Raw genomic sequence first — 288,358 nt, 5'->3', positions numbered from 1 at the left:
ATAAAAATCCAGCTATGAAAGTGCGTATCTATACAACAAATGTTATTTCTTGTGCCATTTATAAGCCAAAAATAGTTTTTGCGTGCTTATGATACGCACTTTTTAATGCATACCAGGGTTATCCTTATTATGATACAGCGAAGACACAGTGTCACAACGCTGATGTTTTTTTTTTCCTTCCTGGAGGTGAAACACATGTAACCACACTAACCTCATCTCTCTGTCTGTCAGACATACACACATGCACATACAGTGGAAGGGGGTGTTCACAGGATGCGATGGGTGATAAACTGGGGGATTTAGGCTCATTCCAGCATTCCCTTCATTCTCATTATGATCCCTGTGAGAATTCCTCTCACGCAGCGTGAAGCACAAGTGCGCAGGGAATATCTGCGCTGCCATGAGTGTGTGTGTGCGGCAGCTCGATGACTTGTACCCTACTGTGGTTAAACATATAATCATCCATAACCTTCTAAAATTGCCCATATCTTCTTGTCTAGCACGCACACACGAAGGCTGTTTACTCACAGCATGTGAATTATCAGACTGAGAATGTTCCCAGCATGGCATTGTGGGTAATGTGACTTTTCAGCATGGGTCCACTGCAATCATACACTTAGAGAAAGAAAGAACAGGAACGAGAGAGAAAAAAGAGGTAAAGACACAAAGAGTGAAAAAAGACTGATGATCGCCAGGGAGAAGAATGCAAGGGAAGAAAAGAGAGAATGTGAGATGTTTTTTACATTAAATTACTTAGGGTCTCTGCGGCGTCATTTGTGGAAAAAATTCTCTTTACTTCCAAGACTATGGAGCTTTTTTAGAGCCTAACTGTGTATGTGTGAACAGTAAATATTTTAAATGTTTTTAGTGTCGTACCATTTTAAATGTAGATGCTTATTACATCAAAATGGGAGTTTTGTGTCTTTTAGTCTGTATATATTATCTGCTAGTAGTGTATTCCTAAAAGTTGTCAAAATTTACTTACAGGAAACAGCATTTCTCTTCCAGCAAAGTCGTGATATGCAATAAAATGCGAGAATGATCACATATACCTGCCATTGATTAGCAACAGCAAGTAGATAATCATGTTCTTCAGTTGCGCTATACTTCATATTGCCATACTTCACAAACAATTGATGTTTGGGAAAGAAAATGAAGTACTTGACTAGAAATGCATTCAAACGAATTTGAAAGTGACTTCCGTACCTGGTGCAAGCTCTCAAGTGTTCTGGGATTTGATGGGTTTTGTTCAGTCCTTCAATATGTCTCGTCCAAGCATCTTGTTTTGTACATACGCCAACACAGAGAAAAAAAATTCATGTCTATTAATAGCAATTTTTGCTAAATAGGCATTTTTAACGTTTTTAAATGAAAGTGCCCCTATGCTATTTAAAAGGTTTGGTGAGATTGTTGGATGGAGGTAGGTCAGTGACCAAGTCTATGGATAGGTGGGACCATGGACGTTGTGGAATGGGTAGTGGTTGTAGAAGACCGGAGGGTAATTCCTTAGGGGTTTTAGATAGGGCACAGACTTGACAAGACTTTACAAAAGCAGTGACATCTCTGGTCATTGTAGGCCACCAAAACAAATTTTGTAGCAGATGAATAGTGCGAGAAATCCCGGGGTGACCTGCACTAAGGGAAGTGTGGACCCATTGCAGGATACGTTGATGTAGACATAGAGGTACGTACTGCTTGTCCGGAGGGCAGTGAGCAGGTGGGGGTTCACGTTGTTGTCCCTATTGTAATTCTTCCATGATATCCTAGGAAACTGGAACGAGGATAACAGAGTGAGGAAGGATGGGCTCTGGGGTGAGATGTTTAGTGGGAAGATCGTATCGTCTGGAGAGGGCACCTGCTTTACCGTTCTGACTGCCGGGTCGATAGGCTACCGTAAGTTGGAAGCGTGTGAAGAATAGTGCCCACCCAGCTTGACGTGAATTTAGACGTTTCTCACCTTTGATTTACTCCAAATATTTGTGATCCGTGATGATTTGAAATGGGTGAATCGCCCCCTCTAACCAATGTCTCCACTCCTCGATGCCCGCCTTCATGGATAGCAGTTCCTTGTTCCCCACATCATAATTTCGTTCTGTGGTGGTTAGTTTCATTGACAAGAACGCACATGGATGAAGTTTACCTGGTTGATCATGTCTCTGTGAGAGTGCAGCTCCAAATCCACAGTCGGAGGCATCCACTTCGATGATGAAGGGTAAACTGGGGTCTGGGTGTTTCAAAATGGGGGCAGACGTGAATTTTTCTTTAAGGGTGATAAATGCATGGATTGCTTCTTGATTCCATTTCAGTTTTGTGGGTTTACCTTTGAGAAGTGATGTTAAGGGTGATGCTATTGTGCTGTAGTGGCGGATGAAACGTCTGTAGAAATTTGCGAAGCCTAAGAATCTTTGTAATTCCTTGATCTTCGTGGGTTGGGGCCATTCAGTGTATGCTAGAACCTTTAATTCATCCATCTTCACACCATGATGACTTATTTGATATCCTAGGAATGAGGTTTGTTTGACATGGAATTCACATTTTTCTGCCTTGACGTAGACTGGATTCTAGAGTAGTCGAGCGAGAACTACCTTAACATGGTTTATATGTTCAGCTTCTGACTTGGAGTAGATGAGAATGTCATCAATATAGGCTACTACAAACCGGTTAAGGAGGTCCTTGAAGATTTCATTGATAAATGATTGGAAGATGGCGGGTGAGTTAGAAAGTCCATATGGCATGACCTGGTATCCATAGTGCCCCCTAGTGGTGTAGAAGGCAGTCTTCCACTCGTCACCCTCCTTTATCCGGATTAAGTTGTAGGCACTTTCATAAGTCTAGTTTAGTGAAAATGGTGGCTTCTCGTAGTTGTTACAGGCCCGAGGGTACTAGAGGCAGGGGATAACGAAATTTAACAGTTACATTATTTAGTCCCCGGCAATCGAAGCAGGGCCTTAATCCTCCATCCTTCTTATCAACAAAGAAGAATCCTGCAGTGGCTGAAGATGTTGAGGGGCGAATAAAACCTGAGTTCAGAGCCTCTGCAATATACTCTTCCATTGATTCACTTTCGGTTCGAAAGAGAGGATAAACTTTGCTTGTGGGGGGCATGGCATTGGGACACAAATCGAAAGCACAGTCCCAAGGTCGGTGCGGTGGTAGCTGTGTAGCCTTGGTTCTGCTAAAGACATCAGAAAGGTGGTGGTAAGACATGGTTGGGGCTTAGTGGGAAAACAGTGATTCAAACAAAATGAGGACCAATGAGTCAACTCACCATGGTACAAGGAAATGTCAGGGTCGTGAATGGATAGCCAGGGATGTCCCAGAATGACCTCGAGTTTGGGAGAGTCAACGATGTATAATGTAATAGATTCCTGATGTAGCAAACCGACATTGAGTGTTAGAGTTTTTGTTTGGTGAGTGATCCCCTCTCCGATGAGTGTATCATCTATGGCCTTGATTTTGATGGGTGGGTTGCATGTGTTGCAACTGAGACCAATCAGACACAATTATTTGTTATGGTTAACAAATAATCTTTAAAGCTCAAGCTGGGACCTGTGGCCCCATCCCCCTAGCGGGTGCAAGGGGTGCTTTTGGGCTACCATGGATACGATCAGATAAGTTGCTTTTATTGCTGTCAAAGGAATGTGGCCAGATGTGCAAGAGAGAGACAATGGGAAGTCAGAAACAATGTTTAATACAGACTTTGCTGCATTTATCATAGACTAACTGATCTATAAATGAACCTGCATTCCAGAAACTGTGTGAATGATTTTTAATGATTTAGTCTTGTGTACTATTATGTATATACTATGGTATGTATTTTATTATACATCCAACCAACTGTCAATGTAACCTCACCTGTATCATGTCTCCTACCTAATTAATCTTCATTTAATGACTCACACTTTGGCAGTGGTCTAAGCACACTTAGGACAATGACTCATAAATCTTGCCCACAGAGGAAACTCCCTCCAGAAAGTCCACCCTTCTCATTGGTAAAGCAAACTTGGAGGTGGGACTTTTTCCTCAGGCTTTAATAGAGACAGTCCACAGTGACCTCGCCCTGTTAGTTTTTCTCATCCGGCCGCAACACTGCTTCTGCTGATACTTGGGAACCCCAATTCAATTTAAGAAGGTGCTTTGAAAATTATAATATTGATGGTTCTTTTCATAGTTCCCTTTCCGGTTTCCAGTTCCATGCTATCACTCACCCTTTTATCTATATATGTATATATGTATGTATGTTTGTTTAGTTTAGTTATGTTAGTGATTTAGTTAATAAAACTTGTGCACAATATGAATTTGGTTATGATTCACTGCTTGCAGACAACGTCTCTTTACGATTTTGATCTTGTTACATGCTCAAAGCGCTGTACATGCGAAGAAATAATTATTTTCCATAGCCATGGAAGATACCCCTTTTCTTAGAATAAATTAATAATCAAAAGAGTTCGTTGGACGAACTGATTAATTTATTGTAATATTAAGTTAGCTACATCAAGTTAATACCATTAACTGACCCAAATATTCATAATTAATCATAACCAGTTATTTGATTATTAATATTTCCCCTCTGAGCTGACTCGTTACACATGGTTGAATGGGGATGTTATACTTTGTGACAATGTTCTTATTAATCAGATTCAGAGCGGCTCCGGAGTCAATCATCGCTGTCAATTCAAGGAACAATGTATCAGTCTTGAGAGTGATAGGCAAGGTAAATGATTTGTTACTGAGAAGGGAGAAATGTTCAATCTTTACCCTGGGAGCAGCTGAAACTTTGTGTGGATATCCTAGACTGCGATGGCCTGTTTCACCGCAGTAAAAGCATAATTGATTTTGCCGACGCCTCTCTCTTTCTCCTTCAGAAAGTCGGGAGACGTTAAGTTGCATGGGCTCTGTAGCAATGTTCAGGGAAGAAGGAGGCGGGAACCGGCGAACATTTAAGTACTTTATTCAAAATAAAATAAAAAACAAACAAAAGACAGGCCTGTTCCTCTCTCGATCATCCACGTCGTCGCTCCTCCTTTATGCTTCCGCTCCTCCGTGAGAGATGTGAGACTGGTGTGCTCACAGGTGTCGCTCTTTAACACTCGCACCACCGGCCTCGCTCCGTTCTCTCACGTCCCTCGGCCTCGTCCGGTTCGCCACAGACCCGTAGCGATAGCAAGTCTCAACTGTGACAGGGATTTGAGAGTGGTGGGGATTTCCCTTGCTTCCCTGGCGTTCAGCGGCTTGTCTCATGAGCTTATCAATTCTGATGGCAAGAATAACAAAATCAGAAAAGGAGGTCTTCTCTCCAGTTTACAGACTAGTTCAGTTTGTAATTCAGGATTGAGACTATGTTGAAACATGGCTTTTAAAGCGACATCATTCCAACCACTCTGTGCAGCTAGTGTTCTGAATTCAATAGTGTATTCAGCAGTGGTGCGGTTACCTTGTGAGATGTGAATGATTCGTGTTGATACATCTTTGCCTCCGGCAGGGTATTCAAACACTTCATGTAGTTGTTGGATGAAATAATCCACCGAATATCTGAATCGTGAATCAAAGTCCCAAACTGCTGCAGCCCAGTCGATAGTTCTACCCATTAACAGCATCATTAAAAATGCACATTTCTTTTCCTCAGATTCGAATTGATCTCCTTGGTGATCAAAGTATAGTTTGATTTGACAAACGAAGCCGTTACATTGTTCGCCAGAACCATCAAACTTCTCAGCAAGGGCTAAATTTCCCATCTTTGGTGTGGTAGTGGAAGTGATTGGATATAGTGAGTCAGATGTTCGTTGATCGACTGGAGTTTGGTTAGTTGTTCCTGGTAACCTTTTAATACCTTTCTCTGATGAACAAATGCTGCTTGCATGTTCGAAACTTCCGCTAGACTCAAGGGAGGCAAAGTATTCTGTAATGAGGATGCAGAGGCAGAGTGAGAATCCATGTGCGGAAGTTTATTAAAGATAGTCACCACAAACAAATACGAGAAGGCAGGCAGCGGGTCAAAACCAAGGTAGCAGTCAGATCGGTCAACATCCAGTGGGGAATTCCAAAAGGCATAAGTGAGTAGGCAGGCAAGGGGTCCAAACAGAGACATCAGTCTCGAACAGGCAACCAAAACAGAGGGATAATCCAAGGATCGACAAACAGAGAATCAGGCAAGTAAGTAAGTAAAATTTATTTTTATAGCACATTTAAACACAGCTTGCACTGACCCAAGTGCTGTACATAGCGCAATAGCCACAAAATAATAAAATAAATACAATACAATTACAGACATAGCACAGTAAGACAGTTAAAACACAGGGAAGGCCAATGTAAATAAGTGAGTTTTGAGCCTGGTTTTGAAAATTGTGATAGATGAAGCATTTCTGATGTCAGGTGGCAGTTGGTTCCACAGCTGAGGGCCAGCGATTGAAAAGGCTCTATCACCTTTTTTGTTTGAGCCGGGACCGCGGGACATGGAGGAGACCTTGGCTGGAAGATCTAAGGGACCTGGGGGCTACATGCGGATGATTAATACCAGCAATGTAGCTGGGGGCCAGGGCGTGAAGAGCTTAAAAACCATCAACAGCATTTTAAATTGTATCCTAGACTGGACTGGAAGCCAGTGCAAGGAGGCTAGAACCGGTGTAATGTGTTCACGCTTTTTTGTATTCATGAGCAGCCTAGCCGCTGCATTTTGGATCATCTGAAGCCGTGCAACCAGTGTCAGAGGAAGACCAAAGTAGAGAGAGTTACAATAGTCTAGCCGAGAGGTTATGAAGGCATGGTTAACTTTTTTTAGATCATTGTATGACAAAACAGACTTGAGTTGAGAAATTATTCTTAATTGATAAAAACTAGTCTTTACAACAGATGATATTTGTTTGTGCAGGTTAAGATGGGAGTCTAAAATAACACCCAGATTACGTGCATGGGCTTTAACATATGGAGCAATGGGGCCTAGGTTGGCAGGAATGGAATTCTTTGATTTTGAAGGGCCAAAGACAATAACTTCAGTTTTGTTATCATTTAACTGAAGGAAATTGTTTGCCAACCAGATTTTAATTTCTGCATGGAGTTGCCAGATTTAAGTGGGATGTACAGTTGGGATTCATCTGCCTAAAAATGGAATGAAATATTGAATTTTCTGATTATGTTACCTAAGGGGAGAATGTGAAGACAGAAAAGTATTGGACCCAAAATGGATCCTTGGGGGACACCATAAGACAGGGGCAGAGGATGAAGAATACTGGCCTATGGATACAGAAAAAGATCTTTGGTGGAGGTATGAGTGAAATAATTGAAGAGCTATACCCTTAATACCCCCTATTGGTCGAGACGCTCTAGTAATAAACTATGGTCTACAGTGTCAAATGCAGCACTAAGATCCAACAGGATCAGGATGGCATTATCACCTGAGTCAAGAGTGAGCAACAGGTCATTTGTCACCTTTAACAGGGCTGTCTCAGTGCTGTGACAGGCTTTGAACCCAGATTGAAATGGCTCTAGGATCTCTGTTGAGTTGAGGTATGGAAGCAGCTGTGTTAAAACCACCTTCTCCAAAATTTAAGAGATAAATGGCAGTTTGGAAATATGCCGGAAATTGTTATGACATTTTTGCATTCAAATTATGTTTCTTTAGCATAGGCTGGACAACCGCATGCTTGAAACATGTAGGAACAGTGCCGGTTAAGAATAAATTGAATGGTGGGACCAATAGCATCAAACGCATCTTTGATAATCTGTGCTGGGATAGGATCATGTGGAGCTGTTGATGGCAAGGCAAGGCAAGGCACTTTTATTTAGAAGGCACGTTTAAAACAGCCACTGCTGACCAAAGTGCTGTACAGTCAGTTCAAACAATATAAAATACATAAATAGACCAACCAACACAAACACAACATAAGCCCATAATAAAGCACATCATAAAATTACATTTGACCAAATGCCAAAGAGAAGAAATAAGTCTTTAGTAAAGATTTAAAACTATCAGCAGTGGGAGATAGCCTTAGATGATCCGGCAAATCATTACACAGACGTGGAGCAGCGACAAAAAAAGGCACGATCCCCTTTTAATTTCAGTCTAGATCGTGGCATAGTAAGCATCAACTTGTTCGAGGACCTTAAAGGTCTAGAACATTTCCTGTGGAGAAGATCCGTAATGTATTGAGGCGCCTGATCATTTAACCCCTTAAACACGTATAATGATACCTTGAACTTGGCACGGTATCCGACCGGCAACCAGTGAAGCGAAACAAGAACAGGCCAAATATGTTCCATCTTTCGAGTACCAGTAAGAAGCCTGGCAGCAGCGTTTTGTACCATTTGTAGGCGGGATAAGGAAGACTTAGCCACCCCAAGGTACAGCGAGTTACAATAATCCAGCCTAGATGAAATAAAGGCATGGATCACTATCTCCAAATCATTTACTGTTAAAAATGCTTTTAATTTTGCAATAGATCTCAAATGATAAAAGCTACTCTTCACCACTGAGTTAATTTGTTTGTCAAATTTAAGGTCGCTATGAAAAATCACCCCAAAATTTTTAGTATGAGAACGATAGTTCCCTGTTAAAGGACCCAGTTGTTTTTCAATCTGTATATTAGAAGCTGGTGAAGCAAAAACTACAATTTCAGTTTTAGAATCATTCAGTGTTAAAAAAAAATTAGCTGCCAGCCAGCCTCTTACCTCCTCAAGACAGTTCAACAAAGACTTTATGTCGTAATTGTTCTTATTTTTCAAAGCGAGATACACCTGTGTATCATCTTCATAAAAGTGATATGGAATGTTGTGCTTTCGAAAAATCGAGCCTAAAGGGAGCAAATACAACGAAAACAACAGCAGGCCCAAAATAGACCCCTGAGGTACACCACAAGTTAATGGTACAGAGGAGGAAGAAAAATTCCCAACCTCCACAGAAAATGTTCCATCAGAAAGATACGATTTAAATCAATTCAATGCGGTACCTTGAATTCTTACACAGTTATTCAACCGTTCCAGCAAGATAGCAAGGTCAATGGTATCAAATGCAGCACTGAGGTCCAAAAGGAACAAAATTGCGCAGCTACCTGAATCCACGGCAAGCAATAGATCATTCAACACCCTCAGCAAGGCTGACTCTGTACTCTGATATTGTCTAAAACCAGACTGAAATTTGTCTAATAAGTTATTCTCACTTAAAAATACCGTCAATTGAATGAAAACAGCCTTTTCCATTACTTTTGAAAAAAACTGGTAATTTTGAAATTGGACGATAGTTATCCAAAATATAAGGATCTGAACTGGCTCTTTTGCGAAGAGGATTCACTACTGCATGTTTCATGATTGCTGGGACAGTACCTTGAGAAAGGCTGCTGTTTATAATAGTTAAAACAAAAGGTTCAACTACACATAGCACTTCCCTAAAAAGACGAGGAGGCATCACATCCAAGGAACTAGAGGAAAGCTTAAATTTAATGATAAGCTCAACCAGAAAAGTAGAAGAAATAGGCTCAAACTCAGTTAAACAGGCCGAACATGGGTCATTAACAGGTGTATTCAAATCAAATTTGGGGATGCAAGAGCGAATAGTACTAATTTTATCCACAAAAAAATTCAAAAACGCATCACAGATTGCAGGTGTAGCATCATGATATGAAAGTGAATTTGGGTTTAGTACATTATGTATTGTATTAAACAGAATCTTTGGACTATGAGCATGCTCTGCTATCAGTTTGGAAAAATATTTTTTCCTAGCAGCCTTAACAGAGTGCTGGTAGCTCACCATGCGATGTTTCATAATTTCATAAGATACTTGGAGCTTATCTTTCTTCCACTTTCTTTCAGCTTTCCTCCATTCCTGTCTAGAGGCACGAGTATCCTTGTTAAGCCAAGGTTGCGACTTCAACTTCAGTTTCTTGATTTTAAATGGAGCAACCACGTCCAAAACATTACCACACAGAGTATTAAAATAATTAAGTTGGTCATCAATAGACATCTCTGAAAATGAGGACACAGTAAGGCAAGCATCCCTAAAAAATGCATCTTCAAAAGTGTTTAGATGTAGCAGAATTAACAGACCGGATCAGAAGATCACAGGACTTGACATTAAGCTTCGGAGTATTGAGTACATTGTTAAACAATACTGGCTTATGATCTGATACATATATTTCATCAATCTCTATATTACTGACAAAAGGACCTTTTGAAATCACCAAAACCAGAGTATGGCCTTGTTTATGACAAGGTTTCATATGCATATGATGGTTTCATATGCTTTACAATTTCCACAGTTTCAAGAATAGCTGAACAAGATGTGTTGAAGGAGGATATCAGCTCATCAGGGCTCAAGGAGTGATCATAGGCAGTGATAGAGGCAGTGACATCATTAGGCAGTGACATCATTTCCCAAGTAGCAGTCAGAAAACTTATTTGCAGTAAAAGGGTGTATATGGCGAGAGTAATGGCCAGAAGTTCTGGCTGTACACAGTGAGTTAAATAGTTTAACATTGAACACAATAGGCACATGGTCAGAGAGAAATGCCTCTTCAATGCTTACATTATCAATGGATACCCCATGGGATAAAATCAAATCAAGGGTGTGCCCATGCAGATGGGTCGCCGGATTTATGTGCTGAAGGAGGCCAAATGACTCCATTACATGGCAAAACTCACCAACCAAGGGTTTATCTGGGCAACATACACAGTGGAGGAAAGAGTACTGAAAAAACATACACAAGTAAAAGTAGCATTACATTCCAAAAAATGTAGTGTGAGTAGAGTAAAAAGTACTTGTCCAAAAAACTACTTGAGTAAGAGTAAAAAAGTAGCTTATTTAAAAGTACTTATGAGTAGTGAGTAGTGAGTACTGAGCTGCGGATTCTACCCCTTACAATAAACACTGTGCACTACAATTTATAAATTTAAAAAAATTGTACATACTGTAATTCACATTATATTTTGTTCTTTGTTAGAAAGATTGAAGAATGTCTATCATCCATCTTTTTAAAATGCATCAAATAGAGAGATTAAAAAATACCCAATTTCTCTCCAAAACGGTATCAATGTTAGTGTTTTGATAAATGAGATTCACTAATATTATCAGATTACCTCACATAATGCACTGAAAAAGGCTAAGATAGTGAGCTAACACTAATTACACACTTTAATTCCATGATATCATATATTTTACAATTTAAATGTAAATGCACATTGTTCTAGAAGGGTGGCATCATCCCTTACATTTTGCACGGCTACATTTACTCACATTGTAATGCTGATAATATAATTTGTAAGGAAAATTGTGCATTAAATAGGGAAGTTATATCCACGAAACTTTTACAAAAGAAACAAACACACACACACAAATGCATGTCTCTTTGTAGTCTGGGTGAAGCTGTTTTATCAGCAGCATCCACACACACACAAAAAAAAAAAGTTCAACATGAAAAATGTTTTTGCGCAAGTGCACTTGCCAAATGAAGACGGATTGTAATGGATCAATCAAAAAACGTTGTTTATTAACGAGCTGTAGTCACGCACTGACAGAAATGCAGTTCAAGTTAACGCCATGGTTCATAGAGTACACTGATTCTGAATCTGGCGGCATGGCGAGCGCGAGACGCGGCAGTGCACAGATCGTGACGCGCGTCTCTCTATAATGTGATTTTGAAGTAAATGAGAGCGGGAATTCACCGCATTATGAACTCGTCACGCAATACCCCCAGCCTCAGACCAAATGTTAGGCCCTGCAGACAGGCCAGCCTATATAAATATCATATTAAGCAGAAATGTGAACTGTACCTTATTTGAGGATTGATATCTGGATTGATGCGTGAAGAATGCACTTCCACAGCAGTCACGAGTAACAGCAGGAATAGGCGGTTAAAGTTGTCTATGCTTAATTTGATTTGATGACAGTCACGAGACCGCTTACTCAATCCAATCACGTTGATGGATAAAAAAAAAATACATTTAAAACAAGCATGTAATGAGTAACGACCACAAACAGAAGGAAAATAGCGGAGAAAAAGTACCGATACATCACTTAAAATGTACTCAAGTAAAAGTAAAATTACAAAAAATTTAAAAAACTACTCAAAAAAGTACAATTTCTGAAAAAAACTACTTAATTACAGTAACGTGAGTATTTGTAATTCGTAACTTCACACCCCTGAACATACATGAATATTAAAATCACCCAAAATCAACAAACAGTCATAGGATGTTGCATAATGAGACAGATAATTCTGAGAATTCTTTTATGAAGTGTTTATTTGGTTTGGGAGGCCTGTAAACAGGTGCGCATATCAATGGTGTATCAATGGTATCAATGGTAGCAGATTCTACTTTTACGCATTGTACTTCAAAGGAAGAAAAGCTCCCAGCTGAGAGTGTTTGTACCTTAAGCCGATTTTTAAAGATCAAAGCCACTCCGCCTCCTCTTCCCAAACTCCTCGGAGTGCCAATGAATGAACAGTTTGTGGGGCAAAGTTCGCCAAAAACAGATGACTCACCAGCACCGGAACCAATCCATGTCTACGTTAAAAATAACATGTTCAGATCTCATTGGATAAAAAAGTCGTTTAAAATGAAGGTCTTGTTTGACACAGACCTGCAGTTCAGTAGCGCCACTTTAGCCGCAAGGCAATCCCAAGGCTGTGGAAGTTGAGAGCTTTGCAATGGGCGAATGTTCCAGGAGTTCACCCCGCCACTTCGGACACGCAGTCTTGGTGGAGCTGCAGAGCAATCAGGTGTCGTTGACCGAACTGGAAGAATGGAGCGATGACAGGAATATCTCAGATCCCATGATCGACAAGCCAGGTAGAGGCCTCTACTACCTGCAAAGTCAATAGAGGGCCGGCGAGGTGATGGTTGCGTACGGTAGACATTCACAAGTCCCCTGGTCCGCACTCGAACCCCGCAGCGATTTCCTCGCTTCCTGCACCACTTCTTGCGGTGGAAAATGCAGCAGGAAAGCTGGCGAACGCAGTCCGCGGGAGAGTTGATGAATGTTGGATGGCATCTGTAGTGAGGGCCAAGACGCCCAGTGGATTGTAGCTCTAAAGAGTTTTGGATATTCAGCAGTATAGAGCGATCATAAGTCCTTAGGGCATCGGTGTAGTGCCAAAACGATAACAGGAGGAACACAAAAAGACACAACAGCACGCGGACAGGTAGGAGCTGACGGCAAGCCGACCAAAACAATGGTGCCATCTTTCTCCTTTCAAAGGCAAGATCATACACAGGTAGACAGGCAATGGAGAATAATCAAGACTCTTGGTAAGGTAGGTAAACTAGAAATACTTTGCAAGGTGTGCAAGCATGGTCTCTAGTTATAAAGTATGCAAACAGGAAATGAGTGTAGAGGAAGCAGAGGGCATGGATCACAGTCAGTACTCTGGTGAGAGCTCCTTCTGCTGGTTAAGCATTACAAATTCACATAAAAACTCAATTTAGGTGGATAATTTCTTTATCTGATAAGGAGACATGCACATACACTACAATGGAGACACATTTACTGAATAAATCCCTCAATGCACAACAAAAAAGTATTTTGCTTCAACAGAGGATGTGTTTGGATAACTGGACTAACCAGTGGACGGATTACATTGCACAGCATCTCAAATGTTGCAAAACCATTTCAATTGTATTCTCAAACACCAGGCATCTGAATGCAAGATAACATGACAGTGTTTATTGTGTTTAGTCTGCGCACACTGAGATGCAAATCATTTATGATGGAGGGAAAAAAGACCCACAGTTTCTGCCCCAATTGCAGCAACTTTCATTATTACAGATATTTTGTACAGATTTCCCAGGAAGTAAAAATTTTGTTCTCTTAAACACACGGGATGTAAACGGTGCCTTATTCGCAAATGTTTTATGTGATATTCCAATTTTGCGCATAAATTAAATTCGCAACTTTGGATTGAAACATGGCTACTGACACTTGAGCAGAATTACGCAAAACTTAGTCTTTGCTTATCAATATCTGTAACTTGGCAGGTTGGAACACAGAAGGAAGCAGGATCCAAATGCCGCAGCAGTAGTACTTTTATTAAATAAACTAAAGACTAGACAGACTCAAAAACTCAGACATAGCAAACGACACAACCAACCTCCAACAACATCATGAACCCACAAACACTGTAACAAGACACAGGGTTTAAATACAGAGACTAACAAGCTAAACAAGATAACAAGAGGGCGTGGTTAATCAGAAACACCTGGGGATACTAATAAACTAGAAAAACTACAAGGACTACAAAACATGACACAGAACAGGAAGTAACTAAAGTTCACACAAGACAATGGAAACACAGACAGGAATCATTACAATATCACTGTAGAAATGCACTATATGCAGGTGTATTTTTCACCCCTGATTTATTTCACAACTAAACGTGTCTGAATGTAGAATAAAACAGTTTTTCTAGGCCACTATGCCAAGAGACTTATACAGCATTTTATTCTAATATTTATTTCTTTAGGTGTAAAATGTCTTGAAATACACAGCAGTAAATAATAGTAAACCTGCATCAAAGGTCAGTTAATTTACAGTAAAACCACTGTGAAACAATACACAGTATATTAAAGTATATTTCCGCTCTTAGCTGGTTGTGTTTCGGTGATGCGATACGTAGAGATTTTCGGCTTCTGGAGAGTTATCGAACACTTCCACCATCAGAAAAGCCATTCACTTAAGAGCCTGCTATCATCTTCCCTGGGGACCTCTCAGCGCGCGCGCGCGCGCACACACACACACACACACACACACACACACACACACACACACACACACACACACACACACACACACACACACACACACACACACACACACAGCCAGCCAAGTACAGCCATCTCCTGAAGAGCCTGTCTGATAGTGTTGCCCTGAGCTTGTGTGAGGAGCGGTTAACTGGCCATTAGAACAGGAAAGTGCAGGAGAGAAAAGCGAGGCTTCAAACTTTTCAAATCACAATTTCACATACTTATGCTACACACTAAGAGTATGTACATCACTGGTGATGCAAAATTGGATCCTCTAGAGTATGACAAGTTGCGAGCACTGGATCTGCTAAAGTCAAGAGTGAACCATAATATTTTCTTCTGTTGTTCAATGGGTTAAGGGTAAAATTAGACCACAATGCACTATTTAGGGAAAATGTGCAAATTCCCAGTGCATTTTATGTTTGCTCATCTTTCCTCCATTCTTTTGCTTTAAACTGTGACACTTTACAGAAATTAATGTGATTTCTGTTTTATTTCATTGACTATTGAAAAGAGCACAATTAATAAATTCTTACAAATTTGTATGAAATCTCATTTATATGAAAAGATTGATCACATTTGCAAAACTCTAACTGCAGCAACACATCTGCCAGGTAGCTCTGTGCTATGTTTTCAACAAAGGTCCTTCTAAGAATATTTACAGACTATAGATCTATAAAACAAAACGTACTCGGTTACTAACGTAACCTCGGTTCTCTCTAGAGAGGGAACGAGTACTGCGTAATATCTTACGCTATGGGGAAAACCTCTTTTCCACGAGATATTGAAGCCAAAAATTATCCTTCATTTTGAATTAATGTAAAACGCTGTGCGGCAGCATGCAGACATAGGCAAGACGGCTCGTGCGCCTATTGGCTGCCCTAAGGCAAAAGCAGCAGCCTATCGAGAGAGGTCCTGCGTGACGTGATACCCAATGGGGGCGCTTCGCCCCATTTCGTCACGTCCCGCCAGAATAGACGTTGCCTTGGCCTATAAATACGCTCGACAGGCTGATACAAACTGGTTTTCATCACTGAAGCGAACCAGCGCTGTTGTATGCACGGCAAGATACGCAGTACTCGTTCCCCCTCTTGAGAGAACCGAAGTTACGTTAGTAACCGAGTACGTTCTCTTACGAGAGTATCTCTCGTACTGCGTAATATCTTACGCTATGGGGAACACAATGCAACACGCCGTGCGTACTGGGATCCGACACCAAAGTCCCAAGGGCAGTAGCCCGTGGCTCATATAGTGCATAATCACCATAGACTCACAGAGAGTCGGAGAAGAGAGGCTACAAGCATCATTCCCCATGAAATAGCATCCCACGGGAGCTAGTTATGTTAACAGTGTTTCACGCAGACAGGGTGAACGTATTCAGCCTGAACTGGGTATAAGTACGGGTTATTCAACATCCATGGAGCTCTTCTATCGATCAGTGAGCGATGCACAAGCAAAACTCAGCATTCTGCGCCGGCGCAGCGGGGCAGATAGTACTGAATTCTAGACAGACAGCAGCTTGGCCTGTAAGGCGGGAACCTCTAGGTTATAAAACCTTATAAATGTAGACGGCGAGGCCCAGCCTGCCGCCATACAGATATCTTGCAAGGAAATCCCGCTAGACCACGCCCATGATGAGGTCACGCCCCTTGTGGTGTGCACTCTGACACCCAAAGGACACTGCAGGCCCTTAGAAGTGTAAGCCAGCGCTATGGCATCGACTATCCCTCTGGATAGGCTCTGTTTTGATGCGGCCAGTCCCTTGGAGCGTCCGCCAAACAAAACGAAGAGCTGCTCAGTCTGCCTGAAGACAGACGAGCGGGACACATAAGCTCTCAGTGCCCTGACAGGGCAGAGGAGACTCGCATCCTCCTCCTCATCATGAACCGGGAGGGCCAACAGGGAAATAACCTGGGCCCTGAACAGTGTGTTGAGGGATTTGGGCACGTACCCATGCCTTGGTTTGAGTATGACTTTAGAGTCATTAGGCACAAACTCCATGCATGACGCGTTTACTGAAAACGCTTGCAACCTCTGGGAGGTTAGCGGGTACCCGTTGATGGCCCATGCATGTAGGGATCATAAATCCGTGCAAGGATGCCAAATCGAGCCCTTTGCCTGAGAGAGGAGGTCTCTCCTCACCTGTATCGGCCACGGGGCAGTGCTGGTCAGCCGCATCAGGACTGGGAACCAATTCTGGTTCGTCCAGAGCGGAGCCACGAGCAGCACTGGGCAATCCGTTTTCCCTGATTCGTTCCAACACTTGAGGCAGGAGCGAGACGGGGGGGGGGGGAAGCATAGAGGGGGCAGCGGGGCCATACGTGGGCCAGCGCATCCCTGCTCTTGGAGAAAAAGTTCGGACAGTGAGCGTTTTCTTGGGACGCAAACAATTCCACCTGCGCTCTGCCGAATGTCTCCCACAGCAGTTGGATCGTCTGGGGGTGCAGCGACCATTCCCCTGCTGGGACATTGTTTCTGGACAGACAGTCTGGTCCCAGATTCAGGCGACCAGGCACATGCGCTGCTTTCAGTGAAAGCAGGTTGTGCTGAGCCCAGATCAGGAGGCGTTCCATCAGCCTGTAAAGGTTTCGGGACCTGACGCCACCCTGGCGATTTATGTATGCCACCACTGACATGTTGTCCGACCGACTAAGATGTGGCGGCCTTTTATCTGGGGACAAATGCGCCGTAGCGCGTTGTCGACTGCCAGCATTTCCAGACGGTTTATGTGTAGGAGCTTTTCCCGTTTTGACCACTGGCCAAAGAACGTTCTGCCCTCGGGGAGCGCTCCCCATCCCGATGTGGAAGCATCCGTGGACACCACCGTCACACCCGAGGGAGTCCCCAGACTCACGCCTGACTGACTCCAGTCGGCTATTTTCCAAGGTCGCAGAGCCGAAACGCATTTCATGTCGACCCTGAGGCGAAACAGACCAGAGGTCCATGCCCGGGGTAGAACTCGCGCTTTCAGCCATAACTGCAGTGGGCGTATGCGAAGCAGGCCCAGCTGAAGTACCGAAGATGCCGAGGCCATGAGGCCCAGCATTTTCCGAAACCTTTTGAGCGGGACTATAGAGCCGCGGCGAAAGGATTTCGCGGCGTGCTGAATGTCCAGTTCGCGCTCCGTCGACAGACGTGCTGTCATAGACAGGGAGTCCAGCACTGTTCCCAGACAAGAGATTTTTTGGCTGGGAAACAGCGAACCCTCACCCAATTGACTGTGAGACCCAGATTCTTGAGATGCTCGAGTAATGTGGTTCTGTGTTCTATGAGCTCTGAATGTGATCGAGCTAGAATCAGCCAATCGTCCAAGTAGTTCAAAACGTGCATGCCCTGAAGTCTCAGGGGTGCGGGGGCCGCGTCCATGCACTTCGTAAATGTATGGGGTGCTAGGGATAGGCCGAATGGTAGGACTGTGTATTGATATGCCTGGCCCTTGAAGGCGAATTTCAAGAATCGCCTGTGACATGACGCTATTTGATTTTGGAAAAAGGCGTCTTTCAGATCTATTGACATAAACCAGTCTCCCTGGCGCACTTGCGCGAGGATCTTACTGGTTGTCAGCATTCTGAACTGGCGCTTCATAAGCACTCTGTTCAGCTGTCGCAGATCTAGAATGGGTCTGAGACCCCCGTCTTTTTTAGGAACCAGAAAATATCTGCTGTATAGCCCCCCTTCGCTCTAAGCCTGAAATAAAGGTTCTATGGCCCCTTTGCTCAGCAGTTTCGCTATTTCGGCTTGAAGTAGATGAGATACTTCATTGTTTACCGTGGTTTCGACTCGCGCCATGTAACGGCGGGGATGTCGAGCGAACTGTAGCGAATAGCATCTTTTTATAGTAGTCAACACCCATTCTGATACCCCGAGAAGCTTTGCCCACGCCTCTGCGTGAATAGCTAGAGGTAGAATGAAATCCGGGCTCTGACCGCGGCATAGCGGCGGCCGCAGAGCTTCGGTGTGCTGAGACATAAACACTGTATTTACGGTGTGCGAGGCGGGAGGCACTCACTGCACTGAAAACGCCGTCGGCTTGTGCTGACTGAATGTGTGTTTTACAGAAACCGAGGGACACGTATCGTGTAGTGTTTGTGGGCACTGTGTCTTGGGCACATTCACTACATTTTGATTTTTTTTTTTTCACAATCGACATGAGTCGATTTTATTTGTGCTAGCCCTGAACTGTGGCGGGCTGTGTCTGTGTGTGGGAATGGGCACTGAGACGTGGGCATTCTTACAACACTCATAACACCATCAGCCATGGCCGGAATACCAGAAAATACACTCTTTTTTGGGGATTTATCTGGGTCGCTGTAAAAATGGCATTTGTGTGCAGGCAAGCGGGCTGTGGTGCCGGCTTGTTTACTGCGAAATACACTGGAACAGTCACATTGTTTGAGACTGAATGAGCGAGAAGTTTCGGTGGAGTCTGGCCGCGGCGAGACTTAAACACCGTGGGTCTTAGCTGACTGTATGTGTGTTGGTTTCGTTTTGCAGAAATCGTGGTACATGCAGTGTGTAGTGTTTGTGGGCACTGGGTTGTGGGCACATTCACTACATTTAATGCACAATTGACATGAGTCGACCTCATTTGTGCGAGCCCTGCACTGTGGCGGGCTGTGTTTGTGTGTAGAAATGAACACTGGGCTGTGGGCATTTTTATTACACTCATAACACCATCGGCTGTGGCCGGAATACCAGAAAATACACTGCTTATACGATTTTTCTGGGTCGCCGTGGAAACGGCATTTGTGTGCAGGCAAGCGGGCCATGGTACCGGCTTGTTTACTGCAAAATTCACTGGAACAGTCGCATTTTATGGAACTGAACGAGCGAAAGTTCGGTGGAAGTCTGGTCGCGGTGAGACTTTTTATTTTATTTTTTTTATCTGCTGCGAGAGCTGGGATCGAACACGGGTCTCTCGTGCAGATAAGAGAGCGTCATCACAGTTTTGTGTGTGTGTCGGCGTTTGTTTGCAGGCATGCGTGTTATACAACATGCTCATTACTGCAATATTGACATTTTCAGCCGCTCAGACTACAAAGAAGTGAGAAATGTTTGAGAAATGGAGATTGGTCCGGCCTTGGCGGGACAAAAAAACACCTCTTTCCTCATTTCGCCGGTGACGCGTGCCCACGGGTTGAGAGCGTCATAACAGTTTTGTGTGTTTCGGCGTTTGTTTGCTGGCGTGCGTGTTATACAACAAGCTCATTGCCGCAATATTGACATTTCCAGCCGTTCAGACTACGAGGAGCTGAGAAATGTTTGAGAAATGGAGATTGGTCCGGCTTCGGCGGGACTAAAACACACTCTTTCCTCATTTCGCCGGTGACGCATGTCCACGGGGGGCGGGGTAGCTTTCTTGTAACGTAAAGAAAGCTACCCGCTGCGGTTTTGATGCTGGCCCGTTTCCCTGACGACTCACGGGCAGAGGGGGGGAGGTCCACAGAGCTCGCCCAGTCCTCACTGTCCGACGCCATGATAGAGCAGCTGGCCTTCTCTACAGATGCAGCTATCTCGTCTTCATTAACGGCGGAAGCGGCAGCGTGCGGTGGCCATTGTCCATCAGCGAGCGACTTCTAGTGAAGCTGGTGAAGCTGGTGGGCGAACCGGCGAGCTTTCACGGGCTGGAGAAGGCTAGGGGACCCGCTGAGTACGGCGCTTTTACGGCGCGGCACTACAGCGGGCGGAAGAGCAGGCTCTGAGAAGGATGCCAGGCGAGTCCTCAGAGTCACCATGGGCATCAGCTAGTAATGAGGGCATTCGCCGTCAGCGAGCGCGAGAGCCGAGTTATCCTCACCCAGGCAGGAAGCGCAGATGACGGTCCCTGTCGCTGAGTGTGGCTCGGCACGAGCCGCAGGATCTTTGCTTCATTAAAAAGACGCAGCTCTTTTAGGAGAAAGAGAGAGATATACAGTGAGAGTGTGAGTCGCAGCAGCGAAAACACACTCTTAGCATTGAAAGGTTATAGAGGCTGGAAAGCGTAGCAGGTACGGCGGCTGAAGGCGGCGAGGTGAAGGCCAGCGGCTTCAGGTTCGAAGGCTCGTCCCGCAGAAGGCTTTCTGTCAACGGCGCAGCTTCTCACTACGGATCCAGCGATGCAGTAGTGCTTCGCTGAAGAGATGAAAACCAGTTTGTATCAGCCTGTCGAGCGTATTTATAGGCCAAGGCCACGCCTATTCTGGCGGGACGTGACGAATTGGCCCCCATTGGGTATCACGTCACGCAGGGCCTCTCTCGATAGGCTGCTGCTGTTGCCGCAGGGCAGCCAATAGGCGCGCAAGCTGTCTTGCCTATGTCTGCATGTTGCCGCACAGCGTTTTACATTAATTCAAAATTAAGGATAATTTTTGGCTTCAATATCTCGTGGAAAAGAGGTTTTCCCCACAGCGTAAGATATTACGCAGAACGAGAGATACTCTCGTAAGAGAACTAATTTTCATGACATTTTTATCTAATGATCTAAAGAAGAAATCTTATTGACCTCATACTTTTAAACAGAAGTTTAATATAGGCCTGAAATAAATATGTGCATGGCCTAAAACAGGCACAGAGATGCTTGTATAGACACAATAAATGCATGACCACACTCAGAGAGAGAGCGAGAGAGAGAGAGAGAGAGAGATTATTGGTGGTGAAATATGAAATGTAATATGGTGTGGAAAAGGAGTGTACGGATTCCATTACCCATAATGCTGAGAATAAATGAGAGGAAGACATTTTGCTTCCAGAAAGCTTCACGTGCGAGAATTGTCAGATCTCAAGGGTGAAAGAGAGAGAGAGAGAGAGAGAGAGAGAGAGAGAGAGAGAGAGAGAGAGAGAGAGAGAGAGAGAGAGAGAGAGAGAGAGAGAGAGAGAACAAGACAGGGGGAGAAAGAGGGTGTTGAGGATAAGAGGGGTCAGACTCATATTGAAATGGATAGAGGAAGAAATGGGGAGGAGTGTGGAGGAGTGTGAAGGAGAAAGGGTAAGAGGAAGGAGACTTTTGATTGTGGCACAAAGGCTACAGTTGAAAATTAGCAGAGTATGTAAGAGTACAAAGTGGAAGCCGAGCGAGGAGTTGAGTAATTTTGCCTAGAGTGAGTAGCGGGGTTTTTGAAAGTCAGAGCATCTCACTGCTAGATCCCTCCGTTAGCACTTTAACATATAAATTATGCAGCTTTTTTGTCCTTAAAACATTATTTGAAATGTAGGCTACGGTGTGACCCAGGCGCAAAGGTAAACTGAAGGCATCCACTTTTGTTTTGTTTTGTTCTGATGCAAAATAACTCCTGTAGCTCAACCGCTAGAGCATTGCATTAGCAATGTCAAGGTCATGGGTTCAATTCAGGAACATACAAACTGATAAAATCTATATTATGCCTTAGATTAAGTGCTTTTGATGGTAACACTTTATTTTACAGTGTCCTTGTTACATATGTTACATGTACGTACCATAGTAATAACAGTAAACTATGCCTAATTACATGCAACTAAACCCTCAACCAAACCCTAATCCTACCCTAACTCTATAGTAATTACATGTAGTTAATTAATATTACTTAGTACTTAAATGTATAATTACACTGTAACAATTACACCTTACAATAAAGTGTAACCCTTTCAGCTATATAATGCCAGACTGTAACAAGTTGCAGTTCGACAAAAAAGCCCCGCTCTCTCATTAGACAAGAAGAGCACATAATGATTTGTTATAGTTCTTGCGACAGAGTCAATAACAATAAAACTAAGTTAATGGCAAAAAAGAAGAGTTGTTTTTCTAGCCAGTTATGCAATTAAACAGAGATGAGAGTACACTCATAGTAGTAGCTGGAAGCATCATCAAGTTAGCCAAATATTTAATAAGCAAACATTCAAGTGAGGGTGAGGATGTGCAAAACAACAGCCGTTCAAATTCTCTGGAAGATTCTACAAAGAATAACTCTGCAGATTCAGTGGGGGTCTGTGACAGTGAATGAGCCGGAAGCGGAGTGGAAAACCCGGAGTGGAGCAATTACAGGCTATTTTTGTTGGTTCATTTTGACATTAGGGGATATGAAGAAAGGGAGGGAACATTGAGAGAGAGAGAGAGAGAGAGAGAGAAAGAGAGAGAGAGAGAGAGAGGGAGAGAGGGAGAGAGGGAGAGAGACTTTTAGTTTTTTTTTTTAGTTTTTTTTACAATTATTACTTGCAACTTAATCCAAATATCTTAACATACACAATATATAAATATACACAATAAAAAAAACATTAAAAATACATTACCTCAACTCTTCACCCTTGCCTCATTTAGTATATGCAGTTCTATGAATATTTAAATTAGCCCCGCCTCCACTGACTCACACCAGCTCAGAGATCCACTCGTTGACGATCCCTCGTTGACCTAATTGGTTAAAAGGTAGTTTTACCTTTAAAAGGTAGTAAAATCACACCAGCGATTTTCAACTTCATCTTTGAGACTGTCTTTGGTTCACTGCATTTCAAAGGAGAAAATACTCAGCAATGGTGTTGACTTATGATTTTGCACATGGTTTGTATTACAACATATTAAAAAAAACACAACATATACATATAAACAACATTAAAAGCTTGATTTTCACCAGAGGGGACTTTAAAGTCATATTAACATCAAACACCCCCATTTACCTTTGCTTTCCTTGTTAGCCACACAGCTAACTTTGCTTGATCATATTAAAAAAAATGAATTAACACACCTATTTTTCTATTTTCATACTTATATTTCGGATATAAATAAAACATTTTAATATAAATTCAAAATTCAAATTGTTACTGCATTCTTCCAATAATAGAAACACTGGCTTCAATTCTTTACACTGCAAGAATAAGTTAAACACATCTTCAGACTCAAAAAATGGACATTCATCCATTACTGTTGGATCAATATGTGCCCTATGTCTATTAGTAGTTATTGCTCCATGTATTATCCGCCATTGGAGGTCACCAGTTCTCTTTTCAATGGGACGTTTAAGTCCTCCAATACATTGTTCTCAAATTCTAAAAACATTCCATGATTTTAAAAGTTTTCAACTACATTTTAACCAATGACAAAAGTCACTGGGCAGCTTGTAGAAGCAGCAATGCTACATCCTATATCAATTAGACCTTGACCCCCCCCCCCCCCCCCCCCCCCCCCCCCCCCCTCATTAAACAAAGTCTCACCTTTCAAATTTGGTCATTTTTAAAAAGAAATTTAAACAATAAATACCGTTTAGTGGCTCTTTAATGTGTCGTGACGGATCGCTGTAGAGCCTCAGTTAAAGCTGCTCGTGAACAGATCATCTCTTCCTTCTAGTTCATTTATAGCATCAAATAAACATGAATGAACACAAGAAGGAATGTTGTTTTAGCCGCGGAAAGGCGTCAGTATATTCAGTTTTTCAAGTTCAAATCATCCCATGTTAATCTACTAACTCTCCTGACTGCTTTGTCGGACAAAATGGCGGATGGCGAAGTATGATTGGTCAGATCACCTGTCAATCAAGCTCCCTGCGAAGGGTCAATTCAGTCATTGTATGCCACAGAGTTGAAGCAACAAGATTATTGACTATTAAGACCATTCGCCTATAGGACAGCAGAGGAATTAGCCATTTCCATTTAGTTAACCGGAGACACTTTTTCCAATGTTAGCCACACAGCTAACTTCTCCGGTAAGAATCTCCAGTTCTTTTTCTTGTATGTCTAAAAACACACCTAAAAACTTAAAACCATCTTTTTTGCATATAACATTATAAGGCAGCTGTGGGACATTCGACCTCTCTGAACCACACCACAAAGCCTAGCTTTTTGTCCAATCTATTTTCGCTGATGACGCTCTTTCATAACAGTTTCAAAACTTTGACATCATTACTGTTCCTAATTATTACAGTTACATCATCAGCATAGGCAGATAATTTCATATCATTTGAAATATTTGACCCCTTTTGTAATTTGTAAACCAGTCAACGGCTCTCTTAATTTGCACAGTATGGGTTCAAGTCTATAAAGTTGCCCTGAAAGAGGACATCCTTGTCTTATTTCCCTCTGTACTTTAATAGGAACACTTAAACCTCCAGCTACTTTGACCACATTCAGCTTCATTGTATAATATATCAACCCATGAGAGAAAAACATCTCCAAAACCAAAAGCCTTTTGTAAATCAATTGTAAATCAAACAATTAAGCATGGTTAACTTTGTCAAATGATTTTTGTTGATCAAGAGATCAAAACATTTTCATTAAACATTGCATAATCTATTATATCTCTCATTAAAAATAAATTACCCCTAATACAACACCCCTGTACACAATATGAATGTTCTTTCATGATTAATACACTCATATAATTATTTAGTCTACTGGCAATACATTTTGATAAAAATATATAATCTATACACATTAATGCAACAGGTCGCCAGTTCTTCAAGCAATACAAATCCCTGTTCTTCGGTAACAAAAACAACACTGCTCTATTACAACTATAAGTAAAGACCCAGTTTTTAAAAGCATTTCAAAACAGTCCTTTCCATTCACATGCCAGAAATGTTTATAAAATTCAGATGGAAAACCATCTAGACCAGGAGCCTTCTCTGATGAAAGATCTTTTACAGTTGTGTCACTTCTTGAAAAGTATTTGGTGATCAATAACCTCCTGTTGCTCAGTCGTCAACTTCTTCAGACATAATAATTCATCTTTACATTTAGGATCTGTGACATTGGCTGTGTCTAAGTCAGAATAAAAGTCAACAGCAATTCTTCTAATTTAAAGTCGAGATCTAGAGTTATAGATAACAACACCTTCCTCATTTTTAATAATTTTACATCTTCAACTGTAGCACTCGCATCTGGCACACACCTGAAACCATGGCGGAGAGATAATGGCATCCTTCCATACCTGACGCCATATCTAAGGCCAGGTGAACGTTACTTGCTAGAACTTTTTATTAATCTTTACAAGCAATACACTTTTATGGACAAGAATAGAGAAAAACACACACACAAAAGAAAATATAAAGAATAGCACACTACAGAAGACTCTCACACGCACCCTTCTAACGAGAGAGAGAGAGAGAGAGATAGAGATAGAGATAGAGATGAGAGAGAGAGAGAGAGAGAGAGAGAGAGAGAGAGAGAGAGAGAGAGAGAGAGAGAGAGAGAGAGAGAGAGAAATTCCCTGCAGATGCCTCATGTACAGATTGAAACCACAGCGAGCCTGAAGAGAGGTGTGTATTTATCTGTTTATTTAACCATACTCTAGGCACAAATCTGTTCCCAGAAAAAAGCTGAATTTGACAAAACCTCCCTTTGGGAATGTCCTCCATTGGAAAATCAACTGATAAAATAATAAATAATTTATTTGTTTAAACTTATTCAATTTATTTAGAATTACCTTTATATTTGAAGTGTTTCTGTTTATAAATGTCCGTGTGTGTGTGCGTGTGTGTCTGTGTGTGTGTCTGTGTCTGTGTGTGTGTCTGTGTGTGTGTCTGTGTGTGTGTCTGTGTGTGCGCGTGTGTTTACTTATCTACTTTACACACACTTCTAATATAAAAATAATTTAAGCTAATTCTAAGCCTTTTTTACTGTGGAATCTATACTAAACTTCCTATAACAATATCATATTTATATCCATCATGAACTGACAGTCCCCACAGTAAATCTAGAAATCACCTACATTGTGGGGCAGCTAGTATCTCCACTTAGAGAAACTTATTAAATAATGTTTAAATCGATATATGAAAGTATCATTAGCTCAGTTTAATCAATGCAAAGTCCCACTGCAATAGAAAAGCAAACATGTATGTGTGTGTGTTCCAGCTACCAGCTGAATGAGTTGGCGTTTGAGCACCTTGTGTCTGTCTGTGAGCACAAAGCTCTGACCTCATTAGTTAGCGCGTCGCTCCCGTGCCGTTGTGTGTGTGAGAGGTGGCATGTCTGATGTTGGCATAGAAAACGGACAGCAGAAGGGTAGACTGCATCTCTTTCACCCCTTCAGACTGGAACACACACACACACACACACACACACACACACACACACACACACACGCTGCTGTCGGGACAAAGGGACTTTCCCTGAGACCTGTAGAGAGATTAGACAGCTATTTAAGACAGTACATTTGCACATTTGGCAGACACTTTTATCCAAAACGACCTACATTGAATTCAAGATACACAGTTTCTCAGTTTATGCGTTTCCTGAATTGAACCCAGGACCTTGACCTAGAGCCATGCTGTACTATCTTGCATCAGATAAGCGTGCATATGACAATAACTTATGCCTGGTACACATTGTACGATGTAAAGTGAGAAAAGTCGGCCGTTCTCACAGTCTTGTGACCAAAGATAGCCTGCAATCATTTTCTGACAGTGTCAGAAATTCAGCATGATCATCTCACAGTGTGTTTGCGTCTACTGAGTAACGAATAAAAATGTGACATGAAATAGCGCATTGATCAAAGTGACAGTGCTGAAACTTTGCAAAATTGGCATGCCAAGTTGGCCTCATTTCCCTAGCAATGACCGTGTCCATATTGTCCTTTTTCGCTTCCTTTTTTTTTCTCGGTGCATATAAAAACCACAACTGCCAAAGTGTGATTCATCTTGCTCTATTTGTTTACCACTTGCACATTAGTTGATGACTTTTCCTTTTTTTAAACCAACTTACGTCATAGCCTACAATTCAATTGGTGTCATCATCGTACAGTCTACATTCATTTTGTACCCAATTATATTAGATCCATGTCATGCAGTGTTATTTGTAATGATCTTATACGCTTGCCGTAGCAGGCATTAAAGGGACCGTCTACCATATAATTAGAAATGTGTCACTCTCCTGTCATTCAAACCTGTGTGACTTTCTTGTATTTCAAACAAATGTTTTACAATGAAAGTCAATGGGGTCCAAAACCACATTAGACCCCTTTGACCTTTAAAATGTGTACTGTCCACTTCATCACATCACTAGTATAGCTTCTCAAGTTCATGGAGAAATGCCCAAACTAAAATCCATTCTCAACTTTGAAGTGAGGTGTTTGTTTTGTTATACATAATTTTTTATTTGCTGTTGTCCATGTATGCATGTACAATGTGCTTTCAAAGTGCCAAGATTTCACATTTGTGTTTGCGTACTTGCGTAGAGTATGTTTCTGGCCTCAGAACAAACAAAACTTTGAACACTGCAAGTGTTTGAGGGAATGCATATGGTCTTATTTTTAGATATACAGTGTGCGTTAATGGGTTTCGCATAGGCGGCATTATTATGTGTGCTGCGGCAGGTGTTGGTGATCACTGTAAGGGGAAGAAAGGGAAAGTCAAAGCTAAAGAAAGTAAATAAAATCTAATTAGTGGCAAAAACTCCTTTAGCAGTGGAATGAGCTGAGGGATCATGGGAAAAGCACCGAGAGAGAAAGGAAGAAGCTGCACAAATTATCAAAAGAGAGAAAGAGATTCCTGTAATAAAGAGAGCCGACGCAGCGCCTCGTCTAAATATTAAAGGAAAACGTAACCCTTTCCCCCAAACTACCGTCACCTTCCCTGTCTCCGCTCCCCAAGAGCATTTCTGACTTCGAGCTGATAATCATAATGACGGAAGGGTCAACGTCTGTGTCACCATGAGGAGGAGGAGGAATCTCTCATTAGATTGCTCTGCAAGACGGGCACTTCACATGATCCTCTCCTGAGAATCCTGCCGTTTAGACACTGAATAAAATATGTGGAATTAAATCAGATATTGGTGGGAGAGATTGGTGCCTCTCTAAAGCACTTTAAACTGGCAGGAGGTGCGCAGTTTTGATATATCATCTGTGGGAGTGCGGACGTCATTGTTCTGGCAGGGATTTCAAAGAGGCGCTGTCAGCGAAAATGTCTACTTGTTTTTGTTCGTCAAAATTTCTCGTCAGATTGCACTGATTTTCACTGAAGTCTTAGAATTTATGAGGCTGAAAACTGTAAATGTCTCTGCACTTCAATGAGTTGACAGATAAACGCTGCAGGGAGACTTGACATCAAGGTATTACAATGGACTGACTGGAATGGCAGCCAATGAAAACGCAGCCTGACAGATTCAGTCGACGAAAGGGTATCAGACAGTTGGTCTGGTTGGCTGAGAATTTGACTAAGCCGCTTTTTCACCGTCAGGCTGAACAATTCTATGTTAAGGAGCGGATACAGTTATATTTCCACTTGAGCCTGGTTCGCCACGGCATGACGGATACAAACATGTAGTGATGTCTCAACTAAGGATTGGTCACTTATCTGATGCCTGGCTACCAGTTTCTCTGTAGCTGGCTAAGCGCACTATTTCCATGATTTAAACAAATGAATAATAAGATTAAAAGAAATATCTTATCATTCTTCATAATGTGGTCTCTATTTACATATCATACTATCTGTAAACTCTTGTGTTACGAGGTAATGACCAACTCGATCTCACGGCAATTCGTACGTATTTGACGATGTGACTATTTCGTACCAATTTGTATTACCTCACTCTTACAAATTCGTACGTTTTTGCTCAATCGTACGTATTTTACACGTTGCCCAATTTGTATGAATTCATATGAATGACCTACCCCTGACCCCACCCCTAAACCTACCCGTCACTGGGGTTTAGACAAATCGTACGAATTCGCATGAATTGGCCACCTCGTAATATACGTACGAATTGGTTGTGAGACAGCGTTGTAATGACTGACGGTTTGGCCTGACAGTGGAAAAGCGGCTTAAATGTCTGTTTAAGCCTGTTGCTAATGCAATACAGCTCTGGACTAGGGATTGACTAGTTAATTATTTCTGCTTCTAGCTGATTGTAACGCAGTATGTTGAAATGGGAAGAAGGAGGGGGAACCAGCAAACATTTAACAACTTTAATAAATAAACAAATACAAAACGAAAGTAAAGACAGCAGCCCCTCACGGACGACTGCCGCCACACAGAATAAAACAAAACATCAAATAAAATAGCCTTCACAGTCGTCGCTCCTTTTAGGCTTCCACTCCTCCGTGAGCGATACGAGACCGGTGTGTTGCGCAGGTGTCGCTCATCAGCAATCACGCCACCGGCCTCACACCGTTCTCCCACGGCCCTCGTCCTGCTCGCCACACTGATGCATTTAGTATGCAAGAATTGTGTGACAATAGTTTCACATACACTAACGTTCAAAACTTTGGTTAGATGTTTTTGAAATAAGTCTCTTATCTACACCAGTCATTTATTTGATTGCAAAAAAATGTAATGTATAACTCCAATCTTCAGTCACATAATCCTTGAAAAATCATACTTAAGTTTTTCCTCAATCGATTTGACATTTCTTTAAACTCAGATCACTGCTCTCAACACTTTGTAATTGTTCTAAAAAGAGTGTAAGTTGTTTACTGCAGTTTTAAGGAGAAAATACTCAGCAATGGCATTGACATGAATTTGCTGTCATGGGGTTGGAAGAACGAACCCAAGCGCAGACAGCAAATAACTCAAAACGGGGTTTATTGATGACAAAACAGAAAACAAAACCCACGATGGGGCAAAATAAGACAGATTGAATTAATAAAACACTTATACAAAACAAGACGATCAACAGGTACTCACAGCTTGATACGATAGACAAGATTCACAGAAAGTTTGACACGGAGCTTGACACAGTTTTGACAATGAACCGACAAAGGATAGTGAACACAGGGGGATAATATAGGGAGACACTAATGACACGAACAGGTGAAACTGACTAGACAATAATGACAAGACGGGGATAACAAGGGGGCGGGGTTACGTAATGAGACAACACAAGCACATGGCCCAAACAAAAGGCCATGTGCTTGCACACAAAACATGGGTCTGTCATGATCCTGCCTCAAGAATAAAAGAACGACAAGGACTAGATGGCAGAATCATGACGTTTGAACATGGTTTGTCTTAAAGAATATTAAAAACAACACATTGACATATAAACAACATTAAAAGCTTGATTTTCACCACAGGAGGACTTTGAACAATACCACCAACCACAATGGACGAGACCTGTGGAGATTTTGAGGCTAAAGAACCATGGATCCAACATTCATAATTTACCCATAATGCATGATAAGAATATTCTGTGATGTAAATTTTGGGGTAGGGGGAAAAACTCCTCATTGAAGAACTTTACGATAAACATGCATTTTCAACAGTGTATTTGTGCATCTATAGATGAATAGCCTATGTTATAAAGTCAATAGAGAATACACCTGCAGTTTTGATTAAAGCATTTACTTTTAATACATGCATTACCAGAAAAAGATAGAGTGCTTCATTATACAGTAAAGGTGAACTGTTTGGCTAAGTGAGTGAGTGTGTTTAGTGTTAATTGTTTTGAGAGAGCTTTGGAGAAATGTGTCAAATCAGATGAGAAAAACTGTAATATACTGATCTAACATTTCTTATTATATTGGGATTCTTTGATGAAAGTTTAAAAGAACATTTATTTCAAATAAAATCTAAATGTAACTATATAATTTAAATTAATAAATACATTATATTAATAAATAAAATAATATACTCAAAATAATATACAAAATAATATACTCAAAGTAAAAATAAAGTGAAGACAGTGATCTGATATAAGCTCACATATAAGCTACATTTCTTGCCAAAACTACCTTGCAACAAATCAAATATCACCCAAATGCTGACAGAAAATGTAAGCGGAAGCAAGTTGGCATTTTTGCACTGTTGATGACAATGCAAGCCGCATGAATCTGGCAAGTGAGATATGCATGCTTTCCTTCTCACCAACATCAACGCAGCTTTGGATTGAAATAGCGAAGAAGGCTGACGTTGCATGGTGTTTTTGAGTCATTTTTTTAAATGTAAACACTGACCCACTGCCTAGTCAAGACTAGTAAAAATGTGCAGTCGTGCAAGGCCTATTCTAGTCGTATTTCTACATGTACGCGCCTAAACGCACAGCAGATTGTAGCAATAAAATAAATAGATGCAGATTAAATTATGTAATGCACAGATTCACATGTGAAATGTGATTACGTTATTCTGCTAATTTAGAGCACCTGCATAAGCGGTTCGCTTGGCGTCTGGGGGAATCGCTCAAAGTCATCTGCATAATTCGTTTGTAAGGCAGCTTAAAGCAGCAAGCCATTTGATAATGAGTTGACAAGCTAGTTTTAAACTTGTCAACAAAATTTAGAGTGATTTAAAAAAATTTGTGGGAAGTTGTTTACTCAGCTGGATGAAGGCCATGTTTAGCCAGTCTAGCTGGCTGATATAGCTAGAAACAAAGATCTGTCTTCGTGAAGGTGCGCAATGTCCAAAGCAAATTAGAGAAATTTGCTTTCTGAAATAAACTGCCATGTTCATATATTGCCATGTTCATATATAGGAAACTTTGCAAAAAATGTCAAATTACTACTCTGACATAATTTCTTGACATATTTTCCAGCATAATTGTGCCACAAACGAGGTATTTACAGATTGAGACTAACAAAGCAGATCCTCGTCTTCACATTACAAGAGTAAAATTACAAATCTTCATTAATTTATCATTGTTAAACTACTATAATTATCCCTGTATTTTCGTTGTCACATCTAGGGTACTATCACATTTTAGGTCATCTTAATAGAGCATGATAAGCTTCAAGTAAAGCTGTCACAGAAAGTGCAGAGTCCATCACTGCTCTAAAAACCAAATTTATCAAGTCAATGAAATAACTAAAAGGAACTAAAAAGGCCTTTGAAAAAAGCAATATTTGTGTTTCTTTGGGAATTGGTTCGAAATAGGAGTGACAGCAATTCATCTTTCCTCTACCTGTCACGTTTACTACAGTATAATGCATTTCTCAGGACTGAATGTCCTTTGCATATTGCCTTGGAGGTGCAGTAGAAACAAAACAGTCCATTGAATTCTAAAACAGAGAGGTTAAAAATTACCATGTAAAACTACATTCTGACTTTTTAGTGCAAGAAACCTTAAATAACATTAGAAATGGATTTTCAGTGGGGGTGCTACAGAAGTTATATAGGGCCCTTTTAACATCACTCTCAGGCTAAACTCTTGTAATATTTAACACTAAAGTGCTCCATCATTTCATTTGGTGCTTTTTATGCATAACAAGGCGTCTGTGTCGCATGACGGCTCATTCTGTCTCGCTGTATCTCACATGTGGTCTGTGTCAGTCTATTTTTGACTTTCATCTTCCTTCTATAGGCTGTGATTGAAGATTTGATTGTTGGAGACATCGAGATATGCATTTCTGCTCATTTATCTCCTGAAATGTGCTTATTTGCATTAATATATGTCAGTGATAAAATGATCACTTGAATCACTACTACATTTCTCGCTCTCACTCTGCCTCTAATGTTGTCTGTCTATTTATCTGTCTTATCTTCTTACCAAAGGCTCTGCTTAGTGGCTATATTAAAAGACACACACACACACACACACACACACACACACACACACACACACACACACACACACACACACACACACACACACACACACACACACACACTATTATGACTCTTTGAAGGACATACACATCTTTGCCTTTCACATGTGAACCAAAATACCAATACGCCCACTAGTATATAAATAGCAATGCTAAAAATCGAAGCTGGAATTCCCATTAACACCACATTTTATTCTACAAACTCTATTCATGACTCCCCTGAGCTCAGAGATGGGTTTATTTGTGTGTTTTAATTAGAAAAATTCCCTCTTAATGGGCTTTTCAAAATTAGACTCTAAAAATGTTAGAAGAATGATTTAATTAGAGGGAAACATCAGCCAGTCCCTGCCAGAGAACCTGCCAATGTTTCAACCATCTTGATTGTATTAGATTGTGTGTGTTGATCCGTGTGTGGTCTAGTCATGCAAGCACGTGTGCATGTATGTGGTCAAAAAAACATGGAAAATTGAGCTTGTACATGTAATTAAGACTTTCTATCTCACAATTCTAACTTTTTTTTCTTACAATATAGTTTATATCTTGCAAATGACCTTCTTTTTCTTGGGAATTTATAACTCACAGTTCTGACTTTTTAGGAATAAACTCACAATTGCAATAAAAAAAAATCAGATATCCAACTTTTATCTCACAATTCTGGCATTTTTCTCACAATTGCGAGTTTATATCTCGCAATTTGGACTTTATAACTCGCAATTGTGAGTTTCTAAGAACATTTTTTCAAAATTGTGAGTTTATAACTCGCAGTTCTGACTTTTTAGGTATAAACTCACAATTGAAAAAAAAAGTCAGAACTGCGAGTTATAAACTCACAGTTGCAAGAACAAAAGTTTACATCTCGCAATTTTGAACTTTTTTTCTTAGAAATGTGAGATCTAAACTCACAATTGCGAGATATAAACTCGCAATTGTGAGAAAAATGTCAGAATTATGAGATAAAAGTTGGCTTTACCTTTTTAATTTTTTTACACAAGTTTTCACAATAAAGTCTGAGACCACTAGTGAAAATGCTTCTGTTTTACATTTATTTATAATTGAATACAAACCTTCAGTGTCACAAAAATCGTACATATTTCTTCTTCATTTTACATCATTACATCAAGATTTTAAAACCTTCTTGTTTATTTACAGGTTTAAGTGAGAGAAAGCCTAGTTTTTTATGTGGTCTCAGACTTTATGCATGTGTGCGTCATCTAAAAGACTGTGTGCGTTTGATTTATTGATTATAATGACTCGAGCTGCATGCAAATGGTGTCTTTGTACTGTAAATATGCATGAATTGTAATTGCATATGAGCATGTGGATATACCTCCATTGTGTGTGTGATCTTGTGTGTTTTCCTTTTGGAAGTTAAACACTCCACCGCATTTTCTCATTTATCTCACTTGTGTCAAACTGTGTTTGTGGTCTTTGGACGTGTTTTAAAAGAACCAAGACCCAAAACAAACCTAAAATCAAAATATGTTGTGCATATGTGTGAGTTTGTGTAGATGTGTTTATTTTAAAGCTCCATGAAATGGTTTGATGAATGATTTCAGTTTTCTCACAGGCATCAACAAATATTGTAGATTGTTATTCATATACTTCTTAAATAAAACATTGATTACCCAGTCAGGCCATTAAAATATAATACAGTAATTGAGACCAAGTCGGAAACTATCTTTATCCATGCTCTGAGTATCAGAAGCCGGAAAGAGACAGGAATAATGGCCTGATATCCGACTTCACCAATCGGATAGGAGACACCAATGCAGCTCAGTCCAATAGACTCCCCTTCCTGAGATATAATCCAATCTCAAAGATCAAATGTCTTCTTCAAAACAGAAGGATCCACACCACTAGACCACCTAAAAGACTGAAGGTTTATCCTTGGTTATTAAGGCCAGACATTTTCAGGAGTCTCAACCTAGCAATTGAAGGGGGGAAAAAATCATTATTTTAAACTTTATAGACTGTTCCTTTGAGTTTTTATTCTATATAAAAAAAGTACTATCTGCCAGAAATCTCCACTTAAGAGACGTAAGTGAAAAGTTAAGAGTGAAGTTTCTTAATCTTTGATATGAGATAGGACGCCACTTTGTAAAAGATTGCACGAAACAGACAACCTCTAATTGAATTCTCTTTTAGTCAGTGTGGAGAAAACATCTCAAAAATACACCGGGAAGCTGTGAGGAAGTTATAGCTTCAAGAATAGTTCACCCAAAATGAAAAATCTGTCATTATTTACTTACCCTCATGTTGTTCCAAACTCGTGCTGTTGTTATTTTCAGTTAAAGTCAAGCATTCATACAGTGACTTCAGCTCTTTCTGATCCGTCAAGCTCCCTTAAAAATACATTAAAAGTAGTCCATGCCACCAATACAATTTTTATTAACAAGTTTGTAAGCATGTATTTCTGTATGTTTCTATATATTTCTATATATTTAAATATATATATATATATATATATATATATATATATATATATATATATAGAGAGAGAGAGAGAGAGAGAGAGAGAGAGAGAGAGAGAGAGAGAATTTAATAAAAGACTGCATTTTATAGACTTCAATGTCTTATAGATTTATAAATGAACCGCTCGTTTTAAAACCTTCCCGGTCTACTGGTATTTTTTATGATATCTGCATATACGATGCCACATACTCCAGTTTTCTACGGGCCCGAGTGCCCCTGGAACGAGCTTCCCGGCATGTTGTTGTCTCAACAGATGCCTCCACGGGCTGGGGCGCCATGCGCAATGGACATGCTGTCACACTCTCATGTTGAGCAGAAATGCTCCTGAAAAATTCTGTGAGATTTATCACACCCAGGTGTTGAGCAAGGTTGCTCCTGAAGCTCAGTGATTCTCGCATGTAGTGTTGAGCAGTATGGCATGTCTATTGCCTCGAGTTGCTGGCAGTACGCCTTGCCCTGCACCGCTTCCGGGCGTTGCTCTGGGGTCAACACGTACTAGTCCGATCAGACAATACCGCCATAGTAGCGTACATCTACCATCAAGGTGGTCTACGCTCGCGCTGTATGTCGCAACTCGCCCGCCACCTCCTCTTATGGAGTCAGAAGCATCTGAGGTCGCTTCGAGCCATTTTCATTCCGGAGTCCTGAACTGTGCAGCCGACGAGCTCTCACGGCTTCGGCCACTCCCTGGAGAATGGTGACTCCATCCCCAGTCGGTTCAGCTGATTTGGGACCAGTTCGGGGACGCGCAGATAGATCTGTTTGCCTCTCACGACTCGACCCATTGCGCCCAGTTTTATTCCCTGACCGAGGGCACGCTCGGCACAGATGCTCTGGTGCACAGCTGGCCGCAGGGCCGCAAGTATGCGTTTCCCCCAGTGAGCCTTCTTGCGCACACCTTGCGCAAGGTTGGGGAGGACGAGGAGCGGGTCATTCTGGTTGCCCCTTACTGGCCCAACCGGACCTGGTTCCCCGAACTAGTACTCCTCGCGACAGCACCTCCCTGGCCGATCCCTCTGAGGAAGAACCTTCTTTCTCAGGGACGGGGCACCCTATGGCACCCTCGTCCCGATCTTTGGAGCCTCCACGTGTGGCTCCTGGAGGGGACGAGGCAGGTTTGAGTACCCTACCACCAGCGGTGGTGGCTACCATCACTTCCGCTAGAGCGTCGTCCACGAGACACGTCTATGCGTTGAAATGGAACCTCTTCGTCAACTGGTGCTCTTCTCACCGAGAAGACCCCCGGAGATGCTCGATCAGTGTTGTGCTTTCCTTCCTTCAACAGGGGTTGGAGCGAAGGCTGTCTCCCTCCACCCTGAAGGTCTATGTTGCCGCCATTGCCGCACATCATGACCTCATGAGGTAAGTCGGTGGGGAAGCACGACCTGGTCATCAGGTTCCTGAGAGGACCGAGGAGACTAAATCCTCCTCGTCCTCCTCTCGTTCCCTCTTGGGACCTCTCAGTGGTTCTAACTGCCCTGAAGAGTGCTCCCTTTGAGCCCCTGCAATCAGTCGAGCTTAAGTTCCTGTCTATGAAGACAGCGCTCCTGGTTGCACTGGCCTCCATCAAGAGGGTTGGGGACCTGCACGCATTCTCCGTTGACGAAGCGTGCCTGGAATTTGGGCCGGCTTCCTCTCACGTGATCCTGAGACCCCGGCCTGGATACGTGCCCAAGGTTCCTACCACTCCCTTTCGGGACCAGGTGGTGAACCTGCAAGCGCTGCCCTCGGAGGAGGCAGACCCAGCCTTGGCACTGCTCTGTCTAGTACGCGCTCTCCGCGCCTATGTAGACAGAGCGCAGTGTTTCAGGACCTCAGACCAGCTCTTTGTCTGTTATGGTGGGAAGCTGAAGGGAAAGGCTCTCTCCAAGCAAAGGTTGTCTCACTGGATAGTGGACACCATTGCTTTGGCTTACCAGCAGCAAAGTCGACCGTGCCCCCTTGGTGTGACTGCCCACTCCACCTGGAGTGTGGCGTCCTCTTGGGCTCTAGCGCATGGCGCCTCGCTAACTGACATCTGCAGAGCTGCAGGCTGGGCGACACCTAACACTTTCGCCAGATTCTATAATCTCCGAGTGGAGCCTGTGTCCTCTCGTGTACTCGCTTCAACCAGCTAGTACCGGACCCGCTCAGGTGTCTTCGCTTGCTCGCCATTCCACTCCACGGACTGGATACGTGCGATATTTTCCTCAGGTGAGCTTTTCCGAAAGCCCTGAGCTCCTCCAGCACTCCTGACGTCGGCGCCAGTGTCTATTGCCTGCGCGTCGGCTAGGTGCCTCCCGTGTGCATGGTCCCTCCTCTGAGCGACCCCCACATGTGTATTTCCACTGTAAGCCTCTCTGAGCGTGTGTCTTTCCCTTGGCAAGCCACCTTGCCACCCCTGGGGCTGAAATATTCCACCTGCGGCTGGACACCCCAGTGTTTTCCATATGCTTCCTTCGGGTCATATGTGTATTCTCTAAGTCCCCCCCCCTCCGGGCTGGCATTAATTGCATACTTCCCCTAAGCTTGGGATATGCTTCCCAGTGTACCTTGGTATTCCTGTGATAAATGGAGTCCTTTGTCCAGGCTGACAGGGATCTCGATTTACGCAGGGCACTGGAAGACAGCTGAGAAGGTGGCGTGATTAGACTGGTAACCCCATTCGTCGTCATCCGACGTAACTCGGAGTGACAACGAAAGGGAACGTCTACGGTTACGTATGTAACCCTCGTTCCCTGAGTAGGGAACGGAGACGTTACGTCTGCCTGCCACTTTCCGCTGTACCGCGGGGATCGCCTGAGCTCAGTCTTGGCTCCTCAGTGAAGAAACATATCTGCATGTTGCTGGCGTCCTCCTTTTATACCCACGAGGTAAGGCGGAGATACGCTATCCAAATTCCGCAGACCCATGGCATTTCTTTGCCATTGGCTCGTTTTGTAATACTCGAAGTCGATAGGTGTTCTAAGCGAAACCCCATTCGTCGTCATCCGACGTAACGTCTCCGTTCCCTACTCAGGGAACGAGGGTTACATACGTAACCGTAGACGTTTCTCTGACACATAAGATCTATATAGTTATCTTAATATGGAATTTACGAATATATCTCTGTACATTTGGTCTTTAAATTAAATTTTGTAGAATATGATTTTTGGCATAATGTCCTTTGATTTACAAAGCTTAACCACTAGATCTCCTCTGCATATGGAGTTTGGTAGATATATCAATATAGATTCCTCATTATTGGCTGTTTCTGTGGGCTGCTATACCTAAGCCGTCATTGACCATTTTGGAAGAGTCAAAGCCGGTCTGTGAACATTCGAGAGTAAGTTGTCTGAAACCGTAATTAGATGCATGTATGAATATCTACATCTGCAATAGTAATATTGAGTTCATTCATATAGAAACACAAACCAGCACCTGTGAATGGTTATTCCATTTGTCCACAGACGTCCACACACCCACAAGTACAACAGCATGTGTGTGAATGGCTTGAGCACTTGAAAACAAAATCAACCAGATAGTGCGCATGTGCCGAATGTATCTTTCTAACGCATTCTCATCCTTTGGCGTCATATGTGACGCCATATGACAAAACGGCGAAATACTACGCACATGGCACCCTTTATCGTCAATATAACACGCACTGTGATGGGTAGGTTTAGGTGTGGGGTAGGGTCTGCGTCTCATATTCACGCTAAAGGATGCCAGTCAACTTTATGACGCCTTGGGTTCGCGTGTTATATTCACGCTAAAGGGTGCCATGTGCGTAGTATTTCGCCGTTTTGTCATATGGCGTCACATATGCCGCCAAAGGATGAGAACGGGCTCATCTTTCCGCGTTCACAGCCAAAGTATACTTTGAAAGGCTTGCGCGCTCAACTATGCGTGAAATGGAGTGTAACGTGGAAAATGAAGTATACCGGGGCCTACTGTGAGTGATGACACACTGACGGTTTCAAGATAGTCGAATGTGGCATCTACGTATACATACCTATGGTTTCGAATTCATTCTAAAGATTCAAAGTTTCGAAAGCTTCTACCTTGGCTTGGGCTGATTCACAAACAAAATTACTTATGTGAATTGTTCAAAAGTCTTACGAACTCAGAGCTTTAATTCAGTCTTATTAATCATTTCTCTGAATGAACTCACCAAATCTGCCAAGGCTGCATATCAACATATGACTCATACATAATGACTCATAAGCTCAATATACTCATTAGAATGCGCATGCCTGCTGTGTCTCCAAATGAGCAAAAGCTTTTGTCTTTGTTCATGATAGGCTAATCTCTTAAGTCTCATATGAGCCGGTTCTTTTTAGTGAATAAAAAACATGTAGTGTGTTCGATTGCGGAGCGAATAGCTCAAAAACATATAGCGCAATCAGTATAGTCTGACTACTGAACGAACGACTTTTTGATTTCTGATCTGATTTCAATCAGTATATATAAAGTCCCCCTGTGGTGAAAATCAAGCTTTTAATGTTGTTTATATGTCTATGTGTTGTTTTTTATATGCTTTTAGACAAACCATGTGCAAACTCATAAGTCAACACCATTGCTCAGTATTTTCTCCTTAAAACTGCAGCAAACAAAAGACCGTCTCAAAACGGGTTTCTAGATTTCAAACACGGTTTGAAATTGCTGGCGTTTCTGACGTCACAAACTACCTTGTAACCAATCAGCTCAATGTGTGATCTTCAACGAGTGGATCTCTGAGCTGGTGTGTGAGTGAGTGGAGGCGGGGTTAATTTGCATATTCATAGAACCGCTATACTAAATGAAGCAAGGGTGTAGAGTTACATTCAAGCAATTTTAAGGCATGGAGATTTTTTTTTCAAGGAAAAAACGTTTAAATATGTCATGTTGGTGATCAAAGAAGAGTTTTAAGGGATACATTTATCAACTACAGGGGGACTTTAAAGACTGGTTGTTCATATGACATCTTGTAGTTAAAGATATTAATATTTTATTTTGTTTAGCATTGTATTTAGTAATAAACAACAACTGAATATGTGTAAACTGAATTATAACAGTTCAGTTATAAATTATATAGCACATTATTTGATTCCATTTGTGCCACCTCTAAAAAGATTGTTAAATAATCCTTAAAAAGACTGTGTACACACATTTAGCAAGAATTGTTTTAAATGTATTTATTATTGAACTTAATAAATTAACTTATCAGGGTTGCGCACCAGTTCTTCTGCATATAACACTCATTAAAAACATTGGACTTTCTAAAAAATATATTGTTGAAGCTGCACGGTGCAGTGTGAGTAATTTACATAAGCCAAACATTTACCCTCCGAATACTCAACTACTTTTCTGGATGACTAGTCAACTAGTAAAAATGAGCAGTCCATTTCCAAGTCCTTCATCTACATGTCTTATTCATTTTTAGCAAACTTCCATCTTGCACTTTTCGGTCTCTTCAATCAAGACTTCTAGCTAATGAAGGTCCCAAAGCTCCAAACACAAGCAATCACCATAATACACACAGAGCCACGTGTGTTAAATTACATACATGCTCAAGCATGCACACAGAATAAATGTAAAATAGGCTGTTTAAAGAGCTGTCTAGGGTTCTCTAGATCTCTGTTTAACTGCTGTCTAGGGGGTCATTGACGGTTCTGCATGAGTAACTGAAAATAACAATCATTCTCCACAAAAGCAATTATGTCCTCTAGCACCAGGGCTTGGTTTGACTCGGCTCGTCTTATTGGACCATTAGTGTAACAGTCTGTTACGGTAAGCTGTGATTGGTCAGTGGTCGGTTTGAGTTTCATAGCTTAGATGAGTAAATATCACAAACTTTTTCACTCCGTCATGCTTAAACTCCCAATATGTGTATTTTTCAAAATAGTCAAGCTTTACCACTACAAGCCATTTTTTAGTAGCAGTACAAAACACCACACAATATGACCAACTGAGATAAGACAGTATTTTATATTTGTGCATTTGGCAGACACTTATCCAAGGTGACCTGCCCTGCTTGCAGGCTGATTCATTTGGTTCAAATGGTTGGTTTTTGTGAATCAGTTCATTTGACAAAAGTGAAATATTTATTTAATTATTGCTGATTATCACTATTATTAGCTGTGGGGATGATTAGTGTCCATGGAAACTGATGAGTGGCTGGAAATTCAAACAAAGGAACACGTGATAAATGAAAACAACCTAAAAGGTCCATGAAAATGAAACTAAGAACCACCAACTAAATAAGCATGACATTGCGCCCCCTCCTGGAAGGTGCAACCTCACGGCATGGAATAGGTGGTTTAGGAGGAGGCGAAGGGATGGTGACAGGAGGATGACAACGAGCTCCCGGCGGCAATGTACGTCCTATGGCACAGACCGAGAGCCCAGAGAGCCCACTACAGCCCACAGTGGAGTCGAGGGAGGGAGGAGCCAAGGTGGAGTAGTGGCTGACATCAACTGGGGGGCGACCATCGAAGGCGGAGCCAGTGGATCTCAGGGCACAGACGGAGAGCCGATAGAGCAGAGCGACAGTGCTGGCACAGAAGCCCTAGGCGATGCTGCGGCGACGAGCATCTAAGATGAAGCCAGAGTGCCCGAGGACTGAGGTGAGATGGAGGACCTAGGCATACCCGAAGGAAAAGAGGAGCCCGCTGCAGCCGTAGGGCTGGAAGAACGGTGCGTAGCAGAAGATCCTCAAGTCCGTGGCGGAGGTGGAGTGATGACTGCCTAAGGGGGAGCCGGTGGGACGAGGGAACCCGGTGGAGTCGAAAGGCCGAGGGTGTCTGGTGGAGCCGAAGGTGGGATAGATGCTCAACGTCACAGCTGGAGGACTGGGTGAGCAGGGATGTGACAGAGGTAGATAAGAAAGTCCATTGTGCGGTGTAAAAACAGCACCCAAAAAACAGGGTGGGGGACGATACCTCTGTGCTGAAGTCAATCAGCCAGTCCTCAGTCTCTATTCCCACCAGTATACCCTATGTCGTGGGCTCACACCCCTGGTCAGACTCACTGGGGGGCTCCTTTTCCAGGGCAAAGGTCAGCACTGGTAGCTCGCTGTCTGCAGGAGGGGGCTCACACAATTCCTCCGTGTTTGCAGATGGTGAAACAGGCTCTGGGACCAGCTGTGTTCTGGACCAGGGGTAGACACTCCATAGGTCTATGGGATGGAGGTAGTTTGCCCAGATCCAGAACAAAGACTTCAGGGTCTCATCGTCAAAGGGGCTGGTGATGGCAAGAGGACAGAACAGCAAACAAAAAAACAGCGCCCTCCTGGGCAATCACAGAAAACTTAATGCAGAAAGCTGCATAATCCATCTTTTGGGTCGGTTGTTCTGTCACAAGATGTCCAAAAAGGGTTCAATAAACAAAAAGGGTCCTTTGATGTCAACAACCTCAGGTAATCCACAAAGATTAAGGCAAAGTCTACTCACAAACATGAACATCGACCAACAAAAAAAGAGTGAAGGTGAGGAACTTAAATACTCATGGTGATGAACTTAATAGCGAACAGCTGTGAAGATTAGTGTCCATGGAAACTGATGAGTGGTGGGTTTCGAGGGAAGGTCCATAAAAACGAATCTAAGAACTAACACAACTGAATAAGTGTGAGATTTTCTACATTGATAATAATAAATGTTTCTTGAGCAGCAAATCATCATATTAGAAGGATTTCTGAAGGATCATGTGACACTGAAGTCTGGAGTAATGATGCTGAAAATTCAGCTTTGATCACTGGAATAAAATTAAATTTTTTAATATATTAACATAGAAACCAGTTATTTTAAATTGCAATAATTACTGTTTTTACTGTGTTTTTGATCAAATAAATGCCACGTTGGTGAGCAATATATATACAACCCTGCACCCATAACCCAAACATCAACCCTAACATCCTCTATACGGACCATAAACTAAACCAAAGGAAACAAGGTTCTTTCAACAGATTGAAACAGTCCACCTTTCACCAGCATGTCTTTGTGATCCCCGTCCTTACCACTAATGTAATTGTGGTATGAAACCCAGAGTCACCAGCTGAACTTCAGTAGTTGTGTGTTTCTCTGAGGCCTGTATGTACACTATATAGATTGGCAGTCAGTCAAATCCAAAACGGCTGAACCGAAGCTCCAGAACAGTGTTAACATCAGGACTCCATCAGTGCTTCAGACGGGCTGCTCGGTGTGTGCCTTGTGCCTGCTGCACGAGACTGATGTCTTAATAATAATAACAGCAGCCTTCATAAATGGAAGAGAAAAAAAATCGATATTAAACATAAAATAGCCTGGAAAACAATACGCCTGGTTGCCATCAGAAAAAAGTGCACTTCACTAAAATGATTGTTATTTCTTTTGTTCCGGCAACGCCTACGCTTCTGAACTTTCTGTGTGTGTGTGTGTGTGTGTGTGTGTGTGTGTGTGTGTGTGTGTGTGTGTGTGTGTGTGTGTGTGTGTGTGTGTGTGTGTGTGTGTGTGTGTGTGTGTGTTTGCATGTAATCGATGCCCCGCGTCCCTTAAATAGATGTTTGTCTGCCTGTCGGTGGGGAATTGTAGATCATGTGGTAATAAACATCACATAGGCCGCTCGCCCTGACCTCTACACACACCGTATCACGCCCTCTGTCCTTCAGACATGAGCAAACACACACACAAACACACACACTAATCCGAAGGTGTCCGACGTGCAAAAAGCCAAGCTTTCTCTTTTCATCTACGCCACTTTACACTTTAACCGCAAATGAGCTCCTCATTTCTCGAACGCACGCACACTATGCATTATGACGACTTCATTGGCTTGTATTGTTTTTAAATTAGGCTCATTATAATTAGTACATCCTAACTTCACACACACACTCCTCAAAGAAACCTTTTGGCATTGTTAGATTGTAATTAAGATATTATTTAATCCCTTTATGGAGCTGTGAGAGCCTCTAAGAGGTGCCAACAATGGAGGCTATTTCAGCGTCTTTCATGTGGTCTCAAAAAAAAATAGCAAACCTGACCCTCACCCACCCACCTCATATGTTTGATGTCAGCTGTGCATGATAAGTGGATATTCTCCTAACAGCTCACCAATGGGACAGAAAAAAGCACCCCCTCCTGTCCTGATGCAGTCAGGGGTGCACAATGGAAATCGATTTGTGCATCATATCATGGCAACATTAATTACATGGCAGTGCATTTCTACAAGACCCCGTAGCCGCCCATGATCATCACTTTGACACTCGGCCGGACGCGCTCGTGATGATGTGGGGCGGCGGTTAAAGCACTAGTGCAGTGCTGACCCATATATCCAGCTGTTCTGAAATAGTGTATTACAATACACTTCAATTATATAACTTTATATATAATGTTTACAAAAGATTTTTGTAAGAACGGATTTTTTTTTTAAACTTTCTATTCATCAGAGAATCCAAAAACATCATGTTTTATAATAGGCAGCAAAAACTATTTTCAACATTGATAATAATAAGAACTATTATTAATAATTGAGCGACATACTGTAATAATAATAATTGATAATAACTGAACACCAAATCAGCATATCAGCATATACATGACAATGTAAATTGTGTATTAGAAATACAATTAGATATAAAATTAATTAATATAAATCAATAAAATTATACATTTCAAAAGAATTAACACAAATAATACAATATATATATATATATATATATATATATATATATATATATATATATACATTATAATATATATACTTTAACTTAAAAACATAATATAATTATAGTATTAACACTAAATAAAATATTCATAAAAATGACTGACAAATTGCATGCACTATGTAAATATGCCTGCCCACTAAAATAAAAAATAAAAATTTAAACAAAAAACTGTGGGAAAAGACATTTATAATGTTACAAAAATATGTTTGTAAGAAGAGATGTTCTTAAAATTTTCTATTCATCAGATAATTCAAAAACATCACGTTTCCCACAAACATATTAAGCAGCAATAATAAGGACCATTATTAATTATTGAGCAACATAATAATAATAATTGATAATAACTGAACACCAAAACAGCATATGACAATGTAAACAGTGTGTATTAATTAGTAATACTTAATTTAGTATAATTATATATAAATCAAACCAATTATACATTTCAAAAGAATTTACAGAAAGAATAAAAACTAATAATGTATAACAGTATAAAGTATATATGTATGTATGTATGTATGTATGTAGCCTATATTTGATCACTTAAAAACATAATATAATTGTATAATCTAACATCTAAATAAAATATACATAAAACTGACATGCACAATGCAAATGTGCCTGCCCACTATAATTTCCCTTGCGAAATAAAAACAAAACGAAAAAACAAAACCGTGTGTGTGTGTGTGTGTTCGCGAGCGCGCGCCCTCGTCCGGTAGGCTGCGCTATGCTCGCACCCGCAGGAGTCGCTCTTCCCCCCTTCCGTGCGCGCGCTTCCCCAGTCCCACGCCGAGAGAGAGTGTATGTGTGTAAGAACGCGTGTGTGTGAACGCTGGTGCACATTGCTGTTGCAGGAGCTTCGGCGAGACGGTCGTACTACCGATGCGCGGTCGGATACGGAACTTCTCATGGATACGCCAAAGTAGCGCGCGGACGGACGCTGTCACTCACCGAACGGATTTATTACTCACGAGGATAGGTATGCAAAAATTAAGTCATATGCAATTTGATCATTTATGAACTAACTGCTTTTGGGAGTGAAAGTTGGATGGGGGGCAGCTTTTATGAAGGGGGGCAAGTATTGAATTAGGTTTATTCCGCAGTAAAGGCATGCTTTGCATTGGCTGTTACGCGTTTGGGGTTTGAGAGCTCTTTGTAATGCATCTTAGGGCTAAAATGTGGCTGTGTATTGATCTTATGATTAGATATGCATTGCATTCAGAAGAAGGTGGGATGTCGTAGCCTGATTTAAGTTATCATATAGGTGGGACAGACAAGAGACTGGGGAAATATCCGCAGATTGGAGACTTGTGGACATGCAGAGGGCAGAGAAAGTTGTTGGAGGTGTGGTAGATGTTAATGCATGCATGGTGCAGTGACAAGGTGGGAAGCTCACAAGGTCCCGAGCATCCATGGAAGGGGTGAAAATTTAAAGGCGGCCCCCCTGTGCATGTGTGTGTATATTCTCAAGGGACCCAGTGCATCTTTTAATTAAAACCCACGGAGCACAGACTGCACTCCACAGATACTGCACAAGTGTGTGTGTGTGCTACACGTATTAATGTGCTGAATTCACTTTTTCCTCGCCATCATCATAAGATTGGCTTCACACCGCTCTGCGCTCGGATGATGTTGGCGTGCTCCGCACATCAATGGGACACACACACTCTCTGAAATGCGACACTGCTCTGCGTTAGGAGAATACAGAGAGATATATGGTCACATAAACATATGAATCCATGCATCTAAACAAAACTGTATAAAGTGCATGCGTTGAGCTGTTCATAAGCATTAAATCCAATGTGTTGTTGCTGAAATGAAACACAAGCCGCCTAATTTCTAATATGATTAGAAATATTAAGGAGAATTGGAACTTATTCTGTTTTGTTTCTACCACTAACTATCAATTTTGTAGATTAATTACTCATTGCCAGCATTAGATCAGTTTCCCGGGCTGAGTTTTGAATGTGAATGAGATTGAGGCATTTCTATAGCGCTTCCATAAAGCGCTTTAAAATCATATCAGGGGACTTTCCTCAACCACCACCCGTTTTGGGACAAATCCAGTTTGGGACAGGCAGTGGGGTTATTTATGAGAAACTCTTTGATTGGTAATTTTGTTTGTGAGGATATTTTGAAATCCACTTTTGAAATGAAAGCTCTACTCCACCCAAAAAATGTAAGCTCTCTTATAATTAACTCACTCTCATGTTGTTCTATCTTTCTTCTGTAGAACACAAAAGGAGATATATTGAAACATGTCTGTGTCCAAACAATGAAAGTCAGTGGGGTCCACTGTTTTTTGGTTCCCATCATCTTTTGTGTTCAGTCATACAGGTTTGGAATTTTTGGGTAAACTATCCATTTAAGTATTTTGGGAAGTGGTCATATGTTAGTGGTCATAGTCCATATGTTTTTTTTAATGACCAATACTGAGAGAGCACAGTGATCAATATAATGCTGATATTTGTTTACATAATGAGATTTAAAATTTAGCAAAGGAGATCCACAGGAATGCTGAAATTAAATTGAAACAGTTAACAAATTTACTAATATTTTGTGCGAAATAGAGTGGCAGTTCACCTAAAAATTATAATTTTGTCACCATTTTCTCATTGTCATCATGTCTTTCAAAACTTGTATGATTTTTTTCTCTTCTTCTATGGAACACAAAAAGTTAATACTTAGCAGAAAGTCTAAGCTGCTCTTCTCCGTACACTGAAAGTGAATGGTGACCATTGCTGTCAAGTGAGTTTTTTTACACTGAATATTGACTCAAATTTCTGTCTGTTTCTTACATACAGTACATAGCTAACATATGATTTTGGACGATCTATTGCGCCCGAGTCGTATTGATTACTTTTATGATGTTTTTATTGTGCTTTTTTTGTTGCTAGCCCTGAGCTTGGTCACCATTCACTTACACTGAAAATAGCTTTTTGTTTTCCACAAGAGAAATAAAGTTTGGAACGATATGAGGGTGAGTAAATATTTATGATTTTCAGCATTTTTGGCCTATTCTAATCTCAAAATGGCTGATATGTCAGTCTATGACTCAATCGTATATTTGTAAATGTGTGTCAGTGCATAATTTTCCTGTCACAATTGAATCGCTATAAGTGGGCACAGCAAAGTAATGCGTTTATGCTCTGCTAATGCAAAAACAACAAAACATCAAAACACAGCAGAAACACATATTAAGATTATGCTTAAAGTGTGTCTAGGATCCGACTGAGTGGAAGAGGAGGTAGTCGTGTCTGTGTAGAGCAACACACACACACACACACACACACACACACACACACACACACACACACACACACACACACACACACACACACACACACACACACACACACACACACACACACACACACTTTTGTCCACGTTCCAAACAGCTGTCTGTTCGGATACATGATATGTTTTCTCGAAAACATTTTTTTTTACTGGTCCACCTGTTCAGTTCCGTTTGTCCTTTATGTGTTCATCAGTCTGTGTGTGTGTGTGTGTGTGTGTGTGTATGCGGGTAGAATGACCTCCACGTCGCTGATCAATGCCGATGTTCTCCCTTAGAAACGGAGGGATATGTCCCTGTGTGGGGCGACCCTTCCCCCATCTGTTCCCAGCGCAGCCCAGTGTGTGTGTGCGAGCCGATTCTCAGCATCTGTCTTTGCAAAATGCCAGGGCTCAGTGGACGCTTCACATGAAATCAGCGCCCCACTCTGGGTGTGTGAGGGAGGGGGTGGGGGAGTCCTGATGTGTCGTTGTTGCGTCTCAAAGCGTTCGTGCCATTGTTTGTGTGCACTGTGTGTGTGTGTGTGTGTGCTTTTGTTCTCGGCTTGCGCTGGAATGCTCTTCAGTGCTGTGTCAACTGTAGAGACCCCCCTCAGATCCCGTCCTACACCCCACTGTCCCTCTCTTCAAAGTTTTCCCTTGTTTTTCAGTCTTAATTTGTTTTGTCTTGCCCTTCTAGACTGTCATTTTTCCTAGAGGACTGAAAGACGGAGTAATTAGAGCGGGCTCTTTCTGAAAGTTTCTTTCTGTGCGCGGTCGGGCCGCGTCAGTATGACTGAGGGCCACACATATAAACAAACGTCTAAGACAGTCAAATACCAGCCTGTATGTGGTTGTGGCTCAAAACCTAGTGAGCTGCCTAGTGCCTACCTAGATACAATTTTTTAACATTTATAGATGTATTTAATCACTTTCTAAAAAAAAAGAAAGAATTTCATCCCTTACTAAAATATTACTGCTGTATTCATGTATGTTTATTTAAATGCAATTCAAAGACTGTGGTATTAAATGATACATTTCAACAAAAGTAATCAAAAGCACAAAAGCAACAAATATATATATACATTTATATAAATTATATAAATAACTAAAATAATAAAATAATTTTAAAATAAAATCTTCTAGCCTTTTTTGTTGGTTGGTCAGGTTACATTAAAATGTGCAAATCAGCACAAATGCAAACTGTGATATTCGTTTTATACAACAGTTCAATAAGCAATATAAGTTGATTATATGAATCAATTTTTAGACACAACATTGTCAATTTGGACAGTTTTTTCTCAAATTTGTCAACGAAAAATGTTCCAAACTAATAAGAAAATAAGTGTTTAGTTGTTGAACGATTCACAGTTTTTGAACGAATTGGGTGAGTCAATGATTCAATGACCCAAGTCAGTGGACACTTGCTTCTTTCAGCCTGTTTGAATTAATCGGTTTAATGAAGGATTCTATGATTCACCAAGTGTGCCGAACACTTCCTGAAAAGTTAAGGCAAAGCATTTTGATCGGCAGTGGCAGTATAGGTGATAAACCCCGCCCTCTTAACGAAAGCGAGCGAAACTAAATCCAATTACACTTCAAAAATCTTTTTTTCCAAAGATGGTTTCTATTTTATTCTATTCTATTCTATTCTATTCTATTCTATTCTATTCTATTCTATTCTTATCACACAGATTGAAGCATTAAATGGTACTTTTCATTTAGCCGAAAAGCGAAATTATATTTGGCTAACTCTAACAAGGTTTTGTGTTCTCAGGTGATAAATTATACCAGTTGTAGTACAGTTCTTCGGGAATTAGGTGCCGACATTTTTTTTTTTACTGAAACACAGAAACCAAAAGTTTTCAATTAGCTGAAAACCAAAACCAAAAATGCTAAATTTAGCAAAAGCATAATTTTCGTTCATAGTGAAGTGCGTCCACACTCCAAAACATATTTAGCTGTTGCAACATATTCACGTTGTCAGCACGAAATAGACACTAACACAGTCAAAACGTGTCATCAGAGAAGTGCTAATTAAACGTCACTGTTTCTGTCAAGGATTTCAGCCGTCCGAAACCATTTCAGCTGAAACCAGAAATTTGAGAATTGCTGTTTCTGCCTGGTTTCAGTTGCAGAAATTTCCAGCTCGTTCTCATCCTTTGGCGTCATACATGTGACGCTTTGTACATTTCGTTGAAATCTTACTCACATGGCATCCTTTAGCATCAATATGAGACGCAGAACCCAAGGCGTCATACAGGTGACACTCGTCTAAATCCAACGCACATGGCATCGTTTAGCGTGAATATGAGACGCAGATCCCAAGGCGTCATAACCGTACCATACCCCAGACCTAAACCTACCCATAACAGTGAGTGTTATATTGACGCTAAAGGATGCCATGTGCGTAAGATTTCGACGAAATGTCATATGGCGTCACCTACATGACGCCAAAGGATGAGAATGCGTTGAAATTTCAGTGCATCACTACTAGTAGTTTCATAGTTCGATGTCCAAAACAATGATATTACCATGATTGCACCATATCCCAAAGATCATGGAATTTGGTAAAAGATAAGCTAAGTGTATTTGGCGCTGTCTAGGTAGGTAGCCTACAATATTCTGTGTGTGAGCTTATTAAAACACTCAAGTACCTTGTTTGGACAAAAGTCACAGGTCTTTTGTTCCCTTTCTGTCTTTTCTTTGCGTTTCTCAATGATCATAGCAGCTAATTAACAGCATTGTAATTAGTCAGGTAATAAAGCTCCACGTCAAGAACAACTGCTCAAGGGAGCATCTGTTTAATAAGTGCTGATGCTGTTGTGGAATCGATTGCGTTCCGTTGCTTTGCAGTGTGTGTGCTGTTTGCTTTCTTGGGAAAGAACGTAAGAGTCAAAATGAGTACATTGGGTTTGATCCAACTCGGTAGACCAGAAGAGAGAAACGATAGATGGATGGATAGAAAGAGCGAGCAAAATGCAGGGTTTGGTCCAGTATGGTTGACTGGTGGTTGAAATCTGAGCATGTGACTTAAGGCTAAGAATACACCACTGAAAGAGATGAACACAATATAACTGCACTGTAATGATTTCTAGAAGTTTCAGTTTTTCAACTTAAAATTTTCATTTTTAATTCAATGTGTTGCCATTTCTTTGTAATTATTTGTGTAAGTTACTAGCAATTTCTGAGTAAAGATTGTATCAAAGTAAACTCTACAATAAAAAAAATTGTTCAGTGTGGTCGTTGCGAAATTACATTTTCAAAATTGGCTTGTTAATAGAGCTGCATGATTCTGGATACATTGAGAATCACATTTTATTTTAGATTCTCCCACGATTCTAAACAGACAACCAAACTAAATGTCATGTAATTTACTAAGAATTCGGATAGAATATTAATTGTTGCAGTCTATTTAAAATGTTTAACTAATCTGAATTAATAAAAAATAAAATGATTCAATGACTTACTGATAAATACTTGTTTTTAACTTTTTTTTAGCGTTTTTTGAACAAATCTCTTGAATGAATGATTCAATGATTTTTTTTAACAGTCACTTGTCGCCAACGACTGGTGTAACAATGTAACTGATACAATCGTTATCTGAAGAGCCAAGTTACTTTTGAAAGGTGATTTGCTCTATTTTGATCGCTTCCGTAGACAGACTTTAGTGTTTATATTCAAAATAAACTTTTATCCCAGTACGTCTGTGATATATGAATATTTGTTACACATAAATAACGATACTGTGTTTTTTTAAAAGACAGTTTGAGAAGCTGTTTCATACCTAGATAGCCTAACTGCTTTCTTTGGGTCAGAGTCAGCGCCAATACCGATTTGTTTGAATGTTCCGGTGTGATTTTGTCAAAGGTTTAATAGACACAGGCGAATCGCTGTCATTTAGTTGTGTTTGTATATAGCGTGATCTATGTGTGCGTGTGTGTGTGGGGAGCCTGGTGAATGATGTGCTCTGAGCACATGCTTTCGATTCGGTGACGCCCTTGTCTGTCTCGCCGGCGAGCCTGATGTGTATTGATCCAGCATGCCACCATCAGTGCCAACCACACACACACACACACACACACACACACACACACACACACACACACACACACACACTGTGTTAGCAGTCTGAGAAAGACTCTTACCTTCCTGACAATCAAAAGCAACTTGATCATTTGAAACAGCCAATCATGGCTCACTTTAATAGCAGCTAACCTAGAATCACAGCAGAATCAAAGCATCCCTCTTACAAAAGATGCTATTCGGATAGAAAACATATTGACTTGTCTCTTAAAGAAACGCCTTGTTCTGTATATCAGCGGACTGGCGATTATCTTAGTGTCACAGTAATTTGTTGATTGTTTAAAAAATTATTGTTTTTCTTTCACAGGGGAAACGTGCTTAAAATCAAGATGAAATCAAAGCACACTGTTTACTTTCTTGATATATAATCCTGGTCTTATTGTGAACAATTGATTGAAAGTATATTATTTGAAAGACATTTTCTCTTATTAACTTATTAAAGCAATGGCAAGGCGTACAATTACAACCTAGTAATGTAACATGAAACTTCATCCTAGGCCTGATCAACGTGTGGGGCTAAACACTTCAACTAACTATAAGTAACTTTTAAACTACATGTTAACTAAGTCTCATTAGAGTATTTTTATGTAGTTGCAATGTTACTTATATTCAGTTGACTGTCTGTTGGGAGCATCAAAATAAATTGTTGGCAGATATAAAGCAGACAGTTTACTAATACTCTAATGACAGTTAGTTGACATGTAGTTACAAAAAGTTAGTCGACTGTCTAAAGTCGAAATAAAGTTTCACCAAACAGGCTAATTTTCTCATCAGGAAGTCATGTGATGAGAAATCCATAACTTGCTTCTATTTCTCACGTCATCATTTTAGGCATAGAGTAATGTAAAGAAGTGACTGCCTGGTCCGTCCACAGATTGAAGCGGTGGTGCTACAACTCGAGGTGCGTTAACTGCTCAGAAAAACAAACAAACAAATTTTAAAGTGATTAGAAACTTGAAATTGGACCACCCACCCACATCTGCTCACCCACATTCGTCTCTCTGCTCGTTGATATCTCTCTTCTCTCCCATATTCCTCCAGCGTTTTTTCCCTGATGTGTTTTTGTTAGGCTCTGATTCATTACATCGGTTGAGATAAATTCTGTTTTTCAGTGGGTTGATGTTACCAGAAGCAGGGGAGCAGCTCGTTTAGGACACGGCAGTGGTGGGTCGATAGCTTGTTAGAGCTCCGTTTGACAAGATGTTGTTCACAGAGGTAATTTACCCATAAACTTGCTAAAGTTGCCACTTACGTCATGTCGTCCCAGTGTGGATAAGCACAAATCAAAAGCGCATTGATCGGCGTGCAACCTTTTTAAGACAAACACCTGGGTGTGTGTTTGTGTGTTTGTGGTAGTAGTTTATTGGTGCTCTGTTGCTAAGTGTTCGTTTGTATGCCAGTGTGTGATTTCATAATTGATCATGTCTTCTATAAAGTAGTTGTATTGCTCTTTACAAAAAAGTCTGGTAACACTTTATATGGGGAACACATATACACTATTAACTACGACTTTTGCCTCAATAAATGTGTGGGCCATAATGAAGGGAAGCAGCAAATTTCTTTAAAATTGAATGTTGAAAAGTTCATTACAAAAGGATAAATTTATTTTCTGCGTTACTCAAAAGTTACTCAACCAATATTTTCTTAATAAATAATCCAGTAGGTTTTTAGGGTACTTGTTAGCATTCAAACAATAAGTGTGTGTTGAGCATCATCTCTTCTAAACTTGAATTCAGTTATGAATTCATCTTTGCCTTGTGCCTAAGACATTTTGTCAATGTTGTCATTGTTGTCAATGTTGCAAGAGCTTGGTTCAGATGACGGATGATTGGTTGCAAGAAATTGACGATAGAAAATTAGTTGGTACTGTAATGTTAGATCTTAGTGCAGCATTTGATTTAATTGATTATGATCTATTATTGGAAAAATTAAGTTGTTATGGATTTGAAAAGTGTGCAATCCAATGGATCCATAGTTATCTCACTAATAGGACGTTTAATGTACTGTTTAATGGTAGTTATTCTGATACAAAGGTTTTGCGTTGTGGAGTGCCTCAAGGGAGTTGCCTTGGACCACTGTTATTTTCTATTTTTATTAATGATCTGTCTTTTATTTTGAGGTGTGCCACTATTGCCCTATATGCAGATGACTTGACTATTTTTGTGTCTGATTATGACTCTACCAGACTTAATACTGTATTAAATAATGAATTACAATTAATTGAAAATTGGAACAGAGTAAATAAGTTAAAGATTAATGTTGGGAAGAGTAAATGTATGATGTTGGGATCTAATCATCTTTTAAAAGATTCCCCCGCTTTGAATTTGTCAGTTGGTGGTTTGAGAATTGAACAAGTGGAGGAGGCCAAATTGCTCGGTGTGATTGTAGACAGCAGGTTGACCTGGAACGCTCAGATAAAATTAATATTGAATAAAATGGGCAGGAGTATGGCTGTAGTTCGTCATCGCAGAAATTGCATACCGTTTCGTATACGGAAAACGCTGGTGGAATCAATAGTTATATGTCATCTGGACTATTTTTCCATCATTTGGGCCTCAACTACAGAGAATAATTTAAATAGATTACAGATTGCACAAAATAAAGCATCTCGGCTTGTTCTAAACTGTTCTTTTAGAACAAGTATCAGGGATATGCACAATCAGTTAGCATGGCTTCATGTAAGAAGCAGAATTAATTATTCTCTTATCAAATTCTTAAAAAATATAATTATTACAAAAGCACCTGAAATTATTTATAGAAGATTGACTTTCTTCAGTGACGTTCATACCTATTCCACTCGTCAATCAAGTGAAGGGCGTTTCTTGTTACCTGTCTGTCGAACAAATCAGCTTCATAGAACATCGTGTTACAGAGCAATGGTGGCATGGAACTCGGTCCCGTTATTTTTGGTCTCAGAGAGTCACAATGTTAGTTTTTCCAAAAGATTGAGATTGTATTTATTTACTTTGGAGTAACTTTAATTATGTAATTAATAATGACTGTATAATGAGCTATGGTTATTGAACTGTGTTTTTCATATTTTGTGTTTTGCCCGGACAGCTGTAATATTTAGTATATAGAAGAGCTTATATTGTAATATTATGTTATGTTTAGTGTATATGTGTTGTGTTGTGTTGTGTGTGGGTGAATTAGATGTCTTAGATGATGTTGTGTGCATTTCTGTATTTGTCTTCATTGTTGTACAGCCTTGATGTTAATATTTTGTTAAAAAATTGTTAAGACCCCAGGAAGAATAGCTGCTGCTTAATGGAGTAGCTAATGGGGCTCTAAATAAAAGAAAGACAGAAAGAAAGAAAGAAAGAAAGCTTAATTTTGAGGCAGATTTAAATTAGATTATGTACAGTAGATTTGCGGTTTAGCAGCTCCATGATCATGTATTCCCAGGGAATGAACTGATTAGATGTATACCTTGAAAGCAATGCAAGTAATTTAGGTATAAATGTCTGTCAAATGAATAAAAATGTGAACCTCTAAAGTACAGCATGAATCAGAGATGTTTGCATTCTGAACAGCTTCGTCTGATTGCGTTTCAGTTTTGTCGTAGTGATGTTCCACTTGCCTCCAATTTAGAGTTGGAATGTTAAAACAATGTGTTTAGAATTGATTATTGTCTTTTCTTGTGTTTATACGTGTTGATTTCATTTCAGAATCCATATTGTAATTGGAAGGCTTTCTTCTTTTGATAAATCGCTCTTGATAGGGGGTGGTGGTATGGTCGGTTTATTTTTCTGTCTTCGTAAGTTTGGGAACTCAACACATTGGGCCCTGGAAAAGAGGGGGCCCATCCATAAATTTTGTCCAGGGCTATGTGACATTTAACAAAAGTCATGGGTGGTACTTGTTAGTGGTTGTTTAGTGTATATGCTCATGGATATAGGCTACACATGTGATGCGTACGGTACATGTATCATACATACATATACATTTGTTTTTGCACTTTATGTTGCGCTGTGCTCGGTTGTTTATCATGTTTGTGTTTTTTGCATGTGTGTAAGTTCCCCTACTCCATCCATTGTGTTTTGTATTTATGAGTTTGTTATAGCCAAGGGGATTGGTAAACTATGGCTGTTCTGCTCATAATGGAAGTGAAGCGTGTTCAGACTGCACAGCTGCCTTGAGCTTTTTCCGCATGTGTGTGTGTGTGTGTGTGCGTTTGTCTTTCTAAACACTTATATGTTCTTCACGTATGGAGGGTGTGTGTTGTGTTCAATGCATTTGTGGAGGTGGTTGCTTTGATCATAGCGGCTTTGTTTATGTGAGTTTAGTTAGTTGTACCTTAGGGAAAAAAAATGTCTTCAGAAGTTAGCTAAACCTGACAAAACCTCACTTATGGGATGTCCTCTGAGGTAAAAAATAATTTATAAATACAAACTGTTTTCTTTTAGAGATGGGTTTGGGTTGTAGTCATAGAGTTAGCATTAGAAGCTCAATTAAATAGTGAAGTAAACTTGTGTGTGATCTGGTTTAGTGAGATTTATGAGCTGTAATTGGGTTTGGAGCTGATTATTACTGGCAGAAAAACAAATCACACACGTCGAGAGTAAAGGCAGTTCTTTCATTGCAGCAGACACGTTAGGCACTGACTGGGTCTTTCTGAGTGTATGTGTGTAAAGTGTTGTTCAGATTTGATTAGCTATGAAGGTGAGGGAAGCCCAGGCACACCGATACAAACACACACACTCGGCAGTGTGAGTCACACAGTAATGATGCTTTCGCTCAGTGTTTTTGGCAGTGTGCGGTCAGTGCACATTTACCTGACATAAATTCAGTTATAAACACACACACAACACACAAAGATACAGTGATAGAAACACATAGACACTCGTTTACTTAGCTATCTGCTTCTGTTTGTGAATATGCAGTAGACTAAACAAAACCTACACCATAATTATAGTTGGAAAAGTTTGGATTTTCAATTATTTTAGTAATTTTTAGTTACATTAATTACTTTATTTTTATAAATGAGGGCATTCCCAAAGGCTTCATCAGATCTAGCTTACTTCGTACGAGGAAAAAAGTCCTACTTAGACACAAACTCAATTCCTACTTAGACTCAAAATAATTTTTTTCCTGTTCTTTCAATTACTTAATTTTGTCCGACAAACAAACCACACAGAAGTTAAGCAGATTAACGTCAGCGGATTTGAAAAATGGTGTGTATTGACGTCTTTCCATGATTGAAACAACATATCGACATCAACATAGCTTACGCTATGGGAAAACTCCTTTTCTCGAGAATTTTGAAGCCAAATGTTTAAAACGCGGTGCAGCTGCACAGCAGACATATAGCTGAGCGTCTAGGGCACTCATTGGCTGTGCTGTGGCAACTGCACGAACCTATGGTGAGTCGGCTAAGATGCGCGAACCAATCAGGTCGCTAAGTGCCAGAGCGCGTCAGAGCCCGCCAGTATGGGCGTGGCTTATAGCCATATACGCCCCCATTTTCACCATAGAATTCGGGTTAAATTGTCTGAAGCGATCCCCTGATCGAAGCACAGTAGCATGGCGGGTTACACAATACTCGTTCATACTCGAGCCTCATATAGGGAAATATAGGAATGGGCCTTATGAAGGGCCAAGCTCCTTCTTTATATGGTATATAGAACTGTAGTTCAGGTTCACTCAGGACCAGACAGACGTCGGGCCCTATAGTTGTTGAAATTGTGCTTAGACACTTTATTTATGTGGAAAGAACCCTTGCTTGCAAAGCGGGAACTTCCAGGTTATAAAACCTCATAAATGTGGACGGTGAGGCCCAGCCGGCCACCGCACAAATATCTTCAATTTGTATTCCACTCGACCATACTCATGACGAGGCCATGCCTCTCGTGGAATGAGCTCTGATGCCTATGGGACAATGGAGGCCCCTAGACTCATAAGCCAGCGAGATAGCATCAACTATCCAACGTGACAGTCTCTGCTTTGTGACCACGAGATATCTGGTGTGGCCACCGAAGCATACAAAGAGCTGTTCTGACTGCCTGAAGGGGGCAGAATGCTCCAAATAGGCTCTGAGACTCTGACTATGAGTAGAAATTGCGTTTCTTTCGTCTTCTGACGAGGGAAGAGCTGACAGCAAAATGACTTGGGCTCTGAAAAGAGTCGAGAGCACTTTAGGAACATACCCGTGCCTTGCCTTAAGGACGACTCTGGAGTCATTGGGCCCGAATTCAAGGCAGGAAGCTCTCACTGAGAGTGCATGCAAATCACCCACTCGCTTGACTGATGCCAGTGCTAGCAAGAGAGCAGTTTTGAGCGAAAGAGGCTTCAGGTCAGCAGACTGAAGCGGCTCGAATGGGGCCCCTTTCATGGCCTCCAGGACTGTGGAGAGGTCCCAGATAGGTACAGAGGGGGGTAGAGGCCGGGGCTTAGCCTTCTGGCCGCCTTGAGAAACCACACGACAAGGTCGTTTCTTCCCAGTGATTGCCCGGCCACATGAGCATGAAATACTGCTATGGCCGCCACATATACTTTGAGCGTGGAGGGGGTGCGACCCGTGTCCAAAAGCTCTTGTAGAAAGGAAAGTACCTTTGTCACTCCGCATGAGTAGGGGTCCAGGCTCCGTGCTGTGCACCAGCCGGAGAACACTGACCATTTTAGAGCATAAAGCCGCCTGGTTGAAGGCGCTCTTGCTTCAGTAATGGTATTTAACACCCTTTCCGGAAGGTTCCTGGATACCCGTTGAGGGGCCGTACATGGAGGGCCCACAAGTCAGGATGGGGATGCCAGATCGTCCCATTCGCCTGTTTGAGGAGGTCTCTCCTCAGCGGTATCGACCATGGGGCTGATTCCAGCAGCTGAGTCAACTCGGAGGACCATAGCTGGTTCCTCCAGAAAGGGGCTGTCAAGAGCACTGCACACTTGCTCTCCCTGATCCATTCGATGAGCTGAGGTAGCATCGTGCCTGGAGGGAATGCATACAGCGGGCGGCTTGGCCAGTTCTGGGCCAGAGCATCCCTGTCTTTGGAGAAAAATGCTATGCAATGAGCACTGTCTTCTGAGGCGAAGGGGTCGACCTCTGCCTCGCCGAAGATGCTCCATATCAGCTGAACCGTATGCGGGTGAAGAGACCATTCCCCCGGGGGGACATTGTCTCTGGATAGCATATCTGCACCCTGGTTCAGAATGCCTGGCACGTGCGCCGCTCTCAGCGAGCGCAGGTTGAGCTGAGCCCATATCAAGAGGTGTTTAGCCATTGTGTGCAGGTTGTTCGACCTGAGCCCACCATGCCGATTTATGTAGGAAACCACTGACATGTTTTCCGACCGGACTGACATGTTTTCCGTGGTGACCTTTTATGTATGGGAGGAAAGCTTTTAGTGATAGAGCGAACGCTCTCATCTCTAGACAGTTTATGTGTAGGCGCCTCTCCGGGCTCGACCAAAGGCCGGAGATGGTCCCGCCCTCGTGTAGGGCCCCCCAACCTGTGTTGGAAGCATCTATCGAGATCACTTTCCTCTTCAAAATCACGCCCATACACACACCGGACTGATACCATTCAGCTGCTTTCCAAGGAGCCAGGGCTCTGACACAGATCATCACGCGTGAGCCGGTACACGGGGTTTTAACCAGGGCTGGAGGGGACGCATATAGAGTAGACCCAGCTGGAGTACTGATGATGCTGAGGCCATGAGGCCTAATATCCTCTGAAATCTCTTGAGAGGCGCGTAAGTGCCTGCTCTGAATGATGCTGCTAGACGCTGGATGGTGAACGCACGCTTTGATGTAAGCTGTGCTCTCATCTGTATAGAATTAATAACTGTCCCCAGAAAAGATATACTCTGGCTGGGAGACAGATCATTTTTTGAAGCATTGATCCTGAGACCAAGGCATTCTAGATGGCTGAGGAGCCAGGATCTGTGAGTTATTAACTGCGCCTCTGATTGGGTTATAACTAGCCAAACGTCGAGGTAGTTCAACACTCATACTCCCTGTTGTCTCAGGGGGGTGAGAGCTGCGTCCATGCACTTTGTTAATGTACGGGGGGCTAGGGATAGACCGAATGGTAGGACTGTGTACTGATAAGCCTGCCCCTCGAAGGCGGATCTCAAGAATGGCCTGTGATGGGGTGTTACCTGAATGTGAAAAAAAATAAGCATCTTTCAGATCCACTGTGAAATAGCTTTTCTAAAATGTATAGCTAGAGGTTGAATGAAGTCTGGGGACGGGCCGCTTTGTGATAGAGACCCGGCCGCCCAGCTGTTTTGAGTGTGTGATACTGTGGGAACATTGCTTATGTACTGGGGTGCATACTTTATTGTGGGCACACATCCTACATTTATTACACCTCCAGTGCGAGCCGGAGGGAGTACAGACAGAAAAGTGCTCTTTTCGTGTTGTATTTGCGTCGCCATTAAAACGGTGTTTGTTTGCAGGCGTGCATGTTTTAACACAGACTCGTTGACTGCAATGTTGCTCTGAACGAGAGCGGTGACGGACTTCAGTCGCTGGGAGGGGCGGCGGCCCGAAGCAGAGCTGGAAGTGGTGCATTGCTTGTGACGCTTTCTGTGCTTCTGTGAAACGCTCCGCAAAACCCCTTACCGCTGGGCTGAACAGACCGGTTGTGGAGATAGGGAAGTTCCTGTCTGCATCCTTCATCTCAGTTAATGTCAACCAGAGATGTCGCTCTAGCATGTCAAGTTCGCCATGTTTCTACCAATCCAGAGCCAGGTCTGTGGCACTGCGCAGGTCCCTGAAAGCTTCCGGGTCAGGTCCAGACTCGTCCATAGAGCGGAGAAGTTTGGCCTGAAAAACCTGGAGGACAGCCATGGTGTGAAGCGCTGAAGCAGCTTGACCAGCGGAGGCGTAAGCACGGCCAGCGAGAGCTGAAGTAGTGCGGCAAGGCTTAGACAGGTGAGTCACTTTAGTTTTCCATCCCATAGCTGTGGCCAGGCAAAGGTGCACTGCCACTGTCTCTTCAAGGGGGGGAATTATCTCATATCCTTTCTCCACAGCGCCGTCGACAGTCGATGCACAAGGTGCATGTGTCTCGAGGCATTTGAAACAACGCCTAGAAAATTCTCAGAGTCGCAGCGGCTTACACACTAAGTTCTAAAGGATATATGCGTGCCGGATGGCACAGCAGAACAGATTGAAGCAGAATAGATTGAGGATGAAATCGTTAGGCATGTTGCTATAATGAGCAGTTACTGGTATCATATCCGTACTCTTAGGCCATGTCCACACTACGTTTTCGTTTGAAAACACATATTTTTCTCTCCGTTTTGGTCTTCCATCCACACTAATATTGCGTTTTTATTAATGAAAGCAACATTTTTTGAAAATGCACTCCAAAGTGGATACATTTGAAAACGGAATTTTCATGTGGACTGTGCAAACGGAGGTATTTAAAAATGATGACATAAGTTTAGACATGACGCATATTGTACCAATAGATATTCATGTTTATACCGGTATTGTGCCTGTTATGTGCTATTCACTTTCACACTGTTGCTAAAATATGTTACTTTGCACACTTTTCATATCACAGTCCTGCAAAGATGACAGAAAATTTACTCACATTTGCTGTCCTGCGGCAATACATGAGAGCAGTTGCGTTTTAGACCAAACATATGGTGACTGAATGGTGAGATATAATATGCTAAATAAAATGATCCTGCCAGAAGAATTGCGCAATAAATTTATTATTTATTTTCCATCTGTTTCATCTCAGTGAGGTTTTAAGCATGCACAGTAAGGTGAATTTAGCGTTTTCAGCCGTTTTCCAAAAGTTTCTAATCCACACTTAAATTTTGGAAGATGCCTAAAAATGCTAGGGTGGACGGAGAGCCTTTTTAAACGTATGTATCCAGATAAATGTAGCCTTATATCCTGAAAATCCCATACATTGCATTAAGTAAAAAAGGTTGTCAAAAGTTTGAAGCTTGTCAAGTTTAATATTAGCACATTTAGTATTACCATTAAGATTTGTTTAATTCAGTTAGGCTTGTCTACTACACAGGTTGATTGTGTTTAGTCTATGTGGTAATTTGATGTAAAAAAAAAAAACACTTAATTTTAAAAAAACCTAATTTAACATGTGCACCACTGTCCACAATTGAATAGTTAAGTCAAAAACTCACAAGTGTGTGAGTTTCAGTCTGTCACACTTGTTACTCTCCTCTGATCTGTTCCTGATCGCAGGTCTGTGTTTCTGTGTGGGCTTGTCTGTCTTTGATGAATCACTTATTGAAGGACAGCGAAGGGGTCATTCAGGCAGCAGTAGTGGTGCTCAGAACGGGGGCATAATCAGTCCCAGCGGGTTCGAGCCGTGAGGACTGTAGCACCGGCTCAGATAGCGGTAATTACCCTGACCATATATTCCCACAGCACGACAGGAGACAACACGCGCACATACAGACTCTCTCCAGGAGCGACTGTGAGAGAAAGAGAGTTTGTTCAGAACACACCTGATTCATTATTGTGACAGGAACTCACAAGGTTCATTGTTCTGTGAGAGGATGCATTGTGTTCTGTTAAAGAGATAGTTTATATGAATAATCTGTCACCTTCCCTAGTACTAAATTATTGCTAGATCATGACAACAAAAGAAACCAAAATGTAAAAAAACACATTCTACCAAGAGTCAAAAGTCAGCTCTACAATTGCTGACAATTTACAGGTGAATCTCCTCTCTCTCTCTCTCTCTCTCTCTCTCTCTCTCTCTCTCTCTCTCTCTCTCTCTCTCTCTCTCTCTCTGATTGGCTAAAGTGAGTTTCTATTACCTCAGAGAATAGAATACATACTCTCTCTCTCTCTCGCTCTCTCTCTCTCTATATATATATACACAATGTTTAATTTTCATTTTTAAAATTTATTTTAATTTTTGTCCATTAAAGTTCATTTACAATTGATCCAGTCTTTGAGACAATTGATCAAGTCTTTATGAGACAATTGATGTTACTGCATTGTTAAAATAAAATAAAGAATAAAACATTTTTACATTTGAAATATATATTTGAGAAATAAAAGATAACGTATAATGTATCATAAAAAACAATCCAAAGATTTGTGCAAATTCATTTGCTCATTCAAAATTTCTAAAGCTACATTTCTTTAAGCGATTTCATTACATATCTCTAAGCGATGTCGGGTGACGTCACTTCTTGTTGACGTTCGAAGTATTGTCAAACAAAACGAAGACCCTCCCTCCTCCTCATCCCATCTCCTCCCCCTCCCTTCCGTGCCCATACAAGGACGCGATAATAACAAGATAACTTTAGCTTCGCGTTTCCCAGTGAGCATAAACAACAGCTCCATCGTAAACAAATTTAGACAAAGTTGTCAATAGCCTATAAATGAACATTCAAATTCATAACAAACAGTGGGTGAAAACAATCATTCACACACAAACTGTCGCCCTACTGTGAGTTTGCTTGATGATTTACAATAGAGATCGATCGCTAGCTGCTAGAAACCTATATGTTGTATTCACCAAAGTTAGCACTGACTGCATAGTTCTGGCTATTTATATCCTTATGTTGGTTAGGCGAACATGAACGTCCTAAAAATTGATTTACCCACCTGTCCAGCAAAAACAAAGCTACCTTGTTGTCGGATTGGAAGCCCTTCTGCCGGCGGAGTTCTTGCCACCTTTCAAAGGCTTCTCCGATGTAAATTCGGAAGTCAGGACAGCACTTTTTGGACTACACGACATTCCTCCCGGGTTTAGTGACATCAGCAACCCTAAAATGTACATAAACCCCGCCCCCGGGACACGCAGTCCAGGTTGAGAAGAGGAAAAGTTGTTGTATAAGAGTTTATTTGTGAGTCAGCTCAAACTTTAGCATCCTTCTTTTCACAATGGAAAGTCACTCTGTGTGCATCTCACAACAGTTCCTATACAAGCGATTTATAGATTAACATGACAGAATATCCTAATTGAAGATAGTTAACTCCACATCAGCAACATAAATTCATCAACTAACTATTCAGAGACATCCTGTTGCATTCTACATGTTGTCACTTATTCTTGAGTCTCTCCATCTTTGTCTGACTCTGTTTTAACATTAAAGGCAGAACACTTTCTGTCATTTTAGTGTGTCTGCGTGAGGTAATTGCTCTGCTAACACACAAGAGCTCTTGAAACCCCTCCCTCTGCAGCATTTAATTTGCATTTAAAGGGCCAGGCACAAAACGGTGCGTTTTTTGCAAACCCTCAAAATGTGACAAATTTAACATGCTATATAAAAATATCTGTGGGGTATTTTGTGCAAAAACTTCACACACACACTCTGGGGACATCAGAGATTTATTTTACATCTTGTGAAAATGCCATTTTACCACCCCTTTAAGGAACAGACTGAAATGTAAGGCAAGACTGCCCAGGTGGATAGGGTAAAAAAATAACTCCATACTTAATTTTTTGACATATTTTGTATTACAAGTTTTCTGAAATGTTATGTTTAAATATGCAAATGACCTCATTTGCATATTTAAACATAACATTTCAGAAAACTTGTAATACAAAATATGTCAAAAAATTAAGTTATCTAATTAATATTTAATTATTATCTAATTAAATATACTGTAATTTGCATAAATGTATAGAACAAAATCTGAACATGGGATGAAGTCAGGTTCACAATAATTGTTATATAATTTTAATAATATAATAATAATTTTTTGACATAATTAAAACGTTTTTACAGAGGGTATTTTGGGTATCTCTTTTTATCACTGTCATCAACAGCCAGAAAAAAAAGTTAATTTTCAAAAAATTTTAAGGAGTAAACGTTGTAGAAAATCAGGCAAACTATAAAATAAAACCTCTGTAAAAACCTTCAGAATACAGATAGGAATAAAACTGTTAAGTTTGGTGAAGGTAAGTGCTGCTGAAGTGGAGATTTCTGGCTCAATGCAGGAGAAAAAAAAATATTTTGAGAAAACAGCTTTTAAAGAATTATACTGTAAATGAAATCTAGATATGCAAATAGATAAAGTGCTAAAGTGTATTTTGGATGTTTTCTTTCTACTAGTCTAAAAAAACACTTGAAAAAGAAAAGGCCACAAGCCCAAAATCTCTAAATTGACAGATGCATGAAAAATCAGTGTTTTTTGCCTAGAGTGTCTCGCCTTAAGTTCTTCCACGTTTACAATATACACGCTTGGATAAATAGTGCTGATAGCAGATTTCTTCAAATTTCAAGTCAACTTTCTTTTATCATCAACACAACACATATCGGCACCATTTTAGCATGTTCCCCATGTATAAAGGGGAAAAAATGCATGTGTGTGCATCTTCTTGTTTCTACATGTGTGTAGGAGCCTTTTAGAAAGACCACAAGAGTTAAGCCCCATTCAAAGGAGTCTGATTACCCGAACAGGATGTTTTTGAGTGTTTGTGGACAAGGGACCAAAAGGAACCAGGAAAATAAAAAAGAAGTGAAATCCTAGACCTGGAAAGCACTTGAGGATGATGTCAGCAGGTCTTTTGAGAACGTGTATGCTGGATTTTTTTTTTTCCACTCCAATCTCAGGAGAGGTTAAAGTAGGTCTGATTCACTTTAACTGATGTGCTGTCACTCTTTTTGTCCCTCAGAGTAACGGTGAGTCTTTTAGACAGCCGATTTCAAAAACTCTCACACAGACCAAACAAACCATCAGAAAACGTTTAGGGCGTCAGAACATCAGTTCTCAAAAACTCAGACTTTATAAAATATGGTGTGCTGGTGGAGAGATGCTTGACTGATCTGTAATAGACCCTAGGTGCTGTAGTGTTGATTTGATGTGAACAGAAACAGCACAAACAATTTGCAGTTCTGTTGTGTTCCTGGTAGGCGTGTAAAAAAAATATTCAAAATAAGGTGTGGATCTGTTAAATGGAGCAGAGGGGAAAGAGAGGGAGAGCATTTTGGGGGGAAACAACATTTCAATTCCATACTCGTTGCTAGGGCTGCACGATATATCGTTTTACCATTGATATCACTATGTGTTCAGCCACGATAGTTACATTGCAGGATGTGCGATGTCAAATTTAGGCATCGTAGTTGATCCGTTCGGACCATCATAAAGTTTAACCATCATAGAGCAAACTTTTTCATTTGCAAGTGTTTTATGTCCTGTCAGTTTAAACATTCAAGCGATTTTAAACCATTTGAGCGCAAGAAGATGCAAGAGAACTGGATTCTGTTCTCTTCCGGATCTGTTATGCGCTTGAACAGATCACATACATGCAACATGTATGTCAAAATGCCCTTCTTTGAACACAGTTGCTTATGGCTTACGTGAATGTAAACAATAGAGAAATAAATGTGTATCATTATATCTGATCCATGCATTTGGTCTTGAAGTGACAGCAGCCTAATATTCCTGCAGCTGTTTGAGTCATTATTGTTAATCAAACAACAAAATACAAAGAGAAAATCAGTTTTGTAGCTTTAACAAAGAATAATTAATTTGTATAGTGAAGACTAGGCAGTTATTTTACAACCAATTATTCAGTTTCTGTACCTGTAAGACTTACCCAAAAAACATAAAGCACTGCTTATGTAAGTTGTATCTTTGTTCTATTTTATTTATCTATGCTTGTAATTTGTTTATAATTTTTTTGCAGTTTCACTCCCCAACAAAATCACCTCAATCATTCTAGAATGAATTCTTTCCATATAGAGCTATTCAAATCATCTGGTGAATTTTTTTCATATCTCAATATATATCGCAGTAAAACAATATATCGCATTGTCAATTTTTTCCAATATCGTGCAGCCCTACTCATTGCATTGATTAAAGTTTCATTGTCAGATCGATGCATTAATGCAGTTTCAGTAAAAAAAATAATGTTTGTGAATTAGCTAAGTGAATTCAACTGAGCACCAGCCATCGGACCATATCTATTGTTACACCATGCATTGATTTGTTTATATAATATAGCAAATTCTGCATTCAGTTCTTTGTGGGGTGAACAAGTGTGGGAGTGTTTGTGCTTGAAGTTAAATATTTTGGCTTTGGGATAAATATAGAGGGTGATAATTCTGTCAAGAACAGCTTTCAGTTGTTGCCTGTCTGTCGTCTTCAAGCATCACCTCGATCGCACGAGGATTCGTGGAGCCCTGTGGATGACGAGAAGCTGCGATAGACCCACGGCTGTGTTCATGAGATGGGAAGCAGATGGTTTGATGGTCTGCCTGGGGGGCTGATGAAATGAGAGAGAGAGAGAGAGAACGTGAAATAACAGCACTTGTTGCCCGAAGCTAGTGTTTTGAAACATGGCCGCTACACAAAGAGAGCATGATGGCTACTCAGATGGTCAGGTTTTAGGTTGGAGCACCAAACACTTTCCCTAGATAATCGGCTATGCTTTAATGGATTACAGCCTGAGGTAATTACAATGGGATCTGTAGTACACACTTTAAATAAACCTGCAGGCAACACCATCCTGATGGACCATAATGCTTAACGAACTGCAACGCTATCACAGCATATACTGTTCAATGGTTGAAGGTTTTGAGGTTTTGCTGTACCGTTGTAGATATATTTGCGTGGCTGTCAGCGGGCAAGACTGCTTCGTATTACATGTAAAAATGACAGAAATGTTTAGAGTCTAAACGATTTGTTTTATAATATTAGTTACATTGATTTGAATTTGAAGCTGTTTTGTACTGATGCCAAATGTATCATTCATTTGTTATAAATAATCTTTTGGTTTGTGGCCATTAAATATTCAAAAAAAAAAAAAAAAGATCAAATAAGATGAAGTACTTTTGATTTTTTAAATTAAATGCAGGTTTGTCAAAACAGTTTCCATTACCACATGATTATTTAATATATGAATTACTAGCATCATCATAATATAAAACATTACTGCAATTTAAAACTGCTCTGTTGCAAATTATGCAAAACATTCCACAATAGATGGGCACATCTAGCAGGCAAAAAACCTCAATGAGGGTATACTTCACACAATAATAACAAAAAAAGGTAAAGTTGGCACACCACAGCTCCAAAACTAGAAAGATATGTATTGCATGTTCTCACCAAAAGTAACATTTCGAGCAGAGAATGAACACAATTACAGATGGGCTCTTTTATGATACAACATTATCAACCACATGACTACATCACATGACATATAACTTATATAATCAATGGGATCTAAACACAAGGGCAGAAAACAAAACACAGAACAGGACTAAAAGTGAAAACATTAATTATACCCAGGGGGCAAAACACCTGTTTTTTAGGAAATCAGACATGGGCTGCTGTAAAAGGTTGTCATATAAAAATGAAATCTATGATGTCTGAGGATCGCAACCTGGGTGGACAACCCGGTCAACAAGCTGCTGGAAACTTGTAATTAGGGTCAAAACAATGCTACCTCAAATTCTGCTTTAACTCCCTGGAATCACCCAAACATGCTAAAAAGGTTTAATTATATTCATGAATTCTGAGCCATATCTCCCTGATACTTTATGCTAGAAACAAACTGAGCATACCTTTCAAAAGAGTGAAAGATAAGCTTTCATCTGATACATTGATTGTATGTAATTAGAATGTAAGAGTTAACAATGCCTCTTTAATTTATTGGGTGATTCCGGGGAGTTATTCCCTTAAAACCGCCGGCGGGACACCCCCACCGCGAAAAAAATTCATAATCAAATTACTTATCAACCACTGAATGGAACAACACAAAATAGGTATCATTTTAAAGGGGTCATGACATGGTTTTTTGTTTTGTTTTATTATGTTCCCTTAGGTGCAATTATAGTATTACTATAGTTTTTTGTACAAAAAAAACAGTCTGATTCAAACAGTCTGTTTTGGAGGTGTTTCCCCTTTAAGAGTTCAGGTGTTAACGCCCACTGTTATTATTGTCTAACGTCAGTGCTGCTTATGCATAAATTATTAACGTTTATCATTTTGTATCACACGTAGACTACACAATGCTCCACCACGTGAAACTTCGGTCTTCCGATCTTTACCATCGTGTCAATTCTCAATTGATTTTGATTCAAATGCGCAAGGGAGAGAGAGAGAGAGAGAGAGAGAGAGAGAGAGAGAGAGAGAGAGAGAGTTTGAAGGCGCGCGCGCGACCGGGGCGCTCTCTCTCTCTCTCTCTCTCTGCTCGTTCTTCAGTAACATGCCCTGTCACACTCATTTGATCACTCACCGTTCAAATTAAGCTTTGGCGGGCTGCATATGCTGCAAATAAACTGCATCCGACTGTTTTCCCTGACGTCTGGATCGTTCGGCAGCGTATTCAAAGACTCAAACAGGAACAGCACATCTGTGTAGCATTGCAGTCATCTTGTAAACAGACCCACTCGCTGCACGACAACGCATGCGATAATGCGAAATGAGGCGTAGTTGTCTTGCGCTGGAGGCGGTCATATGCAAACGACTGTACGTCACTTCGCACCGTGACGTCACTTCATACCATGGATCTAGAACGAGCTGTATTTAGAGCTTGATTAAATAAATGCTTCGTTTATAATGGGGAAGACGTCTTAAGCTATGAACTTGCAGGAAGTTTTAATAGTACATAGATCTCTTATATACCAAAAGATCAAGGCAAATTTGGTTTCTCATGTCATGACCCCTTTAAAGTAGGGCTGGGCGATATGGATTTTTTTTTTATCACGATATGTTTTTCCATATTGATCGATCTCGATTCTTATCACGATATGTAGTTTTTGCAGATGCTGCCAGTGTAAGGGATATCCTGAAGCTTGAAGAAATAAGAGATTCACTGAAACTTAATAATAAAGTTTAATAACATACAAAATTAAACAATATACCTTCCAATAATGAGCACAACATATTTTTGTTAAGGTCTTCAGGCAGACAAAGGATTCACATTACACTCCCACATTGTATGAATCTTTCGATTGGTCAAGAGAGCAGCAGGGCCCACAACTGGCAAAATAAAATTCAGAGCAGCGCTCTTTCACTCATACAGTTTTATATGCTTTCAAACAAGTGCAAACTAGTAAGTGACTGGTCAGTGGTCACTTTTCAATATATTTTACATTTTTTGATTTTGTAAACAACAACAACTTATTTAAACAACTTAAAACACAATTATTAAATAATAATAATCTCAAATATTTGTAGAGGCAGCACAAAACCCAACTAAGTAAACATGTGGGTCACACCCTCTGACACATTTAAGTGCTAAACAAAGACAAAATAAATGCAAAAACTAAACCACTATAATACTATTATACTGGTTTACCTCCCAGAGATTTTTTGGAGGTATTGAAAAATGCAAAAATAAAAGGTTGTATTCATTTGTAATTGCTAACATGAGTCATCTCCCTTTATGCAATAATACAAACTTTTACTTACTGAAACATTCAGCGAGGCAATAAGTAATAGCGCTCGTTATATATTTTTGCTCCTCTTTGATTTTTTTGGCTGAAAAAAGCATTACTGGATGTATTGTTGTTTAACAGAGCCGTTCCCGCTAGCGATGCTAACAGGCGACGTAGTGGTCTTGCTTTGCTGTGTGTGAGGTGTCGTGCCGAGATAGGTCTGGCTGCAGAACCGCAGAACCATTACGTCATAACAGTCTGAGGACGACAGTTATGACGTAATGGTTCTGCAGTTGGTTATTATTGGAGGTGCCAGCTTGAGCCCGCAGAGTCACACTCTCAGAGTAATTACTGGGGTGGTGCCGTCTCAGGTGATGGAAAAGATTGGTTTGTATTCCCCGTCCTGGCTGGTACCAACCGCCGGCATATAGACCGTTTGGATATTTTTGCCATGTCCAAACCACGTCCAGACAATTTACGTCGTGTTACCTTTTTTTTCAACAATGTCTTCGGTCTCGAGTGATTTAGTGATGTCACCTTCACGTTCGGCATTATTTTCGCTGTCCTCAACTTCAGTTTCGCTCATTTTTTCTCCTTTTTCCAACTTTTTCTCCCTCTCTCTCAGTCTCCTTCTGTTTACTGTAGCCACGCTGCTCGCTGAGAAGTGGGCGTGTCCTACGGGCATACGGCAGACTCTACTGTTGTTGTTGCACTTACTTTTTCATGTGATATCGAATAATATGTCCCAAGCATATTATCGAAATCGTTCAAAATTTTATCGCGATCCCGTATCGAGATCGAATTATCGCCCAGCCCTATTTTAAAGCTTAGAATCTCAGCTTTTTAATGCGTCTAATCACTTTGATCAACTCCTAACGAGTGCTGAGTAATTCCTCTAAAACGGAGTGTACTGCCAGCAGGCGCCACCTAGCTGCAAAAAAGAAAATAATAATATTTTTTTAAAAATATGACCTTGATCAACTTACAATAGGTGTCATTTGAAAGCTTAGAGTCTGAAATTTACAATGAATGTAGCCAATTTGATAAACTCCTAAGTAGTGCTGAGTTATTTGCTGATAAATACCAAAAAAATGTTTTCATAATTTATGAAGTACTTTTTTGTACTACATCCTGCAATATGTCAAATACATCATACAGCTCAGATAGTCATGTGTCATATGTCATTTGAAAGGTCTCAATGAGTAGAATACAACTAGCATAATTGTTCCGGGCTTTTTACTAAACTTGACTGAGGTTTTGTACAAGAAGCCCCTCAAGAGACCCATATAAATCATATATGGATGCTTAATTTAAGACACATTTCCGCTCCTAACTTCATGAAACATGCTCCGATTGTGGAAAATGACACATCATTATTTACAGCAGATTCTTATGATTAAATCGAGTCCAAACTCAACATAATCCATCACTCAGAACTAAAGATATTCCTCAAGGAGTTCTAACACACAAAAATCCACAGACGCACAGCCAAGCAAGTTAGCTTAGACTTGGCCTTTTCACTCGTATCTTCATGAAACATACATCGATCATGAAAAACGACACATCATTATTTACAGCAGGAGCTCATGATTAAAAAGAGCCCAAACTCAATATATTCCATTAATAAGGTCTAAAGATATTCCTCATGGCGTTCTAACACAAAAAAATACCACAGATGCACCTAGCCAAGTATATACTGGTGAAGAGCTCGCGTTGGTTTTTCGCTTATAACTTCATGAAACATGCACAGATCGTAGAATATGGCACAACATTATTTTCAGCAGACTCTCACGATTAAAAATATCCCAAACTCAGCATAATCCATCACTCAGATCTTAAGATATTCCTAATGGAGTTGTAACACACGCACCCCCACAGGCGCACATAGAGCCTTGTATATAGATACAGCACTGCTGTCACGTTTTCACTCATAACTCAATGAAGCATGCATACATCGTGGAAAATGGCACATCATTATTTACAGCAGATTGTTAAGATTAAAAAGAGCCCAAACTCAACATAATCAATTGCGTTGATCGCGAGATTTACCTCACGAAGTGATGCATACTTGGCTAAAAAACATGTCTCCCATCTTTCCGGGATGCAATGTGTTTTCCAATGTTCCCAGAGCCATCTGTGCTTTTTTTCAAATGTGGAATAACACAAAATATGTATCATCTTAAAGCTTAGAATCTCAGCTTTGTAAAGCATCTAACCACTTCGATCAACTCTGAACGAGAGCTGAGTAGTCCCTCTAAAACGGAGTGTACCGCACGCGGGCGCCACCTGGCTGCGAAAATATTCATTATCATATTTTTCTAAAATATTGCCTTGATTAACACAAAATAGGTGTCATTTGAAACCTTACGCCGCCTTCACACTGGCAGTTGAAATCAGCTCCGTAATACGCAATACGCACCCAACGGACGTCGTACTAGACAGGGAAAAGCGTCGGAAGCGGGTAGAACAAAAATGGCGGAGAGATTAGAAAGGTTGATTTTGTCAGTTCTGTATGATCTCTCTGATGAGGGTTATAGAGATATTAATAGGAAGGCTGCTGCGTGAGGAAAGTTGCCCAGGACGTTGACATTTCAGGTCAGCTAAAAAATGTGATATAGTGGTATAATTTATACCACTATATCACATTTAGTTCGATGTCTGCCTTCAATTTAATTGTATTAACTGCCCTAATAACGTTAGCAAATCATGAAAATAAAAAAATGACATGACAACTTAACTTATAATAAAATAAATAATGCTTTTATAACGATAAGAATTCAGGTTTGTTTATCAGTATCATAGCAACGCTAACTTCCTCTGGAATTGTCGGATAGGAACCGTACGTAGCTTTTCGCAAGAGTTACATTTTTTGAACGCATCCGGATGACCAACGGACACGATTTTCTTCGCACCGCACTCGGTCGGACCCGTTTCGGACCCATTCGCATGCGGTCTGCGAATCTCCATAGGAAATGAATGACTTCCGGTCGTTTCGGAGCCGTATCGGAGCTGATTTTAACTGCCAGTGTGAAGGCGGCGTTAGAGTCTGAACTGTACAGTGAATGTAGCCAATTTGAAAAACTCCTAAGTATTGCTGAGTTATTTGCTAAATATTATTTCTTTTTTTCATAATCTATAAAATACTTTTTTGTACAATGTACTGCAATGTGTCAAAAACATCATTCAGCTCATGAAACATTCACAGATCGATGAAAATGGCACATAATTTTTTACAGCATATTATTACAATTAAAATGAGCCCAAAATTAACATAATCTGTTGCGTTTGTGACAAGATATTCTCCATGGAGGAACAATTTTAGGAATTCAATTTAGCTGAACAAAAAGGCTGTCTTGGTTCCAAATGCTGTAACTTTTGATTCCTTTATCCAATCCCCACTAAATGTTATCCAGATGCAGCTCACATGTAGAGGGAATTCATCAAAACGTCTCGGTTACGTATGTAACCCTAGTTCCCTGATAGGGAACGAGACGCTGCGTCAAACGCTGCGGGAACGCCCCTGCGTTGTGCGTCATGAAGCACGTATGGAATCAGCCCAATGGAGAGATGAAACGTCATAGGCGTCATCGACCAGGAAACTATAAAGCACCCCAAAAACACAAGCGCATTAGCTTCTGATAGGCTTGAAGGAAGCGCTAACGGGAGTGCCGGGAGTATGGCGGAGCGACGCAGCGTCTCGTTCCCTATCAGGGAACTAGGGTTACATACGTAACCGAGACGTTCCCTTTCAAGGGAACTTCGAGCTGCGTCAAACGCTGCGGGAACGCGAATACCCACGTCGCCATAGGACCAAATGACCGTCATGTGAGACTAGCGCACAGAGGACGAGAGCACCTGTGCCCCAGGGGTAGAGCTTAAGTCTAGGTCATAGAACTTAATAAAAGTATGCGGTGAAGACCATCCAGCCGCATCACAAACATCACTCAGGGAAACCCCCGACAAAAGAGCTTTAGAAGCAGCCATACTCCTGGTAGAGTGAGCTCGGACAACCAAAGGTGAAGGCTGGCCAGCCGACTCATAAGCAAGTGAGATAGCCTCAACCACCCACTTGCTCATTCTCTGTTTAGACGCCGGACACCCTTTCCTGGGTGGCCCGAAACATACAAAAGTTGTTCTGATTTCCTCCACAGGGCAGCTCTGTGGACATAAGCGTCTAATGCCCTAACAGGGCAGAGTGAATTAAGTTTCTCCTGGTCCGATGACATAAATGGAGGAGGGCAGAAAGCCTGCAGAACCGTAGGTCTAACAATATTAGTAGGAACCTTAGGAACGTAACCTGGTCTAGGATGCAGAAAAGCTTTAACCATGCCAGGTGCAAATTCCAGGCACGAGGGTGAAACCGACAGAGCCTGCAAATCTCCGATTCTTTTTAGTGAAGAGATAGCAAGCAAAAAGATAGTCTTAAAAGTGAGAAACTTCTCGGGAACTTCTTCGATAGGTTCAAAAGGAGCTAGGGAAAGACCTTCTAATACAATGGCCAGATCCCAAGTCGGCACCCTCGTACGAACTGCTGGCCTCAGCCTCAAAGTGCCACGGAGGAAACGAGTTATAAGCGGGTGTCTCCCAAGAGAAACTCCACTGAAAGGGACGTGGTAAGCAGCTAGTGCCGCCACATACACCTTTAGTGTGGAGGGGGATAACCCTGTGGAGAAGCGCTCCTGCAGGAATTCCAGCACTGCACCCACTGGGCAGTTAACTGGGTCCTGCAGGTGTTCTCCACACCAAGAAGTGAAAAGTTTCCACTTCAAGGCATAAAGCTTCCTCGTGGATGGAGCTCTGGAGTTAAGAATGGTCTCAACAACCTCGGTTGAGAGACCGGAGTCTATGAGCTGGGCCCCCTCAGAGGCCAAGCCCACAGTTTCCACAATTCTGGGCGGGGGTGAAGTATCGTGCCCCCCGCCTGGGAGAGTAGATCCCTCCTGACCGGGAGCTCCAAAGGAGAACCGTCCAGGAGAGAAATCAGGTCCGCAAACCATACTCGGGCCGGCCAGAACGGGGCTACTAGTAGTAGACTGACCCCGTCCCGGCGGACCCTCTCCAGAACTCCTGGTAACAGAGCAATCGGGGGAAAGGCGTACAGACGTGACCTCGGCCACGGCTGCACCATAGCATCCAACCCCAGGGGGGCTGGAAGAGTGATGGAGAACCACCGATGACAATGAGTGGTCTCCTTGGAAGCGAATAGGTCCACCTCGGCGCGACCGAAACTCAACCAAAGGAGCTCCACCACCTCGGGGTGGAGTCTCCATTCCCCTGGCCTCGGCCCCTGCCTCGACAGGGAGTCTGCTACCACATTCAAATACCCAGGGAGATACATTGCTCTCAGAGATAGTAGCTTCCCTTGGGACCACAGGAGGATCTGACGGGCCAACTTGTAAAGCCGGCGAGACCGCAGGCCCCCCTGATGATTTATATAAGAGACCACCGACGTGTTGTCTGATTGAACTAACACATGATGGCCTCTCAGGTCTGTTAGGAAGTGTTTCAGAGCCTGAAACACAGCCAACATCTCTAGACAATTTATGTGCCACGAAAGATGATGATCCTGCCACAGACCTTGGGCTGGGCGACCACTCATGACCGCCCCCCACCCTGTGAGGGAAGCATCCGTCGTTAGCGTTATGCGACGACAAAGAGCCCCCAGCACAGGACCTTTGGATAGGAACCAAGTTTCTCTCCACATGACCAGAGCACGAAGGCAGCGCCGCGTGACTTTGAACGTGCGGAGCGGATTTCCCCTCGGGGAGAATCCCTTGGTCCTGAGCCACCACTGTAGCGGTCTCATGTACAACAGGCCGCAAGGTATAACGTTGGACGCTGCTGCCATCAGACCCAACAGTCTCTGAAACTGCTTGACAGTGAGTAGCTGGCCTAGCTTCACTTGTTTCACAGCTGAGAGAATCGAAGCGATGCGGGTCGGAGAGAGTCGCGCCCGCATCGATACCGAATCCCAAACGACACCCAGAAAAGTGGTCTTCTGGGAAGGAGATAATACACTTTTCTTTGCGTTCAGCCTCAACCCCAACTTTCTGATATGAGCGAGGACGACATCTCGATGCCGAACCGCCATCTGCTCGGTCTGAGCTAAAATCAACCAATCGTCGATGTAATTGAGAATACGAATGCCCTGAAGCCTCAGAGGCACTAGTGCTGCATCCATGCATTTCGTGAAAGTGCGGGGAGATAAAGCTAGGCCAAACGGAAGAACCCTGTACTGGTACGCCTCGCCCCCGAAGGCGAACCTCAGGAACTTCCTGTGTTGTGGAAGGATGGACACATGGAAGTATGCGTCCTTCAGATCTATCGTGACAAACCAGTCCTCGGACCTGATTTGAGACACGATCTGCTTGATAGTGAGCATCTTGAATTTTAGCTTCCCTACCGAGCGATTCAATATGCGCAGGTCTAAAATTGGACGCAACCCCCCATCCTTCTTTGGAACGATGAAATATCGGCTGTAATAACCTGACTCCAAACTGGGAGGAGGAACCCGTTCTATAGCCTCTTTTTGAAGGAGCGTTTTCACCTCTTGTTCCAATGCCAGAGCCTGCTCGGGGCCCACCACTGTGTGCAGAACCCCTCTGAATTTTGGTGGACGACACCTGAACTGGATAGCATAACCCTTTTCTACTGTCTGCAGGACCCAATGAGATATTTTTGGAAGGCTTTTCCACTCTGCCAGAAATTCTACTAAGGGTACCAGCCTCTCGAGACTGGCCTCTGGTGTAACTTGAGCAGCAGACGCAGCGCCCTGTAACGGCGCACCGGCAGGGAACAACTGGTCTGACCGCTCTGAGACCCTCCTCAGAGGGAGCGAGCGTCCCTCGGGAAAGCGCTCGCTGGGATCGTCTGTGCCCCGGCATAAAGGCGGGGTTGGCAGAACGAGCCCCTGAGGGCACCGAGGAGGAATGGGCACCGTAAAAAGAGGTGAACACCTTTCCGCCTCGGTGGGGACCACCCTCAGCATCCTGAACGGCTTGGCGTCAGGACTTCTTCTTAGCCGAAGCCTTCTTAGCCAATATAACTGTCCTCAGATCAGTTCTACTGGGAGAAGGCTTCGGCTGAGAGTGTCGCGGCTGAGCCCACTGTCCAGCAGGGGGAGCACGAGACGCGACACTCTGCCTCTGCTGCGCTCTATGTGATGAGCTCGAAGACGGCCGGGGCTGCTCCCGCCCAGCAGCCCCAGGGACATGAACTTTAAGGGGAAGAAACTTTTTAAAAGCTGCAGTTTGTTTCTTTTCTTCTTGGAATTTATCGATAACTGAATTCACAGCATCACCAAACAACCCCATGGGAGAAAGAGGAGCATCTAAAAGAAAAGCTTTTTCTCTCTCTTTAATATTAGTCTGATTTAACCACAAATGTCTTTCTGCGGCCACCAGAGCTGCCATAGAACGACCCATTAATTTGGCCGATTCTCTGGTGGCACGCAGGGATAAATCAGCAGCCTGACGCAGTTCGCGAACTACGTCAGTACTGACCTCCTCACTCTCACTCATGTCCCTTAGCAGATCAGCCTGGTATGCCTGCAAGATTGACATAGTATGCAGACATGACACAGCCTGACCTGTTGCCGAATATGCTTTACCCACCAAAGCCGAAGTGTTTCTTAAAGGCTTGGTGGGTAATGCCGGTGCCTTAAAAGATGATGCTGCTTCGGGGGAGAGATGGCTCGCAAGCGTCTCTTCCACACGAGGCAAAGCACCATAACCATGAGCCTTGGCTCCCATAATATTAGCGTATGTTGAAGTCTGGGGACTAAACACTCTATATGACACCGGTTTTCTCCATGATTTCGACACCTCGGTGTGGAGATCATGGAAAAACGGCAGGCACCGGCGTGGAGGCTGCACACGTGACGGCAAAAATCTCTCATCCAACTTTGATTTAGAAACAGACTCCTGTCTAGTCACTGGCCATTCAATATTAAGTTTTTCAACAGCTCTTGTTAACACCTCCATAAGCTCATCACTCTCAGGAGTGTGGGGTGGCGAATCCTCCACATCTCCCTCAACACTAACAACATCAAGTTCCTCAGAACTGGATAGCATTGGTGCCTCAGCCCGAGCGGAAGAAACCGCAGCGCGTGCTTCCGAACCCGGGACTGAGGCACTGGATCTCACAGGTGAAGGGAGAGATAAGGCAGAGCCCGTCTCAAACCCCGCTGTGAGATCCATCTGCGATCCCCACGATAAGCGCCGCCGCTCTGCCTCGGCAGAAGCGGGACCCGAACCGCGGGGAGCGCGCACCGAACCGCTCTCCTCAAAGAGCGACCGGCGGGAGCGGAGCGTCCTTAACGGCAAACGCTCGCAATGCTCACAGTCTGCTCCCTCGAGAGCAAACTGGGCATGCTGAACTCCCAAACAAACAACACAAAGATCATGTGTATCCCCGCTCGTTAAATAACGCGAGCAGGGAGGAACACACTTTCTAAACTGCTGTTCGTCCGCCATAATCTCTCAATATATATATATATAGGGATAAATTGTTTGTGTGGTGCAGGGTATGTAAGACAGACAATATCACACAGGGACAGATTCACATGTAGCGCGACTGAAAGCACAGAAGCTAATGCGCTTGTGTTTTTGGGGTGCTTTATAGTTTCCTGGTCGATGACGCCTATGACGTTTCATCTCTCCATTGGGCTGATTCCATACGTGCTTCATGACGCACAACGCAGGGGCGTTCCCGCAGCGTTTGACGCAGCTCGAAGTTCCCTTGAAAGGGAAATAATTTTCCTCCTACCATATTTCCTTCCTGAGTTATTCCATGTCAAATAAGAAAGATATGCAAAATCATAATAAAAATTATATATATTTTTTGTCTTTTATCAGCAGTTTCTCGGCAGAAGAATGTCCACATGTAATGTAATGTATATTTTCAAAAAATTTTAAAAGTGTTCTATCAAACGATACCTACCTTTTGACTCTCCTTGTTATAGTTTTGGAGTTATGAGTCTTTACTTTTATGTGTGTCACTCAGACAAAACAACTCTAAAAATGGCTTCAGGGCTTAATGGGGTTAAAGCAGAATTTGAGGTAGCATTGTTTTGACCCTAATTACAAGTTTCCAGCAGCTTGTTGACCGGGTTGTCCACCCAGGTTGTGATCCTCAGACATCATAGATTTCATTTTTATATGACAACCTTTTACAGCAGCCCATGTCTGCTAAACCCCCTTTGCCCCCTGGGTATTAACTTTAACACTTAAACAAAAAACACCTTTCTATAAAAAATATAAGTCCTACACCAAAACAGAATATCACAAATGAATAGAGTTGATACAAATTATAAAAGGAAAGGGTGAATATCAAACTCTTCATTAAGACCATTATATGTATTAGGTTTAGATGTAAAATATGCACATGTAACTATGGCAACATGTGATATTGTTTATCATCAATTGACTTGACATGTTGAATGATGATTTCATATGTATCGCCCTAACAGGTTATTTAAAGTCAGCTGATTAACTCCGCTTATCAGTAAAGTTTCCATCTCAGAAATGCTCTTTCTGATCTACTTGAACCGAATGTAGTCAAGATGATTCAGTCATATTAGCTACTGTAGTACATTACACTTCAATAAAACCAGTTAGCGTAGATGTTAACATTTCCTTGGCTTATTTGACCAAATGTTTTATAGTGCATGCAAAATATGAACTTCAAAAAGTATTAAATCGGTCGTGTGTAAATAGCGTCCACAAAGAGGCAAATTGTATATTTGTTTTTATTCAGGTTCATCAGTTTCATCATAGCCACGAAATAACGGAAAACAGAAATGCATGTGAATTTTATGTGAAATTCTTCTCCAAGTGTTACTGATATGAAATTAGAGCCAGAACAGAGTAATACGAGATGGGGGCATTTCTTATAATAACTCCAGGACTGGCATCACATTAAGAGCTCCTATAGTTAGCAATCTGAAATTCGCCATGGCCGCGTGTTGAAAGCTAATGCCGTCGAAATGGTTTCTCCATTTAACAAATAATGCCTCTCGCCATGTTACAACGTGCAAATGACTGAATTTACTCAAATTAGACTTGAAAGGCCATTAAGTATATTAATATATAAGCAGAGACTGGGGCTGCAGTACATAAATTGTGGTGTTCTGGCAGTGTTGTGTTGCACAGTGACACACACACACACACACACACACAGGCTAACGTCCATCACTTGCTGATGTGGTCCTCAGAGACTGCTTGCAGCGCATGCCCTATATTTATGGCTGAGTCTGAAAAATATATCTCTGCCTGCCAAAGAGTGAGGGAGAGAATTTAGGAACTTTAAAAAAAGAAAAAAAAGAAGGGCTGCCGGTACGGAACAAATACACGTCTGTGCAATAGAGAGAGAGAGAGAGAGAGAGAGAGAGAGAGAGAGAGAGAGAGAGAGAGATGATGTTAGGAAGGAGCACATGCAGGCAACTTCCTTTTTATAACTCTGTGCTGCTGATGCAGGCCGGGTATCACTCGTTCTGACTCACTCTAATCTCCAGGAGAGGCAGACAGGAAGAGAGTTGCGGGGGTGAGCACAAGATGAGCAGCTCTCGGTTGGGTCCACAGGAGACGTCGGTCACGACGGAAACTGCATCGCCACGGTGTCCGTTGGCATCACACCAGCAAAACGCGGTAGTCAAGGCACAACGCACGACGAACAAATTGTAGATTCGACAAGGAGCCCAAGAGAGTAAAGACTGTCTCTCCTCCAGTGAACAATGGATGGATTCAGATTTGGAAAAAAATGTATCCTGACAGAGAAGAAAAGCCTGCGGATGGCTGTATACATGGCAAACTGAGCACTTTTAACATCCCGCTGTGTTTGCACTGGTTATAATATAATAATAGCCTACAATAATTCACAAAGTAACTTAATCCCCTTAGCTATGATAAACAGTTCCCACATATCTTAAAATCACGGTTAACTCTTAAACGCATAAGTCGGGTCTTTAGTGACCCAGGACATCATTCACTACACTCCTCCCCATTGATTTTATTAAAGTTTGACATCAACCTTCTTAGTATTCCTCAATCAATTCATTATAAACAATAGAACAAGAAAAAAAAACTTTAAAAAAAATTAAATATTGTATAGGGTCTCTAGAGGTTTGTTACAGTGTAAGTATATTTTTTTCTGCACAACAATAATTTAATCTTTGATGAATCTTTGATGATTAATTTCTCATTTCACTCATAGTTACCGCAGGCAGAAAACAAAAGAATAGGAAGAATCATTAACTTGAAATGGCTCAGTGATTTACTGTAGAGCAAGTACTGAGCGCAATCAAATATTAGTGTCACTGTCACTTGATGATGGATCTGGTGAAGAAGCTATCAGTGATCAAAATATTGATTCTGACTATAAAATGATAGTTTTGAGAATATGTTTGAGATGGCGAATATGAGCCAGATGCTGAACGTACTGGGAAATGAGCTCTGAGGAGTACAGTGATGATGGTATAAAACTTCTGCTCAAACCCTTCCAAGCTCCAAAAGGTAAAAAATATGCTTTATTTTATTCTTCTGTAATTGTTACTCTATTGACAGGTGGAGATCCATCTGTGTTAGATATAGATCTGGGTCGCTAAAGAGCCAAATATGTAATAATAAATGTAGTTGGTGAAACATTTATGCATTTAAGGGTTAAAGTTTTGGGAATTTCTTTGTAAGAAATTCATTATTTTGAGCAAGGATACATTAATTGAATCAAACTGGACAGTAAAGACATTTCATAATGTTACGCAATATTCTATTTCAAATAAATGCTGTTCCTTTGAATGTTTTATTCATCAAAGAATCCTGAAAAAAAAAAAATGTATCATGGTTTCCACAAAAAAATATGAAGCTATTTTCAACATTAATAATAATCAGAAATGTTTCTTGAGCCGCAAATCAGCATATAAGAATGATTTCTGAAGGATCATGTGAAACTGAAGACTGGCATAATGATGCTGAAAATTCAGCTTTGCTCACATGAATAAATTACATATTAAAATAGAAAACGGTTATTTTAAACTGCAATGATATCACTGTTTTTACTTTATTTTCTCTATCAAATGATTGCAGCCTTGGTGAGCATTAGAGACGTCTTACAAAAACATTAAAAAAAATCTCATACTTTTGTTATATTTCCCATTACAATCATCATGGATAGGGTTAGGGTTTACGAAAGGGTTCGATTTTTAATAACATGGTGAAATGATCAAGTCATATATTAATATTTCCTGTATTACAATCATGGTTCGGTTTAAGTTTGGGTTTCATTTTTGACTTATGAGTTGCCTATTCAAAACTCGAAAATCACAGGATTGATTGATGGGAGTGTTGCTATAGGAATAGTAAGGTCCTTCTTGCGGAAATCATATTTTTGTTTATTATTGGTCTGTTAAACCTGTTGTGTTTGTACATTTACTGGCTGATATTTCAGTTTCTACCATTTCTTTGTGCCAGAAAGGCCCAATTACAGTTCTGTGGTCTCTTCAAATGACATTTTTCTTAGCAGTTCTCGGGTTTCTATTGTCTCTTTCTGGCTCTTCTCTTGGGAAGGACACGTGATGCCCTTTAGCATGGCAAACGGCCAGTACATCTCTTTTTTCAACTGTAGAAGGACTCCAATATTTCTACAGATGTCCCCAGATTGTACAGCGAATGAGTATTAATGTCATATTTTAAAGCTGAGATTCAACTGTACTCTACATTTATGGTTGAACTGGTAACTTGTCATGACCGTTCACTTGGGTGCAGAAATTTAATAACATCTTTTTTTTCCATAATACCCCTGATAAAGCAATCACACGCATGGCTACACACGATACGATGGAACAAAAGGGCTGTACAATTAAACGGGCAGGTTTACAACAGGCCGCTGACAACGTGAATTACGTTAAAATGATCCCCGTAGATCAGCGGCGCCCTTGACGCTGCTCCACAGAATTGTAAAAACGGCTTAAAGATTTTTCCTCCGTTGTTCCCCTCCTCCGTCTCTAGTGGGAGGGAGTTGATTTAACAGCTTTCCAGGGTAAAACGTTCTCTAGAAGGCCTCAAAGTCACTCACCCCCAAACCAGGAAAAAGATATAAAGTGGCAATCATTGTACAATTCCACAGATTTCAAGCTGCTTAGACTGCAAAAAAAAATGTTATTTCAGGATGCTTATTTTTCACGTACATAAGTGTTTGCCACAATGGGAAATCTGTTTTAGTGTTATACTTTTGCTTTGCTGTGTCCCACTCCCTACACCAACTTTGACCCCATTAGATTGTGTCGCCTACACAGTTCTCTGTTCGACTACTGCCATCAATGCAGCGCTGGAATGCTAATGTGACGTTTGCTCAGGTTTCTTTGCCTACAGTCTTCTGATAAGCTAAAACGCTTAAAGGTCAAACTTATTAGCAAAGCCTGTAGTGTTTCCCCGTAGAGTCTGTGAATTATGGTACGTCTGCAATGTCATTTTATTATCCAGCTATAGTACGTTGTTGTACATTGTCTCACGGTTTCTTTCTTTAGAGATATTGGAAAGGAGTTTTACTTCCCAGTGTATGATAGCATGAAAATCTCTGGTAAATGTTGCGAAACTCTTGCAAATTAAACTATGTAATGTAAATTAAATTAATGTAAGAAGCTATCATAATATGGGATTCATTTTATTGGTGACTAATTCATAGTTTCCAGTTTTATTGTAGTAGCAAAATCTTTTCTATTTGCGAAAAAATATATAATTGTGCTTTACTATTAAACTATGGCATCCATGGTAGATTTTTGTAAAGGTCACTTCAAAGATAGCATGAAAATCATTTTGTAAGTTAAAGGCCCCCTGAAATCAAAATTTTATTTTTTTAGCTTTTAGTATGAATATGTTAGCCTTAATGTTATGAATAAGCTGGTGTGTTCCAAAACAATGACAAAACTCTCTAGAATATAAAGTGTCCCGCTCCCAATGCTATAAATACCACCTGGCCAGAGCGACCATTGACGCACGTCACAGAGCAATATGTGTTGTGTGTTCGGTTGCTCAAACGCTCGAGTTTTATTCAATTTTCCAACCGTACGTTGGTTAAGAATGAAATGGCTAGAATTTATTCACACCTCTACTATTGAATCCAACGTATCATCAGCGCTCGGATTCACTGCACTGCTGTCATGTACGACTTGCAGTCTGTGAGGTAAACTAAACGCTATTGGCTATTTGAAAAGGGGGAGGGGCCATTCGATATGTCCTGCCTTAGCTTCCTGTTTCAGTGGAAATTATGTCAACGCATTGTACAAATGACTTCAGTGGGCCTTTAAAATATACTAAGTATTCTCTGAGCTGAATGTTGATACTTTGTTTGGTCGAATGGATGAACATGGCTAGCTTGTTTCTGGATTCACCTCTGACAATGACCCTAATATATAATAGTTCTAAAGCTGTCCATTAAAAACTAAAATATGAATAATTTGTCACTCAGTAGGCCAGTGTGTTCTGAAATTTTGTGTGAAGTTTAAGTCTGTACTGGACTTTTGTAGGGTAAATGTGATATACAGGGCTGCAAAGTACTTCATTGCCCACTGAATATTATAGTGGGTGATTACTTTACATGAATATTGTTGAAATTTAATGTGTTCATGTCAGTCATTGTCACAAGAGGTTCTTGCATCAAAACTTTATTCGTCTTTCGATCTATACAGCACATTTCTGTCTGTTTGTCAGTGGGCAGTGAAGGGTAATTGAATCATTTGGGTTGACTAAGTGGATTCAGTTGGCGGTTGATTATTCAGTCGCTTGCTTTTTATTCAAGTTGTTTTAGTCTCTTTTTCTCCCTCTCTCTCAGTTATTCTGTTGTGTGTGAAACACTTTTAACGCTCTCCTGTGGAATCTCAGTGGCATCATGGGACATGTAGCCTATAATTTTATCTAGCGAGAGGTTTCTGGAGGCAGACAAAAGGCTGTAATTGAGTTTGTGTGGCTAAATGCAGGAAACGCATATTTAGATAATCGGATAATTGAATGTTGAGTTGACTTGCCCTTGATTTGGTGCGTTTTTAGTGCAACATCAAGATTACATGCCATCTGTTTCTTTTTTGAAATGAAGACCTTATGTGTGTTTTATAAAATAGATAATTCCTAGATGTTGACTCGTCAAGTTTGTTGCATTGCCTTAATTGTAACTGCTTAAATTAATCATATTAATTTGAGAGATGTTAATGAAAGCAGTTTTTTTCCGGATCTGTCTATTTTAGAGAACATTTTGCAACATTTTTCAACAAACAAGAATACATTGTCCTTAAACTTTGACATTTGGCATGTTTGCTGTCTGTCTGTTTCTTGCTGCATTCATTAGGTTGAACTGTGTTATGCGGTTTTCACTGACCTCATTAGCATATTAACAACCTAATTAGCATCTCTTCTCTAAATGTCTTTAACTCAAGTTGGGATCAAACCCTCAGTCCAATGCATTCATGTAAAAGAGCTCTCAACTAAATATGGTAAAGTAGAAGTGATCGCAGAACAGAGTTTAGAGTAGTGACCTTATCAAGTGTCAGTACGTGGACTTCATCATGACTGATGGTCCGTTATATAAACGGCATTTATGAAGCTCTGCCCACAGTCTCCAGCAGGCTGTTCGAAACCATTGAGTCTTCAAGGAGCTAAACGAAAATGTACCGTTTGTTTATGTATACTACTTCAATATCTTATATAGACTGCAATATCTTCTGTTTGAAGGTGGTTTAATGTTAATCGTAGTGGTTTCTAGTGTTCAGGTCGGTCTGCTTTGATGGTTTTACAGGAATTTTGGACATTTGTCAGCTGGCCAAGATGTGAGACCTGCAAACCATTTTAAACTGGTCTTTTTGATTGGGATAAGACTACTGACTTCTGCATGTCAACAGTATTCCGCAATTTGACGTCGTCTTTTTTGACTGGAATCAACTTTGTTGATTTTTTTTTTACAATAAATAAACAAAATTATGTTAAATGGCCTTCAAGGCAAAAATATGCAAATATGCAAAAATATGACGTTACAAATGTGTAACTTATGGCCCAATTATTCAGTTAAAAACAGCAAAGATTTAATATTCTCAAAGACTACTGAGATACAATGCATATCCAAATAATTATAATCTTAATAATGTTGATGTATTTTCAATAATTATCACTATAAATCTGTGTGCTTAAAGTTGAAAAGATTTTTATGTTTGATTATTTTTATGTTTTTGTGACCATAAAGCCAAACATAAAAGGTAAAAGAATGCAGCAGAGATAATGGAAGAAATAATGAATGTCGACTGTCAGCAAACAATAACATGACTTTTAAGCCAGAAAATTAAACCAGCATCAATAAATCAACAGTAAACATTCACGGAAAAAAAACTTGTATGATCCTTAATGAGCCCTAAAATGATTGGGAAACTAAAGGCTCAGTAATGTCAGCGATCGATAGATAGATAGATAGATAGATAGATAGATAGATAGATAGATAGATAGATAGATAGATAGATAGATAGATAGATAGATAGATAGATAGATAGATAGATAGATAGATAGATAGATAGATAGATAGATTTGTTTATTGATGTGTGTTGTTTGATTGTATATTTCATCAGGTTGTAGGAATGATTAATTTCTCAGAATGCATTACCTACATTTCATTTGAGTTGCAGTTCAGTAATGTTCTCTTCCTGTCAATCCAATTTAGATTCCAATTCAACTTCCCGTGCAATGTGGCCATTTCAATTCAAAATTCTCACTCGTGAAACCAAAAGGGAGTCTATTAATGAAACAATAGCAGTGATTTGACAACAAAGAGTCCTGGTTTGTGCCGTGTCATTTCCTGATCCAGAGGCCAGAAGACAAACACTTGTTGGGTCAATCATAATGACACGGCGAGGGCATCAGGAAAATGTGCTTACAACTCATTCACTGATGGAAGTATGTCTGTCCCTCCGTTTGGGGCGAACAGCCAACCGTCCCGCTCTCTCTCCGTCTCTCCCGCCAACAGCAGTGGGAGAATGTGCCTCTTTAATGGGAAATGATGTCAGGCGCTCTCTCTGTGAGCTTGGCACCTCTCTTGGCAGTGCCCACGCTGTGCCAACCCCGTGAATACCCAGAGGTCACTGGCTGGGTGTCATGGCAACGGGATAAAGTACCCGTCTGGCCCAGTCACTTCTCAGGGGGTCCGGACAGCCGAGTGGCACCACCTAAATCACACACTTTCTCACACAATAATTTCACACAGTGCTGAACAGGAAAACGGATTTTCAACTTTAACTAAAAATGAAAGGGTAATGCTTGTAGTTGGCTTTGTGTTGCGTGTTTGCATCTATGTTTTTTGCTCCAGCGTCGTAAATTATTTATAGCCGCCAGCTGTTTTAAATGCCAATGCGTGCGTGTTTATGCATTTGTCAGTGTGATTGATTTCCTGTGAGCAGATTTCTGTTGGCTAGCTTTAGGAGTTGTGGACCGATCCGTCATGAGACCCTGATAACGCATGTACGTCACTGATACGGCTATTCGTTTTCATCTGGAATATACAATTATTACAATGTAAGACACGGCTAAAACATCCATGTTAGATGTTTGAAGGGCATCCAGCAGATGTTGGACCTGTTTGTCGTTTGGTGATGCCAGTTGTACTGATATTAAAACGCATAAGCTTGTGTGAAAGAGAGAAAGTTGGGCTACGTTCAGACTACAGGTAAATGTGGCCCAAATCCATTTTTGCTATGATTTCAAAATTGCATTTGTTTTGCAATGCGACCACAGTCTGAATAGTCATATCGAAATATATGCGATTTTTACATTACTCTAGATTGACATTTGTCAGTGCTCAATGAAGTCACTTCAAAGATTTTAATATACCCGACGTTATTAAGACATATGCGAAAGGTAATCAGTGAAGGACAATTTTGTGACAGAACTCATAAGTATTACAGCTCTATACAAGCAAAACATGAGGACTTGTATTATTTTGCATCCTCATCTTTTTATGTATATATATATATATATATATATATATATATATTGCCTGCTCATAAATTCGCTGGCTTTCCCGGCAATTCACATTATAAATTAACACGTGATTACTAGGGCTGCCCCTGACTAAAGATTTTTCTTGTCGACTAGTAGTCGTTAATTTTATCCATTAGTCGACTAATTGCATGTTAATATTAATTCAATTACTTATATATTAAGGAGAATACTAAACCATTATGAGAGTTTAATATAGGCTATTAAGACAAGTTTTTTTTTTATTTGTCTGCAACTAATACAATTTTGGTCGACTAAGCTTCTTCAAGTTGACTAACATTTACTTTTGCCTCAATTAACTTCTAATTCCTGCTTATTAATAGTTAGTAAGGTAGTTGTTAAGTTTAGGTAGCCTATTGGGTAGGATTGATTGAGGGGTGTAGAATATGGTCATGCAGAATAAGGCATTAATATGTGCTTCATAAGTTCTAATAAACAGCCAATATCCTAGTATTATGCATGATAATAAGCTACTATTTAATAGGGAGAATTGGACTCTAAACTGAAGTGTTACTGCGACTTTTTACAGCCGCGCCGTTCCCTTTCAAAGCATGTCGTGACTATTTATCTCAAAACAAGTCTTAATATGATGGTTGTTGTTTTAGTTTTAAACTATTAATATTGCATGTTCTATTGACATTTAAAATAAAACATTTACAAATCTGTCCTGCATTTCACATATAAACTACTGATATAAAAATGACAAATTGGTTTAAAAAAATAGGTTTTGGTCAGTAAATGTCGATTCAGATATCTGAAAAAGTTTGTGTTTGAGAAAGATAACAGGAATGGGTAAAGCTGTGGCTGAGATCTTTAGAAAACATGAGGAATTGCCTGGAAATTGGAACAAACAGCCAGAAGCACTTTTCAGTGGTGTGCACACAGCTAATCCATTCAACACAGCCCCTGTGTGTGTGTGTGTGTGTGTGTGTGTGTGTGTGTGTGTGTGTGTGTGTGTGTGTGTGTGTGTGTGTGTGTGTGTGTGTGTGTGTGTGTGTGTGTGTGTGTGTGTGTGTGTGTGTCTGGATAAGAACTGCTGGTCACTTCTCACTCCCACTCATCTGAGAGCTTTTGCACATGTGTGAGTTTGTCTGGAACAGAGAGAAAGAGAGATTTCACATGTACTTGTTCTAGTAAATGAATTGCTGTGTGTGTGTGTGTGTGTGTGTGTGTGTGTGTGTGTGTGTGTGTGTGTGTGTGTGTGTGTGTGTGTGTGTGTGTGTGTGTGTGTGTGTGTGTGTGTGTGTGTGTGTGTGTGGCCTGGTAAACCCTACATTATGGGGACAAAATGTCCCCATAAGGATGGCAATATCTGAAATCCTTGTTCGTGTGGGGACATTTTTTGGTCCCCATGAGGAAAACAGCTTATAAATCATACTAAGTGATGTTTTTTGAAAATGTAAAAATGCAGAAAGTTTTCTGGGATGGGTAGGTTTAGGAGTAGGGTTAGTGTACGTGAATAGAATATACAGTTTGTACAGTATAAAAATCATTATGTCTATGGAAAGTCCCCATAAAACATGGAAACACTACGTGTGTGTGTGTGTGTGTGTGTGTGTGTGTGTGTGTGTGTGTGTGTGTGTGTGTGTGTGTGTGTGTGTGTGTGTGTGTGTGAGTGAGTGCGAGTGTGTGTGTGTGTGTGTGTGTGTGTTACTCTGTGTGATTTAGTAATTTCAACAATAAGCCAAACAGAATCCAAATGTTCATCTATCTGTCTGTCTATCTATCATTGTCTATCCATCCATCAGTCCGCCTATCTATCCATCAATCTATCTATCTATGTAGTTTTACCAAATGCGGAACTCATGTAACCATGTGTGCGACTTTGTTTAAAAGTATTTTGAATCAAAATATTCCATTATGGAGCTACATAATAGAGTGTCTGTTTTTGCGGGGTTTTATTAAGTAAAGATGCAGATAAACTTCCAGCCCATCAATTAACCTCTGTTTAAGTTCTAAATTTAAATTTAGAATTGAACTTCAAAAGAAAACAGCAGTCGGCCTGTAAATAGCTCGGCTCTCAAACAGCGAGGAATGAAAGTGCTTTGGAGGTGGCAACTGTTTATACAAATGAACACCAAGCAAAGCGTTGATCACAAAGGAACGCTTGAAGGTCATTACTCATGCCAAAGGCTGTGTCGCAGTAAGAACAAGCTGTAGGACATTTTTTTCATTTAGGTTGTTGAAGTGCCAAGAGTTAGTGTATGTTTGTTTACTGAATGAATGAAAGCTGGAAGAGCGAAATTCTCTTTCAGAACGGATTCATTTCCTGACAAATAACGTGAGGCGCTCATCACATGTTCATAACATCGTTCCACTTGGCTTGAATGAACGACCTCACAGGTTTAGACTGATGACATGCTGGCAGAATGAAAGGTGTTTACATGAGCGGGTCAGCGGGCCAGAGACCGGGCACACGACATGCCGGTCCTTCACCTGTGTGACTGTGGTTAGGCCATGCAATGTCATGCTTGTTTTTGTAGGAAGGAAGTTTGTATGTATGATTGGTGTTTGATGAAGTGAATGTGTGTGGATGTGTTTTCTGGATCTGTTTAGGTGTGTGTTAGATGGATGGGAGCTATATTGAGGTGTGTATATGTTTGTGTGTATATATATATATATATATATATATATATATATATATATATATATATATATATATTGTATATCTTTAAGCACATATGTGTGTGGAAGGAAATGCAGATTAACCATCTAAATACATTTTTACATGTACTGATGAATATATTCATGTATTTTTACATTATGTGCTGTGAGAGATGCTTATTTTCCCAGTGCCAGTGTATGTTTGTGTGTGTCCCGGTCTGATAGCAGACGCCACAGAGCGAGGTTGCATTACCCATGATCCCGCTGAGTGGCCACCCCCCCCAGGGCATTCTGGTCTTGTTATGCTGGTGACACAGTGCAGGGGTCTTATCGACAACTATCCACACACATACACACACTTCGCACCAGCCTGTTACCGCTGTGCACTCAATCTAGAGTTGCAACTCTCATCTTGATAGTGATTTTTCCTTACTATTTATTTACAATTTGTATTGACAGACTTACTTTATTTTGTATTGTACTGTATATAATTGTGCCTCTTCATCTCACATGAACAGTTTGTGTTCTCACATCTCACATTGTTTAACGTTTGTGATTAGTCAGGTTTTGTGGAGTTCTCTGAGCCTCTAAGAAATTAGCAGCAAGGTTTGGGTTTTAGCCCAGAAAGAGGTTTTACTTCCGCACTCATTTTTGGATGGGAAATCATCAGAATTCTCTGGAGTCATTTTAAATATGGTAAAATGTGTTAAATGGAGCTGAAAATAAATCATCAAATTAGCCAAATAATTAATAAACACACCCGCAAGGGGTAGAAGACAGACTTTGAAACTTTAGCTTTAGCAACGTTTAGCTAGCTCACCGTTTTATGTTTTTTTTCTTCTTGTGCTGTTGTAACACAAGTTGTAACAAAATTGGAGGTTTTGAGCCCAATAAATGAAAATGCAAGGAAAAACACAATGGGTCTCAATGTAAATGTATGTGATCTTTCATCGTACATGCTGCTAATGTACAAGTGAAAAACGGCTAAATAATTCTGTTGTCATAGGAACAACAATATAGCACTTTTACTAGCCATTAATCTGTATTCTGCATGTATAAATAAGATTTTCTAAATGCATCCACCATTGGCAGGTGTAGCTAAACGCAAATTTTGTGCCATGTGTGGGCCTGTGATTTTACGTGTGTGTGTGTGTGTTCATATAGGACAGATGTTGTGAAGCTAAGTGGATGTTCGCGTGGGCTAGCGTGCATCCCTCAGAATGGATGGTGTAGGTGTTTGCTTGTATTCAGTGTGTGTGTGTGTGTGTGTGTGTGTGTGTGTGTGTGTGTGTGTGTGTGTGTATGTGTGTGTGCGTGTGTGTGAGTGAGTGTCAGCCCTCTGTGTGTGATGGATCGGTGTGTGTGTTGCCGAGTGTGCAGTTGAGAGATTAGCATACCGCTCGTCTCAGCGCACTCCTCTGCTCAAAGTGGATAATGGTTTGGGGAAATGCCTTTTGTCGTTTTTTTTCCTTGCGTTCTCTTCTCGTCTTTCTAGGCAGCGGTGTTGAGTAAGCCTCTGTGTATAAATAGGCCCATATGTGCCTGCTGGCGCTGTATGCCAGGTAACCCTCTGTGCCAACTTAAACGTCCACACACAAATACACAAACACTAGGATAGAGAGTCACGTCAAACAGACATAAACCTGTCCCGCTCAATTTTAACATGTTCATTTAGTACAAGTATTGACGGTAAAAATGTTAAAAAGTTAATGCATTTATTCATGCCTATCTTACTTAACACACACACACACACACACAAACACACACACACACACACACACACACACACGCGCACACACACACACACACACACACACACACACACACACACACACACACACACACACACACACACACACACACACACACACACACACACACACACACACACACACACACACACACACACACACACACACACACACACACACACACACACACATAAACCGAATATGCATAAGTATTTTTAAAATATATGTATTATTTAGCATGTTTTTACATGTTTGGAGCAAGTGCGTTTATCTGCTCTTCAGAAAGTATTTATTTACGTGGTTATTTGTGATTCATTTGAATCTGTTTTAACCGATTGACTTCCTAGCAAAAGCTCAGATTTTTTTTTTAGCATTTTCAAACATGCACTTAATACTATGGTAATACCATGGTTTTTGGAACTGTACCACAGAATACCACGATATTCTTTGAATTACATTGGAGAACTTTGTAAATACCATTGTATGCAAATATGATAATAATTTAGTATCATGTTATATATCAAAGCACCATATTATTACCATCTGTACATAACTTTACCATAGTATTTGGGTTCATTTTCTCTGTCCCTATAAGGGTAGGAAAACCAGCTATTCAGGAGAAGAATGGACATTGGTTTTCACACGGTGCCAGGATTTGTGTATGTGCTTGTGCAAATGTGAGTGTTTATTTCTTATTGTGTTTTTCGGTGTAGATTTGCATTCGTCTGAAATGAATTTCCCACATTCAATATCTAATGGGCACACGACCAAGACTCTACTGCAGGAGTCTCACACCATCTTGAACTACACACTCAGAAACACACACTCATTAAAAGCTCTACCTGGACCTGGCACATATCTGTAGGCATTTTTCTGCTACTGCTAAGTTCCACTCCAGATGTGCCCATGTAATTACCACCTCAGAAACAGCTGTGTGTGGGTGTACGTGTGTGTACGTGTGTGTGTGTGTGTGTGTGTGTGTGTGTGTGTGTGTGTGTGTGTGTGTGTGTGTGTGTGTGTGTGTGTGTGTGTGTGTGTGTGTGTGTGTGTGTGTGTGTGTGTGTGTGTGTGTGTGTGAACCAGTGAGTTTGATTACTTGCTCAAGTTGAAACAGGAAAATGAATTCCTGGCACTACAGTTACGCCAATTCAGCATTGTGGAAAAGGGCCTTTCAGAGACTATTTATATGTGCTTGTTTAGTGTGTGTTTGTGTGTGTGTGTGTGTGTGTGTGTGTGTGTGTGTGTGTGTGTGTGTGTGTGTGTGTGTGTGTGTGTGTGTGTGTGTGTGTGTGTGTGTGTGTGTGTTCCCTCTTTCTCGGCATATGCGGACATGTAGGAAGTGGAGATTGCTTTAGGATTGCATTGGACGAACAGCTTTGCATTTTAAAAATGCCACAGTGAGGTGAATCCATTTCAGTATAATCTATATGTATCATATTACTATGCATTTCCATATTTTAACAGATGAAAGTGTGAAATATCACAGCATCATCCCTCTGCCCGGTTAAAACAATATGCCTCAGTTTCCATAGGAGTTTGCACATACAAAGCATATAGAGCCTCAGTGATGTCATGCTTCAATGGGAGTCTATGGAATTTACCTGTGCTATTGATTCTAATAGAGAAAACATTGGTGTTAAATAGTAACAGGCAGCCAATAACTAAGGATGTTGAGTACATGATGTACATGATTGACTTGTGACTGGCTATTATTTGAATTCTAATTTAGTGTTGCTTTTATAATCTTATTTTTTGTTGTGAGCGTTTTGTAAATATATTATACAATGCCTTTATTAATCAAAATACTTTGGGAAGTTGGTAAAAATTTAAATTGCATTTTGCTGTTTTTACAATTATGCATGCAGCTTTTATGAGCTCATATTAATGGGAATAAATATGATTCCCATAAATATGATTAATTAAAGGGAATTAACGGAATAAAGATGTGTGTAAAAATGTAAAAAAAAAAACGGAATAAAAATTTGTGTTGACCAGTTGCATGACCTAAAAAATACATTTTTCCATTCATATACATTTTAACCCAACATCATGTGTAAACCGATCGTGATTTTTCATTTTTTTATGCTAATGTGCCGATTCTGATACCAGTTTCCTTTTTTATTTCTTTAAGCAAATTTGTTTGTTTATTTGGTCTGTCACAGGCCAAACTGGCCTTTTCAGTCACTATACAAATAAAGATGCTACACACTTGTAGCTTGAGCAGTTGTTTTGGATTAGATTGCATCATTTCAAGATTTAAAGCAAAAACAGAAAAGTCTGAGTTTAGCTTTTTGAAAACATACCTGCTCAAAAGAAATACAGCAGACAGACTGAATGAAAATGCAAATTCACTCTCTGCCAGTAGATGCCGCTTATACTAACACTACTTTAATAGGCATTATACGGAGGTACAAGGAAAAAATAATACAATCTCGATTCAAACACCCATGTGATCTCATTCCTAAACAACAACGATTCGCCTGTGTCTATTAAACCTTTGACAAAATCACATCGGAACATTAAAATCTGGGTTAGGGCTGCCGCTGAGGCAGAGAGAGCAGATGTCATGTATAAGTATGAAACCGATTTCCAACCACACACTATTGTTATTTCTGTGTTACAAATATTCATATTATCACAGAAGTACTGAGATAAGTTTATAGTTTGGCTACAAACACTGATGTCTAAGGAAGCGATCAAAATAGAGCAAATCACCTTTTGAAAGTATCATGGATGGTGCATCTAATAACGATTGTATCCATTACATTGTTACACCAGTATGTGGCGACAAGAGACTGTTCGGAAAATGTCGTTGAATCATTCATTCAAAGCATTTTTTTTCTTTTAAATTATTAATTCAGATTCATTAAACATTTTAAATAGACTGCAGCAATAAACATTTGTCAGAACCTCTTGTAAATTACACGATACTTAAGATTCTGTTCCGAATCGTGATCTTTGTTTGAAAACAACAAATCGTGATTCTCAATTTATCCAGAATCGTGCAGCTTCTATTTGTATAAACCCCCAGTTCAGTATTATATATGTTTTCCAATAATTTGAGCATATACTCTAAAAAATGGTTCAGGTCAAATATGGACAAACCCAAACATTGGGTTTAAAAAAAATAATAAAAAATGTAAACCAACAGCTGGGTTTATATTGACCCAAACATGGGTTGAAACACTCCAGGATGTTTTAGAGCATAGTGAAAAGTAAACTTGCTGTTCCTGGTACAGTATTTTCTCTGCTGGCGTGTCTGTGCTGTCCCGTCTCTGGACTGTATTTAGGTCCTGTTTACTGACTTTGTATTATTTTGGCCAGTTGCTGATCGTCTTTGGAGCAAAAACTGTCCTGTTCCGATTGATGGCCGGTGACGGTGTTGTGTCAAAGTCTGTTCCCCCTATGTTTCCTATGGGCTGTCTAACCCTAAACCTGACCCTAATCCTAACCGTACCAGTACCTAAGGGGAAACATAGGGGGAATAGGAGGGACAAACTTTGACGTAAGACCGGTTGACGGGTGCATAATATGTAAAATCTTCATTACATGTCAACTACCCAAAGAAATTTGAGCTTAGCAGTTTGTTTATTTAGGAAGTTAACTTTTGCTAGGCATTTCATAGATGCTTGGCGGCTTTGAAAGTGGCATTGCATACTCTAAATAATGCATATAAAAACACTTTTTGCTATTGATAACTTAAATATGTGCTTTCCCATGTAGGTGAAAACTGGTTTTATAAGCAGCTGCTGGCTGTCCAAACAAATCAGCATCCCAAGAACATAATGCAGTGTGATCAATCCACTGATACGAACCTGTGTGTGAGTGTGTGCTGTTTTCCTCCTTGACATCAAAGAGAGAGCATTGATTTCCCATCATGCATTATTCACAAAAATGCAAATCAGCTAAAACCAAAAAGAACCACCCCAAAGCTTTTTTTATTTATTTAATATGCAAGATTCCCTAGGCGGAATTGCCATGGAAGCCACGATTCTGTCACAATCTCAGAGTTCCAGTAGAGTAAAATTGTCATTTTCACTGCGCTCTTATGAGGTCCCTACATTATTATGCATTTTTTATGTGCGCTAATTGAAAGCTCTATCCTTAGATACCTTCCATAGCCCGGTGCTCTCCACCCCCCAACGGGCGATGTTCGTGATTGGGCAACTCGACAGCCTTGGAAATCAATTGATCCATTTTTAATGAGCCGAACTGGGCAAGAGGGCGACAAATATCTTCTCTCTGCCTTGAGGGGTGAGAAAGAATAACTGATGAGCTCGTTGTATGGTAAAAACATTCAGACGTTTTTATGCTGCATCGTACCACAACCATATGGGTAGTTACATAAATTCAGCTACCACAGACCTCCCCAGAGGCCAGTGTGATGCTGTAGACCTGAATTTCACCTCATATATTTCAGTGTACATCTGCAGAGCTCAATACCAAGGCTACACAGGAGACATAGATTCCTTATAAGAAACTATTACCTTTTAACTCATCATTTTAAAAGGATTTATGAAAGATCACGTGACACTGACGAATGGAGTAATAATGCTGAAAATTCAGCTTTACTATCACAGGAATAAATTACATTTAAAAAAATATTAAAATAGAAGAGTTATTTTTTTTTGTAATAATATTTCACAATATTTACAGTATTTTAATCTAATGACTTAAGCCTTGTTGAGCACAATATACCTTTCCCCCACCTTAATGATAAAAAATAAAAATCATAATTATTTCAAAGTTTTGACTGGTAGACAGTGTATGTGGTGAAGACTCTGATAAGAATCTATAGACCTACAGTATTCGTATACTGGTACATTTATGACCGCATCTATGCTAGCTAAACGTACCTGAAAGATTTGTAAAGGCTGTGCGCAACATCTCATAATCATACATAAATGCCTTTTGATTGTAAATAGCAGCTCTTATTTGCTAAAATGTATTTAAAATTGCTTTTTGATACAAAGTTAGGCAAGGTTACGCTCCTCTTCAAGCGTTTGACAGCCTAGGTCAACGCTAACAGCATCCTTTCAGACACCTGTGTTTATTCAATGCCGTTTACTCGTTTTTGTCAGTTCCCTAGAGAGAACATTGGTCTGTAAATGTAGCTAAGGGAAAGGTGACGGTACAACTAGTTTTGTTAGCTTTTATATCTCACAAATGTTCGTTTAGCACATTAAACCTTTGTCAGCCACATATCTGGTTGATTTAGAGGATTTCAGACAGTGAGAATTACATGCTGTTGGGTAGCATCATTCACATTAACTTAGCTATCTAATATTAGCATCATCACTTAGCATCATAAGTGTTGTTTTCATTGGGGAAAATGTGTTTGTTGCTGCAGAGTAGTGAATTTGTGTTCACACTGTCGCTTTCTCGTCTTTATCTTTTTTGAGTCACAAAACAACTTATCAGTGTAGATCAGGCCTTCTGACTGTGTTTTTGGATTGGAGAGTGCATGCAATCTGTGTGAAGGGCTCCTGTGGGACCGAAAGTAGGATTTGTGCTGTATTTATGTTGATATGTGTGTTTGTATCCTGATTACTATAGTGTGAGTTGCTAAAGATGGCAGGAGTGTGTGTGTGTGTGTGTGTGTGTGTGTGTGTGTGTGTGTGTGTGTGTGTGTGTGTGTGTGTGTGTGTGTGTGTGTGTGTGTGTGTGTGTGTGTGCATTAGCATTTGAATGGTCTCGGGGTCATTGAGATGCAGTTGCTATTGACAGCCAGATGCTTAACATGACTGGTCAGTGGAGTCGGAGCCAGGGATTTCACCTTTAGGTTCGTATGTTTGTTCGTTCATTCAGATAACAAAAATACATTTTTGTTTATTTTATTTTTTATTTTATTTTAGTATATATTAGTGCTGTCAAATCAATGAATCGTGATTAATCACATACATTATTGTGTGTATATATACATATATATACAAACACGCACACATATTCTAAAAACAAAAACTTTTAGAGGATAACTGCACAAAAGAACGCAAATGCGCACGTGAACTTGACGTGTTTGTCTGAATGAGGATCCTCTGTTGGTCACTGTGATTTTGCCAAGTAAAGCTGGGTGCACACTGTGCAATAGAGGTGCACTGTCAACAATAATCGATTCGGCGATGCATCGCAATGCGGGAAATGCACGATGCAGCATCGATGCGGCACAGTGCCATAATCGATTGTGTCACTGTTTATTTTCTGGCCTTGGACAATAAAGTTTTGAAGTTTCAATTACTTCCGGGGGCATGATAACAACAATAAAGATGGCTGAGGCGGAGGGAGATGACCCCGATAGACGGGTAATCAAAAACGCACCCAAAGCTTGGAAAGCGGACATCTGGGCACATTTCGGATTCTACGAAGTTAATGGGAAACTAGATAAGACTTACGTGGTGTGTAAAACCTGCCACACTAAAATCAAGCACGTTGGCAATACAACTAACTTATGGTCACTGCTGGGAAAAGTTGTCTGTTAGTGCTCTATTTAATTTCAGATAGTTCTAAAGCAGAGAGAAGAGAAACATTTGTCAAGCACTTAAAGCAGTGATTTATGTTTTCTTTTTCAGGTTTGAAAATGCCATATCCAATACCCTGTACCATTCAATTTTATTTTATTTAATGAAATTAATGTCAAAGATACAGGAGAGTTATAATACACACATAGCAGCCAATAAAATCTGTTGTTCAATATCTGACTGCTTGTATTGCCTCATGACTGATGAAGTTGTTGTGTGCAGTAGAATTTTGATGCATCGCAATGCATCGTAGAATCGAATTGAATCGAATCGTTACCTGGTGAATCGTAATCGGATCGAATTGTAAGGGCAGTGCCAATGCACACCCCAGTTTGCAATTTATAATAGTCCTTTGCGATTGTTGCTTGTCAGACTGTACATGATCATCGCTGTAATCCATGTCACACTGTAAGATCTCAGTTATCATTAATGTCAGACTGTACGACAATAAAGATGTGTTAAAAACTGACGCACACAAGAAAACTTGTCCGGAGTTTAACATCATCCATCAATGACACATTCGGTGACTGTGAGCTGCGTTACACGCGGGATTGAAATGGTGGCTACAAAGAAATCTCTAATGTTAATTTTGCTCACTGCTTGTCTTGAAAAACGAAGACAATTTGTCGGTCGTCGTAGGAGAAGTCACACTGCAGGACTGTGAGTCAAAGCTTCTGACACTGCCAGAATTTCGTCTGAGGTCAAATTTGATCGCAGCGGTCATTAATCGGCTGTCCATGAACATGTCAAACTAACGATCGAAGACTTCAGATTTTAGCCTAGGATCAGAGGATTCTTATAGGTTTGCTAAATTTGTCTCAGACGCCCAAATCGCGGCCAAAATCGCACAGTGTGCACCCGGCTTAAAGGCCCCTTGAAATCAAAATTTAAGTTTTTTAGCTCTTAGGATGAATATGTTAGCCTTAATGTTATGTATAAGCAGGTGTGTTCCAAAAATAATTACAAAATTCGCATTTAGGAAATATAAGCATTAAAAACTTACAGTCTCTCACTGGATCACAGATTTGGATCACAGATTTTTATGACCTCACCGCGGACTTCAGCTTCTCATCACATCTTCTGTCCAATCAAATGCTCTCTAGAATCTGAAGCGTCCCGCCCCCTATGCTATAAATACCACCTGGCCAAAGCGACCGTGGCTGTACCTGACTGTACGTTCGGCAGTAAACGCATGCTCAGTGTTCGTGCTCATCAGTTCCATTTACTCCGGTATATTGTTTATTTCGAGTCGGAGTGACTGTGAGGCACGTCCGAAAGCAAGTCGCCTAACTTTAGAAAACTGGATCAGCGCTGACTCTGTTTTGAACGATTCAGTTTGATTTGGTGAACTGGTTCGAGCGGTTCACAAAGAAAAAAAAAAACGGTTCAAAAGAATGATTTATTCACGAACCGGACATCACTACCGTTGTCACGTCACGGAGCAATATGGGTTGGAGATGTGTGTTCGTTTAATCAAACGCTCAAGTTTTTTTTTCTTTTTTCAGAATGACATGGCTAGAATTTATTCACATCTCTAACGTTACTATTGAATCCAACGTATCAGCGTTTGGATTCGTTTCCATGGTGCTGTCAAGTACATCTCGCAGTCTGTGAGGAAAATGAAACACTATTGGCTATTTGAAAAGGGGGAGGGGCCATTTAATATGTCCCGCCTTAGCTTCCTGTTTCAGTGGAAATGACGTCAACACATCAAACAAAGCTGCGCGTTTCAAGTCACTTCAGTGGGCCTTTAAGACATGTTCCTGGGTCAACATATTTTGTTGGGCCTGAAACAACAAAATCAGAGGGTAATGATAGGTTAATAACACAGACGTAAATGCACCTAACCCTGGTTGTAAGCTTAAACTTGACATACACTGTTAAATTGTATCTTAAATCTGATTGGTTGATTGGAATGTTGTTACAGGATCAACTAAGATATTGATCCAAGAACATGTTGCACTTGGTGAAATCATGGAATCAAATCAAATCAAATCTGGAAATTGGGCAACTTACGGACAAAGAATTTACAACATTCTATATCAATAGTGTGTACTCAAGTACACAACGTCTTGTCATCGAGGTTCATGGCTTTGAATCTTTGAGAAAAGATACCAGAATTTTGCTATTGTGAAACTAGTATTTTATTATTTATTTTGCTACATTTGTTAAAATTTTATTGCATATTTCAAGCCCTACTGTGTGTGTGTGTGTGAGAGAGAGAGAGAGAGAGAGAGAGAGAGAGAGAGAGAGAGAGAGAGAGAGAGAGAGAGAGAGAGAGAGAGAGAGAGTGTCAAAAAATCAACAGAGAAACAGACAGTGGAGATAGAGAGTTATGAGGCGTTATTAAATGTTTAATAATCATTATTATTGCACTGTGAAGCTCATATTTCCTGCGAGGGGATTATGAGCCGACGGCAGATAACAGCGAGTTTCCATGCGTGTGTGTTTTTGAGTGTCAGGATGACTGAGATAAGTGTGTGTTGTGATTTTAGATGCCTTTGCCATTTCAGACTGTCGGCACTAAAGATTTATTGCTAATTAGGTTAGAGAGCACTTGACCTGTCATGTGTGTGTGTGTGTGTGTGTGTGTGTGTGTGTGTGTGTGTGTGTGTGTGTGTGTGTGTGTGTGTGTGTGTGTGAGTGTGAGTGTGCTCTTTTGTAGATTGAATTGGTTTTCTGTGTTTGCCTGACATTCGACATTCTCTCATCAGACTACATGAGACAATCTGCCACCGCACACACACACACACACACACACACACACACACACACACACACACACACACACACACACACACACACACACACACACATGCACCTATGTTCGTGAGGACGTCCCTTTCACATTTTCAGAGATGTGGCTCTCACTGGTGTAGTAGAACAAGACTAACAAAGGATGATCATATAGTAGCAAACCATGTTTTTGATCATTAACCATGATAATACCATAGTGTTATGGAGTTCAAATGCACATATCATAGTGCAAGATTATAATTTAATGTATAAGATGTTCAGTATTAGGGGTGTCACAGTACACAGAAGTCACGGTTCGGTTCGTATCTCGGTTTTGGGGTCACAGCTCGATACAAGTTCGGTTTACATTTCTGCTTTCTGTCGTCTCGGTTTCCTTACCGTGAAGCTTGTTGAGTGCGTCACAAAAATGTATAGAAACTTGCTTCTATAGGCTACTAGCAAGCTCTTGTGTGACATCTGGACTCTTGTTTTGAGTTGGTGAATAGATCACCTCTTCTTCTTCTGCTCTTTTCTTTTTTATATATAACGTATATAGCCATTTTTACATTTAATTTTAGTTAGTGTTAGACACAAAAAACTAAACAAAAAACTAAATAATAATATTTAGTTTTCAGTAAGTTTTACTTTCCAATTTTTTTTTTTTTTATTTTATTTTAGTACTTCAACATAAACTAAACAAATATGTTTAGCTGAAGAAAAAAATATTCACAAACACATAAACACCTATCAACCATTCATGTACAAACGCTACTTGTATTTTTGCATCAGAAAATTTACAAATCTCGTTAAATCCAGTAAAATCTAAACACAAACGTGGACATGCAGGACCGGCCGTTTCTGGTCTCTGTGCTTGTGTGCGTTGAATAAAGCTCATAATTATATTTCTAAATTTACATCAGTAATAACACAGAACGCAGAGCAGCTTCAGGCTGGAATGTTGCTGGCCACAAGCTTGACCACAACACACACACACACACACACACACACACACACACACACACACACACACACACACACACACACACACACACACACACACACACACACACACACACACACACACTCACACACACACACACACAAATGCTGTGTATATTATGTCTTTCTCCGGAGGGAGTTTCAATACCTCGCTTTTTCTTTGTCCTTTCTCATCTCTCACTTTATCAAACCTGATAATTTTTCCTCCTCCACCCCCTCATCCTTTATTTTCCCTTCCTCACGTACACACACACACTCACTATTTCTGTTCCTTATGGTGTGGCTTCTTTTCATTTGCCTGTAAGGTGTCAACGGTTCACCGACTCCATAAATAAAAGATTCATCACTCAAAAGCAAACAGAGCAACAGTCTCTCTCCCTCTTTTGCTGTTTTTCAGATTCTTTTCCACTCACTTTTTGTTACCTAGCACTCACAAATATTACACAGAGAGTAACACAATCTCTATAGACTGACCCTGCATCTGTGTTTGCACACATGTTGAAGAGTTTGACATTGACTAGCTGCAGCTGCTGTGCATTTCAAAGTGTGTGTGTATGAGCACACTAGTGTGTAAGAACAGTAATAGTCGGGTCTGCTCCTCTCATTTATTTTACAGCGCCGTCCGTCCTCTCGTTCAGCTCTTTGACGGTTCTCACACAGTGTTCTACTGTTCTCCTCTGTTCTGGCGCTCTGCCCTCGTAGACAGGAACTCAACCGTCACACTTCTAATGTTCTTTCAACCAACGGTTTTTACACTTCCACTGTGTGTGTTATTTAAAGAAACGGTTGTATTTTTAAAACCTTTGATATATACACTCAACGGGTGTTTTCAATGGGTTTTTATGCCAGAGAGTTGAGCTTTTATTGGCCTGATAGCGAAATAAATATTCTTGTTTGAAAAAGTTGTGTGTATTTCAGAATGAAACATGATATTCAATGCGAAAAAACTATTGGAAGTCAATATTAAATTATTAAATAAAATATTGATTGGATGGTGAAAAATGGTTTATGTGGGACAGGCAATTAGAAAGGGGGGGAGGGGATAAAAATAAGAGAGCATGGTGACATCGTTTTAGAGGCGGAATAAATTAAATTTTCATGACAGATTTTGATGATTTTTATATTCACTTGGAGAAACAGGTTCCTGAAGAGGGAGACCGCATTTATAGGCTGCAGTCACTTTAAGACTGAATGCACGGACCGAATATACTGATACGCATTTGGGTTTCGCTCAACTGTTTACGTTGATTTAACGTTGGTTTACACGACAACGATATGCTTAAACCGGATACGTTTTTCCTTTGAGTTTTCTGCATACAGACGACACCATTGTCAAAACGTTCCCAATTTACACGAATCCACAAAAACAACTCAAAACGCTGTATTCTCCTGCCAGGTTATTATTAGTTGGCGATGAAACACTAGATTGAACACGTTATACACATGTGCATGACGTCATCGTTTTCAGAGATTTGTGTTTTTGCTGTTTATACGGAGACCATTTTCAAAAACTTGCACTTTGATACCCGTTTTCAAAAGTTAGCATTTTCAGGCACCCAAAACGAACGACCAAAACGCATAATTTTTTGTTGTGTAAACAACTCCTTAGATGTAACTGATTGTATTTATGCGAATACTCCACACGATGTGCATTTTGAAATAATTATGTGTGTATTTGATCATTTAAGTGCAATACGCGGGGAAAGAGAACTGAATTCTGGATCGCATCCAAACACGTCCATCTAGTGCATGTTTACATAAAAAGCTCTGGAAAAGTAGTGCATTGGAATGCAACACTTTCTATGTGAACTAATACTGCGTGTTAAGAAAATAAAGTGAATCAGTTTTGAGTTTACATCTGTTAATGTCTTTGCATTGGATCTGTGACATGCTGTTGATTACCACAATAAATAAATTGGTAACACTTTACAATAAGGTCTCATTTGTTAACATTAATGCATTAACTAACACAAACTAACAATGAGTAAATGAATACATTCTTACAGCATTTATTAACTTTTGTTCATGTTAGTTCACAGTGCATTAACTGATGTTAACAGATCAAACATAAAAATGTAGTAGCAAATGTGGAGATTAATAACATTAAGAAAGATTAATAAATGCTGTAGAAGTGTTGTTCATGGTTAGTTCATGTTAAATAATGTTAACAAATTAAAACGTTTTGCAAAGTGTTACCAAGACTCATTCCTCAATGTGTATAAAACAGAAAACATGACCAAAACTCATGTTATGACCTTTTCCCAAAATGCTAGGAGTTCATAATCAGACGTTCCACCTGCTAGAAAAGTAGTCGAAACCCTTCGGTTAATTTAAAGATTGAACCATTGACAACTTCATATCTCAAGCAATTAAGGCAGCCAATTTAAGTAGTGTGATCAGATTATGTTGTTGGTAATCAAATCACTTATATGATACGGTGATACATCAATTGCACTACAGGTGCATTCACGTCATGTTGTAATTACCCTAATTATGAGATTTCAACTTGTAAATATCGTTCATGTCCTCGTAGAGCTTGTAATAATTATTTGTAGGCTGGGAATTTGAACAGCTCTGAGAAGAACGTCATGTGTTGTCATCTCAAGACTACGGTAATTATAAAATGGTGTGAATGCATACGTTTAATTGCATAGATGTTTGCAGACTTAAATATGTGGCTAGTGGTTATTCCAAAGTTACTAGCCACTAAGCATTTTCAATGGCCACAATTTTGGCATCAATACCATGGAAAAAACTGCTATATAGATATTTTTAATGTGGCAGCAGGTTTATAAGGCTGCTGTCACTTTAAGACCTGACACATGGATCCAAATACCGTTGCACATGTGTTTTCCTTCTCAACTGTTTACATTCACTTAAAAAATAACTGTCTGTGTTTGCGTGAATATTAGCCAAGACCGGCATTTTGACAGTATTTTGTGTGTATTTGACAGTTTAAGCCCAATTAGCAGTGAAACAGAACTCAGTTTAGTACTGAGAGGAGGCTTTATGTGCGCACACTTTGGGTGTGAGCACAAAATCAGCAGGAATGTGTAAAAATTATGCGCAGTCCAACGCCGAAAGTCAAACCCTGTAAGTAACACCAACAATATTCATCCAGAGCCAATGAAACGAGTGAGTGAGGGAAGGCGGGTTTGTGTCTCTTTCGGAGAGATGACAGAGAGTGAGAAAGCGCAGTTGGTATCATGTATCTATGTATATATTATATAGAAAATTCAACCAGCCAAAGTGTCTAGTAGGAGTGACTGAGTTACACTAAGTGTTAATGTCAAGCCATGTTTGCCGATACAAGCACACTTTTTTAAAGTTGTGCAATTTTAAGAGTAGGATCCTACATATTCCTAATGGTCCTAATATTCTGTAAGGTAATGTGTGTGCTGATGACCCGTCTCGATCAATGTGTTTGTGGCTGCATCGGTTTGTTTACCACCCGCAGGCTCTTCTTTTAGGACTCCTTCCAAATGAACAGAGCCAGAGCGGATCCAGTCTGAGATTTCACTTTTGGAGAAGATCCAGGAGTTCCATCAGAATACAGTTGAGGCATCCGAATTTGTGCCTGGTTTTGAAAGCCAGAGTGTGACAAAAAACAAAAAACTCACTGTGAAATGGCTCGCCATGCCAGGCCATAAACGGGTTTCTGTTGGTACCCTTCGTTAATCTGATCTGATGCGCTTTTTGTGTGGATGTCACACCACCCACTTAGTTTAAAAGAAAATCCCTGGTCATGGCCCTGTCCCGAGACTTGAGACACTTGCCCAAGTGTTCTTGGATCAGTGTTGGTGCGGCACAGCTGAATTGGACTTTTGTGTTACCTTTCAGTTTCTGCTGTGTCTCGCATCCATGTGTTCATCCAACTGTATCCTAAATATTTGTTTAATTTATGTTGATTTCATTCAATCTTGAGCTTGTTTAACATTGAATATTGGAGTGTAGTCTGAAATTATATAGAGTCTATTTTGTTACATAGGCTTGGCGAGGTTATTTTACCCACAAATCGATAAATCGCATGAAAACAAATATAATGGTCATAAAACAAGCTTAATTTTTCTTATTTCTTTCTTTTGATTTTGGGTTAAAATGTGACATTGTACTTGTTCTTGACTTGTTTTGTGAGATTCACCCCAACAGAATCTGATACATTAAACCATTAGAATATTTTTTTTTTCTGCTGCATAAATTGAATGCAGTCCGAATCGATTTTATGACACAGCTCTAACCTGAGGAGAAATATCTTGTGGATCGTAGCTTTTACAGCGCTCCTCAGCTCTACGGTCATTGAATATTTCATTTATAAACGTAGTTGGCTGCTAGAAATAACCCCCTCAGAGAACGTTCTTCCTAGATGAACTAAATGGCCTTATCTTGTTGTCTAATTTCATGTTAATGAATCGTATTAGACCAGGTTTCTTTACCCTGTCCTTGAAATATTCAGATAATATATGTCTCCGAACCTCATTACTCTGACCCTAATGTCTGGTGTATTAATATAAAAGGGTTATTCTGTGCAAGTATCAGACTGTGATGAATCTAAACTGTGTTTAATAGAGCTTTAAAAGATGCTGGGGAATTCAGAACTCACAGGTGTGTGTGTACTTTAGCAGAAATGGAGGATAAGTGAGTGTTTTTGTGTGGAAGGGAGTGAATTTAATCTCTCAGATAAAGTGGATGGGTAGACTAGACCTTAAACTGACCTGTATTGAGTTCTTTTTCTGTGGCGTGAGCGTGTGCATGTGTCCATTTGCAGGTGGGAAATAGCCTTTGTCCTTGAGACGTGCTTTCGTAAAATAGCCTGGTTTTGTCTTGGATTGGGGTTTGTCCTTGGATGTCGCAGAGTGTGTCTGTGTGTGAGAACTAGAGCACTGGCATCCACTTAAGTGTGTTGATAAATTTCTGAGGGCTTTTAGAAGTGCCACTGTAAACACATCAGGAGAAATCAGAAAAGGACATCCACTGCATCGTTCTTACAGTTTTAACTCCATTTATTCGAGCAGTTATTACTCTACACTTGTGAAATACAATGTCTGGATCTTTCAGCACCCGATGTATCCAGATAGCTGGGTTCAAAACCGCACTTGGCTTATATAAAAACCTCATCCTGACATGGATGAAAAATACAGGCAGTCTGTGGAGGTTTCCTGAACAGCGTGTGCAAATTTACTGGTTGAACTTGTACAGCATGACCCGAACTTTCCTTTAAATCCTCCCTAAAAAAGAAAGACAAGAAAGAGTAGGTTAATTTAAACAGCATTATGCTGTCATCAACTTGCTACGCCACAAGTCAACCAATCATCGACTGCAGATCTTTAGAGCTCAGGCCAATCAGCACGCGGCATCTGATGACTGGTGGACTGTCATTCGATACAAATCTGCTGACAGTTGGCCAATCATCTGCCATGAATTTACTGAACGCTGGCCAATCATTAGCTACGGATTTGTTGACTATTTTTCAATCGTGTTGGAAGTCTGACTCATTTTGACAAATTGTTTTTTTAAACTTTTTAATGGACCGTTTAAAATAAAAATTGGTTATTTTATGCAATTTAAGATTGTTTTTACCTCAAAATCAGGTCAGTCAAATTCATCTTAGGCTCTGTTTACATCTTGTATTAAGATCACAAATAGACAAGGGTGACACATTCCCGTTTACACCTCTTTTGTCCAGTTTCATCCACTTCTGTCCTGATTTCTTCGAGGGGAGGATACAATGGCCGGGTAAATGTATGGACTGTTTAGGATCTTTCAATCTAATGGACGAAATAAGCTCACGCAATTTACAAATGAATGTGACCCAGCGATGATGGAAAAACACATGAAGAGCACCAGCTTTTGTTTCTGCTCTGACAGCCACAAGACTCACGCTGTGAGTGTGTGTAAGAAATCAGGAATGGTGAGAGAACATTGTGCTTGGTACATCTTTTGACTTCAAACCAAACTTTGGTCTACAGCTGACAAAGTTTAAATCCCGTCTGGCTAGTGCACTTCGCATAATGTTTACGCATATGCAAGTCAGAGGCGGAGAGTAGGTGTTTTTTGTGGCTGTTCAAACGCATTTGACCACATGAGCGTTTACACTACGAAAGCCATCCGGTCTAATGCGTTTTCGACTACCTCTGAAAGTGGTCGAAAGTGGACAAGCTCAAAACATTTTAGACCCAGTTTACACCTGTATTTAGCGTCATCCACTTGTGATCCGATCCACCAAAACACATCATAATACCAGGTGTAAAAAAGGCCTAAGAATCATTCACTCTGAATTGTAAAATGCTTCAAATGATTATTTTAAAAGATTTGACTCAAAACAGTGATTCGTTTGTTATATGATCTACTGGCCAATCATCCGCCATCTACTGAACCATCTACTGAACTCTGGTCATTCATTAGCTACAGGTTAGTTGACGATTACTCAAGAAATTGGTTCTTGTTTCAATGAACAATTAGTTGCCTATTTTATGTAATTTTAGTTTTCACAAATCCTGAGAGTCAATATTCAGTAGTGTTGGTAAGCCTGACTCATTTTGATGAATTGGTGTTAATAATCATGCTAATTGGTTCTTTTATGTCATTATAATTTCAGACAACCTGTGAGTGAGTTTTTAACTCAAAACCAACAACCAGATCAGTTCAGTTCTTCCAAGAATCGTTCAGTCAGATTTGTGAACTGCTTCAACCAATTATTTTTAAAGATTTATAAGACTAAAATCATTGATTCTTTTATAAATCGGTCCACCGGCCAATCATCAGCCAGAAAACTGCTGACCGCTGGCACAAAAGCCAAAAACAGAAGTGCAAGAAAGTAATCACATTCAGCAAAACGAGAAGATACAGTTATTGACTTTTCTGATTAGATGGAAGAACTTTAACTTGGCCTCTTCACATCTCAAAAAATAAATTATTGTAAGTAGTCCCGCAGCCAAAGACAAAATGAATCTAGTGTGCCTGTGCATAATGTATTTAATTATTTTTTCCTCTTGAGAGAGAATGCGAGACGAGTCAATCAGTGTCTTACCAACCATCTCAATATTCGTCTGACTGCTGGTGTGTGTAAATGTATTGTAATGTCTGGTCTATGTATAGACTGTCTGTCTCCGTGTGTTTGGAGGTTAACAGGGTGTGTTCTGTTGAGGGTTGAGTTACATAGGCGACCTGCTTATAGTAAGTGATTTACCAGTCCTCCTCTTGACAGACAATGTGTGTGCGGGTGTGTGTGTGACATTTAGAGATGTCTTTTGAAACGCTGCTCACTTTTTGAGTGTGCTCCCTTCACTGATAACCCTTTAACCTGCAGACAAAGAGAGTCAGACTGAATGAGTTCTTGTGGAGGCAGATATATAACAAAAAAGTAGAAAACCAAGGAAAAGTGTAACAAAAAAACTCCCTCTCTCTCACGGGGCGTTCATACATGAGAATCAAAATTTCTGATGACTTGAGCGCCAGCCTAATGAGATTGTGTCTAAGAACATGACGAAGTTTAAGTTCATGCAAATGAGCAGCGACAAGATGCGACGGCTCCGTAAGATGTGATATGATAATGAGTTTGATTTATATACCGATAATCGTTTTCATAATCATCTTCATGATATGACTTGTTATGCACTGCTGCAGTGTACACACAAAAGCTTGCACTCCAGAATGTGTATTTGTAGCATCAAGCGTTGTTTTTAAAATGTAATGACATGTATGTAGTATTATTAGCTATGTTTTGAATGACAAAAACATATGCAATGTAAGTTTCTTTGGATACAGGCGTCTGACATATGTGTCTGAAAAAAAAATGTGTGTATGTGTTTGTGTGTATGTATGTACAGGGCCTAAAATGAACACTCGCCAAGCACCAAATGTGGTTATGTCCATGGTTTATGTGGTTATAAGACATAGGTTATGTCTTAAGTGAAAGTAAACAGTTGAGAAAGTAAACACAGTCACTCTTAGAGTGACAGCAGCCTAATATTCCTGCTTCTGTCTGTTATATACTCTATAATGTAGGTTTGCATTGGTCTACTTGTGTTTGTTACTTGGCATCCATAGTTCATTCATTAATAAGATGATTGATCTACATAATCATTTGCCTTTTGCAAGATTTCCATATACTTTTTGCTTAAAAATCAAAGTTTGTAATGTTGTGATTAATCTCAGAGCTGGTTGGTTTTTGTACATGGGTTTTCTGAAATCCCTGTGGAGAAAATGAATGGAAAAAATACTTGGTTAACTTATACATTGAATTCATAATCAGATTTTTACAAGCTAGATCAGTAGTTCAGTCCAACTCTGCAACCTTTTCTCTCCTTTCTCATCTGTTTCTCTTCTTCTTGCCTAGTGTTAGGTTTATACATGAAAAGTTCAATACCAGCTGGACTGTCATTCTGTTAACACGCACACACACACACGCACACGCGGTTTAATGGCTATTGCAGACTGTTGACTATAATAAGCTAAATGATTGAGATATTTTACTTTAGCCTCAGGTTATTTGGGTGTTCAGAGCAGACGTGACATAGATAGACCTTGAGTGTGCGTGTGTGTGTCATTTGTTTTTGAATGTAATTGATACTTTCTACAACTTACTACCGCAGCAGCCTTTCCATTATATGTAATGAACTTACCAGATTTCCTCACTGTGTGTGTGTGTGTGTGTGTGTGTGTGTGTGTGTGTGTGTGTGTGTGTGTGTGTGTGTGTGTGTGTGTGTGTGTGTGTGTGTGTGTGTGTGTGTGTGTGTGTGTGTGTGTTTGTATGTGCTATTTGCAATCACACGTATGGAAACTGGCCAGATTGTGTGTAAATGCGTGTGTGGCTTGAGTTACTGAATGTCAAAAGGATTCATAAATGTACAGTTTCCTTTTAATGATGTATGATTTCAAAATGTTATTGCTGTTTAATCAAGACAGTCTGGAACTTTTAATACATCACATGCATATCAGCCTTTTGACATATGTGGATTCAGTTATAGTTTGAGGATAAGCAGTGAACTAAATCTGACTAAAACTCCCTTTGGAGACGTCTTCATTTGGGAAAACGATTCAATCATTAAAAAAAATAATATTGTTTTTTTTAAAGTTTTCATTTAGGATTTGTATTTGATTTAGTTTGAGTTAGTCTGTGATTTTATAGCTGCATTAGTTTTATATTAGTCTGTGCTATGTCCTAATTTAGATGCGTTTGTATATAAAACATCACAGAACTGGAGTGTATAAATGTATTTAGTCATGACTATTCAAGACTTTGTATGAAGCGTTCGTGTTTGTGTGAAGTGCATAAGTGTGATTTGACAAGCGTGTGAAATTTCAGTTGCTTGCAGCAGCAGTAACAAAGGGAGGATCAGATAGCAGGGAGAAGTAGAGATTGGACTAAAGAAAGAAAGAAAGCGAGGAAAAGGAGGTGGAATCCGATCCGCTGGGGGCTGAGATTTCCCATGACGCACTGGGACGGGAAGCTTCTGTGTCTCCGTGTGTGTTCATAATGAGACGCCGTTATAAGCGTACGTGGGCATCGGACATTATAGATTCTGAGTCAGAAAATATAAATACGTCCCCTATTTCGATTCATATGATGGCATGGCAATATAGTATAATAAGATTGTGACGTAATCCATAAGAATATCTCTTACCATGGAAAGGCTTATTCCGTTTATAAAAAAGCTGACAACAATTTGTCCAAGCGATGTAGTTAAGTTAACACACACAGTAACTGTAGAAGATTTACTTTTTAGTAAGTTTGTAACTAGTCGTATTGAGAACTGCAGTAGAGACATCCGTCGATCTATTCCTCCGTCCGTCCGTCCGTCCGTCCATCCATCCATTCCTCCGTCCGTCCGTCCGTCCATCCATCCATTCCTCCGTCCGTCCGTCCGTCCATCCGTCAATCCTTCCATCCATTCATGTCTGTCATTCCATCCACCCATCTGTCCATCCTTCTATCCATCCATCTGTCTATCCTTCCATGCATTCATCCGTCAATCCATCTGTCTATCCTTCCTTCCATCCATCTGTCTATCCTTCCATCCATTCATCTGTCTATCATTCCATCCACCCATCCGTCAATACTTCCATTGATCCATCCATCCATCTGTCAATCATTCCATCCATCTGTCTATCCTTCCATCCATCCATCTGTCTATCCATCCACCCAGCCAGCCATTGTTCTGTCTATCCTTCCATCCATCCATTGTTCTATCCATCCATCATCCCTCTGTCTGTCCATCCATTGTTCTGTACATTCATCCATCCATTGTTCTGTCCATCCATCCATCCATTGTTCTGTCCATCCATCCATTATCTGTCCATCTGTCCATCCATTGTTCTATTATCCATCCATCCATTGTTCTGTCCATCATCCATTAATTTATCTATCCATCATCCGTCCATCCATTGTTTTGTCCATCCTTCCATCCATCCATCCATTGTTCTGTCCATCATTTCATCCATTCATCCATTGTTCTGTCCATCCTTGAACCATCCATCCATTGTTCTGTCCATCATTTCATCCATTCATCCATTGTTCTGTTCATCCTTCATCCATCCGTCCATCCATCCATCCATCCATCCATCCATCCATTATTCTGTCTATCCTTCCATCCATCCATCCATTGTTCTGTCCATCCTTCATCCATCCATCCGTCCATCCATCCATCCATCCATAGTTCTGTCCATCCTTGATCCATCCATCCATTCATCCATCATCCATCCATCCATCCATTGTTCTGTCCATCCTTCCATCCATTCATCCATTGGTCTATTCTTCAATTTGATAGACAGCATGACCTTAAAACCTTAAAACTTCAAGCTTTTAAAACTACTTTAAACTTTTTAGCGAACATTAAAGTTTGTCATGACAAACCTTTTTTTTTTATCTGGTTGTTTAAAAAAATGGTTAATGACATCAATGAAATTCAATCCTTAATTATTGTACCTCCTTCATCTACAGCAGCACAAATGTTCCACACCTACTGTATATTAAGTGTGTTTTTGTAAGATTTTTACACCACATTAATATTTTTCGTTAAGAAATAGAGTGGAAAAATTTGACAGGGAGAAGTAGAGAGAAACTAGAAAAACAGAACAGCTTGCAGTTATTAATTACGAAAATTACAGTCTGCTTTTTTTAACCTCATTATAACGCAGACACATTTTAGGCAAATTTCCAGAAGCAAATCCTTGATTTTAAGGCAGTGCTCCGAAAGGCGAATGCTAATGAAATGCATATAAGATGTAAATATTGCACACAAACACAGTGTGAAAGGTAAATTTGCTTGGGAATTTATGTGCAGGCCAACTTTGATCTCACAGCGTGAAGATTCTGCATAATAACAAGCTCCTAACGGAAACTGGGCGTGGTCTGTTGCCGGGGTCTCTCAGGGGGCCAATCGATTCACAACAGTGTTTTGTCAGCCAATAAGCAGAGCTGTGATAACAGCCAATGAGGCCTCTGTGACCACAATTAAAAACACAAAAGGAGACAGTGAGAGTTTGTGCGTGCTTATGCAGTCATACATCTCTCTCTCTCTCTCTCTCTCTCTCTCTCTCTCTCTCTCTCTCTCTCTCTCTCTCTCTCTCTCTCTCTCTCTCTCTCTCTCTCTCTCTCTCTCTCTCTCTCTCTCTCTCTCTCTCTCTCTCTCTCTCTCTCTCTGCAATATTTCTTTACAGCAGGGCAAATGAAAAAGAAAAACGGCTCCTAAGAGAAATAGTACTGCTTTTTCTTTCTGGGTCCCTCTTCTGTGGTTTCTCTGCTCTCATTCCCCTTTTCCTTCACTCTTTCTCGGTCATCTCTCGCTCTTTTTTTTCTTTCATTGTCACATTCTGATCCTTCCTGTGCTCTCATTTTCTTTTATCACATCATTTCTCCCCTCCTTTACTAGCTCCCTCGTTCCCTGTGCTCTTCTCACTCTTTTCTTGAAACTCGTATCCCACTATCTCTCACAACACAACACAGCACAGCACAACACAACACAACACAACACAACACAAAAAAGAGACCACAATGCAATAATGGTATAATTTCATTATTATTTATGTACTGTTTTATTTAATATTTTGATGTTAAATAAGTCTTAGTAATTTTGTTGTGTGCTTTTGTCATTTTTAGTAGTTTTATCAATATTTTTTTTTTATAGCATAATACACATATCCTTAAGAAGTAATTTATGTTTAACTTGAATTCATAAGGAAAGGCTTTAAAATATTTGCCATTGGTTAATAATAATAATAATAATAATAATAATAAAAAAAATATTCACTTATTTCACATATATATATATATATATATATATATATATATATAGTATAGTAATACATATATAATAGTTAAATAGTGATAAATATATATATATATATATATATATACTGTATATAAAACATTAGAATATATATATTAAAAAAATGAAATAAGCAATAATAAAAACAAAATTCAATTAAATCAAATAAAATATTACAAATATAGCAAAATAAATATATAATATATAAAAATAAGATAATAATAAATAATAAAAACAAAAAAAACATGATATAAAATAAAATAAATATGAACTAATAAAATATAACATAATATTAATGTTTAACTTGGATTTAGTACTTCAACTTTAACTTGTTTTTTTTTTATTTCTAATCTTAATTTTAGTTTTGCGTTAGTTTATTCAAGTTTATACAAGTTTAACAATAACAAAACTTCACAATAGAGCACCAATACAGTAGACAACAGGACAACACGGATAATGCAATGCAACTCATAACAACAACACAATAGTGATACATTATCCAGTAGAATAGCAAACAGACCAACACAGTAATGCACAACACAACTTTCTGTGGTCACTCTGTTGGTAGGACAGTGAAGGACGGTTCCTGGCAGCTGTTTAGGATCTCTCTTTCTCTCTCTCTCTCTCTGTCTTTTATATTATTCTCTTTTTTCCTCATCTTTGTCTTTTTGCTCTCTGTTCTTCCATTACGGCAGAGCTGACATGCTCTCTGGGGGTTCGGCATATGAGCTAACCTTCCCTGCGTGTGTGTGTGTGTGTGTGTGTGTGTGTGTGTGTGTGTGTGTGTGTGTGTGTGTGTGTGTGTGTGTGTGTGTGTGTGTGTGTGTGTGTGTGTGTGTGTGTGTGTGTGTGTGTGTGTATGATGAACTAACTCTCCTGACCGCCTCAGGATCACGTCTCAGAGGATTTCTGGTCAGAAGGAAGATTCTCTGTCAGTTCTCTCTCTCTCTCTCTCTCTCTCTCTCAATCGCCTCAGCGCTGTAAAGGAGAGAAGTAGGTCGTCTGAAGTGTGTTTATGTGTGAGAGTGTGATAGTGAACGTATTGTTATTCCAGCGGCACGCTGACTTTTTGTGCAGGTGAAAGCCGCAGTAGTGTGTAAGGACTTGCTGACTCCTGGAGAGGAAAGATGTACAGGTGTGTAAGACAGAGATTTATGGTGTCACAGTTCGTGTGTGTGTGTGTGTGTGTGTGTGTGCGTGTGTGTGTGTGTGTGTGTGTGTGTAGAGGACTGTCTTTGTGACTGAATCTCAGATTTCTACTCACAACAACACCGAGATCTTATCACATCCAACAGAATCTCACTGTTCACAACACATCACAGTCCAGCACAACAAAGCTCAGATCAACTCATCATAGACCTGTCGTACATAATCTTTATTTTTTTTTACTTTACTTTACTTATTTATTTATATATATTATATTTTATTGTATTTTATTTAATTTTTACCAGTGTAACTGGGATGTAGACCAAGATTTGAATTTTACAAAAAAGAAAAATGTTCTAAATTATATTTTTATTATTATTATTATTATTATTAGTGCAAAATATTTTAAAGTATTTTATTATGATTCTAAGTTAAACTTGAATTAATGACTTAAATGACAGTGTATTATGTTTTCACAAGTTACGAACAAAACCATTATTTGTTATACACAATTATTTCTATAACAGTTAGACGTTAGCCAAAATTCACAATCATCACTGCCCTACAATAACACACAAGCTCTATAATAAAAGCTCTATAATACAGGTATTCCTTTAAAAAACAATCACAGAGCTGGTGTCAGCATTACGCTCTGCACTTCAGCATAGAGTAACTCAACACTAACAATGATACAGTACCAGCTGCACTTCGCATTTCTATCCATAACGACTCCCAGAGAGCATCTGTGTCTATATCATTAAGTTTCCCACCAACAGAGCTTGAAAACTTCTCTGTATGTGTTTCATTTCATCAGTGCAGGTTTTCTCATCCACAGCTCAATTTGAAATCTTGACGGCTTACATTATGTTTCCATATTTACTAGCATCTTAAAACTTTAATATACCAATCCTCCTACTTCTCATTAATAAATACTAGTAGTTACACCAGGAGTCATGTTTTTTTGAAGTGCAGATTTGTACACTGAAATCTTTTTTTTCTTTGGGCTTGTGTGTTTGAGCACGTGTTTTGATTTGAAACAGGTTTTTTGCATCATTAGCGACGTTGGCACAAAGTAAAATATTAAAGGGGTGGTGATGGCGCAGTGGATAAGACACATGCCTTTGGTGTGAGAGACCTGGGTTCGAATCCACTGTGAGACACCAATGTGTCCCTGAGCAAGACACTTAACACCTAGTTGCTCCAGAGGCGTGCGACCTCTGACATATAGCAATTGTAAGTCGCTTTGGATAAAAGGGTCAGCTAAAATGAATAAATGTAAAATGAATAAATTTAAAGGACGGAGGTTGCTTTACATGCTAAGGAGGAGTGGTGTGCCTGTGACACACATAGCCGCTGGACTAGAACACAGAAATGTGGTGTCTGCATACTTCATGATTGATGTTTAATATAACCTTGAGCGTTCACACACACCTCAGTGTCAGCAGGGTTCGGTTCACACTGTGCCCATTATTCACGCAGAGATACAGATGACAGAAACTATATCGTTTTGAAAACTAACACAAAAAATGTTCATGCTGTCTGAATCGCACACTGTTTCATTTTTTTAAAAATTCCGTAAGTCTTGTATCTCTTGCACAGTCTCTGTTTGTTACAGATGTTATTTTATTTAGCTTTATTTGTACATACATTTCTAACATAAAGCTGAGACAGCTAATACCGAGGAAAAGTCTTGGGAAATAGGCTTATTCAAAGTACTTTTACCTCAAGTTATAAAGCAGGAGAAAGGAAAAGAAAGGTTGGGAAAGAACAAGTTGACTTTTAAAGCGGTAAGAGTAACATTTGTGAAGGGGCATTTGCATGGCTCCTCTGTTGTAAACCTCGTGCATACGAATAGCAGTTAATTCATGCTGGAGCGAAGGAGTTGTGACATAATTTCATTCATACAGGCAATATTGTACACCCTGCAACTAATGGTTGTCACTCCTCCTCTAATTGTTTTAATAACGGATAGCAGGGCCTTTTTACAAGACTTGCAAATTGGTCCAATGATGGCTCGAAGAAAACTGATTTGAAGAGAATCTTGTAGATAAGTTGTGATGATTCTGGAGTTTATGTAGAAAAAATCTTGAGTAGTTTTAGAGCAGATTGTAGGTCACATTTGAAAGTTGTTGATTTCATATGCATTGGGAATTTGTAGTTTCCAGTGTGAAGTCTTTACCTCAATGCATTGTTGTCAAAACCAGCTCTTTCAAGTCTTAAGTTAAAGTCCCCCTGTGTTGAAAATCAAGTTTTTAATGTTGTTTATACGTCCATGTGTTGTTTTTCAATATGCTTTAAGACAAACCATGTGCAAATTCATAAGTCAACACCATTGCTGAGTATTTTCTCCTTAAAACTTCAGTGAACCAAAGACCAACGGTTTGAAATTACTGGGGTTTCTGACATTAAAAAACTAGCTTGTAACTAATCAGGTCAATGAGTGATCGTCAACGAATGGATCTCTGAGCTGGTGTGAGTCAGTGGAGGCGGGGCTCATTTGCATATTCATAGAACCGCGTATACTAAATGATGCAAGGGTGCAGAGTTACATTCAAGATATTTTAAGGCATCAATAATTTTTTTTCAAGGAAAAAACTTTTAAATATGTAATTTTGGTGATGAAAGATGAGTTTTAAGGGAAACAAATATTGACTATAGGGGGAGACCAGAAGAGGGTTGAGTTTGAGTGAAAACCAACACCAGAAGAAGATCAAGTCTGAGTTAAGAACGAATTCACATGCCTCAGAATCCAAGATCGTGAAAAGATGTTATTCAACAAACACTCAAGGCCAAGTCCAAGACAGTATTTTAATTGTGTTGGTCTCATGGACTCATGAACATGTGGACTTAGTCTTGACTCGGTCTTGACTGGTCTTGACTCAAATGAGCAGGTAACTACAACACTTCCATGATGTTTTAACAAACTGCTTCTGGAGAAGATGTAGACAGAATACATAAAATCAGTCATTTTAAATGATTGATATTTCTTTAGAGACATAGGGATGCACCGATACAAACATTTTGGCCGATACTGATAACGATTATTTTATATATTTGAAAGCCGAAAACCGATATATTGGCTGATAAATCTAAATCCGAATTTATATAATTTATATAATCATTCGATAACGTTAGGCATTGTGTTGCTGATTAATGTTTGATAATCGTGTTAGCTTACTTATGCGTAAACAATCTTCTATCTGCTCCTGGTCAGAGAATGTTTAATATGGGGAGAACTTTCACTCAGTAAACTTCCGGCTTCTGAACTGGTTGCAGTTCCACTCTGGCTCCATATGAGGGCGCTCGCAGGACGTAGTAATTTGAATGTTGTATTCGAAAGGAGATGCAAAGAAATTACTCATTGCTGGGTGTAAGATTTTTTAGAGTCACTCATTTGCTTTAAAAATTCTTTTAAAATGTCAATGACGTCATACACATCGTTCCACCAGAGATACTGCTTTACGGCAATCCTTCAGTCACTTTGGTGCTTTCACGCTCTGCACTTTCTTTTCACTCGAAGCATAGACAACACCGCCGACACAGGTAAATACACGTACTAGAAGAGTTTTTGTTTAGTTGTTTTAAAAGACCACGCCGACAATACACACACATTCTGGTCCTGCTTCGGATGCCACGATGCCATCAAGCGGTATCTCTGGCCGTAATCAGTCCTTCACTAAACAATCAGCGTTCATTAGCAGAATGCTAGCGTGTAATGGGCAACAACAACTCAACCTGTAAGAAATCGAAAGGACGTAAGTACTCGTTCATTCAACTTTCGACCTATAACCCATGTTGAACTTGCAAAATTTACAATCAAATCTGAGATTTCTCAATGCCAATCGGTTGAAAGAGACACATTTTGCCGTCTAGCTCCATAGACTCCCATTCATTTTGCACTCAGGGCGATCACCCCCAGTGGAACTCTGGTGGAACTACAACCCTAATTCGGTACAATAGGGCTTAATAGGGAGTGAACAGGCTCTCCGTAAACGGGCTCTGTCCTGGTTTATGCAGATCATCTTCTTCGCTTGTTTTTAGATCCAAAGATTTGACGCTATTTCAGAAGATGTGTAATATCGCCCCCTACCTTATAACAGTGAAAACACGGATTTCTGGAAAAACTCCTTAATGGCAGGAAAGTGCTGTGTCATAAATGATGGAAAATATCATCAGTGCCAGGGAAAGTGATAATAAGGGTGACCACGAAGTGAACGTAACACATTTCACAACATAAAACGGCGCAGCTTAACTCGGCACACTGCAGTGATGCATAATAACGGACCAGACAAGAGGGAATCACACAACTTTTCTCTCACACAAACGCACTCTTGTTCTGCCTTTCTTTGTATTATTCTTATGCATAATACATTCACTCTTCACTGGTAGCTTTGAACTCACTGTCCTTCTCTCTCTCGCTCACTTTTTCTCTGTGGGCTTTTGCGCTACTTCTGCAGGTCGCATGATTGCATGAGGGACCACCAAATCACAAACGTCCCCTCAAACACACACACACACACACACACACACACACAAACATAGTTCATCAGAACTCTCTGTTATGGAAATGGCCATTTGTTTTCCATCCTCTGTGACAGAATATTGAATTTGTTGTTATACATAGATAAAAAAAAAAAACACTTAAATGCACTAGGGATATATATACTGTATATCTTTCTGCAGTATCTGTAGTACTGAGTTCCATATGCCAGCAATATCAGCTTTACTGTTTAACATTTTGTATAGATATGGTCTCATCTGGTCAGTTTTTGAAAGCAGCAAAGATTCGTCCTTTGCTGCCTATGATATCCCAGAATCCTGTTTGTTCCGAGTGTGAGTTGATGTAATGAATAATATGTGTAATGGCGTGGTTGACAGTAAATACATTTATAAATGTCAATTTTTCTGATTCCATTTGTACTGAGAAACAAGCATTATAGTCATAAAATATTCACTTGGTTATGTCTAAAGCTCACTTGAATTTGTTCTAGATCATTAAACGTGACGTTATGGTGCCTTGGAGGCCTGTCTGAAACCAGAGTATGTATCTTCATGCAGAAACACTGTGTGTGGAGTCATGGACTGACTAAGCCCTTTAAATAACAAACAAGGTTTTAGTAGGCAAGTACTCCATGCCAAACATGCCCTCTATCCTGTGTTCTTGGACACCAAGAGGTGGAAATTTGTGTTGCATGTTCAAAAACATATTGTGTTTTTGTGATGGTTCACAGCTAAGAAAAACAGATTTTTTTGTTGTTGTTATTTTGAATGTAAAAACTCACTTTAAACATTGTAATTTATTCAAAATTTAAATATGCTAAGCTAATATGGTTAGCCTCTGAGCTAACCTTTTTTTTTAACAAAATGAAATGTGTAATTCGGCCATTTATAACGCAAGCAAACACCCTATTAGATGGTAATTTGACTAGGTAATTTCTAATTGGTCAGAATCTTTCCCATGACAAGATTTTTCTGGCATTGGTACCAACTACTGAAATGTTGGTATTGTGACAGCACTAATACACATACAGGCATTTAGAAGGAGTGCGTCAGTCCGGCTTTTCCTAACCGCGGAACTGAAGTGAAAGGATCATGGCACGGTCTATAGATATCAGAACATATCACACACACTTGTCATTTAGAATTCTCTCTGTTATGGAAATGCGCTTTGTTCTACATCACTTCCTCTCTGTTTCTCGGGATATTGGATTGGTTGTCACGTAACGCACACGCATTCAGATGCGGTGGAGCGCTGCGGCTTTTCTTAAACACAGAGCTGTCAGTCAATGGATTATAATGCAGTTTACATATAACAAAATATCAGCAGATAAACACGCTTACAAATATTTTCCATTAGAAAAGAAAACACAAAGCGTGACCTTTTCAATGCAGTTTCACATTAGAGTATGTATTTGTCATATGTGAATGATATATATATATATATATATGGATCCCAAGTTCATTAATGTTTCCGCACTGCATTTTGCAAAGCGTGGCTCGCAGTACAAGTTTTGCGTGACTGCATGAAATATGTGTCATGTAGTTATTTTAGTGTGCAATTGTATTGGCAATGGCTTGTCATAATGGCCTATGTATTGATAATGTTTTTTTGCTAATGTGGATAATGGCCTTTTATTGATAATGTGTGGTGCTTTCTGTAGTTAATTTGTGTGTGTGTGTGTGTGTGTGTGTGTGTGTGTGTGTGTGTGTGTGTGTGTGTGTGTGTGTGTGTGTGTGTGTGTGTGTGTGTGTGTGTGTGTGTGTGTGTACAGTACGTACCGTGTACCGCTGTGGGATCCAGTATGATCAATAACCTCTACTGATAGAACAGTTGCAAATGTTTTTTGTCCCACCTAATCGTAGGGACATTCTACAAATCTTGGCCTATGTTACATAAAGATTCTGTAATTTTTCAAATGTTGATAATGAAAGTTCTAATGATGTTTATAGTGTTTGAAGTTCTCAAAATGTAATGTGAAAAAGTTAGTTAAACATTGTTACTGGTAAACAAGCTATTGTAACTTTTGTATTGTTATAATAATTATTATAACAATTTTTAATAATATAATTAATAATTATTATAATTATCGTTTAGCAAATGATCAAAGTAATGTTTATATTAAGCTGTATTTTATTTGACTACATATTCAAAAAAAAGTCAAAGTTTTCGATATGCTAGGCTAACATTGATGAAATTCAAGATGTGTTAATGTTACATAAAGATTGTGAAATCTTTCATAAATTGTTAATGAAAATTCTAAAAATGTTATTTATATTTGAGAAACATTCTCAGTTTTATTTTAAATAGTTTTTTAAAGCCAGATTGTTTGAAAGTGATTGAAGGCTCATTTTGAAGTTCTCATAATTACTAAAATAATTGTAATTTTTTATAGTTCCAATTAATTGTTCAATGAGTATTGAAACTAATGTTGACTACATATTCAACAGCACAATTTGCTAAGTTGCTAATACAAATGTTGAGTAAAAATTTATAGACAAGCAATATCCTCATTTGAAGTTGCTGTACAGTAGTCAAACAGGGTATTTTAGGACATAAGGACATTTTAACATACCAATAACCAAAACTGAACATTCAGAAAATGTTTTTGAATATATTTTTTTTGTTTAGCTATGTAGCTGTGATAGCGTTTAGGTGTACAGTATGCACTGCTGTGTTTGTGTTGGGCTTGATATGCATTTGTATTGTGTTGTGTAAAGTCTCCGGCCAGCTGAGCCTGAGATTTGGTCAGTCTAAACAAGGCTTTAGGAGAGACAAGATGCTGTTTGCGTACTGAACCTTGACTGCTCCAAAATGCCTGCTGGTTTTAATCTGACAGCCTGTCTGTCAGTGTATGTGGACACAAAGAGAGATAAAAAGAGTGTGACAGAGAAAGAACCTAGAGAAATAAAATAAGCTGATCTCTGCATTTTGAGTAGTGTGTGTGTGTGTGTGTGTGTGTGTGTGTGTGTGTGTGTGTGTGTGTGTGTGTGTGTGTGTGTGTGTGTGTGTGTGTGTGTGTGTGTGTGTGTGTGTGTGTGTGTGTGTGTGTGTGCTGAGTCATGTGTGGGGTGACCACAGCAACTCCATTCTTTGTGCGTATATTTTGTGAATGCATGTGTGTGTTTGTGTGGGCAAAAGTTGGACACTGTGTGTATGTGTGTGCATGATATGGTCACTGTTGCACTTTTGTGGACTGGAACACATCTTAACTGTCCCGCAGGGCACACACAAAACAATCAGTGTCTACAAGAGTTGACATACCATACACACACACACACACACACACACACACACACACATACACATGCAAAACGCCTTACCACCTCCAAACACAAACTCACAAACAATACAAATTGAGAATGTACCTTAAACTGCTGTTGTTTTGGTATTTTATTAAGCTAATTATAACTTACCCCAAACAAAAACATTTTATTTTTTTCATTTTTTTATTTATTTATTGGATTTATGAATCATATTTCTAATTTAGGTCCCCAAAGGCTTTCAGATTCAGCTAACTTCTTGGGACTATTTTGTTAGATAAGTATAGCTAAGTAAACCCACACACAGAGACATCCTCTCCAGCAGCACTTTATCATACCCAGTTTATTGCTGAATCCACAACATTTTGTCCTTTCTCAAGAGCTTTTTTAAAACCATGTCATATAATGAGTGTGTGTGTGTGTGTGTGTGTGTGTGTGTGTGTGTGTGTGTGTGTGTGTGTGTGTGTGTGTGTGTGTGTGTGTGTGTGTGTGTGTGTGTGTGTGTGTGCGTGTGTGTGCGTGTGTGTGTGATGGGTTGTATTTTTGATTTTTCGTTCTCTATAATTATTTTGTTCCTGACTTGCATTCTCCTGCTGTTTTTTTCTTCTTCTGTGTAGTGTGTGTGTGTGTGTGTGTGTGTGTGTGTGTAAGTGAATTTTCCTGAATTGCATCCTCCTGGTTTTTCTGTAGTATATAATTGTGTGTCAGTGTCCATTTTGAGACCAGGGTAGTGATGTCATTCGGCTTGCGGTTGCACCAGCCCTTCTATGGTACACAACTTCCTTTGCTTGTGTTGGATCTTTTTGACTGATCCCTGGTGAACTCTGAGCTTTAGATATGAAAGGTCAGGTTGTGTGCTGTCATGTCATTTTATCTGCCTAATGCATTTTTTCTCTTTTTTCTCTGTCTCCAGGATGGGTTTGGTGATGGGATGGCAGTGAGCATGGCCCTTTGGGCAGGCATATGGGCCATTCTCCTACAATTGGCCCTCTTGCTGTTCTTCTCTCTGCCTCCAGGCCACTGCCAAGGTGAAAGGTCCCGCTTACAGTTTACTCAACCACTGTACCATGCGTCTGTCTACGAGAACTCAGCCGCCCGCACCTATGCCGCCAGCAAGCTGCGCATGGGCGTCCCTCTCCAGTATCACTCCTGGGAGGTGAGGTACCGCATCACCTCTGGGGACGAGGAAGGATTCTTCAAGGCCGAGGAGTACACTCTGGGGGATTTCTGCTTCCTGCGGATACGAACCAAAGGGGGGAATGCTGCCATCTTGAACCGTGAAGTTCAGAACAACTACTTGTTGACAGTGAAAGCCTCCATTAAGGGGGATACACTAGAGGCCTGGACTAAAGTTAGTGTGCAGGTGTTGGATATGAATGACCTTCGACCACTTTTCTCTCCTACCACGTATTCGGTTACTATTGCAGAAAGCACACCCCTACGCACCAGCATAGCTCAGGTCACTGCCACGGATGCAGACATAGGATCGAATGGAGAGTTTTATTACTTTTTCAAGGAGCGAATGGAGCTGTTTGCTGTCCACCCGACTAGTGGAGTTGTTTCTCTCAGTGGGAAGCTGGATGTTGACACTCAAAGCCGCTATGATCTTGAGATCCAGGCTGTGGACCGGGGAATGAAGCTCTATGGAAATAACGGTGTAAGCAGTACAGCCAAACTTTTTGTTCATGTAGAACGGATTAATGAGCATGTGCCCACACTAAGCGTTGTTACATTATCACCTGTATGGACTGAGAAGTCCCCTGTCGTAGCTGTGATCACCATAGAGGATCTTGACGAAGGGGCAAATGGAGAGATTGAGACAGTGAGCATTGTGGCTGGTGATCTTCTTGAGCTCTTCAGCATTGAAAGGACTGAGATACCAAGTAAAGAAATGGTGGATGAGGAAGTTAGACAGACAGGATCTAATGAGTTTGTCCTTCGTGCAACAGAGCAAATCAACTGGGACAGCTACCCATTTGGATTAAACTTCAGCTTGCAGGCTCGGGACCGGGGAACACCTCAAAAGTTCTCTGCAGTGCACATGGTGCACTTACGATTGTCACGACCAGCCCCGGCAGAAGTCATATTTCAGAAGGATGAATATGAGGTTCTTTTGAGTGAAGTTGCCCCTCCTGGAACTGTTGTGGAGGCTGTGAAACTCCAGCCAGAGCCAGATGATGCGGAGTACATCCTGACCCCATCTGCTGATTCAGGGTTCTTCAGTATCAACACCATGACAGGTGTCATCAGCACGGCACGCTGGCTCACCCAACTCACGCAAGAAGTATTTGAGCTAGAGGTCTTAGAAGTAGACAGTAACATTAGGGCCAAGGTTAGAGTCATTCTTGAAGATGCCAATGATAATGCACCTTTATTTGCTCAACAGTCTTATGAGTTATTTGTCAATGAAAGTGTTGCCGTAGGCACTACTGTTGTTGTGGTGACTGCTTCTGATGGTGACCATGGGGAAAACGGGTACATTACATACAGCATGGCTAGCTTGACACCATTACCATTTAGTGTGCAGCAGTTCACCGGAGCAGTCACAACAACACAGGAGCTGGACTTTGAATCATCTCTAGAGAGTTTTAGTTTTGTAATTCGTGCTTCTGACTGGGGTTCCCCATATAGGCGTGAAAGTGAAGTCAACGTCACTGTGCACCTAGATAATGTTAATGATAACAAACCCCTATTTGAGAAAGTGGCCTGTGCTGGTGTAATCTCTCGAGACCTTCCGGTAGGTGAGGTCATCACCACAATGTCTGCCATAGACATTGATGAGCTAGAGCTAGTCAAATACAAGATTCTCTCAGGGAATGAGCGAGGGTACTTTGACTTAAACCCTGATTCGGGTGTCATGACCTTACACAACTCACTCAACACTGTGGCACCCAAAAACTCCTTCAATCTAAAAATTACTGCCACAGATGGGGAACACTTCTCTGATCCTATGTTTGTAAACATATCAGTAGTGCAGGGGAAGACACCGCCCAAGAGCTTTAGTTGTACTGAAACAAGAGTAGCCCAACGACTAGCTGAGAAACTTCTGAAGAAATCCAAAGCTAGCAGTAAACCCAAAATAGAAGAAGGCTTTATTGACCTATTCTCTGTAAACCGTCAATCACCTCAATTCGACAAATCCTTCCCAACAGACATCACTGTGCGTGAGGATGTAGAAGTCGGTATGAGTGTGTTTCAGGTAAAAGCCTCTGATGGTGATACTGGGTTTAATGGACAACTCTTATACGCCATAACTGATGGCAACACAGACAGTTGTTTTACTATTGGAATTCTTAATGGTATAATAAGCATCTTCCTTCCTCTTGAGCGTGAAAAGACTGACCGCTACCTTCTAAACATCACACTGTACGATTTAGGCCAACCGCAAAAATCCACCTGGCGGCTTCTTACAGTTTACATAGCAGATGCAAATGACAATGCACCTCAATTTCTTCAAGATGGTGGGTACCAAGCCCGCATTCCCGAAAACACTCCTATTGGTACCGAAGTAATTCAAGTGGAAGCTACTGACAAAGATCAAGGTCTCAATGGGGAGATCCAGTATTCTCTACTCACCAGCACATCACAGTTTGGCATAAACAGCTCCAGTGGGATTGTGTATGTTGCAGGTCAGCTGGACCGAGAGTTAGTTCCCTTCTTCATATTAAAAGTGGAAGCACGAGATCGAGCAGAGCGAGCAGCCCAACAGTTTTCTGTAACAACACTTAAAATATCACTCGAGGATGTTAATGATTGTCCACCTGCCTTTATCCCAAATGTCGTCAGTGCCCGTGCACTGGAAGACCTTCCAGTGGGCACTGTCATTGCATGGTTGGACACACAAGACCCTGACCTTGGACTTGGAGGGCAGGTGCGATACTCACTTGCAAATGACTATGATGGCCGTTTTGAAGTTGACAAGACTAGCGGTGCTGTTCGTCTCACTAAGGAGCTGGATTACGAAACTCAACAGTTCTTCAACCTAACAGTTCGAGCAAAGGACAAAGGCCGACCCGTTTCGCTCCTGTCGGTTAGCTTTGTTGAACTGGAAGTTGTGGATGTCAACGAAAACCTGTATCCACCATATTTCTCAAATTTTGCCATGAATGGATCAGTAAAAGAAAGCGTTCGGATAGGGACTTCCGTCCTCCAGGTCTCTGCACGGGATGACGACACAGGAAGGGACGGCGAGGTGCAGTATTCCATTCGTGATGGCAGTGGTCTTGGAAGATTCACTATTGATGAAGAAACAGGTATGTGTTGATTACATTTTTTTTATGATTAATTTCATTCAGCGCTCAAAAGTGCTGCCAATTTTGATAAAAAACCTAGATATATGCCACTCACGGTGACTTCCCGGGACACAAATGAAGAGTTAACAGGCTTCAGTGGTTTATCTGTCACCTCAGGCCTGTTAAACACTGCATTGGCCTACATTTTATTTAGGTCGAGTTTTGACAGTTGAGATGGAGGGGGAACTATTGAAGTATGATGGAAATGTTGATAGTGTTAGGGTTAATGTTTCATGCACTGCATTCAGTTCATGTGCAGTGTTTTGATAGTGTCATTTGTTTTTGTCCAGTTTTTATGTTAGACAAAGTGGGTACATGTGCGTGTGATTTCCGCATAAAGAAATATGTGTGTACGTGTCGAAACGTGTGTGTGAGAGTGTGAGGTTGATTTATGTGTTGTGCCTCCATCGAGTGGACTGAATTACCACACAAAGCTCTTTTATTTACATTTATTGCAGTTGTCATGTCATTCTGTCTGACCCAAACACTTAGCTTTAACCTTCAATTTTTTTCCTTCTCCCCTTTTCTATCACTCTGTCTTTCTCTCTTTCCCCTAGACAGTGCGTTTTTCCGTCAGCTGAACCGATAGCATCTGGGGTTTTATTAGTGTTGCTTCTTAAGGCAAGCATCACTATTATTTATAATTGGGGCTAGGGATTTTAACAAATTCCCAACAATAAGTATTTAATGATAAAATAGGCAACAACAAAAAAATCCCATACACTTAAATTCCTAACAATAAGTATTTAATGATAAAATAGGCAACAACAAAAAAATCCCATACACTTACATAGTCGGAAGAACCTATGCTTTATCTATGGACTACAAAAAAAAGAGATGAGTTTGATCTTTTGACTCAAACCATTATTAAACTTCCTATAAACTACCTGGCAACCGCATTGCAACATATTAAAAAACAATCAAAAATCTTTGTCAATTACATAGGGCAATCACCTCACATTTTTTTCTTGGAGACCAATAAATCCACAAGGCAAGATGATAATGTATAATAGTGTATGTGATATCCGTTAGCCTGTAAGGTGGCAGTGGCCGAGGTGCAATAAACTGTGAAAATGAAGTGTGCGAGATAAAAGAAGCATTCCTGTTGGAAAATATAGCTGGTAGCTATGTTTTGAAAGCTTGTTTCTAATAGATCCAAGCTGAACATTAGCTAGCGCAAGCTGGTTGATCAGCCACCATGTTCCAAAAGCCCGCTTAACCACATTAAACTGGTATGTTCCTGGTCCAAGATTGTTCACCATTTCGCACCAGCTAATAACCAGCAAGAAACCAAGCCTAAGCTGGATTTTTCCAGCAGAGGTTTGATAAGAGTGTGTATGTTTATAATTTTATAGTTAAAAAAAAAGTGTATGCAGATGAGGTCAATGATACTTCATAGAGACAGAGGGGAAAAAAGAGATTGGATAAAAGAGTGTGTGTGTGTGTGTGTGTGTGTGTGTGTGTGTGTGTGTGTGTGTGTGTGTGTGTGTGTGTGTGTGTGTGTGTGTGTGTGTGTGTGTGGGTGTGTGTGTGAGTGGGTGTGTGTGTGTGTTGGTCTGTGTGTGTGTGTGTGTCTACTCACCCGCAAGCTGCCTAAAAATGATCTAGAGGTTTCAAAACAACCCTCAGATCTCCTGTGGTCTTTCACCTCTCCTTGGAACGAGAAAGAAAGAAAATAGAGGCAAAGCCATGAATATCTGTCCATTTCTTTTAAGATTGAAACGAGAGGGTTCACCATGGCCTTTAAAGGGCATGATTCACACACAATGGTGCAGAACAGTCACCTTCTACTTTTTAAACCCTGCTACAACTCACTGTCAGCAACAAAGCAAAGTATCTCCAGCTCTCTACTTTAGTACTGTGGTAAGAGTGGTTTAAAAACATGGTTTTTGTGAGATTCGTGTCCTGGCAGCTAGTGGATCAGTGTCTGACATGAGTCGAATTTGAGTCTTTTAGGATATCACACCTGCCTTGAGGCGTGATTTTTATTTTTTCGTGAAGGCTGCAGTGTAGATATTTCAGGTGTCATCTTAAGTTGTGATTCTGAGGTGTAAGGCTCTTTTTGAGGGAAAAGCAAACAAAACAAAAAAAAACTCGGCACTTATGTTTGTTTTTAGTAGCACTGAACCAACAGTGGCTAATAAATGTGTATTGATATTTTTCTGAAGGTTTTGAATATTTAATACCTTTATACATATATTTTCTTTATTAGTTGGTGCAGTCATATTTCATGCACTTTAATTAATGGAGCAGGTCATCTAAATAAGAACTCTTGAGACCAGCATTTTTTCAGGGCAGAAAAGCTTCAATGAGGCATGAGATTAATATAAATGCACAATTTAAAATATTTTTGAAACACTGTTTGATGCACAATTTTTTTATTTTTCCAATTCTGTTTGGTACTGCGGGTATTACACGCCGTATAAGGCGATAATTGAGGTTTCAGCATCAAACATTTACATTAAAAGGATCATTGATGGCCTGTTTCTATGGTTGCAACCATAAATGATCAAAACATACCTCTTTGTTTTTCTCTTCACCTTTTCTTCTTCCACCATTTTCCCTCTCATATACGCACAGAAAAATACAAGTTTTATCCAATTGTATGCCCGCACACGAACTGGCTGAGGGTAGACACTCAAAGGGGTCAAAGGGTAGGGAACCAGTGTCAAAGGTCATGCACTCTGTGTCACTGACCTGTCACTATTTCAATGAAGAGTCTATCCGACTATTTGCATACAGCTGTGTCTCTGTGTAGATTTGATGGAAAGAAAGAGGACAGGACAGACTTAGCGAGAGGTGCAAGAACACAAAAAGGCAGTTGCATGTTGTACTCCGCATGACATAATTGAATGTTTGTAAATGTGTGCGCGCACACACACCCCCTACCCCCCCACACACACACTCAAGTACACACATTTTGCAGTAGCACTAGCAAGTGGGGGAATTTATTGCCCTTGTTAGCTCTGTGCTGGCATCAACCATAAATCACCCGGGGATGGAGCGCAACTCTACAGGCGCAATTACAGCTTAAAGAGCACCGGCGGACACACACACAAATTGGAAGGAAACACTTCACACGTGTCTTTGTACATGCAATCACGACTTGGAAAGCAATTTTCCCCCGAACACATCCACATAAGGAGACTCAGTCTGGAACCATAAGGCATGTTCCGACAAACACGCACGCTATAGCCGAAGGATTTCCTGTGCACTTATAGCCAAGACTCTCTCTGTGCATTCTCATTTGAGCTTGGAAGCTTCTATTGTTTGCACAGCACAAACATCGATTCAAGGCTGCATCAAACATGTCAAACACAAAGTGTGAAAGAAGCAAATGCTCATTACAGCCGCCGCTGAGCAGACGCTTTTCATCTACTGGGACTTACTGTGCACTAATTGCACTGACTGTCCCTGCAGAGCTTCCTGGGGTTAAGTGCTTCGCACAGGCACAGCGCTGAAAGAGACCCGGCTTACACTTAGACACTCAGATCCTTTACTATTAGACTGCTGGTGTTGTACTTCAGTTCAGGTGTGTAATTAAGGGAATAGTCTTCGTTATTTATAACTCGTAATCACGTTAAATTAAAACTTGACTCCGTTTGCTTTCTTAAGGCAGGTTGCTGTGTATGATTCGTCAGTGAAAAGTGTGCTGAAATGACTTTTCTTTGCTGATGACATCACCAAGGTCCTCTTGTTGATTCAGCCCCTCCCCTCCTTTAGTATTTAACTGCTATTTTTCATGATTCAAACAATCTTTGATGGATCTAACCAACTCTAATCAATTTAAAAAAAAAAATTTTTTATATCCATTCAGATGTCATAAATGTCACATAATAGAAGTAAAATGTATTGCAAACTTTTTTACTTTAAAGGTATTGGAAGCGATGTTAATCACTTTCACCAGACTTAGTCTCAGCCTACGGACCTTTGGCTGGACGTCTGATGCATAAGGCACACAGAATGGGAAATACCTTGGGAGTTTCAATGTTGTCATCTGATTGGCTAAAGGGATAGTTCACCCAAAAATGAAAATTAGCCCATGATTTACTCACCCTGAAGCCATCCTAGGTGTATAACATTCTTCTTTTCAGATGAATACGAGTTCAGACGAGTTATATTAAAAAATGTCCTGGCTCTTCCAAGTTTTATAATGGGAGTGAATGGGCACCGTTTTTTTGAAGTCCATACAAGTGCATCATGTCCATCATAAAAGTGTCCCAAACGGCTCAGAGGGGTTAATAAAGGCCTTCTGAAGCGAAGCGATGCGTGAATGAAATAGTAAAAAAGTAAAAAGTTTAGTAGAAAAAGTAGAAGTCTTTTTTTCTGCTTTTTATACTTATTTTATATTATTAATACTTATTTTATATGCAGATGCACTTCCCAACAAAATCACCACATTCATTGAAGATCCCTGTATTTTTTTTCCATATCGCCATTTTCATAATACATGACTTTTTTCTGAACTCTATACCTTTAAATGTACTACTAGTGAAACTTCATAAATTCTAAAACTTCCACCAGACACGGCCGCTCAGTTAGACACGCCAGTTTCCCATAATTGCACGATGCAAACGGTTTGTCAACCTTTTGTATCGTGCATCTCTCAGGTTTGTCAAAATTGTCCTCAGAAACAGTAGCAAAATATAATTTTCACACAACAAACTGACTCACTTGGCTTCCGGCTTTCCATATATGGGCTGCCATGTGAGAACTAGCTCATTACTATTGGCTAGACAAAGAATCTGAGCATGGCTCACAATGACATATTTCATTTGTGTGTCACTTTACAGAGTCTAGGGCTGTCACAGTGACAAGTGTGATATTTCAGGACACCTAATTCAGTGATATCCGTCAGGTTTTTTTTCCCCCTCAGTGCCATTTCATAAAAAAATCGCTTACAGCAACTCTTCAGACTATGACACAATGTTGATTTCAGAAACTACTGTAATTTCAAATTACATCCTCATTTTGTACAAATTTACAGTAATGCACTTATTCAAGCAGTGTTAATGCATCTTACGTAAATCTGTTTCGATTAAAAAATGCAATCTGCTTTTTAAAGAGGACCTATAGGCTTTTTTTTTAATTTTTTACCTTCCCATAGTGTGTAATGTTGCTGCACAAAGCGAGTTATTCTCTATATCAGTAAACATTGTTTCTGAACTCTCTGAAATACTTTGATTGTAGTCTTGAGTTTCCTAAAGAATCACAACACACTGGTCCAGCCAACCAATCAGAGCACCTTGTGCTTTTCTGAAGGAGGAGCTTCATAGAGACAGGAACTAAACAGAGCATTACTGACTGACTTGGAAGAGATGTGCTGCAACAATGTAAAATATGTGAAAAATAATGTGTTTTTTGAACATTCAAACATGAAAATCTATTCTAGTAGAGCCTATAATAGGGCATAATAGGTCCTCTTTAAGTGTAGCTGAAGTGATTGTGTAGCTCAAAATATTCTGAGCTTTCTACCAAGACGGCAATTTTGGGCAATACAGATGCATTCGATGTTCAAATTGAACGTTCAAGCCCACTTATGATTCTCTAGTTCAACAGTTCACATGGTTTTGAAACACAGCCTCCGTATATCCGCCAGTCAAACTCTCCGGTCAAGTTCATGTCATGTCACATCCAATCAAACGCTGAAATTACTCTGTCAGCCACGTGAAATGTTACACAGGGCATCTTCATACACCTGTCCCAGCTGATTTCCCCTTGTCTGTTTCTCGCAAAGGTTCACTGTTAGGGTCATGTAACCTGATGTGATTGGATGAAACTCTGCCTCGTTCTCCCTATTACCCCTCAAGGCTTTTAGCCCTAAATATAGGCGCACAATAACAAATGAAACTGGATGAGCACACCAAAATGACAGACTCAATGAAGACTTTCTCTGTGTTTCGTCCTTCCGTGTCTCTCTTTCTTTTCATTCTGTCTGTCTTTTCTTTTTCTGTCTCTGTTGCAAAGTGTGCGTAGGAGTTTCTGAGATCTCTCTGCTGAAGAAAAACCGAACACAAGAGATCAGTCCTGCTTATGCAATGCGTGCATTTGCGCGCTCTAAAAACATAGTGCATGAGACATCTGATAGTGTAAGTATATGGTTTTAGATACCCAAAAACATCTTTAAATGTTGTTCCGACAGCCATCAGGAAACGTTTTTGCAATGTTTGCAAAAAAAATTCAAATGAAAAGGCTCATTATATAGATGCTTTCAGCTCTGAGATGGTGCTTTGGTAGCAAGGCTCATATTTGGCTTTTGTCCGTACAATGTAAAACGCAGTGATTATGTATGTGTGAGTGTGCATGAATGCACCGGTAACCCCCTGAGAATATTTCTTCCAGTCTGATGACACTTAACAGAAATAGTGGGTCACTACAGCTACAAACCGTCATTAAATCAACCAGAAAACAACTTGAGCATTATCCGTATCCAGGCCTAATTCCAGCCTATTTCTCAGGACTAACCCGATGTAAAATATTCAAATTCGGTGTTTCTCCGTCCTAAATAGACCATAATGGCCGTGTCAACGCTAGATGTAATCATCAAAGTTGATTTTTAGAGTAGATACCACCCCCCCCCTCCTCCCGACTTCACCAGCTGGCCGAGTTTCTTTATTTTGTTCTCTATGGTAAGTGATTTTCTTCATATTACAGAGAATCCGAGACCTTTATGGAGTTCAGAAATAGCTGCCAGTCTTTTATTGCACTGAAGATAGCGTTTCTCATTTGCTCAGAACCAATGATGTGTTGCTGCAGTCAGAGGTTTTCTTTAAACAATTATTTTTTCTTGTTCCACATCTTGGCCTTTTATAAATCATTTAAAGTGGCCACATCATGAAACACTGGGGGGGGGGGGGGGGTGCAGTTAACTCCTTGCAGTTAATATTAGTGATATTTGAATGCCTAAAGCTGAAGCAAAGCTCCTCCTTTCCCAGAACTGTTAAAATGAGTCGTTCGGAAATTGTGTTCCCGATGCCTCAACCATGCAACATATTTAATGAAATTAATACTTTTATTCAGCTAGGATGCATTAAATTGAAAAAAAAGTCACTTTTATAATGTTACAAAATATTTCTATCAAACAATGCTGTTCTTTTTAACTTTCTATTCACCAAAAGTGTTCTGAAAAAAAATATGAAGCAGCACAGCTGTTTTCAATATTGATAATAATCCGAAATGTTTCTTGAGCATCAAATCATCATACTAGAATGATTTATGAAGGATCATGTGACATTAAAGACAGTAATAATGCTGACAATTCAGCTTTGATCACAGAAAGAAATTACATTTTAAAATACAGTAAAATAGAAAACAGATCTTTTCATTTTTAATAATATTTTACAACTTTTGGTCAAATACAATTACAATTATTTTTGGTCAAATAAATGCAGCTTTGGTGAGTTTATAAAATTGATCCCAAGCTTTTGTAAGTAAGTCTTAAAGGTACCATTGTAAAAGACCAATATTTAAGTCAAATTTATGGTTGTATTTGGTGGCAAACACATGGCCTAACATAAATAAACAATGAATAAAAGTGTGTTCAAAAAATGAACACTCAAGTGTGTATTGGACCCTTTAAGCATCTAATTTTGAGGTTGTAAGTTTGAAGTGACTGAGATTTGAGCGATCTGTAGGAAGTGTTATGTAATTGTGATGTTGTGTAATTGAGTTCTGTGGTTTAGAGCTTCACTGGCGCCTGTGGTTGGTTCGGTAAATTGTGTTGGTGTGTTCGATGGCACTGACGCCGTGAGGTTTTATCCAGAGCTGTGCGGCCTTCTTAGTGTGTTGAGAGGTGGTGTTTAGGAGATAGTAAAGTCTGCTCCCTGTCATCACTTTCTTAACACCCTCCTTTAAAACCACAGGGATATTTTGATGCGACTGAATCTGTGAATTTGCTTTTCTGTTGCAACACACACACACACACACACACACACACACACACACACACACACACACACACACACACACACACACACACACACACACACACACACACACACACACACACACACACACACACACACACACACACACACACACACACACACACTCAAGCTGTTCTACCCAGACAGTGAATGTGCCGCCTACGCTTGTGTCTCACTCACAGGCTTACACAAGTGTCTAACGCACACTGACAGATAACACCTTCTACACACACACACACACACACACACACACACACACACACACACACACACACACACACACACACACAGCATGTACATCCTGCTAAAGTGTTAATTGGCTTCATTTAAATTTGCTTTAAATAAACGTTGGGGATTTTGGCCTACATCCATATTGTATGGATTTGTGTATGTGTGTTTGCTGTTGTGTGTTTTTGATGGAGAGACACTTTTGAATGTATTTGGGATCAGTTATACAATACATACTTTATTCAGGTTGCTAGGTTACAACCTGGAAATTTTTTGCTGAATGAAGTATGATGTCCCACTAAATGCACACAAAATGTCACAACACCCTTTATCTAAGGGTGAGAAAAATGATTTTTCATTCTTGGGTGAACTGTCAGAATTTATAGTTGTGGGTTATCTGTACTTTTGGAGACCATTTCAAGACTATTTATTACTAATCACAAAAGTGTAGGGAAGCAGATCCTTTACACACACAAACACACACACACACACACACACACACACACACACACACACACACACACACACACACACACACACACACTTGTAATGCCAATGAACTTGTGTGCGACGTCTTAAAAGCACAAGGATCAATTATTAAACCAAAGATTAGTCAAAGATCAAAGATTGGAAGATAGATTACATAAACACAGAAAAACCCCTCATTTCCTCTCATCCTAATTCGCATCGCTTTTGATTCTCCCCTCCTTCACTGAAACTAACTTGAAGCTGATTCGTATTCCGCTCTTAACGAATCTATATGTGACCTGCATATTTAATGAGCGAGCAGCGTAGCAGACTATCTCACTTACACACCCTGAGTTACTGTAAGAGGATGCTGGGAAAGGCAGGATGGAGATAATTGGGGTCTTATTAATAATTGATCACAGAGATAATGCCAGTGAACAGCATTACTGACACACATATTAGCACACATATGTGGACGCCTCATTCCATCAGTTTGGCACTCTTTCATTGATAGAGCAAATATCAACAAATTGTTTAAACAAAAAAAATAAAAATCAGTATCGGAATCGGCCCATTTGCTTGTAAAAAATTGGCAGTTGAAATCAGCCATGAAAAATCATGATAGGTGCATGCTTAATTGACTCATATCCTTCTTATCTAGGTCAGAAAGCAGGAACATGACATCCGACGAAAAGAGAAATAATCTCCCCATTTCCACTCGTTTATTTGCACTCGCTTTCTCTCACACTCTCTCTCTTTCCTATCTGCTCGCTCAGCTCTGGCAGAAATATCAGCTTCCAACCAGGACCGTGTGTGTGTGTGTGTGTGTGTGTGTGTGTGTGTGTGTGTGTGTGTGTGTGTGTGTGTAGGGTTTGAGTGTTGATTCAATAGTATTATACAGTAATTGCATTTATGTAATATACAAATGTATATTTTATAGTATATATTATACACAATAGATGTCTTTAGAAGAATATAATATTCAAATGCAAATGTATAGTCAAGTCAAGTCACCTTTTTATATAGTGTTTTTTACAATACATATTGATTCAAAGCAGCTTTACAGTGATAACAGGAAAATAATGCAACAACGTTTGTTTCTAGAAGATAATAGAGTAATAGTCTAGCTTAAGTAAGTTCAGTGATGGTTCATTTCTTTTGTAAAAAAGTTATTAATTTAGTACATTTATCTATACAACCGCTCTGGAGAAAAAAGCAATGTCATCGTCCGGCTCATTTCAGTTCTCATTATGATGGTGTCAATGCAGTCAGATCAATATTATTGTTGAATATTTTAAGTGTCCCCAACTTAGCAAGCCAAAAGCCAAAGTCAAGGAACCATGTGTGTGTGTGTGTGTGTGTGTGTGTGTGTGTGTGTGTGTGTGTGTGTGTGTGTGTGTGTGTGTGTGTGTGTGTGTGTGTGTGTGTGTGTGTGTGTGTGTGTGTGTGTGTGTGTGTGTGTACATATATACTATATATATATATATATATATATATGTATATATATATATATATATATATATGTGTGTGTGTGTGTGTATGCTATATATAAAATAACTTGTATGCTTTGGGTCGCCTATAGGAATTCTAATTAGCTTTAAATAAAACAGTAAATGTCTATGGAATGACCCGTTTTCGAAGAATATGAGGTTGTGTCGATGTGTTTCAGACTGTTCAGAGTGTGTGTAATCTGGTTGAATGAGCCACACTGGTTTTGCGGTAAATGGTGTTAGATGAGTCTGGTTTGTCAGGGCTGGACTTCCAATCTGTGTCTCTGATTGGCTAAAGTGAGTTTCTATTACCTCAGAGAATAGAATACATACTCTCTCTCTCTCTCTCTCTCTCTCTCTCTCTCTCTCTCTCTCTCTCTCTCTCTCTCTCTCTCTCTCTCTCTCTCTCTCTCTCTCTCTCTCTCTCTCTCTCTCTCTCTCTCTCTCTCTCTCTCTCTCTCTCTCTCTCTCTCTCTCTTTTTTTCTCGTCGTTTTCTTCCATTTTAAGATTCTTCAGGCAGTTCTGCTGCTGTTCCGAATATATTACATGCGCACTCCCTCTAGCACAATGAACTAAAGGATTTTATGAATCCTACAGGCTAACAGACTGAATTATTGATGTCACACACATACACACAAAAGCTCAGACTGTTTTTCAGTACAGCGAAACCTGATCTGATTCCTTTACCTGGTTCTAGAAGTCTGATTCTCTTCTATTCTATACAGTTCTATTGCAGAATTAACCATAGTTTCTGCCAAAACACATAGGCAAATAAAAGTAAATCGACACGTGTGTGTGTGTTTATATATATATATATATATATATATATATATATATATAAATAAACACACACACACGCGTATATTTACTTTTATTTGTAAATACATGCCACTAATCCACTAAATCCATGCCAAAAAGCAGGACTTTTATTTTTTTTATTTTTTTTATATATAAATATATACATAAAATCAAAGTCCTGCTTTTTGTGACAAATCTGTGCCCCAGACGAACTGCTTTTCTTTTTTGTTTTGTTTTGTTCTGTTTTTTTTATCCATGGACATAATTTTATTTTTGTACTCCGAGACTGAAGGTCTCAGTTTATACGGTTACATGGAGCGTTTGAAAATGTCTGGCCTGTTATTGAGGTTAGAGGCTCAGGTTTTATTTTGTCTTTAGCCCGAGGGTTGTGTTTTCTTCTGCTGCGTTTCGGCTACATGACTTATGGAAGGGAGCTCCTTAATGATCTAAATTTACCTCAACCTGTGAGCTGCTGTATCACATAAACACACAGAAACAGTTATTTTTAAAGGTGCATCACCACAGAACTACTGTAATCAATGATGAGATAAACAGGTTTGCAGAACACTCGCCATTGGCCAAACGGGTAGCTCCGCCCTAAATCCATGCCATTGGTGGAGCCATTGTTGCTGTGTTGGGACACTCAAACAGTAATGTTTTGATAACCGTCACACCCTTTTCAAGGAAATAACCTGATAAATTACTTGCTCAGTATATTAATCTGGGATGTGAGACAGTATTTTAGCATTAAAACAATTTGCACACCTCCATTAAAAAGCTCTAATGTTTCCAGTCAGTAATTGCTTTTTTGACAGTAATTATTGGTATCAAAGTTAATGAGTCTTTCTCAGTGTAGCACACATTAACTGAGAAACTAAATGAATAATTCTGCCACTGTTTCACTGGAATTAAAATGTTCAGATTGTGATGTTGTCATGCACTTTATTTTGCAGGTGTCATCTACACTACAGATCTGTTGGACCGAGAGACGCAGGACTCCTATTGGTTGACGGTGTATGCCACTGATTTGGGGGTGGTACCGCAGTCAGCGGCACTACAAGTGTACATACAAGTAAGTTTGTGTGCATCATATTTGAGATGTCGTGTGGTCTTGTATGAAATATGTATAATATATATATATATAATTCTGTCATTTTGTGTGTCTGCGTGTCTTAAAAGGTTGAGGATGTTAATGATAACGCTCCCCTAACGTCTGAACCAATGTATCACGCCACCATTCCGGAAAATTCCCCGAAGGACCAGTCAGTCATTCAGATCACGGCACAGGACCCTGACGCCACGGAAACCGAGCCCCGCCTGTCATTCCGTATCTCCAGCGGCAACCCGCAGAACTTCTTCAGCATCAACCCGCGCACCGGTCAGTGTCCTGTCAATCAAACCGCATTTGTGTGATAGGTGGATAAATGAATGTCAGTTCTGATTGACTGATTTGAATTTATATTAGTGTACCATGGAACAGTGATGGTATCAGGTGGCAAAACCATTTCATATTTATATACTACTGCACTGTAAACCCTAACGCTCAAAAATAATTATTGTTTTAAGTAGGGCCAACTCAAATTATACAAATTCGTTCCATCAAATTAACTTTGATGAGTATTTAGAATGTTCGTCTTCTTTTGAGTTCACAAAACTGGCACATTTAAAGTAAGTTGAATTGTTCATTGTTTTAAGTTATATGAGCAAACTTATATGTAACTGAAACTGGGCTGGGATTTCTATTCCCCAGGATGCTTTGCCATGACACTCAAAAGGGAGAGTAAATGCTAAAATGAAGTGTTATATAATGTTTTTTTTTGGTACCAGATTAATGTTGAGTGGGAGATTTAGTAGTGTTTAATGTTTTGTTATGCCAGTTTAGAAGAGTTTATGTTATGTTGGATTTTTTGGGGTTACCATCATGTGGAGCATGAGCTTGGTTTCCATTATTAAAAAATATTTTACATGATAATTTTAAGTTGGGTATGAATTAGCTTACTCAAATATTTCAAGTTAAGAGCAATTAAAATGTATGATTACAAAATCAAAATCTGCAAGTTCTGCTTACTTAAACATAAAAATTCTGAACTTAAAAAATGTGATGTAAAATGAAATGTAACTGATAACATCAAATTATTTGAGTTTTGCCAACTTATTCAGGTTTACAGCGTGGTGTTTACAATGTACTATGATTTACCAAAAAATGGTAATACCTTTTGGTCCTGAACATACTGTAAGTTTGTGGTGTAGATAAAGATAAGTCATATGCATTAAGTAATTCTGCTCGTTTAGTATTTAAATTCACTTATGTAAATATGTATGTGCATCTGGGTGCGTGAGTTCTTAAGGACTGTCGCTGTTCTCCGCATTACGACATCACCGTCTGGGCATACTGTAAACCCTGGCTCCTGATTGGCTGGTGCTATGGTTTTGCTCTGGATTGACAGATTAATTTCATAGTCACAGGCCCTTCCCTCCAGCCATGCACCCCATAGTGCATGTCAGCTGGAAGTGCCGATCCTAATTAAAAACTTTGTAAAGGTCACAAAAGGTCAAACTGTCAGAAAGACGGAAGGTACCAGCAAAAGGTAAGCAGCCTGAGAAAAAGATCAGAACGTGCTGTGAGGTTTGATGCAATAAGTCTGTTTTCATAAACTATATTTTCTGAAAAACTCAAAACACATCAATTTCCTGCAGATTTTGTCTCTCTCTGTGTGTGTGTGTGTTTGTGTTTGTGTGTGTGTGTGTGTGTGTGTGTGTGTGTGTGTGTGTGTGTGTGTGTGTGTGTGTGTGTGTGTGTGTGTGTGTGTGTGTGTGTGTGTGTGTGTGTGTGTGGCAGAAGTTCGATCTTTGTGAGCTGGTTACAGATCAATGTGAAAGCATCGGTCACCATCTATGGATCCTTCTGGAAAAAGAGTCCAGTTAAATGTTACATTACCGAACACAATACCTAATCTATCTATCTACCGATCTCTCTCTCTCTCTCTTTCTCTCTCTCTCTCTCTCTCTCTCTCTCTCTCTCTCTCTCTCTCTCTCTCTCTCTCTCTCTCTCTCTCTCTCTCTCTCTATATATATATATATATGTCTGTCTGTGTATTTGTCTGTCTGTCTGTGTATCTGTCTGTCTCTATATCTATCTATATGTCTGTCTATCTATCTATCTATCTATCTATCTATCTATCTATCTATCTATCCATCTGTCTGTCTGTCTGTCTATTCATCTATCCATCCATCCGTCCCTCCGTCCGTCTATCTATCTATCTATCTATCTATCTATCTATCTATCTATCTATCTATCTATCTATCTATCTATCTATCTGTCTGTCTGTCTGTCTGTCTATTCATCTATCCATTCATCCGTCGCTCCCTCTATCTATCTATCTGTCTGTCTAATATATGTCTGTCTTTCTGTCTCTATCTATTTGTCTGTCTGTCTGTCTAACATCTGTCTGTCTATCTATCACATTAGTCTCTCTCTTTCTTTGTTGCAGAGGTGTGAACTGCTTGATTTGAGTGTTGTATTTGTTTGTAGTGAAAGTTGTCTAAATGTTAATCAAACAAATCCACCCCAAGCCCCCGCCACCCAACACCACCCCCCCCCATAAAGGAAATTTTGGTCTCATCTTGTTTTAATGTGTGTGTGTGTGTGTGTGTAACAGAAACTATTATTCATCACCATCTAGCTGGCACTCACACTGTAGCTCTATTTGTTGGCCTTTTATTCTGGACATGTTTGTCTGTTTATGTGTATAGATTACATGAATTATTGATGGCGAGTCAAATACGCCGAGCGCAAAGAGAGAGATGAAATTACTGCTCTCAGGAAACTTCATTCAATTCCAGGTTTAAATAAAGTACATATGAAGAGGAAACTTGTGGGGAAGTATTGAGTGATACAGTAAAGATGACTTCAGAGGTGAACACAAGGGTCTTTTTATTATTGTCCTTTAAAGCAGAGCTGAAATTGAAGTTCCCGAGATAGCAGAGTTGATATTTCTAACGTTTCTTCTCAAGCGTACTCCGTAGGAACATGCACAGCTTTGTAAAATCAGACCTTGTTATATGTGTGTTTGTTTAATTAATGACATCTTTGAGTCACAGGAGTTTTTTCCATGCTGCAAGGAAATGTTTGTTTATTGACACATTTCTCAGAAAACAGAGAGAGTGTTTTTTTTTTTAACTGTGTGTGTGTGTGTGTGTGTGTGTGTGTGTGTGTGTGTGTGTGTGTGTGTGTGTGTGTGTGTGTGTGTGTGTGTGTGTGTGTGTGTGTGTGTGTGTGTGTGTGTGTGTGTGTGTGTGTAGTCAGCGTGGTTGCCGGCAGATGTAATGAGGGTATTTCAATGATGCACTGCAGCGTTTTGTGAAGGTGACTCCAAAACAAAACATCTTTAGTTCTTTCACAAGACTGGAGTTTGCACACACTCCCTAGACAAGACAGCACTTCTTGTTTGTACACTCCATAGACAGCTAAACACATCTGCTGGAACATTTAAAAGTTGTATTGTGTCTTACACACGTTGCGTAGAGTGATCCCTGCGCTGAGAAATCTGAAGTCTCTTATGATAGTTTAAACTTGCTTCTGTCATGGGGGCTGTAGCTTGTACACTTTATTGCTTCTGCAGATGTGTTTGTAACTGAGGAGTTTATACACACACCCTGAACAATTCACTGCACACTTGGGTTTGATCCATGCCTAATACCAGCAGCCTCTGGTATCAATACTAAAATACAGACAACAAAAGGGCAAAAAAAACGGTGAAAAGGACGATTTAAGCTTAGTCCAAAATAATTCAATTCATTGCATCCTTTCAATAGACCTTATTCAGAGCAGCGCCATGACAGGTATGAAAGTGAGGCTGTGAGGGATAAACTTGACGTGTTTCCAATGGCATCCGCTGTAAAAAGCTCCTAGATTACTTACAATTTTCCACAGCTTATATTGTCGGGAGTTTTTTGTCAACTGAAATTTATGGGACAGATATTTTTCCAGTGTTTCATGAGCAGAACAATCCAAAAACACATTAAATAACAGTACAGACCATTGAAGACATGCGTCTGTCCCTCACAGCCTCGCTTTCATTCCCATTAAAAATCAAAGATGGCGCTGCTGTGAATAAGGTCTATAGTGTAAAGAAAGCGTAACATAGAACCAACCAACCCCACATAAAATGATAATAGTAATGTGTAATTATTATTAGTAGTACCTATAAAGTAGTAAAATCTCTGTACCTATGAAGAAATTTACAACTGAACTGTTTACACAAGTTCTCTCTGAACAATATGTGGAAAACTCTTGTATTATAGTTCATTCACATCACGGTTTACTGACACACTTCCTGAGCTCCTGAGCCGTTTATGCACAATCCCTAAGCAATTGCTCCTGATGTATTTGCATTCATTTTGCACTCATTTTGCTCCCGAACATCCCACCAGACTTTACACACGCTGTCTGGGGCTGTGTGGATGGATGGAAGAACGGGTAGATATAGCGAACAGATGATTGAATAGGTAAATAGATGGATGGATGGATGGATGGATGGACGGATGGATGGATGGATGGATGGAGGAAAAGATGTGTGCCAAATATATTTTCTTTCTTTTTTGTCACACCTGCCAGTAGCAGGTTAATTGAGAAAATGTGATGGTCGTAAATATTTCTTACCAGCTATTTTTCTTTTCTTTTTTTAGAGAAAAGTTAAAGTTTTTATGTTGTTGTTGTTCTTTGTGTGTTTGATTGAAAGGTTGCATTTATCTATCCATCCATCCATCCATCCCTATCTATCTATCAATCTATCTATCTATCTATCTATCTAATGTATCTATCTATCTATCATCTGTCTGTCATCTATCTATCTATCTATCTATCTATCTATCTATCTATCTATCTATCTATCTGTCAGTCTATCACTATCTATCATGTTTGTCTGTCTGTTTTCTATCTATCTATCTATATATCTATCTACCTATCTGTATGTCAGTCATCTATCTATCAATATATCTATCTAACGTCTGTCTATCTATCTATCTATCTATCTATCATGTCTGTCTTTTTGTCTCTGTCTATCTATCTATCTATCATGTCTGTCTTTTTGTCTCTGTCTATCTATCTATCTATCATGTCTGTCATATCTATCTATCTGTCTGTCTGTCTGTCTGTCTGATAACAACATAAATACATCTATTTTATGGAAAATAAAAACTCACTTCCTTTATGCATGTAACAGATATGCCGCAGAATGGAGTTCTGTAGCAAAAAAAAAAGTTATTTGAAACAAATTACTGTGGGTTTCCACTGATTCAAAAGTTCAAAGATGCTCGGCAGTCAGTAAACAGACTCTCCTGTAGACGCGGCGACAGCAGCTCTGAGTGTGTAAGATCAGAGGAGGGAGAACTAAACACAAACACTTCCATCATTATTAGACAGTCGCTTCAGTCGTGCGCATGAACGTCTTTCATTTCTTTCACTTAAGTCAGGTAAAAACAGCGAGGGCCAGACTGTCGTTCCAGGATTTCAAATGATGCATTATGTAGCAGTTCCTAACTCGATTTTCTACACTTGTCACAGTCTATTTGGATGGATGGATGCTTGTGTGGACGGATGGAGGGTCAACAGTGACTGTTAACAGCGTTCAAACTGCTGCTCGGTTATACAATATTGCTTGTTTTCAGCTATAAAAGGCTTCAAGGTGCTGTGAAATCTCTCTCTTTCTCTCCTCTGCTTGTCTCAGCAGTAATTTGTGTCTCTCTGAATCTAGTCTGCAGGTTTTACACATTGGTGGGTTCATCTCCTTCAATCCCGAGTTCTCCTCCTCGTCTTTCATCCCCCCCTCCATCTCATCCTCTCTCATCCTTTCCTAACACCCTCCTCTCCTCCCCCTCTCGCTGTATCCCCCTCCCATACTCTCATTCACAGGCCTTACGTGTTTTTTTGTCTATTTCTCTGTTTCGTACTCTTCCATTCCGTCCCCCTGCGACTCTTTAACATCCTTCCGTCTCCCTCTTCCTCTGTTCTGTCTTCCTCCTCATGATGAAAGACTCTAAGAATAGCTCTCTCTATGTCTGCTGCATCTTCTACTGCATGTAAACACCCTGTTTTCACTGTTCCTGAACCAATCGTACGGTGCAGAGATCCACGTTTCACCACAACTGCTTCTGGATCAGCTCTGCCCTGCTCACCATGATTACGATGCTGATTATCCTCAATAATGGATCATTTGGAATAATAGATGTCTCCCGGAGTTTTATCAAAAGCATCATGTCATTTCTGCGATAAAATGGCCTGAAGAGCAGTAAGAAGCCATATCTTTAAAGTACTTCACTAGTGATGTTTTATCTGTAATGTACTGACATAATTAGGCCATTGATATACTCAGAAAAAGAAAAAGAAAAAACGTATGAAAGCAAGCACGACCAATGCATTGCAAGTTGGGCTCTAAAAGTCTGAGTACACTAGCGTAAACTAGCAAAATCATTGTTTTTGTTATTGAAGAACATATACAGTGCTTTAAACTCTGGAATCACAAAATTAAATCATGGCTAATTAATTTAATATATTTACAGTCCCAATTTTTTTTTTTAATAAAAATAATTTGAAATCAAGCAGCTTCATATTATATATTATATAAGGTATTTGCGACTTTTTATCTCACAATTTGGACTTTTTTTCTCAGAGTCGCAATTGCGAGTTATAAAGTCATAATTCTGTGATATTAAAGTCGCAATTCTGTTATATAGTCAGAATTGCGTGATATAAAGTCGCAATTGCGAGTTATAAAGTCATAATTGCGTGATATAATGTCGCAATTCTGTGTTATATAGTCAGAATTGCGAGTTATAAAGTCAGAATCGAGTGATATTAAGTCGCAGTTGCGAGTTATAAAGTCAGAATTGCGTGATATAAAGTCAAAATTGCGAGTTATAAAGTCAGAATTGAGTGATATAAAGTCGAAATTGCGAGTTACTGTATGTGGCGAGGGACGGCCGAGGGACGTGAGAGAACGGTGCGAGGCCGGTGGTGCGATTGCTAATGAGCAACACCTGTTTAGCACACCGGTCTCGCATCTCTCACGGAGGAGCGGAAGCATAAAGGGGGAGCGACCAGAGAGAGGAACAGGCCGGTGTGCTAAACAGGTGTTGCTCATTAGCAATCGCACCACCGGCCTGTCGACGTTCTCTCACGTCCATCGGCCGTCCCTCGCCACACTGTATAAAGTCAGAATTGCGTGATATAAAGTCGCAAGAAATAAATTACAAGAAATAAACTCAAAATTCGGACTTTTCTCAGAATTACGTTTATATATCACAATTCTGACTTTATAACACGCAATTGTGAGATATAAAGTCAGAATTGAATGATATAAAGTCGCAATTCTGAGAAGTCTGAGAGTCTTTTATCCTTAGAATTGGACTTTATAACTCTCAATTGCGACTTTATATCTCACAATTCAGAGAAAAGATGTCAGAATTGCGAGATATAAACTCGCAATTGCGTGTTATAAAGTCAGAATTGTGATATCTAAACATGCAATTCTGAGAAAATTCAGAATTTTGAGTTTATTTCTTGTAATTTATTTCTTGTGACTTTATATCTTGTTTTATCTTGCAATTCTGACTTTAGAAAACACGCAATTGCGATTTTATATCACGTCACGTGATATATCATTGTGAGATAAAAAGTCTCAATTATCTTTTAAAAGGTTTTATTCTGTGGCGGAAACAAGCTTCCATTTCTACATCATAACGCAGAAATACCAAGCAAATTGTGGCCTTTAAATATTGCGTTGGACAACATGGGCCTTCAAGTCCAAAAGGTTGAGAACCACCTGCTTAAACAGTTTATAACCTTTACATGATAAAATCATTTTAAAGTGGCAGACGATACAACTGCAGTGCGCATTTGAAATAAACAGAATGATAAAGTACGTTGGACGCTAATATGGGTATCATAATAGTTACCGTTCTTGCTGTCAACGGGCCTTAAGACTGCTAAATTTTCTAATTTGCTCAAACGACAGTGCAAAAGCTCGCTTTAATATATAGATGCCGTTTTGACATGGAGAAAAACGTGTAATTTAATACCCAGCATAAATTGCTCATTCTCAGTTTCTGGCTCTCTGGTGAAATCTGTCACTCTCTCGGTTCTTTGTCTTCTTCAGACAGCTGTCGATTTATAGATAGAGTGTGATCTCAGCGTGTGTGCGGCCCGTTTATGTTCCTCTGGTGCGCGTGTGTTCGGAATTTATGACAGCGAAAAACATGGACTCCGTCAATGAATCACAGGCGCACTCAAATGGGTCAGTTTCCCACCTGCAGCCATTTGACGCACACAAAACACACGCAACACCGGCAATTTCCAGAGGTTTTGATGTTATTTTTATCCCCAATGAGTTTCTTGGGAATGCAAGGCAATGCCTCCATGTGGACCTTTAAATGACTATAGTTTGTACACATGCAAACAAGGACGAATGCAGCGCGAAATAAATTCCACTGCCATGTTGATAAAGGAAACTACAGCTCATGCATATTCTAAACGCAACAGCTAACTGGCCTGTATAGGTATGCTGTTGTATACCGCTCATGCTATTGCTACCTTAGTTAATTGCTTGTAATCATTTGTCTCTAATTAATATGCTAATTCCAATGAATGCAGCTGTTCTTCAGCTTCGCACACACTCTTTGTTTCTCACACACATACTGATTGGATCCTTATACAAAGACTCCCTCATTAGGGGATCCGTTGCCGTTAGTTAAAAGTAGGTTATGAGAGAGTTTCGCCTATAAAAGTGTGTGTATGGGGATTTGTTTGTGGCGGATTTTATGTTGATTTGTTTTTTGAGAACTCTATATTATAGACGTTGCATTAAAAGCATGTGTGGGTGTGCACGAGTGTCGGCGTCCAACGTTTGAGCTCTAATCCATCCATTTTCCCCCTGTATGAGGACTTACTTTCCCACACACACTGGTGCAGAGCGGTAGCTGTGTAACTGAGCCTCTGGTTGCCATGACAGTGAGTTCAGAAGTCTGGAGACGTTAAGACCCCCTCCGTCGACAGGCTTTTGCCCGCCAAAACTAGCAAACCCCATTCAGGTACACCAATTACATCAGCGTTCTTTTTTTTTGTTGTTGCTTTTTGGCTCTCATGTCACAACTCACAAAAAAAAAAATGTCTTGAGAGTTGTATTTTCCTTTAAAGTTGGCATGAAATGGAAGTTGCAGAAGTCTTTTTCTCTCTGATTTATATTTGAGTGAAACATCAGCAAATTATTTTGTCCATGGGGAATTGATTGGATGGTTGCGGTTTGCTATTGGTGGATCTCATGTGAGTGACAAGTTGCTCCGCCCTCACGTCAGTAAACACATCATCACAGAATAAATGATCTGTTTATAAGAGCAAGGGGAAGTTATTTTGATTAAGGATTATGAGGGACCATAAATCATATATACGGTACTGCAATATTCCATAAAAAATTAAATTAAATAAAAGTAATGTCAATTCTGCTTTTAAGGTGACTTTAATCACCAGGAAAAACTGCCACAAATATGATTCCACAAATTCATGATTCCTATCTTCCTCAGAGGGTTCGAATTTTTTTTTCAGCCAATTCAGCTTATTTTGTGAAATAAATATGTGATAGAATGTTTTTATTGATATTTTTGAACTCACCATCTTTTTTCCCCCCAAAATGTTCCCCTATCGGTGTGTGTGTGTGTGTGTGTGTGTACCTACCTACTTAACTATATTTTGGGGACAAATTTGTACCCAGAAGTGACCAAAATCTCCAAAAACCTGCCTTTAGGGAAGTCCTCATTTGTAAATCTGGTATAAAAATAAAGTAAATATTCTTAAAAAATGAAGAAAGTTTTTTGTGATTGGTAGCTTTAGGGGTAGGGTTAGTGTAAGGGGAGTGTGTGTGTGTGTGTGTGTGTGTGTGTGTGTGTGTGTGTGTGTGTGTGTGTGTGTGTGTGTGTGTGTGTGTGTGTGTGTGTGTGTGTGTGTGTGTGTGTGTGTGTGTGTGTGTGTGTTACAGGCATGATGTCATCAGCAAACTTTTGTCTCTGGTCTTTTCGTTGGCCCTCATGTCCCCCGCCTCTCCCATTCTCCCCTTTTGTGTTTTCCCCTTCTGTTTTTTCTCTCTCAGTACGAGTGCCCTGCGCCGCTGTGGCATGATTCAACACAGCCGCCCCCTCTCTTTCTCTTCCTCCTTGTGTCTCTCTTCATCTCTAATATGGGTCAGTGATGGGGCGCCCTGGGATGTGCCTGATCAGAAGGCATACTTAAGGAACTGCAGGCACTTTGACATGCCACACAGCGCATTACTGTAGGATCACAACTGTAGGGCTCTGAAAGGAGAATCATAATATATATATATATATATATATATATATATATATATATACGTACATACTCACAAACACAGTTTGGGAGTGTGTGTGTGTGAGTGTGTGTTTACCTGAGTGTACGCTATATTAGTCCCATCTGTAACCTCCACAGTGAGGTTGTAAAACGATCGCTGCTCGGCGTCCAGAGGTTTAGCGATGACGATAGTACCGACACCTTTCTCAACATCAAACATACTGTCCACGTCACCGCCTTACGTGAGAAGAGACAACATTATTAAACACAAGAACTCTTCATATCCCTCTCACACACACACACACACACACACACACACACACACACACACACACACACACACACAAACACACACACACACATGCATGATATTCCTTCAAAGAAAATAAAAGTCTTTGTAACATGAAATATTAAACTGAATACTTTTTTATTATTACTAATTTTAGGGAGATTTATGTGTTGGTTTAGGTTTTGGGGTAGGGATTTGGTTAGGACTACATTTTCGAACAGGAATGTTGTTTAAGGATCAACCAAATATGTTCCAGGAACATATATATATATATATATATATATATATATATATCCAGGAACATTTCTTACTTGGCTAAATCACGGTGACCAACGCAGATTTTGTGAATTTAAAGTGTAACTTTATCTATTTTCAACCCGTCGGTTACATTGTCGGTAGTTTATGTAAATGAACAATGTTTACTCGTTCTCTGTGTTACCTGGACTGAGACATGCACGTTTATTTGTCAGAAAAACAGCTTTTTGTTTTTTGCTCCAGGGCTTTCGTGAAAACTACATATTATACTTATGCATTTTTGTATCCTCGCCCACGTACAGTTGGGTTTGACAGAGGGTTATTAACCGGAAAGTTATTGTCAGGGTAGGTTTATCCCTGAAAACTGTATCATACTTTGTCTGCTCTTTAAACAGCATTAAGGTAAAAACTGAACACTATGGCAACAGCTTTCTTACCTGAACAAGACAGTGTTTTGCTTCAGGCAGAACTGATGGATCGGCGATTTCTTTCAGTTTTTCCCCTCCGTTTGGCCTAAAACACTGTGTTTGTGTCCATCCAGTTTGAAATGTTGACTACAAACACAGAAGATTTTCAGATTTTCCATTGCATCTATCCGACTCTTTGAAGCCTTTAGCCGCTGCCTACATCACACTGGATCCTTCACTGGAAACGAAAGTAACTCACTCCCGCTAAACGTTTACTCTTTGAATTATTGCACCGGGAACAACACAAGTCGACGCCATTATGACTAAAAGTTTGCTAAGAAGTATTTCCTACTTAAGCAAGGCGGTATCTGACTCTAGTAAGTGTATCCATAGCAGACTGGTGGGAGTGGCCTTGGACGGCATCATGCCCAGTGCATTATGGGTGTTGAAGTTTTCCTACGTGTTTGGCTTGAAGGTTGTGAAACTTTAATCAGTGTCTTTGCTTGCAGATACAGACTGTACGATTGGATGGGTCAAGGGATATTTCTAAAGCGCCTGCTAAAATGAGTGGTTTTATGTTTTGCAGGTCTGATCACCACAACCTCTCGGAAGCTGGACCGCGAACAACAGGCTGAGCACGTACTGGAGGTGAGACGCATGCTAACCCACGTTTCACACAAACACACATCAGGTGTGAGAGCTGCGATCCTTGCTAATTTGCACTACATCCATATTGCAGATCAATTTTGTGAGGGACGGGAGAATAACAACAATTTTCACTTCTTATAAACGCAAGATTATCGACGTGTTCTGACTGAATCCTATAAATGTCTGTTTGAAATTTAAAGTGTTTCACTCAGCTGGTCTGTTTGCATGTTAGTGTGAAAGAGATGTGTGCGAACGATTGCGAGTTGGCGTTGTGTGTGTGTTTGTAATAAAAGAGATTTTGTCGTGTTGATCTTTTGAGAACCAACTTGTCAATCACATTATGTTGCCTGTTCACCGTGTGATCCCTTGACACCCAAACATTACAAAGACCAAACGCCCCTTTAATTTATTACAACCCCCTCTTTTTTCCATTTATTGCTCACTCACTCACTCTCTTTCTCTCTTAGACAGACAGATTGAATTTGCACAGGCGTGGCACAGCAGTCTGTATCCGTGAAAGGAAATGAATAAAATGAATTGAATTAATCGTTCTGTTGTTCCTGCTGAGATGGATGGCGCACACCGTGTCTTTTGTTTTTAATGATATCATTTGAATGTTCCTTCACAGTTCACCACAGTCCCCTGATTGGCCGGCAGCCATGTGCGGCCTTGCTGATTGGTGGATGAGCGATGGGCATGTTTTGCTAATGAAAAAGAAAAATGGATAGAATGGAAACAGGAAATGAGAGAAAAGCCAAACATGACTCATAAATCCATTCTACAGAGAGAAAAATTATGTTAATGCTTAAAGAATCTCTTTTCACCTTTCCTGTTTTTACCATGGATCCCAAGCTTTTGAACAGTAGTGTTTTGAATGCGAGTGTTTGATCTGAATGGTCATGGCTGTGGTTTTGTGTCCAGGTGACCGTATCTGATGGTGGTCCTTCTCCCAGGCACACCACAGTTTGGGTGGTGATCCAGGTGTTGGATGTTAACGATAACAAACCAACGTTTCCAGAGAAGGTGTACCAGGTCCGTTTACCCGAGCGCACCCGTAAGCAACGGGGCGCTCCTATATACCGCGTCTTCGCCTACGACCAAGACCAGGGCACCAATGCTGACCTCTCCTACACCATCGTCGATGGAAACGAGGACGGGAAGTTTGTGATCGATGCCAAAACCGGGGTGGTTTCATCTCCCAAGAAACAGTTCACAGCCGGAACCTATGATATTCTTACCGTGAGTCACCTTTGACCCTTGACCTTCTACAAGAAGCTTGTGGCATTGAGAAACGTATGTGACTATAATATAAAATACAGTGTTTTATAGTATGTTACAATAAAATAAAATACAAAAAAGATAATAAAATACAAATAAGATGGAATGAGATGAGAAAATGAAATGAAATAAAAATGAAATAAAATAATGGAATTATGAAATGACAAAATTAAATATTAGAATTAAATTAAACGAAATAATGAAATAAATATGAAATGAAATAATGAAATAAAATAAAAGAATGAAATGATGGAATAATGAAATGAATTTAAAAAATGAAATAAAATAAAAAAATGAAATTAAATGATGGAATAAGTAAATGAAATGAAATAATGATTATGAAATGAAACAATAAAACAAAATAAAATGACAAAATGAATAAAAGGATTAAATAAAATAATTAAATAAAATAATTAAACAAATTAAAATAAAATATGACGAAATGGTGAAATAATTAAATAAAAATGAAATGAAATAGAATAATTAAATGAAATGAAAGAATTAAATAATGGAAATAATTAAATGATGAAATATTGGAATGGAATGAAAACAATTAAATGAAATAATGAACTGAAATTAGATTCTGAAATGAAATGAAATAAAGAAAGGAATGAAATGAAATGAATGAATGAAATTAAATAATGCATAAAGTTCACTTGGACTTTGGAATTAAGATATCCCCACATCATCACATTCCCTTCACCATATCTAGAGATTGGCATGGTGTTATTTCAATCTCTAGGGATGGTGAAGGGAATGTGATGTGATGATGTGGGTTTTTAATTTCAAAGTCCAAGGGAACTTTATCAGGATGCATATTATCCTGGATCCATAAAACAACTGGCCTTTAAAAATAAAAATCTGCCTGCCTCTATGGGAATTTAACATAGGGGTGTCCTGACTTATGCAACCTGTGTTTTAAGGAAGTACATTTATTTATTTACGATACATTATTCAATCACAAAGAAAATTGGTGTCCTTAAAGGTTGGATTTTTCCTCATTTTTTAAATTAAGGCATTAAGATCAATTTCCAAAAGGTTATTTTTTATTCCTCTTTTTAGTCAACTTTAGCATGGGTCTGTTCACTTATGCTAATCACTGTGTGTATATATATATATATATATATATATATATACTGTATATACTGTATATACGTATATGTATGGTATGCATGTTTTTTTCTTTAACTGAAATTATATAAATGATCTGATGTAAGGACAAGAAATAGTCTCACCAGATTTGAAATATGAACTCTTGGATAATAATTTCCAGCTCTTGTGGGACTCCCTTGACCCGTACAGCAGCTCAATTCTCTTAATGAGGGAGTTGACATTTACAATTTTTTCTTCTTGTAACAGGTTTGGTTATTTTGTTTGCATTCAAAACAAAAGGTCAATACTGGGTTTATTTTCTCCATTTTTAAGTCAATCTTTCAGTTCAGTTCAGTTCTTTTAATGTTCACTTGTGTTCCCGTCGTCCTGATTGGCGCAGGTGAAGGCTGTGGATAATGGACGTCCTCAGCGCTGGGCGACGGCTCGTCTGCACATCGAGTGGATCCGCCGTCCTCCGCCCAGCCCCGTGCCTTTCGCTTTCGACGAGCAGCTTTACAATTTCACCGTCATGGAAACCGACAAAGTGGCGGACATCGTCGGCGTGGTGTCCGCCCAACAGCAAGGCTCCGCCTCCTTGTGGTTTGACATCACAGGTTAGTGGTCCAGTGCTTTATGGTAATGTGATGATGTATGCAATTCAGATTACTTTTGTTCCGAGATATGCAATTGCCATGAAAGTGGATTTTTAGTATTAGGCCGTGTGTCTACCGAAGCGTTTTTTTCACGCAGCTGGCGTATTTTTCCAATTGTTTTCAATGGGAGCGCCTCGTTTTTTAAACGCCATGAGCGTAACGAGGCACTCACTGTTTTTTTGACGCTGAAGCACTGAGCGCCCAGCGTTTTTTACTGAATGCCGAGAGTTGAGGATTGTTCAACTTTGAGTAAAACGCAGCGCTCATCACTGTCACTTTTTACCCAACCGTCCAATCACAGTGGAGGAGGGGCGGGACAAATATCACACAGACCAACCGCCACATTCTGCTTGTTCAACGTCAACAGATGACAACAACAAGCATAATAACGGAACAAAATTTAAAACAAGAGCCAGAGAAAATACGTTACATTGTGTCAACATTTTAATATAGAATCAACACAGAAACAAAATATGTGTGATGTTTTCAGCAGAGCGCCTAGCGTTTTCAGCTGGCTAAAAACGCTTTGGTGGACACACGGCCTCAAAGTCACTCACCCTGGTGTTGTAATGCTGTAGGCTCTTCTTTCTTTTTCAGACCACAAAAGTAGAATTTTCTTTTTTTTTTTTTTTATGTACCGTTCACACTCATCCATATAATTAATCTTGATTTCTTGCGTGGCTTTTCTGGAGTCTGAGTGATCTGTGGCTCTAATAGATTTTTGTGAACGTGTAGTTGTGCACAGAAGTATTTTTTTTTTTCATTAAATACATCAAATTTAATTTTGTTTTTCACCAAATCATATACCCACAAGAACACTTGGAATATTTGACACATATATATTTGATTGGACGCTACTGCCATTATTTAGACGAGCGTGAGCAGAAATTGTAAAAAAAAATCTCCTTTTGTGGTCTGAAAAAGAACGAATATGGCATACGTCATTAGAACAACACCAGGGTGAGTAAATGATGACTTAATTGTCATTTTAGGGTTAACTAACCGTTTAATCCTAAAACAAATAAGTATTATGACAAGTAAATGTCAGGGATTAACCATGTTTAAAATTATCATCTTTTAAAATTTAAGATGGTGTGTTTTCAGAAATATTTGTACGTACTTCGATAAAAAAAAAAAATCTATAATTTGATTTTAGGATGACAGTGAGGTGAAATTCACTCATAGATTAATTAGGCCGTATGTTTTGATATTACGGGTTAGAGTTGCTGGGAATGTTTGTCGATCACTGCATGATTTGTGCCGTTGTACTGCTATCTTTTGCCATCCCACGGTCACCATGGCGATTGCTTGCCGCTGTCTGTATCTATGGTGATTTAAGGTTTGTATACTCACAAACAAATGACTTAACATTTAAATAATGAATCGTAAAAAAGACAAATGGATAAAAAAAATATATGTACTTTTTTATTATAAAATAATATATTATGCTATATTATATTACAGTATATTAATTTTATTATATTATGCATACAATACTATAAAGGTGTTACTATGAATAATGTTTTACAGTAATATTAATACAGCTAAGTTAAATAAAATTGAATGGCTAATCGCAGTGTAATGTGGAGTGGTCATGTGACGTGTGTAGTTGTGGATACGGCAGGCCGTGAGAGAGTCGATTGCAGCACGCATGTGGTTTGGTGTTCAGATACCTTCTGTTTGCTTCAGCAGCACCTGCTCTGCACTCGTTCGCTGCTCTGCCTCTCTTTTCCTCCTCTTCTTTCCCTTTCTCTCCCTTCTCATGCTAGTTTGTTTATTTTATCGTTCGACTCTTTTTTACTTCTGTTGTTTTCTCTCTCTCTTCCATCCTCTCTTCCTCTGGCTGTCTCACTCTCTCTCTCTTTTTCTAAATGCTTCGTATGGGAAGGTCCCCGCGCTTTCCGTGAGATGTTCTATATTCTCCAGACCGCTTGCGGCAGGAACTGTTCTACAGAAGGTATCTTTACCAGTTCAGCCGAACTCTTTTCTTTCTCTTAACTCTTCTTTCTGTCAGTTTTTCTTTCTGTGGTTTCTCTCTCTCTGTCTCGCTGTCTCTCTCTCTCTCTCTCTCTCTGCATGTCCAGGACCCGACGCTAAGGATTTTTTGGTTCAAATTTTTACTTTCCATGCCACACACACACACACACACACACACACACACACACACACACACACAAAAAAGTTATAGATTTCATTGTTTTGACCCATAATATGTTGTATTTTAATAAATAAGGCTCACGACACCAATGTTTCAGCTGCCAGTGAAATATCACAGTTATCAATTTCAATGTTGATACCACACAAAATATAAATATAATACGTCATTAAAGACAAGTAAACAGTCAGTACTAAAATAAGAACAAATAAATTAATTACAAGCAATAGCGCAAATAAATACAATAAAACGGATACAAATGAAATAAACAGATCTTTAAGTTTACTATTCACTCCCATTCATTATAAAGCTTTGAAGAGCCAGGTTATTTGTTTTATATAACTCTTGAAGCTTGAGGGTGAGTAAATGATGGGATATTTTCAATTTTGGGTCCCTTATTAGCATAGATCCCGCCCAACATTTCTGCTAATCATTTTACGCCGAACTGCTTCACAAACGTTCAGATGCTGGATTTGCACAAAAGTTGTTTCTGAAAGATTTTTAGATAAACACATGTTAGTCGATGAGTTGAATCAACTTCACATAAATGTATCCACTAACCATTTAGAAATGTCCAGTTACTTTCTAAAAGTTGTAACTTCTTCCTGAGTCGCTCCATCCGGATCGAACATGTAAGGCTGAACTCCGCTACTGACAATTTCTGACATTTTGGCTGGGGGACATTCTCTAGTTTTGTTGTTGCCGGTGAAGTGATGAGTCCCAGCTGAGGACCCAAGCAATCCGATTGGTTCAAAGCTTGTTTTATTGGTATAGTCGCTGTAGTGCCTGGTTACAATCAGATATCACTTTATTATACAAGTCGTTTGAACTACGTTATAACGACCATTAATGTCTTTTTAACTTGTACATTTCATATACTAGTATATAAACGAAGCTATAGATTGTGAAATTAAACATTTCTCGTTCTTAATGTTTTTTTAATTAGCTTAGATAGTAGCATAAAGCTATCCGAAATGATTAGAGATAAAAAAAATCACCATCTACAATATGTTTCGATAAAAAACTTCGATACAAATATGATAGCATAATTCTGTTTTAATTATGACATGACATGCTTGTAATTAAATGAATTATTATTACAATTAACAATGTCGCAAAACATACCTAAAAATGCTTTTTCTTTCACTTTACCTATATAAATAATCATGATTAAAAAAAAAGATTATTACATGAATTACAGTTTGATTGATTACATTAAGAATCGCGAGAACAGTTTTAGATCAGGCATACTACTGGGGTCCTAAGCTGGGACTCATCACTTCGCTGGGACTCAGCACTTCACCACACAGGAGTATTTTAAGCAGGAGCTGTAAAGGCTCCGCCCCCCTCTGGAAAGGGGACGGGGAGCAGCAGCTAATTTGCATTTAAAGGGACACACACAAAAACGGAGTGATTTTGCTCACACCCAAATCTGGGCAAATTTCACAAGCTGTAATAAATGATCTGTAGGGTAATTTGAGCTGAAACTTTACAGACACATTATGGGGACATCAGAGACTTATATTAAATCTTGTGAAAAGAGGCATATTAGGTCCCCTTTAAAAACACAGTTGGAAATTATAAACTTTCGTGTCGACGCATTGACAATTTCATCAACTTTCCTGAGCGTCAGTCGGGTCACCGCGCAGCCCTTATTGTCGAGCCCTGATGTTTGTTTCTCTACCTGTCTTTCTCTCTCTACCTGTCTCTATCTCTCTACCTGTCTCTCTTTCTCTACCTGTCTTTCTCTACCTGTATCTCTCTCTACCTGTCTTTCTCTCTCTACCTGTCTCTCTTTCTCTAACTATCTCTCTTTCTCTACCTGTCTTTCTCTCTCCACCTGTCTTTCTCTCTCTACCTGTCTATATCTCTCTACCTGTCTTTCTCTACCTGTATCTCTCTCTACCTGTCTTTCTCTCTTTACCCGTCTTTCTCTCTCTACCTGTCTCTCTCTCTCTACCTGTCTCTCTTTCTCTACCTGTCTTTCTCTACCTGTATCTCTCTCTACCTGTCTTTCTCTCTCTACCTGTCTCTCTTTCTCTAACTATCTCTCTTTCTCTACCTGTCTTTCTCTCTCCACCTGTCTTTCTCTCTCTACCTGTCTATATCTCTCTACCTGTCTTTCTCTACCTGTATCTCTCTCTACCTGTCTTTCTCTCTTTACCCGTCTTTCTCTCTCTACCTGTCTCTCTCTCTCTACCTGTCTCTCTTTCTCTACCTGTCTCTCTTTCTCTACCTGTCTTTCTCTCTCTACCTGTCTCTCTTTCTCTACCTGTCTCTCTTTCTCTCTACTTGTCTCTCTTTCTCTGTCTGTTTGTCTTTGCATGTTTATCTCTCTCTTTCTGTGTGTCTATTTGTCTCTTTCAACTCCTGTCTTTCTCTCTTTCAAGTTTTTCTCTTTTTACAAGTTCAGCAGAACTGCTGTTGCTCTGTTGCTGTTTAACCATCAGCTAGCTCTGCTTTCCCATCATCCCTTGGTGTTGTGCTGTATTGCTTCAAAATTATTGGTTAGGATGTGAATTTGGAGACATGCGTCTCAATTCAAATGTGTTTTAAATGTGCGTGTGTAATTTTATTGTATGCATGCGTGTGTGCTAAGTGTTTAATGTGCAGTGGCGATAATGGTTTAATTCGTGCTTCCGTCCATGTGTGTATGTGATGCTTCCATCCATGTGTGTATGTGAGTGTGTGTTTTGTTTATGAGGTACCTAAAACCCTTCTGGCGGTCGTTGACCCAGCCTTATCATGTGCGGCCTGATTAAATGCGTCATTAAACAGCCAATCGAGTGTGGGTAAAGGTCAGGGGTCAGCCCAGGGTTAGCTTGACAGACGAGAGAGAGCGTGTGAGGACAGCGAGGGTGGACGGTGATGAATGAAAGGGTGTGTAAGTGTGTGTATGCATGTGTAAGTATATCTCTCCACCAGGTGTTAGAGCAACAGGCGGCACGAGATGATTAATGCGCCCCGGGTAGAACGAGTGTGAAGAGGGAACATAACTCCCTGCCAAAACACACTTTCACCTCTGTTCACACTCACAGGCGTTCAAACACACTGATGCAACCGCCTTAACTACATGCTAAAGTGATACTTCACCTATAAACGACAGTTCTGTCATTATTTACTCATCCTTGTGTCGTTCCAAACCTGTGTAACTTTTTTCTTCTGTGGAGCCCAAAAGATTTGAGTCACAATGGTGGAGCTGCTTTTTGTCATACAACGAAAGCAAATCGTATCAGAAAGGGTTAAAAATAAAAGCACTAGAAAAGTTGTGCACTATATAATCCAAGTCTACTGAAGTCATATGATAGTTTTGTGTGAGGAACAGACTGAAATTTAAGTCTCATTTGTGTTAGTTCAGATAGGGATGCACACACATTCAAATTTAATCTGATACCAGTAAGCCAATAATTGTTTCCATGTTAACGCGATAACCGATAAATGGGCAATACTATAATACTACACTACTTTGTTAAAGGTACCATGAAATGAAAAAATAAACTTTTTTTTTTTTTTTTTTTTTACGTAATATTGCAGTATTTATTATAATTGATTAATCCGTGCACATTATTGTAATTTATGTACCCTCGTAATCTTTCACCAAAATGAGTTCCCCTCTCTCTTGCAGCTCAGTGATGGCGTGAGGGCGGGGCAACCTGTCACTCACATGATATCCACCAATAGCAAACCACAACCATCCAATCAATTCCCCATTGACAAAATCAAGTCCCGCCCTGCATTTGTTCTTATTCGAGAAGCGGTTTTACTCTGATATACGTCACAACATGGAAGAAAAGACTATCGCAACTTCTGTTTCATGCCGACATTAAAAAAGATGTGCACTCTTAATGGGAAAGAACTCTTTAATAATGTTTTTAATAGTAGTATTCTTAAATTTTTAATGGCCATAGTCTATAATTGTCTTTTTAAGTTGTGCTGGAGAAAGGCAAAAGTAATATTAAAATAGGGGGAATTACATACATGTTATTGGCTAATAAATATGGAATATCAGCCGATAATTAAAATAATTTAAAATAAATAAATTGTGATTAATAATTATATGAATAAAAATAAAAATTGTAAAGAATTGACGATATTGGATGAACAATATTGCACATCTGTGTCTTTATATATGCCAAAAAAATAAATATAGCATACTGTGTGGCAAAATGGGGGGAATTAAATGCATATTATTGGCCAATGAATATGTAATATCTGCCCATAATGAAAATATATAAAAAATATGTTAATTATATGACTAAAAATGTAAAAAAGTATTTGACTAAAAGGATTCCTCCATTTTCTGAGTAGCACATACAAACACATGCATACATTACACATGTGAGTGTATATGTCTCCATATATTTGTGTGAGTGTGTTGTGAATGTAGTATGTGTGAATTAAAGTATCTTGCATATGTGTGTCTATTGTGTGTGTTTTATGTATGAATATGTAGGTTGTGTGCATTTTAAATGTGCGTTACACAGCGGATGTGTGTTATGTGTGCATTGCATATGTGTGTGTGTTTGTGTGTAGGTATGATGAGGAAATCCCATCCTACTTATGTTTTGCACTTTAAAACCCTGTAGCGCCCCCGTTTGGTGTACAAGAGTATTGCATTAGTGTGTGTGTGTGTGTGTGTGTGTGTGTGTGTGTGTGTGTGTGTGTGTGTGTGTGTGTGTGTGTGTGTGTGTGTGTGTGTGTGTGTGTGTGTGTGTGTGTGTGTGTGTGTGTGTGTGTGTGTGTGTGAGGGATATGAAGAGTTCTTGTGTTTAATAATGTTGTCTCTTCTCACGTAAGGCGGTGACGTGGACAGTATGTTTGATGTTGAGAAAGGTGTCGGTACTATCGTCATCGCTAAACCTCTGGACGCCGAGCAGCGATCGTTTTACAACCTCACTGTGGAGGTTACAGATGGGACTAATATAGCGTACACTCAGGTAAACACACACTCACACACACACACTCCCAAACACAGACAAAAAAAAAAAAAAACTTTCATGGACACAAACATGATTAAGATACTCACAATGCTCAGCTCCAACAACATAATACTAGTAAACAAATGTATATTTATTTAATATTTTATTAATGTGTAATTAATATGTATATGCAATTATATGTAATCAGAATTTCTCTCCATTTGTACACCAATATTTTATATTAATATAAATATTGATATTTATATAGTTATATTAGTTACTATTTATATACTTATATTATTTAATATTTATAATCATCATGTCTCATATGCCAATATTTTATATTAAAATTATGTTAATATCATTTTTATTTTATTTAAATAAATTCGTACTAATGTATTATATTAAATTATATTTATAGTCAGCATGTCTCTCCTCTCATACACCAATATTTTATATTATTATATATTATAGAATAATATTATTCATATTTTATTTATATAAATGTTTATTTATATTATTTAATATTTATAATCAGCATTGCTTTCTACTCATATGCCAATATTTTATATTAATATTTTGTTAATATAATTAATATTTAATCTATATAAATTAATATTAATGTTTTTCTATGAATTAATATTTATAGTCAACATGTCTCCTCTCATACACCAACATTTTTATTATTATATATTAATATAATACATATTGTATTTATATTCATGTTTATATATTTATATTAAATAATATTTATAGTCAGCATGTCTCTCCTCTCATACACCAATATTTTATATTATTATTTTATATTATAGAATAATATGGTTAATATTGTATTTATATAGATATTTGTTTATATTAATTAATATTTATAATCAACATTGCTTCCTACTCATATGACAATTTTAATATTAATATTGTGTCAATATAATTATTTATATAAATTCATATTAATGTATTTATATTAATGAATATGTATAGTCAGCATGCATATTATATATATATATATATATATGTATAATTAATATTTTATTTATATAAATGTTTGTTTATATTTAATTAATAAATGTCATATTTAATTCATTAATATTTATAATAAACATTGCTCTCTACTCATATGCCAATATTTGTATTAATATTATAGTGTTAATATAATTCATATTATTATTAATTCATATTTTATTCATAATAAAATATTTATATTCATTCATATTTATAATCAGCATTTTTCTCCACTCCTATACCATTTTTTATTTTTTCACTGAGCTTGTGATTCTTCATTAGAATTCGATCTTAAAAGGCAGCATAATGTTTCTTCCTATCTTTTAGGCACTTTTGATGTGCAGGGAAGCAGGATTTGAATCAGACTTACAGTGTGTGTCCTCCTGACAGCAGCTGTTTAGTCGATGATTGATGTTAATGTTTGATGGTGAGAGAATGATTGATAGCGTCTGTCATCGTTCAGATTGCCTATCCCTGATGTCAAGGTCCCATCGGATTGATCGCTTCGTTGCCATAGATACGAGTCTTCGCTGTGTAATATGTGCATGAAGGTCAGAGTTTAAAGGACACGATCAATCCCGAAAGGAAAAAAAATGTGGGAGAGTGAGGAAAAATGAATGATCGATCCGTAGTAGAAGCTGCCGCAGTGTTTGGGGTGAAGCGCAGTCACATTTATTCAGTTTATTCACTCACTATATAACTTACACAAAGTCAATTAATACACACTCGTGCACAAGAACGTAAACACAAAAGATAACTAATTAAAATTCAGTCAACTGCTTATTAAACAACACTTTTGTGGACACACTCTCTGTTACATGCAAATGCACTCATTTAAAAATACAAAACTGACACACACACACACACGTGAACAAAGAGAGGGTCAAAGAAGGGACAAATGGAAGGGAAATTGTAATGATGAAAGCGATTGTATTCTTCTCGAAGACTTGTTCTCTATTTAGAAAGCACCATCTCTCTCACTTACTTTCATACACAAATACACCTTCATTCACAGTCTGCGACAAACACACACACACACACACACACACACACACACACACACACACACACACACACACACACACAGATGATTCTCAGCATGTCTCCGCAAGGGCGAGTGTGAGACGGAAGTACACGTCTGTTATTACTTTATAATTAGATCAGCCGAGTGAGCCGACGCGGTTCGATCACAGACACACACACACACACACACACACACACATTTGTGTGTGCTCACACTGCCTGCATGCTCCGACGACTGCTGTGGTTATTTATACAAGTTAGCGACAGCTGAGTACTTGAGTCAGACAATTGCATTTCAGGCAGTGTTCAGCATTCAACTTCGATTTGTTCAGACTCTCATGGTGCGTGTTTGTGAACAAGTCATGTGACTTTCTGACTTGTCAAGTCAATAAAAAACGAGGCTTCTTCGTTGCTTAGTTTGTTCAAATGTGCACAATGTGGAAGGTGAATCATTCAGAATATGACCATGAATTTGAGTGTTATTTTAGAATTATTTCTATACTATTCTAGTATGTATTCATATTTTGAATAAACTTTTATTTTTTATATTTTCAGATTAACTTTCTTATAGTAATTGTGTTTCTTTTCTAATTTTTTTAGTTTTTTTTATATTCTTATTAGCTTTGTAATATTCACTTTAGTTTTAGTAATTTTAGTATTTCAACTAAAACATTTCTAACTTTCGTTTAAATTTTTCATACTGAAAGCAGTTTTTAATAGTTTTAGACAACATTGACAATAACAACACTGGTACTAAGAAAGTACAATGGAGTGCAACAGTCGGGTTTCCGGAATTAAAAACTCATTTTATTCTCTCCATAAGGAAGTTGATTTTTAACAATAGCTTCTACACTTTTAAAGAGCTGCTGTTAGAGTTTGTGAATCAATGGTATTTGCTTCTGATAATTTTTAAATAATCTTGTTTAACCGTGGAATTCCTGGTGAAAAACTACATTACCCATGATTCTGTACAGAAAATTAGAGTCGAAAAAAGATCTTGTTAGCTCCGCCCACTCCCATGAAGCAATGCGAATGATGTAATCGAGTCGATCTCTCTACGCTCTCAAAATACTTAAATGTTTGTATAAATATGCATATTTTGCAATAAACTTAAAATGTATTGTTTGTATACATATAATCAACATTTGTAAATGTGTAGTTTGATATTCCTCCATCGTTTGTAATTCAATTATGCTGTTTGCAATGCTTCATGGGATTGTAGTTCCGTCCCTCACTAAAGCCGTTAAGTTCACAGTCTTGTACCTTTGTCTTTTTGTCCGATTTTGTGATTCACCTCGTAGCGGATTTGGCTTGGTTCATGGCTCTTTAACAAAGACCATTTTAAAATCCCTATGGGAAAAATGAATGGAAAAAAATACTTCCGGAACCAGCGCATCTAAAAAAGGGGGCGGGCACTTTTGCACTATATTTCATGTTGACCTCCTGTCTTTTTTACAGGTCCAGATTACTGTTTTGGACAACAACGACAACCCACCAGTTTTTTCCCAGCCCACCTATGACATCACAATCACAGAGGACACGCTCCCGGATACAGAGGTGGTCCAGGTGTTGGCATCTGACCGCGACGAGCGTCACCGTTTGACCTTTAGCCTCCAGAGCAGCGTTGACCCCAGCAGCATGCGCCTCTTCCGCATCGACCCTAACAGCGGCGTCATCTACACGGCTCGCAGACTGGACCACGAGAGCCGAACACAGCACATCCTCACCATCATGGTAATCAGACCAGGCTTTCTTCATTATCGCATAGATATTACGAAAATACTGCACAAAAGTTATGGTGACATTAATTTCTTTAATTAATATGTTTTCAATATAAAGTATAAAGACTTGGACCAATAAGCAGCCTCATAGATAAATAGATGTAAACCATTATTCTATTTTATTTTATTTTATTATTTTATTTTATTTATTTTTTAAAGTTTTTTACTTTCTTTAATTAATCTGTTTTCAATATAAAGTGTAAAGACTTGGACCAGTAAGCAGCCGCATAGATAAATAAATATAAATCATTATTCTCTTTTATTTTGATTTAATGTACTTTTATTTAATTATTTTTTTTATAATTCTTTACTTTCTTTAATTAATCTGTTTTCAATAGAAAGTATGAAGACTTGGACCAGTAAGCAGCCTCATAGATAAATAGATGTAAACCATTATTCTATTTTATTTTATTTTATTATTTTATTTTATTTATTTTTTAAAGTTTTTTACTTTCTTTATTTATAAGTTTTCAATAGAAAGTATAAAGACTTGGACCAATAAGCAGCCTCATAGATAAGTAGATATAAATCATTTTTTTAAATGTATTATTTTATTTTTTTTAAGTTCTTTTACTTTCTTTAATTAATCTGTTTTCAATATAAAGTATAAAGACTTGGACCAGTAAGCAGCCACATAGATAAATAGATATAAATCATTATTCTCTTTTATTTTATTTTAATTTATGATTTAATTTAATTTATTTTTTGAAGTTCTTTACTTGCTTTAATTAATCTGTTTTCAATAGAAAGTATAAAGACTTGGACCAGTAAGCAGCCTCATAGATAAATAGATATAAATCATTTTATTTTATTTTATTTTATATGAATAATGTGACTCAATAGATAGATAAAACAGGAGAGGTATATGATTAGTGTTGGTAGTGTACATTCCCACAGACCTCCCTCCTCTCTCTCTTTAATGCTCTCCATGCTTGAGTGCAGGTATGACAGGAACAGGAGATTGCTCCTTGTGCTTTGGCAGTCGTCACTAGTTTAATGTTGTCTGCACCTGTCATTTCTCCACTGTGATCTAATTATTGATCTGATCTGTATCACTCCTTGTTTCCGCACTCCCCTGACGTGGGTGAGAGACAGTGAGTGTCATATCTAATAAGCATATGGATATTCCTGCTGCCTGCAAACAGATGAAATTTGTTATTATAATCCAGAGAGAGATGTTATCCACTCCGTCTGGCAGTGAGCGAGTTTGAGTTTGGCGTGTGTGTGTGTGTGTGTGTGTGTGTGTGTGTGTGTGTGTGTGTGTGTGTGTGTGTGTGTGTGTGTGTGTGTGTGTGTGTGTGTGTGTGTGTGTGTGTGTGTGTGTGTGTGTGTGTAAGTGTAAGTGTAAGTGTGTAAGTGTGTGTGTGTGTGTGTGTGTGTGTGTGTGTGTGTGTGTGTAATACTCTTTGTTTGTGTTGGATATGGCTATCTGTCTCAGACAAGGAATTCATTTTTGTTTCTAACCTACCTCTTTCTTTATTTCTCTCCATCACTCTTGCTTTTTTTTCCATACTAGGTGAAAGATCAAGAATTCCCGTACAGACGTAGCCTTGCTCGTGTCCTGATCAGTGTGGAGGATGTGAACGACCACGCCCCTCTTTTCACCATGGTGATGTATGATGGACAGGTGTATGAATCAGCTGCTCTGGGATCGGCTGTTCTTACTGTGACTGCACTCGATAAGGACAAGGGCCAGAATGCACAAATCAGCTACAGTGTCGACTCAGGTATGCACACGCTCACATACACTACCAAAGTCTGGACATACTTCACAAAATGGACACACTTGACTAAATTTGTCTCATGATAAATTAATAATAAATGTAAATTGTGTTTACATATACTGTAACTTATTACCAATCATTTTTATTTTTATTTGCTTTATTGAATAAATCTGTGCTCAAGAGTATGACTCGGACCAGTAAACATAGATCAATAGACATAAGCCATAAACCATAATTCATAAACATATGAATTTCTTTACCAACTAAAAATATTATTATTTTATTTTTAATGGAAAGTTGGACTGTGAAGGAAAAGCCAGCATACTTGGATCAATTTTTGAAAAAGCTGCAATTTTAATAGCTGCATATTTGTAAGATCTTATTTTTTTACACTCTTTTTTTATCTTTCAATGTAGGGAACACAGGGAACACATTCCGGATTGATCCTGTTTTGGGCATCATCTCATTGGCTCGGGAACTGGAGCTGTCAAACATTGGTCACTACGTCTTGTCTGTCAAAGCAACTGATAATGGTTCTCCAGCACTATCTTCAACAGCTGTCGTCCGGATTGCAGTCACCTTATCCGATAATGCTGGTCCCAAATTTCCCCAAAGTGAATATCAGGCGGAGATATCAGAAGGTGTTGCCATAGGAGCTTCAGTCATCACAGTAAACGCTCTAGGTCTATCCACCCTTACCTACGATATTCGCCACGGCAATGGTCATAGGACATTCCGCATCAACCAGTACAGTGGAGTGATCACTACACAGAAATCACTGGACTTTGAGACAGTTTCTTCCTACGTGCTAATAGTCACTGCAAGCAACATGGCTGGACAGGCCTCAAATGCTACAATAACAGTTACAGTTCTCGACCAAAACGACAACACCCCGGTGTTCCAACAGCTGCATTACCATGGAAGTATCAGTGAAGGCGCTGGGCTTAACAGTGTTGTGCAGAGTGACAACGGTCAACCACTGGTCATACGAGCAACCGATGCTGACCGCAACCATAATGCCCTGTTAGTTTACCAGATCATGGAAGAATCTGCTAGGCGCTTCTTTGCAGTAGATGCCGGGACTGGATCCATAAGGACAATTGCTCCACTTGACCATGAAACCACACCTACATTTCGTTTCCATGTTAATGTCCGAGACAGTGGGAATCCTCAGCTCTCAGCTGAGCGGCCTGCAGAAGTGACTATTGAGGTGCAAGATGTTAACGACTGTCCACCTAAATTTTCCCAGGATTCCTATGAAGCTGTCCTTCTGCTCCCAACTTATGAAGGTGTAGAAGCCCTACAAGTTTTTGCTACTGATCCTGATGGTAATGGCCAGTCAGAGCTCACCTACTCATTGACAGACGGCAGCTTAGAACATTTCAGCATTGAGGCATGTACTGGACTGTTGACTGTGAGAAACAGTACATTTAGCAAAGAACGATTTCGCTTTAACATCCGCGTTTCAGACGGACGCTTCTCTAGCACCGCTCTGGTTACCGTCCTCGTGCATGAGGCTCTGGACAGTGGGCTGGCTTTTACTCAAAATGCCTACAATTCCAACATTGAGGAGAACAATGGCAATATAACAACAGTTGCTGTGGTAACAGCACTAGGGAACAAGTTGAATGAACCACTGCGCTATACTTTGCTGAATGCAGGAGGGAAATTTCGCATCAGGCCAACTTCTGGTGCCATTGAAACTGTTGGAGTCCCGTTGGACAGGGAGGAGAAGGAGGAATATGGACTTTTGGTACAAGCGGGACGTGAGGAAGATCGTCTTCGTGTCGCAAGGGCGCTGGTCCGAGTTCAAGTCACCGATGTCAACGACAACGCTCCAGTTTTTGTTGGATTGCCATACTATGCTGCTGTGCAAGTAGAAGCGGAGCCTGGGACTGCAATATTTCAAGTGACGGCAGTGGACCGAGACAAAGGACAAAATGGAGTGGTCAGCTTCTTTCTACAGGATGAACTGGGACATTTCGAGATGGACCGTGTGAGCGGCGAGCTTCGGTTACGGAGAGCTTTCGAGGCGGATCTCTCCAGTGTGGAATATCAGGTTCTGGTGTTCGCCCGTGACATGGGAACACCACCTCTGTCCTCTTCAGTCACCTTTCCTGTTACAGTGGTAAACAGAGCGATGCCAGTATTCGACCGACCATTCTACTCGGTAAAAGTGAGCGAAGATATACCAGTATGGACTCCAATTCTGGGAATAAATGCCAGCAGCCCTGAAGGCCAGAGTGTCCTTTACACAATCAAGCATGGTGACCCTGGAACACTCTTCTCCATTGGATTTGACACAGGGGTCATTAGTGTCATCTCTGCCCTCGACTATGAGACCAGCCCTGTCCACAGACTCATTGTTAGAGCAACGGACTGCCTCACAGGGGCTCGTGCAGAAGTGGACGTTGAAGTTACTATTTTGGATGTCAATGACAACCCTCCAGTGTTTGAGCGGCCCTCGTACAAAGCCGTCATTTCAGAAACTGCCATGATTGGCACTGCAGCCTTGCAGGTGCTCGCAACGGACAGCGACTCCAAAAAAAATGCAGCTATACGGTACCAAATCATTCCAGACCATACCAACAGCACTGACCACTTCCACATTGACAGCAGCAGTGGTCTAATTCTGACCGCTCGCTCCCTGGACCATGAGACCATCCAGCGTTATGTGTTTCTTGTCAAGGCAACAGATAATGGCTTTCCCCCTCTGAGCAGCGAAGTGTGGGTCACAGTCGATGTCACGGACACCAATGACAACGCTCCAGTGTTTAACCAACTGCTATATGAAGCCTCAATCAATGAGTTGGCACCCAGAGGGCACTTTGTAACATGCATACAGGCCTCTGACGCAGACCGCTCAGACGCAGAGCGCTTGCAGTATGGCCTGGTGTCTGGAAACGAAAGGATGCTGTTTGAGATAGATGCCGCCTCTGGTGTCCTCACCCTGAGTGGCCAGCGACGCATGCAGCGCATGCCTTCCGCCATAACCCTGAACGTAAGTGTTTCAGATGGTGTCTTTACCAGTACGGCGCAAGTGCATGTTAGAGTAGAGCGAGCTAATCTGCACGCCCCCCAGTTCACCCAGGGCATGTACGAGGCTGATGTAAGGGAAAATGCGCCAGTGGGATCAATGGTCATCGCAATCAGGGCACAAGATTCTGATCCTGGACCGTTTGGGGATGTGAGGTATGTGCTGCTCTCAGATTCTGCTCGAGACTTGTTCAGTATTGATGGCAGTGGACAAATTATGACTCTTGAGCGTCTGGACCGGGAAGAACGAAGTGAGATGGTGCTGTCCATTTCGGCTGTGGATGCAGGTGGCCGATCTGGATATTGTAGTGTCCGGGTCACTGTACTAGACGAAAACGACAACACTCCACTTTTTAGCGCCTCAGAATACCATGCAAGTGTGCGGTCTGAGGTTGAACCAGGTACCCTTGTGATGCAAGTGCAAGCTTGGGATGTAGATCAAGGTGCCAATGGACAAGTGAGCTACAGTCTGTACAGTGAGGCCAGCCTGCAGGTTACTGAACTTCTGGATATCGACCCAGACAGTGGCTGGGTTGTCACCAAAGGCAACTTTGCCTCTTTGCGTGGGTCTGTACTATCCTTTTTCGTTAAAGCCTCTGATGGAGGTGCACCTGTTAAACATTCCCTTGTGTCAGTCTACATACATGTTTTGTCAGCTGATGCGCACATACCTTCATTCAGCCAACCACAATTCTCCTTTACTGTGCCAGAGGACATGCCCATTGGTTCCTTGCTGGGTGCGGTGCATCTACACACCTCGACTAGCCACTCTTCCTTACCAGTAAGCTTCTCAGCGGTGATCGGACAGACTCCAGAGAGTAACAGTGATGGAGTGTTTGTGGTAGACAAAGAAAGTGGCACTATCAAACTAGACAAAGCACTGGACCGAGAGCTGACACAGGCCTATCATTTTAAAGTGATTGCAATCTTGCAGCAGGGACGGTTGGATGCTGTTTCGGCTGTGGATGTGGAGGTCAAAGTACAAGATGTCAATGATAACAAACCTGCATTTGAGTCAGATATCTATGAGGCGTCAGTCACAGAGGGTCTTTCTCCTGGAACCAGGATTCTTCAAGTGCGAGCTTTGGATCCTGATTGGGCAGCTAATGGTCAGGTGACATACAGTCTTGCTCCACCTGGGTTGCTTGGTGGCTCTGGCGGTGAGGACATTGAAGAGCATGGTGCCTACTTTACAATTGACAGCAGCTCTGGTTGGATATCGACTCTGAAAGGCCTGGACCATGAACAGAGCCCAGCCCACAGTCTTACAGTCTGGGCATTTGACCTTGGAGATCCTGCTAGTCAGTCGTCCTCAACTACTATAACTATAGCAGTGAGTGACTCCAATGACAACGTACCGCAGTTTCTTCAGCCCCGTTACTTCGGAAGCGTACGGGAGAGTGATGCACCTGGTGAAGTGGTGGCAGTACTTAACACACGGGACAATGACAGCTCACCTGGAAACCGACAGGTTACCTATCATATTACAGGTAAGAACTTTTGTAACTGGCAAAAAATTATGTTAACTGCATGACCTTCTACACTGCAGAAAATCATGTTCTTACTGAGTTTTTTTTATGTATCAAAGAACATTTGAAACAATATAAATTTTCTTGAGAAGCAACACGGAGTAAGATACTTTAGGGATAGTTCACACAAAAATAAAAACTATGCCATTCGTTTACTCGCCCTACTGTTGTTTCAAACCTGTTTGACTGACTTGTATGATGGTACACAAAAGAAGATATTTAGAAAAAAAATTGTTCACACAATGAAAGTCAATGGGGATTGTTTTGTGATTGTGTTGTTTTGGATGCTATTGACTTACATCGTATGGACAAAAACAGTTAATTAATTCCTCAGAATGTCTTTGAGTTCCACAGAAGAAAAATCTCGTATGGGTTTGAAATGACCATGAGGGTGAGGGTGAGTAAATGATGAGAGAATTTTCTTTTGTTCTTTTTTTCCAGGTTTGGCTATTTCAGCTACGCTATTTATGCTCATGTCTTTGCAAACCTACATCGGTATCCAAATACGGCGAATCCAGCACGTTCGTGCAGCTCGCTGTAACTTGCATTAACGGAGATTACAATCGAGCTGCTATTAGCACGATTAGCTGCTATTTAAAAAATGGCGGTCACAAGTTTCGGTTTGTCTTGTTGTTCACGGTAACCCCGACCCCAGCCGCTGACGTAAGCGGTTCTTACTTCTAGACCAGCAATGATTTGGTGCTACTTAAGAACCACTTTTACTGGTTCGGAGCTGGTGCTTTGGTGGTCGAAAAACAATTAACCGATTTGAAACTAGGCTCTGGCTTCGAACCAGCACCAGCTCTGCCTTGGTGGAAAAGGGGTATGTGTGTGTGTGCTCTCAATCTAAACACAGCCTGATTTTGTGAAGCCCTGTTCTGCATGTAAGCATTATGTGGAACAACGCTATTATAGAATGTCATAAGTCCACAGTAATTACACCTCATTCATCCTTTCCTGATAATGGATTATTCGCTCTAGGGCTACCAGCTGGATTTTTTTCGGGTGGATGCAGACTTATTATTACTGGAGAGCAAAACCACACTTGTTTTATAAGGATTTTCTTAAACCTGTGATGCAACTGCATGCAAATTATACTGGTGCGAATTTGTGATCGGCAAACGCAACTCTTCACTTCACGAAACATAATACAGTGACATTTCCGAAAGCAGTAGTTTAGGTGGGTAGCGTCCTTTAAAAGGGCAAATATAAAACTCCTCCTTATCAGCATCTAGCTCGCCCTGCTTTAAATATACTTTTATATTCAAGCAGTGTAGAACACCTTGCTTGGTGACAAGAAACAGATTGCACACACCATCACACATACACACCTCGCACATGCTCCTAAGCAGCACACACTTGTAAATTATGGGCTCAAAAACTCATAACATTGAATTAGAGAGCTGCCTTGTTCTATAATTCATGCTTTTTCACACATGCACGCACACACACAAACACAGAAACACACTTCTTGAACAGAATTTCGATTAAGCTCAACCTTTATGCTGTGATCATGATTTAGACTGCCACCTGCAGGAGCAGTATTTTTAACAAGATTTACCACACACACACACACACACACACACACACACACACACACACACACACACACACACACACACACAAACACGAAGGCTCTGACTCTTTACTTAATTGCAGCCCACAGCATAAGTAAACATTGTGACACTAGCAGTTTAGATGCTTATTGTTGTTTGCGTTGTACCAAGGATTGTTTTCTGAATATTGACTTCTCTGTCATGTCTAAAAATTCATATATATATATATATATATATATATATATATATGTGTGTGTAAAATATAATCAATATCTAAATTAAGTAAATAAAAACAAGTAAAAATATATTTATGTAAACACACACATATACACATATTATTTATATTTTTTAATATTTTATATATATAGTTTTGAACCCTAAAAGATTAAAAGATCTCTATTCATTGTATTTGCATGGAAAGGACTTCAGAGAGAAAGTCATACACGTTTGAATTGTTGTATTTGAGTGAACTATCCCTTTAATTAAATCATAGCCCATAGCATGTAAACTAAAGTTAACTTTGTGACACAAGCCTTTGTGTAGTTGACATGTGTTCTAGTGAGAATATCTCTCTCTCTCTCTCTCTCTCTCTCTCTCTCTCTCTCTCTCTCTCTCTCTCTCTCTCTCTCTCTCTCTCTCTCTCTCTCTCTCTCTCTCTCTCTCTCTCTCTCTCTCTCTCAGACCCTCGTCGCCTGTCTCCTTCCCTACAGTCCACACTTTCATAACGTTTAAATCCTCTAGTTCAAGACAAACTCAAAGGTCAAACAGACTCTAATACACTTCTCTCAGCCCAGCGGCACAAACTGGGTCAAAGAACCGCACACCGTATCATATCATATCACACCAGAGGGAAAGAACAAGACAAGTATACAAACAGATTTGCGCTAACATCTTTACTCTCCTTAGGAAACAAAGGCATTGTGGGTAAACTCACCTCTCGGGGTATTTTACTGCTGTGTTCAACAGAGCACAGAGCAATTAAACAGTAAATAGTTACTCAATGGTAGTTAATTAGATCATTTGAACTTTTATTTAGAGGTTCTTTGCTGAAAGTCGTTTAAGGGTTTATAAAGGATATCTTAAAATGTATTAGACCAGCAAACTGCGTATCTCATTTTAACAGCAGTGCCAAATATCTCCTCCGTAACGGCTAAGATTTACCAGCCGTTAAATAGCTCTTCGTGTTGCTGTCTTGTAAAGGTGAAAGTTCACGGCAGAAACACTAATCGACCAGAACTGACGTTAAACGGCTTTAAACACATCAGTTCAATCTAATTGCTTAACAAGAAGTCATAAATATGCAACACTTTACAAATACGGTTTCGTTAGTTATTAGTTAACTACATTAGTTAACTACACACTTCTGCAGGATTATTCATATTTGTTAATGTTAACATTTACTAATGTTTTAAAAGAAAATAAACCCCACCCAGGCTGCATTTATTTGATCAAAAATACAGTAAAAACAGTCAAATATTATTACAATTTAAAATAACTGTTTTCTATTTGAATATATTTCTGAATATATATATATATATATATATATATATATATATATATATATATATATATATATATATATATATATATATATATTCAGATAAGCTGAATTTTCAGCATCATTACTCCAGTCTTCAGTGTCACATGATCCTTCAGAAATCATTCTGATATGGTGATTTGATGCTCAAGAAACATTTCTGATTATTATCAATGTTAAAAAACATTCATTTTAAAATACAAATCTTTTGTAACATTTTAAATGTATTTACTGCCACTTTTTATCAATTTAATGCATCCTTGCTGGATGAAAGTATTAAAAACCATACTGACCCCAAATTTTGAACAGTAGATGTATGTTGCTTTTGTCACTAAAAAAAATAAAATAAATCACACCTCATGAGATTTGAAATGACACTTGGTACAGTGGTTTCTGTACGACACCTGTGTGAACATAAGCTGCCTTTAATATTTGATGTTATAATGCAGTGACATTAGCACTTGATTGCATTACACACATCAGAGGGTTTCGAGCCATTGCTTATAAAGCACAGAAAAAGCATGCAGCTTGTCGAAGTCACGCAAAACACTCCCTCAACCCAGTGAGCGAGAGCATGGGATGAGAGAAATGAAGTCGGAAGGCGTCCAGGCCTTTGTCGACGCGTCTCAGATTGAAGCTGTTCTGTGTTGTCAGCCCCCAGCTGAGTTAAATTACTCTCTTTATTAGATGAATAAGGCAGTGCGTGTTTGTACTATGAGTGTACAGTAATTGGATGCTTGTCAACACGGCTGCTTTGATTATAGAGTCGTTTCCATTTAACTCTCGCTCTCATTTTTTCCCTCTTTCCACCTCTGTCTGCTTGAGGTTTAAAAGATGACCTGTTCTAATGAGTCGGGTAGGACTTCAGTCCGTGTGATAACTCTGGAAGGCAGTTAGGAGGACGTAATTGATGGCAGTGGTGATCATTTAAATGTGAATAAAAAGAAATGATTATTACAAATCATACTAATGAGCGTGCCATCATTGAGAGGACTAATGGAGGTTATTGAGATATGCAGATAATCCTGGAAGTGAGCGTGTGTTGTGTTACAATCGGTAGTGGATTTTATTGCTGCTTAAATTGTCACAGACTATTGAGAGATTAAGTGTCCGTTGTAATCTCGTGTGTGTGTGTGTGTGTGTGTGTGTGTGTTTGTGTGTGTGTGTGTGTGTGTGTGTGTGTGTGTGTGTGTGTGTGTGTGTGTGTGTGTGTGTGTGTGTGTAGGTGGGAACAGAGGCGGCGTGTTCGCTCTGGGTCTGGTTCAGGGAGAGTGGAAGCTGTACGTTAAGCGACCGTTAGACCGCGAGGAACAAGAACGGTACCTTATCAACGTGACGGCGACAGACGGACTTCACGTGTCCATGGCAAACGTAGAGGTCATGGTCATGGACACCAACGACAACAGCCCTGTCTGTGACCCGGTGAGTAAAACATTTAAACCTGCAAAGCCAACGGTGTCGTATGTGATATGCCTCTAACTTTTCAACATGATCACAACGGTTTGAAAACCTGCTGAACACGGTCTTCTTTCTTCATATTGCATTCCTGCAAAAACGAATGAAAATTTTCTCGCAATTGACCGTTCGCAAAGACCCGCCCCCTTGAGTTACTGTTCTGTTGCTATGTCCGGCAAGCCATGCCGCTCTCACGCCACATCATGTTCTCAGACAGTGAAAAATACATCGTGGAGCAGAGAGGACACTGACAACGCTCCGACAGACAGGACAGACCAGGTTACTTTTGATATGAATCAAAGTCTCAACTTTCAAATTTGGTCATTTTTTTAAAGAAATTTAAAAAATACCGTTTTTTGGCTCTTTAATGTGTTGTGAAGGATCTCTGTAGCTCCTCAGTTAAAGCTGCTCGTAAACCCGAACTTTTCTTCCTTTTAGTTAATTTATAGCATCAAATAAACATGAATGAACATCAGAAGGAATGTTGTTTCCACTGTGGAGAGACGTCAGTACACACCGTTTTTCAAGTTCAAATCCTAAAACGTTAATCTACTAACTCTCCTGACTGCTTTGTCGACAAAATGGCAGATTCGGCTGATGACGGAATATGATTGGTCAGATCGCCTGTCAATCAAACTCCCTGTGAAGGTTGAATTGACATGAGGGCAGTTGCGTTTTAGACCATGCGATTTTGAGTGTAACACTGAGTGGTGGGATATTTTGCTAATAAAATGATTGTGCCATAAGAATAGCTTGAGAACTTTATTATCTCTGCTCTCTCGGTGTCATCTTGTGAACTTTTATTACGTGTTACACATGCACAGTAAGGTGATTTTAAGCATTTTCAGATGTTTCAGTGTGGATGAGAAACTTTAAGAAAACACTAGTGTGGACAGAGAGCATTTTGAAATCAAAATACAGTTTTTAAATGTATGCGGATTAATGTAGACGTAGCCTTATACTTTTATATATATATATACACATACATACATACATACATACATACATATACATACATACATGTAAGGCTTTACATGGTAAAAGTTCATTCAGGGAATCATTTGGCAGTCATCTGAGTTATATTCCTTGCTGTTTTTTAGTTTGTTAAAAATCTAACCAGTGCATTTTTTGAGCATGTTTGCTTGGCAGTTTCAAATCTACATGGTAAACCTGAATGATTACAAGCCAAAGCCAGGAATATTTTTGGAACCACTGAGTCCACTTACAGCAGCCAAGAAGTTCAGGGGAAATGATCTATGAGCATAAAACATGACCTTGTTCTAATGAGGTCAAGCTGAAAATTAGGTCAGTCTGTTTAGCAGGGGGCATTTAGGTTAAGTCTCAACTTATCGAGCTGCCTAGATACAGTATGCAGCATTTGTGAGCATTATATGTGCATCGTTTTGGGGTAAATCAATAATAAAATGTTCATGCATGAAATAAACATTTAAACACTTTTTGTACTGCATATAGCTGCATTCAAAGTATAGTAGGCTATAATGTGCCTACTTGCCCAAAAAATTCAAATCAACGAACTAAGTGCACCTAAAATGGCAAAAACATTCAAATCAAATATTCAGACATACCAATAATGCAAAAAAAATATATAACATTTAAAGTTTGAATGTGCCTACAGTGACCAAAAGCATGTAAAAGTCTAGAAATGTTCAAATCAGATATTCAAATGTGCCCACGATGGCCCAAAACAATTAAATCAAGTGTTCATGTGTGCCTATAATGGCCAATAATGATTGAATTGAACGTTTGAATGTTTCCAATAATAGCCAAAAATGTTTGAATGCACATATGATGGCCCAAAAATATTCAATCAGATGTTCATGCATGTCTATAATGGCCAATAATGATTTAATTGAATGTTTGAATGTTCCTATAATGGCCAAAAATGATAAAATCAGATGTTCAAACAATTGAATTGATCATTTGCAAATGATGGCCAGAAATTATCTAATTGAATCTTTGAATCTTCCTACTGGCCAGAAACATTTGCATGCCGCTATCATGCAATAAAATGACTATAATGGCCAACAATGATCCAATTGAATGCATCTGTGATGGCCAATCATGTTTCAATGCACCTATAATGGCCGAAAATTATCAAATTGAATATTTGTATGTACCTGCAAATTGTCCAGAAACATTTTCATGCACATATAAATGTTTATATGATGGCCATAAATTATTGACTTCTGAACATTTGAAAGTGGCTGTGAAGGCCAAAAACATTTGCATGCACTTGTAATGGGCAAGAAACAAATCAAATCAGATGTTTCTCTACCTATAATAGCCAAATATTATTGAAATGAATGTTTGATTATACCTAGGATGGCCAAAAATGTTCCAAGCAAGTGTTTAAATGTGCCTATAAGAGTCAAAAACATTCAAAACAAAGAACATTGAAAGGCCAAACATGTTTAAAATGCATTTGTGATTGCTTAAAACAATTAAATCATGCTTTTTATGTGCTTACAATGGCCAAAATGATTGAATTGAACATTTGAATGTCCCTTTAATGCTCCTAAAAACGTTTAAATCAGATATTCAGGCATGTACATGATGGCCAAAAACATTTGAATATGCTACCATGGCCAAAAATGTTTGAATACACCCATAATGTCCAAAAACGATGAAATTAGATGTTCAAATGTGCCGACAATATCCAGAAGCGTTTCGTTACGCTGATGCCTGTAATGAGTGTGTTTGTGTCTGCAGGCCGTGTATTCGGTGTCCGTGTCTGAAGACGTCCCCCTGAATAAGCAAATCCTCCAGGTCAAAGCCACAGATGCTGATGCCGGCTCAAACGCACAGATCCAGTTCTCTCTGTTGGGCTCTAGAGCTGAAGACTTCATAATGCATCCACACACAGGTTTGAGAGTAGTTGGGTTTAAAGAGACGTCCTGTTTACGGCATTGCTGTTGGTTTATAAGACTCTTTCTCGCACTGCAGGCGAGCTGAGGACAGCCGTGGCGCTGGACCGTGAAAAGGTCGCTCGGTACTCTCTGGTTGCCCGTGCGACGGATGGCGGCGGTTTGTGGTGTGAAGCGGAGGTGACGGTGGTTCTCTTGGATGTGAATGACAGTCCTCCGATGTTTAGCATGCCACATTACACCACTAGCGTCTACGAGAACACCGCCACTAAAGCTCTGCTGACCCGGATACAAGCCATAGACCCTGATCTAGGTACGAGCATGTACCACTTCTGTACCTGTTGTCTCATATGCTTTCATTGTTAAACTTTTTTACAATCACTCTAATAGAGTATTTAAGCTTCATCCACTATGTATCTATCACTGGCAAAGCCTAGCAATTAATTTAGAAAATGCTACCATATGGTAAAACATGCTAGCAAAATGTTAATTCATGTTAACAAAGTGTTAAATAATGCTAATAACGTTAATTCAATAGCAATAGCAAAGTGTTAAAACATGTTAGCAATGTTTTAATTCATAGCAACATACTAAATATGTTAACAACGTTAACTCATGCTTGCAACATGCTAAATCCTGCTAGCAATATGTTAATTAATCATAATTAAAATTAGCAATGTTAAAACATGTTAATAAATGTTAGCAAATTAGTTAAATTATGTTAGCAATGTACTTTAACATGTTATTTAATGTTAGCAGTATGTTAAAACCTGTGAATTTATACCATCAATGTGTTAAATCATGTTAGCAACATGCTAGTTAATGTAAACAACATATTCAAACATGCTAGCAAAATGCTATGTCATGCTTGCAGCATGCTAAAAGTGTGATAAAACATGCTATCAATATGCTAATTCATGTTAGCAATGTGTTCAACATGATAGCAAACTGTTATGTTTCAACAAATTTCATATTAACAACATGCATGCATGCTTTAACAGCATGCTAAAACATGTTAGTTACATGTTAAATAATGTTAGCAAAGTGTTAATTCATGGTAAAAAATGTAACATGTTAATTAATGTTAGCAATGTGTTAAAACCTGCTAAGTCATGCTAGCAAACAAGTTAAATCATCCTAGCAGCATGTTAAATCAGGTTAGCAAACATGTTATTTCATGCTAACAATATTTAAATGCATTTGACCTTTGACAGCGTGAAAAATTATCCATTTTAGTTTAGTCCATTTTAGCTTATAACTATTAATAAGCAGTTTCGACCATCTAGAAACCAAGTTAATCTCTAAAAACGGAATATTTTTGGTGTAGTTTTGTAGATATAGAATCCTGCATGTGTTTTATTTTGCAGGTGTTAATCGTAAAGTGGTTTATTCCCTTGTTGACTCGGCTGATGGATTTTTCTCCATTGATAAATCATCCGGGATTGTGGTTTTGGAGCGTTTGTTGGACCGCGAGGTTCAGTCTTCGTACCATATAACGGTCAGTGCATCAGATCAAGGAATTCCTGTTCACCTTTCCTCTCTGGCAAACATCACCATCACGGTTCTGGACATTAACGACAACCCGCCCGTATTTGAGAGGAGGGACTATCTGGCAACGCTTCCTGAAGATGTCGCAGTGGGTGCGGAAGTGGTACAAGTTTACGCAGCGAGTAAAGATATTGGCACCAATGCTGATATTTACTACAACATCAGATCTGGAAACCAACAGGGCCATTTCACCATTAACATCAATACAGGTGAGATGCATTACATAAGATTATGTACACTACACAGAAATGTTAAAGGTGCACTATGTAACTTTTTTGTGTTCAAAATTAACAATATTTTAAAAAACGAGTCAATGCTTCAATAATCTTTCTTCCAAAACGTGTTTTTCTCTTACCCTGATTGTCTAAGATAAGCCTATTAAAAGTGTTATGTTATATTTTAGACCTGTCGGGATAGTTTTCACAGGAAGTTACGTACATGCGTCACTCGCCCGTACATCTTGTCATATCCGTAAATAGAGAAAAGTTCCTCCGGCTACTTTGACATGTGTCTGGTGTGTGAGTGGTAAAGGTTAGTTTTGACAACATGTGAGAAAGGTTGACATGGAGCAGATAAATCTCAAACCTCTGGAAAATCACCTGTTTAAAAAAAACGCCAAAAAGAGGAGAGTCTGCTGGCAAAACAGAACCAGACAGAGCTTGTAATAAAACCAGAATCTACAGCAGGGCTCTCAAGTGTCACACATTGAGTGTGACAGTCACTCATTTCGGTCTTTAGTCACGCACTCCCGCCACACATTGTACTTCTCACGCGGAAAAACTATTTATAATATATTTAATATGCCGCAGCGCCCAAAATTTCTCTGGCTGCGCCACTCTCACTGTGGAACCGGCAGGAATCAAGCGCGTCTTCCCTGGAGTTCTTAGTCGAGCATGCCCAATCAAAAAAATAAATAAAGGGGCTACACAATAGCCAATCAGAAAATAGCACTATTGTATCTGGGTAAGATTTAACGCAACAACCAATGGAAAAAAAAGCATATCCTGGAATTGTTCACTTGATTTTGCTACAACATCTTCCGAAAGTTTTACAGCCTTTTCAACAATTCAACAGGCTGTAAAGCCTAGTCATATTTTCGTTATCATATGATGACTGACATATTTGTCACATTATAAACATCTCTCTCTCCAAATAGGCTTAATAATTTTATTAGCACTAAATACATTAAAGTGTATTGCATAGTCAATGTTATAGGTCACTTTTAAAAACATGTCATATTTTATAACTATATCCTGGCCATGGTTGCATTAATCATTGCATCTGTCTTACAAAGATGTCAAATAAATACCAATTAAGCATCCTCTCATTCGCCCTGAGAGGAAAGCCCCTAAAAAGGCCCTTAGAGCAAAGGTTTTCAATCCTGGTCCTGGGGACCCACTGCTCTGCACATTTTATATGTCTCCTTTATCTGACACAGCCAGTTCAGTCCATAGAGCTCTTTAACGAGCTGATGATCTGAATCAGGTGTGTTAAATGAGGGATACATACAAAGTGTGCAAAGCTGTGGGTGCCCAGGACCAGGATTGAGAACCACTGCCTTAGAGGATGCTGGCCCAGAGAAGGTGCAGGGTATAGGCCCATTAGAGGAGGAGAAAGAGGAGACAGTGCAGTTGGAAGAGGAAGAGAAGGTGGAAAAAATCGTTTCTTCAGCAAGTCTGAGCAATTACAAATATACAAAAATTACAAAAATATAACATTGCTCCAAACAGTTTGGAAAAACAAATCTTTTTGCATTTTGAATGTGTCTAGTCGAAATGGTATAATGATTTATTGTGTGGTGGGACATTGTGAACAAATGGACATATTAGATTATTAAGGTACACAAGAGTACACACTCCAGCTTATGAAATGTGTTTTGTGTTGTAAGTGTTTGTTGCACATTTTGATGCCTTGATAACAGGGGTAAGGGGCTTAATGTAACTAGAAAGACTATATATTAATACCGTATAATATATAATTTAAAATAAAATTAAGGAATGCATCTTCATTCCTTCCCTCCCCACTAACATTTCCCTTAGTTTCAGATAACTTAAGCTAGCCAAACTGAGCCAAAGCTTCTGGCCTGTTTGCAAAGTAGTTGTAGAGTTTTTGACTGCATCAATAATAATGTACACGATGGGCTATATATTAAATGTTCTAGCCTAAAAATGTTAGACAAGCTTTCTTCTAACTTACCTTCTCCATCACGACGTGCATTCATGCAATGTTGTTGGTTACCTAGTAACGAACGTACGGTGGCTGAGAATGTTCTGTCAACTTCCGTGTGTTCGCGCATCTATGTTGCCTAGTAACGAACGCAATCTGGCCGAGATACATGCGGCAGGAAACCTCACTTTGTGTGCCTGCGCCTCGTATACAACGTTATATATAAAGCTTGCAGTACAACTTGGTTGGCATTGCCTTTTCAGCGTGAGAAATACACGGTGTGGCGTGTGACCGTGTGAACTGGTTGAATTGCGTGTGTCTCACAGCCAATGCATGAGACTTGAGAACCCTGCTATTTCATGATAGCAGCATGCTAAAACATGGTAATCATATACTAAATAAACTTAGCAACATTCTAGTTTATACTAGCATGGTAAACAAGCTAGCAAAAAGTTAATTCATGATAGCAAAGTGTTAATTTACGGTAACAACATGCTAGCCACATGTTAATTCACCATTAATTCTCATCTGGCAAAACACTGGTGGATCATAATTTTCACAGCTCCCAGTTTTACTCATACCCCTTTTCCACCAAAAAAGAACTGGTTCGGAACTGGTGCTGGTTCAAAGTTGGTTCGGAGTTGGTTCAACTTGCGAACCTACTCAGAATCGGTTTTTTTTCCCCACTGACTAGAGCGCCCAGCGAACGACGTCGTTACATCACTGTGTACGTCGCTATACGTCTTAGAAACGCTTGCAAGTACAACATTACTTTGGGATTATCTCTAACTCCATGTTCCAAGAAGGCTTTAAAAACAATTGAAATATGTAAGTCTTTTAACCTTTTCCTTTGATATGTAATCTTTTCTGATTAGTTATGTATTAGTATGTCTTGTCTTTTTTTCTTTCCGTTTATTTGTTCTATATTGTGACTGTTTTCTTCTTTGCTTACATAATGTTTTCAATAAAAAAATTAAATAAATTTAAAAAAAGCTAGAAACGCTTGCGCCAACTTCAAGCATAACAATTACAATGGCAGACTACATAGTGTTTCTGCAAATGTTTCTCCTGGCTTTGCGGTCAGAAAAGATGTTTAGGACACATCTAAACCCGCCCCCAGCCCCCGACATAAGCATGACGTGGTAAAAGAACGGTTCTCTGGTTCTAGTCCAGCAAAGAGATGGTGCCGCTTTGGAACCAGTTTTCCTGACCAAGAACCGGTTCTTTGGCTGTCGAAACACAAATAACTGGTTCGCGAGTAGGCACCGGCTCCGAACCGGCTCTCAAAATGCTTTGGTGGAAAAGGGGTATCAGAGATTTTCCCGTGGTGATTTCACTGTGTTCTTTCAGTGCGCCTAAGAAGTCTATTGGACATCTCAGATGGACCCGTTTTTTGCATAAGATCGGACAGGGAGGAGCTCTAGGACTGACTCACTGGGTAACCTCAGGTTCCCTCAAATCATGTCAGCAATATGTTAATTCACATTAACAATGTGCTTAAACATGTTGATTCAAGCTAACAGCACGTTAAATCATGTTAGTGATGTAGGCTACTAAAACATGTTAGCAAAATGCTAATTCATGTAATTCAGCAATTCATGCTAGCAATGTGTTAAAACGTTAACAAATTATTAAGACATGCTAGCAGTGTGGCAAAACATGGTAGCAGCAAGCTAATTCATGTTAGCAACATGCTAATTAATTTTAATAATATCATGCTAGCAACATAATTAATGTTAACAACATGTTAAAACATGCTACAAACATGCTAATTCATGCTAGCAACGTGTTAAAACATTAATTAATTCTAGCAATGTGCTAACACGTGTTAATTCATGCTTGTAATGTCTTTCTCGCTTTCTTTCTCTTTCCACTTCACTAAATTTAAAGCTTATAAAACTTTCAAAATTTCATACGGCTTTGTCAAGCCAACATCAAAGTTTGTCCCAACGAAATGTACTCATCTAGTTATGGTTGTCTTAGCGCTGTGATGGAAATTAAGGAAGTACTGTGTCTATTAATGGGTAAAGCTACAGTAACATCTTCAGCTAGTCAGCCTGAGATCCTTTCCATCTAAACTGGTTATATCTCGTTTTATGAGAGCTAGGATAATCTCTCTCTCTCTCTCTCTTCAGTTTTGAGACCGAACCATATTCAAGCACAACCAAAACAGTGTTCTTCTGCAAAATACATGCAGTTTTGTAAGGGTCCAAAAGTTACATAGTGTACCTTTAATTATTAGATGTTCAAATATGCATATGATGTCCAAAAATTATCAAATTGAATGTTTCTAGTTGGCTACAATATAACTGTATTTTTTTTAAATTGATATAATATATTTATATAATAGTTATAATAAAAAATATATATTTATTTATCTGATATATTCAGTCTGTATTGAGTTAAATGTTTACCCCTGTGCCGTGTACAGGTGCCATCTCGGTATCTCGACCGCTAGACTTTGAGTCCTGCAAAGATTATTTCCTGACGGTTGAGGCCACGGATGGGGGAACTCCGCCCCTCGGTGCTGTTACCATGGTGAACATCAACCTGACGGATGTCAATGACAACGCCCCCATGTTCAGCCACGACGCCTACAGCGTGTCTCTTAGTGAGGATTCTAACATAGGAGACACTGTGGTCAAGGTGAGAGGTCATGAAATTCACATCAGTCTTATTTTTGTCTTTTGAGATCCGTCTTATAATTCTGCCTTTTTTCACGGTTGCCTAGGTGACCGCGGAAGACGTCGACAGTCACGCGAACGGCGATATCCTGTATTCCATCGTCAGTGGCGACCGAGAGAACCAGTTCTTCATCGAGCCAATCACGGGCCAGATCAAAGTCAACAAGCAGCTAGATCGAGAAACGGTGAGGAACATGGGACAAAATCCCACAGATCAGGGAACAAACAAAAAGAAATTAAATATTTCACGGCAGACATCCACACATGAAAGCCTTTAATAACAGATTTGGTTGTAGGGATTACTTTATTATTAAAAAATATTATCCTTGTGTCTGAGATTAAGATAATGGTATTACACCTGTAAAACCGTTACATGACAGATAAAAAAAGGCGGGAGAGATTATCATTGATTGAGTGACTGAGACAGATTCCGCTACATTTTTTTACATAAATTTGGCCTATTATGTTTCAAACTTCATTTGTATTTACATGAGTGAAAATTAGCATAAGGTTTTTTTCTAGTGGCACATAATGTTATATCACTGAGACCACTAGATGGAGCTAAAGCTTCTTTGGATGATATGCCAAGTTTCCTTTTTTACTCTCATGTCAATTAGCGTAATGAAGTCATTGTTGTTTTCAGCTTACGGAGTCTGTTCAATTATAGACGGTTAAAGGGGGGTCGGATCATTTCCTGGCTCTTTTGAAATACAACTTTGATGTATGGTGTAGACATACTCTATTAACTCTCAGTGTAAATCCTCTCTAAAGTCCATTAATTGTAACTAAGCTGTAAAAAAAAGAAAGAAAATATAATGATTCATTTAGGAAAAGAATCCCTTCTGAATAGTGTTTAACATTATGAGTGGAGTTTTGGGAGAAAATAAAATGCCATAAATGTCTAAGAATCAGTCCCTTTTAATGAACAGAGAAGAGAAAAATAAAATGAGGAGAACATTTTAGGGAAAGAAAATTAAAAATGGCTGACTTCCTGTTGCGTCTAGGGCTTCGCTCCAAGAATCTTTTTCTGTAGGTATTGGGACATTACATTTTATATGCCGTTTTTCATACACACATAAGAAACATAGCAGGAGGAGATCTTCGTTGAAATTTTGTAGGTAGCGCTGTTGAGCTATTTTGCCACACCTAATTCTGAAACTCACATCAGATGGGACTTATCCCCAGTTCTGACACGTGCAAAGTTTCGAGAGTTTTGAGGCATGTTTAGGACCTTAAAAATGTAAGGCCCTCATTTTGGAGAAGAATCATAATAAAGAGAGCAATTCCAAGGTCTTGGACGTTTAAAAAAAACGGACATTTGTGTGTCTGTATGTGTAGAGCTTCAGATGATCTGTCAGCTTCTCATGAACTATTTATGACACAGGCAAAGTGAAAGAGAATTTATGGATTTGTGTTCATCTCTCTTTACTTTGTACTCTCTTTTCATCTCTTATTCTGTATGTTTTTAACTCTCTCTCTCTGTCTCTCTCTCTCTCTCTCGGTCTCTCTCTCTCTCTCTCTCTCGGTCTCTCTCTCTCTCTCTCTCTCTCTCTCTCTCTCTCTCTCTCTCTCTCTCTCTCTGTATCTGTAGATGGCTGGTTACTCGTTGTCCATCAGAGCTCTTGACAGCGGGACGCCAGCCATGTCCTCAACAGTTCAGGTCAACATCGACATCTCTGACGTCAACGACAACCCACCCACCTTCACCCCAGCCAATCACACCGCGGTTATACAGGTACAATAATGAGCGACGGGTAAATCAGCCAATCACGTCCGAGTAATTTCATCAGTTTAACACAAGCTTTTACTTTAACAACAGGAGAACAAGCCTTTGGGAACGAGTGTGCTGCAGCTGTCCGTCGTTGATAAGGACGCCACCCACAACGGCCCCCCTTTCCATTTCCATATCCTGGCAGGAAATGAGGGGGCGTGGTTTAAACTGGATAGAGAGGGGCTGATGACCTCCAATCGGGTGTTTCGTAGGTCAGAGGGCACAGAATACATCATTCACGTGCAGGTAATGCTGGACAAAAATTTGCTTAGTTTTACAGAATGCATAAACTTGATTATACACTACCGTTCAAACGTTTATGGTTACGTTTGTTAAGATTTATATATATATATATATATATATATAATTATTTTTTTTTGAACGAAGTCTCTTGTGCTCATTTGATCAAAAAATACAGTAAAAACTGTAATATTGTGAAATATTATTACAATTTAAGGTAACTATTTGATATTTAAATCCAATTTATTCCTGTGATCAAAGCTGAACTTTCATTATCATTACTGCAGACTTCAGTGTCACATGATCCTTCAGAAATAATTTTAATATGATGATTTGCTGCTCAGGAAACATTTCATATTAATATCAATGTTGAAAACATATTTCAAATTTCATATTTTTGTGGAAACCGTGTTACTTTTTTTAAAATTGTTTGTTGAACAGACAGTTCAAATGAACAGCCTTTTTTAAAATCAAAACCTTTATAAAACATAACACAAAAATTTTAAATGTCTTACTTTTTTCATACTTTTTATCCATGATTTATGCAAATGACATGGACAGTTATTATATTTTAAAACAAGCTGCATTGTAATCAAATAACACACAAATTGCAATACAAATAATCTCTGTATCCTCTAATTGCTCTGTGATTGATACTTGATTCAGCCAATCACTGTCTGCGGTTTCACACTCTAGGCCAGTGATTCGGGTCGGCCGCCCCTGTCGTCGATGGCGAGCGTGTTGGTGCGTGTGATAGAGGAGAGCGTTCACAAGCCAGTGGCGTCACCTTTACACGTGCACATCGTCACCATGGAGGACGAGTTTCCAGGAGGTGTAATCGGTCAGATACACGCGACAGACCAAGATGCTTTTGATATACTGACCTACGGACACACACACCAGCAGAACAGCCTTTTCAAGGTATTTGAGTGTGTGTTCCATTGGTTTGGCTTTTCTTTACGCACACCACGGCATACTTGTATTTTGACAGTTTGCTAAATGCCTACAACTCAAATTGTTTACATTGAGACTTTGAGATTCAAATAAATGTAATTAATAACGCATTTTTGTCAAATCGAAGTGTTTTTTTGTGTGTATTTACTAAGATGTAATTTTACTCATTGTACTTCATTTATTTTATTCCGTCAGACAAGGTCAAAAATATCATAACTCTAATTTTGATAATCTATTTGTTAATTTATTTATTGTATTGTTATGTGTGTTAAAGTGTAATTATACATCTGAGTAATAATAATTAACTCCATGTAGTGTACCCGCTATTAGTATGGTTATTGGTAGAATTGGTTGCTTGTAGTTATTAGTACAGTAACTACTTGTAACGTGTAACAATGACACTGTATAATAAAGTTGTGTTTTTTGACGCATCTGTGTTTGTCTCTCCCAGGTCAGTCCTCGAGATGGTCGAATCATCGCTCTGAGTGGGTTGGACGCGGGCCGCTACACACTCAACGCTACTGTAACCGACGGCCGCTTCACGGTGAGCGTGCCCGTGAGCGTGCACGTAGAGCAAGCCTCGGTCGAGATGCTCCACGATGCTGTGACGGTCCGTTTCGACCGTGTCTCCCCTCGCGACTTCGTGTCCCGTCACCTCCCTTCGGTCAAACGCGTCCTGTCCGGTGTCATGGCCACGGCCCGCCCCGACGCTCTGCACGTGCTCAGTGTGCAGCCCGTGGAGTCCACGGGGCAGCTGGACCTGCTGGTGGCGGTGGAGACGGCGGACGGCGGCGGGTTCTACAAGGCGGCGTTCGTGACGCAGAAGCTGAGCTCGGCCCGACGCCAGCTGGACCAGGTCCTGAGGGTGTCTGCGGTTCTGGATAAGAACTGCTCGGGTCTGGACTGCAGGGAGGCCCAGTGTGAACAGACCATCACGCTGGACTCACACAATCTGCTCACGTACAGCTCCACCAAAACCAGCTTTGTGTCGCCCAAGTTTCATAGGAACACACGATGCGTGTGCAGCGGTGAGTGTTCAGACCCTTTCACACTGAAATCTGGTTAAATTACCGTAAAATTACCTGAACGACTTTTCCGGTAAATACACAAATGTGCTGTTCACACAAGCAACGGCATACCGTCTATTTACCAGTTAGATACTATTCACACATAAGTATAATTTGAAGTACAAACTTTGATGAATCTGCATGTAAATATACAGACACAGTTTCTGTGCGAAAAATATTGACTGATGCCTGTCGGTTGGACAAACACTGCAACGAACCATTCATGTATACACTACACCGTGGTACACTACAAAAAAGCGTCTCTTCATCAATCACACGTTTACCATTGTTGTTCGACATTTTGAACCATTTCCATCAGAGAATATTAGAAAACTGTGTCAAATTGAATATTTAATGAGGGAATTGTGAGGCAGTTTCTAATTGATTTTCTGTTGCTTAACAACTCGCCATAACATTCTTGCACCTTATTGATTCAGGGGCAATTTACTCCACACAAGTAAAACCAAAAACTTTTTATGCGTTTCATTTACTCAACAACATTGTTTTTGCTGAAAATGCAAATTTTTAAAAAACAAGTTTCAAAGTGCAAGTTTTTGAAAAGGATACCATCATCATCTCTGTGTAATTTACAAAGACGCAAATTTGTAAAAACAGTGACGTTATATATATCCGTATTGCTTCAGTCTAAAGTGTTTCTTACAAGGTTTCTCTCACCGACTACTGACCTAGCATCAATAATATAGTGTTTTTAATAATTTATGCCAATACGTGTGACGTTGCAACGTTGTTGCCTGCACACGAAAAATGCAACAACAAACAAAAGTTTTTAGTACATCGTTGTTTTGTAAACATACCCTCACACTCTTTATAAAAACAGAGCCAGCTAACCTATGTCGATAATACACATGTAAACCTTTCCTTAAAGGTAGGTTAGGCAATTTTAGAGCGGCTAGCAATAGGGAGCTAGCTTTGAAAAGCATAAGATCCCACCCTTCCTTCAGAGGGAGTCCTAAGCCACGCCTCCTACAAAATACATGAACGCACTGCAAATTCTGCAAAGCGTCATGAGACACGACAGTTACACTACCTCATGTCTCAAAGCACATACCATTACAATAATAATGAAAATCCACAACTTAAAGGGCTCTTACTTGTACCACCTGACTGCTGCAGGTTAACTTTGGAGGAGTTGATAGTGTTGCCATTGAAACATTGTTTTGGTTCAGGAGGAACTGTAAAAGGTGGCAGCTGTTTCCTTTGTGGTGCTCAGTGACTGACGTCTGTCTAACTCATAGCATGAAATGCACTGTGATGTCTACTCGAACAGGTGCATGGAGATATGGAAATACATATGCTGACAGGCGGATATGAGTATGACATCCTATCAACTGAATGCAATGATTCACCGAACATTTTATGGTCTTACACCTTCCACAGACAACATTATATATATATATATATATATATATATATATATATATATATATATATATATATATATATATATTATAAAGGTCCTTCTAAAAAAATTAGCATTTAAATTAGCAAAAATTAAACTTTCATATATTTTAGATTCATTGCAAACCAACTGAAATATTTCAGGTCTTTTATTGTTTTAATACTGATGATTTTGGCATACAGCTCATGAAAACCCAAAATTCCTATCTCAAAAATTAGCATATTTCATCCGACAAATAAAATAAGTGTTTTTAATACAAAAAAAAGTCAACCTTAAAATAATTATGTTCAGTTGTGCACTCAATACTTGGTCGGGAATCTATTTGCAGAAATGACTGCTTCAATGCGGCGTGGCAGGGAGGCAATCAGCCTGTGGCACTGCTGAGGTGTTATGGAGGCCCAGGATGCTTCGATAGCGGCCTTAAGCTGATCCAGAGTGTTGGGTCTTGCGTCTCTCAACTTTCTCTTCACAATATCACACAGATTCTCTATGGGGTTCAGGTCAGGAGAGTTGGCAGGCCAATTGAGCACAGTAATACCATGGTCAGTAAACCATTTACCAGTGGTTTTGGCACTGTGAGCAGGTGACAGGTCGTGCTGAAAAATGAAATCATCATCTCCATAAAGCTTTTCAGCAGATGGAAGCATGAAGTACTGCAAAATCTCCTGATAGCTAGCTGCATTGACCCTGCCCTTGATAAAACAGTGGACCAACACCAGCAGCTGACATGGCACCCCAGACCATCACTGACTGTGGGTACTTGACACTGGACTTCAGGCATTTTGGCATTTCCTTCTCCCCAGTCTTCCTCCAGACTCTGGCACCTTGATTTCCGAATGACATGCAAAATTTGCTTTCATCTGAAAAAAGTACTTTGGACCACTGAGCAACAGTCCAGTGCTGCTTCTCTGTAGCCCAGGTCAGGTGCTTCTGCCGCTGTTTCTGGTTCAAAAGTGGCTTGACCTGGGGAATGCGGCACCTGTAGCCCATTTCCTGCACACGCCTGTGCACGGTGGCTCTGGATGTTTCTACTCCAGACTCAGTCCACTGCTTCCGCAGGTCCCCAAGGTCTGGAATCGGTCCTTCTCCACAATCTTCCTCAGGGTCCGGTCACCTCTTCTCGTTGTGCAGCGTTTTTTGCCACACTTTTTCCTTCCCACAGACTTCCCACTGAGGTGCCTTGATTCAGCACTCTGGGAACAGCCTATTTGTTCAGAAATTTCTTTCTGTGTCTTACCCTCTTGCTTGAGTGTGTCAATGATGGCCTTCTGGACAGCAGTCAGGTCGGCAGTCTTACCCATGATTGCGGTTTTGAGTAATGAAACAGGCTGGGAGTTTTTAAAAGCCTCAGGAATCTTTTGCAGGTGTTTAGAGTTAATTAGTTGATTCAGATGATTAGGTTAATAGCTCGTTTAGAGACCCTTTTCATGATATGCTAATTTTTAGAGATAGGAATTTCGGGTTTTCATGAGCTGTATGCCAAAATCATCAGTATTAAAACAATAAAAGACCTGAAATATTTCAGTTGGTGTGCAATGAATCTAAAATATATGAAAGTTTAATTTTTATCATTACATTATGGAAAATAATGAACTTTATCACAATATGCTAATTTTGAGAAGGACCTGTATGTATATATATATATATATATATATATATATATATATATATATATATATATATATATATATATATATATATATATATATATATAAAATTAAACAATAAATAATTAAATATATATAATTATTGCATTGTTTAAATTAATACGTTTTTAGCTAACTGTGACTTTGTGTATGTACATTTCCGAAACCCTTAACTTAGACAGTTACCTCTGATAACAGAACACTCTAATTGAAATGTGGACTGAAATGATGTGTATTGTGAAAATCGCTATACAAATAAATGTGAATTGAATTGAATATATATATATATATATATATATATATATATATATACACACACAAACACACACATAAGTGCATTTAACTTAGTGATTGATATCAGGATGTGAAGAAAGTTTCAACCAGCATAACAAAAAAAAAATGTTGGCCCCAATCACCTACCTTGCTTTTAACACAAGGTTAAAAGTGCTCTTAACCCTTGTTTAGAAGATATTAATCCAGGGTGAAGCGCAGTGTGAAAAACCCTTACATAAGCTCACCTATTACACATGCATTTACAAAATTACACTCTTGACCACAGTGTCCTTGCCCCCAAAAACAGCAGGAACAGAAACACGTTTTTAGAGTTGTGGCCATTTAAATTAAGCTTGTTCTTTAAAAAAAAAAAAAACTTCTTTTGCAATTGTAATTTCTTCTTCTGTTTCTCTCAGACGGGAGTTGTTCTGCTGTGTCGGAGGTGTGTGTGGATATGAGATGTCCTGGTGACATGCAGTGTGTGGGAACGGACAGCAGCAGGGGGCCGTACGCGTGCCAGTGTCCGCCGGGGAAACTGGGAGAGTGTGCGGGTAACCTTTGACCCCTGTGTGAAGCCTCTTTATATGTCATATATAATGTGGCACCTTCTGGAAATATTTGTTTTTCTCTCTGTGTGTTCTTCAGGACACACCTCTCTGAGCTTCTCTGGGAACAGTTATATCAAGTACAGAGTGACGGATAGCGAGAGAAGCGGAGAGATGAAGTTAGCTCTCCGGATCAGAACGCTGCAGAGCAAGGGAATCATCATGTACACGCGTGCAGATCCGTGCAGCGTGCTGAAGGTACCGCGCTATCATAACACTCAAAAAAACACGATTACATGCCCAGATCACTCATTTACTTTTACTTTACACAGTTATAGAACCAAACAGTAATGAACAACTGATTTCAACTGAACAATGGCTGTTTACTATTGTCTTTTTAAAGCTGCTTTACTGCAGAATTAAATTACGTTTGCATAGTTGAATTGTTATTTTCCTGTTTATCACTGTAAAGCTGCATAGAAACAATCATAATAATAATTGTAAAAATGAAAAAGTAGTCATTTTAAAATCAAAATAAAACGCTTACTAAAAATATGACAATTTATTTGTTTATCTACATGTCATGTGACCATTTACAAACATCAATATAATTAACCATGAACATGCTAATGTGTTAAATTATTGAATTATTAACTTAATGGGCCCTATCATACACCCAGCTCAATGCGGCACCAGGCGCACAACGCGGCACCAGGCGCACAACGCAAGTGTATTTCGATAGTTTCAGCCCGACACAGTTATTATTTTTACGTTGTTTAAATAGCTAATGCATTTGCTCCCATCTGTGTGCCCATGAGTGTGCTAGTCTGAAACGAGGTGTGTTTAGACGCATTGTTGGCGCGTTGCTATTTTGAGGCAACTGACTGTGTCATTGACCAACTGAAACCTGGTCTAAAGTCAATGGCGCAATATTATTTTTGTTATTTAAAGAGTGCGTTAGTAATATGCGCCTATAGCTGGGTCCACAAAGTATACGCGCGTATACTTTGTCCTGTAGATGATCTGCTCGTGAGCTTTAACCTCGCGCACGATCAGATCCGTGTCCTCGCTAGAAAAGCGTTCAGTTTTTCTGCATGCAAATGTAAATAGCGAATCCGCCAAGGCACGAGTGCAACTGGCTTGAATGGGAGATGGGAGATGAGACTCTGATTGGTTTATTGCACGTTACACCCAAAACACAACAATTTTTTCCGTCGTTAAACTAGCAAAAGTGGATTCAGACACAACCTAAGTGCACTTGCGCTTTAGATCATGCGCTTAGATCCTTAAAATAGGGCCCAAAATCTCAGGGTGGACTTCAAGTAAATATTTTAGGTAAAAATTAGTTTGGCTGTCAAAAAGTTAGAGAACCTCTGGTTAAGGGAATCGCGCTACACTGGTCGCATTATGTTTATTTATACATGAAATTTGAATGTGTCCCATTTAACATGCAGTCGACTGACTGTGTCTGCATTTGATTGACAGATCGAAGAGGGAAAGTTGTGGTTCCAGTTGGATTGCAGCAACAGTCCCAGGAGCATCGGGATCTCCGGCCGACTGGTTAACGACGGGAACTGGCATCACGTGGTCCTGGAGTTGCGTGGAAACTACAGCAGCCTCTCGCTAGACGACATGTACGTGGAACGGCGGCTGGCCACGGCCAAATACCGTCCTTTAGGAGCAGATTTGTCCATTTATTTCGGAGCGCAGGTGTCGCCTCCGGACGCCCGCAGCTTGACGGAGAGGAAAGGTCCGCGGGTCACCAATGGCTTCCAGGGCTGTCTAGACTCCGTGGTTCTGAACGATAACGAACTCCCGCTGCAGAACAAACGCAGCCCGTACGCGGAGGTGGTGGGACTGACGGATCTCAAGTTGGGATGCGTTCTCTATCCGGACGCGTGTGCCGCCCAGCCCTGCCTCAACGGTGCCACCTGCATCAGCCTGCCGTCTGGAGGTGTGTGCGTGTGTGTGTGCGCAGGCACTCCTCCAGAAATATCTGGTTTTAGGATTGCAATGAGATTCATCTTAATGTTATAATTAATCCTCCTGGTTGCTTCAGTTTCTCTCCAGTTAATCTGCTTCTGTGATGTAATTACTCTAGTTAATAAGCTTTGCTCAGTTTTGGCTTCAGTCAGATCAGCTTAGCTTCTGTCTGCTGAGTGAACTTCTTATTCACATCTACTGAGTCTGATGGAGACCAAATGACCAATTATGAAGATTAAATCAGCTCCTGCTTTCCACATGCTCTCCGGTGAATCTCATCTCCTCTCTTCTTCCGTTCTCTCCTTGTCTTTTCTCTTTGCATTTCTTCTAGTCTTGTTTCATTCCCTTTCCCCTTATAACCTTGTCTCCTTTCGTCTCTTCTTCTCACTTCTCCTCTCCTCTCTCTCATCTCGTCTCCTGTCTTCTCCTCTCAACTCATCTCCTCTTTTCTCCTCTTGTCTCGTTTCATCTCCTTTCCTCTTGTCTCGTCTCTTCTCCTCTCTTCTCATCTCATCTCGTCTCTCTCCTCTTTTCTTGTCTCTTCTATTTTCTCATAGTACTCTCTTCTCATCTCACCTGCTTTTGTCTAGTCTCTTCTCATCTCATATTTCTCGAATTATCTCCTCTCATTTCTCTCTTCTCTCTGTCTCTTCTCATCGATTTATTATACTCGAGTCTCCTTTTTCTATTTCATGTCCTTTCTAGTCTCTTAACTTTCCTTATTTTGTCATCTCTTCTCTTATGTTTTCTTCTCTTCTCACATTTTTACTTCTTATATTGTCATCTCTCCTATTTTTCCTCTTCTCGTCTCTTCACTTCTCTATCTTAACGTCTTCATGTCTCACATCTCATGTTTTCTTCTTGTCTCACCTTTTCTATCATCTTCTCATTTAGTTTCTGTTCATCTCTTCTTATCTCATCTCTTCTCTTCTGTTTTCTTCTCTTCTCACATTTTTACTTCTTATATTGTCATCTCTCCTATTTTTCCTCTTCTCGTCTCTTCACTTCTCTATCTTAACGTCTTCATGTCTCACATCTCATGTTTTCTTCTTGTCTCACCTTTTCTATCATCTTCTCATTTAGTTTCTGTTCATCTCTTCTTATCTCATCTCTTCTTTTCCCATTTCATCTATTCTTTTCATCTTATCTAATACTTTTCTCCACTTTTCATCTACTATTTTCTCTTATGTCTCATTGCTTCTCTGTTCGTCTCTTCTCATCTCTTTTCATCCCTTTTCTCTTTTCTATTCTTCTCTCAACTTTTCTCATCTTGTTTCCCCTCTCATCTCTTCCTCCTGACTGTAGTCATCTCTCTCTCTTTCACTCGTTCACTGGCCTCGATGAATGGAGCAGTGCGTTGTGGGAGTCGCAGTGTTTTGCCATACACATCCTCTTTGAAAAGGTCGTTTGTGCAGGAGTGTCTCCAAGACGCGTGTGCGTGTGTGTCTGTCTGTTTGTTTGTTTGTTTTTGTGGGTAGAGCTGATAAAACCAGCGCACTGTTTACTCACTGACATTTTCCACGCCATTTCCCACCGGCGTGTCTGTGCGATTGTTTTGCAATTCATGAACAAACCGTGTCTTGTGTGTCTCTCTCAGGTTACTCCTGCAGTTGCAGTGCTCTGTTCACTGGAGGGCGCTGTGAGACGGAGATCAGTGTGTGTATGCCAAACCCATGTCAGAATGGAGGTGTGTGTAAACCCATCGGAAACGCCTTCATCTGCAGCTGCAAGAGAGGATACACCGGCGTGACGTCAGTCAACCAACATTTTCAACTATGTCCTTTTAGTTATTCAGCCCACATATATTGTAGAATTGTAATATTGTTTGCTGAATAAGGATAGTTTCTATATGTTGTAGTATTTCAACATTTTTTGCAAAGTAATGATAGTTACTGATATATATATATATATATATATATATATATATATATATATATATATATGTATATATTTGTGTATATACATGTATCTATTAATATTTTTAAATATAAATAATATATTGTAGTGTTTATTTATATATTTATATTTAATGTGTTTATTAATATTTATAAATATAAATAATATATTATTATAAAATATACAAATATAGTATTTTAAATAATGTTTGTAGCATTTTAACACACACACACACACACACACACATATATATATATATATATATATATGTATAAATCATTGTAGAATATATTTAATCATTTATAATATATATATATATATATACAATTATTTCATGCAATTATTCTATTGTTCAAATTATACTGTTTATCATTTACACACTTATTCTATTTATTTTTAAACACTTGTATAAATTAAATATTTGCATATTTATTTATAAATGTATGATTATGCTTAAACTTATCCATATTATTATTTTATTATTGTATTCGTGTATAATTTTAATGTATTGTCCAATTATTGTGTGATTTTCTTTTTTGTGTAGTCTTAAACAATGTGTCTGTTTGACGAACGTAGTGATTTAGGTTGAAGAACTTAAAATCCCCAAAGTCATAAGCTGCCAACAGAATTTAATAACCAGCATCTGTTCCTTTCTAAAACACGTACACAAGCCTGTTTCTGTTGGCACCACACCGTGTAAAACTGGCACAGGCTTAGCACTGACTTCCTTGCCATGGTTGCATAACTATTCACACTTCCATTTCCTCCGTGTACATTTTTCTGCCGTCGGTGTAATGCGTTTCTGAATTGTTCACTGAGGTTGTGCTGTTGTGCAATCTGTGGCCACAAGATGGTGGCATCAGTCTATCTGTGTTTGAGAAGCATTAGTCTTTTTAAAAGATCATTTCATGGCTCTCTCTGCACAGAGGAGGAGATTATACAGCTGCAGTCTCTCTTGGCGTATGCTAATGTAGTTCATTACAGACCACTGACACTTTTATTCGCTCGTTTAGCACAATTGATGCCAACACAAACAGACATTAGAAAACTTTAGACACAGCCTTTCGTGCACCTGCAGTGTCTTTAGTAGAGTCAAGTGTATAGTAATATTGCTACTAACATATATAGTATAGTATAGTATATCATTAGTATAGTGTATGTAAAGTAAGTCTCTCTCTCTCTCTCTCTCTCTCTCTCTCAATCTCTCTCTCTCTCTCTCTCTCTCTCAATCTCTCTCTCTCTCTCTCTCTCTCTCTCTCTCTCTCTCTCTCTCTCTCTATATATATATATATATATATATATATTGTGTGTGTGTGTGTGTGTGTGTGTGTGTGTGTGTGTGTGTGTGTGTGTGTGCACTACCAGTCAAAATATTTGGATCTGTAAGATTTTTAATGTTTTTAAAAGAAATCTCTTCTAATCACCAAGGCTGCATTTATTTGATTAAAAATACAAAAAAACAGTAATATTATGAAAATAATTACAATTTAAACAGCCGATGATAAAAATCATCATATTAGAATGATTGAAGTAACATTTCTCATTATTATCAATGTTTAAAACAGTTATGTATATTTCAGGATTCTTTGATGAATAAAAAGTTCAAAACAGCATTTATCTGAAATAGAAAGCTTTTGTAACATTGACACTACCGTTCAAAAGTTTGGGGTCATTAAAAATTTTTAGTCAATTTTTTTGGGGGGGGAAGAAATAAAATAAATAAATAAATACTTTTATTCATCAAGGATTCTTTTGAACTTTCTATTTATCAAAGAATCCAGAGAAAAAAAATTTACACCACGGTTTTTTGAGCATAAAATTATCATATTAGAATGATTTCTGAAGAATCATGTGACACTGAAGACTGGAGTGATGATGCTGAAAAATACAGCTTTGATCACAGGAATAAATTACTTTTTAAAATATATTAAAATAAAAAACAGTTATTTTAAATTGTCATAATATTTAACAATATTACTAATAAATGCAGCCATGGTGAGCAGAAGAGACTTCTTTAAAAACATTAAAAATCTTACTGATCCAAAACTTTTGAGAATATGTGTATATATATATATATATATATATGTGTGTGTGTGTGTGTGTATTATACATTAACAATATTTTACTTATGGTGGATTATTATAATTGTTTTCTCATCTGAGTGGCCTTGATTGCACCAACTTATTTATAAAACAGCAAAAAAAAAATTTGATGAAAAGACCAGCCATATTTATTATGGAAGTAAATAAGGTCACATTTGATTTCACATTGTCTTTAATGAGTCTTTGAAACATGGTGATTAGCAACAACAATGGGTGTGAACAAAACTTTTATTTTTTATTTTGTCCTAACCAGCAGTGACAGTTTGCTTAGTTTATAACCGCCCACAATGAAATCTTACCGAAAATATAGCTCTAAATGTGTAGCAACAATAAGTCCTGATTGGCTGTTATCGTGTGGTGTCACGCAGCATTTTCACTTTCAGTGTGGACAGTCGGATTACTTTAGGCTGTGACCTAATCTCGTAATGCCAGCTTTTCGAACACGCTGTCAGTTTTTTTTTATAGACTGGTGCATTTCTGCCGAGTCACAATCGATTTTAAAGCAGGCCGAGGGCACTAAACTGATGCAGTAAAACCCAGTGGGCCACGATAACCCCTGTGTTTATTTCCCCTCTGCAGGTGTGAAGAAGACGTGAACGAGTGTGAGCGCGAGCTGTGCGAGAACGGCGGCGTGTGCGTCAACACATTCGGCTCCTTCTACTGCAACTGCACTCCTGGTTTCGTGGGCAGCGCTTGTTCTGTTCGCCCGGTGCTGGTTCCGGACATGCAGGCCGGACACGCTTACGTCGGGAAGGAGGAGCTCATCGGCATCGCCGTTGTTCTCTTCCTCATCCTCACCCTCATCCTCCTCTTCATCGCCTTCCGGAAGAAGGTGTTCCAGAAGAGCTATTCCCGGAACAACCTCTCCATGGTTCAGGATCCGGCTACAGCCGCCCTCCTGCACAAAGCTAACGGTGGGCACTACCCGCCCCTGCGCTGTGCCATCGGAGAGCCCATCAGCCTGTACACCGAGGGAAGCCTGAGCGGCCCGCCTCAGGTGCCCGTCAGGCCCATGGCGTACACGCCGTGTTTCCCCGGAGACCCTCGGGGAACCCTGGAGAAGAGGCACGGGGACTGCCGAGGCCCGGAGCTGACGGAAATGAGCACTTTCCATCCGTCGGAGTCGCCGCGGATCCTGGGCGGGACCAACCGGAGGGGTGTGGTCGTGTGCAGCGTCGCCCCCAACCTGCCACCCGTCTCCCCGTGCCGGTCTGACTGCGACTCGCTGCGGAAGAGCCCCTGGGAGGACGAGGGTGAGAGAGATATCTGTCATTAATGTGCTGGATTTGTGTGCGTATCAAAGTATTTGAGTGGAAAATATATTTGTAGATATCATTTTAATGTAGTATATTATATGATTGGAAAATCAATAGCAGCAGAATTATGTTAATTGTGCATTTATATTCGAACTAAATTAAGAAAAAATACCAAAATATAATCACATAACCCCAAATGACGAAAATTATTTATTTGTTCTTTTATTTATTTGTAGTATGTCATTTTAAATTGGTTATTTGTCATTAATTCATCATTAACTGGTCTTTCATTTTTCATTTTCACAAACCTTTTTATATATTTTATTTTTTCCTTTCCAGTAATATTTCCCAAATTCTACCTTTCTTTTATTAAATTAAATGTATATCTCAACATCATATTAATATCATATATACAAATGTAAAGTGAATAGCTGAAGAATGATAGTAATTGTGCATGTATAAAGATGCTCTTAATCTTTAAATGCATTAAAATGCATATATACATTTAAAAACTAAACAAATGAAGAAAATTCAAAGACTTTATTATCATTATTATTATTATTGTCATTTTAAATAACTCATTCTTTTATTATTTATGTGCACTAAACACATAAATAACACATAAATATCATTATTATTATTATTATTGTCATTTTAAATAACTCGTTCTTTTATTATTTATGTGCACTAAACAATTTGTATATTTCATCATTATCTTAACAGTAGTATATTTCCTAAATTCTCTTTTTTTGTCTTAGAAATTCTATTAATAAATATAATTTTAATATCATATATTAAATTATTGTAATATCAATAGCAGAAGAATTATAGTAATGGGGCATCTACAGTATATACAAAATCTTATTGTTTATACACATTTTGCATGTCTTTTTTTTTTTAAAGAACCCCAAATTTAGAATATTCAAATATTTAAAGAATATTAATAGTATTATGTTATTATTGTTGTATGTTGTTTTCTTTCCAACAATACTGCACGAATTCCATCTTTCTTTTTAGGGATGCAACGATACCGCTTTTTCAAAACCGATCCGATCCGATCCCAAAATTCTGAGTATCGGCCGATACCGATACCAATCCGATACCAGCGCAGTTTTTTTTTTTAAATCAAGTAGAATTTCAATAACTGTGTGTTGAACTGATAATCACTCTTTTGTGAGTTAAACACCATCTACTTAATACAGACAACTTCATTATAAAGAAAAACAACAAATCCAAAAAATATATGATCATAATATATGACAAAAATGCTATTATAAACTAGATTAGTGGATAGTTCAGCAGTAAAATCTAGTCTAGAAATATCACGAGTGCACAATAATTGTATAAAATCTGAACATTTAGTGAAAAAAAAAAACATTCAGTGGGGAACAAATAAGAGACAATAAGTGTAACACTAAATCTTGTAAAACGTTACACATTGCTCTTTATATTGTTGTAAAATACATTCATGAAAAACAAGATAACAAAAATCAAAAAGATAATTTTTTATAGTAGCCTAGGCTATGTAATTTGAGACATGTTTTAAATGTATAGCACAGCTGTTTAATGAGGCAGCAACATATGATAGATAGGACAGAACAAGAAAGGCTATTAATAATCTTTCATTGCGCAAAAGGCTCCAGTACAGTGCGGCACAAAGCGCTTATGCGCATCCCGAGCGCAGAATGATGCGCTTGAAGCAACACGGAGTCACAGCGCGCAGCACGTCGAGTCCGCATTGAAAAGTTCAAAGCACAAAGGAAATACATATTGATGCGTAGAGTATTATACAGTATCTATCTCTATGCAATAGTTTATTGAGCCTTTTCTTTTAACAGTTTTAAATATCAGTTACTGTGCGCGTGAAGAACAATGATAGTGCTCTGACTCCAGTGTTGTGATCTAACAGACACACGGTAGAAAGTAACATGATTTAGTTACAGCAATAAAGTCCAGCAATATAAAGTTGTTTTATGCGAAACCATAGACCTTTATCTACAGATTAAGTATAATAATATTAACATTGAATCATCTTGGAGAGAGTTTCATCATGTTGACTGTCGTACCCGAACGTGACGCGCTGTTTGATGCTGAATGGAGAATGACTGACAGCCGCAGCAGAGGGAAAAAGTTTACGTGATCTTGAATTTAATGACTTAAATATTAATTTATATCTCACATTATACTACATAATGGCTTCAGAACACTTATAAGATAGTGCACGAAAACTTTATGGTGCTTTATAATGTTTTTGTGCCTTTTGTGGGGCAAATATTTGTGTCTTTTGTGGGTTAACTATAACACAGAATAGTAGACGCACAATATCGGATTTGGATCGGCCTCGTCTGACCGATTCCCGATCCGGCAAAAATGGCAGTATCGGAGCCGATACCGATGCTGAGTATCGGATCGGTGCATCCCTATTTCTTTTATTTACACTGCAAATGGTCCATTTCAAATAGTGTGTGTATTATTGCTGACATCCGTTGCATTATGGGATGTTAAAGTGCATTATACTGTAGTTGTGATGCATTGACCCTCTGATTTAAAATATGAAAAAAAACATTTCTCGCTCCAGGCAGAATCATGCAACTCCTCTCCGCACGTAGTCTGGTGTGTACGCATATTATGTTTTTGCATAAATGTGTTTGCCAGTGTGAATTTATCAGAGGGCTTTGATCAGTTCATGCCTGTCAACTGAAAAATCCATCCTTCCCTTTACATGTTTTATTTAAATATCGTATTTAACTGCGTTTAACCTCACACAGCTCAGAGATTGCCTGAGATCACTGCCGTTCCACACACACACACACAAACACACGCTGGTATCTCGGTAACCCCCCTGAGCTTTTTGGCATGCACATTTTTTATATTCAGACTTTTAATGAACCCTATACGCCAACACTAAGAACGCCAAAGCATTGAAACTGTATACCGATGCATGGATGGTTTTGCGACCTGTGTCTGTTTACAGCGTAGATAACAAAACCTGCTGCCAGATTTGGTGTTATCAGTATATGTAATAGCGGAGCTCCACACTTTTATCTTCTTAAACTCAGCTCTGTTTCCTGCTGTGACAGCTACGGCAGAAGCGCACAGGAGAAAAAGCTTGTATTTGTTGAAACTGTTTCCGCCTGCAGCTTCCCACTAGCTAAAATCTTCTTTGCTAATGGTGTTTTTTGGGTAAATCAAATCAAAATACACTTTCATATGAAGGTTACACCTAAAAAACGGAAAACCTAGCTGCAGGTGGAAACAGTTTACGTTTTCAGTAAAAGCTTTCAATTTATGGTTGATTTAATGTTGCTTTTTTGTAAACCAAATCAAAAGTCACTTCATTTGAAAATGACATGTAAATAGAGCTGTAATCCTGTAACTAGGCCCACGCGGAAACTCTGCACAACTGGAATGTGTGTCGTTAAAGTTTTACACAACCCTTGGCTCTTGTTTATACATTTATTAAAAATGTTAGCTAATTATATTTAGGATTGGGTTTTTGATTTTTATCGATTCAGATTCTTATCGAATCCAATGAGGTAAACAAAAAAAAAAAACATATCAAACATATTTAACAAAACATTGTTGCAGCCGCATAGTTTTCTTTTTATTAATTGAATATAAAAGAATACTTATTATAGTTACAGACGTTATTCGGTCAGGATCAGTGAGTGATTTTCTTTGTCTTTTGTTATTCGATTATCATAAATGACACAGAAGGCTGCAGGTTTATTCGGCTGCTGTCACTTTAAGAGCTGCACGGATCCAATATACTGTTACACATGCGTTTTCTTTCTCAACTGTTTACGTACACTTGAGACAAAACCGATGTTAATTAGATATTTTGACATCATTTTATTTGTTTACCCGTTCGAGTGTAAGAAGAAACGAAATAGAGCTCAATTCAGTATTCACACACTACATAATAGACGATTTGTAATCACATTAAAATGCGCACACAGGAATCAATAAGCGGAATCGAAATGCGCGTATTATTGAATCTGCGGTTCTTGGAAATTTGGAACCGGTTCTGGATACACAACCCTAGTTAAATTATGCTTTCTGCTACCAATAAAATTTGTATTCTCAGTTCTGTTAATCATTTTACCACGATTAACAAAATCCACCGTTTTTTTGTTTTTCAAAAATCAGCACTGTGAATTCAGAAAAAATCAGCAGATATATTTTTATATATATATATATATTTGTATTGTATGTTTGTGTTCTCTCTGTGCCTTTTTTTTTTCTTTAGTTGTTTCTGTGTTGTTTTCATGTTTTCTTATCCAAGGTGACTTTCCAGCAGATGTATTTGGGAATAAAAATAAATAAATAAAAAGAGTGTTGTGGATCTGTGGACAGATCTTTATTAGGATTGTACCTCAACTTTTATCTCAGCTGAAACCATTATTAATAATACTCCAAACCATCTCAGACAGAACTCTTAAAAACACACTACTGTACAGGTTTCTTATAATCACCAAGGATGCATTTATTTGATGAAAAATACAGTAAAACAGTAATATTGTAAAATATGATTGCAATTTAAAATAACTGCTTTCTATTGTAATATATTAAAAAAATGTATTGTATTCCTGTGAAGCAAAGCTGAATTTTCAGCATCATTACTCCAGTCTTCAGTGTCACATGATCCTTCCGAAATCATTCTAATATGATGATTTGATGCATAATATTTTTGTAAAAAAACAAGATCCATTTTTTTTTCAGGATTCTTTGAGCAGAAAGTTCAAAAGAACAGCATTCATTAGAAATAGAAATCGTTTGTAACAGTATAGATGTCTTTACTGACAATTTTCAGTTGAATGCATCCTTGCTTTATAAAAATATTAATTTCGTTAAAAACAAAACATACCCTTTTCCTGAAGGAGCAATAATCAGATTGTTGCTGTCTTTTTTATCCATCTGTTGCCATTTTTATTTGCATTATTCATCGGGCAATATGTGAATGGCTCATGGGAGTGCTTTTGAGAGTAGAAACAAAGAGACAAGTCCTATAGTAAAAAATATATATTTCCCTTGAAAGACTTGATATAACTCTTCACGTCGATATAAATACTGAAAGAAAAGTGGTTATGGAAGTATGTATATGGGCTCCGTTTAGTGGAAAAGCTGATGGCAAAAGCCTTTCTCCCGCATCTGAATCCTCCGAGGCTTTTTACCGCCTATAATTTCTTCATTTTTCATGTCCTCGTGGTTTGTGGTGTCCTCCATTCAAACCCTCTTAGGTCTTTAAAATCTCCACCTGTGAAATGCAAAGTGAGACTATTATATGCAGCCGTTACCATGACACCAATAAAGAGAAGATCAAAGCAAAAAATGTCTGGGAAATGAAAGAAATTAAAAGACGAATATCAGAGAAGGGACTTGGAATGGCCTTGGACATTCGAAACGTGTGTGTGTGTTTATTGAAAGTTACGGAAGTTGTGATTGGTTGACATCCTGATCTTTTGTGTTCAGGTAAAGTGGATTTGCTGGAGGAGGTCACATGTTTCTCTGGCAGTAACAAGGGCAGCAACTCCGAGGTCCAATCGCTGAGCTCCTTTCAGTCTGATTCCTGTGATGATAACGGTAAGGCACTGTGTGTGTGTGTGTGTGTGTGTGTGTTTACTGTTGTTCCTACTCATCATGCAAGGATAAAACGACATGCGTCTTTCTTCAGGACTCTTCATACAGTCATCCTCATCATCATTTTGTTAATGGAGTGAATATTTGATGTCAGGTTGGTTGTTAGAGGTGTGTGTGTGTGTGTGTGTGTGCGCGTGTGTGCGTGCGTGCGTGCGTGCGTGCGTGTTGCTGCTCTCAAGTCGCCCTGAAGACTTCAGAAATCGTAATTAACTTGATACTCTTTCAAGTTATTTTGGTTATGTCAGTCAATTTAATATTTCTCACTTTTTTCGCAAACCTTATTTTTTTGTTTTTTTTTAAAAGCAAAAAATATGCGCATACGGTTTGCAATTGATCCTTCATCTGTGTGTTTGCTCATTTATTATTTATCATTTAATACCTTAGTATTGAATGTGCAATGCGTAATTGGCCCACATTCAAATCTGCAGCAGAGAATTATGGGAAATGTAGTTTTGTCACAGACCTGCTGCCTCATGAATCAGTAAAAGTAGTTTTTTAAAGTAGTATAGTAGATTTATTGCTTCATCAAGAGGACAAAAAATGCAAACAAATTCTATAATCAACATTCACTATTATGATGTATTATAGCATACCAATTTTTGTGTATTTTCTGTGCAAGTAAACTGCTGGTTCCTTCAAGATTTTCCCATGGGTTTTTATAATGTTTTTTTTCAACTTTGAGTAAAATAAGGTCTGTGGTAGATATAACTCGACTACACTTAGAGGCTGTTTACACGACATCGTTTTCAAATAAAAACTTAAAACTTTGTATGTGTTCTACGGTGCCTGAAAACGCAAACTTTTTGAAAACGGTTTACACTGTTTCCGTGTAAACAGCAAAAACGTGAATCTCTGAAGACGATGACGTCACGCACATGCATATTATGTGTTTACCACAAAAATACTGGTCAGACTCTTTCATCTGTCTATTTTTCCAGTATGATTCTTTAATTGGCAGCGCAACTAAATTCATAGTTTTTTACTGTTAAATACGCATCGTAGTCTCTAATCCCGTAAATACGATTATTCTGATCTGATTTGATTGCAGCAGTGTGGATGTGAATTTGTGTGTTGGTCACATCACCACCATCTCTCCTCAGATTCGCTGGAATGATGCCATGCTTGCCTTTCATTGGTCACAGCTAAATTCATCAGCAGCCAATCAGGGCACAGAAGCTTCCGCAGTGGACCAACAGTGTAACAGATATTGTGGAGTTGATTAGTCTGTGGGTTTGTTTGGGTTCTCCTGTGCGCGTGCGTGTGTGTGGGTGTGTGAAAGTTTCTGACTGGTCTTCATTGCTTTCTCTTCCCAAGCTTCCATAGTGACGGTAATTCGGCTGGTCAATGATGCAGTCGACACGATTGAGAATGAAGGTACTCTTTCCCACCGCTTGGATTCTGAAGCATCTTCCTTAAAAGCGCTTGAAGACACATGAACAAACCTTTGAACTCAAACAAACACACACTTTCTTTCTTTCTCTTGCTCTTTTTTGTTGTTGTTGATTACACACACATACACATTTACTTAGCGCTCTACATGTGGACCATATACTTTTATACATGTATACATATCAATATTTAATAGAAATATCCCTCAAGTAAAGATAATTCAAAATTGATTTTGCATCCATTTCACATTAACACGTATTTTTAAAAATACATTTATTTTTTTATAACCATTAACAATTTTTTTAAATTGACAGCCCCAAAATATAGTTAAGTACAATACCAAAATGTAATGTGTTGTAGTTGTAAAATGTAGTGTGTGTGTGTGTGTGTGTGTGTGTGTGTGTGTGTGTGTGTGTGTGTGTGTGTGTGTGTGTGTGTGTGTGTGTGTGTGTGTGTGTGTGTGTGTGTGTGTGTGTGTGTGTGTGTGTGTGTGTGTGTGTGTGTGAGGAGAAGCGTCACCCCAGTCAGCAAGATGATACAGCACACACACAGTCTCCGCTCAAATATTGTCTCTGACGAACACACATCTACAAACACATCCCCAGATCATACATTACCCTCAATGGAAGAGCGCAAGTCTTCCAAACACACACGTTTGAAGTTGTAAAAAAACAAAAAAAAATCTTTTCAAGTGTATCTTCAAAGCTAGACAAGCTAAAGTAATGTAGGCTGATAAGCTTGTTTGAGCTTGTCCTTTGATTTAGAGGTTGTAAATCTAACAAACTTCTGAATCTTCAAACTAGTTCATGCCGAGACATTTCAAAACTAGTTCATATTTACATATTTTCAAACCATTGCTTCATATTGTCCTAGCAGTCCTTCAGCTGTATATGTAAAAGGTCCATGGAGTAATCGTTGGTTTCATTGGCTGATACAAAGATCTTTTTAGCATAAACATTCCCATATTTCTCATTTTGTGAGATGTAATATGCTTTAAAGCAGTGTTGTTTTATTATTGTTTATATGCTGTTTTATTATTTAGTTCTATTTTGAATTAGGATTTATTTTTATATTTTTAGTTTTCATTTTAGTTTTAGGCATTTTATGTGCTTAGGTCATTTTTATTAGTTTGTTATTTTTTAATATGTCAGTATAGATTTAATATATATTTCAGTTTTAGTATTTTAGTGCTTCAAAATTTTTAATTAAAGGTTTTCGTCTAATATTTTTATTTTATTTTACACTGTTTTTGTTTTAGATTTAGTTAACAATAATAGCATTGCTTTAAAGTGGACAAAACTACTTACTGCACCTTTAAAAACATTTTTTAAAAACACCTTTATATTTTGTGTATGTGGTTTCTTTTATATTAGTTAAAGCAGTAGTTCACACAAAAATGAACATTCTGTCATAATTTACTCCCCCTCATGTAGTTATAAACCTGTATGAGTTTCTTTCTTCTGTTGAACACAAAAGAAGATATATTTGAAGAATGTCGGTTACCAAACATTTGACCATAGTATTTTTTTTTGTTCTACTATGGAAGTCAATGGGGCCCATCAAATGTTTGGTTACTGACATTCTTGAAAATATCATTTGTGTTCAGCAGAAGAAAGAAATGCATACTGGTTTGAAACTATATGAGGGTGAGTAAATGATGACAGAATTTACATTTTCGGATTGATTTACATATGTTTTACACAATCTCTAAAGTGATGTTGAATTTGTTTTTAGTCCAAAAGGTTTCATCCAATCTTGTAGGACAAAGATTTAAACCTAATTTGCAGAATTGAGTAGTTTGTATGGCTCCAAGGCACTGTAACAGATATTAAGTGTATGCGTGACTGCTTGTTTTTCCGCTCAGTAATAACTACAGACTCGCACTTACTTTTCTTGGTCCACATTTAAATGACATTTCAGCCCTAACTTAATCACATTCAATCAAACGCATACTGATGAAGATCAGACATGGGCAATTTAATAAGCTGGGAAGGGATGTGCATTTTTAAAGCACCATTATCTCTCCGTTTTTAGTCTCCATTGCTCTGATTTCTCTTACCCTTACAAATATTTACCATGGCAACTATGATTTATCTTATATAGCCTACTACTGTTACTATTAAATAAATATTTTTATTTCATAGTAACAATAAACTGTATAAGCAGCATTCTTAATCTTCTTGTCACTTTTACAAGTGCTCAATACTTGGTATTGGTGATTTGAACAAACCCTAACCCTAAATATTCAAATTTGGTCCTTGTTTGTGCTACTTCATGTCCCCCTGTAGTCAAAAATTGTATCCCTTAAAGCTCAACTTTTTAAAAGTTTTTACCTTGAAAAGAAATCTTCATGCCGTTAAAATAGCTTGAATGTAACTCTACACCCTTGCCTCATTTAGTATGTGCGGTTCTATGAATATGCAGATTAGCCCCGCCTCCACTCACTCACACCGGCTCAGAGATTCACTCGTAGACATATAAACACCACATAGACATGCTTGAATAGGCAAACACACACAAACTGATGTTAAAATATCCTCGTAAACACAATCGGTTGTCTTAAGTGTCTTAAACGTAAACAGTTGAGAAAGAAAATGCATGTGTAACAGTATATTGGATGCAGCTTTAAGTGACAGCAGTGACCTAATAAACCTGCTGCCGCCTGTGTCATTTAAGGTAATCAAAGATCAAAATAAAAGGAAAATCACTTACTAATCCTGACTGAATAACTTCTGTAACTTTAATAAGGATTCATCTATAGTTTATTTATAATAACAAGTGTAATCAATAAGAATTGGAATCGATAAGCGGATTCGGAATCGCTTAAATTTAAACGATACCCAAACCTAGGTATCACACGCACCAGAATATCACAAACCACACACATGTAAATGCAATGTTGATGCTTTTGAACATGGTGTTTGTACATAAACACAGTTCAGAACATAGGATGGGTTTGGTGCTGACCCACAAATCTGTCTTTCTCTGTCTTTCTACTTCTTTTTTGCCTACCAGTGTCCGTTATGGATCAAGGTCAAAACTTCAACAGAGGTGATTCACATTCTCTCTTTCCTCCTGCTTTGTTCAGCTAAATCTCCCGGAGTTCTTGCACTCCTTCCTTTTCAGACTTTGTTCTCTGTCTATTCCTCCCTCTCTCGCTCTCCCTTTCCGTATTGCTGACAAACTGAGCTATTGCATTCTGGGAAGTGTCACATCATCCAGCAGCGAGATGCTCTTTGTCGATGAGCGCGCACACACACACACACACTCACACACACGCACACACACACACACACACACACACACACACACACACACACACATCAGAGTACCTGCAGTCCTCCTTCATCCCTTTCCTCTTTTTCGTCTGTCTCTTCCCCCGCAGTGCTTCCATTGCTGACTTTGTGTTTTTCTATTGTTTGATATTGATGTTTTCTGATAGCGAGGATTAGGTCGTGTACAGTGTGTTTGTGTGCGTGTGCGTGTGCGTCCCTGCGCTTCTGTGTTTCATGCATCGCTGCATGCAATCCTCACCTTCATTTATTTTGGTTTGCTTTTTTGAAGAATGATTCGCTTGTGTCAACAACACGTTCTCTGAACCTTGACCTCTTGACCCCTGGCTGTGTCTTCAATCACCTTGCAGGCATGTCCACTCACTCCAGCAAGACCTGCATGTAGAGATGTTCAGTATAATGTTCCTGTCCCAAATCCTGTCCCCCAAAAACAAATCACAAATGGGCATCCCAGACTCATTCGAAAAACGTGCCTTTGCCGACATCTCTGTCTGACATCACAAATAATTACAAAGAATTGGCAAGTAACATTGAATTAAACATGAAAATGTGAAGTAGAAAGTCTGAAAAAGTATATTCTATTTTAGTATTTTGATTTTGATTTACAATTTTGAAAAAAAGAGTACAGTGTGGTTTCGAAATCATAACATAGTATTGTGAAACGGAACCCCATGAAAATAAGTCTTTATTAATCGATAATCTGCCCCTGAAATCATATTGTAGGTACGTTTTTAGAGTTTTACTAAATTGCAGATAGACGCACGTTTTGACAATGAGTAAAGGTTGCGAATGGGACACCCTACGGTCTTGACAAGTGTATAATTTGGGACAGGACCGAAATCTAACCTGTTAACCTCCCTTCAGAATGGTCGAGCATGCAGCCCAACACGATTCCTTACCTACCGAAGGGCCCCGTTAGCTGTTCGTTCACTCGACGTTTACTAACTTCCTGTTTCCTGTTTCTCCAGCATACCACTGGGACACTTCCGATTGGCTGCCGAATACACGCCTACCTGACATCGAGGAAGTCCCCACCTATGAGACGAGCGAAGTGGGCGTGACTTTAGAATCTGACTATTACCTCGGCGGGTTCGATATCGACAGTGACTACCCGCCTCCTCAGGAGGAGGAGTTTATGTCCCAGGACCAGCTTCCCCTGCCCCTTCCCACCGAGGAATACGACACCTCACCCGCCAATCAACACGCCTCGAGAGAGAGCACGCTGAGCGGGGACCGCAAGCCCCGCCCACACTTCCACCCCAGCCAATACCTGCCCCCGCATCAGCTGCCGCTCGGCTCCGCGGGGGAGGAGTTTAGCACTTTCACAGGCAGGGAGGAGCCCCTGTCCGTCAACGCCTCCTCTGCCTCCGACGTTTCCTCCGTGCCCTGTGGATTCGAAGACTCTGAGACGGGAGGAAGCTTGGACAGTTTGGAGGACGCGCACATGCACCCGCATACGCAGCAGACTGAGGTCTGACACGTCACCGGGAACTAAAGACGCAGTCACTGACATTAGCAGGACGTGTTTTCAGACATAAAGGACACCAAACTCTCGCGTCTGTGAGACTAAAGCGAGACGGAGGACTGCCGAAGCCACAGACACACTCTCAACGCTGCCCTCTGCATGAGCAGCCCACTAATAAAAGCACAGGAAGTGGCGAAAGTGATGTCATGGGTGGAGACCATACGATTAAAGCAACAAGAAACGTAATAGTGAACGAGACCAATGATCTGTAGATGTGTTTTCAGAAATCGCCCTTGTGCATTTCATTGTTCTGTCCGGTTCCTTATTTGTTTGGTGCTGCCGTTTGTGGGTTTAAATCCTGGATCTGTTCTAAAACCTAGTAGGCTACCTATGTAGAGCGCTTTATGCTGCCTTTTAAGATGCCTCGTTTTGTCCAAATTGTTGACATTTTTATTTTATATAAACAAATCTTACAATTAAATACAATAAAAAATAAAAATCAACAATAGTCACCCTAGTTTAAAAAAACTAAATTAAAATGTATTTTAAATACTTTAATTTCATAATAAGTATACTACAAATCCATTAACATATTTACTGACATATCGCTTTAGACTTACTGATATAAATCTTATAATTAAACTTTATTTGGGGTGCTAACAATGCACATTTCTTAATATTAAGCCTAAAATGTGATTTAATATCACTATTAGTAGGATAGAATGGTCTCTGTATAATATCTATGCAAGATATTTAAAGTGAACTTATGCTTGCCATAGTTCCTCTTTAGTTAGCACAATCAAATACACTTAAGTACATATTTAGTTGAACTTCAGCATTATTTCTGGATAAAGTGCGTTAAGTACAAATTAGTTGTTCCAATTTAGCAGACTTTAAGTATATCTATTCAGTATATCAAAAGTACAATTGCAGGGTATTTATATTAATTACATAAATATGTAAATGTATTTTTAGTATACTTAGCATAAAATAAATTATTTCAAACATAGTTTAGCTTATTTATTTTTCAAAAGGGCATACCCAACCTAAATATAAAAAAAAAAACAGCATACAGATTTAAATACAAAACGATGAACTTGTTATTCTAAAGGTAGGGTCACACATTTACTTCCCAGAACGGATTGCAAAAAACAATTAATCCAAGATGGCGGACATGTCGAGTGTCGACTATAAATATACTTATATTTCATTCAATAAAAAAAATTTAAAAAAAAAATATGTATATATATAGAGAGAAATGGTTGTATATAATTTTATATCTATGTGTGATACATATTTGTATTTGTTGTTACCATCAAACTCAAGAAGTCCCAAAAAACAAGACTTAAACCAACCTAAGGGGGTTTTCTGGTCTTAACTGGTTTAAACTAGTTTCACAGTTCTCTCAGCAAGGAGATGTTTAGCTGGTCAGCCAGCTGGTTTCCCAAGAGCCCAAACCCCATATAACACCCTAAAAAAAGACATCAGTGCAACCAGCTTGGCCAGGCTGGGAGACCAGCCAGCTCACCCTAGGCTGGTTTAAGCCATTTATGTTTGTTTGGTTGGTTTTTCAGCAAATTAATATTCAGTTTAGTTGCTTTCTTTGTAGATCGTTCCAAATCGCTCACTTATGAGGGACCATTTCAGTTTGGAAGCCACCTTAAAAGGCAGCTCACTATGTTTTGGAACAGAACATGAATTTGAGTCCGTTTTTAATAAATGGTCAAAAAGCACATGTTTTCTGTATCTTTCCAAAAAAAAATTTTTTTTTTTTTTTTTTTTTTTTTTATGCATTGACTTTTTTGCACTAAACTAATGGACGATACAGTATGTTCGGATTTACAGCGGCCCTGTCTGAAATAATTCTGTCATGCCATATTTAAGTCCCTGGACTGGTAGCAGCGTCGTCTTTTATGTGAGGCATTAATCGGATCCTGAATAGCACTATTTTTCAAGCTGATCATTTCGATGCGTGTGAGTGTTTTTATGGAACGTGGGCGGCACTCTTCTGTAAGTTTCGTCTCCCCCTTTTTTCCGGAATTGCATATCAGAAAGCCATAAGCAGAATATCATCTCAGTGTCCAATAATATTGGTGTGTTCACAGGCACTTACAATGCAAGAACGACACATGCCTGTAGTAGCTTGCAGTCCAAACCTCCTCCGGTTCTTTACCGATCCAAACCAGAGAAAGGAGCGGAATGAGAGAGTGAAAGCAATAACAGCAAGTCAGAAAAGAGGGAAATGCCAAGTCCTGAAACAGAATACTGAATAAAAGATGCAGGGAAAAAGAAAATGTAAAGAAAGTGAAAATCAATAAAATATAAATCAAAAGGAGAACGAGGGAGAGAGGAGTGATACTGTGGACCAACTTTGGATTGGAATGGCATTATAGCCCGAAGGGAACATGATTGAGGTGTTTGCCGTGAGCTGATTCGAGAGCGTGCACTGTAATTTTGAATGCCATTGGGCGGATCTTTTTTTTTTTTGTAAAAGCTGTAATTTTGACAAATTGTTGTACAGTGTATATAAGTAAGTTGTTCAAATCCAGATTTTGTAGATATTGAACTGCAATCATGGCAGGGTTTGTACATCCTGCAAGCGTTTGGCATGGACGAAAAGGACAAACACGCAAACTCACGTAACTTTGCTGACATTTTTAACAGATGTGCGCACACATGCTTTGGCTTGTGTGGATCTTTTCTTTTCTTTTCCTTTTTTGTTTTGCTGCTCCTTTTTTCACAGTAGAAAACCGCGTTTTACTTTTTCAAAATATCAGTTTTTCTGCTCTTTTTTTGTATTGTATTTTTATTTTGTGTCACCAAGTTTATATTATAGAAAAGCGAATTACTTCTGCCACCTTTGTGCAGTGGGTTTTATTTTTATTAATTTGTTTGTTTGATTCGTTTTAATTTCATATTTGATTCATGTTGTTCTGTTGACTGTGCAAAACAGTATTACGTGTAAGTGTAAAATGCTTTTCTTCAATCCTGAATTTTTGTTTTTTGTTTTGTTTGTTTTGTTGTTGTTTTTTAATCTATGCTAAAATAAAAAAAAAAGAATATTGATCAAACTGAATATCGCTTTTAAGTTTACTGGTGATTTTCTTAAAGACAACATAAAAATCATTGTTAACATTTACTACATTTACTTTCTTACTAAATCTCTCATTTTATTGTTCATGGTCTTTGTGGTTCACTTTCTTAAAAAAAAATGTTTTGGTAACACTTTACTGAAAGCATTTATATATATACGCTGACAAAATGAATATCACTCGAGCTCAAGCTTTCACCTCGAGACAGGAGGCACCTGATCCTTCTTTTTCTTGGGTACAGTGGAGCGAATTCGAGCTGGTTTCCCTCCAGACATGCAGGGAAATAACTTTGAACTTAAAGTCCACCACCTCTCCCCAAGATATTCTTCCCTCTCGCTTTTTAAAACAGGTGATCAGCACTGTTGGATCTAACATTCTGAACATTATCAACAATTGCCTTGCGACTGGGACTGTGCCAGACTGTTTTAAAATCGCCACTGTGACGCCCATTCTTAAGAAACCCTCACTCCTGCTGTATATGAGAATTACAGACCTAAATCCAACCCGCCATTCATATCTAAAATTCTTGGAAAATCAGTTTTTTATACAGCTGCAGAATTATTTGCACACATCTTTCAGTCTGGCTACAAACCCCTTCACAGCACTGAGTCTGCTCTTCTAAAAGTCCTCGATTATATTCTCATGACTACTGACGCAGGGGACACTGTAGCCTTAGTGTTATTAGATCTGAGCTCAGCATTTGATTTTGTCGACCATACGATCCTTTTATCTCGACTGGAGCGATCATTTGGTATCAATGGCACATTACTTAAATGGTCCCAGTCCTTTTTATCTAACTGAAGTTTTTTAGTTAATATAGGCGGTCAAACATCCTAAGCGACCCACCTCACCTGTGGTGTGCCTCAGGGATCGGTTCTGGCACCTCTATTATTCTCTCTGTACATGTTACTCCTGGGAACTATCATGAGTAGATTTGGTGTGTCTTACCACTGCTATGCGGATGACACCCAAATCGATATATACTTATAAAACACAAAGATAGCCAAGCATTTGAGAGATTAGAGGCATGTCTTCATCAAATTAAACTGTGGCTTACAAATAATTTTATGTTATTGAACGATGATTCAAAAATCATTCTATTTGGTCCAAACAAGCTCTCTAACGGTAATTCTACCGACTTAGGGTCCCTCACACCACATCTTACCACCAACGTTAAAAATCTTAACTTTCACCTACAAAGCTCATTGTAATCAAGCCCCTAAATATCTCTCTGACTTAATTGTCACTCACAATCCATCCAGATCACTTAGGTCAAGAGGTCAACATCTGTCTGTCTGTCCCTCAATCTCAATCTCCATGCAGAGGTGATCGAGCTTTTGCAGTGGCTGGCCCTACGTTGTGGAATAACCTGCCACTACATGTCAGAACTGCTTCTACATTAAATGAATTTAAATCCATGCTTAAAACTCAATTTCTCTTGTGCTTTCAAATCTTTGTAATTCTACTGCTTTTATTGTCTTCATTTTTATTTTATTGAAATGTTTCTATCCATTTTTGACTTTTGTGTTTTTTTCTTTCATGTACAGCACTTTGGCCAACCAATGTTGATTTTAAATGTGCTTTATATATGTATATATATACCTGTATATACATATATAAAGCACATTTAAAATCAACCTTGGTTGGCTTTATAGATTCAGGGATCAGGGATTCAGGGATAATATATATATATATATATATATATATATATATATATATATATATATATATATATATATATATATATATATAATGCATCATAAAAGTATTTTCAATGCATTAATTATACTTTTTAATTCACCGTATAATGATTTGTATGGTCTCATGAATAATTGTAACCACAGGTAACACGTTACAAGAAGGTTCATTAGTTAACATTAGTTGCCTGGTTCAAATGCTTGAAAATGATTAACAGTTTTAAAATATTCTTTTGGGTTAGTAATCACACTTAATACAATGTAATCAGTTACTTTTTTAAAGTAATTGAAATAGTTACACTGCTTATTACATTTTAAATGGGGTAACTTGCAATCTGTAAACTATTACATTTCCAAAGTAACTTTCCCAACACTGTATATAGTAGGGAAGTATTTGATTTGGGATGCAGCGAGACCGAATGTTATGCGATTTGAGACATGAGGTAATTTAACATTGTCTCTCGTGATGCTTTACAGACTCTGCTCTGCTCTCCTGTGTTTTGGAGGAGGCGTGGCTTTGGAAGCGCTCTGAAAGGGAGGGTGGGATCTAATACTTTTAACCCTTAAATGCATGAATATTTCGCCAATCATTATTCCATATTCGGCCTTTAGCGACCTGGATCTATATCTAACACGGATGGATATCTTCCTGTTGCGATAATGTAAAACTCTCCTGTCAATAGAGTAACAATTACAGAAGAATAAAATAAAGCATATTTTGTTGTCTTTTGGAGCTTGGAAGGGTTCAGTTTGAGCAGAAGTTTTATACCATCATCACTGTACTCATCAGAGCTCATTTCCCAGTACATTCAGCATCTGGATCATATTCGCCATCTTAAACATATTCTCAAAACTATCATTTTCAACATCTTCAACATCAATATTTGATCTCTGACGGCTTCTTCACCAGATCCATCATCAAGTGACAGTGACTCTAATATTTGATTGTGTTCAGTACTTGCCCTACAGTAAAACTCTGAGCCATTTCAAGTTTTGCTGATGATTCTTCCTATTCTTTTGTTTTCTGTCTGCGGTAACTATGAGTGAAACGTCACTTCATCATTGTGTTTCAGACATTGCCAGCTTGTGGAATAAAGGTGAATTGCACTTATTCACTCATCAAAGATTCAATTATTGTAAAATAGCACACTGTTACACACCTTGGGTCGTCAGAGACCCTATACAATTTTTACAAGAAATGAATGGGAAAACATTATAATGTTGATGTATAACTTTAAAAAATGAGGGTAGTGAATGACCTTGTATGCAATAAAGAGTTAAAGCTAGCTTGCTATTGATAGCTGCTCCGAAATTGCCTTACCCTACCTTTAACTTTGGTCACAATTATTTATGAAAAGATATAATGCATTTTAACAAATTAATTATAAATAACTTTAGAATGCTTTGTACTTTAAGTAACTTTTTACCAATGCTTTTTAACCATGTTAACTAATAATATTGTAGCCTAGTGTTTCCACTTTTCATGATTTAGTCAAATTCTATTGGATAACATTAAATCCTGTCCTACATTATTTCCTGTTGAATATTGTCTTTCACAAGAAAATGCATCCTGTCACAGAAGGTAATACTTTTTCATGCTGTCTTCCTAAAAGCATTGCAAATGTCATTTTTTGTGTGGTCATTTTAATGTTTTGAGGAGTCGCATGCACTTACCTGGCAAGTGTAATAACTCAATAACACTTCAAATGTTTACAATCTGTGTGTGTATAATAAGAGATCAATAGTAACTCGTCAGATTCTGTCTTGAAGCGAGGAGAACGTATGCGGTTTGGAATTTAATCAGGTGAGTGTGTGTTGGTGTGTAGTTAGAGTGTAATCAGACTCTCACTTTGAGAGCTTCTGATGCTCATTATCTTCTCCACTGCTGTGGCTTTTCGAGTGGACAGGGTGCTTCGATTTCTTGTCCTCAATCTTTTTTTTTTTTTTTTTGTCTTTGACTTAAAGGGCCGTTTCAGCTGAACTGATGTACATGTCCTTTCGGAGACCAGAGAAATTGACGCTCTTTTAAATGGTGGCTCTCACCTCGTTATGGGCTTTTAATGAGAAAGTCTCCCGATTAAACCAGGTGGACATGGAGCCGTGCAAAATTTCAGGATTACTGAGCTAGTTTGATGACACAAGAGGTTTGGTTCTGTTCCGAAACCAGCAGCTGAGAGAAAAGAGAATTTGTTCTTATTTCTGAGTCGTGAAGTAAACGAGTTTGATAAACTCATGGAAATGTTATAGTAGTGATGAGTTGTTGTTTTTTTCCAGTGAAAATATTTCAATGGATATCGCATTTCTGTATGATAAAATTAGCTCACAAGCAATAGTGATGATCAATTATTAATGATTGAAACTTATTTTAAAAGAATCAGACAGTCTGAATTATTTATGGTAGTTCTTCACACAAAACTATCTTGAAATGTAGTGCACGAGTCACATAGACCATTTCTAAGATTGTTTTATGTTGCTTTTTTGGCATTTTTAAAGCTTAAAAACAGTGTTTTTATTTAAATGACTAAAGGTACATTTACAAGACAGCGATGTACTGAAAAAAAAGTTTTCTTTTGAGTTTTTAACATAGGTACAGACGACAACGTTGTCAAAAAGATCCCCCTTCCCTCGAGATGAAGGTTATTTCAACAAGTAGGTACAAGAAGTTCCTGGATCAACATCTTTGTGGATCCTGGAAAAACATTCCAACAATCAGATTTGAGGGACAAGTTTACAGTTGATGTCAAGTTTAGGCTTACAACCAGTTAGGTGCTTCTACATCAGTGTTATACACCTATCATTACCCTCAGATTTTAGGGCAAAGTTATGTGTATGGTAATGTTTAGGGGGATTTGGTTAGCATCTAAAAAAACTATTAAAAGTAAGGAATGGGCCATTTACATGACACTGTTATCATGGATCAGTGTGAACATTGTTTTGAATAGGTTGTCATCTGTACACGGATAAAATGCAAAGTAAAAACTTCTAAATTTTTTGTACATTGTTGTCAGGTAAACGCACCACATGTCAAAATAAATACAATTAAAAGTGAAAATATAAAAATAAAATGTGGCTTATACAATAATATATGCATTTTCCACAATGTCCACTTTGATCGTTTTTCCTCTCTCGACTTGTACTTCAAAATGCAAGAAGTGTAGTTGTAGTTCCAGCACTCAACAGTATTAATCATTACCTGCTGATATATTCATGAGTCGGATCTAATCGCGCACATGAGGACACGTTTGATAATGTGTGTCGAAATGTGTTAAGGTGTGACACTGTCAGAGTGTATCGTGTGCAGGTGGTCTTCTCCATCTAATTTATCTTTATTTCCTCTGCTTCGGTAATTGCTGATGTGTTTTTGTCATTTATGTCACGGGCAGTCAAAGAACTCACTGCAGTTTGGTTGCAGGAGTTTTTGAAGCTTTATGAAGCAGCTCATTAAATTCTAAGGCTCAGGTGCAACGAACTTAATAATAATTGCTGTTATGATCTCTAATGTTGTTATAATCACTAACTAAACGGTTTTGGCAAGTGGCTGCAGATTTCTGGTCTGCTGTCTTCGCTTGGCTCAGTCTAGTCTCAGCCTCAGACACCCACAGACTGTTGGCTGATGCATACGGCACACAAAATGGGAAACACTTCAGGGTTTTCGAAGTCGTCATCTGATTGGATGAATTTTACAGGAATTCCCGGGAGACTTGTATGTAGTGTTCTTTAGAAGTCCACCTGGAAACAAAGGCCCCACCCACACTACTACGTTTTAGTATAGAAACGGAGACCTTTTGCTACGTTTGCACCTCTCGTCCAGACTAAAACGGCAAAAATGAAGACCTAAAACGGAGAAGTTTAGAAACGCTGCCGACACCGTTTTGCGTTTTGAACCTCTGGAGGGCGTTTTAGTGAAGACGGGTCAAAACGATCACGCAGAGGCTCAAGCTCGGCTCTCTGATTGGGTGTCATACAATGGAAGAAAACATACAACAACAGCCTGGACTACCAGTTACGTTAGAGCAAGTAAATTCTGCATTTTACAATGCTTAACTGCCTACATGTGCCGGAGGCAAGCTATTATTCGAGCGATCTGTGACAATTCCCGTGTGCAGCGGCGATATCGACCATACGTGGAGCGTCGGTTTTGGGTTAAGCCGGGAAGAACCAGCGCACTGGGGGATCATTTTATCAATGAAGTTGTGGTTCCTGAGGAATGGTACGAAAACTTTCGAATGTCCACATCAGCACTTATCTACCTCAGCGAAATCTGAAGAGTAGTCGATCTGTATCCTGTTTACACCGGCACACGCATGCCCAGTGTAGGTGACGGTCACGTGATCCGCGTTTTCAGTCGTTTTAATGTGGACGGAGATCAATTCTCATACGCAGCTAAAACGCTGGTGGGGACGGAGATCGTATTCGTTTTAATTCTCCGTTTCTAAACTAAAACGCAGTAGTGTGGATGGGGCCAAAGCCAAACCCCCTCATGGAAGAGGAAAGCCGTAGTGTTTACAACTGTGACAATGAACGCTTACCTTGAATTTCAAAAGTGTGAAGTGTGTTAAGTTCATGGCATAGACTCTTTAAAATACTTGTAAGTGTTTTACACGCTGGTCTGTTATAGTAGGGACACCGACTTTAAATTTCCGTTTCCCTAAACATGACGCTGAACTAAACAAACGATGATTGGTTGTTCTACATGTCAGCCACGATTGAAAGCTGCGATGGAGTCCAGACCTTCTGCCATCAGTCTGAAGATCTGCTACACGAGACTATAGACTCAGGTGGACTTTGATCATTTCAGACTGGTCCATGTTGGGTTCTGCTCACTGTTAAATATGGGGGAAGAACAAAAAACTAAACTTGGTTAAAGTATTTATCTGACAAAATTATTTGGCAACAAAAAAAAAACGAGGGAAAAGCATAAATTGACTATTTTTTATTAATATTTCATTGATTCTTTCTTGTTTTTGCATGTGTTCATAATATCTATGTTTGACAGCCTGGGCAAATATGTCTTTCTTTAACAAGTTTTTAATTATATTTGAATAAAGGGTGAAGAATCCTGGTGATAATAATAAGTTAAAAATTACCTCATTGGTGGTTGTGGAAGCTCAAACGTGCTGCGTAACAGAAGAATGAACCTCATTGGTTCAAACGTACTGTGTAACACACGACAATGAACCTCATTGGTTCAAACGTGCTGCGTAACACACGACAATGAACCTCATTGGTTCAAACGTCCTGCGTAACACACGACAATGAACCTCATTGGTTCAAACGTACTGCGTAACACGCGACAATGAACTTCATTGGTTCAAACGTCCTGCGTAACACACGACAAGGAACTTCATTGGTTCAAACGTACTGCGTAACACACGACAATGAACCTCATTGGTTCAAACGTCCTGCGTAGTCCGTAACACACGACAATGAACCTCATTGGTTCAAACGTACTGCGTAACACACGACAATGAACCTCATTGGTTCAAACGTGCTACGTAACACACGACAATGAACCTTATTGGTTCAAACGTCCTGCGTAGTCCGTAACACACGACAATGAACCTCATTGGTTCAAACGTACTGCGTAACACAAGAATGAACCTCATTGGTTCAAAAGTACTGTGTAACACACGACAATGAACCTCATTGGTTCAAACGTACTGCGTAACACACAAGAATGAGCCTCATTGGTTCAAACGTACTGCATAACACTCAATAATGAACCTCATTGGTTCAAACGTACTGGGTAACACACAAGAATGAACCTCATTGGTTCAAACGTACTTCGTAACACACGACAATGAACCTCATTGGTTCAAACGTACTGTGTAACACACAAGAATGAACCTCATTGGTTCAAACGTACTGCGTAACACAAGAATGAACCTCATTGGTTCAAACGTACTGCGTAACACACGACAATGACCTCATTGGTTCAAACGTGCTGCGTAACACACCAGAATGAGCCTCATTGGTTCAAACATGCTGTGTAACACGAGAATGAACCTCATTGGTTCAAACGTACTGCGTAACACACGAGAATGAACCTCATTGTTTCTTGCGGAAGTTCAAATGAGTGTATGTGTTGAATGTTTATATGTGAATAAAAGCCTAAATTAAATCTATTAATCATATAAAGCGATTGTGTCTCTTTATATAAATTTAAACTGCTCTATTCATATGGTTTAGTTTTATGATCTCTTTTTGAAGCGTCAAAGTGGTAGTTGCGTAGACTGTCAATGGAGGGACAGAAATCTCTCAGATTTCATTGAAAATATCTTTGTGTTTCGAAGATGAAAGAAAGTCTTAACGGGTTTGGGATGACATGTGGGTGAGTAATTAATGACAGAATTTTAATTTTTGGGTGAACAACTAAACCTTTAACTCAGTTCACTGGACCAAAATCAGAATATTTCCTTTTAAAAAACAAATATATTAAACTAAATAAATGTGCAAGCTTGAAATTGAATTTTTGAAAGAAGTATGTTATTATCTCAGAGCGATGTTATTAATCTTTGATTTGATAAGGGGCTCTTAGATGAGCTGCCAGCCGTGCCCCAGAATTCCTTTGGAGCATAAGGTAGCTAAAGAAATTAATCACACACATTGATTTGACCTTGCAAACACTGCGCACGTAGTGTTATCATTAGGAAGAACGATGGAGATGAAGAGATGCAGGTGAGTGCAAGTTTATGTGTGAGACTGCAGATGTGCGTCTGTTTGACTTTGTGCCTGTTTGTTTGTGTGCCTCTATAGATTTAAAAGTTACTTTTGAATTGTTTGTAGACTGTTTTCATTCTGTCTCTCTTTCTCTCATCTTTTTTAATAGAGTCTTTAAGCTTCTCAGCAAATGTTTTTTGGCCTTTGGCAGAAAAACAGAGAGAAATCAAACAAAAGAGTGCTGAAGAGGAATGTGAGGGTTTTTTAGGAGGAAAAACAAAGAGCTCATGCATCGTGTGAAGGGCTGTTTTATTATGGAGATAAATCCAGTCCTGAGCTCTGAAACAGGTCAATAGCTACTTTTCCATGGGTAGATAGGCGTCCCAAAGCGTCTTGGCTCTTCCTTTTTCAGGTCAGTTTTAGTATGCACACCTTAGTCTCTTTGTCTTTGTCAAAAGTGCAAGATTTTACTGGAATTCTTCCAGTTTTTTTATCCTACTGTCAGAAAAAGCAGAGGTATGTATATATGTATATGTGTGTATATATATATATGTGTGTGTGTGTGTGTGTGTGTGTGTGTGTGTGTGTGTGTGTGTGTGTGTGTGTGTGTGTGTGTGTGTGTGTGTGTGTGTGTGTGTGTGTGTGTGTGTGTGTGTGTGTGTGTGCGTGTGTGTGTGTGTGTGTGTATATATATATATATATATACACTCACCTAAAGGATTATTAGGAACACCTGTTCAATTTCTCATTAATGCAATTATCTAATCAACCAATCACATGGCAGTTGCTTCAATGCATTTAGGGGTGTGGTCCTGGTCAAGACAATCTCCTGAACTCCAAACTGAATGTCAGAATGGGAAAGAACGGTGATTTAAGCAATTTTGAGCGTGGGATGGTTGTTGGTGCCAGGCGGGCTGGTCTGAGTATTTCACAATCTGCTCAGTTACTGGGATTTTCACGCACAACCATTTCTAGGGTTAGGAAAAAGACAAATAGGAAAAAGAGGCTACAATTTGCAAGAGCTCACCAAAATTGGACAGTTGAAGACTGGAAAAATGTTGCCTGGTCTGATGAGTCTCGATTTCTGTTGAGACATCCAGATGGTAGAGTCAGAATTTGGCGTAAACAGAATGAGAACATGGATCCATAATGCCTTGTTACCACTGTGCAGGCTGGTGGTGGTGGTGTGATTGTGTGGGGGATGTTTTATTGGCACACTTTAGGCCCCTTAGTGCCAATTGGGCATCGTTTAAATGCTAGGCCTACCTGAGCATTGTTTCTGACCATGTCCATCCCTTTATGGCCACCATGTACCCATCCTCTGATGGCTACTTCCAGCAGGATCATGCACCATGTCACAAAGCTCGAATCATTTCAAATTGGTTTCTTGAACACTACAATGAGTTCATTGTACTAAAATGGCCCCCACAGTCACCAGATCTCAACCCAATAGAGCATCTTTGGGATGTGGTGGAACGGGAGCTTCGTGCTCTGGATGGGCATCCCACAAATCTCCATCAACTGCAAGATGCTATCCTATCAATATGGGCCAACATTTCTAAAGAATGCTTTCAGCACCTTGTTGAATCAATGTCACGTAGAATTAAGGCAGTTCTGAAGGCGAAAGGGGGTCAAACACAGTATTAGTATGGTATGTAATAAATATATATAGGCTACATATACAAATATACATATATATTAAACAAATGCAACCTTTGATTTTAATAATGTATTAGTAAATGTTGAAATTAATATTAACTAAGATTAATTAATGCTGTAGAAGTATTGTTCATTCTTAGTTCATGTTAATTACGGTAGTTAACTAATGAGCCTTATTGTAAAGTGTTATCATATATACAGTATATATATATATATATATATATATATATATATATATATATATATATATATATATATATATATATAGTTGAGAACCACTGTGTGTTGTGTGTTCTGTGTGAGAACCACTGTTCTAAAAAATTGAATTGGCACCTGGATGTTTTTTTCAATGTATCACGATGCTTGTATGTGTGAATGTACAGAAAGGCTTTAAGCTGTCCTGGTTATGTCAAGTTATGTGTGCATGTTCTCTCAATAGCTCTTTGTAAATTGTGAATGAAGAAATAGATCACAGTTGTGTTTTCCAGGACAGCAAGTAGAATTTGCAGTACACTGCCTTCCTCGTTCTCTCCCCTGCAAACCACAGTTTCCACTCAATCTTTTTTTCTCTCTCTTTTATTTTTAACTAATATTTGTTTTTGTTCTTTCTCTATACCTTTCCCACTCAATCTATCTCATCCACTGTTTAACCAGGAAGGTGGGGTACTAAAGCATGAACAGACTTCAGATCAGCTCAGCTTTATTGAGTACACAGATGCTCTGACTGACTGTAGATAAATTACTGTAAACAGAAATAAAAACACTACATCATATCAGGATAAAGACAGACATTTGTCATTTAGACATGATTGAACTGTCCTAAATGTCTCTGCAAAGTTATCTTACATCATTCTTAGGTGAATTCAATTTAAGGATACAGGCTAGTACCCTTGTACCCTTGTGCAATGGCAGCATCAGAATCAGTGGAGCAGAGAGATTGAGAGAGATTGATGTAACATAAAAAATTGATGTAGGATACTTAAACTTGATAATGGAGACGACATGTCAGCCCGGGAGCAAAGCAAACTGAAGACACGTCACTGATGCGTGAAGACATGATCGTGGTGAAGCTTCGAGATCCAGTGACCTCAATAATATTTGGACAATAATGTCACACTTAAAATGTCTTACTGTTATTATATAAAATGCAAAATATCATTATTAGCAGATTATGACAAAAAACTCATTTCACCTGGGTCAGTAACTGGTGTGTCAGTTGCTGCGTCCAAATTTGCCTCATACTATATAAGAGGCGAAAAACAGTATTTCTGCCGATTAGTATGTCCGACTTCCGGATGACTTTAGTGAGATTCTGAAGTGCACGTTCAGTGGACACTTTACTGTCCCATGAGGCCACGGAAGAGGATTTGTGAATGACAGTGAAGTGACACGGTGTAGGTCACATGATAGTGACAACATGGTGGATGTAATATGCCTGGTTTACGTACTACACACATTCATACTATAAAGAATGCCCTTTTTAATGGTCACAAAGTTTCAAGCCAGATGTAGTGCATAATATGCGATTTCGGACACAGAGAGCAATTTTTATTGGAGATATAACGTCAGTTTTCCTCAAGTGGCGTGTTTCTGAACAGCATATCTGGGTGATTTTCTAACTACAGGGACTTTTGTGTCCTTGGCCTTTTTTTGTAAATAAACAAACAAATGCACCAATTGTCATTATAAAGTTCATGCTCCGACATTCTAGTAACCACCAAATCTTGCCCCTGTTTTCTTTTAAAAATGGTTTTGCAAGACTGTCTATTAGCAGATTTTGCAGTTTTCTGCTTGTCCCCAACCCAGACTGTCGCTCTTTAAATGCTCAAAATTTATATTAAAGGATCGATTTAAAAATATTTTTAAACATGTTTGTCTTAAGGACAAATAAAATAATATCATACCATCAAAATTCCATGTATATCACAATTTTAAACTATTTTTGGAATAAAATAAGTCTGTCCCCAGGTTTTCCGTCATTTCTATACCTCCCTCAACAAAATTCACCTTAATAGATCCACCTTAAATATTTTATTAACTAATGTAATAGTTGAAGATGAAACTTAAGGCACATACAGTATGTGCTCTTCAGCACAAGAAAATAAATCAAGATAACTCAAGCTTTTATACAGAGTATTTTTATTCAGCGTCATTTCCACCTTGGCTGTACAACAAATATGAAAATAATGTATTTATGTTTATTACGAGTAAACAACACTCGTTGCTAAGTCCAAAAGTAGTTACGCCTGACATGAGGGTGTGCTAATACTGCAGAAAAAACTGCTAAAATGTCATTTCCACCTTTGAGAAATTACAGGTGTACCTTTGGACATATTATATGCCGTTTTATTGCGCTATTTGCATGTTCTCATGACATATTTTGTGCTTTTGGAGTGAGAAATGTATATATCACCATTCCACTACACTCTATATTTTTTTTTTTGGGGGGGGGGGGGATTATTTGTTCTCGATATTTGCAATCGGTGCAGTAAATGTGTGTCAATTAGTTTAAAACATTAAAGCACGTTTTGCTCTTCCATCGTTAAAAATATTTTGGACTGGCAATTTAAGTAAAAATAAACAGAAACAATCTATCCACCATGAACCTTTTTCACCACTACACAGTTTTTAAGAAAAAAAAAAGAGTAACCGATGATGTGGATCTAAATGTATTTTAAATCAAGTATTAATAGTTCATTACTTAAAATATATGTGTGAGTGACTTTAAAAATAAACATAGACCTGAGCAAAAATGAAATGCTGTAGGCAAAAATCCCAACTCGTGGCATTTAGCAACTTTACATAAAAATTTATTAAGTTCATGAAGTATTACGATTTATTTTGTTGCACGATTAGGTAGCCACTGATGTTGTTGACTGATACATAGTCTTATATAATCAGTTTTACAATATTATATTGTAATAAAATACATAGGCCTAAATTGAAAAGTGGTGGAAATTACATGTTTGAAAGCGCTCTTCAGAAAAACTGTTAAAAATAATAATATTCCATGGAATTCTAAAACTGCGCACTGTTATATTGTGTTAAAGCTAGGAAGATTGTTTTAAGTGTGTTTTAGGAGAGTGAATTTTCCATGAGCTCACAGTGCCAAAAGTGCTCCTCGTTGGAGAATCACCCATCTATTGTTTTATCATTTAAAACTTAGATCTTGTTTATTTCTTTAAAATAAGCAGCTTGTTAATTGATATTTTGATGACAGATATATTTAACATGTTTTTGTATAGTGCGTTTCACAATAGGGCCTACACATTGTATCAACGCAGTTTTACAGAAAATCATGATGTTAATGCGATATCTTGCGGAGATTGTACACGGTCATGCAGTTGAGATATGATATATAGTATAAATCCCCCTACGTGAGTATATGAAAGCTGAAAGCTGGGCGTATATCCAACTATATAAAGAGATTTGCTTTGCATGATATGTGTAGGCTATGTGGGAAAAGTTGGATATAATATAGAGGTGTGTGATAATATACTTTTCCATCCAATAACTTTTGAGATCACTGTACAGTAGGATAGTTTGTTGTTCTAATATGAGGAAAGGTAGACAATGTTAAACCAATTATTTTACTCATCAACCAGTCTCACAACCTCACAACCCCTTAAACTCACCCACACACACATTGGCTCTTGCACAGAATAAAACTAGAAGAATTATTTTACATGCCATACAAATTAAACCAAAACACAGTCAGTGACAAGCACCGCCAGTCTCGAGAGGGTTTCCTGCAGTTTGACATCAAAGACAGGCAAGGCCTCTCTCTCTATCCCGGAGAAACCAGACACCCGCTTACATAACCCGATTCTCCTATAACGAGCCGCACGCTCACTCACACAACCAGCCCGTGTACCCACGCACACACCCGACAGAGAAGCAGCCGCCAGCCAGGTTTCCGCGCGGTAAACGCCTTCTTTATTCCCAGCGGTGGTGTTGTGGGTGTAAAAAAAATAATCATTCAAACACCTCGCATTGGACTGATTTGAGTAGGCGGGGCTGTTATCTGTTGTTGTTGAACCGTTCTGATTTAGCGCGCGCGCTGGATGGCATCGCTGGCTCGCGGAGATAAAGGCGCACGCGCGCCAGCAAACAACTCTACATTTCTGTGCCGTGGTATCTGTATATGTAAACAGGAAAAAATAGATGTGCAATGTGTACCTTTCTGCCCTCCCCAGACAAAGAGTATTTTGGGGATTTTACATATTTGTATCTGTGATAAATTACAAGGCTGTCTGAATGAAAATGGACTGCAAATGGACTGTCTGTCTGTCTATCTATCTATCTATCTATCTATCTATCTATCTGTCTATCTATCTATCTATCTATCTATCTATCTATCATCTGTATGTCTGTACGTTTGTCTGTCATCTGTTTGTCTGTCTATCTATCTATCTATCTATCTATCTATCTATCTATCTATCTGTCTATCTATCTATCTATCTATCTATCTATCTATCATCTGTATGTCTGTACGTTTGTCTGTCATCTGTTTGTCTGTCTATCTATCTATCTATCTATCTATCTATCTATCTATCTATCTATCTATCTATCTATCTATCTATCTATCTATCTGTCTGTCTGTCTGTCTGTCTCTCTATCTATCTGGCTGTCTAATTCAAACCTCACAGGGGCAAATTTATTTTCATATCCATGATATGGTTTAATTGAGCAGATGAGGAAATTCACAAGGGGAAGCATGGCTGTGTTAAGCTTGGACAATCTTCCTCTCTGACTGTGTGTGTCTGTGTGTGTGTGTCTGTGTGTGTGTGTGTGTGTGTGTGTGTGTGTGTGTGTGTGTGTGTGTGTGTGTGTGTGTGTGTGTGTGTGTGTGTGTGTGTGTGTGTGTGGCATAGGAGATATAGACAGCCAAATCAGGTGCCAGTGTCTCTGGGGAACCCGCCCCGTCACATAGCTGTGGGACATGTACTCTCTGCAATGGTTGTGCCCTTAAATGAAATGTGACCTATTGGGTAACTTCTCTTCTGAGTGGCTCCCTGTGCTATACTTCTCCACCCTCTCTCATTTCAGCTGCTATCCATCTGCACCATAGAAATAGGATAAGTTAAATGAAAAAAAAAAAAAATTCTCTTTAACTGCTAGCTGCCATAAGGTCAAGTTAAACACACCCAGAGGCATTGGTTTCATTTGAACACTGGTAAGGATCCATCTCCTTTTCAAATAAATAAATAAACCATACCGTAAGTTTTAGTAGCTTTTGAAAAATGATATTTTAGCCAACCTTAGCAAGTGGAGACTCAGGGTGAGCAAGGTTTGGAGCGGTGAGTGGTGAGATGGGTGCCAGGGTTGCCAGTAAGCTTTTCATTAGGTTGTTCCATGATTCAATTATTTCCAATGTTTTTTAAGAAGTAGTAGTAATCTTAAACTATGTTGAGCGGGTCTCAGTTTCAGGCTTCATGCCCACGGACCGCCCACAGTCTGGTTACTGATGCATATTGCAAATAAAACTGGATAGTAGCCTACTTTCTCGACCTGATATTCTCTAATGTGATTGGCTGACTTCTGCAAGTAAGAGTGCATAATTTTTCTTCTGTAGTTTGCATGAAAACAAAGTCACTTTGCTTTGTTTCAATTATGTATGTGAAATTATGTCTGTAACATTTTCTGCAAGTTTTGTTTTAAAAAAATAATAATTTATAGTTTATTATTTATAATACAAGGTATCATTCATTTTATACAAACCCTCCCCTAAATAGTATCACTAAACAAGCTGTGACTGATCATGTCAGTCAGAAGGTTTATGGCTAGAATAAGCTGTTATGTATTGGGATGTCTGAAGCCCTGGGGGCGGGGCTTTTAGCTCCCAGCATGCACTAATGTTTGAGTATAATATTGGAACAACAATTATTCACGTGTATTTCCCTAATATTAAGTTTAGTTGGACTGTACAGTAGCCTACATTATTTTATTGTTCTCCTATTCTGGGATGTGTACTAGGCTATACATTTTGAGAACCAATAATAGGTGATAATAACCAACCAGTGTCATAAATATGGTGCTCGTTGATGATTTGGGTATTATGTAGCTATTTTATACAAGATTGGTTTGTTTAAAATATTTTATGTAAATAAATTCTTGGTGTTTGGTAATCGTTGGTGACTTTAAAATATCGCTCGGTAGAGAAAACGCTGCGCGAGCTGTTAATTCAGCCCCTTTATTTGTGACAGGACGCCCTCACGTGCACCTGCGCGCGCTCAGTACAAGTTTAGGCGCACGCGGAGGCTCCCACCGCGTGATGTGTGAACGGGGCAGCTGTAAACAGCGGTTGCGCGCGCTCACGGATTTTGTTTCTCAATGAGGAGACCGAAAGAGACCGGTCGTGCTTAGCGGGTCGAAGGCGACGTCTCTCCAGCTGACGTTTAACTGGACTTATCCGAGAACTGGACTGGAAACTCGGATCTGCTCGCGTGCTCCCGACGGGTGCTGACTGAGTCGCTGAGGGAGTCCCTTTGAGGCGGGAAAACACGGAATTACTGTTCAGAAAGGCAAATTTTCTAAGTTGGATTCTTTCATTTAACGGCTCTATTGCCCCTCAAACGCGAAGACCACCGTATTAGACGAAGATAACAGTTTTGACACACAATAGTGTCAAAACCAGTCACATACTGCACTTAAAGGTTTCACACTCCTGAGGCGGGAATTCATCCGAAACGGGAGCCTCGCGCATCGGATTTCGTCGCCACCAAGTGAATAAATAAATAAATAAAGTCTGACTGACTGGACATAGGCTACAGACGAGCTGAAGAGTCCCACGTTTGACAGCTTTTTGGTTGGCGTCTCAGCTCGATTCAATGCAAATACGCTGAAGGAGAAGAGGAGGGAAAGGAGTGAACCCACGCCAGCGTGATTCCTCAGTTATCAATGGCAAACACCGGAGCGCACGCGACTGGAGCGAAAAGCTCGAGACCATCTCGTGCGTCGCCGCACTCTCGCCGTGAGTGAGTTTTAAAAGGCGCGCGGCGAGGGGAAGAGAGCGAGCACCGTGAAGTTTAAGATAATCGTCAGTCAAGACAATAGACGGGTGGAAAAATATATGTTTCATGTGCACATTTATGACAAAACACCACCCGTCACCGAGCTTCCCAAGGATTGCTGAGGATATGGAAATGTGTAATTGTTGACGAAGGTGAAGATGACTAAAGCTTCGTGAGAAAGATACCGAGGGTGTTTTTGGTGAGAGAGGGTGAAGTTTATTCGACATGCCCGAGAATGTCTCGCTCATCAGGAACCGGACGGAAGTCGGGCAGGGTCGCGCTTGGGGTAGCGGAGCGGGCGCTCGGCCCGCGTGGGTCGTCATGGTGTTGGCCGGTGTGCTGATCTTCACGAGCGTGGTGGATGTGCTCGGTAACGTGCTGGTGATCATCTCGGTGCTCAGAAATAGAAAACTGAGAAACGCGGGTGAGTGCGCGCGTTTAGTCCACATTAATTAACTGAAAGATGAGGGAATGTTAACACAGGACGCGTTCTTGCAAAGGTAACGTAACGCATTCCTAGACGCCTTTATCAAAGTTAAAATAGAATGCAAGAAAAAAAAAACGAGTCCCATGTGAATGGCGCCTAAAAGTGGATGAGAATCATTCACTGGCTCATGACAAGGAGTTATTAGGATAATACTCATATGACTCATTTGCAGTATAAGAGGATCATTAATATTGTGATCAAGCTGTCTTGCCACGCTGATAAATTCAAGAATAACCCTAGTGCTTCATTCACTGGGTTACCAACCATTCACGTGCACTGAGCATGAGCATGAATGAATGTCTCGTTCAAAGGAAACACAATGAGAGTACAGTGATTTTCACCATCTGTCATTAAAAACGGACTCGGCATTTGATTATTTAAATACTTTTGGGTCTTTAAATGTAAAATATTTTCTAAAATGTATAATCATTTTTAAACCGACACAAACCCAATGTCTTCTAATTGTTTTTGTTTGATATTTTTGCTTTAAATGTCAGTTATATAAATAGAATGACCTGCTGATTTGTAGTCCCATTTGCCCACTGATGCATTTAGTCAAGAAAAAACAATATGTTTCACGGACATGAGAGGGTTTGACGTTACATAACTCACAGTAATCAAAGACGGTCAGAGCCTGAGAATTACACTGCACTCAAGGCTGTCTGACAGTGATACTTTAACGGATGTTTGAGATACAGCATGTGAATGCGAGCCAGAGAGTGGTGGTGTATGCTTGTGAAGATGATACATGTATGTTTGGATATATATATATATATATATATATATATATATATATATATATATATATATATATAATTGTATAATTCCAAGAAAATCTTAATCTCATTTGGTGTAAAATACAATTTACATACACATGTGTATCTGAGAATGCGCTGTGTGAATTGCATGTCTGAAACAGCAGTATCCCAGATGTAATTGACCTCCAATATGATTCTTGTTGACTTGGCGTGAGAGAGTGTGAGAGAGAAAGCAAAGCAATTACTGTTAATTCCACTCAGAAAAAAGCATTTTTTTAATTGGAGTCCCCCATTCATTAATATGAAGGACCATATGGTTTTAAATTATGGATCATCATCTGTATTTTTTCAATCTGGCAATGCTTCCCAGATTCAGGCTTCACATAGCTATAATGTCTTAATGTGGTGAAATGTTAAAGACAAACCAAAACTGTAGAAAGCATGTTCATTCTCCAAATGAAAAAAAGGTCACAAACTGAGACGTGAGGGAAAGTGAAGGGATAAGCAAAGGACAATGAAATAAACTAAAAAAGAATATCAGGGAGAGAAAAGGACAGTGCAATTACCGGGGTTGTTTTAAAATATTAATTTGTTCTCTTTATAATTTGCATTATCTGACCTCAGAATGCCAGAGTTCTCGTCTTCTGTTATTGCTGAAGGACAGATGGGGTTTTAAAATGCGCTTTTTTTTCAGATTTCAGCTTTTCATTGCTCACTAGAGCAAATGAAAAACTGTCAATGGGAACAGGAATAAGACAGAGAAAAAGTGAGAGTAGGTAAACACAGATGTGAACTGCAATATCTCCAAACAGGCAGTCTGTCAAAGCGTTCGACAGCGCTGTGTTATTAGGCCAGAGTTTGATATGTCAGCTGTGTTCTGTAATAGTCTTCAGTATTGAGTGTGTGAGAGTGAGAACAGACAGAGCGAGGAGGAAGAGAGAGCTTTTCTGTGCATGTTATTGTGTCTTTGGTGAATGTTTGACATTTTCATTTCTTGAAATATGCAGGTGGCATCATCCCATCACTGTCTTAACAAAGCCACGGTAAACACGGCCATGTGCCCGTTTACCAGCACAGCCCTGCACTCCAGCTCTCAAACAAAACATTGTTGTCTACAAAGGGATGAAGAGAAACTGAAATATACAGAAATGTTGCGGTGATTCCCCCCTTAAACATTCCCTTTCTCTCTTATTATTCATCTCTATCATGCTTTCAGTGCAGTCCTTCGGTGTAGAAGTTCATGTCTGTTGAGCTGGTGTTTATTTAGGCAATTAGATTTGGTTTTTGACCTCGTGTTTAGGGCTTTTGCTTGTGTTTGGTGGTGTGTGTTTGTGAGGACCTCAAGGTGACATTCAGAGACTCATTAGCATAGAGTGATGAGTTTGCTGGTGCTCTATATAGATACTCAAAGGACATGCGATTAATGTTGCGTGTGTCTGTCACCATTGACTACATCCTTCACTTTGACCTGTGATGATTCATTTGCATTAGTGTATAGCACAAGTATATGAGTGCTCATATGATGGCACGATTGTTTTTTTGTTATTTTACATGCCCGACGTTGTGCTGTGTCCGGATCAACAGCAGGAGCAGGTAGTATTGATTAATACATCAGATGTGTTTAGTTTTCCTAGAGGTTTCATTTGCTGTGCAGTGCTGAGGGGAATGAAATCCTGCATTAGTGCCCTGGTTCCGGAAGTATTTTTTCCATTCATTTTTTCCCATAGGGATTTAGAAAAATTCTTTGTTAAAGTGTTATAAGCCATGAACCAAGCCAATCAGGTAATTCACAACAGTACAACCTTTGATTTAAAGCTAAAACGTTTTTGAAAATCAGACAAAGGGACAAGACTGTGTACTGTGGATAGAAGTACAATCCCATGAAGCATTTCGAACATCATAATCGAATTAAAAACAGTGGAGAAATATAAAACTATTTATTTTACAAATGTTGATTATTTATATAAAAACAAAGTATTTAAAGTTTATTGCAAAATATGCATGTGGCGAGCAGGACGAGGCCGAGGGCCGTGAGAGAGCGGCGCGAGCACCTGATGAGCGACACCTGCGCGGCGCAACGTTCCCGTATCTCTCACGGAGGAGCGGAAGCAGAAAAGGAGGAGCGACGACAGCGGAGATTAAGAGAGGCCAGGTCTGGATTTTATTTGATGTTTTGTTTTATTATGTGTGGCGTCAGTCAACCGTGAGGGACTACCGTCTTACTTTCGTTGTTGTGTTTGTTTGTTTATTTTATTAAAATTGTTTAAATGTTCGCCGGTTCCCGGCTCCTTCTTCCCGTAACATCTAACCTCGTTACTATGCATATATACACGCATTTAAGTTTTTTAAGAGCGTAGAGAGATCGAATCAATTACGTCATTCGCAGTGTTTCATGGGAGTGGGCAGAGCTAACGAGATTTTTTGTTAATTTTTTTTCATTTGAACAATTATTCATGTACAAACAATAAGGCAATAGTAATAATTCTTTACATTAAACAGACAAATGAAATGCATACAGAACAGGTGCATGAAATAAACAATACAGGGGCTAAGGTTTTTCTTTTAAATCATATTATTCTATAATGCACAGAAGACTAATTGCGTTTTTCTTTTTTATCACTTTGAGGGCTTTTGTATAATGTAACAAATTCACCATGAAATGCACAGAACATTGGTTTCACCTTAAGATTTGTGTACAAAAAAATTCCCAAGCATGAGGATATTGTTAACCAGGAAGTTATCTTTGTTATTGTTCATTAAAAGTCCATAAAGTATGTCCTTTGCAGTGAACCTTTTGAGATCTTTTGCGCATTGCTGCTTTTTTTTTACTCTCTGATTGGTGTACTTTTCTGTACAGCATCATGGGTAATGTAGTTTTCACAAGGAATTCCGCTGTTAAAAGTGCTGTATACTATGTACGTTTTTTTTTTTATTACTGTACTTAAGCATAAAAATACCATAATATGTTTCAGATATTTAGGAAGTTTTTCACATACTCGTTTCTCAAAAACAATGCTACTGTCAGTTGTTTTACTTTGAAATGTGCGTTCCATCTCCTAATGTCTGTTTTTGTTTTGGACTGTGTGATTTCGCCCACTGCCAATTTACCCAATAGTGTTTCAAAACCTCAGGTTGCCATTTGGCAGAAAAAAACGAAGTGAATTGCAGCCATGGAAGCCAGCAAACAAACCGGGTCCGAGATCACAGATCCTACCCGACCAAAAAAGCCTCAGCATCCATCTAAAAATCTCTATGAATGGGAGCATAATAAAACCCTGATAAATCAACTCATCAACTTACTAGTGTGTTAGTCTCCTAGCCTTCCATTTTCACTTGCGCTCACTCCGGTTGCGTGTCCTCAGTCTGGCAACCCGCGTGAGCATTGAGTCTGAGGAGGCGCTGGAATTAAATGTAACCAATTCAACCGCTTGCTGTCAATATCACATACTGTACCTTTAAACACAATTATTTTTAAAATAAGCTGAAATAATGCAGGCTGACAGCTTTAGCAGAAGCAACAACCAAGTAGCTCACAGTAGGTCTGTCTTCAAAGGTTAATAAGTTGTTGTTCAAAAACAATTTCCCTTTGGAGAAAATGAATGGAGTTTTTACTTCCAGAACCCGACTGTTACACTTGATTGGATCTGGGGACCCTGTATGTAAATGAGATGATTGGACACGCCCATACTTCTGTCTAGCTGCGTTCAATTTCGCCCTTGCATCTGTGTAATTACCTAGAGAGAAAAAGGATGTGTTAATATATTTTTTCTCTAGGGAGTGAGGGTCATATTCCCTATAGTGCAGTAAAGGGCTTTTCAAGTGAATTGTTACAATGTTTCCTGATGCATAAAAATTTGAGGAGTGAAGCATTAAAGAGACGTTTTAAAGGAAAACATTTTTTATCTGTGGAACACAAAAGAAGCTATTTTGGAGAAAAAAAGTGGGTGTTTTTTTGTCCATACAATGGACACACCACTGAATAGAAATGTAACATTCTGAGAAAAATCGTTCTGCGAGTCTTTTCTCTTTGCTGCAACCATTAAGGCTATTCTGTTCAAAGCTTAACGGGTGACCTCTTGTCACTTTTTTGCTGTGCACAGCAACGAGATTGTCATTTCTGTAAAAAGCGTGAGAGGGAGAGGTCAGAGTTTAAGAGCTGTAAAAGTGATTGGTGCGAACTAAATCTGAAGCGTAGGGGTCGAGGTGTAAAAGTTATGCAGCAGAGGTCAGTCAAAAACAGCATCGGTGTCGATGGAGACCGGCCACGTCAGCGGCGTGCAGCGAAACGTGATCCGTAGCTGACAAAGAAAAATGTAGCGTTTTCTATGCACGTGTGTGTGTGTGTGTGTGTGTGTGGCCTTTCTGAAACAAGGCTCTCTGATTATCCTACAAAGCCACTCCTTTCTACACACACCCACTTACACACACTAAAATTTCCTCAGATACAGGGTTATTGGTGCCAAGTGAGATTGCAAAGTTTCTGAGGACATTGCCTGCGGAGATGCCACAATGGAAGCACTTTACACCTACGTTCATTTATCTTCAATACACACACCGCCGGTTAGATAGGCAAAAGAGAGATGCTACCCTGGTAGATCCAATCATGTTTGTTGTTACCCTATAAAATAGTGATTGTGTTGGTGAAGTCCTCGTTAGTTTGGGGTCATTAGAGATTTAATTAATATTCATGTTGACTAAGCACTATCCTTGGTTGCCATAATGAATGGTTGTGTGTGTGAGCATTCTCTGTTATGCTGCTGTTTAATTAAGGGCTTTGTGTATGTTAATTTGTGAGAGAGAGAGACCCAGAGGAAACTTCTAATGCTCAGCGGTGGCTCAAAACACCTAATGATGTTCTCAGGTATTTCCCATTTTATTATATCCACTTCCTCTCAGAATGTTCTGCATGATGCAAATAAAATGGGCTGTTACTGTACTTTGGGAAATCTGATAACATTTTGAAACATTGTTGAGCTCTCTTTCGAAACTCCATTGGAGACATAGGAGGAGATGCAGGAAACTCCTCTTGCATTCCATTTAATTTAATTGGTTTCCAGGAAAAGCAAACAAAGCATGAGTGAACTGATGGGGGAAGACCATAGGGGCATCCCAATTTGCATACTTTTGCACTATTCTATGACGTTTTGTAGTATAAATAGTGCGAGAAGTTTGTTCACACTGAAAATTCCAAAAAGATACCAGGATGATGCACTTAATTAACCAAAAAAAACGAAGTGAGGAATGTTGGACACTTCATGCTCTCAACTCTCGCAGCTTTGATCACGTACTGTATCAGACTCCAATGTTAAATGACAAAATAACTATATCAAGTTCATACACTACACGGTTGAGTACAGAGTGTATAAGTGCATAGTTTATAAGTGCATAATATAGTGTGTCATATGGGACATGACTCATGAGACTGTGTATTCAGGTTTCTCAAATTCACATGTGTTGTTGTACTTGAGTCCGGTCTCAAGTCTGTCTTAACTTGGACTAGTCGAGACCAGCTCATTCAAGTCTGACGCCAGGCCGAATTTAAATGCTCCTGAAAATATGGTCTTGGACTTGAGTCAGTGTCCAGTGTTTTCGGACTCATCTCAACACTGAACCTGTTTAAATAATTTGCTTTCTTGCCCTTGTGAATCATTTGCCCATTTTCCATTCCCACTGTTTATCATGTAGATTTTCACCCAAACTGAGAATAATTTTCAGTCACAATTTTTGTTGACTCTACAAAGCATGTGAATAATGCAGTTCAGTTTATTACTGGTTTGTTGCAAATTAGCCATTCTAACACCACATCATTCTGCACTGTATAGCTTAGGCACCACAATGAGGAATTAATCCTACAGAAGTGCACTCTAAAAACTTGATGTTACTATGATGTGTTGTTCTGGGTGAAACGTCTTGAGTAAGTCTTCAAGCAGTGAAATCAATTAAAATGAATTGTGTAAACATAAGTAAAAAAAAAAGTCGATTTAAGTAACTACATTTGAAACCATGATAAATAAAACTGAGTAAACCCAGCGAGTTATTTCAAAAAATAAATAACTTACTTCCTTTTAAACCTTTGTAAAATATTCCACACAACCACTAATTTACATGATAATTCCCTTTATTTTCGATGAGTACAGATCTTAATACAGCATTCTTCATATCGTTTTAACATGTGTACAAAATTGCCTACATTTTAACTCATTTAACAAACATTTTAGAAGTAAAAATTAAACGATTACAAGTAATTAAAGTGTAATCAACCAGTCTCTGTTATTGTCACGGTGTGTGTAGGCAGGAAGCACTAGGAGACGAGGAATAACTGCTAACAGGAATTTAATATACAAAAACTCAGGAACTACAACACTTACAACCATATAAACGCAATAACCGACCAGGAGTGAGGGAGAACACTGGGTTAACATACACAGAGAACAGATAGGGGAACAAGACAGAGCTGGAGCAAATTAACTAGACACAGGTGAAGGAACTGAACACAAACGAGGAGTGGGAAAACTGGGACACAGGACTGAACCAAATACACAGAGACGGGGGAAACTAGATCACAAAACAGAACTAAACACACTGAAACGTGAAAGTACCTCCCCCCTCCCCGAAGGCACGTCCTCGCGCCGTATAACATCCAAAGGGGTGGGAGGGTGAGCGCCCTGGAGGCTGACAAGGGGGAGGCCGATCTGGAGCAGGAAGCCTCCAAGGCGGAACAGGACGCGGGCGTGGCCAGGGCGGAGCAGCACGCAGGCGTGGCCAGGGCGGAGCAGGACATGGGCAGGGCGGAGCTGACGAACCCTCGGGCGTCCAGGGCGGAGAGACCCCTTCGGGTGGCCAGGGCGGAGAGACCCCTTCGGGTGGCCAGGGCGGATCAGCGGGCTCCGGCGCAGGATCGGCGGGCTCCGGCGCAGGGTCGGCGGGCTCCGGCGCAGGGTCGGCGGGCTTCGGCGCAGGGTCGGCGGGCTCCGGCGCAGGGTCGGCGGGCTCCGGCGCAGGGTCGGCCGGCTCCGGCGCAGGGTCGGCCGGCTCCGGCGCAGGGTCGGCCGGCTCCGGCGTAGGATCAACGGGCTCTTGTGCAGGATCAACGGGCTCTGTGCTGGACGGGACCAGCGGTGAAGGCTCTGTGCTGGACGGGACCAGCGGTGAAGGCTCCGGACTGGAGGTCTCGGCGGGATGAGATTCTGGAATGCGTTGAGGGGTGCTGGCAGGCTCTACAAGGTCGATGGTAAAAGTAGATTCATTATTTACCAACACCCACTCAACAAATGTGGCGAAATCATGGCGAGGGTCGCTCCCTGGGAGGTGTGCCCGGGACTGCTCGCTGAGGCTGGCGATGTAGAATACACACAGTGAGCGGTCAGGATAGTGAGTGAGGCAGGCCAACTCCAGAAAATCCCTGGTGTGGGATTCCAGGGAGCGGTCCTTCTGTTCCAGGCAGAGGAGAGCCACATTTTGCGGGAATGTTCATTTTGTAGGTCGGTTATTCTGTCACGGTGTGTGTAGGCAGGAAGCACTAGGAGACGAGGAATAACTGCTAACAGGAATTTAATATACAAAAACTGAGGAACTACAACACTTACAACCATATCAACGCAATAACCGACCAGGAGTGAGGGAGAACACTGGGTTTACATACACAGAGAACAGATAAGGGAACAAGACAGAGCTGGAGCAAATTAACTAGACACAGGTGAAGGAACTGAACACAAACGAGGAGCGGGAAAACTGGGACACAGGACTGAACCAAATACACAGAGATGGAGGAAACTAGATCACAAAACAGAACTAAACACACTGAAACGTGACAGTTATCCCGTTTCCACTTTTACGTTGTTGGCTCCCGTGCAGGAGCTGGAATCGTGTTTGGCAGGGGAACTGCTAACTTCAGACTTCCACCCTGCATTTCACTCATAGCCGAAATATACTATGACTGAATCCATAATCTGCCCATAAACAGTGCACAGTTCTGAGAACATATTTTAGCATCCCATGCAAGCAATTATATTCAGCATCTTCAGCATTTCCATTACGCTAAAAGACAGATGTGACACTTGTTTAGGTGACTGACATTACGTCCCTGTGTGTTGCTTTGCATAAAATAAAATGATTCACAACACATCAAGGATTTTATAGTTTTAAAAAAAAACATACACAAATCTGTATTTCACCAAAGAAATACACCAATAAAAAAAAATACTGGTTAATAATGGGGTTTTTTTTTTATTTATTTATTTTTTTTAACTTTTTTATAAAAGCGCTTGAATTAAAGTGCTTGTGACTAAACCTTGTAACTCCAGTGGATCCTTAAACTGTAGACAAAACTTCATACCAGATCCACCCGCCTCAATCGTGAACAGTGTTGTGCAAGTTACTTCCAAACTGTAATACATTATATATTACTTGTTACTGTTATTTAAAAGTAATTCATTACCTTACAATATTACGGTTTCAGAATTGTAATGGGTTACATTACTCCTGTATTACTTTTGAGTTACTTTCACCACAATAACTATACAGTAGTAGAACTTAACATTATAAAATGACTAGGGCTGTAACGATATGCGATATGAAACCGAAATCTCGACACTCAGATCCACGAACCTGCAGAATCGCGACACACCCCTTCCAACTCCCAGCGTTATCCATACCGTCCAGATCCAATGCTACCACATCTTTAAATTACTATTAGTATTATTTGAAGTTAACTTAACATTATAAAATACGTAGACCTACACCACAAAACTAGTTGAGGATAAATTATTTAAAATTTGGGAATTCCAGCGTTATGGACATGACATTTGCAGTCAAAACTTGAAATATAAATTCTCAGAAAATGCATTAATACCAAAATATTGAAACGTCTGTTTATCCATAGGCTCCTCATAGAAAGGAGTCCAGACATTAGAAAAATATCAGTCTACACATGCTTTTTATATTTAACATTAGGGAAATAGACAGTCATGCGTGACAAAAAAAATCTTTAACTTTTAGGAGGCAACGATTTTTTTTTTTTTTTGTAATTCTGTGAATTACACTGCGCAAATCGGATGAAGAAGGGTTGGCTCTCCACAGAACATAAAATATTCATTTTATTTTATTTTTCATGTTCTCATTTATGAGGAAAAAACAATGTTACAGACGCGACCGCTCTGAAGCGGCACTAAAAGACTGCTTTAAAACTTTCACAGACACCTTACACACACAAAGCCTTTCTTTAAAGTGAATTTCGTTTTGTATTAATTGTATCTTAATTTTAATCAATGTTTCATCAACCAATTGCCTTGATTTAAGCGCGTGAACTGGAGCGCGTCTCATAAATGAACCAAAACTCAGCGTATAAGGTAGCATATTCACGGACCTGAAAAAATATATCTATATTGATATGTCTACTTGTAAACAGAACAATTCAAAACGAAAGAAAACAGACTGCTCTCTGCTTATGAAATGAAATGTGCATTTCTCTCTGGTGCATTCACTACTGCGAAGATCGCGAGTCAGCATCGTCAACTTCATCTTGACTTAATTAATAAACAATTAAAATGTCTCCTTGCTATATTTGACATATTCATAATCATTACTTTTGCCGGTTCTTTGTGACAGCTTTTAGGTGCTTTATCGGCAGCGCCGCCGCCCTTACATGAACGCCTCACCACCGCATCAAAAACATGATTGCGTGATGAAAACATGAAAAATACCACATAAACATAGCCTAACTGTTTAGAAAAAAACACAGAATGAATAGCCTAATGCGCATACGTCCATCTCGCGAATGTATAATCTTCTTCATGCCATCTTCACCATTAGCCGCTTTTCCACTGGCCAGCGCGAGCACAGAGGCCGAAATCATACCTCACAGCACTCCTGTAAAAAATAAATCGCTATACAAATATATCAGACGCTGCCATTTAGTCTTTATTTACAGACTTGGACACCACACGCGGCTATTGACTGACCACGAACAGGTAATATAGCCTACTTGCATTTTTCATTCGTTAATGTCTAGCGGTCTTGCTGTTTTTTTTTTTTGTTTGTTTTGTTTTTTTTACAATTAAAACTAAAAGTTTGTTGTAACGCAAGCCTTACTGAGCATGTACCGAGTAAAATATAACTGAAAATTGATTAGTAATGCATTACACTACTGCGTTACAGCAAAAAGTAATATGTTACTGTAATGCATTACTTTTGTAACGGGTTACTCCCAACACTGATCGTGAATAAAGTGCTGCACGCAGGGCCTAAAACTTCTTGCCACACCTGCTAATGGCCGGTGAGTTAGGATAGGGAAATTGTTTTATAAACACTTTTTGTTATACTGGTTGAAACTCTTCACATCCTGATAGCAAGCAATTATAGATGTGGTCTAAATATTAAAACGTATATGTATCTTCTGTGGAAGTCTCTGGACCAAAAAAATTTCAATGGAGGGACAGAAATCTCTCAGAATTTTTAAAAAATAATTTTTAAAAATGCTTAGTGATGGTGAAGCTGAAGTCTTGCGACCATTGTTAGCAGACATCTGCCGATGTGTATTTGCGCTTCAAAATTCTGCTCTACTTTCTTTACTGGGTATGTTTCTAAAGTAGGGACAAGGTAAACGCCAGATGTCTCTCAAATGACAGAAAGCAATTCATATTACATTTATGCATTTGGCATACACTTTTATCCAAAGCAACTCAGCTTTGAATATATAAATTTGAACAGTTCCTGCATTCCCTGTAAAATGTATTTTGAAATATTGTATGAAATATAATGGTTTCAGTTGACACAACATCTGATGAAATGGTGCAATAATTGAAAAGCATGTAAATGCTTGGTGACCAATGTGAGTGTGTGAAGGCAGCAGTTTACACATTCATCTGTTTAGCTAACAAACTTCATTTTGTTCCAAATGTGAAAGCCCAGAATCTCACAGGAAGCATCTGTATAGCTGGTACAATATTCACCTCCCGAAAACGTATCCCTCACACCTTCGTCCTCACAACAGCATGTGGGAGGTTCACAGAAGTAATGAGTACGTGTGTGTGTGTGTGTGTGTGTGTGTGTGTGTGTGTGTGTGTGTGTGTGTGTGTGTGTGTGTGTGTGTGTGTGTGTGTGTGTGTGTGTGTGTGTGTGTGTGTGTGTGTCTGTGTGTGTGTCTGTGTGTGTGTGTGTGTGTGTGTGTGTGTGTGTGTGTGTGTGTGTGTGTGTGTGTGTGTGTGATTGTTTGATGCTCTACTAAAGCTGATTTTTATTTGTTTCTTTGCTTAGGCAACTGTCGAACTAAACTCTGTTTTCAGGTTTAAGAACATTAATTCTGGCCTAGCTTCCAGACAAGAGATTAGTCCACATTTTTCTCTCAGAATTTCAACATACCAATTAAAACATATAAAAGTCCAGCTGCTTTCTTCCTCTTGCCTCTTAATCTTCTTGTGAGAAGGACGAAAGAGAGCGAAGGCGAATTGAGTTGTAATAAGTGAGAGGAAAAAATATGGATTGGAAATCAGATACGCTGAGAGATATTGGCACAGGGCGGGAGAAAGATAGCAGACATTGACGGATTCAGATGAGGAAGGCAAAATGGAAGTGAAGAGGGATAGAGATTAGAGGAAATGGGCGGTTGAAAGTTGACGTCAATTTGCATGGACAGTAAATCATTAATTTTTATTTGATTTCTAGTGACATAAGAGATGCATTTTATGATGCAATTTGGGCGTGTCCTGTGATGCAACAGTTTAATAAATTTAAATGAGCAGCAACAGAATGTAAACTGTGTCAGAAACTGTTGCTGTTCTAAGCATGTTTGATTCATGCATTGATAGTCATTCATCTTGTTCAAGATATAATGCACTGCTGCAATATCTATACCAGCGAATTAGAGCAAGAGGTATGGCCACTAGCGACCTGGCGTCCTCCATCGTTAAAATCAGTGTGAATGGAGCATAAGTCATTTTGATGAGGTATGATATGGAATATTAACCTAAAATGATTACTTTCTATATGGGCTCTTTTTCCCAAATGCATTCGATCGATATGCACTGAATCTATGTATCCATTACAAAACCTATTTGAGATCTGTAACACATTGGTTAATTGTGTGTGTGTGTGTGTGTGTGTGTGTGTGTGTGTGTGTGTGTGTGTGTGTGTGTGTGTGTGTGTGTGTGTGTGTGTGTGTGTGTGTGTGTGGAGTACTGTGTTGAACTATATCTGAACTCCATCCGTGCTGTAGTGTACACGCTTATACAACTTGATCTGAAGAGAACAGTCTCCACTTCCAAAAAAACAATCACCCAACACATGCATGCAAGAGACTGACTGGCAAACCAAGCAAACATGCACACACATACAGTATTCTGTGGAGGAGAACTCAGTGTCACAGACACCACACTTAATCTAATGGATCTGAACTTTGTCTGAACCTCACTGTTAAAATACTAGTGCACCTGAGCCTGTCCTACAGACTCACATGCACACACACAAATGCTCTTACACTCCCAGACACGCAATATGTCAACTACAGATCAGGTTCTGTGGTCAAGTTTCCTTTCTTGCTTGACCTTTCTTGTGTTTGTATGTTTCTACACAAGAAACTTTTGTAAAAACTTTTGTACAAAAATACACATACATTTTTTGGTAGCACTTTATTTTATAGTCCTGTTCCCCAGGTACATACTATGTACTTATTATGGTTGCTTTCTTAGATAAGTATATGTAAGTGCACTTTCTCTAAAATAAAGTGCTACCAATTTTATGTTCTAGTGGCAGATAAATGCTGCTTCAGTGTCATCATTTCATGGATCTGAAGAACCTCATGAGTCTGTATTGCAATTAACAAAAAAGTAATGTGCAATGTGTTGTCCAAAAGCATTGACATTTTTCTTGTAATGCTGTGTCCTAACCAGATGTGATGTGATACAGTGTCAGGCATAATCTCTTCCATAAGAAATCATTATTCTGACCATGTGTCGTTACACCGAGAAGCCCTGCCCATAGTTAACTCTCATTGGTTTAAAATCCTGCTCCATACTAGAGGATGGATACCCGACCTGAGCCCGACGGGCCGGGCCGGGTTCGGACAGATATTTAGAAATTATGTTCGGGTTCGGGTCGGGCTCGGTCACATCAGCGCGATATGGCATTGAACATTTTAAATTTAAAACAGCTTATTATGTTGGTAGCCAATGTGCCTGATTCTTCGTTTTTGTGAACAAAATACATGTAAAATATTACCATAACATCTGTCTTCCTGTGTGCGGAAATTTGTTTATGTAGCCGTAACAAAGAAACACGTGCAGGCACGCCTGCGTTAAGTGCGCTTGTTTCTCCGTGCGCGCTGATGCACTCATCCTGCTGACATTTCCGAATGTCTTCCTACAGTTGCTTAATAAAAGCAGGCTTTTCACACAAACAAACGCACATGTGTCATTAGTATGAGAAAAAAAATGGGATTTTTACTGTCGGTCTCGGGTCGGGCTCGGACATAAATATCTTTATGCCTGTCGGGCTCGGGTCGGGTTCGGTTACTGCTCTGTCGGACGCGGGCCGGGCTCGGACAAAAAAATTCGTCCCGATCCGCACTCTACTCCATACAGCTTTATATAAACGCAGCATTTTCTCTTTCAGTGAAGAGAGACAAATTGATTGACAGTTGAAACTTTTTACATATAAATGTAAATGTATATATTTTTTAAAAACATGTTTTGTCATAATTGCTTGGTGGGACTATTAGGGGATTCTACTTATACAGATCCATGGCTTTGCTGGGAAATATGAAACAGGAAAATTCTTAAAATCCCCCTGTGGTGAAAATCAAGCTATTAATGTTGTTAAATGTGGTGTTTTTAATATGCTTTATAGTCCCCCTGTAGTCAATAATTTTATCCTTTAAAACTTGTCTTTGCTCACCAAAATTACATATTTATAATTTGTTTCCTGTGAAAAAAATTTCTTCATGCCTTAAAATTGCTGGAATGCAACTCTACACCCTTGCCTCATTTAGTGTATACACGGTTATGTGAATATGCAAATTAGCCCCGCCTCCACTCACTCAGACCAGCTCAGAGATCCACTCGGCAAACTTACTGAGGTAAACGATGCACAATGATATCGCTCTTTACGTCGGACACACAACGGTAATTAGTATGATTAGCCTTTTGCTTGACTATGTTATCAAACAGCTAATAATGTGTTGCTAATGTTACACAAACCATGTTCCCGTTCACCATTTCAGAGTCAGACCGCTGCCTCAGTATCCTTAGAAACGCTTTGGATAAACTTAGAACGTCAGTGGTGAAAGGTGTATATAGTTCATCGTAAAATCGTAATATACATCATACACAAAAATATAGCGGGATAACCTGGAATCTTGAGACTTCACTGCTTCAGAGCGGTCATAGATAATGATATGCTAAAGCCAGCCGGCACGTTGACGTGATTGGTTACAAGGTAGTTTGTGACATCAGAAACACGATTTCACGACGCATTTTTGAGACTGTCTTGAGATCACTCCAGTTTTAAAGTAAACAACTTTAAAAACTTGATTTTCACCACAGGGGGACTTTAAAGGGTTAGTTCACCCAAAAATGAAAATTACCCCATTATTTACTCAGCCTCAAGCCATCCTAGTTGTATATGACATTATTCTTTCAGACGAATACAATCGGAGTTATATTAAAAAATGTCCTGGCTCTTCCAAGCTTTATAATGGCAGTGAATGGCCGCCATAAAAGTGCATCTATGCATCATAAAAGTTCTCCACACGGCTCCGGAGGGTTAATACAGGCCTTCTGAAGCGATGCGTTCATGTAAGAAAAATATTCAAATTTAAAACTTTATCAACTAAAATAACTAGCTTCCGGCAGACGGCTTGAATTTTTTTTCAAGGAAAAAAAGTTTAAATGCCATTTTGGTAAATATTTTGCTAAAATATTTGCTAAATACTTGTGAAAATATGTGAACAGCGAAGCTACCGTTTGTGGTCAGCAAGATTTCGGGGTTTTTAACAGTGAAAAGTTTCTTGTGCAGTATATTAGAGAATGATTTCTGAACGATCATGTGACACTAAAGACTGGAGTAATAATGCTGAGAATTCAGCTTTGATCACAGGAATAAACTACAGAAAACAGTTATTAAGGCCAGAGGACCGTGAGGACCCTATTGGAATTGCTCTGTTTATTTCCAGGTGTTTTGATATTTCACTATATTACTGTTTTTACTGTATTTTCAAATAAATGCAGACTTGTTGACATAAGGACTCCTTTCAAAAACATTTTAAAAATCTTACCGACCCCAAACTTTCGAAAGGTAGTGTAGTTACCCGACTATGCGCCTTTCCTAATTTGCTGGTTTGCATATGAAATCACGGTCAAGTAAGTGAAGATAGAGCTATACAAAATATCTAATTTCCCACTTATAATTTGGAGTTCAGTAAAGATTTAGAAACTATAGCAATCCTTACATGATGTGAATGTAGCAAAAAGTAATTGACTTTGCTCTAATGCCACAACATGAGGCCTTGCATTTGAATCCCTTCTCTCTGTGTGTGTCCTGTAGGTAACGCGTTTGTAGTGAGTCTGGCTTTCGCCGACCTTCTGGTGGTTTGCTATCCCTACCCTCTGGTCTTGCACGCCATGCTGCACGCAGGCTGGTTGCCGGGGGAGATGGAGTGTAAGGTCAGCGGGTTCCTGATGGGAGCGAGCGTCATCGGCTCCATCTTCAACATCACTGCCATCGCCATCAACCGCTACTGTTTCATCTGTCAAGCAAACACCTACGAGAAAATCTACGGCCGTGCTGGAACCCTGGCGCTACTGGTGTTAGTCTGGGTACTCACCGCCCTTGCCATTCTTCCCAACCTTGCGCTGGGGTCGTTGACGTACGACCCCCGCGTTTATTCGTGCACCTTTAGTCAGACGACAAGCGCGGGATACACCATCGCTGTGGTGACCGTGCATTTCCTGCTTCCTATCGCAGTCGTTACGTTCTGTTATCTGAGGATTTGGGTGCTGGTGCTCCGTGTGAGGAGGCGGGTCACAACTGACGTCAGGCCACGCCTCCGTCCAAATGAATTGCGCCACTTCTTGACCATGTTCGTCGTCTTCGTGCTGTTTGCCGTCTGCTGGGCACCGCTGAATTTGATTGGCCTGGCTGTAGCGGTGGACCCGCCCAATGTTGCGCCCTTGATCCCTGATTGGCTGTTTATGGTTAGTTATTTCATGGCGTACTTTAACTCCTGCCTGAACGCCGTAGTGTACGGGCTGCTCAATCAGAACTTCCGCAGAGAATACCGCAGAATACTTCTGTCGCTTTGTAAGCCACGCCTCTTCCTGCAGGAGACATCAAAGGGCGGCACTGAGCGCAGCAACAAACATTCGCCTGGCAACAACAACAATGACGATCAGCCCAAAGCGAACACAGTATAATTCACCCACAATCCAACTGTTCACAAATAGATATCAAAGAGAGAATGCTGCAAAAAGGTTTTCAATGGCACCCACAAATGTTTTAAAAATAACGTTTTTATGTCTCACTTTAGAAACCACCATCTGCAAAAAAAAAAAAAAGCTATTGTTGTATAACCATAAAATTAAAATAATCTTCGGTATTACAAGAAATAATTGCATCTCAAATGTATTACAATCACATTTAATTAATGCATGCTAATGATTGAGAACAGTGCAATAAGTCATTACCAGACAAAAGGTGCAAGCAAGCTCGACAATGACAAAGACTGCAGAACATTTTTGTGTTCTTCAAACATGCGCCCTTTGAAGATAACTTTTTTTTTCTCACTGATAGTAGCAGGCTGTTTTCTCCAACCGTCCATAAACACTTGCCAAACAGAGGACTCGCACAGTTTCACAAGTGCTTCCCTGATGATATAACAGCGTTAAAGAAAAGCTCCCCAAATGCTCGCACATTTGTGACCGCTCAGCACCTTGGCATACGTTTTCCCAGTGCTCCAATAGCGTTAGCACTTGTGGCACTGTAAGCACACTAGAGCCTCGCCCTTGTGCTATGCAACCAATTAATTTGAAACTCTATGGAGAGAGTGTAAAACTAGGGCTCCCTTAGGTTTGCAGCAAAGGTTGTTCAAACGTTTCCTTAAAACACTGCAGCAACATTCTTGTAAAACTCCCCTATTGCTATGCAAACTCAACACGAGCAACTCCCACTGTTGAAATCTTCCTGTAACCTTTCCTCAATTAAGTCTGTGGATGCAGCCATATGGGAATATGCCGAAATGCTGCAAGGACATGTTCTTATATTTACACATTTACATACTTCAAAGTGCCAGTTTCTTGTCTCAGTCAAACGACAATACTAAAGACGGACCGAAATACCAGATATAGAAGTAGCTTAAATATATGATCAATTCAGACATTGATTTAATCATTGATAGATAGTTAGGTCAAGAAAGTCGAAACTTCATTCATCTTCACTTAAGTTATGGATACTTTTACGTAGTCTGAGGAAAGTTTCCATCTCAAGCATATCAGTTACTAAAATTACGGTTTATTTTTATTTTTATTTTTTATGAGAAACATAACTACATCAGTGGCATTGAGTAAGGGGAGGAGGGGGGTGGCTGTCCTTGATGCATTATTCAAAGCATCTGATCGTTTTAAAGATTCACTCTTTTTTCCCTTCACAAATAATGCAGGATTTATGACTTTTCTTACCCAGTACTTGTATTCCATATGTCTATAATGAAAACCTGTGGACACTAGCTATGGTACAAAAAGGTTCAAAAATAATTAAAAAGAAACTTAAAGGTGCAGTAAGCGATTTCTGGTAAACGCTGTTGATATTTGAAATCACCAAAACTAACATGCCCCTACCCAAAAAGATCACGCTACTATCTTGATGCCTCCACCCCCACATTCACGTACAGTGTATACGCTATGCAATACATGCCACGACTAGGGTTGGGTATCGTTTGAATGTTAACGACTCTGAATCTCCTAATTTATTCCGATTCATTTCGATTACTAATTTCAATTCCAGTTAGGTAAAAAACTTAGATATCATTCACATTTATTCAAACTTATTTGAACACTTATTGCAAAACATTTCATTGTAGCTAAATGTCATGGACAAACATCAACAGGCTAAAGAAAACTTTTGCCTATGGTTTAAAAATACCATAGCAAAAACAACAAGCCTAACTAATATAAATTTCAAGCATAATTAAAGACAAACACTCAGTAATTAAAAAGAACAATTAAACAAATGAGCAATAACACGGATAAATACAACTGAATAAAGATATATGATTGAAATAAGACTTTCAGGTACTCAGGTACAGAAAATGTAATAAAATATAAAATAACACCGCACGTTTTGGATGCGCAGCACAGAAAACAGCGTGTGAGTGTTCTTATGCTTGAATGGTTTAAAATTACATTAAAATCACTTTTTCTGGGAGCGCCTTCAATCCAAAAAAAAAAACAAAAAAAAGTTTTCATGAACAGCCTCCTACATAACACGATAGTCGAAGTAGCTAATGTATTACAAATGTGACAAGAATAAGGGGTTATAGTAATTATTCAAGCAAAAGACAGCATATCTTAGTTCTGTGAAACACAGCAAAACCAACTCATGTATATAGAAGAAATAAAGCAAGCTCCGCATCTAGTTTTCAGACCTTCCCAGTTCCCGCTCCTTGTCTCTCCAGCTCATGTCCATCTTGTGCTCTGTGCTCTCTCTCCTCCCCCATCATGTGTGGACACGCCGCTTAATGCTGATTGGTTACAAGTGTGTTGCGGTGCTCGATCCGATCCACTTTTCAACAGCATTTTTCAAAAATCGCCTAATGCAAGTTTAAATGTTATTTTTCTTGAGTAGAAAGACTGAAATAGCATTTTCTTGTCAAATACCCTATTTTATTTAGAACTTCGAAAAAAAATTACCGTTTCACTCAAAACGTCTCGGTTACATATGGTAACCCTCGTTCCCTGAGGGAGGGAACGGAGACGTAGGTCATGACTGACCAATAGGAATCTCGCTAGAGAGGCCAATCTACTTCGAGTGAAACTAAAACAAGCCAATACACATTGGCGTGCAATCATTTGCATCAGCTGCGCGCCCTCGTTAGCGCGGGTATAAACGAGCAGCTGGTGCGATTGCACACTAGTTTTTTGCTGAGGAGCCAAGCCTGAGAAGCTGGCCGCCCCGGCGGGCGGCAGCGGATGTGGCGACGGGACCTACGTCTCCGTTCCCTCCCTCAGGGAACGAGGGTTACCATATGTAACCGAGACGTTCCCTATCGGTCAGTCACTACAACGTAGGTCATGACTGACCAATAGGAATCCCTACCAAAGCGCCACAGCCGCTGCACCCCATCCAGTGCCCCCGTGCAAGCCTCTACACCTTCTTGCCTGGAAGGACGATAGGCGGAGGCTTACACAGAGTGAGTCTGACACTGTTGTTCCGTAATAACCCATACAGTGAGATATTGGATAACACTGGGAAAGCGTGCCCTTTCTGTTTAGGAAGGAACGCTGCGGAAGCCACTTCTTCAAAGAGTTATGTGGAAATGCATATGGACTAGCCGAAAGCTGCACTGCATATGAAATAAAAGGTGACTTAGCCCAAGGGAAAGACACGGGCTTCCGATAGGAGCAGCCGTGGAATATACACATATGGGATCCCCGTAGGGTCACACAAATGGAACCCAGCCCAGATCCGGTTCTCAAGGATTCAGCGGATAAGGGCCTGGCGCCGGACGCTCCGCCAAGTCCGGGCCGAGGGGTTTTGGAGGACTCAACAGGTTTTACTCTGGAGCAATAAGGGTGCACAGTAGGGTGCAGCAAGCCGACAGAGCCAGACCTCTCAGTGCTTCTACCCATCTAGGGTGAGAACACGGGAGGACACCGGCTCTACACGTAGGCTATAGTATCTAGCGAACGTGTTAGGTGTCGCCCAGCCCGCAGCTCTACAGATATCTGTTAGCGAGGAGCCACGTGCCAGCGCCCAGGAGGATGCAACGCCTCTCGTGGAGTGTGCATGCAACCTGAGCGGGCAGGGCACGCCTTGTGCTTGGTAAGCCAAGGCGATGGCATCCACTATCCAGTGGGCCATCCTCTGCTTGGAGACAGCCTTTCCCTTCTGCTGGCCTCCGTAACAGACAAAGAGCTGGTCTGAGGTCCTGACGCTTTGAGTTCTGTCCACGTACATACGCAGAGCGCGAACGGGACAGAGCAAAGCCAGGGCTGGGTCTGCCTCCTCCAAAGGCAGCGCTTGCAGGTTCACTACCTGGTCTTTGAAGGGAGTGGTAGGAACCTTGGGCACATAGCCAGGCCGGGGTCTTAGTACCACGTGGCTGCTACCCGGCCCGAACTCTAGGCACGATTCGTCGACCGAAAATGCGTGCAGGTCTCCTACCCTCTTGACAGAGGCCAGTGCAACCAGCAGCAAAGTCTTCATGGAAAGAAGCTTTAAGTCTTCTGACTGCAGAGGCTCAAAGGGAACATCCTGAAGTGCTCGAAGCACCAGGGAAAGATCCCAAGAGGGTATGGAGGGGGGTCGAGGAGGATTTAATCGTCTCGCCCCCCTAAGAAACCTGACGACCAGGTCGTGCTTTCCCACTGCTTTGCCATCTATGTGGTCGTGATAAGCTGAAATAGCGGCAGCATGTACTTTGAGGGTGGAGGGAGACAGTCTACGCTCCAACCCCTGCTGCAAGAAGGAAAGCACAGACCCTATCGGACATCTTCGGGGGTCTTCTCGGCGAGAAGAACACCACTTGACGAACAGGTTCCACTTCAGGGCGTAAACACGTCTCGTGGACGGCGCCCGTGCTGAAGTGATGGTGTTAAGTACCTCAGGGGGTAAGTCACCTAAAACCTCCGCGTCCCGTCCAGGGACCAGACATGGAGTTTCCAGAGGTCTGGACGCGGGTGCCATAGGGTGCCCCGTCTCTGAGTCAGAAGGTCCTTCCTCAGAGGAATGGGCCAGGGAGGGACTGTCACAAGGAGCATGAGTTCTGGGAACCAAGTCCGGGTGGGCCAATAGGGAGCCACCAGAAGGACCTGCTCCTCGTCCTCCCTGACTTTGCACAGTGTCTGCGCAAGTAGGCTCACTGGGGGAAACGCATATTTGCGAAGGCCCCGGGGCCAGCTGTGTGCCAGTGCGTCCGTGCCGAGTGTTCCCTCGGTCAGGGAGTAAAACAGCTGGCAGTGGGAGGTCTCTGAGGAGGCAAACAGGTCTACCTGAGCCTCCCCGAACTCTCTCCAGATCAGCTGAACCACCTGGGGGTGGAGTCGCCATTCTCCCGGGAGCACAGCTCGTGATAGCTTGTCGGCCACACGGTTGAGCAAGCCGGGGACATACATGGCTCGAAGCGACCTCAGATGCTTCTGACTCCAGAGGAGGAGATGGCGGGCGAGTTGCGACATGCGACGGGAGCGTAGACCACCTTGTCGGTTGATGTACGCAACGGTCGCAGTGTTGTCCGTACGGACCAGCACGTCCCTGCCCTGTAGCCGTCTTTTCAAGCGGGTCAGGGCGAGATGTACTGCTAGCAACTCGAGGCAGTTGATGTGCCAACGCAGTTGAGGGTCCGTCCACACCCCTGACACTGCATGCCCGTTGTACGTGGCACCCCAGCCGGTGGCAGAGGCATCTGTGAATACCACAGCATGCCTGGACACCTGTTCCAAGGGGACTCCTGCCCGCAGGAACGAGGGGTCTGACCACGGGCTGAAGGTCTGGCGGCACGCCGGTGTGATTGCCACCCGGTGAGTGCCATGACGCCACGCCCATCTCGGGACTCGGCCGTGAAGCCAGTGCTGAAGCGGTCTCATATGTAGCAGGCCGAGCGGGGTTACCGCTGATGCTGCTGCCATATGCCCCAGGAGCCTCTGAAAGAGTTTCAGTGGGACCGCTGTCCTGCCCTTGAACGTGTTCAAGAGGTTCAGCACCGACTGAGCACACTGCTCTGTGAGGCGCGCTGTCTGGGCGACCGAATCCAACTCCATACCGAGAAAAGAGATCCTCTGCACAGGGGAGAGTTTGCTCTTTTCCCAGTTGACCTGAAGACCCAACTGGCTGAGGTGCCTGAGCACTAGGTCCCTGTGTTCGCATAGCTGATCTCGAGAGTGTGCTAGTATGAGCCAGTCGTCGAGATAGTTGAGGATGCGAACGCCCTTTTCTCTCATGGGAACAAGGGCCCCCTCCGTGACTTTCGTGAAGACACGGGGGGACAGGGACAGCCCGAAGGGTAGGACTTTGTACTGATATGCTCGACCCTCGAACGCAAAGCGCAGAAATGGCCTGTGTCGAGGAAGAATCAAGACATGAAAGTACGCGTCCTTCAGGTCGATCGCTGCAAACCAATCTTGGGGACGGATACATTCGAAAATGCGTCTCTGCGTGAGCATTTTGAACGGTAGCTTGTGGAGGCTCCGATTCAAAACTCGCAGATCCAAGATCGGTCGTAACCCACCCCCTTTCTTGGGTACAATGAAGTAGGGACTGTAGTGCCCTGACCTCATATCGGCTGGAGGGACCGGCTCTATCGCATCCTTCGCCAGTAGGACTGCGATCTCCGCACGCAAGACATGGGCATCGGCTGCTCTCACTGTAGTGGAGTGGATGGCCCGAAACTTGGGGGGACGCCGGGCGAACTGAATCGCATAGCCGAGCCTGATGGTTCGAATGAGCCAGCGAGACGGCCTGGGGAGCGCTAACCAGGCTCGCAGAGACCGTACAAGCGGGACCAAAGGGACCGTAGGCGTACCCGGAGTGGGGCAGCGAGGTGGAACACAGGGACGCAGCTCGGGAGGCTCTCTCTGGGAGGCGGCCCGTAGCGGGGTCTGAGTGTGCTGTGCAGCACTTACCTGGTTCCACGGGGCAGGAGGTGCGGGAGGCGGCTCGATGGCGTTCTCGGACCGTACGCAGCTGCCGGCTGGCGATAGAAGAGGCGGATGAGAGTTGTGAGGATTCTGACCCCCCACTACTCTCCGGGCCCTCTTCGAACCCAGAGATGACAGAAACTGCTCTTTTATTGAAAATTTGGGTACCGCTGGTTTTAAGGCCAGCGGCGGAACACAAACAAAACGAAACAAAGGATTTTCCACCCGGCCCTCTTCCGGGGGAGGGAGCGATGCAGTCATCGTCTCCTGGAGAGCAGTCCCTTCCACCTCTGGGTCGCCCGTCCTAGGGCCGCTTACCTTTGGCTTTGCCGCCCCTCTTGGCGGGGGCCTGGACGGGCGGGGCGCCCTGCCTGCGACTGGCTCCACGGTGCCACTTCGATGGAGGCTGCTGCTGCGGCGCGGGAGCAGGGGCAGACGCAGGCGGACGCCCACGGCGACGAGCAGACCGAGGAGCCGCGGGCGGTGGGGTGGAGGCAGCAGCTGACCGCCGCGGCAAGATGTGTCTAATGGCCTCAGTCTGCTTCTGTACAGCCGAGAACTGCTGGGCGAAGTTCTCGACCGCGTCGCCGAAGAGGCCGGTCTGGGACACGGGGGAGTTAAGGAACCTGATCTTGTCGGTCTCCCGCATGTCAGCCAGACACAGCCAGAGGTGGCGTTCCTGGACCACCAGTGTGGACATCGCACGACCCACTGACCGCGCAGTGACCTTCGTCGCACGGAGCGCGAGGTCAGTTGCGGCACGAAGTTCTTGGAGAACTTGTGGATCATGACCACCCTCGTGCAGGTCCTTCAGTGCCTTGGCCTGATGAACCTGCAACAACGCCATGGCGTGCATGGCAGAGGCAGCTTCCCCACAGGCCTTGTAAGCCTTGCCGGTCAGGTCCGACGAGTACTTACAAGCCCGGGAAGGAAGACACGGTTCTCCACGCCAAGTGGAGTTAGGGCACAGTTGCATAGCAACGGCCCGTTCCACTGGCGGGATACGCGTGTATCCCTTAGCTGCCCCGCCATCAAGGGTGGTGAGGGAGGAGGATCCACCGAGACGGTTTCTGGCAGTAAAAGGTGCCGTCCACGTCCCTGTGAGCTCCTCATGCACCTCCGGGAAGAAAGGCACTGGGGTGGGTTGCTGAGAACCAGCGCGCCACCCCGAGATACCAATCGTCCAACCTCGAGGGCTCGGGACACGGTGGAGGGTTCCACACGAGCCCGATCCTGTTGGCGGCCCGGGAAAGCATGGCCATCATCTCCGGGTCCGACTCGGGCACCGCTGGCACACCTGAAGGAGGCAGCGGCTCCGAGCCGTCGTCCGCGGAGAGGTCTGACCCACCCTCCGATGCAGCGATCGACATCTGGTCGTCGCAGGGAGCGCCGAACGAAACGACCGGTACACATCTCGAGGACGGTCCAGAACGTTCCGTTGGCAGCTCAACTGGTTGCGGAGCATGAGAGGAGTGAGGGTTCCTAGGGGGTTGGTTCCCCGAAGGAAGCGCGCTCACTGTAATCCTCAGGTCACCCGTGTCACTGCCCGAAGCAACCCGCGAAGGGGGGTTGGAACAAGGTGCAGGCACGGGGACTCCGCCCCTTTGCAGGAACGTGAGTCTCGACCTCAGCTCCGAGATGGTCATCTTCCCACAATGGGTACATGACTCATCCACGAACGCTGCCTGTGCGTGTTCGAGGCCCAGACACACAAGGCAGCGATCGTGACCATCCCGCGACCCCAGGTAACGACCGCATCCAGAAACACACAGATAGAATGTCATCTTGAAAAAGACGCAAACTATCTGTGTAAGCTCTTTTAGAGACTGCTCTCCTTGGTGCTGAAGCACGCAGGGGAACGGTCACAGCGAACACAGACAGGAATGTGCACCTGTCTGTGCGCGATTCTCTCTCGCTGGTCTTACCAGCCGTAAAAACGGCCGTTGAGCGCTTTAATCGCGCACCTTACCAGCCGTAAAAACGGCCGTTGAGCGCTTTAACCGCGCACCTTACCAGCCGTGAAAACAGCTTTTTTGTTTGCTCAGTTTTAAAACAACAAACAAAGAAGAGAGAGAGAGAAGAGAAAAAGACCGCTCGCGCTGTTGTGCCGTCACGCCCGCACCAAAGTGGAGAGATCCAGAAGAGGCTTGCTTTCAAATTCACTCTGTTCAGCATACGAAGTGCTTGGCTCCGAAGCAAAAAGCTAGTGTGCAATCGCACCAGCTGCTCGTTTATACCCGCGCTAACGAGGGCGCGCAGCTGATGCAAATGATTGCACGCCAATGTGTATTGGCTTGTTTTAGTTTCACTCGAAGTAGATTGGCCTCTCTAGCGAGATTCCTATTGGTCAGTCATGACCTACGTTGTAGTGACTGACCGATAGGGAACACTCGTTCATGTTCCACTGCATCGCTTCTAATTTGCTTTTATGTAAACATGTGTTAGGCGGATGCATTTGACGCTACCTTTTCAGCGTCTTGCGAGTGCGCGCAGCATTTTTAACGAGCGTGAACGGATTTCTACTAAACTGCGATGTTTCACGAATTTAATAACAAAAAAAGTGTTCTGTGTAAATGGGCCCTTGCACGTTTATTCAGCTAACCACAGTTTTAAAGTCCATTTGAACAGTAGGCATACCTTTTCCGACCAGGACGTAGAACTGTCAATCGGCAGGTTTCAACAAACCGTCATTGATATAAAGAGCACAATGCGGTAATAATTAAACCATTCAGCGAAATTGAGAACTTCTGTTCTTGGATAACTTTTTCTAGAGAATATTTAGATTAGCATTACTAATGCCTTACTAATTTGCCCCAATTTATTCCAGACATTCATGCAAAGAAATGATTTTAAATGTTGTTGTTTTTTCTGTTTGTGTGTTCGTCTTTAGAAATGAATCTCCACAACCTGTGCTACCATCTTTTTAGCTTTTATTTGTTTATTATTCTGAAAAGGATGTTGCTAAGAAACTTTTAAATTTCTATGAAGTTTCCAGAGATAGGAATTTTAATAATGGACTTTAAACTGTGTGTGCATATTGCTTGTGTATGTGAACTTGTGTATTATGCCTCAAAAATGTAAAAACTAGAATCTGCCAAAAAATTGAGGGGTAAATTCACTGAAAGAAAAAGAAAACATTTCAGTGCTATAAGCACCCAAAATACAGTTTAACCACACATAGCACTCAAACCAAGTGACATGATCCATAATTGCATTTAGAAAATTCAATACAGCACTAATTTTGTGGCTGTGTTTGCACCATTACCTGATCCTTCAATGTCCCGGGTGCTAAAACAAATAAACATCACTATCAGTCATAGTGAATTCCCTCCCGAATCATAGAAATGGTCTTACTTTTATTCACATTAATCAGTGGATTAAGTTCAGGGTCAAATTTAAGCCTCAAATGTTAAATACTTCAAATTATGAATACCAGAAGCAGTAACGTTTTAGCGATATATTGGAAAGAACCATAATGTTTTTTGGCTCCTTTACCAAAGGAGCTTCAACTCTTATAGCAGTGAGTAATAATGCTTTATGAAAGACATCAATGCACTTATTGAAATCTTAAGTATATTACAATCTTTAAATATTGTATGACTTATCATTTAATGTAATTTTATAATCTGTTGAACCATAGTGCACTGTGGCTTCTGTAATGTTTTAATTTCACATGGTTAAAAATAGTTTTAATTTTGCATCACAGTAAAAATTGGAAATATGTTTATGAAACCCAAACACCATATGCTCCTAGTGCTCAGGGTGTTAAAAAAACTCTACCAAGAATTCAAGTTTACCTCACCTGACTATTTCAAGTTCTTAGTAACAAACTTCTAATCTATTTTAACTGTGAGTTCATATCAGACCACGTGAGGTGGGAGTTTCCCAGGCAGCAACACAGTGTCGGCCCAGATCCGGCCCGCATCTAGGCCGCGTGGAATCCAAGTGTACCAGATGTGGGCCGGATCTGGACCGACACTATTTTGCTGTCTGGGTTGACATCTGTACCTGGAGTATTACAAACACAATAGGCTGCAGTCGCCCCTGAGGGTGATTCAAAAGCACAATAAAGATATTGTGAGAAAGAGAGTGGCATACTTGTTCTGTTTACAGTTCCAGTGTTATCTTAGTAATGGAGTTTGTCGCAGTACAGTGAATAACTCCATGTGTCTCTATGCATTTACAACACGTCACGCCATCAGTCACCATATCTTAGTATTCCAACCGAGTGCCCGAGCGCTCGCATAACGTACTGTTTCTATGGGTATTCCTATTTTATATCAGTTTCTCTCATGGGTGACCTGATCTTAGTATTTACCATGAGAGTTGAATAATCTTAGTAACTTCAATGAGTATTGTGGCGAGATCACATGCTCATTTCTTAGTACATTTGATGAATAATCTCTGTATTTATGACAAATGCTTGTTCAGTAATCTATTTGTCTTGGTAAATGATGAGTGCTGGCATCTTTGTATCTGCATATCTTGTCCTGGAATTGATGAGTACTCCTACTTTAAAATTGAAGAAGAACTTTTATCCAGTGACATTCCTATTGGTGGAATAAATATGACGTGCTTCGCTCAGAATGAAGAAATATATTTATTATTGTATGTATTTGTTATTTTCATTCATTATTTTTTAAAACAAGTTTGTTGTTATTTCTACCTTCTGTGCTTTGATACCATTTTTCAGTCTGTGAGTTTCAATTTTGATCTTTGAATCTACAGTAAACACTGTAATTGTACTGTATTTGGCCAGTTTCTTTTTTTTTTTAATATGGTACAAAGATGGTACAAGTTTCCACAACAAGAACTAAACTGTCTTCTTACCTGAGTTTACTTAAAAGGTTTATGCCAAATGATTATATTTCCAATTTTATTCAATTGTGTATCCCCAGAAAAGAACAAAACACTGTGCAGATTGTGTTACCTCAGGTTAAGGAGTTAAATTAAGTTGATAAATGAATAAACCCTTGAAGTAATCTCAACAACAGGTGTGTCTTGTCAGTGTGTCTAGTCAGGTGAGCTCTCATCTTAGTAATGCTGCTGTCGTGTTGAACATGAACTGATGTACTACATAAGTAAAACTTAACTTAGTAAATCAATGCATTAATCGGGTCAAACTGTTACAGCCCCAAACACTTGTGAAATTTCATACCGCGAAATGAATGTGCATGAACATTGATTGTTTTATTTGAATTTGTGCGTTTAAGGACGAGATGGCATCATCTTCAGGGCAAACGACGGCATGAGCGATAAATTGCTAAGAAGAGGAATGGGCTGATGTGGGACAGGGCCAAGAGGCTCTAAAAATAATGTATTACTGTGACATGGTCTTAAAATGTTTTCAGAAGATTGTTTGTGTAAGATTTTACATGTTAATAAAACTTTTATTTTTAAGAAGTGTCTGGTTTTTGCTTTGCTCTGACTCTTTGCTCCACATGTGGCGAAGGAGTAAAAACACCCTCATTTTCCTCTTTCTCCCTGTACACCTCTATCCTCCAGTGGTCCGCTTTTCCTCTGAATTCTTAAATAAAGGGCTTTTAAATTGTCTTTTTCCTTCTCCCCACCAAACCCCTTTTCTTTTCAAACGTATTTTTCCATCATCACTCAATCTCTCTGAGAGTCACTCCTTTTTAAAATCAAGCCCTCCCCTTATCGCTTCTCCCTCTACACATCACTCTTTCGCCTTTTTCTTTGTCTCCTCACATCTATCTCTCATGTTTTGCCAGATCCTATGTTTCCTTATGACGTGAGAAATCAAATTCACCTTGATCTTTTGACATACAAGAGGTCTTTGTAGGCTACCAATAATACATCCTGTATGTTTCATAGCTTAAAACGTCCTCATCATTATAAACAAAGCATTTCTTTAATCAAGCTCAAAAAACAGCTTATTTTTGATATTGGGTAACCTGTGATGTCACATGGACAAATGCATTTGCATATGCCTGCCTCCAGAGAACAGTGATTGGCATTTTTGCACCTTAATGCTGGTTGCCACCTGTCATAAAACACAAGCAATGAAAAACACAAGATGAGGTGTTCAAGCTGGATAAGTTTTCTCCACGCCTTTGTAAAGAAGTTTTTTATGAATATCAGTTCCAGTGTGACATGATTTACAGCTCATTAGCAAGTGGAGATGTTCCAAGTAGTTTTGAACATGCAATTCAACATCCTTTGACATACCAGCAATATACAACGATTACAGACCAATCTCCAAACTGCCTTTTTCCCCCAAGATTTTGGAGAGGGATGTTTATTCGCAGCCTTACTGATTCTGTATTTTTGAAGGTCACCAAAGATATTTCACCAGTCGTCTTAGTTGTATTCAATCTCAGTTCAAACACAGTTCTGTGTTCAACACATTGACCATAATATTCTCCTCTATCATCTAGATTCTATAATGTATGGTTGGCATCCAGGGGACGAGCCTTCAGTGGTTTTCCTCTTTTCTAAAGGAAAGGACATTCTCCGTGAATTTAGGCAACTTTTCATCTTCGGCACAATTACAGTGTGGTATCTCTCAAGGGTCAATCTTAGGACCCTTGTTATTTTCGATGTACATGCTTCCCCTCAGCTTTTATTTTTCAGAAATACAGCATATCTTATCATTGTTTTGCTGATGATTCCCAATTTTATTTCCCAGTGAGTGTAGACAAGAATTGTTCATCTGCGAACGCCCTAAACTGCTTCACTGACTGGCAAAAAAAAAAAAAATCTTAAAATTAAATGAGAGCAAAACCGAAGTTCTGAATTTAGGTTCCTCTATGTCCTATTTACCTGGCCTGGTTGCCAAGTTAGGTCCTTTGTTGTTGAAGGTACAAGATCATGTGAGGATTCTTGGAGTGATTTTTGACTCATCATTACTTTTTAGTAAGTGGATCAGTGCTGTAGGGTAACTTTTACCATCTGAGATCTATCGCTAAAATAAAACATTTTCTTTCCCATAAAGACTTGAAAATAGTGATCCACTCACTTATTTTATCAAGTTTAGACTATTGTAACTCATTGTATATTGGTCTGCCCCCAAACTGCATTATCCAGCTTGTTCAAAACACAGCAGACCAGGCTATTAATGGGGTCAAGAAATCCCAGCATCTCTGGGGGTCTTAGCATCTGTACACTGGCTCGCTGTGAAATTCAGGGTCGATTTTAAAATTCAGATTTTGTCAACAAAGGCACTATTTGGTCTTTAGCCCCAATATATCATATACTGTATTACATCCGTACTCTCCAACCAGAGTGCCCAGGTCTTCGGATCAACTTCTATTGAAGGTGATCTATTTTATGTTAAAATTAAGTTTGCTTGCTCTTTAAAACACTTTGGCTCAACTTTTGTTGTTTTTAAATGTGCTTTATAAATAAAGGTTGACTTGACTTGACTTGACAAGCAGACACAGCGCGCAGCTGCAACTGCCGTGTAAAAGCATGTCATCGGATATGACAGACGAGACACTACCGGCACTGCAAGAAAGTTAGCTCGCTGGTGTGGAAGTTTTATGAATTCTGCGAACTTGTTAATCAGCCCAGTCTGCACTGCAGGACCTGCCGATAAAGAGAGTGCAAAAAAAGTAGGCAATACGACCAGCCTGTTCACCCACCTCTGCCTCTATTATTACTTAAGAGACCGTTGCAATTATTTAGCTAGTCCTGAAATGTTTCTTTAACCTGTTAACTGCTGATCCCTTTCTGTGTTTTATCATATTTTCATCCCTTGGGGTAGTACAAAATTGTGCTCATTCGGATAAAAAACTCATATGTTTACTTCAAATATCTTTAGAGAGCAGCATATATATACATATATATAATACCAAAAATAGGGAGATGTTATTATGGAATGCTAAAGGGTGGAGGGTTGCTTGTGAGGCAAGCATATGCAAATGCATTTGCCCGTGTGACATCAAAAATCTCGCAATATCAAAACAAGCCATTTTTGGAGCTTGATTAAATAAATGCTTTGTTTATAATGAGGAGAATGTTTTAAGCAATGCAACTTGTAGGATGTTTTTCTGGTACAAAGATCTCTTGTATGTCAAAAGATCAAGGCAAATTTTATTTCTCATGTCATGACCTCTTTAAACAAACCTCTAATTCTACATTAAATATCGATGCGTAACTCATTCCAAACCATTTGTGCTACATACATGAAAGATACCAAAAGTTATGTGGTTTGTTCAGGAAAGGTGTGCTATTACTTTTCACAGAAATCAGATTTTCATCTGGTAGATTAAACATAGGAAAAAGTCAACCAAGGTGAAGGAGGGACTAGAATCTCAAAGAGACTTGGTGTGGTGTTGGGGAAGCTACTTTAAAACTATTGAAACTGCTGGCAAAGCTACAAGCTGCTAATGGTAGGCTACCCTTTAAAAAAGTAGTCAGCTATGATAAAAGTAGCAAACTACATTCAAGTTACTCAAGGGGACAAGTTCTATATCCCATTATATAATTTAGATTATAATGTAAAATAAAAATAAATAAAAAAACAATAATTTAAATTAATTAAATTAAAAGAATGAAACACTAAAATAGACAATAATTTAATGAAGTTAAAACGAGTCAATATGATTAACAGCTTATTTAATTAAATATTCCGCTACAAAATAAAGACCAAAGGCCATCTTTGATACGCAGGGATTCGAATCAGTGAATCATCGTTTGAATCTTTTAATTTATATCTATCGAGCAAACCAATCCACTGCAATGAATCAGATATCCCAACGCAATCTGTAGGACAGATGACATTATAGAATGATTCGAACTTTCCAACATGTCTCGGGTTTTCCAGTGCTAAATGAGAAAGACTGTCGGTAAGTTTGTTTAAAGGAGCTGTATGTAAGAAATTTATTTCAGTTAATCATAAAATGGCCCTGATATGTCACTAGACATTAAGAAATCATGTTCATTTCAAATACTTCTATCACTGACAACAATAGTCCAGCCAGGATATTGTCATTTAAAAAGTGAAGTTGCAGCCCTCAACTGATGTTGATGTTGTCATGTTGTGTTTTGGCCTGATGCGCCACCCTCCACCAATCTACCAATCACGAAGTCAGTAGTGTTGCGGCATCTGGATTGCCAGCTCTGCTCTAGTTACCACAGCTGCAGTTACAAACGTGTCGTAATCGGATAAAAAAAAAAATGTCTAACGTTGCGAAACCAAAAAAAACCTTGTTATGCCTTTGAAAGATGGAGACGGCTGAAAAAGGAGAAGAATTTCTGGACAGGTAACTAAGATTCATCTATGTTTGGCTAACTTGTACTTGATGTAAATGGACATTTCAAATTTTCATGACAGTCGAACAAAGTTATGCATGTTCGTGCAAAGTAACGTTACGTTAGCTCATATGGAGGAGGTGGGTCATCGAATTGAAAAGGTAAGGAATTGTTTGTGTAATAAAAACGGCGAGTCATCATTGTTAACATTAGCAATGAATTATCAGAGCCCGTTTCTCTGTTATTATGCTGAGACACTGAGGAAAACAACATTAGCAGACGATTATTGTTTATCATGCAAGTTCTACAGCCAAAAATAATAGAAGGACATGTAACCTTTCACATCACATATTTTAGGGTTATGGACGTGTACTGCAGGGTATACGTTAAAAATTACAGCTGGTCGCTTTCACTTATAGCGTCAGCTAAATGAATAGCTGTATCTTTGATATCGGTTACACACCGTGACAGAGGCTTGTGCTTGTACTTACGTTAATGACAGATACCTACCGTTACAAGTTAGACTAACAGCTACTGTTCTAACAATGTACTGTCACATACGAGCGTACATCTTTACGATTATATTTGGCTAATCGCCATTAGTACATTTTTGCGATATATAATTACTTTGCAAAACATCATTGAAGCATAAACATAATTAACAGAAAAAGCTTCTTGTAGCAGCCTACGTTCCTGCTGAATCCTGCAGCCTATCTGGCAACCTCGAGCCAGGGACGGGAAACACCGCTCTACAGTAATTTGAAAGTGATTGCAGTACCAGTTTTGGCCACAATCTTACATACAGTAGACATAGATGCTAACCAACGTGGCCTATTTAAAAACCATTGTTGAGCGAATACGTGTAGTTAATGTTTGTGTTTGGGCAACTGTTTGTTACCGTGGCTGCATATTAACTATCTAAAAGTTTATCCCGAATTCAATCCATTTTGTACAAGGGAGAGAAAACCATTTAGAAAGCCATTTAATCACAGGGAGGCAGAGGGGGGAAAAGAGGCGTGATGTGATATAACCGAGGTATACTGATAGACAGACATACAGACAGATTTTGATTCAGAAATAAAGCTCTTGATTGTCCCATTTTGATTTAAATGCAAATGAAATCTGTCAACAGTTGATATATTCCAATTGAGAACCGCGTATGTTTGTGTGCTTATGCATGAAAGAGTGAACGTGACTGAGAGACACTCGCCACATATTAAAAATAAACCTCATATCTATAAATTAAAGGATAAAGCTCTTTATTTTCCTCAGAGCTTTCCTTGTAGGTCATGCACCTTCAAAAAGTTTTAGACAGCACAAACTTCCTGACTCAGACTAACTTCCTCAAAGCAGGCACTGACAAGTGATTATCTTTATCTCAAATACTTTGAAATAGCACCTCATAGGGTTAGAGGTTTAAACAAACCCCTTATCTTAAATATTGAACTTCGGTGTGTAACTCATTCTTCACCATTTGTACTAAAGACATTCATGATGCCTCAAATTGGGTGGCTTGTCATGGGAGAGGTGTAGCTACACTTCTACTTTTTGAAATAATCCTAATATGCTGGAATCTCAAAAATAAAGGTTCTTTATTGAAGTTCCATGAAGTTCTTTCGTTTTTAAAACTAGTGCAAAGTGCCTGTGCAAAATCAGTTTTTGTGTGTGTTTTTAGTAATTGTTGGTTTGGTGTGTTTGAGTGCTCATTGTTACAATAGCAAAAATTAAGTGACATTTTTATTTGTGCATGGCAGAAAGCAAATCTACTGATACTGACATAATGGCACACAATAAATATGGAAAATTGAACTACACGATTCAGAGAGCAGGCTACACCGTGAACTCAGATAAAACGATACGCTTGAGCAAACAGTTTGTGAATAGACTACTACAAATGATGGCTGTGAATAAAATATAATATTCAGAAGTAAACCGTGTAGCTGACTTAATGTTTAGCTGACAGAGTGTTTATGTCGGAATGTTTATTTTTAAACCAAAACCAATATATTTTGCATTTCTAATCCAATCAACGTCAAACTCGGCACTGCACTTACTCGTGCCCGTAGCAAGACACCTGTCAAGTTTGAGATCCATCAGACTAACGGTTTGAGAGATATGCGATTAAAAGACAGACAGACAGACGTTCCTGTAATTTATAGATAGATGTTCTTTACAATAAGAAAAAAATGTATTTTAAGAACAGCATATTATAGGTTCTGACTTTGGGGAACCAAAAATGGTTTTATTATACAAAAAAAAAACTTTATTGATCTGAGAGCTGATTAACTGAACCACTTTACCAGATAAATCAGCTATGAATCATTTTCAATAATAAACAATAATTAACTTACACAGTGAAATTAATGCACATGATCTTGAAGTTAAATGCTAGATATTGTAAACACCTTAAAATGCACTACACTTAATCCAATATTCTAAAACACAAAAATTAATAATAGTCTATAGGCCTACAGCAACTTCTGAAGAGTAGGTGATGTTCTTATATTTTTTTTTCAGGACATTTGCCTATGATATATTTTATATTAATAAACTTTCACTTACATTAAAATGTAAAATTTAGTTCTCTTTTTCTTATTTCCCGACGTCATCACCATGTGTGTCTACCAAATGTTTCAACTGAATTTCCCCACTTGTTGATTTAAGCGTTTTATCTTCCATAATCATAATCATTTAAATTCCAGCTCTTCACATGTGCCCGTTTGTCATATGTCAGTTGAATGAGTTATGATTGTGCGTCTCTCTCTCTGTGCCACACTGAACTTTAGCACTTACTCCAAACCATTAAGAGGGTGAAAAATGACAGTCTTCCAGACTTCTATCTGCTTAACGCACTGTCTCATGCCCTAGGTCTTGTCTCTGACTCCGTATGTGTGTGTGTGTGTGTGTGTGTGTGCTCCATGGTGACCTCTGTATCATCATCAGCAGTGACGTGGTTATTATGGGCTGTCTGCCGTGTGTGCTGTGAATGATGACGCCTTTGCTGCGAAAGCAAAAATGTCTCCTCCGGTCATATATTCTTATGGAGCGTTTTGGCAGGGTCATATTTGCCCTCATCTAACAATTTGCCAATGTTTGTAAGCTAAGCAGGTTCTAGTGCCTTATCCTATCCAGATGTGAGAAAACAATCTTGTTCGTGTAAATCAGCTTTTGTCAGCTGCGACAGTTTGTCATTTTGACCCTTGACTTCTGTCTGTTTCACTTGACACTTTGGTTGAGTGACACTTGTTTTTTTTCTTAAATCAGATCTTTTCAGGCAGACTGTCCACATTAATTGATCTATTAAGTGATACTATTTGTGTGTCCACACATGACCAATCTATCTGCATGGGTTGGGTTGCTTAATTACATAGGTGTACCCAAGTATGTGATGAGGCTTTCAAAACGGATGCAGGAAAAATGGAGGTGCATCATTTGGTGCTCCAAATAAGCACCCTGTCGAGTCGCGGTGCAGAACTCCGCGACGGAGGAGACTTTGTGATGTTCTTGTCACGGCTGAACTGGCATACTGTTTGAATACCGTATGAATACTTCCACCATTAATGTCACCGGTTTTGACTTTATTGTTGTGCGTCACGTTAAATGGGATGCAAAAGACAATTTAAAATCCAATCCGAGCAGTCAGAGTGTCCAGACTGAGACTCATCTGTAAAAATCTGATTTGTAAACCTCCAAATGCTAAGTTTTTATTTATTTATTTATTGTATCTGGCAATATTGCATTGCATTGCTTTGACATCAGATTATACAATTCACCTGCTAAATTTATCTGCCACAAAAATGAATACATCAGTTGTATGTGTATGGATGGATGGATGGATGGATAGATAGATAGATTTATTTTTAGTTGTTTGTTGTTGTGAAAATTTCCCTGCACCAGGAAGGCATTTAGAAAATCTATATTTGGGATATTAACACAATCCTGGCATATCTTTTGAATTTCTCTCTCTATTGCACAACTTGGCAAACCTAAATTATGTTTTAAGATTACCCATTATATCCAACTTTGCAACTCTGCAAATGTCCCACCCATTCTCTAATGAGTTTTCTCAAGGTACAACAACAAACCCTCTGTGAAATTCAGAGAAATTGTCAAACGCGCTTTATCGACAAAACACCTCGGGGAAAAAAAAAATATTGCTTTCATGTAAGAAAATGCATAAAACATCAGGCATTCTTCTGTTGTTGCTCTTCAAAGCTTCGAAGGATTCACACCGACTTCAGGTTTGAATAGAAGCTCAGGTAAAGTGATTTGCCGAAAACACAATGGCTTTGCTCTCAAAGGGCTCGATCCACTCTTCTCGATTCACCACCAAGGTCCCTAACAGAGCTGCAGATGTGATTTTTATCCTCTCATTGACTTTAGACTTAAGACCTGGGAATTTAGCCTGGTAAACTAACACTCAATAATCAATGGCAAACAACCACATTCTCATGCACACACACACACACACACACATGCACGAGCAGCTTACCAACCTCATGTTGTTTCTGCTTGCTTTCTGAGTAGTGTCCCTATGCAATAGCCACTATCAACAAATGTTAAACTTGCTCTTAGCTCCATTTCTCCAGTTTGCACGTCCTAATCTAGTCCTTGAAAGTGTTAAAGGCAAACAGATCGCAAAGAGTAAACATGAATGAACTTGCTCTCCACAAAGGAGCAATCTCGAGAACGAGATTCAACTCGAGCCTCACCCGGACTTAATTAAAGATAGTTCATTAAAATGAATTAGCTTAATTAAATACACAAATCAAGGTTGTATGCTGGAAGAATTGTCACAGGATTGAGGCAAGCGCCCACTTATATGCATTTGTGTTTGTGATTGACACATGCTAAATGAACAAGCTCCCCAGGAGCTTTCATTTTAAACTCCATTATAATTTATCAGAGATAGTAGAAGGGTTGATTATATGCTAAACTTACAGTATACTGCGATGAGACTCTGCATGGGTGCTTGGGTGTTTTCTTGCTCTGTGGTAAACGGAAGTTTACATAGCAGCTTAATTCTTCAATTTGAGAATCCAAATGCAGCTGAAATTGAGCCTGTAAAGCAGCACATCTTGATCAATAGTTGAGCAGTGGTTTCATTGGGAAAATCTTCTTAAATCTTCTTAAAAGCGCATTGAACGAGTTCTCGCGTGCATGTGTGTGTGAATACGAACGGGTTCTGATAGTGGAGAAATCTCTCGACCCGCCTGATTAAACCAAGCGATTGTGATCAGTCTTAAATTTAACCAAAGCTCCGACCTCTGCGACAGATATAATAGTTGGCAGGTCTGCGAACGGCACAGCTGTGATCAAAGCCCTAATGGAAAAAGTGGTCAGAAAAAATCATATTAGAAGTTCTTGCCTGAGTCGCAGTAACATTGAGGAACATGATGACATTGCAGATCTTAAGTTTAGCTCCCTGAAGGGTGCCTTTGGGAAAAACCTGACGCTTCACCTGAATAACACCCGTGTGTTTGAGAGGAAACGAATGCGTAGCCTATATGTTTTATGCGTATTCGTCTTGTCCTTTGAGACACCAGTTATAGGCTAATGTGCAGTTATATATAAATGAGTACTGGACTCGCATGGAGCAGCAGCAACAAAATATGATAGCACTTAACATCGGATGTATTGCAATTGTAATTTCATCAGTCATTTTGTTAATTTATGTTGTGAAAGATATGATGCAACATCCTGGAAATAAATGACATCGCTTGAGATGGTATGTGAAATTATGATTAGCAGTGGCGGTTCTAGACCATTTCAACTGGGGGGGCCAAGCTGGGGCCAGTTGTACTGTTAGAGGGGCCAGTTACATTAAGACCTTATTGTTGTCATATCATTTTCTGCACTGCACTGCAGGCATTAACAGGCAAAATACCATGTTTATAATCATTCAACAATGTATTTGCATTTCCATCATATTTTTACATTTGCATTACATATTCAGTATTAGTCACAGTAACTGTAATTGACATGATGTCCTTCTTTCTCTTCATTTTGGTGAGAACTATAGAGCAAAAGCAATGGGGACCAAGAAGCGTATTAATTCATTTACTGAAAATAACTGACTTGCTAGGTAACTACTAACCGTTTACAGGGTTCCTGCACACTTTTCAAAGTCAAATTTAAGGCTTTTTAAGACCTGAAGAAATCAAAATTCATACCGTACATTAGGGGTGTGCAATATTGACAAAAATATATCTCAATATTTTCAATGTTTTGTTGATAATTAGATGATATTTTACTGATTTTGTTTTTGTGCTGGTGCCATGGCTGGTTTAGGCCTGTTGTTGACAGCAGACTTACAAAGATATTCATATTTTTTAATATTCTATGCAGTGGTCAGTTAACAGCAGGGACCGAAATTAATTTTTTTATTCATTTTTTATTAATTTAATTTGCCACCTTAAATTGATTTCCAGGGGCATTTTCACCTATATATGGACATTCTTTCTAAACTTATTTAGAGTTATGAATCACCTTTTATGTCAAATACTAACATTCAAATTATACAGTAATTATACTTATTTATACAATAATACTTAATTATACAGTACCACTGTTACCAGTCAAATGAAATAATTTAATCAATATCCATCTTTGCAGTGCAGAGGTGACACAGAAGCGGCATTAATATATTTACACTCCATTTATAATTGCATAAATAAAGCTATGAGATTTTTTTTAAATCAATATTTAAATATGAAATGATTTCTAATTGTAATGTTCTAATTAAAGGGTACTTTAAATATAAAACTAAAACCGCCAGTAGGCGGCGGCAAGTCACGGTCTTCATAAGTGAGTTGAGGGATTCATTCATTCAACCAATTCGTTCAAACGGCTGATTCATTCGGGAAAGAAGCAAGTGATTCCTTCAAAACGCGGATTTCAGTCAATAAATCATCGCTGTCTGTTGCATTGAGACTCTGCTACGGTTTCATTTTGAAATTCTAGTCGGCGAAATAAAGGGAAAACAAACAATATTGACAATATTGTGTCTAAAAAGTAACTCCCAATGTTCACTTATTGTTAATTTAACTGTTGTAAAACATCAATATCACAGTTGCAATTGTGCACGGGAAAACGGCACTCTTGCTGATCTGATATTCTAATATAAGAACATAATATGATATAAATATAAGACATAAACTAATTTGGGGACATAGCCTACCTATGAACCGCACACAGCAGTGAAAGGACGAGAGATAAACGCGATGTCAGCTCACAGTGCCTCGTATACAGTTAAAACATTGATTACAATATCATAATAGACAATGCATATCGCACACCCCATACGCACATAAAGAATGAACTTGCAACTGAACTGACATTTACCAGCTTTCTCCTTCTCTCCTCTCTCGCGTGCAGGAGACAGACGTTATTCTGCCGCGATTCCCGCGAATGTGATGCGAATTGTCACGTGAACAAGCAAATCCACAAAGATAGAATAATAAAAAAAAAAAAATACGCATACAACGATAACAACGATAGCAAAAAAACAGTTTTGTAAAAAATATTTCACACTCCACATTTAGGGGGGCCACAAGGGGGGCCAAGCTTGTTGTCACAGGGGCACGGGCCCCCCTGGCCCCCCCTCTAGAACCGCCACTGATGATTAGTGCACAAATCATAGTGTGTTGGAAACAGTGGCTGGATTTGGAAATCAAAAAGTAGGCTATACTGTACACTGCATAGGCCTATCATTTTTGTATATTGTGAGTAAACTATGCGAAATTACATGAATGAGAATAACTGCGTAGTGTCTAATTTAGCAAGTGCTGTTATGCTTATTATCTCAGAAAAAAATATATATATATTAATGGAAAAACTGATATATTATTTACAATTAAAATTATAAAATTATATTCAATTATATATATTATAATATATAAAATTATATATATATATTAATATATATGGACTCTAATGGAAAAATGAAGAAGCATAAACAAATGCATTTATTGAGCCCTGGATGCCATGCGGAAAATACTGTCTATATCAGCCTATAAAATATCTCTCCTTTGCAATGCCAGTAATTTCATGCAGTCATGCTCATTGCCCACTAAAAGTGAGACTGACGTATCCTCTGGGTAAATTATTAAATATAATATAGCTAGGCTAAATATCAAACAGTGTATCATTTATATCAGCAACATATTTTGTTTCCAGCCCTAAAACTGCTCAATATTAAAGCTTATATTACTCTTTGTAAAGCTCCTTTGAAACAATGTGAAATGATCGCTTTACGAATACATTTTGACAGTAACTTAATCTAACTTGATTCGTGAAATTCATCAAAACATTATCCAATTGATCGTTACTGAAATCACCATGGTTATCACTTAATATTTCTGTAGTACGGCCAAACTGCGTAGTAGATATGAACTTAAGTCTAAGCCAATAAGATTGCTGTATTATAAACCAATCAAATCGGGTGTGGGCGGAGCCACACGTGTCACCTCGCCTTAATGTGTCGCCCCGCCCCAATCGTCCAGACTGCACTCTGGGGTTACTCTGAGGCCCCGCGTCCCCCTCGTGTCAAAGTCAGTCAAAGTTTACAACTTCGATGAGAAAATTAAGCAATATCCTTCTAGTCACGAAAAGAGAGAGAGAGAAAAAACGCAATCAGGTAGACTTGTGTTCTCTCCTCTCCAAGTTTGATGTCAGCAAAGAACAGTAAAGTTGATGTGCATCTCTCTGTCTGTCTAACACAGCTGGGCAGTGCATCTTTTGCTCTTTATGTGTCTGTCTTGCTCATGCCGGCCACTTCCAGGGCTGTTCTGTGACCTTGTGCCTGACAAAAAAAATGAGAGTGAAATAATGATTGTATAGTCTCAAAATCAGTTTAGTTACAAATCTGCAATACAGCAAGATGGAAAGCAATGTATTGACATTGACTATTGATTTATAGGCTATATTGCATTTAAAATGTTGATTGGCTGGACATACTGGTAAATAATAACCATCAAGTATTGCTTTTATCATTTAAAACACAGTGACATGCTATGGCCAGACATTTTAGCTTTTATTCATTCACAGGATGCATTTTTGATATCAATAATTACATTTGTACTATTTAAAATGTGAATTCTTGGTGTTAAGAATGTTTTATTCTAAAATTTATTCTTTTGGTTCCAGATTTAAATGCAAGTTTGAATCCCAGTTTTTAACGTGGTATCATTATTTTGGTCCCCGCTGCCAATGTGTTTTGATATTCAGACTTCAATGATACTCTTAGTTCACTACAGAGTGCATGATGGGATCTGGGCATGAAGAGAAACAGCACTGGCTAAGAAAGGCCATACTGTGAGAGATCATAGAAGGAGAGAGAGAGAGAGAGTGTGTGTGTGTGTGTGTGTGTGTGTGTGTGTGTGTGTGTGTGTGTGTGTGTGTGTGTGTGTGTGTGTGTGTGTGTGTGTGTGTGTGTGTGTGCGTGCGTGCGCGTGCGTGTGTGTGTGTGTGTGTGTGTGTGTGTGTGTGTGTGTGTGTGTGTGTGTGTGTGTGTGTGTGTGTGTTTGTTTTGGGGGTATCATCACAGAAGTGGTCTGAGGAGTTTTTAATGAAAGTTATGTAATGGGTCTTTTCGTATGACTCATCTCATCCTAATACACACACTCTCTTAAGGAGCGAATGCATTTTTTTTTCCTCAAACCAATTTACACATTCACAGCATTTGCTCAGTAGGGCAAACAAAAATCACACATGGCACAATTACCTGCAGCAATCCCCTTCCCAAAATAGTATTTTTATGCCCTGAGATGTACCTCCTCTCTGATGGGTAGGGGTGTAAGGGAGGTTCCCTTTCAAGGGAACTCGAGCTGCGTTTGAGACGCGGTGGGAACGCTCTGCGTGATTACGTCGTGAAGCACGTGTAAAATCAGTCCAATGGAAGCCCGCTACGACATAGGTGACGTCATAGACCAGGAAACTATAAAGCAACCCTGAAATCAGACCGCGATAGCTTCTGCACCTTCAGCAAGCGCTCTCTGTATATCTGTCCTTGTCTATTTATTGTTGTCTGTCAAGCCCCTTATATATATATATATATATATATATATATATATATATATATATCACTATGGCGAGCAAGCAAAGTTATAAACCTTGTGTTGTGCCCTGCCCTCGTTATATCACGGGTGGGGACACACATCCTATGTGTATTGCTTGTTTGGGAGTGGAGCATGCCCAGTCAGTCCTCGAGGGGGCTGACTGTGAGCATTGCTTGAGTTTGTCTATGAAAACTCTCCGCTCTCGCCGAGCGTTCTTTGAGGAGGACGGTTCGGTTCGCGCTCCCCGAGGTGCGGGTCCCGCTGCTGCTGAGGCACAGCGTCGAATTTCATCTTGGGGTTCGCAGATGGATCTAGTAGCGGGGTTTGAGACGGGCCCCGCCCTTTCTCAGCCCTTACCTACTGGATTCGGTGTCTTTGCCCAGGAAGGAGCCCGCTCTGCGGCTTCTCCTTCCCAGGCTGAGGCACCAATATTACGGCTATCCAGTTCTGAGGATCTGGATGTCGGTAGTATGGGGGGTATTGAGTGTTCGCCAGCTCATACCCCTGCTGATGAGGAGCTTATGGAGGTTTTATCTCGTGCTGTTACTAAATTAAATATTGAGTGGCCAGCCGATGATTTCGATGTTGAATCTAGAAAGAGTCTTTTAGATGAACGTTATTTACCATCTAGATCACGACCTCCTCGTCGGGAACTCCCGTTTTTTCCCGATCTCCACGCCGAGGTTTCGAGATCGTGGATTTAACCGGCGTCTTTCAGAGTGCATAACCCACAAACTAAGAATTATAGTAAAGTTCAAGGGATTGATCATTATGGTTATTTGACTATGCCTCGTGCTGAAGACACACTAGCGAGCTATCTCTCCCCTGAGTCTTCTTCTTCTCTGAAAGCCCCGACGTTACCCACCAAAAAATTAAAAAATACATCTTTGTTGGTGGGTAAAGCGTATTCGGCAGCAGGTCAGGCCGCAGCATGTTTGCACACTATGTCGATTCTCCAAGCGTACCAGGCTGACCTGCTGAAGGACATAGACGATAGTGAGGAAGTTAGTGCTGACGCAATTCGAGAATTGCATCGCACGACAGATTTATCTCTCCGAGCCACCAAGGAGACGGCCAAGTCTGTTGGCCGCTCTATGGCAGCCTTGGTGGCCACGGAACGCCATTTATGGTTAAATTTATCAGAAATAAAAGATAAAGATAGATCTGTTCTTCTGGACGCACCGCTGTCACCTACAAATCTGTTCGGCGATGCTATAAATTGTGTCGTCGATAGGTTTCAAGAAAATAAGAAACAAGCGGCTGCGTTTCAGAGGTTTCTTCCTCGCCGGTCTATTGTCCCCGAGGCTGCTCGTAGTATAAAGTCTGAGCAGCCCGATCCGTCTACATCGACGATTGGTTGATTTTAGCTCAGTCAGAGCAGGTGGCGGTTCAGCATCGAGATGCTGTTCTGTCCCACATAAAGAGTTTGGGGTTGCGGCTAAGAGGACCACTTTTCTAGGTGTAATTTGGGATTCGACCACAATGCAGGCACGTCTGTCTCCTGCTCGTATTTCTGCGATTCTCACAGCCGCAAAGAATGTGAAACTAGGCCAGTCACTCACTGTGAAACAGTTTCAGAGACTGTTGGGTCTCATGGCAGCTGCGTCCAACGTAATTACTTTTGGCCTTCTGTACATGAGACCCCTGCAGTGGTGGCTCAGGACCAAGGGGTTTTCTCCGAGGGGAAATCCGTTCCGCGAGATCAAGGTCACGCGGCTATGCCTTCGTGCCTTGGCCTTGTGGAAGAAACCTTGGTTCCTCGCCCAGGGCCCAGTGTTGGGGGCTCCTTGTCGACGCGTCATGCTTTCGACGGATGCTTCCCTCACGGGATGGGGGGCGGTCAAGAGTGGCCACTCGGCGCAAGGTCTGTGGCAGGACCATCAATGTTCCTGGCGATATTTCACCCTCGGCCGGAGTTGTGGAAACTGTGGACCTGGCCTCTGACGGGGCCAGGCTCAGGGAGACCGGTCTTTCGACCGATGTTGTAGAAACCATTCTTCAATCCAGAGCTCCTTCCACGAGAAGGCTGTATGCGCTAAAATGGAAACTTTTCACCACGTGGTGTGTTGAACGTCAGTTAGATCCTGTTAACTGCCCTGTTGGTTCAGTTCTTGATTTTCTGCAAGACCGTTTCTCGGCCAGGTTATGTCCTTCCACCCTAAAGGTTTACGTGGCGGCTATATCTGCCTACCACACCCCTCTTGGGGGTACTTCTATTGGGAGAAACCCTCTAATTACTCGCTTTCTCCATAGTACATTGAGGTTGAGACCTGCACTGCACTCTAGAGCACCGGCTTGGGACTTGGCCATTGTACTCGAGGGTCTGGCTTTAGCTCCCTTTGAGCCCATCGAGGAGGTTTCTGAAAAGTTCCTCACTCTAAAGACTTTATTTCTCCTTGCTATCTCATCTATCAAGAGAATTGGTGATTTACATGCTTTGTCGGTTGCTCCTTCATGTCTGGAATTTGCACCTGGTATGGTGAAGGCATTTCTCTACCCCAGGCCGGGTTATATTCCTAAGGTCCCACTGAATGTTGGATGCCCAATAGTGCTGCAGGCCTTTTATCCTCCACCCTTTAATACCCCTGACCAGGAACAGCTTAACCTGTTATGTCCAGTCCGGGCTTTAGATGCCTACGTTCACAGAGCTGCCCTGTGGCGTAAATCTGAGCAACTATTTGTTTGTTTTGGGTCACTCAAGAGAGGATGCCCTGCATCTAAGCAGGTTATGAGTAAATGGATAGTCGAGGCTATTTCATTGGCTTATGAAGCGGCCGGACAGCCTTCACCTATGGCTGTGCGGGCCCATTCTACTCGGAGTATGGCGGCCTCTATGGCCTTAATTTCAGGAGTTTCCCTTCTTGACGTATGTAATGCGGCAGGATGGTCCTCTCCGCATACATTTGTCAGGTTTTATGACCTTGACCTCTCCACTCCTGGGGCGAGGTTGCTTGCTTCTTAGTGTGCGCAGGACCTCACACAGAACGGGCATTTGTCATTATGGCGTAGTGGGTATAGGGTTCCCACCGCGTCTCAAACGCAGCTTGAGTTCCCTTGAAAGGGAACGTCTCAGGTTACGTATGTAACCCTGGTTCCCTGATAGGGAACGAGACGCTGCGTTTGCCTGCCATACTTCCTGCATGCCCTGATCGACTTGCTTCAGGTTTTTCAGTAGCTATCGTGGTCTGATTTCAGGGTTGCTTTATAGTTTCCTGGTCTATGACGTCACCTATGTCGTAGCGGGCTTCCATTGGACTGATTTTACACGTGCTTCACGACGAAATCACGCAGAGCATTCCCACCGCGTCTCAAACGCAGCGTCTCGTTCCCTATCAGGGAACCAGGGTTACATACGTAACCTGAGACGTTTCTGGGGCACGGGTGTTGTCGTGATCATGACAGTGGACCCCACTGTTGTCAAAACTGAAGTACCAGTCCAAACATGTTTATTTAAATAAAAAAATTGAATTAGTTTAATAATTTAATTTATAAAAAGCTATATGTAAGAATTTTCATTTTTATTGCCAATGTGTGAACAGCTTGTAACGAAAATTAAAGAACGAGACCTTCCTAGGTCGTCTATGAAAGCCCTGGAGACTGATTTTTATTTGAAGGACTCGGGATGTACACAAATCAAGAGAATGTGTGACAGTTAATCAGGATAATGCCCGAAAGGGTCATTCTGTACTGTAATGTTAATGTGTCATGCAAAGAAAATCAATTCATTTAAACTATAGTCTCACAGCCAGATCTATATAGTCTCTAATCTTAAATGTACTTTTTAAAATTACACTGATATGATAGTTTGATTATAATGACCTCATCTTTCCACATGATGCGGCAGAGCTGGTGCAAACATATCCACATCTCTATGATCAGGCGCTCTTATAACTGCTGTTTTCTCACCGTTGTCATTTTTGTTGTTTATTTTGTTATTGAGAGAAAAGTGTACTGCACATATTTACATATTCATCTAAACGTGCTCTCAGCTTGATGTCCGTTAACAGTATATCGCTGCAAAGATATTTCCCAACTTCTTTTTACCTCTAAACAAACAATGAAAAAACAAACCATCTCTCTTGTATGTTATGAGTGCGAGCACTAGCAATACATTTCTGGCTGCAGTTCACTTAACGTCCACCGGTGTCACTAATAACAAGCGTTTCTGGATTCTACAAATAGCCCCTTTAATTATAATTTTATTTAAATTTTAATTTAGTTATAGTATTCATATATACTAGTAGTAGGCTATATATAAATGTATATGAACGTCCAATAGGGTGAAAGTTTTTTTTCCTCCTAAATCGTGGAACATACTTCCAGCTGAAATTGACAGTAACTTGGTATTTTTAAATCTTATCCGAAAAACCTTTTTGTAAGGTTGTCTTTTAGTTGATAATGATGTTGATTTATTGTTTATGTATTTTAACTATTTTGTGATGTTTTCATTATGTTTTACTATGTAAAGCACTTTGAGAAGCTCCTTTAAAGGTGCTATATAAAATAAAGTTTAGTATTATTGTTGTTCGTTTATTTACTGCAAAATTTTCAGTGTCAACAAAACGTGCATCAGTTCAGTGAAAAATATTTAAGTATGTTAAAACCATTTGTGCCAAGAAACAAGAATAGAAATCAGGTTTGGAAATGTTGGAAAAAATATATAATGTAAAAATAAAACTAATCATACTTTAGCTTTTTGTAGTGTGCTTAAATAGTCCGGCAGTGTGGGACAATATTTAAAATGTAAAGGTACAAATATTCAGTGTAGTTTCTCAATTGAGGTTCTAAACCCTGCATGTTTAAAAATTATAAAATTGTTTTAAATAATTACCTAATTATATGTATAAATGTTCAACAAAAAAATGAGGCAGAATTGTGAATTTTAAAACATATTGTGCCAAAAAATGGTTTGCAGTGTGAACAAAAAAGTATTAAATGTATAAATAAAGGTATATCATTTTAATATTAACTTACAGTACATCAAAAACTTCTTAGCTTTTTCAGCATTTCTGTCGAAGGTGATAATTTATGTGTAAGGTGTGAATCTGTTGATAATAATACTGTGATGGATGCGGTACTCGAGTTCTCATTAGTGTGCTCCTGCATGAATAAATGATCTAATTTACTGTGGTAAAGATACACTTTAAATAATCACCACATGATGAATCAGTGACAAGGCCCATGTCTTTTTTTAGATGTCCACAATATTGTGGTTTGTGTGTTAAATGTTGACGTGAATTTAAGCAGAATCTAGTGATGCTAGAAAATTCGATTTGACCCGACACCAGCATAATGAGAGTTACATTGAGTTTTGGTGCATCGTGCGCTTGCTGTCAGTTATGATTGTTTCCTGGTGGAAGATGTTGTGACTTGATCTTTCATTATGGACCCTTTATGTCTCGCGGGGTCCGTCCCACACATCAGGGCCCGATAGGCTATAGTGAGGAAGGATTGTAGAATTCATTTTCTGATCACTGGCATGAAAGATGTGTATCAGTTTGAGAAAAAGAGTGGAATTTTGAGCAGGTGTAAAGCAGTATCATCAATGGAAGTTTGTATTGTTATTTCTGTGGTATTCCAAGTGTCTGTGCGAGTAATTTATTTATGTCAGCAGTAGACATGAAAGCATCTCCACTGCACAGGGAGACATTAGGTAGCACACAGATTAATAATGCAGAAAAGAGATTCACTTGGTTATTCATAGTTATTGGATGGAAGGTGTGTGTGTGTGCGTGTGTGTGTGTGTGTGTGTGTGTGTGTGTGTGTGTGTGTGTGTGTGTGTGTGTGTGTGTGTGTGTGTGTGTGTGTGTGTGTGTGTGTGTGTGTGCGTGTGCGTGTGCGTGTGCGTGTGCGTGTGTGTGAAGTAAATATTGTAGCAAAGAACACGTTTTCCCCCTTTTTTTGAATAGGGTTCTTGAGTTATTATATTAAAACAACTTTACCAAAGTTCTTTGTTACATTCTACATTCTTCAGATCAGTGTGTTTCTAGAACAAGCAAAGTCATCGCTATCGTTTTCTAAAAAAAACCTTTTTGAACCGTTTATCTCTAAAGGAATGTTCCATGTTCAATAAGAAGTTCTGTGATATTCACGGTTATGCACTTACAATGGTGGTAAACATCAGCAAGTTATCCTGAAATTTTTTTTTATCACCGTTTCCACAAAAATATGAAGCAGCACATTAACATTAAACATTGATAAAAATATGTTTCTTGAGCAGCATATCAGAATGATTTCTGAAGGATCATGTGACACTGAAGACTGGAGTAATGATGCTGAAAATTCAGCTTTGCATCACAGGAATAAATTATATTTAACAATATATTCGTATAGAAAAGTTATTTTAAATGGTAATAATAATACAATATTATTGATTTGACTGTTTTAACAAATAAATCCCTTGGTGAGCATGAGACTTTAATATAATATAATATTGTTAGTGGTGTAGGCTGTACATTAAACTGAGGTATGAGTTTCCCATGCAGCCAGTCTCAATTCTTTTGGAAACTTAATTTACATCTGTACACCATTTTTTTTCTTTTCTTTTCATTTCTATCCCTGGGAGACAGCAATTAGTGACAGTAAGAAACCAATGCATGCACAAAAAACTCCCGATCTGATGTTTTGTTTTTATAGCGTATTAACCTCCAAATACCTTTTGCAGTCTGAAATCTATGACGTCGCCGTTGCCTGTGTGTATAATGAACACTCTCTAATTGGTTAGCAGTAGCGATGATTTAAACACCTCCATCTGTTTGAACGCTGTATTATGCAGGTGCGGCAGGGTCACGCATGGCCAGACACACACTTAACAGGGTAATGGCACCGGATTTGTGCAAATTACTGTTTTTGATGTAGGTGAGGTTACACACTCTCAACCGAAATGGCCAAAAAGCATCATATCTAGAGACCAGAAAAAAGGGCTTTTCACACTTGAAATAGTTAACTCTGGGTTGTAAACCCGGGGTAAACAAAATCCTGGATTATCTCACTTTGTTTCACACTGCTCATCATTTTTTCCGGGGTTAACAATTAATCCTGAGTATCCATAAACTGACGTTTCACACTGGACCTAAACCTTAAGTTATACGGTCTCATTTGTTATACAGCCTTATTACAGAGTTAACGGTCTAATTTGCACGCCATATGTTTACATAGTGGCTCTAGCACTTAGCATCCTGTACTATCAAGGTTATCCTGAATGGACTCTTCAGATGTGTTTCCATGACTGTTCAAAGCATGTGAATATGAGGCATGCGATTACTTGTCTGTTGCTAACACCGCATCATTTCACACTGTACAAGTTTAGCACCGCAACGTGTGGTTAGCACCACAAAAACAGAGCTAACCCCGCTTCGAAATTACGCTTCTTAAAGTGTGAAAATTTACTTTGACTTTTGACTTTGGCAACCACCTAGCGACCACTCAGAACGCCATAGCAACGTGTTAACCAATCAGAACACCGCAAAGCAAACAGAGCTCAAACTCTTGCGCATTATTTTTTGTGTGCAAATGCTATAGCAATACAAAAGTACAATTATTCGTCATGCCAATAAAGCTCATTAAACCTGAGACAGTTACAGAGAGAGAGAGAGATAAAGATAGAGAGGGGAAGAAAAAACGGTCAGAGAAGTAGAGGACATCGTCTGTATGTGCAAAATAAATGAAGATTTAGAGCATCTTTACGAATTAATATGATCCAAATTACATAATTCAAGGGACAGGGGAAAGTACTAATAACTTTTCAAAAGCTTTGCACCACAATAATCAGAGAATAATTGTGTCTGCAACAGGGACCGTCTGTTATGATCAAACTCCTGGTGTGTGTGTGTGTGTGTGTGTTCGAAGTTAGTGGTCTGTGTTTATATCCCTCCCTCCTGTAGTTCCTCTGTTTTGTACTTAATTGAATATGTTTAATATTTAGTTCAAAAGGTTCCAGTCATCTAAAATATATTGATATTAATGTCGTGGAAGATTGTAATTACGGCAACAGACGTGTCTCGTTTGCATCTGTTATTGTGTATGACTTTGAAGTGGACTGTTTTAATTAATTTGCTTAATTATATTTCAAAGCTTCTAATGAAGTACGGCAGATTAGCATACACAATAAATCCATCACTGGATGCAGTGACAGCTCCTTGCACACACACACATGCACAGTGATATTAAAGCTGGACGTCCTCTCATCTCTCTGTTATGACCTCCTGCATGCGCTCTGTGTAATTGGCTTTTATCTGAAAGGACACCCAGGCTTCTGCAGTCCCCCGTCGCTGTCGATACTTTTGTGAGGCTCGTACGAACATCTGCACGCTCCTCGAGACGCCCGGACGCCAGTAAGCCCCCTAGAAACTGTACGCGAATTTTCATCATCGCTCTAAATGGAGATGGTTTGTCCTTCATTCTTGTGGGTTTTCCAATAAAAACCTTTAAACAAAACAACAAAGGAAAGCAACCACCAAGTAACCACCCACAACACCCTAGCAACCACTTAGTAACTACTCAGAACACCCTAATAACGTCTAATAATTCATATAATAGTATTTGATAGATTATCATAATTATACATAGTTGTAACACAGTTTTGCTGTCGTTGTAATGAAGTGGTCGAAGGAAGAATCAAACGAAACAATAATAATAATAATCAATATAGCTGCAAGTAGCAATTATCGGGACCAAGCTCAAAAAGGAACAATGTGATATGCAAGCATGACTGGGAGCTTCAGAAAAACGGCAACAATAAGTAGTTAAAGACAGTTTTTGATTATTTTAGTCAAAAATGGCTGAAAAATCACAAATATAATCACTTATCATTTTTAACCAATAGGTGGCGCTGTTATCAAATTATTGTGGTGTGGTCAGCGTGAAGTGACAAAGTTTGGTGACAATATGCCATAGCGTTGTAGAGTTACATCTAAGAATCAGCTTGGCATCATGCCAATAAATTTATTGGTGCTTTACTCATAAACATTTTGGTCTATCAAAGAGCTTTTAATAGCCTTTTGTCGGCATGGTCTGAAGATGATCTGAGCCAATTTTGCCTTAAATCAGAACAGCAGTCTAGGAGGAGTTCGAAAAAGTAGGTTTTCTGAGAATTTCAAAATGGTGAACAGCAAGTTTGAGGAAATATGGCATAATTGGTATCATTGTTCTCGGCATGACCCATGTAATCTATCAAGACCTGTTTCATTTACATAGGCAAAATTAATCCAAAGTTATTAGCATTTTTGGAAATGTCATTATAACTTTTGACCACAAGGTGTCTCAAAACTTTTCGAGTACCCTCAGGGAATGGTCCCGATGACACATACCGAGTTCCGTAACGATATGCTAATGCATTAGTAAAATACAGCATTTTAGGAAAAAATTCAAAAAGGCTGGTGCACAAAATGGCCAATGTGGAAAAATTGGTTATCATTCGACTCGGCATGATGCACTGAATCAGAAGAATTTTTGGGCAAACCATTCAGAAGTTATAAGCAAAAATAGCCATTTTTCATATCTTTGGACCAGTAGATGGCGTTGCCGAAACGCTACACGAAGCCTCAGGTCATGCTTGTGATGACATGTACCAAGTTTGGTCTAAATATACGCTAAAGTGTTGCTTAGATATTACCTCGATAACTTTTTGCCAGCATGGTCTGTAGATGATAGGGATGGGTATCGTTAAGGTTTTAACGGTATTACTACTCTTACCGATACTGCTCGATTCCGGTATTCTTATGGGTTCTTTTTGGTGTGTTTTTTTTTTTTTTTTTACATTTGGGTAATAATTAACATTTGCTTTATATTTTGAAATGTAAAATATCCATAGCAAAAGAAAAAGCAATGCTTTATCAAAACGAATAATAAATCTATTTGTTATGCAGCAGTGTGCAGTCTTTTTTGTTTTATATACATGAGATAGGATACGATAAGCAAAAACAAGTACAAACACATGATTAAAAAAAGAATACAATTAAACAAACATACAAATTATATACACAGTGCTTTAATTTCAGGAAGGTCTACTAAAATTACTTTTCAGGTAAGTGTTTCTGTCTGAAAAGAAATCTAATTTAATAATCAAATGTAAAATAACACTGCATAGTTTATCATAGATAATGCTTATATGCTTATTAAGTGTAAGTTATTCATTCAAGAGCTGTGAGTGATTTTCTCTGCCTTTTGTTGTTTGATTCGCATTAATGGCTCAATCGTCACAGGTTTATTAGATTGAGTTCAGTCTACTTTAAGACCGAGTGCAGATCTAATAGATGACTGATGCACCATCATTTTCTCCCAACTATTTACGTCCATTTAAGACATAAACTGTGTTTAAGTGAATAAACTGTGTTTCAGTGAATCTCAGAGCTGGTCATTTTAATATTTGTATGTATATTTGATAGTTTAGATGCGCACATGAAGCCCAAGCTAAGTATACTTTTCTTGTCTCGTTGCAGTCCATTTCGGAGCGCGTGCCGCCTTGTGAACAGCCTCTTGCGCAGATTGTTGTGCTTTTAATAACTCTTTTAATGATTAAACGTGTCCGCAATTTAGCAACAGTAGAGTCTGCATTTTACAACAATCATGTTGATTCTGACGGTACGGTGTCTGCATCATAGACAAATGGTTTAATATTATTATTATATAGAAATGGCTGGCGAGATAAACATGTTCAAGATTATGTCTTTATAGCAATAATAAATAGTACGTGTATTTTCTTAATTTCTCCAGTAATGACAGCAGAACCGTTAACGTCCGAGCTTATCGATACAGCGGTCTTTCAAAATTCAGCCCCTGGGCCCGTTTAATACAGGGTTTCGGTACCCATCCCTAGTAGATGATCTGATTCAAAATGAGCAAAGGAATCAGAGGGAAAATAATTTTGTTTCTAGCGCTCATGGTTCAAAAGTTATTGTAATTAAACTTTGGACAGAGGGATTGAATTAAATATTCAAAATTTGCTGTGGTGAATGTCTGGACTGTCCTCTATCTGTGTGCCAAATTTCACAACTTTTTACAACTTTTCACAAAAAAAATTCACAATCCAGAGCGGAAGAAAAAGGGAAGAATAATAAGAAAACTAACAGATGCAATTGTTGCCATCGCACCA

General features: G+C 39.7%; 2 protein-coding genes across 4 annotated transcripts; both read left to right on the top strand.

The window, feature by feature from the left end:
- The first annotated feature begins 46,039 nt into the window (after nt 1–46,039).
- On the top strand, nt 46,040–214,877 carry fat3a (FAT atypical cadherin 3a). Of its 3 annotated transcripts, XM_077207753.1 has the most exons (31): nt 46,040–46,224; nt 125,588–128,927; nt 140,830–140,948; nt 141,056–141,254; nt 152,767–152,828; nt 153,750–154,067; nt 155,599–155,812; nt 157,740–157,808; nt 162,804–162,943; nt 166,406–166,681; nt 168,245–168,455; nt 168,869–172,978; nt 177,336–177,532; nt 180,296–180,449; nt 180,530–180,763; nt 181,818–182,207; nt 186,596–186,810; nt 186,896–187,033; nt 188,440–188,583; nt 188,668–188,865; nt 189,556–189,780; nt 190,265–190,841; nt 194,636–194,770; nt 194,865–195,022; nt 196,250–196,718; nt 198,345–198,498; nt 201,325–201,998; nt 207,474–207,584; nt 208,956–209,015; nt 212,046–212,081; nt 213,292–214,877. In XM_077207753.1, the coding sequence occupies exons 2-31, from the start codon at nt 125,606–125,608 to the stop codon at nt 213,798–213,800; spliced, it is 13,818 nt and encodes a 4,605-aa protein (XP_077063868.1). In that variant the 5' UTR covers nt 46,040–46,224; nt 125,588–125,605; the 3' UTR covers nt 213,801–214,877. The 3 variants fall into 3 exon arrangements, with proteins under 3 accessions (XP_077063868.1, XP_077063869.1, XP_077063870.1); XM_077207754.1 differs by lacking the exon at nt 157,740–157,808; XM_077207755.1 differs by lacking the exons at nt 157,740–157,808; nt 208,956–209,015; nt 212,046–212,081.
- An 18,344-nt stretch (nt 214,878–233,221) lies between these two features.
- On the top strand, nt 233,222–251,698 carry mtnr1ba (melatonin receptor type 1Ba). The gene is made up of 2 exons (XM_077207714.1): nt 233,222–234,333; nt 250,689–251,698. Exons 1-2 carry the CDS (start codon nt 234,135–234,137, stop codon nt 251,555–251,557), a joined length of 1,068 nt encoding a protein of 355 aa, XP_077063829.1. The 5' UTR covers nt 233,222–234,134; the 3' UTR covers nt 251,558–251,698.
- Nucleotides 251,699–288,358: the final 36,660 nt, after the last annotated feature.

This window comes from Siphateles boraxobius, unplaced genomic scaffold, assembly GCF_051911475.1.
Source record: "Siphateles boraxobius isolate OS27281-9 unplaced genomic scaffold, OSU_SipBor_1 6, whole genome shotgun sequence".
Lineage (NCBI taxonomy): Eukaryota > Metazoa > Chordata > Actinopteri > Cypriniformes > Leuciscidae > Siphateles > Siphateles boraxobius.
This window is presented reverse-complemented; position numbering and strand designations above follow the sequence as displayed.

Coding starts and splice junctions, on each gene's coding strand:
- fat3a (XM_077207753.1), top strand. CDS start 125,606: ATGGCAGTGAGCATGGCCCTTTGGGCAGGCATATGGGCCATTCTCCTA. Junction 152,829..153,749: donor AGGCTGAGCACGTACTGGAG/GTGAGACGCATG, acceptor TTTTGTGTCCAG/GTGACCGTATCTGATGGTGG. Junction 180,450..180,529: donor CATAATGCATCCACACACAG/GTTTGAGAGTAG, acceptor CTCGCACTGCAG/GCGAGCTGAGGACAGCCGTG.
- mtnr1ba (XM_077207714.1), top strand. CDS start 234,135: ATGCCCGAGAATGTCTCGCTCATCAGGAACCGGACGGAAGTCGGGCAG. Junction 234,334..250,688: donor TAGAAAACTGAGAAACGCGG/GTGAGTGCGCGC, acceptor TGTGTCCTGTAG/GTAACGCGTTTGTAGTGAGT.